At 40.6% G+C, this 282,133-nt stretch overlaps 27 protein-coding genes and 2 long non-coding RNA genes across 43 annotated transcripts in view; 15 read left to right on the top strand and 14 right to left on the bottom strand.

Annotated features, from left to right (window-relative positions):
• The first annotated feature begins 3,264 nt into the window (after positions 1-3,264).
• On the top strand, positions 3,265-29,087 carry LOC135335229 (cap-specific mRNA (nucleoside-2'-O-)-methyltransferase 1-like). 3 transcript variants are annotated; one of them, XM_064530650.1, is made up of 24 exons: positions 3,265-3,421; positions 7,633-7,724; positions 7,919-8,071; positions 8,718-8,810; positions 13,903-13,974; positions 14,130-14,224; positions 14,327-14,399; positions 14,810-14,936; positions 15,001-15,075; positions 17,272-17,390; positions 18,812-18,908; positions 23,459-23,591; positions 23,710-23,827; positions 24,632-24,699; positions 24,755-24,869; positions 24,974-25,042; positions 27,585-27,743; positions 27,795-27,929; positions 28,169-28,260; positions 28,306-28,374; positions 28,433-28,480; positions 28,534-28,643; positions 28,735-28,840; positions 28,894-29,087. In XM_064530650.1, coding segments are annotated over exons 1-24 (2,382 nt in total). In that variant the 5' UTR covers positions 3,265-3,420; the 3' UTR covers positions 29,057-29,087. The 3 variants fall into 3 exon arrangements, with proteins under 3 accessions (XP_064386720.1, XP_064386721.1, XP_064386722.1); XM_064530651.1 differs by lacking the exon at positions 27,795-27,929; XM_064530652.1 differs by lacking the exons at positions 27,585-27,743; positions 27,795-27,929.
• A 1,556-nt stretch (positions 29,088-30,643) lies between these two features.
• LOC135335230 (uncharacterized) lies at positions 30,644-36,905 on the bottom strand. Its single transcript, XM_064530653.1, has 9 exons — positions 36,753-36,905; positions 34,271-34,318; positions 34,053-34,213; positions 33,535-33,934; positions 33,261-33,460; positions 32,826-32,992; positions 31,290-32,130; positions 31,166-31,229; positions 30,644-30,928 (listed from the first exon to the last, which is right to left on the bottom strand). The coding sequence occupies exons 1-9, from the start codon at positions 36,802-36,804 to the stop codon at positions 30,753-30,755; spliced, it is 2,109 nt and encodes a 702-aa protein (XP_064386723.1). The 5' UTR covers positions 36,805-36,905; the 3' UTR covers positions 30,644-30,752.
• Positions 36,906-41,379: 4,474 nt separating this feature from the next.
• On the bottom strand, positions 41,380-60,813 carry LOC135335227 (tudor domain-containing protein 1-like). 2 transcript variants are annotated; one of them, XM_064530647.1, is made up of 23 exons: positions 60,672-60,813; positions 60,374-60,578; positions 60,100-60,185; positions 59,949-60,046; positions 58,003-58,197; positions 57,787-57,867; positions 57,552-57,719; positions 57,210-57,382; positions 57,089-57,157; positions 56,614-56,705; positions 55,264-55,398; positions 53,467-53,592; positions 52,513-52,656; positions 52,004-52,136; positions 50,694-50,862; positions 49,271-49,507; positions 47,853-48,003; positions 47,452-47,800; positions 44,526-45,516; positions 44,210-44,381; positions 41,811-41,977; positions 41,640-41,759; positions 41,380-41,548 (listed from the first exon to the last, which is right to left on the bottom strand). In XM_064530647.1, the coding sequence occupies exons 1-23, from the start codon at positions 60,733-60,735 to the stop codon at positions 41,462-41,464; spliced, it is 4,212 nt and encodes a 1,403-aa protein (XP_064386717.1). In that variant the 5' UTR covers positions 60,736-60,813; the 3' UTR covers positions 41,380-41,461. The 2 variants fall into 2 exon arrangements, with proteins under 2 accessions (XP_064386717.1, XP_064386718.1); XM_064530648.1 differs by lacking the exons at positions 41,380-41,548; positions 41,640-41,759; positions 41,811-41,977 and having other exon boundaries at positions 44,272-44,411.
• Positions 60,814-63,386: 2,573 nt separating this feature from the next.
• On the top strand, positions 63,387-64,042 carry LOC135334609 (protein CFAP276-like). The gene has a single exon (XM_064529864.1). The coding sequence runs from the start codon at positions 63,450-63,452 to the stop codon at positions 63,945-63,947; it is 498 nt and encodes a 165-aa protein (XP_064385934.1). The 5' UTR covers positions 63,387-63,449; the 3' UTR covers positions 63,948-64,042.
• A 2,141-nt stretch (positions 64,043-66,183) lies between these two features.
• Positions 66,184-67,444, top strand: LOC135334606 (3-oxoacyl-[acyl-carrier-protein] reductase FabG-like). The gene has a single exon (XM_064529860.1). The coding sequence runs from the start codon at positions 66,283-66,285 to the stop codon at positions 67,345-67,347; it is 1,065 nt and encodes a 354-aa protein (XP_064385930.1). The 5' UTR covers positions 66,184-66,282; the 3' UTR covers positions 67,348-67,444.
• LOC135334604 (N-acetylglucosamine-6-sulfatase-like) lies at positions 67,399-76,529 on the bottom strand. Its single transcript, XM_064529858.1, has 14 exons — positions 76,408-76,529; positions 75,410-75,545; positions 72,017-72,171; positions 71,835-71,931; positions 71,499-71,776; positions 71,331-71,446; positions 70,745-70,793; positions 70,663-70,691; positions 70,253-70,363; positions 70,027-70,119; positions 68,046-68,139; positions 67,882-67,977; positions 67,728-67,792; positions 67,399-67,640 (listed from the first exon to the last, which is right to left on the bottom strand). The coding sequence occupies exons 1-14, from the start codon at positions 76,469-76,471 to the stop codon at positions 67,497-67,499; spliced, it is 1,527 nt and encodes a 508-aa protein (XP_064385928.1). The 5' UTR covers positions 76,472-76,529; the 3' UTR covers positions 67,399-67,496.
• Positions 76,530-76,617: 88 nt separating this feature from the next.
• LOC135334607 (ATPase GET3-like) lies at positions 76,618-80,759 on the top strand. Of its 2 annotated transcripts, XM_064529861.1 has the most exons (9): positions 76,618-76,759; positions 76,823-77,234; positions 77,283-77,430; positions 77,481-77,544; positions 78,145-78,238; positions 78,332-78,482; positions 78,549-78,656; positions 79,854-80,001; positions 80,414-80,759. In XM_064529861.1, the coding sequence occupies exons 2-9, from the start codon at positions 77,068-77,070 to the stop codon at positions 80,593-80,595; spliced, it is 1,062 nt and encodes a 353-aa protein (XP_064385931.1). In that variant the 5' UTR covers positions 76,618-76,759; positions 76,823-77,067; the 3' UTR covers positions 80,596-80,759. The 2 variants fall into 2 exon arrangements, with proteins under 2 accessions (XP_064385931.1, XP_064385932.1); XM_064529862.1 differs by lacking the exon at positions 76,618-76,759 and having other exon boundaries at positions 77,021-77,230.
• Positions 80,586-83,109, bottom strand: LOC135334608 (protein PET100 homolog, mitochondrial-like). The gene is made up of 4 exons (XM_064529863.1): positions 82,949-83,109; positions 81,623-81,709; positions 81,538-81,561; positions 80,586-80,786 (listed from the first exon to the last, which is right to left on the bottom strand). The coding sequence occupies exons 1-4, from the start codon at positions 82,973-82,975 to the stop codon at positions 80,700-80,702; spliced, it is 225 nt and encodes a 74-aa protein (XP_064385933.1). The 5' UTR covers positions 82,976-83,109; the 3' UTR covers positions 80,586-80,699.
• Positions 83,110-83,148: 39 nt separating this feature from the next.
• Positions 83,149-91,196, top strand: LOC135334605 (RNA 3'-terminal phosphate cyclase-like protein). The gene is made up of 9 exons (XM_064529859.1): positions 83,149-83,355; positions 85,916-85,987; positions 86,224-86,399; positions 86,491-86,562; positions 86,687-86,811; positions 86,901-87,026; positions 88,232-88,391; positions 89,921-90,024; positions 90,886-91,196. The coding sequence occupies exons 1-9, from the start codon at positions 83,229-83,231 to the stop codon at positions 91,064-91,066; spliced, it is 1,143 nt and encodes a 380-aa protein (XP_064385929.1). The 5' UTR covers positions 83,149-83,228; the 3' UTR covers positions 91,067-91,196.
• A 596-nt stretch (positions 91,197-91,792) lies between these two features.
• LOC135334599 (Y+L amino acid transporter 2-like) lies at positions 91,793-96,648 on the bottom strand. 2 transcript variants are annotated; one of them, XM_064529851.1, is made up of 10 exons: positions 96,012-96,648; positions 95,824-95,952; positions 95,591-95,693; positions 95,494-95,538; positions 95,255-95,378; positions 95,084-95,190; positions 94,903-94,999; positions 94,035-94,184; positions 93,780-93,966; positions 91,793-91,950 (listed from the first exon to the last, which is right to left on the bottom strand). In XM_064529851.1, exons 1-10 carry the CDS (start codon positions 96,646-96,648, stop codon positions 91,880-91,882), a joined length of 1,650 nt encoding a protein of 549 aa, XP_064385921.1. In that variant the 3' UTR covers positions 91,793-91,879. The 2 variants fall into 2 exon arrangements, with proteins under 2 accessions (XP_064385921.1, XP_064385922.1); XM_064529852.1 differs by lacking the exons at positions 93,780-93,966; positions 94,035-94,184.
• Positions 96,649-96,763: 115 nt separating this feature from the next.
• LOC135334602 (saccharopine dehydrogenase-like oxidoreductase) lies at positions 96,764-100,513 on the top strand. The gene is made up of 13 exons (XM_064529855.1): positions 96,764-96,929; positions 97,689-97,795; positions 97,887-97,967; positions 98,236-98,412; positions 98,673-98,800; positions 99,040-99,109; positions 99,297-99,344; positions 99,406-99,525; positions 99,603-99,653; positions 99,783-99,844; positions 99,905-99,951; positions 100,034-100,115; positions 100,330-100,513. The coding sequence occupies exons 1-13, from the start codon at positions 96,764-96,766 to the stop codon at positions 100,424-100,426; spliced, it is 1,236 nt and encodes a 411-aa protein (XP_064385925.1). The 3' UTR covers positions 100,427-100,513.
• A 398-nt stretch (positions 100,514-100,911) lies between these two features.
• Positions 100,912-125,063, bottom strand: LOC135334597 (sacsin-like). Of its 2 annotated transcripts, none has more exons than XM_064529848.1 (4): positions 124,951-125,063; positions 122,293-122,412; positions 118,609-118,867; positions 100,912-114,478 (listed from the first exon to the last, which is right to left on the bottom strand). In XM_064529848.1, exons 2-4 carry the CDS (start codon positions 122,392-122,394, stop codon positions 101,694-101,696), a joined length of 13,146 nt encoding a protein of 4,381 aa, XP_064385918.1. In that variant the 5' UTR covers positions 122,395-122,412; positions 124,951-125,063; the 3' UTR covers positions 100,912-101,693. The 2 variants fall into 2 exon arrangements, with proteins under 2 accessions (XP_064385918.1, XP_064385917.1); XM_064529847.1 differs by lacking the exon at positions 124,951-125,063 and adding an exon at positions 122,571-122,823.
• A 45-nt stretch (positions 125,064-125,108) lies between these two features.
• LOC135334600 (bactericidal permeability-increasing protein-like) lies at positions 125,109-129,642 on the top strand. Its single transcript, XM_064529853.1, has 15 exons — positions 125,109-125,353; positions 126,800-126,911; positions 127,260-127,388; positions 127,615-127,779; positions 127,941-128,004; positions 128,059-128,122; positions 128,189-128,280; positions 128,331-128,507; positions 128,562-128,621; positions 128,678-128,848; positions 128,954-129,033; positions 129,086-129,128; positions 129,190-129,253; positions 129,299-129,375; positions 129,448-129,642. The coding sequence occupies exons 1-15, from the start codon at positions 125,242-125,244 to the stop codon at positions 129,487-129,489; spliced, it is 1,452 nt and encodes a 483-aa protein (XP_064385923.1). The 5' UTR covers positions 125,109-125,241; the 3' UTR covers positions 129,490-129,642.
• Positions 129,643-130,237: 595 nt separating this feature from the next.
• On the top strand, positions 130,238-132,508 carry LOC135334603 (diphthine methyl ester synthase-like). Of its 2 annotated transcripts, none has more exons than XM_064529857.1 (7): positions 130,238-130,412; positions 130,910-130,970; positions 131,052-131,115; positions 131,174-131,403; positions 131,459-131,498; positions 131,656-131,747; positions 132,215-132,508. In XM_064529857.1, the coding sequence occupies exons 1-7, from the start codon at positions 130,278-130,280 to the stop codon at positions 132,406-132,408; spliced, it is 816 nt and encodes a 271-aa protein (XP_064385927.1). In that variant the 5' UTR covers positions 130,238-130,277; the 3' UTR covers positions 132,409-132,508. The 2 variants fall into 2 exon arrangements, with proteins under 2 accessions (XP_064385927.1, XP_064385926.1); XM_064529856.1 differs by having other exon boundaries at positions 131,019-131,115.
• Positions 132,509-133,604: 1,096 nt separating this feature from the next.
• LOC135334601 (KICSTOR subunit 2-like) lies at positions 133,605-137,632 on the bottom strand. The gene is made up of 11 exons (XM_064529854.1): positions 137,483-137,632; positions 137,315-137,427; positions 136,932-137,081; positions 136,476-136,639; positions 136,085-136,219; positions 134,992-135,133; positions 134,619-134,744; positions 134,411-134,505; positions 134,184-134,346; positions 134,021-134,122; positions 133,605-133,923 (listed from the first exon to the last, which is right to left on the bottom strand). Exons 1-11 carry the CDS (start codon positions 137,571-137,573, stop codon positions 133,756-133,758), a joined length of 1,449 nt encoding a protein of 482 aa, XP_064385924.1. The 5' UTR covers positions 137,574-137,632; the 3' UTR covers positions 133,605-133,755.
• Position 137,633: 1 nt separating this feature from the next.
• On the top strand, positions 137,634-153,392 carry LOC135334598 (receptor-type tyrosine-protein phosphatase F-like). The gene is made up of 38 exons (XM_064529850.1): positions 137,634-137,793; positions 137,939-138,688; positions 139,430-139,942; positions 140,100-140,621; positions 140,688-140,939; positions 141,008-141,132; positions 141,196-141,370; positions 141,800-142,087; positions 142,198-142,497; positions 142,556-142,855; positions 142,919-143,209; positions 144,786-145,088; positions 145,147-145,446; positions 145,520-145,819; positions 145,887-146,183; positions 146,238-146,540; positions 146,591-146,890; positions 146,950-147,237; positions 147,285-147,563; positions 147,613-147,708; positions 147,759-147,865; positions 147,975-148,182; positions 148,242-148,580; positions 148,640-149,378; positions 149,574-149,896; positions 149,958-150,063; positions 150,122-150,270; positions 150,371-150,465; positions 150,515-150,602; positions 150,698-150,774; positions 150,839-150,875; positions 150,936-151,033; positions 151,184-151,594; positions 151,716-151,959; positions 152,059-152,135; positions 152,203-152,463; positions 152,554-152,841; positions 153,107-153,392. Exons 1-38 carry the CDS (start codon positions 137,721-137,723, stop codon positions 153,179-153,181), a joined length of 9,777 nt encoding a protein of 3,258 aa, XP_064385920.1. The 5' UTR covers positions 137,634-137,720; the 3' UTR covers positions 153,182-153,392.
• A 3-nt stretch (positions 153,393-153,395) lies between these two features.
• Positions 153,396-196,227, bottom strand: LOC135334596 (phosphatidylinositol phosphatase PTPRQ-like). 7 transcript variants are annotated; one of them, XM_064529841.1, is made up of 62 exons: positions 196,070-196,222; positions 195,461-195,958; positions 193,477-193,989; positions 192,622-193,134; positions 191,937-192,458; positions 191,618-191,869; positions 191,423-191,547; positions 191,195-191,369; positions 190,547-190,834; positions 190,148-190,447; positions 189,789-190,088; positions 189,427-189,714; positions 188,803-189,315; positions 188,112-188,633; positions 187,793-188,044; positions 187,598-187,722; positions 187,370-187,544; positions 186,722-187,009; positions 186,323-186,622; positions 185,964-186,263; positions 185,602-185,889; positions 184,978-185,490; positions 184,291-184,812; positions 183,965-184,216; positions 183,772-183,896; positions 183,534-183,708; positions 182,846-183,133; positions 182,421-182,720; positions 182,062-182,361; positions 181,708-181,998; positions 179,891-180,193; positions 179,534-179,833; positions 165,843-166,145; positions 165,481-165,777; positions 165,122-165,424; positions 164,764-165,063; positions 164,414-164,704; positions 164,076-164,354; positions 163,931-164,026; positions 163,772-163,878; positions 163,424-163,625; positions 163,068-163,364; positions 162,722-163,015; positions 162,263-162,559; positions 162,103-162,198; positions 161,935-162,047; positions 161,129-161,321; positions 160,671-161,003; positions 159,939-160,056; positions 157,840-158,121; positions 157,284-157,697; positions 157,058-157,185; positions 156,822-156,916; positions 156,630-156,717; positions 156,462-156,538; positions 156,243-156,377; positions 155,331-155,741; positions 155,004-155,253; positions 154,608-154,684; positions 154,197-154,457; positions 153,753-154,040; positions 153,396-153,662 (listed from the first exon to the last, which is right to left on the bottom strand). In XM_064529841.1, exons 1-62 carry the CDS (start codon positions 196,140-196,142, stop codon positions 153,588-153,590), a joined length of 16,479 nt encoding a protein of 5,492 aa, XP_064385911.1. In that variant the 5' UTR covers positions 196,143-196,222; the 3' UTR covers positions 153,396-153,587. The 7 variants fall into 7 exon arrangements, 6 of the variants coding, with proteins under 6 accessions (XP_064385911.1, XP_064385912.1, XP_064385913.1 ...); XM_064529842.1 differs by lacking the exon at positions 192,622-193,134; XM_064529843.1 differs by lacking the exons at positions 179,534-179,833; positions 179,891-180,193; positions 181,708-181,998; ... (3 more) ...; positions 183,534-183,708; positions 183,772-183,896 and adding exons at positions 166,218-166,517; positions 166,840-167,142; positions 168,433-168,720; positions 168,786-168,960; positions 169,024-169,148.
• A 2,777-nt stretch (positions 196,228-199,004) lies between these two features.
• On the bottom strand, positions 199,005-205,167 carry LOC135335636 (adhesion G-protein coupled receptor G2-like). 2 transcript variants are annotated; one of them, XM_064531190.1, is made up of 15 exons: positions 204,634-205,167; positions 203,945-204,376; positions 203,706-203,881; positions 203,525-203,647; positions 201,819-201,850; positions 201,594-201,767; positions 201,462-201,541; positions 201,312-201,405; positions 201,211-201,265; positions 200,888-201,156; positions 200,682-200,825; positions 200,486-200,619; positions 200,114-200,376; positions 199,905-200,022; positions 199,005-199,759 (listed from the first exon to the last, which is right to left on the bottom strand). In XM_064531190.1, exons 1-15 carry the CDS (start codon positions 204,771-204,773, stop codon positions 199,123-199,125), a joined length of 2,871 nt encoding a protein of 956 aa, XP_064387260.1. In that variant the 5' UTR covers positions 204,774-205,167; the 3' UTR covers positions 199,005-199,122. The 2 variants fall into 2 exon arrangements, with proteins under 2 accessions (XP_064387260.1, XP_064387261.1); XM_064531191.1 differs by lacking the exon at positions 204,634-205,167 and having other exon boundaries at positions 203,941-204,143.
• A 3,350-nt stretch (positions 205,168-208,517) lies between these two features.
• LOC135334687 (metabotropic glutamate receptor-like protein P) lies at positions 208,518-213,773 on the bottom strand. The gene has a single exon (XM_064529964.1). It carries the CDS (start codon positions 213,016-213,018, stop codon positions 212,074-212,076), a length of 945 nt encoding a protein of 314 aa, XP_064386034.1. The 5' UTR covers positions 213,019-213,773; the 3' UTR covers positions 208,518-212,073.
• Positions 213,774-219,339: 5,566 nt separating this feature from the next.
• Positions 219,340-221,457, bottom strand: LOC135334688 (intraflagellar transport protein 25 homolog). The gene is made up of 6 exons (XM_064529965.1): positions 221,250-221,457; positions 220,998-221,104; positions 220,348-220,416; positions 220,246-220,289; positions 220,001-220,078; positions 219,340-219,581 (listed from the first exon to the last, which is right to left on the bottom strand). Exons 1-6 carry the CDS (start codon positions 221,333-221,335, stop codon positions 219,483-219,485), a joined length of 483 nt encoding a protein of 160 aa, XP_064386035.1. The 5' UTR covers positions 221,336-221,457; the 3' UTR covers positions 219,340-219,482.
• A 30-nt stretch (positions 221,458-221,487) lies between these two features.
• LOC135334680 (ubiquitin carboxyl-terminal hydrolase 24-like) lies at positions 221,488-249,922 on the top strand. Its single transcript, XM_064529956.1, has 52 exons — positions 221,488-221,671; positions 221,783-221,904; positions 222,781-222,926; positions 223,051-223,210; positions 223,720-223,812; positions 224,366-224,600; positions 226,242-226,315; positions 226,673-226,816; positions 227,054-227,215; positions 227,356-227,424; positions 227,743-228,166; positions 228,604-228,728; positions 228,864-228,950; positions 229,063-229,158; positions 229,404-229,565; positions 229,883-229,966; positions 230,080-230,194; positions 230,260-230,300; positions 230,554-230,685; positions 231,118-231,315; positions 231,422-231,466; positions 231,707-231,802; positions 236,190-236,369; positions 236,520-236,837; positions 237,148-237,477; positions 238,076-238,266; positions 238,498-238,690; positions 238,910-239,128; positions 239,357-239,552; positions 239,701-239,913; positions 240,241-240,414; positions 240,577-240,676; positions 242,228-242,372; positions 242,447-242,613; positions 242,829-243,009; positions 243,544-243,715; positions 243,888-244,060; positions 244,281-244,444; positions 244,595-244,755; positions 245,045-245,211; positions 245,457-245,618; positions 245,811-245,926; positions 246,096-246,209; positions 246,382-246,481; positions 246,690-246,809; positions 247,049-247,144; positions 247,390-247,635; positions 247,791-247,907; positions 248,796-249,034; positions 249,141-249,216; positions 249,367-249,456; positions 249,623-249,922. Exons 2-52 carry the CDS (start codon positions 221,839-221,841, stop codon positions 249,800-249,802), a joined length of 7,854 nt encoding a protein of 2,617 aa, XP_064386026.1. The 5' UTR covers positions 221,488-221,671; positions 221,783-221,838; the 3' UTR covers positions 249,803-249,922.
• Positions 232,494-235,712, bottom strand: LOC135334682 (NLR family CARD domain-containing protein 3-like). The gene is made up of 2 exons (XM_064529958.1): positions 235,294-235,712; positions 232,494-235,180 (listed from the first exon to the last, which is right to left on the bottom strand). Exons 1-2 carry the CDS (start codon positions 235,604-235,606, stop codon positions 232,713-232,715), a joined length of 2,781 nt encoding a protein of 926 aa, XP_064386028.1. The 5' UTR covers positions 235,607-235,712; the 3' UTR covers positions 232,494-232,712.
• Positions 240,688-241,963, bottom strand: LOC135334693 (uncharacterized). Its single transcript, XR_010394360.1, has 2 exons — positions 241,254-241,963; positions 240,688-241,108 (listed from the first exon to the last, which is right to left on the bottom strand). It is a non-coding gene; the product is annotated as an uncharacterized LOC135334693 (long non-coding RNA).
• A 4,771-nt stretch (positions 249,923-254,693) lies between the features above and the next one.
• On the top strand, positions 254,694-255,955 carry LOC135334690 (galectin-3-binding protein-like). Its single transcript, XM_064529967.1, has 4 exons — positions 254,694-254,800; positions 254,985-255,149; positions 255,386-255,553; positions 255,814-255,955. Exons 2-4 carry the CDS (start codon positions 255,020-255,022, stop codon positions 255,888-255,890), a joined length of 375 nt encoding a protein of 124 aa, XP_064386037.1. The 5' UTR covers positions 254,694-254,800; positions 254,985-255,019; the 3' UTR covers positions 255,891-255,955.
• A 66-nt stretch (positions 255,956-256,021) lies between these two features.
• Positions 256,022-270,393, bottom strand: LOC135334685 (uncharacterized). Its single transcript, XM_064529961.1, has 11 exons — positions 270,072-270,393; positions 269,971-270,020; positions 269,261-269,505; positions 263,675-263,992; positions 260,735-260,834; positions 260,603-260,681; positions 259,860-259,949; positions 259,549-259,646; positions 259,097-259,183; positions 258,869-259,004; positions 256,022-256,286 (listed from the first exon to the last, which is right to left on the bottom strand). Exons 1-11 carry the CDS (start codon positions 270,247-270,249, stop codon positions 256,144-256,146), a joined length of 1,524 nt encoding a protein of 507 aa, XP_064386031.1. The 5' UTR covers positions 270,250-270,393; the 3' UTR covers positions 256,022-256,143.
• On the top strand, positions 261,313-263,149 carry LOC135334694 (uncharacterized). Its single transcript, XR_010394361.1, has 3 exons — positions 261,313-261,753; positions 261,870-262,576; positions 262,721-263,149. It is a non-coding gene; the product is annotated as an uncharacterized LOC135334694 (long non-coding RNA).
• On the top strand, positions 264,861-266,595 carry LOC135334684 (iduronate 2-sulfatase-like). Its single transcript, XM_064529960.1, has one exon. The coding sequence runs from the start codon at positions 264,938-264,940 to the stop codon at positions 266,543-266,545; it is 1,608 nt and encodes a 535-aa protein (XP_064386030.1). The 5' UTR covers positions 264,861-264,937; the 3' UTR covers positions 266,546-266,595.
• A 3-nt stretch (positions 270,394-270,396) lies between the features above and the next one.
• LOC135334689 (leptin receptor gene-related protein-like) lies at positions 270,397-271,606 on the top strand. Its single transcript, XM_064529966.1, has 4 exons — positions 270,397-270,522; positions 270,593-270,714; positions 270,959-271,131; positions 271,370-271,606. Exons 1-4 carry the CDS (start codon positions 270,497-270,499, stop codon positions 271,490-271,492), a joined length of 444 nt encoding a protein of 147 aa, XP_064386036.1. The 5' UTR covers positions 270,397-270,496; the 3' UTR covers positions 271,493-271,606.
• Positions 271,585-282,133, top strand: part of LOC135334679 (protein eyes shut homolog) — a 14,687-nt gene continuing 4,138 nt past the window's right edge. The window contains exons 1-5 of the mRNA XM_064529955.1: positions 271,585-271,807; positions 272,139-272,294; positions 273,607-280,515; positions 280,654-281,277; positions 281,628-282,133. The exon at positions 281,628-282,133 is cut by the window's right edge and continues 244 nt beyond it. Of these exons, the coding sequence (XP_064386025.1) occupies positions 271,585-271,807; positions 272,139-272,294; positions 273,607-280,515; positions 280,654-281,277; positions 281,628-282,133 (8,418 nt within the window). The remainder of the gene's footprint in view (positions 271,808-272,138; positions 272,295-273,606; positions 280,516-280,653; positions 281,278-281,627) is intronic.

Genomic DNA, 282,133 nt, shown 5'->3' with positions numbered 1-282,133 from the left:
TAAATACAGGTTGCAGGGTAAATACACAGTCAACACTTGCGTGTTTGCTCAACACTGTAAGGGAGTCATAAACACATAACTATAGCCTGCAAAAAATGCACATAATAGCAATGTGAAAGGATTGGCCAGGAAAAGTACCAAAACAAAAATAATAATTATAACTTATTGAAACAGTACATGTGAATGACGTTGTATAACGGATTGGAGTTATGCACTCGCCGAATTTCTCACTTCTAGCAACGTTCACATTGCAAATGTTTTTTTAGTTTTGATTGTACATAGGATTGACAGTGCAGTAGTGTGTGTTTTGCATACATTTTGACTCGTGTTTAGACTGCTCTATTTCTGCAGGGAAAGGAGAAATGGACTGGATAAATAGCTTAGTTAGCCTTTTATCTGTCTTATTATAGTCTATGAATATTCTCATGCATTACTATTGATATTTGAAAAATTGCACTATTTTCATATTTCACTGTGTTTTGTCTGACTGACTAAGTAAGTTAGTAACTTTCTTGGAAAGCATTTCCTCCTTGTACAGAAGATTCTAGATACAGCCTCTAGTCGACTAGAACCCGGACCATGGGCGTTTTTCTCAGAATTGCGTTCGCTTCCAAGAGGCAAATGACCTCTCAGGCTAGATGGGCGTGGCTTTGACATCGATAACCTTTCTTTAGCTCAGCTCTCCATTCTCTCACTTCAGGTATGCTATTTATGCTAGACGTATGCACTGACTGGATCTATCATAGCCATAGGCCTCCATGCTTTTGCACTTGGAAGTATATCTACAGTATTATAGTACAGTATAAACATGGCTGCCATAATTTATTATCACATAGATAAATGAATAAAATATTTTATTCCAGTACTGTCTTCTCTTCTTGAACTTCCTCTTGTTCCTCTTAGTTAAGATTACAGGACGATGACAAATTAATCAAATTAATTCTATCTTATCAATAAGTACTACTGTATGAAAAAAGAAAGGAAATCAAAACTAAAAAACATTTGCAACGTTCAGGATTGCCAGGAAAGAAAAGCGCGAAAAAGCGAAGAAACAAGAAATTCGGCGAGTGCATAACTCCAATCCGTTACAACGTCATGAACATGTACAGTCGAGTGGCCAAATCAAAATACAGGTTGGGTAAAATGCACAGTCATTGCAAATAATTATTACTTTGCAATGTGAAAGGATTGGCCAGGAAAAGTACAAAAACAAGTATTTCTTGAAACAGTACATGTGAATGACGTTGTAACGGATTGGAGTTATGCACTCGCCGAATTTCTTGTTTCTTCGCTTTTTCGCGCTTTTCTTTTCCTGGCAATCCTAGCAACGTTCACATTGCAAATGTTTTTTAGTTTTGATAATTATATACTGAGGATATATTATATGACAAGGAGAGCTTGAAAACAACAACAACAACAAAAAACCCCAAAAAATAACAACGACAGCAACGTACATTAAAACAATTACTTCTCGGGTTGCCCTATGATGCCGGAAAAGTTAGCCAAGTGTTCTCTTGGGGTTCGAGCTTGACCACCTTCCCAACATTTGTATGGTAGAGTCGTTTAGGCCACAGGCACCTGCTGCTGTTGCTGCTCCGATTCTAAAGGAGTGGCCCGCATAGTGAAGGGGGTTCAGACCAATTATGGATAATACCTGCCGCACTGCATCTACAAATCGAGATTTTGTAAGTAGTCTACCATCATTGAACTGAAACAAGAACCCAGGTTTTGGGCCACGCATAACCAAGTAAGCTAACATGGCTGTTTTAGGGCAGAGTTTATTTTTGGTCCTTCCAATAACAATATCCACCCCCTTTCGAAAAGGGTCTGTTTTTGATGCCTTGAGCCTTATTTTGATCGTCTGAGGGTTGCCAATACTCACATCTTCGTAAGTCATATGGGCTTTGCTATCGAATGCCCCATCTGAGGGGACTGTCGCTTCCCCTGACCTCAAGAAGCCGAAAAAACAAAGCGTAACTGCCGCCCAAAGCACTTGACTTGAATCGACTTACTGCTCCCAGCTGTTGCACATTTGCAGAAGAATCATTGGGGGACGAGTCTGATTGGGAGAGGAGTCCTTTGATTCTGTTTGGTTTTGGCCTGCCCAGGTTTAATACCTTTCATTACCCCTTCCAGTTTCGGCATATCTGAGATATTTGGGTCGGGCAAGTTGCTTGCAATTTGGAGGTGCCGAACTGCTGAGAGGTAACTTTTTATTTAAGGTTTCGACTTCTTTGGAATAACACCAAAAGGACTGATTTGGCATGCGGTTTAGCAGGAGTTCCTGCTGCAGGTAGTGTTCGAGGGCGGATGCCATATTCCCTTCGCAGTTTGTAATTAGCCTTTGCCTATCAAAGCCCACCCTAAAGCCGTGTTTAATGCCGTTTACCACATATGAGCTGAATTGGGTATCTGGGTGGTGGCTCAGTTCTGCCTCCCATACTTCGGCTTTTAATGGTGTCTAGCAGTACTGCTGGTAGGTAGGTGGCTGCCAGCTGTGGGGTATACGGGTACCCTCTTTTGCCTGCTAACAGTGAATGATAGTGAATGATAGTGATACCATGCATGTACCACATGCTAATGCCTTACTGCCGTTGCGATAATATTTTATACAAGTAATAACACGGATGAATATCAAAGAATGATTAAATGATGATTAAATACACGGGAATGATATTGTGGGAATAGGTATGCGCAATGAAGTTTTATTGTTCTGCCAAGTTAGTAGATACATTTTGGGGCGGCATGGTCTGACTGGCGACATTTTGCACATACATGCAAGAATCGGCACGACTCGCAGTCCATATAGTTCTCTAGCCGGTTCCAGTCCCTGCATGGGAAGGCGGCACTCGTATTCCCCGTCGGCTTTGGGGGTGGAGCCGACATCACCGGGCGACGCTTACTGTAGTGTGAGGCTAGCGGTTTGGACTGGGCGGAGTGGGCGGAGGGGACAAGAGTCTTTTGAGTGGTCCATGGACTTGCAAATTCGACACCAGCCCTCATAGCATAGTGCTTGGTTTGTGAAGCTCGTCGCATATATTGACGCATCGATCTTGGACCAGTCAAGCTGTTCTGTTGCAGCTGCCTCTTCTCTAAAGTTTGATCGTATGCTATCCATGAAGGCCATTGAAACTTTTTGCTAAGTTTAGCAATTGTGGCCATGTACATCAGCATGGATGGGGCACGGCTATAACATAGACTTAGGCCGCCCAACTTTTAGAGGGCGGCTGAAATAGACTCTAGCAGAAGTACAGTAGATGCTACTGCTGAGTCAGCAAAAACGAAAAGCTGAGACCACGCCCCATTTGGTTCAAACACTTAGCAGTTGGAATCATTCCAAGATCTATCCTGTGTCTAGCTGCTTTCGAAAAGGAGGAGGAGGAGGAGATCCTCAAGATCCAGATCAGAGCAACTGAGAAAAGTAAGTCGAACCAAAACCCAGGGTCGCATCATTAGAATTTGTATGTGTTGCACTGTGTTATTGTAATTGATGTAATTATAGCGCCAGAAAAAATTAATTCCACTTCTGAGTGGCGCATCTTTAGAGCACAAAAAATTGCGTTCAACCCAAGCTGGTACCTAAAGTGGCGCTTTATATGTTCAACAGCTAGTATAGAATTTGTACAGAAAATGGGCGTGGTCTAGCTCAGTTTCACTTGCTAGTTGCACCGTTGAGAGCCGAGTAACTTGTGAACAACATTCATTGACTGTAGCTATGGGTTAGACAAAATTAATGTTTAGAAGTGAAGGAAGTCAAAGATGCTGGATGATTGTACCTTTTTATAAGCGTTGCAGAGGCGTAGGAAGCAATTTTGCATTGGTCAGGCAATTAATATTATTGCGCAAACAGATAGTTATTACTATGAACTTTGAACTCAATCATAGATTGTGATGTCATCATATTCTAAATAGTGCCAGTTTTTGTAAGTAGCTAGCTAAGCAGAATCATGGAATTTAGCTAGACAAGAGACTACTGGTAGACTATATCTATAAAGACAAGCTAGAAATATTGGTCAGGCATTTGCCCTACGCCACTGAGTTGGCGCTTTTTTAGGGCCTAAAAAATTATGCTGATGCTGACGTGGCGCTTAAATTATGGTGGCGCTGTAATTACATCAATTACGGTATATATACAGCACCCAGAAACATTTTATTCCACTACTGAATGGCGCCAGAGTTTAATAGAGGGATTGGAAACGAAGGTACCTCGAGTAACATCCGAGATATAGACTCGCAAGCTGTCTCTGTCACAGCGGAACAGTAGACGTACTGTAGTGGCAGATGCAGGAAAAAGAAAAGGGTGGTTCCAACAGCGCAACATTTTTGGAGAACGCCCACGTACTGTCCCATGCAATAAGTAAAAAAACTAATCTAAAGTAAAAAGGGTACTGAAATTCTTCTAGGATGCATTTCAACACAGAGGCGTAGGAAACAATTTTGCATTGGTCAGGCAATTAATATTGCGTAAACAGATAGTTATTACTATGAACTTTGAACTCAATCATAGATTGTGATGTCATCAGATTCTAAATAGTGCCAGTTTTTGTAGTAGCTAATGCAAAGCCCCACTACCCCCCTCCCGGGACAAGGGGGATCTTTGTGGGAGCTTTGTTAGTAAAACCTAGCCCTGGGGGTGGGAACTTTGTAAAGTCAGCTGTTTGTCTGTATACTAAAGTATTGCAATTATTATTGTGTTCAACTATCATGCCCCAGGGGTTTGTCAAAATAAATAGCCCCGGGGGAGTCCTTTGCACCTCATAATTGACAAAGCCCCCCCTGTCCCGGGAGGGGGGTAGTGGGGCTTTGCATTGATAGGTGCATAAGCAGAATCATAATTTAGCTAGACAAGAGACTACTGGTAGACTACATCTATAAAGACAATTCCACAATGGAATGTTAATTGTTATTACGTCAGTGTCAAAACCAAAAGAATTTAACGCATGCAAATGGTCAATCGCAAACGCTTGACTAGCAGCTATGAATTTTTGTTTGGTTTGCTCCAAGAACGTTGCTAAAAGAACAAGAAAAGGTTACACAGCACTATTGTGCAGTCAACTCAACTTACTATAGCTCTTTGACTGGCTAACAGTATAGCCACAGTTAGGCTGATTAGCAGCTAGCTATAAATGCGTCCTACTGTATAGAACGCATACGTTCTTGTCATTCTTTATTTCCTTTAATTTTGTCAATCTTCGATCTGATTGGTCAGGTCGGAATTTCCGACCTGGCCAAACTGAAGTGCTCAGACGGACTCTCCAAGTGCGGCTGATTCATGAGACTAGGTTCTAGCTAGCAGAAAAATAAGGGGGGGGGGGATAAGCTGACAAAGCACAATGATGAGCAGACTGAAAGAAATACCTAGTCAGTCCTCAACACAGTATCTTCACATCAGACTTACTTCAGTAGCAGTATGTTCAGTAGTAGGAGCTCTACTGGACTCATGTTGACTACTAGAAAGCTAGCTGTACTAGGAAGTCTTTTAGCGTAAAATAAATGTATATATATAATTATACTGTATTTACTTGTTAAACGCCCGGGCGTTTATTTCAGTCGAAGTTTTTAGAGGGGGCATTTAATCCAGGAGGCTGTTTATTGTTAATTGTTATGTCTCCTCCAAAATTTTTGCACAGCACCAGTTATTGTGCTCTTCTTGGGCAACTGTCTCAGCTTAAATTTAAGTCATAGGATTGCCCTCTGTGTCGGTATCTCTCTCTGCCATCGATGCATCATAAAAAAGTATTTTTATTCTATGCTGCCACGCTTGCAACTCGGTTCCACGTGCTATTTCAGCTCCACCCACAGTGCCACGCCCCATACATGGGCGATTATTTAAGATGGGCGTTTATTGACAAAGACAGAGCTTTTACCCTGGGCGTTTATTCAAGGAGGGCGTTTAATCAAGTAAATACGGTATACAGTAGAACCTCCATTATCCGGCCCTCCATTATCCGGAACCTCCATTATCCGGCTTGGCAGTTTTCTTGTTATCAGATCAGAAAATGGGCGTGTCCCTCAAACGCGCATGCGCGTTGCAGCTGTTACCATGGAGACATGCCTGCTTATCTTCTGCACATGCGCAGACAACCATGTGGCACTGCTGTTTATCAATAAAGTGGGTGGATCAAGGCATGGTTTATCTATTTGATTATCCGGCATATTCACTTATCTGGCCTGCTTCTGGAACCAAGGTGTCCGGATAATCGAGGTTCTACTGTATTAATTATAGCTACCATGTGGTCAATATAAGAGGGCACCCAATAATTAAAGCGCAGGCCGCCACGCCCCTTAATGCCCTTTTAACGAGAACCCTGCATATCAGATTCTAAGTGGCTGCGGTTTTTGTGATGTCAGTATACTGCATGTGATACGTAGAGTTTTCTAGTGATACATCACTATCTATGATCTTATGGTAATTGCATGCGGTTAGCTGCCACAAATATCGTGGCAAACATTACACGAGTCTCTACACAGAGTTTGACCAGTCTACTGTTTGCCTGCAACAGTGACAGCTTGCGAGTCTATCCAAGCTACGCCGCGGTTTAGTCGAGGGGCCATTACAACAATACCTATTTCTATAAACTAAAAGTCACTCAAGTGCTCAGTCCGTGCAACTCACTTATATTTCAAGTACGTGCTATACCTATTGTACCAGAGGAGGTTGGACGCGTGTCACCCATCGTCAGGTTTTATCACGTGCGGCTCATAAGAATGACTGATTAGGCACCTCGATGCTCCACTGTTCTGCAGGCTGTACAGAGACACTGCAAGTAGTCAGAAGTGGCCTAGAAGCACTCCCACTACCCTCTCAGATCAGATCAAATCAGATCAGTGGACCAAAGTGGCCAACTTGAATTTAGCACTGTGACCACAGAATCTGGTGCATATGAAATTAGCTTAAGGCATTTTGCGCCGCAGGTCACTGGTGCTTGATCGAGTGATTTCTATTACGACATACAGTGCATCCAGTCTAGAGAGTAGAATACCAAAAATGTGTGAGTAGTTGTACTTAAATGTAAATTATTATATTATGATTGGAGAAAATCTGCTGATACCATTGTGTAGGTGAATGAATAAAAGCTACAACATATCTAAAAATATTTTGTCTAACTTTGATAAGTCCAGAAATACTTCCAAGATAATTGATGTTACATACATTTTTTTACGATCACCACCATTTTCACCTAAAATTATTTCCCACTACAACAACTTTTGGGGAAATATTTTTGAATAATGTTGTAGCTTATTCTTTTACCTGTACAATGGTATCAGCACAATTTCTTTGAAATGTTAGATACATTTAAGTACAACTACTCACCTATTTTGATACTGTAGACTGTATACAAACATTTATACCCTCGAAATACCTGCTATAGGGTATACGTATTGACAAATGTATTGTACATACTGAAATCATTTGCATTTGAAATGAATACGTCTGTATACAAAATGGCTTTAACTTGCAAACGTTCATGTAGTCCAATATGTTAACCCATACATTAATTTTGCGGACATAAAAGCATCTATACGTATACATTTTGTTACTGAAACGTACCTGCTTAACTGTATTGCAGACACATTAATACCCTCCACACGTACATAAATTATGATTATTTTGATGATTGGAATGTACAGTGAAACGAATGAGAGACACGGACAGTCCAACGGGGGTTCAATCTACCAAGGCACCAAAGATGGATTACAGTAATGTGGTTCAGAGGATGATGGTGAGTTTTTTGCTATGTTGATATTTTACCTGCAAATTAGGTCTTATTAATCTATGGTTTGTTGACCACAAGCACATCTCTATAGCCATTGGAACTGTACTGTATGCATGCACGTACAGACACAGCTTAGTGTATATATAGTTGTGTAAGAGTCTGAATCTTTAGAATCAGCACTATATCACGCATTGCTTTAGGCTTCAATGGGGTACAAGCCTGGAGCTGGCCTCGGGAAAGAAGGTGGAGGTATCACCCAGCCCATAGAGGACTCTGCTCACAAGGGGAGACGTGGGTTTGGATTCTCTCTTATAGGTTTAGAGAAGGAAGGAGTAGATTGGGAGCCGGAAGAGGTACATGTACAGCTAGTGCTGCATTGAGAGTAGTAATCCCCCTAGGATCTGGCAGATTCAGTAATAGTACTCTTATGATTATAATGTCTTGTTAGCTCAGAATCAATCTAAGGCCCTCAAATACATGTATTCAAAATTTTCAGGGGGAGCATGCCCCCCAGACCCTCTAATTTGATGTTCGCGTTTGGTGCGTGCATACGCGGCAGGGGCTTTTTCCCCTACATTTTTCATTTGCCCAATAAGCCCTTCTAACCCAAAATTCTGGATGCGAGCTAGGCAACCACGTTAGTCTTACTAGTTACAACTGTAGGACAATTAAATCTTAACTTTTTAGATGGTGTTTTGATTTCTGTGAAGTATATACCGTATACATTACTAGAATATTGTTCTGGTGAAAAACCTTTGCGAATGAGCCAAATCAGCAGAAAAATTGACCCTTTGCGATCTAACTATTGCGTTCTGACAAGGATCGTGTGTATATTTACTAGTAATAATTAGGTTTTGCGGATTTTATTGTTGCGAATTGATCAACCCTCGCAAAGTTCGCATATGTTTGATTCTCGCAAAACATTCTAGTAATACGGTATAATATATGTACATGCTACGTACAGTACCTCATCAGTGCCATTTGTGTCTTATTCCTTAGCTTAACTGTGATCAAAAACCTGTGTGGTTAGTACCTTCACTTGAACCTGTCCCTACAATTGAAGATATGGAATCATGGTTGACGATTGGGGTGGTAAGGCATAATTATTATTTTTGCATGCATTGTTTATACTGTATAGCTGGTTATGTTCACTGTGAAAAAATTGTCCTTTAACGTGGTGATCGATATTAATAGAAATGAAAGCACCGCAGGTGCTGATGCCTCGGTGGAGATGCCAAATCTACATAACATAAAGCTACTAGCTTTTATACACTCATGATGAACATTTTTGCATGTAAACTCAAAGAGTGGGTAATGATCCACCATGATTGTTGTTAAAAACGATCGATGCCAAAAGTTCAAGTCTAAAATTAATGGCTGCATCAGCAGAGCCTTGCAGCTCTCTTCTCACTCTTGCAGCTAGTCTCGAATACCAGCCGGTTCTCATTGTAAGCGTGGGCGGGAGAGAACCGTCTGGTTACTCTGGGCGGAACGTTCTGTTAGTCAGGATTATGATTATGCTGTTAATCACGTGGATAATAACCCACAATTTAGTGCGCACTAAATAAAACTGTTATATTCTTGAAAGCTATCTTAAATTCTTGTGGGTAAGGCTCCAATGAATAATTATACTCTTATTGCGGGTAAGTCTCCAATGAATATACTCTACCAACATTCCGTCCGAGGACAGAAAAGTATGCCCAGAGTAACCAGGAGGTTCTCTCCCTCCCACGCTGTAATATCTTAATAACCGTGATTAACATGGGTATATTTTAGTTGACAAAAACTATATTAGTAACACGAGGGAGAGACTACAGCTAGCTGCGCATGTGCACAAAACCATTGAATAAATACAGAACGTAATATAACAAATACTACTCCCATATAAAGGAAATACAAAAACAGATTAACTAATTAAGGATAATATAATTATAATAATTATGTGAGAACTACAATAATTAATAATAATCGAAGTTCGTTCAGTTTGTACTATAACCTCACGTATTACTGTAATAGTTTGGCCATTTTCGAGATCTTCCAGGGTATGTTTTTCAGGGAACCTGGTCAGGGGTTTGAGGTGCATCCCCAGAACTGGGAGTTTCAGGACCCCCCGTTGATGGAGTATCAACGGTATCGTGGAACAGATCCAGATCAGCGAAAGTGTCTACATCAGTGGCATCGTTATCGAATTCGTTATCTAGTTCATTAGTTTCGTTCGCGAGTTCGTTAGTTTCGTTAGGATCTGGAACCTTTAGCTTCCTTACATGGTCTTGATGACGTCGGGCCAATCGATTGTCATGGAGTCTGACCATATAGGAAACTGGTCCGGTGACTTTTTCTATAGACCCCTGATATCCACTTGGGGCCTGTGCTAAACCCTCTGACATTACACACTCTCTCCCTTTCGGAAAACTCGGCTACGATTTGAATCATGAGCATGCTTCTGTTGTGATTGCCGTTGTTCGACTTGCCTAGTCAAGCTGGGTGTTAACATGTCTAACCGTGTCCTGAGACGTCTACTTTGCAGTAATTCTGCCAGTGTCACACCAGTAGTACTTTGAGGGGTCGCTCTGTAAGCCATCAAAACCTCGGCCAATCGTTCCTCCGTTGTACCAGCAGTTACTTTCTTTAGACCTTTCTTTACGATTTGAACGGCCCTTTCGGCAAGCCCATTAGTGGCAGGGTGGTATGGGGCAGAAGAGATGTGTTTGATGCCATTGTTTGTCAGAAACGTTTCAAACTCTTCGCTTACAAAACAAGGCCCATTATCGGTAACAAGTGTTTCAGGTAGGCCAAACTGAGAAAACAAAGTTTTAGCGATGTGGATGACCGTACTGGATGTGGCTGAATTTGTCGGGTATGCCTCAATCCATTTCGAGTGTGAATCGATGACAATCAGGATCATTTTGCCTTGAAACGGGCCAGCAAAGTCCATATGTAGTCAAACCCAGGGTCTGGATGGCCAACTCCATGGTTGCGGTGTTGCTGGTGGATCCGGCTGTCGCTGTTGACATGGTACACACTGTTGTACGGATTTCTCGATGTCGGAATCTAGTCCTGGCCACCGAACGTACATTCTGGCGAGTGCCTTCGTCCTAGTCATACCTGGATGGCCTTCGTGAAGTTCTTGGAGAATCGCTTGTCGGCCTTGCAGTGGTACGACCACCCGAGCTCCCCATAAAACACAACCTTAGTAAACTGACAGTACTGTCCGTTTTGAAAAAAAACGGATAATTCTTTGCTGGTTTCTCGAGGCCAACCGTGTTCGATGTAGTCTTTCACTTTCGAGAGTATCAGGTCTCGGCGGGTCCACACGCTAATGTGACGTGCAGTCACTGAGGACTTGTTCAGATGATTTGATAATAATACCAATTCTGGTGGTGCCGGTATGTTGTCTTTCGTGTCCCGAAACGGTAACCTGCTGAGGGCATCTGCATTTTCGTGGTCCTGAGTTTTTCGAAAGGTAATGGAGTACTCGTATGCTGACAGTAGCAATGACCACCTACGAATTCGAGCAGAAGCCTGAGCCGATGTGGGTTTGTATTGATGCAACAAGGCTAACAATGGTTTGTGGTCCGTCACCAATTCAAAACAATGTCCAAACACATATGAATGAAACTTTTTTACCCCAAAGACCAGAGCTATCTGAGGGTAGTTGTGTTCAGCTTTCGACAATGATCGAGACACATACCCAATTGGTCTTTCCGAACCGTCTGGCATGCGGTGTGCCAGCACGGCGCCTATCCCATAGGATGAGGCATCACACATGAGGAGTACAGGTAAGTCGGGGTTGAAATGCACCAATAACGTGTCTTTGGTGAGCAACGTCTTCGAATTTTTAAATGCCCGATGCTCTTTGTCTGACCATGTCCATTTAACTTCTTTCCCGAGAAGAGTGTACAGTGGTGCCAACACATCTGCCATGTTTGGTAGGAACTTGCTATAATAAGTCAAGAGGCCTAAATACGATTTCAACTCAGACACATTCTTGGGCACCGGTGCTTCTTGAAGCGCCTTGACTTTCTTTTGGACAGGCCGTATACCGTGCTCATCAATAACATGGCCTAGAAAAACAACAGTTTTAGCTAAAAACTTGCACTTGGACTCTTGGGCTCGTAAACCCGCTTGATCTAGCTTAGTCAGGACTTGAGAAAGGGACTTCAGATGGTCAGCTTCGTCTTTACCTGTGATCAATATAATTATCATCTAGGTACACAACAACATTGGGGATTCACAATATCAGCTATTGTTTCTCCTTGTTTCCTTACACGGCTATGAAACTTAGCACGTTGTACTGTCTCCGATGGTTTTGGATTGTAATGTTCCTGGAGCAGTGCTACTAGTTCTTCAAAGGTCTTGTCACCCGCTTTAGCAGGGGACACCAGGTTCCTTAACAGAGAGAAGGTCGACGGTCCCACGACAGCTAAAAACACACTTTTCTTCTTTCCTGCGTCCGCAATGTCGTTAGCAATGAAGAAATGTCCTATGTGTTCCGCATATTATGTCCAGTCTTCTTTAGACTTATCAAAATCTTCTAGCCTTCCCAGAAGTACTGCCATACTGTCTTTCTCTCTCGTTTGAATCCCAGAGCTCGTCGCCAATGTAATATCTTAATAACCGTGATTAACTTGGGTATATTTCAGTTGACCAAAATCATATTATTAGTAACACGAGGGAGAGACTACAGCTAGCTGCGCATGCGCACAAAACCATTGAATAAATACAGAACGTAATATAACAAATACTACACACGCTCTACAATGAGAACCGGCTGGTATTCGAGACTATCTTACAGCTACCAATAGCTAGCGTTCTAGTGCAGAGCTAACTACTAAGTAGAGTAACAACACTCGGTAAACAAGTTTGGCTGCATGCTCTTCTGAAAAGGCTGCAATGGCATTCCAAGTAGGCATAACTCGAGAACGAAGCATTATTTTGCAATTCCTCGAATTAAAATCTGACTAGAAGCCTATAGAAACTCTTACTTTCACTTGATTCATCCTTGAGCAGCTGTACATGTAGTAGTCTACACACACACAATGGCAAAACTAGGCATAACTCGAGAACGAAGCATTATTTTGCAAATCCACGAATTAAAATCCAAGTAAACATGACTAGAAGCCTATAGAAACTCTTATATGCACTTGATTCATCCTTGAGCAGCTGTAGCGGTCTACAGACACACACACAGACACACAAACACACTACCGTATACCTCGCTTGCGCATGCGCACCGAGGCATACTAACAATAATTATGCATGTACACAAGTCTTTTCTTCTTAGATATTATATACAATGTACACTGAACTACAGATCCTGGAAGAATCAATTTTCTTCTTTCTTGAGGTCCTGGTAAGCCAAATATAATACAATAAATAACAACAATAGATGCATGTAAATAAGTCTTTTCTTCTCAGTGACTTTATATAGATAAGCTAACTAGTTTATAACACTAATACTTTTAGAGCGAAAGCATAACATGGCGAGAGGCATTAGCAAGCGCACGCTTGCAACACTCGTTAACTTGGCATTCCTCCTCTAAGAAATAGTCTGCAAGAAAAGTTTGAAGAAAAATAGTGAAACTGGATTATTAGCGCATGCGCTCGTGTAGTCAATAGCAGAGCTGTATACTCTTACAATTATTTGAGAATTAATGCATCTATAATGCAATCATTTTCGAGCCCCACCCATTATCTCTGTAACATGAGATGACTTGATAGCTATAGCTAGAAAGTGAGCAAGCAGGCAACCCTAACTGGATTTATATATCATACTATTACAAGTGTATGTTGAAGTGCATTCTACAGTTCATTTTACAACATTTAAATTCATATTCATATTGACCAGGAACAGGGTCCAAGTAAGTCCCCCTCGTATGTCTCAGATTCTCTCAGCATGCCCAGAGAGTCCTTCCAGATGGATATCACCAGCTATATAGCTACCGTTCTAAATGTCCTTCGGAAAAGCGCTTCAATTCAAGTACAAAAAACCTGCAGTTGAGCATGCGCTTAGAATAAAGATACGCCTATAATCAAAATTAATAAGCACTGATAATCCAGTTTCTACTGTAGCTTAGCTAAGTGCATGGTTCCAGCCTCCTTTGATATAGCTATCTATAATTATGTATTGCACGCATTCTTGTTTTTGTAGGGGACATTTCATTTTTTATCTATTGTGTTCTAGAAAAAGAACACTGTTGCCGATGAAACTCATTTCTGTGACAGTAATATCCTGCAGCAAATTTTGGTTTCTAAAGTAAGTCGATCTGAAGGGACCTGCATGTGTTCAACAACGGTCTATTGCATGTACGAGATTGTGTAGCCTTAATTCTCAGGCTTGGTTAATTCTCAGGCTTGGTTGCATGTGTGCTTTACATATATTATATATGCGTACTAATAAATCCTCCTCAGAGTGTATTTGACGATTTGTCAACAAAGGAGTTTTTAGATGCCCGACTACGATCCAATCCATACGAGACCATCAAGGGAGCTATCTTTCAAAACAGGTATATCTATGTAAAATTAAATTTTTATGTTTGTATGCATGCACATACACTTATCGAAGGGTACATATTACTTGTATATGTATTAGTGAAAAAATTTTGCAGAGCTGGCATGAAAATGGCCAACATTGATGCAGCGTTTGATTGGATGTTTACAAATCCAAGATCCACTGATGGGGTGAGTGTAGTCCTTCAAAGCCATGCAGAAAAACTAAGTAGTTTCTACGAGAAAATTGTATGCTCTCTCTCCTTTCTTCCCATTATCCGAACTAGCTGATACTATAGTATATACTGCACGAATGAGATTACTAAATTTAACTATGAATGTACAACAGTTTTATAGACGACATGGCAATTTGTTTTTCCAATTGTAGAAAGATTGATTTTCCAAGACACACACCATCTTTACAGACATGTATCTGTGTAACACATTTGTGGGAGGTCTTAATTTTTGATTTTTCACTAGGGCGATGTACGTGAAGTTTTTATGGTAGCAACTAGTTGATGAATGCCAATGTATACATGCAGTCATGTACGCCCTTGGTGTAATTGAGAATTAACAAACAGATGATTTTTCAATTAATGTAGAAACCTGTTCTTTCTTCCATGGATATTTTGTACTATGCTGATGTCTGTGCTGGACCTGGTGGTTTCTCTGAATATGTTCTATGGAAGAAAAAGTGGAGAGCTAAAGGTTTTGGCTTCACTTTGAAAGGTGAACTTATAGTTAAAACATAGTCCTCACTTCCTCATAATGCCTTACGGCCTGATCATCCCAGATCCAGCGGGTGGCTCTGATTTCAAATTGGACCAGTTCCTATCTGCTCCATGTGAGACCTTCGACCCTCATTACGGTAAGCTGTGTGGTTGTAGCAATGGGAGTGTAGCGTGCACAGATACGTGCAATATAAACAAACCCTGTTACGTTTACGTACAATAAGACATGTACATAACGAGTGTTGCAAGCGTGCTAAATAATGCCTCACGCCATGTTTTGCTTGGAAGGGATAGGGAAGTTGAGATAGGAATAGAGTTAGGTTTAGGAGGGGTAGTTATTGCACCCAGAACATTATGCATGCGCTTGCATGAGTAATAAATAATAGCTAGTAATAATAGAAACAGCATAATTATGCAGGTATGCATGAAACCACTATGTTTGTCTGAGTTATTCTTCCCTAAATGTGTTGTGCAAATTTATCATTACGTATAGAAAGTTAAATTGATGCTGCTTCATGTAACGCACGAAAAGTTTGTACTTGTTTAGCCACTTGTAAGACTGCTCGGCACACTCTAGCTGTGTTCGCTTCCCTGATTTCAACAAAATCGTCGTTAAGTGGATAATATCGTCCTCTTGTAGGATTAGCAACACTAGGTGGCTGTCAACACTGCTCAGTATATCCTTCGACATGAAATAATAAACTTAACATTTTTCTAAAGAAAATCCGCCACAGTTACTGTTGACCTAAGACTTGGAATACACCTAGATTACTAGCTATAAGCATCCAACTGACCAAAATATGTTTTGTTGCTTGGCAGAACACCCGTTAAGCATACTTTATAATTATTGCCAACTACCAGGAGGAGAGTGTATGAATAGCCACTACAGTCATGCTTTTTTTTACTCAACCATCAGACACAAATAAGATTACACATACACGGAAAGTCCGCAGAATGTTCACTGTATGTGTAGCTTTTCACCATAAACTGATGTGTCCTACACGATGACAAACTCTTCGCCATCTGAGCCTCAAGATACTGGTAGCGCACTGAGAAAAAAGTGTGTCTGTGTGACTGCTACAGCTGTGGATCAATGAAGTGTGCAAGTATGAGTTTCTATAGGCTTCTAGTGATCTTTTCTTGGTTTTAATCAATGGATTTGCAAAATAATGCTTGGTTCTCGAGTCAGAGTGCCTAGTTTTACTCACTTGGAATGCCATTGCAACATTTTCAAAAGAGTGCGTAGCAAAGCTTGTCAATGGCAAACCACTCATTAAGGTAACTAAGAGGCCACACAGCTGCCTCACTCTCTGACCTAATAAAAGCTGACGACCCTAGGAGTGTTGCTACTCTACTTGGTAGTTCGCTCTGCATTTGAACGCTAGCTACTAGTAGCTGCAAGAGTGAGAAGAGAGCCGCAAGCTAGGCTCTGCTGATGCAGCAGCCATTATAATTTAGACTTTTGGCATCTTTTTTAGCAACAATCATGATCGATCTTTCCCAATAGTGTTTCTTATTCTGCCTGCATGCAACAAAAAATGTTTATCTTACATATGAATTGATACCATGATGATGTGTGTATTAGCAATAGCTACAATAGTTGGTTTGGCACATCCACCGAGGCATTAGCACCCGTGGTGCTTTCATTACAGTAAGTGTGTGTGTCTGTCTGTGTGTCTGTGTAGACTTTTCAAAAATGGTAGTTCTTTATAATATACTTTTCTTCAATTTCAAGAAAAAAACAGCCTTAACGTACCTGAGTACTACAGCTGCTCAATTCTTTACGCTTCTAGTAACGTTTTCTTGGATTTATATTCGTGGATATGCAAAATAATGCTTCGTTTTTGAGTTATGCATTGCAGCCTTTTCAGAAGAGTGCGTAGCAATACTTGTTCTCTACTTAGTAGTTGACTTTGCACTAGAACGCTAGCTATTGGTAGCTGCAAGAGTGAGAAGAGAGCTGCAAGGCTCTGTTGATGCAGCCATTCATTTTAGACTTGGACTTTTGGCATCGATCGTTAAAAACAATCATGGTCGACCATTACCCACTCGTTGAGTTTCTCTGTGATTCTGCATGCAACAAAATTTATAAAATGTTCATCATAATGAATGTGTGTATAAAAGCTTTTATTTTAACACTATACATGTGATTTACCTCATACTTTTTGACCAAAGCAAAACATGGTGAGAGGCATTATCACAGCGCAGCTTGCATCACTCGTAATGTACATGTAAAGCCCAAGCCTAATTGTGTCCGCGCACAGTCCTTGGTGTAATGAGCATGTAGAATCATAATGTTTTGTCTCCACGATTTAAAAAGGATATTTTCACAGGTGTTGATGGTTATGACGGTGATGGTGACATAACGAGACCGGACAATTTGGAAGCGTTCAAACATTATGTGCTGGATATTACCAATGGGCAAGGTGTTCACTTCGTTATGGCTGATGGAGTGAGTTCCATTATGTTGAGAGTTGGTTATGTTCTGCAAAGTGGATTAAATTATTTGTTTGGCTCATCGCTTGCGTTTAATTTCCCAGCTAAGGATAATCTTTGGGGACTGTTATTATCAGTGGCCTGTTCAGTGGGAGCCTGAGCACCCCAGCCTCACAAACAACCATGAAACTAATCAGCTATCGGACGGTCTAGCCAACTACTCAGCTCTATCGTATTCTATATGCACACTATACACCTGTAACACTGGCTCTTGCTATTGCTAGGTCCAGACTTAGCCTCCTTCAATGGCCTCCCCTGAAGAGACGGCTGATGCGTATGCGCAAAATTATCTGATATTTTTTCCCGTACAATTTCCTGAATTTATATATCCTGTCGAAGAATATACACTGAGCTATATAGCTAGCTAGCTAGGTATAGAGACAGGTTTGTTGTACCAGTACAGCTATTTTCTTTCTGATAGAGTCAGTAGCAGTACAGAGGAGGTTGGACACAATCACGTGCACCACTTTTTTGCTGAGCTGGCACAGAAATTGACAAAGATTTTCTATGTAAACTTCTAGCTGGTGTTGCACAGTCATTGGAGGCTGAAGGCAACATTAAGATTTTTGTATCTCTACTTTGAATATAAAGCTTTCATTAACCAACCCGATCCCCACCGATCCTCTAAGTTATCAGTGTTTACTAGATTCTTGCCAGGCAGTACAGTGCAAGCTTCATACAGCACCGCTGAACTATACTCTACCCTAGCTAATCTTGGTCCAACCAGACAACAGATACACCTAGTGTTATAAGCTCAGCAAAGCAAGAGTAGCCATAACTTTTTTTACTGTTGCTCGGTATCTATGGTAACGTGAGCAGAAACGTCACATGATTGATGGCGCGCGACCAACCTCCTCTGGTAGCAGTAGTATAGTACACTTTCACCAAATTTAGATGGGCGTGGCCTGTCCATAGGCTAGTGTCAGCTTTCACTCCGTTCAGACGATTGTCATCCACACTGTTGCAGGCTGTGAGTCTTTTGTTAGCATAGCATGCTACGGGTAGCTATCAGGTGGACTAGAAACCTTCAATCAAACTTTCTATCTACTTCCTTCAATCCACTTCCTTCAATCCACTTCCGTTTGTTGTGACGTCACTGTTTTACTGAACATATATAGACCACGCATGCGCAAGCAGTCGATACCAGGCCCACTCTTCGGGGAAATGTGGCCTGGGATCAAGGCTAGTTCCAGACCATGCCATGTGCAATCTGGAGTGGCAGTAATAAATTCATGGGGATTGCACTTCTGTACAGAGACTTAGATAAACTTTTAGCCACGCGGTCCCCTTTTCACATTTCTGCGCCCCTCTACTTTACTTTCTAAAAACATGTCTGGCTTTGCCACAATTAAATTTTATGTTCCTCATTATATGCAGGGTATCTCTGTCGAAGGGCAAGAAAACGTTCAGGAGTTGCTTACCAAACAGCTTGTCTTGTGTCAGTATACCTGTGCCCTCTCCATCTTGGCAACAGGTATGTACCTTTTTTTAATTGCCTGACGAGTTATAAGCCAGACTTTCACTCGAATATACGCCCACCCCCGGCCGCAATTCGAGGCTTACACTTTGTGGCTATTAATAAATTTATTGTATTTCCGAACATTAAATTTTCATTGACAACAACAATGTTATAAACTAATGCATGAGTATGATAGATGATAGAGCGTGAGATTAATTAAGCATGATAATAATGAACATGAAGAAGTGGACTCTGACTCCATTCGTTGCTTGTCAGATGTAGCAGCAGGAACTTCCCCAAGGATGGACAAGGTTGTAGGTCATACTCCTAGAGAACTATCAGATACTTTATTTCAGAAAAACAAGGCAAGGTAACCTGCAAAACTGGCCTGGGTGATGACTTTGATCTCAGATTTGTGTTAATGTTCCCTTTCTCTGCATATACATCTTCAAGGGCAAATAAATCCACACAGACACACTTATAATTATGTCTGATCTTGGTCCAGCAAGGAGTAGAGTCTAACTCTTCAATCTATCGTCTAACTATATAGCTATTATACTACCTAAAACTATGAGGTGCCGTTTGTCTCAAAACTGTGTAAAAGTGAGACATATATATATATTATGTCCATGGGTATTTATATATATCCATATCCATGGATATTTATAAATGTCCATGGGTATTTTATAAAGGGTGAGTGTAAAAGCTGGAATGCGGAATGGAATATGGAACGGAATATGGAATAACAAATTTAGTAATAAAAAGAGAGCTGCTGATGGTGCTCTGTATTTTTTTTAGTGTAGTATGACTTAAATAGTGTTACAGAAGCCTTTTATAGACACAGAAGACTGTTAATTAATTTTTATGGGGAGTAGATTACTCAGTAGCTAGCAACATTAAAAAATTCTGCATGTATACGTGTCTACCCTTTGCAAAGTAATTATGCTGTGCCCAAAACAAGGCGAAGTGTGAAGTGTATATGGATATAGAACACTCCAAAGCTATACCTTTCTTCTATCTGCATGTCTGCAAAGTTTTGACCCTTGGTGAAACTTTGAACAATTTGTGCGTGTTGAAGAGACACACTGACCATCTTTTATAATTCTCAAAGCGCTAGATCATCTTGGTATCATTTTGCTTAAACTCTACTGTTTGATTAGGCTATAAACATACTTTGCACTTGAATATCCATTGCAAATCACATGCTCAATTAATCCAAAAGATAGCATGCAGCTGGCTGTATTATTAAATCATCACATGACACCCTGTTTATTGAAAAGGGGATCAACAACTTGCACACACTGTTGCGTAGTGGCAGTTTCTTTGCTGAGAGTATATAAATGTGGAATTTTGCTGACTTCACAACCCAATAATTATGTGTGGCAAAATGCTTGGTCAGTGTGTCTCTTCAACACGCACAAATTGTTTAAAGTTTCACCAAGGGCCAAAACTTTGCAGGCATTCAGATAGAAGAAAGGTAGAGTGTCCTATAGCTACATGTATATACACTTCACACTCCACCTTGTTTAATTTGGGCACAGCATAATTATACTTGGCTAAGGCTAGACACTGTATAATTATGCATGTAATGTGTATGTTATATCCCAGAATTAACAGTCAAATTAACTGTTCCGCATTCCAGCTTTTACACTCACCCATTTATAAATGTCCATGGGTGTCCATGGGTATTTATAAATGTCCATAATATAATAAATGTCCATGGGTATTTCAAAATGTTAGTGGGTATTTATCATCAAAGTGAGGGTATTTATCAGAAGGTGACGATACTTTTCAAGGTGTGGTTTTGTTACATTACAAGGGATAGTCACAAGACTGTTACATAATCTGCCATATGGCCACAACGCAAGCCACGCCCCTTCACTCGAAGAAGGGTCTAGTAACAGTGTGCATGTCAGTGGAGCCTGTGCACCGCCAATCAGATTGTAGATGTGCATAAAAGTCATCATCAACTCATAAAACCACACCCACATGATGTCATGGATTAGCATGCTGAGAAGCTAATCTGCCACGCCTACTATAGAGTGGGAACATGAATGCCGGCACCTGCAGTTGCCAGACCTTTCTTATAAGATAAATACCCACTAACATTTTTAAATACCCATGGATATTTATAAATACCCATGGACATAATTTTAATAAATACCCATGGGTATATAATAAACACCCATAGACATTTATATACCTATGGACATATATAAATACCCATAGACATTTATAAATACCTATGGACATATATAAATACCCATGGATATTTATAAATGTCTATGGGTATTATAATAAATACCCTTAGACACTAGTTGATAAGATCTACAGGGGAAGTACATGGTAAAAGTGCCTCAGAGCAGGTATACTATGGGACTTAGTACCTGCAATTTACTTAGTATACCTAGTATTCCGTTGTCAAGCAATTGTATTGTAGTCAAGCGGTTTGCTCATGCTCACTACTATCTAAATGAGTTCAACACTGTTTTGTCGGTGTCCATGTGATTTAGAAGCCCTCAGCCACTTTAGTACCCTCGCTACGCTCAAGATACTAAATCAGTAATTACCGTAGATAAAGAAGAGAGGGATTGGAGACGGAAATGGTGCACGTAACCTTTTAGTTCTACACAGAGGCTTCAAAAACTATCCGCTTCAAAGTGCTATTTTAGGGTCTTTGATTGGTATAGCGTGTAAGCCTCCTGGTTGTAACTGCTAAATAGATTATAGATGTTTAAATAGAAGTGAGCTGCACAGAATGTGTACATTAATTTTGCTAGTGGTTTATTCTACACGGTGTGTAGAAATAGGCATTAGCAAGCATCCGTCCACAGACACTACACGCAGTGTCGCAGTCCCTGCTTAGACCTTTTCTCAGCGTACGTTTTGTGAATATGGACAGTGAAGCATCTAGTAGCATCCCTACAGCTGTAGTAACTCTATGTCCTATGCATGCTGGTGGCGAGTCTGATACTGCTATAAATTTAGCTAAATCTTGCTCGCCACTCTCCTTTATCGAAGGGGCGGGCAGGGTAAGGGAGACTAGCCATTAGGACTCCTTTTAAATTGTTTATACAAAAATCATTTAAATATACAAATACTAAAAAGAAAAGTTTCTACGTACTTGGAGGTACGATACACAAACGCATGTTGACATGCATGTTGTAATAATTATGTGTATATAATTATGCATGTGAATGCATACATAATGTAATGTGTATGCATACAATATGCATGTGAATGCATGCATAGGATATGTATTTGAATGCATAGGATATGCATATTGTTCGCATGCATAGGATATGTATTTGAATGCATAGGATATGCATATTGACATGCATAATTATTGTATTGTGACATGTACATGCTTAATTATTGTAATAATAAATTAGTGTAATATGCAAGCCAATTAACACAAAAAGGTACATGTAATTGCCTAAATAATTGCCTAACATGCATGTAATTATGTACATGGAAGCCAATTAATTGTGAAACCTGCACTTCCATGTAATTGACTGTATAATTGCCTAACATGCACACTACTTCACATGATCGAGGCATGTAGTTGTTATTCTGGGAAAGGAGGCGTTGTTCAGGTATGTACAGGCATCAACAGTATCCATTGCATCAGAGATAATGCAGCATGCAGTCATAGATAGTAGAGGAAGTATCTATCTATGATGCAGTGCAGCCATTACACAGAATGATACAGTTATTGGATACTCCTCCTGCTTGGTCTCAATAACGTAACTGTGTTCTGTGTTCTGTGTAGTTGCATGTGCCAACTTTTCACACTGAAACCATAGCAAATGGAATTAGTGCTTTCATCCTCTCTGATCAATCCGAACATCTTTGTTTGGTTTCCCAAAGGCTTTGGCAACTTGAGGTCGAAGATTCATGCACAAAACATTCTGGGCAATGTCTCTATAACCACCTACGAACCATGTCGTGGAATTAATTATGTATGCTTTCCGCTTGTTATATACGCTTATTGTGCAACAAAGAATTTAACACACCCCATGAATGAATACAGGCCACATTTTTTTGCCTTCAAAATTGGACAGTTGCTACGTTATAATCTCAAACTATATAATTTTTCATTATTATGCTTTGTGGTTTCGTAGCTGATATAAACCTTCGTATGCAACGTGTTTCGAGTGCCTGACATTTTCGATTGCAAGCTGCGACTTTGTATATATCGCAAAAGAAGAGATTAGGTGCACACATGTTTCACATGCAATTCAAAATGCGCTACCATCATTCGCAATTTTATAATTTGATGTAGGTAGTTACGTCAACATTACCACTAATAAAACTCGCGTTGTGTCTGTTGAATTTACGTCATCATACTGCGGACAGTGTGTAGCTTACCTGCTGAGTCAGAACATTAAGAGTTCACAAGAATGGTTTTTTAATTGTATTTTAGTGATACGCCATGCATGGCATGTGTTCAACCCCCATCGAGTGATAGGTATAGTATTAATTTTCAATGTGTTAATTAAGAATTGCCATTCTGGTCACATATTATTATGAAAACCTCTAGACCAGGATGTTTTACTCTGCAGGTGGTAACTTTGTGTGCAAGGTGTTTGACATGTTCACACCATTCAGTGTTGGACTACTCTATTTGCTGTATCGCTGCTTTCACAAGATCTGTATATTCAAGCCTGTTACCAGTCGCCCTGCTAACTCTGAAAGGTGTGTTCGTTTCTGCAGCAAAAAAAGTTTTGTATGTTAATTATCATAGCTAGGTTTGTACCTTCCTGCACATAGTTATGTTTCACAAAGTCGTCATTAAATTTTCTCTGCATTATAGGTATGTAGTGGGTATTGGTCTGCGATCAAACACTCAATCCGTGTGTGAGTACATGTTCAGTGTCAACGAGAGACTTCTCCAACTAAGGAAGGAATACCCTGGGAACGATGTTCTACATGTAAGAAACAGCGAATACAGGAGGAAGCTATCATGATGTTGTACCGATTTTGAAAATAGGGATTACACTGTATAGCGGGTTATTTTTGAGGCACAAATTTTTGCGAATTGCCCAAATAAAAATTTCGAGGATAGAGGTTCAAATAACCGTACCCCTACAGTAGAGAGATTTCAATACCGGGTGTAAACCAATTTTCGAGGTACTAAATTAATGTTCGTGTTTCTGGGTCAATCCTCGAAAATAATGTGCTCTGCAGTATCAGGAGCAGATGAGGGGGTGGAGCGTCTTACTCTGCATAGTATTGCGGATTCACTATCGTCTTGACCACATTCCTTGTTGTCCTTTAAATGCGCACGTGCATTGCAGCTGTTAATTGGAGACAGGCCTGCTTATTTTCTACTCATGTGCAGACAACCATGTGGCACTGTTGTTTATCAATTAAGGCGTGGTCTATTCGATTATCTGACATATTCAGTTATCCGGCCTAGCTGCCTCTGGAACCAAGGTGTCCAGATAATCGAGGTTCCATTCTGCATGCATGTTTACTTGAATATCACATCAATCCAATTCCTTGTGCATGTCATTAATAATTATTGTTCGGGGCTTTTGAAATGGTAACTGTGAATTGACATACTGCTCTCTCGATCACTTGCTTTTAAGTTGTTGGCCAATCCTATGTATGTTACTTTGGAAATGTTTTGTAGTCCATATTATTACACTCTACACTTTCAGAAATGAATGGTGCATGTCAATAGGATTCAGAAGTGTCGGATTAAATTCTTATGCCTGTCTCATTCCCCATAGGTGGTTTCTCCGGAGGTACTTAGTGAAAAGGAGGAATTTGTGTCATACATAACTTCTTTTAACGACAGGTAAGCCTTAATTGTATTTAATTTTTTAGCAAACTGTGTTCAATTTTCTTCATAGCTTTGGTATGAATCAAATCTTGAATTTGCGGAAAATACAGTCGTTTGTGAACAACAGTGGTCTATTTGAGACAAGGCAGGCAGAAATTAGAGCTAGGTGTCTCGAGCTCTGGAAGGTACTTTTGTAGTTAACGGTTTTGCTTAATAAGTAATTATCACACTGCCAACTTTCGTCATTTTGTCACATTAATTTTTTGCAACTTGTGTGTCATTGCTACAGATACCTTCTGTGCCTCGCACTGTCCCATTAGAGAAAAGTGCTCTGGAGCATTTCAACTGGATACTACAAGTATGCGTGTGCATGTGACACATAAATTAATACAGCACCCTATACTCAGGGGATATGCACGCACCCATATATATATTCCGCTACCCATGGTTACCCCTAGTTTTAGCCGAGGGTATGTAACCACGGTAACAATGAGATCAGGGGCGTAAGTGTGGTATAAAAGTATTTGTTATGAATACAGATAGATACTGACCAGCCACACTCACTTCTTTGGTACATGTTAATACAAATTGCATCATTACAACTACGAGGAGACCAGTGGTGTAAGTGTGGTGTGTTATATGAAAAACTATTTGAACACATAGATACTGACCAGCCATAATTATACCTATTCTTCTTTGGTACGTGGTAATAGATTCCATAATTACAATTACCTCTGCTTGACTTACAGTCCAGTGTAGAGAGTAGAATGCCATGAGTAGTTGTATGATCGGAACATTTCCAAGAAAATCTGCTAATACCATTGTGTAGGTGAATGAATAAGCTACAACATATCCAAAAATGTGTCCCTGACAACATAAGGTGGGTTTGTGGTGATTAATAAAACAGTAAAAATTGTTTTAGTGGGAAATCTGTTAGGGAGATAAAAGGCCAACAGTTTCAGGCTAAAGTTTGGAACTTTACACGACATCTATAGATAGTTTGGCTATCTTATGAACTGTTCGATGTTGCTTAAATATCTACACATCCTCCGCAGTGCTCAAAATTGCTAGTTTTTAGTGCCGTTTCAGTTGGGAGAGATTTGAAGAAAATCTTACGGCTTAAGGTCCAAAAGTTACACAGAGTAAGCTTTAAATTATCTAACTTTTATAAGAAAGATGTGTCCAGTTTAGTTCCGCAGATAATTGATGTTACATACATTTTTTTACGATCACCCCCATTTTCCCCTAAAATGATTTCCCACTTCAACAACTTTTGGGGAAATATTTTTGGAATAATGTTGTAGCTTATTCTTTCACCTACACAATTAGGACAGATTTTTGATATTCTACTCTCTAGACTGGGTGCACTGTAAGCCCCGTTTACACGAGGCCTTTAATCTGGATTGGAATCCTGATTAAACCTATCCACATTCGTGTAAACCGGTGTTATAAAATCTTGGGCCCCCCATGTTTACGTAAACCCCCCAGGGCCTAGAAGTTTAATATTTTGGGTCCCCGGGCCTAGAATGTTAACAATTTAGGCCCCCTCTTTTCTGCTATCCTTTTCTGCACGAGAGAACAAAGATGAACGAAGTCAAAGAGATATAATATTATGGTAAGGTTAGCTCGACAAAGCATCAAAGAGACATGCATGCAAAGACTCCGTATAAAAGTACTAGCAAAAATGTTAGCTATCTCATGGAATTCAAAGTGAAGGAAGATTTACCTTCAAGTTACTCATGCTTATACCTATATAAGAGTTAAATGCTTTGATGCAGCTCTGCAATGTTAGATCTGCCTGTAAGACAATCGATGTTGTGCATAGCTATCGCCATAAAATTATTTGCAACTTCATGCTAGCTTCGCCATTCCAACTTTCCCAGCAGGACAAAACATGGTAGCGTTATCCCCCGAACGACTGGCTGCCAAAGGAGGCGAAATTTTGTGAATGCACAATAATTATAAAGCACACGATTTTCAGTGCAAAGACAACAATTCATATCTTATTCCATATGTTTTCCTACATGGAAGAAGATCGATGTAAATTTGTTGTGGAGATGCTCCAGTATATAGCATCACTAGCTCAGCTCTCAATATGGAATCTGTTCAATCATAGAGAAACGCTTTTATCTATGGTGGAATCACAGTACATGCATGTAATAAGTGCACAAGCAAGTGAGCCCTGCCCACTTAATAGACTGATCGAGCTAGTTTCTCTTGTGTAAAGCTCATTGTGTGAAGATTCTAGTAGTCCAGGCTTGATAAGCTTTTTGGAGTAACCCAGCTGCTCAGAAGCAGCAACCTTGAAAATCCGGGATATAATTATTTGGTGAATAGCAGTTTCCTTTGTAATCTTGCTGACCAATTCGGGACAGTTGGCCCCTATATGCTTCGTGCTGCATGAGGCCTGATTCATGGAATGGTGCTGTGATGGCTGTGATCATGACCAGCCGGTCAACCAGTTGCATGAAATGTGTGCGTGTGAGGAGAGCAACTGGCACTGCATAGAGACTGTAAATACTGTATTATTATACTAATAATTATAGCTGGTTTTATGTTGTTGTACTTTTGAGAATACATGCTCATAAATAATAATTATTACTGAGCTGTTAATGGGGGGGGGGCCTAAAATTTTATGACAACCTTTGTGTCAAAAGGAGTTTGGCTGATTTGAGTAAACACACAAAGGCTGAGGTGTTGTACATGTTTGTGGGTGTTCCTAAGAGTATGTGGAAAATGCAATTAGTGGTGGTGTTACTATGCTCCATTAATTTCCAGTAAAACCCACATTAATCTTTAATTCAATTAACACCCCTTAGTAGTAACACTAACACTTATAATACTCAGAAAATCTGACTGGATTAGGTGTGGGCGTAAACAGGGCTTTATACTCTACACAGGAGTACAGAACGAAATCAGGTGACGGGTCAGATCTTTCTGTACTGCTTTCAACAAATTTTGAATGTGTTACAATGGACAAATTGAGTTTTTTGAAAGATATACATTCTTGGAAGTGGTGCTGGGCGTGTGGCAAAAGATTCATGCTAATTGGTCTTGGGGTGAGCATTTTCTCTTTCTTTGCATGTAAACTGAAATTAGTATTACTATAGCGTAATATGGTGCAAGGATGGGATATGATGTCAACTAGACCTACATTCATGCAAGCACGCAAGGAGTGGCGTGGGCTTGAGCTTCCTAAAGGAACAGTAATTGAAGTGGAATGTGTTCCTGAACTCACTGGGGAGGTATAATTATTTATTTGTCTGAAAGCTTCCAAGAAACACACCCCACCACTCCCTTGTTCTTTGTTACTTTGCTTATTAATTTTAGGCGACAGTGGAACATCAGTAGGCTAAACATCAGTGTTGATGAATTGTGTGCGCATGCCATACAAATGTACATTGAGCCTAACCCTATGACCAAAACGTTGCCTGAAGTTTACCCGACCCAATAGCCTGATTTACTGATTTTTACCAATTAACAGGGAAGTGGGCAACTGAAAAGGGACACTGTATACATTGTTGATGTTCTGTCTATTCACAATGAAGTAGTTGGTAGCCGACCATTTAAAGAAAGGTGAGTCATCGGTTGAAATGAATTTATCTTATACATTTTTTCCAGAGTTCAACTTGCTGAAAACCTGTGCCGAGTAGTAAACAAGCCGTGTAGGAAGAACAGTGTGATGTTAAAGTAAGCTATAATAATAATTATTGATCAGCTTCCTTCATTCCTACGTTCAACCATTCAGGCCAAAGCCGTATTACAGGATTACTAAAGCCACAGAACAGTTCCATTGGTGAGTGTCACTGCGTACCTGGGCTGCAAAATCTATGCTTTATCTGTATATAGTTTGAAAAAGAGGCAGTGCAAAGGGGAGGGTTCTCCATGTCTAGGGGCTGATGTAAACGTGGATTCATTTGTTGTCGTCAGAGGAATCATTTTCCAAAAGCATGTTAGTGGTAAGTGCTTTCGTACCAGACTTGTTGTGTTACCACTCTGATTACCATCATCAGCACTTTGTTTGTCAATTGTGGTTTTAATGGCGTCTAGATCCCTGGCATCTCCACTTGAGTAGAAGTGGACACTTGTATTACTACAATGGTGCCACAAAGGAGAGCACATACGATTGCCCAACCACATCAATCTCATCCTACTTGTGAGTTTAAGATGTATAAATTATAATTATACATCTATCATTAATTTTTGTAGAAATATGGTTGCTAGAAGATGTCTGTGGCTTCTTTCCTCTGATGCTGTGAAAAATTTCATGAAGTATAGCTTATCCTTATCTGAAGAAGACGCTGCAAAACACCTAACTCTCGCATATTTAAGTGGAGCTATTGAACAAGCTATTGAACACCATGGGCATTAAAATTGCTGTTAATTAATTTTTATGTTGATGATTGCGATTGAATCTAGTTGCGTGGGTTGGTGTAGTAGACTATAAAAACCACTCTGGGTTTATAGCTACCCCCTCCATGCATGCGCATGAATATAAAAATTCTGCATGATGTATTTTTTTAACTCTCTTGTCCTGCTTCTAAGCATACTTAACCTGCTTTTGTTCATTGATACAAGTGAGACTAGATCTAGCACGTATTCCAGGATAGTGTTTGAGAAAGAAATATCGAGTGGCTGTAATGTTGTTATTAGAGACGGTGAAGACGTTTGCTCACTCCTTGGTAAGTACATTGACAATTGGGCTACTGAAGAGCGAGAATGCAGCAGTATCACGCTGAAGCAGTTGAAAATGGAGGTAATACAAGAACTTCTAATCCAACCTGAAACACTTTCAAGGATTGGATTCACGGAAAATCTCTTCTTTGATTGTAACTTGAACAGTGGCCTTTATACATGTGTGAGGCAGACATACATGAACTCATGGAAAATCAATAGATGGAAGATTCTCAGCAATTTATTGGAAATCTTGAATGACAGAAGTCTTCCAGAAAAAATAGTTGTTGATAAATTTATAAGACAGTATGAAGAATCAAGTCTGAAATTTACTTCAGTTGAAGGAATAGTATTGTTTTCCACTGCATACAATGCCTTCCCAAATAACTCTATACTTATTAATAGATTTGGGCAAAGTTTGCAATTGATTGAGCAAGATGATCTGAAGAGCTCCCTGTATGAGTATGCAGTAAAAAATGGAGTATGGCCGAGTACAATCCAGAGACCAGAGCTGGACTATACCAATGGTCTCAGTGCATATCCGTGGCATGATAGCTACAATTTTTCTTTCGTCAAGGTGCTCGAAAACAACTATAATACATTCAAAGAAGAGCTCAATAGTTTACTATTGTTGAATATAACCACGTTTCGTACGGAGAATGAAAACTTAAACAGCTTCAGTGGAGGTGACTGGACAGCTCTTGTGATTAAGTCAAGTACAGGTTACAGTTCTCTCTCTTTGCATTTACCTCGGACTACAGAAATTCTACGAAGTATTGGTGAAGAATTCCTTCTAATCAAGTATTCTGCTTTGAAACCAGGTATCCACATACTGCCTCACACTGGCCCTTCTAACAAAAGGCTACGAGCACATTTCTGCATCACTCACACTGGAGGAGCCTGGATGAGAGTTGGGGAGGAATGGCGAACATGGCAAGAAGGAAAAGTACTGGTATTAGACAGTTCATATGAACATGAAGTAGTTCATAACGGTCAGGATCTTAGAGTAGTACTTATCTTGGACATATGGCACCCCGAATATATTTCCTAGCTCAGTTTACAGTAATTATAAGACCAATAATTATAATTTTCTCATGATGATTTTGTGTAATTCATAATAATTATGTCCAATGATGCTCGACAGCCTAGAAACATGCATGATAAAATAATAGCACTCTGTGGTGCGCTAGCTAACGATTACATTATAACTAGAAAATGCAAACACGTACTATAATTATATACTTATAATACACCAATATGTGTGGTGGAATTTGACACAATGTCATGCAATTTCAAAACAAAACTAACAGTCGTGACAATAATGTATGAAAGAATTTGACACATTGGAGATTAAAGTGATTTCATTAATTGTTAATGATTGTTAGCAATTTTAATCAGTCAGTATCAGATTGGTCAGGGACCAATTTTGAGTATCTATTGGTGTAGACGGAAGCATTTTGCAATTTCCTGAATAGCAGAATAGTTCCAATAAGAAATGGTAAATGAGTAACAGCAAGCAATGTCATTGCTAAAAAGGTTCGTTTCTCCATTCCTTCATATGCAGCATCCACTGTAAAAGAATCATACTAGAATTAAAATTACGACTGTACCGTGCTATAAGCGTAGAGTTGAACTACTCACTCACTACTCATCACTGACATAGTACATTGCATAGTTATAACAACTCAATTAATATGCAACCAGTCTTTCACAGATTACTTGCATGCCCACGCTAGCCTCTTTACTAGCATAATTATGATGTTGTGCCTACCATCCTCATCCAGGTATAATATTTACTAACACTTACACCAAATTGGGCTGACACTCCTTCCAATAGCAGTCAATGCTACCATTAAGCCCATCACAATTCCCTGTAGATATGAATTAAGGAAAAATTAAGGTGCGATTACAGTACACAACTTGTCTATAACCTGAGCTGCTGTGGAAACCCGATTAGAGATGAGAGCTGCTACTGGTACCCACGCTACAGGGATCGACACCAACAGAAGTGCTGACCCCAGTACAAACTGGACAAACGTTAGCGAATGAGACCTGCTTCTACAAATAGGTTGACAGTCTTCACAGTGCTTGCCAGTAATGATTGACTGAGGATTCCAGTAACAGTTATTCCTAGTACCATTGGCTGTTAAACACATATTCATAGCTGCATTGTAAACATCCGGTTTGAGATGCTTTAAACTTTGGAGTTGCACCAATGGAATGGTACGTAGAAAAATACAGAACGAAAGATTTGACCTGGTCGATGAGCAGAGAAATGATTCAGAAACGTTTGAATTTAGAGCATTATCATAAAGATGTACTCCATCTATTTGCGTCCAACACCCTTCTGCGTTAACACGAGCTCCAAACTGCAGACACACGGGCTTTCCATCACTATAATGTTGACTGCACAGTGAACACACATCCGTACGTTGGCAATCAAACTTGGTACCATCTATAACTTGAGTCTCTATAGTGTAGCCTGAGAGCAATGTTACTTTGGACCTGGATATAAGTTCAAAGCTCATAAGAATATTGGAAGAAATATCAGTCAACTGGTCACAGTGAGCTCTTTTGAATAATTCCTTACGGGGCTCCAACATAATATTGTAATTATCCACAAGACCAGGGTTATGGAACGGGCTGTATTCAGTACACTCATCATAAGGAATGGATTGCCAATCAGCCATCAAAACACAACTTCCGATTGTCATTAGCAATCCAATGATAGCGATTGTCTGACTTTTTATCTTGATATTTTGGAAGAAAATCCTACATTTGAATCGATAACAATGTTAGTATAAGAGAGTGCATGTACAGCAATTAATACCGTATCACATTCAGTACAGTAATTGCATGTCGTCATTGACAGCGTCATGCTGTCAATGGCAACGTATTTGTTTTCGAATAATGATCGCGGCTAAAATGTTAATAAAATTGCAGAGAACTTTATCATACGATTAGAAATCAATAGTGGGTACTCGATTGTGCAATAAGGGATTAATAACACTCACAACAAGCACTGGCAAGGTTAATAGGACTCGGCTACGCCTCTTGCAATTATATGTAGCCCTTGCCATTGCTTGTTACTCGTGCTATTAATCCCATGCATATTGCACCAGTGCTCGTTAAATCCCTGAATTATTGCACTCTTAGCACCAGTGCTCGTTAAATCCCTTATTGCACGAGTAACCATACTATTGATTTCTAATCGTGTATGATGAAGTTCCCTGCAGTTTTTATTTAATTTTTCAGCCAGGCAGCGTGCAATTACTGGACCACATGTGATACGGGATCACACTCTCCAGTCACTAATAGCACATCATAAAATGATTATACACGTACATAATAGAGTCTATTATAAATTATACGACTGTTTTGGTTTTGCACATTAATTTTACGTGAACAACTAGCATGGTGTAACAAGTGGTACAAGATGGTAGTGTGGACAAAAATGATTGACTCACAATAATAAGGTTCCAAATATCTGTGCCAAGGTGAGGGCAAAAAAGAAGTAGGAGCTGTATATCTCGTTAAATCCATAGTAGTCAGACAAAACAGGATTATAAACGGTCTCATATGCTCCAAACCTAAAACTTAACACTCCACGAAGTACAATAAGAAAAGCAAGTATGTTGAAAACAAGTTAAGGAATTAAGTAGTAAATGGGTGCAACATTATAATTACCGTATAAGTGCGAAATGTTCGCTGATTTCGTGGGTATCCACGAAAAATATTCAGAATTATAATATAATTTCACAAACATTGGGCTTTTAGAGGCCGTTCCACGAAATATAAGTGCCTCGAAAATTTCGCGCTATATATATACGGTATAAATGTAAGTGAATGGGTTGTTATCAATGATATAACACAGCCTTGAAATAATCATTCAGCAAGGATATCAAAAATTCAGATGGATTGAAGAACTTGAAATCTTTACTGCAGAATAGTGATAAGCGCTGTTTAGACACTTTTTTAAAGGTGCTTTCCCCATGAAACATTGCTAGTTGTAAGAACATAGCTGCTACACCAAGAGCAACATTGTACCAGGCAATGGATCGAAACTGATTTACTTTAAATTGTGCCAAGATGACCGCAAAGCCTGAAATTGACGTGAAAATTAATGTTGTATGCATGTATTAATTTGTACTTCTGAACAGTAAGTGTCGTGCTAACCTGGGCCAAATATGTATCCAATGTTAATCCCTACATTGTGTAAGGCAAACAACATGTTCCTGAACTGCTGTGAACTTGACTCCTTTTTGGCATCTACCTCTAACCTCAATCTGTGGTACTCAATACTACTTTCTGCAAAGTAGCTGAGTGCCAATGTTAATTCTGCACCAATAAAGAAACCAGAGAGAAACTTGGAGATCATGATTAGCCATCCAATAGATGTCACAGCGTAGAGCACGTAGCCAATGGTATGGGCAAAAAGGCTGAACATAATCAGATACCAGTATGGTAAGACTTTCACAAGGAATCCACACAAAACAGCACCAACAAGCGCTCCCAGATTGAAAAGACTGATCAAAACTGAATAAAACGACTCTGTTTGTCCAAGACCTATTTCCATCTGTATTGTTGTGGGACATTAATTATCAGTATTTACAGTGTAGCAGGGTACTCAAAATACTACTATAAACATACAACAGACTTATGAAATAATTATAGTGATTCCAAGCTCAATTTACGGTGGAATTTGTTCCATTCAGTTGATCAACAGATGGATTGGTGACAAATTGATGGAAAGAGGAGGATAAACTTGTGTAACTAACAGCATACAACCCTCCCAGCGAAAAAAGAAACATCCAGTTCAGCCTAAGTCTCCATATCTCTTTCTTCAAACACTTGTCTGTGTAATTATAGGTGTGGGCAACATAATTTAATCAGCAAAATTTCAAGCACTCACCCCTGCCAATGTTGCACTTCAGGATGGAACATTCCATGTTAGTTACACCTATTATAATATACATGGCAATTACAACATTACACACGAGTTGTGCAGGTATATACAAGACCTACATGACGAGTGTACATAATTCTTAAATCAGTTCATTAATTTTCAGCAGTGATAGTTCATCACATAAGTTCACCAGTCTAAAGCGACACGTATCACTTAATCACTCCCAAAAAATAATGTATGCTGAGATGAGGGGAGTGACATCTCGGCTATGTTATACTGCACTGCATTGGCAGTCATATTCGCATGGATGTACCAGAATATAGCTACAGTACAGTAACAGGTACATGAAATCATTAAGCACTTGCCAGTTCAATTATCTAACTACAGTGGAACCACCTCTTATAACGGACTCTCTAAATAGCAGATCCATCTGTTATAGTGGACAGCATTGCCTTGTACCAACTGCTTTTACTATCTAACTAGTGTACTTGCAACCCCAAATAGCGGACACCTCTAAACTCCGGACAACGGACTAGCCTCTTGCACAAAAGATCCATTTAGTGCAAGAATGAACCTCCTATAACGGATGAAGGGTGTGGTTATTGATCCACAAGAATGGCATCCCCTAATTGTCTATTATTCGGAGGTTCCACTGTACAAGCACTGTACACCATAATGACTTCAGAGAGCAGCTCCATATGCCAATGAAACTCAATGAAGAATGGTGTATCATTCTCATTTAAAGTGTCGTATCTAATAATTATGCTTGGGATTCTCATTTCACTGCAGCCATACATGCAACTTAGTAATATTCACCGCCACTATGACACTTGCTTGGATTACTAAGCAATAATAGAGTTATAGCAAATAGTTATGTACATAAAGTCTACACTATTCTTCATAACTGGCGTATGGAGCTGTTCTCTGATCGAGGCTGTGCTGAAGTCATTATGGTGTACTCAGTGTAACTTGCAAGACTTGAGATGCATGCTTAATGATATTCATGATCTAAGTAACACACCGTACAGAGGGATATTCGAAAAATGTTACCCACAAATGAAGCGACCTTGTCTACCTTTACCGGGCCTGCAGTGCAAGCAGTGCAAGCAGCAACCACGAAAATATTATCCACAAAATGACTAAATATTGCTCAACCACGAATATTTTGCCCCCGAAAATTACCCGCTATACTTTCGCAGGTATTATTTTTGCAAATGAGTTTTTGCGAGTGAACTTACAAAAATGTGCACTTGAATATGAATCTCATTAAAACCACTTGCGAGTAATTGGAAACGCTTTTGAATAACATTAATTTCACAGTTGAGCAAAATTTAATACTGGTAAGCTAGTGAAGTCGCAGACAAATCTACCTCTGTAGTAAAACTCCATAACAAGTAATTACCGTATATCTTCTAATTTATCGGACACTTCTATTTACCCCGGACACTCTTTTGGGCAATTTTCGCTGTTCTAATACAACGGACACTCCAGTGCTTTAATATTACATTCGTTCTAAATATCCGGATAATATCATTCATAGACGGCAAGTAAGACTTAGAGTGCTGCAGTTAGATAGCTTTGAGTAGCTAGTTTTAGACAGCTAGTGCAACTATTCAGTCGCACACTGTTCTATTAAACTTAGCTATATAGCTCGCATGCAGCTGCTTGCTTGTTCTAATTATTCCGGACACTTCGCATGATCTGCTCCAATTATACCCGGACAATTTCCAAATAATTATTTTTTGCTGTCTGATAATATACGGTATGTACATAAACTGGGTCAGAGTGATACACCATTCTCCATCAAATTTCATTAAGTCTTATGCATGATCGAGGCTGTGCTGAAGAAGTCATTATGGCGACGACACACATCACATCTTTTAACTGTGGTTACAGTCACGTTACCCAGAATTAGACTGGCGGCGACAGCCGCCCGAGCGCGTAGCGCGAGCGACTGGGAAACTGCCTATCAGTCACTTGTCTCAGCAGAAGTGTAATAGATCATATGACACTACTAAACATGAATATCATTATAGATAATGTGGTTAAATTTTGCTATGAGATTTAGCTACTATGGAATGCACTGAATCCCCTGAAGTGTAAGTGCGGTTACAATTTACAGGGCTAATATGACGTTGAGCAATCTGATAGGCTGCAATGCTCGTTGCAGCAGAGACGAGTGACTGATAGGCAGTTTGCCAGTCCCTCGCGCTACGCACGCGAGGGGCTGTCGCCGCCAGTCTACCCAGAATATAGTATGCTTGCTTTTAAACCTTAATCCAGGGGTACTTTATTTAGCACGGTGTTGATATCAGGAGCACATGAGCAGTCAGAGTCCTCATGTGCTCCTGTTGATATTAATGAACAGTACTTTGGGCAATTATCTCCCTGTATAAAAACAGTCCTGCATGCTCTCGATCAGCTATATAAAGTATCACATCTGTAGAATGTAGATCTACAATCAGAATTGATCTATAATTATACTTACGACTGTTTTTCAAACGATGCTTCACTTGATGCAACGCAGGGGCTGCAGGCATCTACAGACAATAGCTAGTACACTGTAAGCTCCAACATTAACATAGACCTAGCTCCAAGTTTCAACATTATAATTATACCGTATTAGAGGGTAATTTTCGTTGGGCAAAATATTTGTGGTTTTCGTGGTTTGCAGTACCACAAAAATGTGAAATTTTCGAGGCATTAATAATAATTTTTCATTTTGTAGCCTCGATTTCCAGGCGCTAGTAACCACAAAAATGCAACGTTTAGATCCTGAGAGCAGTATTTAATTTGAAATGGAATATGGAACGGAATATGGAATGACAAATTTAGTAATAAAAAGAGAGCTGCTGATGGTGCTCTGTATTTTTTTAGTGTAGTATTAAATACCGTAATTGATGTAATTACAGCGCCACCATAATTTAAGCGCCACGTCAGCATCAGCATAATTTTTTAGTTCCTAAAAAAGCGCCAACCGTTGCTGGAATTATTTTTTTCTGGCACTTATAAAAAGGCTTGTTTGAGACATCAAGACAATCATCCTGCATCTTTGACTTCCTTCACTTCTAAACAGTTGTCTAACCCATAGCTACAGTCACTGAATGTGTTCACGAGTCACTCGGCTCTCAACGATGCAGCTAGCTATAGCAAATGAAACTGAGCTAGACCACGCCCATTTTCTCTACAAATTCTATACTAGCTGTAGAACATAAGCGCCACCATAATTTAGGCGCCAGCTTGGGCTGAACGCAATTTTTTGTGTTCTAAAGATGCACCACTCACAAGTGGAATTAATTTTTTCTGGCGCTGTAATTACATCAATTACGGTAGTGTTACAGAAGCCTTTTATAGACACAGCTAATTTTAGAAGACTGTTAATTAATTTTTATGAGTAGACTACTCAGTAGCTAGCAACATTAAAAAATTATGCACGTATACGTGTCTACCCTTTATACAAAGTAATTATGCTGTGCCCAAAACAATTAAGGCAAAGTGTGACCGTAATTACCGGGACACTCTATTCTAAGGGACACTTACGTCATTTTTTTCACTCTATATTAAGGAAAAACAGGAAATGTAAATATTTTTAGACGTCCCGATCTAATTAGAACGAAAAAGAGCATGTTAGCTCGATAGAGACTCAAAACTCTTTGGATTCTACTCTCTGGCACCGTAATAATTATGTCACTGACGGTTGAAGACACCACTTTGTAGACATGGAACCCGCGTACGCTTCTAAACTGTACGAAAGACATTTTAGCTGCAGAGCTAGCCTCGGCCTGGCTAGCCTCGGCCTGAAATCGAGGCCGTGTATGTACCTTAAATGGGGAAATATTCGTTCTAATTACTACGGGACACCCTAATACAAGGGACACTTTGACTTTAACGTAATTTTTCTTGCTCTATTCCAAGGAACACTGCAAGCCGTATTTTTTTTTGTGTCCCGGTAATTCGGGTGAATACGGTATGGATATAGAACACTCCAAAGCTATACCTTTCTTCTATCTGCATGCCAAACAATTTGTGCGTGTTGAAGAGACACACTGACCATCTTTTATATGGAGAAATTATTCTCAAAGCGCTAGATCATCTTGGTATCATTTTGCTAGGTTGAAAAGGAAGGTGATTGGAAATGACCAGGCCACCTTGTGTCAATTTGTAAACACTCCGCGTTATGATTTCACGCTCGCGAATATTACCGTGCTCAGGTTGTATTTCAACTGTTTCTAGCTCTCCTATCCACTATCGATCACTCAGAAGCTGGGTAAGTTTACACCACTGACAAGCTCTAAGTCCCTTGTCTTTACTTTTGTTGAGTTTAACTTGAAGTAAAATCTGTTCTCATCATCCTTTCCTCTCCATTTTTGGAGTGCACACTAGTAGTTTGTTGCTTCATAATTCTGTGAAGGATCCATGTCTCCCCTGCAGGTAGTTTCATAGTTAGTTCCCTAGTGTGTGTTGGCGTACGTGTTCCCTCTCCCTTGAGGAGTATGCACTGCCTTCTATCCCAGATCTTAAAATTGCCTTACCCTGCTCCAAACTTATGGAAAAACATAAAACTGATACTATCGTATGTACTCCTCCAATCTCAGTGTGGATCAATCCCAATCTCCAAATGCGGGCCTAAGTCCATCACCAATGGGTGCATTTTCCCACACTGGATGACAAAGGGGACAGACAGATGCTCCAACTTCAGAGTTAGACTGTTAGTGAACTGTGATGGTTTAGAGGCAGACGCGGCTAGATTCAGGGGCAACATCTCCCCACTGTGCAAGTTATGCAGCACAGGACCTGAGAACACATCTCATTTCACAATCGTCTGCCCAGCCCTCCAAGATATCCGTGACCAACAGCTGCCTCTGGCCCCAGACACAATCGCTTTGATAATCTCATCCCCGAACCTCTTATTCGACTTCCTTCTTGACACATGCGCCCAAAAATTTGCTGTGAACTACCTCCACAAGTTGAGATTGGCGCGCGCCCAATTATTGACCACACTCGACACGTAGACAATTTCGTAAGTCACATGGCCAGTAAAGGCTACGCTCCTGAAGCGGAGGCGACAAATAAGAAGAAGAAGGGGGAGAGCGCGCATGCACATTACGTACACAGAAATAAGGGGAGTGTCTGCAAGGTCAATGGCTGCTACAGTATAGCTAGCTCCTTGTAGCTAACAAAAAGCTAGCGCTTTAGTGCAAGACTAACTTATAAGTTGAATAGAAACTTTGTGAGAACAGATAATGCTACGAAATTTTCTGAAGAGACTGCAACAGCCTTTAATGTGAGGCAAACTAGCCATAACTTGAGAAAGAAGCTTTAGTTTGCTAATTCACGAATCAAAATCCAAGAGAACGTGGCTAGAAGCCTATAGAAGCTGTTAGTTTTCGTCGCATCACAGCCGTTGAGCAGTTACAGTTTGAACAGACACACACACAGTCAGCTTTACCGTATCACTCGTGCGGCTACGCCTCAAGGCATAATAAAACGCACATGCCATATCGCCCACACACGTAAGAATAATTCTTATGAACAACACACAAAAGTGCTAGCCTCGAGTAGAATTGCATTCCTAAGAGACCAGTCCCTATCTTTGTGTGAAAAAGGAAGTACTTCCAATCCTTCTCCAAGGACTAAAAAGTTAATTAATTTTCTGGGAGGGGGAATTAAGTGGTTTAATGAGCACGAATGAAGCGACCTTGACCACTGTTTACTTTAATGCAAGCTAGCAAGCAGCAACCCCAAAAATAATATCCATCGTTGCATTTTGAGTGGGCAGATCAAAGCAATCCAGTACTCATTATATGGCCTGTTGCATCATTGCCATGGCTACCATATATTGCACTACATTATATGGCATGATGCACTGCATGGGTTATATGCACTTACACTGTGTAAATTTCTTTGAGATATCCATTCCAACCCTTGTGCTGTTCAAGCAAGTTCACTGTTCAAGCTACATTTTGCTCGCTTTTATTAAACAACGAAGCTTTAACACTGAAAGCTGCCACTATTAAAAGTACTGACTTGTTGTGGAGGCTATATATCCACGCTGTAAACGCAGTGCAATAGCATCCAGGTAAGCAGATTCAAAACAAACAAACCGAATGACTACTATACCCGTGGCCGCCCAAAAGTACTGACTTGTTGTGGAGGCTATATATCCAATCGCAAGTGCTATAGCATCCAGGTAAGCAGATTCACAAATTACAAACAAACAAACAAAGCAAACGACTACTATACCCGTGGCCGCCCACGCGCCTCGGGTAATGACTTACATAATACCATATACAGTGAATTGGGAAGGACTGACAAAGCGCGGAATTTTTGAGGGGCTTAAAATTAAGTCCACGAATATTGTTCTTTAATTAGAAGTATCTGCTGTAACGTGCAAAGATTAAAGGCGTGGCTTCCGGTAAGCCACGAGCATTGTGCAACATTGTGCAACTTTTAGAGGCCATTCCACGAAATAAGTGCCTCAAAAATTTCGCGCTATAAAATGTGGGTTGGAGGTACAAACCACAGGTGTGTGTGCTGATATCATAATAGTTTAAGAGCCTGGAATTTTGATTGGCTTTTTGAACGCCCACTAACCACTTCCTGTATAGCTTCCGCAGTAAAATTGTGCTGAGCTGGCACGCCCTTTTACATTGAAGTTATTGTAAAATCAATACGTTGCGTTTTTGCAGCCTCTGCATTCTGCAATGCATGCGCTATTATTCTAAATAAAGGAAGTTTGTGAAATATTGAAGTAAGAGCTACACAATGGTGTTTCTCCCAGAGAGTGTTTGTCAACTATCAGTGAGCTAGCTGGTCTTGAAGATACCTACTAAATACTATAAAATCCAAGAAAACATTACTAGAAGCCTATAGAAACAGTTCATTGATCTTAAGCAGCTGTAGCAGCCTACACAGACAGACACACAAACACACTATACCGTATACCTCGCTTGTGCATGCGCCCCGAGACATAATTATTAATGTATTCCTGTTATCATGCTAATCGAGACCTAGCTTGTTGTTCACAACACTCTAATTACACGAAACTTAACCCATAAATGTTTCGATTATTTGAGAACGAACACAGTGTACGTGCTTGCATGGTCTAGATCTGCTTATTTTTTGTTATAGGTACTTGATATTTTATACATAGTGAAGATGACAACAATACAATTAGGAAAATGATGTAAAATAATGTTAGAGTGGTAATGGTTCTAGGAATGCACGGGGAGGAGAGGAGCTTGACTCTTTAAGCTTGATTGAATAACGACTATCCAGCAAAATCTTAAAGAGAGAAGCATAAATTATCTAAGTACACTGTAATAGTTATAATTATCATGTGTATATATATAATTATATAATTACATACACTCACTTTGTCAGGATTGCTACACTCAACAGCAAGGGCCAGTGCAGGAATCTCTGGGAGAACCACACACTTAACTAAGTCGCTCCTTTGAACAATTTCGCTATTACCAAAATCTATGAAGAGAACCTGCATAAAAATAGCTCTATCAAACTCTTTTCAAATAATAATAAAACTCACTTCAAAATTATTGTCCACATGCTTTACTACGGCACGACTCCAGGTCCCATCAACATAAAATCGAGCACAGCAGGACTCGTTGATATTAAAATGGTCATCCAAATGCACATAATCTGAACTTTGTTTTTCAGCTTCGTAGGCCACTCTTTTCACTGTTGCGGCATTCTCTGAAGAGACAATAAAATTTTTCATACGCAACGTATATGGAAGTATACTGTTACAGTACCATGATGTGCGTGAACATCAATTGAAAAATACAGTGTACAAATGAAATCCCACACCCACTGGCCAGCATGCTGAATTCTCCTGCAGTATACTAGGTTTATCCCCATACTAGCCTCGAATCCACCAATTAAAATACGGTCTGGTATCTATTGCATAGGGGATGCAACTGAGCTCCCCAGAATCTGATGACTATAGTAAACCTTTGTCGCAAACTATAGTCTATAGTTTTTTTTTGTCTTCTGTGATTCGTGTCTTGTGACCTAATTTGCGTTATCGAGAAAGCTTGCACACTAGCTCTCAACTACCTCGTCGTATGATTGGGTTATCTTGCAGTTGGAAGCACGGAGACTTGCCATAGCCTGTACAGGAATCATGGACTGCTTAAGCTAATGAGACAGTAGTTGAAAAATAGTAGGCTAGTTATTAGTAGCTATAATTATATACTTATACTCAACTTGTAGGCGATCTTCGAAGGCGACTAATCGTTGCTTTAGAGTTACGATCATTCCCCGGTTATAATAATAATCAATCCCAGTAAAAAGTTGTATTCGTTTTGCCACTGTGCAATGAAGCTCAATGCACGGGGTGAATGCTCTATATGAGCATCTTGTTAATAAATTGCGAAGAGTTCACTAACGCTTTATACATCCGACATGCGTGCACGAATCACTACAAGTACTATAGTATATGTTATCACGTGAGCGCAATGACATCAATGCACTGAACTTGTAGTGATTCGTGCACGTATATAATTATAGTGTAGCAAGTGTCTAGCTACATTCTCAGCAAACATCATAAAGCTTTGGATGGCTGGATATTGATGACAATCACTCGAAGTAAAAAAGCATAGACATGCAAAGAAAGCTTTAGCTCGCCATATTTGCTGTTCTATAGTCCTTCGATCAATGCTTCATAAATCTTCTTGTTAAGGCTGCTGAGGAAGATATTCCATGTGTCGTACTTGAATTCTTAAATTCATTACTTGTAGCGATACTACTCTGACCTGACCTTTACACATGAGATGTTATCCAAAGCCCCTTTTATACGACACCTACATGTAATCCGGTCAAATCTTTTTTATGAGTAGTGTGCCTTGAACTATTCATCACTTGTAGCGATTACTCTGACCTGACCACACCCACTATTTTCTTTTACACATGAAATGTTATGTAGACACTACTAATGTTATCAGGAGTGCATGCACTCCTGATGTTATCTAAAGCCCTTTTACACAGTCCTAATCCTATCTAATTGGCATAGTAAAGCGACCACTAATTAGTTATTACATTTCTGCAAATATTGGCCTTGGCTCAGAGGAGGCTGGTCATGAAGCCAAAAAGTTAATAATAACGTCGTCTTTATTAAAATACTTGAACCTTGAACCTACTTTTACCAAGCTCTTTTCTAGCCAGCAGGCCACCATTTCATTCTTGGGGGAAGATGTGACATAGGTGAGCTATACATTCACTCTACAGTACGGTTGCTCCTACTTTCTAAACGTCAGAGGTCAATTTGACATGATAGAACAACGACCTCTGTGTGAGGTCACATCTTTTAGAGACTGCATGCTTTATCTGGAGGGGCACAGTAGCTAAAAGTTACAGCAGCAGTAACATGAAGGGACTATTTTATCAAAAAATCAGGGCGCGACAAGCAGTCACACACTTGCAAATTAATTTACTGCACAAAACATAAGCTCACGTGAATTCATTAGTGACCTTTTGACCCTGTCCAACCTCCTCTGGGCTTGGCTTACTCCACAAACATGTACACAACACCTGCCCGTTGTGTTTACTTACAGCTAAAACCGCTTCTGACACAATCTGAACCACCTCCTAAAATAATTATATACTAGCCGTATAATTCATAGATGGTATCGGGCTGTGGAAATAAATAATTATGTGTACAGTGGCTCCAGTAATGACCACCTCCGAAGAGCAACCACACGCTTTAAAACGGCCAAGAGCTCATGTCCAGATAGATAACAATATGACCCCAACGTAGGGCCACCTAGAACGCAATAGTTAGATCGCAAAGGGTCAAATGTTCTGCTCATTCGCAAAGGTTTTTCAACAGCAAAATATTCTAGGTAACAGCCAAAAGGCTGTTCCCCAATGGTGTACGTTTTATGGAGGTTCCACTGTTTGAACACGATAATGATTGTACTTACTTACCATCAGTGGCAAGGTGTCCATACACAACAGATCCATTCACAAATGTTACTTGAAGTGTAAAAGGGTCTTGGGGCATAATGGGTTTGAAATACTGAGGAAACGTTAGAGCACGGCCAACATCCCCCTGTTCAGGATGCTGCAGAGATATCTCTGCCGTGTCACCAATGGCTCCCTGAAAGAATTATCACAACATCAGTCTTTCCTAATAATTAATATTCGTAAGACATAAACTATTGTTAACCAACAAATCACCAATTCATGTTATAATTCTACAGTATTTATAATTCTACAGTTTAAAGATTTAAGCCGTCCTTACATGGACATCAGCAGTGAGTCCAGATGAGGATAGTAGTTGGTAGAACAGAGGCAATTTGTTAGCTAATATTTGAGCTTCGATTCCTTTTAATACACATTTCACAGCCTTTGCAGGAATTTTGCACATTGACTGAGGAATAGACAGAAGTTTAGACGTCATGATTTTATGAGTGTCTCCATAGTCAACATAGCAAATTTTGACGTGGCTACTAGAACACTTCTCAACCACAACAGCACGATACCATTTGGTGTCATTGGGGAATTGTGCCAAACAAGCATCTCCACAATGGAGTGAAAGTGGAGAATCATTGATTTTGGTATTACTTGTAGATGATGACAGTTGTTTCAAGAGTTGTGCATACTCATCATCATGAAAGACAATATTCAAATATTGAGTAGTGGATACATACGTGACTGAGCACGGAAGTGATGAACCTTTTGCAGGGAGCTGTGAAGGAGAAATGCACATCGGTTTCTCTGAGCGTCGTATGCTGCTCCTAGGACTCATTCCGGTACCTTTTTGTGATTTTGAGCTGCTGTCAATAGTCAGTAGTTGTGAAGGCGGGAGTGACACAGATCTTGTAGCTATATCAGGTGGAGGGGTTCCATTGGACGGGTGCTTTTTCCGTGACGGGCGATTCCATGGTTGTGCTGACTGTGACCTTGGTTTACCTACTAATAGACGTTTCCCGGGTGGTTGTTTATGTGCCAAAGAGTATAGAGGCTGACTCGGTTGTAAGGATGGATTGGCTTCTACGTGGGGTAATGAACTATGTTTTTGACGTGGTGATGGCCTAATCGGTGGACTCGACGACGGCCCATGTTTTGATGATGTGGTACTAGGTTGTGGGAACAGACAAATTGCTGGCTGTGTTGAGGACAAACTTGCTGCTGAGGGTGATCTGGTATCATGGTCCGAGTTAGGATTTGACACAGAAGACAACAGATCGGCAACAATATCGCATACAGTATTCACCGGAACTACTTCATACCTACCATGAAAGGAGCATGGGCCATAATCAATACTACAATATAGTTATAACATGGGCATGAGGGATATAGTGTACAGAAGCACGTGGGCTGAGTGCAATATATGCCATGCATCTCGACATGTGTTATAACTAGTTTATATCCTGAGGGCATACAGGGTGTCACACAGGATTTTGAATTAGAGGGGGGAAATGAGAAAAGTAACCAGAAAATGTTGCTAAAAAAAGGTCAACTGTTATTTCAATACCCAGCTATGGACACTCAGTCATAATTGAAAGGGGGGGGGGGGTTGGAGCTAGGGAGGATATCCCCCTTCCCCCCCCCTGTTGTATGACACCCTGGCATAGCAAAAATGTTGCTAAAAAAAGGTCAACTGTTATTTCAATACCCAGCTATGGACACTCAGTCATAATTGAAAGGGGGGGGTTGGAGCTAGGGGGATATCCCCTTCCCCCCTCTGTATGACACCCTGGCATAGCAACATAACACTGTCTTAGTAACACAATAAATAGAACTACATAAAATGACAGAGACAACCCTAGACACAGTTTCATCTCTAGATGAATTGTGCCAGTATCTGCAGCATATAAGATTGGTATGGACCAACGAATGGCTTGACACAAAGTTTCTGGTTCCAACACGCACTACTTAGCCCCACTCCACGCCTGCTGCTGCTGCAAAAAACAGCTCCACCCACCACTGCTGTTTGAACAGCCCTTCCTATAGACTCGCAAGCCACTCCCTTTTCTCTGAATGGACGAGGGCGGGAGAAAAGGGACTGGTGACTCTGGGCTACAGCTTGTGTAAATCAGGAATGCTATTAAATAATGTCACGTGCAAATTATGCAATTTATTCTGATGCGTCAAAGCAGAGTCAAAGCTAAAGACAGGTACATGTACACAGATCTATCTAGCCAGCCTTTTGATATTATCCAGAATAATTAGGTGTGCCACAACTTGTGGATTAGCATGGAACAGCTGATGAACGTAGAAATCTTGGCAGTCCTTCTTTGAACCGAGGAGTGGCAGTGATTTTAGACAGCTTGCACAAGTCTGACTACTCTCAATTCAATTGCTGCCCTCTGCCATTATCTGTCTTGTATTGTACAGGTTATCAAAAGCCTTGGGCAACCAATAACACACTGACTTTCGGCTGCCAGTTCTCATCATATAAAACTGAAATACAGCTAATCTCTGCTGGTGTCTTAGATGACTATATCCTAGCTGAATGCCTGATGTCGTTATTACTTCATCAATATTCTCTTTTCTAGCACTAGCATCCATTCTCAAACTGTAGCTAAGAAGCCCGCGATCACTTTGCAGGCTACGCAATTCTACTTAACCTCACGCAATTTTTGGATCACGTGGAAAAACCAATGAATAATCTCTACCCAAATTCTGGTAAAGACAGAAGCTATAGCCCAGAGTCACTAGTCCCTTTTCTCCCTCCCTCGTCCAATCAGAGAAAAGGGAGTGGCTTGCAAGTCTACCCTCCCTACTGTCTACCCTCACAACCAAGCCAAAGAAGCTCACCTCTACACTGCAAAACAGCTCAAGCCGCTTCTAGACGCTTAGTGCTATGGTGAAGCAAAATAATTATTGAAATACATATCTGAGCCATGATACATCACGAGGACTAGGAACACAGAGTTTGGATTTAATTCGTGGATTTGCTTTGTTCGAGTTTTGCTTTACTTGGAATGTTATTGCATTTTCAGAAGAGTGTGTAGTAAAAGTTGTCCATGGAGTGTTGCTACTCATTTATTTTAGTAGTTAGCTCTGCACTAGAACACTAGCTATTGGGTGAGAATAGAGCTCTACTGATGCAACAGCCATCAATTTTAACTTTTAGACTTTGTACTTTGCCTTACCACATACACCATCAACATATAATGACATACACTAGCTAACCTTCAACTCCGACACAAGCAACTAACCTTGCCATTCCCTGATTCACCAGCAGAGTACTGAGATTGACACCACTATTTATCTCAATCATCTCCACATCCAATGGGTGGTCAACAAAATTGCAACTTGCCACACCCTTTCCAATTACATCCTTTACAACCATAGTCCACAGCTTCCCTCCAATGTGTTCATTGAAGAAATCTGCCACATTCTCTGGCCACGTGTCTTCACTCTTCAGTGGTTTCACATTGTGCAGGGAACAATGGATGGCCTGCACCTGGGTCCTTCTCAGCTCATGATGCAATGGGTAAACTGTTGACACTATATCGTCGTTCCCAAAATCTAGAAATAATACCCGTATTCCTTGCTCACTCGCATCTGTAGGTAGCACTTATATAGATGCATGTAACACATACTAATGGCTACATACCGACAACTATTCCTCTGTACCACATCTGGTCAGCGGTATACTGAGCGATACACAGCATTCCTTTGCGAGGAGACCCAATCGGTAGTTTGTTCCTTGCAGCAGAGCGACGCGTTTGCTCAATCAGCTCTTCCAAATCAGATAACTGAGCCTTCTAATGAAAGATAAATTCACGATGGTAACGAATTTAACAGTAAATTGGTATAATTTAATGATGATTCTGAGGTCCGTCACTTCTACTTACGCCATACACGTACGTACACACTGTGCAAAACCAATACACGCAAGCAAAAAGTGAAAGTAATAGTAGTACCATACTCACCCGAAAATATGCTCCCTTCATATTTAAGCCCCCCCCCTCCCTAGCAATATGTTGCAATGTTATCATCATATATGTACGCACAGCTAGTAGTGCTAGAAATTTATGCCTGATACAACTATCATACTACAGTAGAACCTCGATTATCTGGACACCTTGGTTCCAGAAGCAGGCCGGAAAAGTGAATATGCCGGATAATCGAATAGATAAACCACGCCTTGATCCACCCACTTTATTGATAAACAGCAGTGCCACTGGTTGTCTGCGCATGCGCAGAAGATAAGCAGGCATGTCTCCATGGTAAAAGCTGCAACGCGCTTTTACCATGGAGACATGCCTGTGCATTTGAGGGACACGCCCACTAGGAAGTGTTGCCAAGTTTCTTGTGTAAACTGGTTAGCTCTGAAGATAGCTAAGCTATATATAGCTAGATCGAATAAATAATTATTGCTCCTATTTGCAAATATAAGAGACAAGGACAATCTTCTCTGAATCTCTGTTGAAGACTTTGTAACAGTGACCAGGAGCAACCTTATGATGCACACTCTTGACTTGTATACTTTCTTTATACCTAGCTACTTTACTCATGCATTAAATGTTGTATATTGTTGTATTCAAGAGCTGGCAGGCCTCAGACGCAGACAGATAAAATACTTAGTTTCGGCGTAACAATGCAAACACCGAGGTGGGCTTAATTCGAGACAAAAAACTACTGTTTTCGAAATTAAGGCCACCTACCTGTTGCCTGTAGCTGCTTTGTAGCATGCAATTAGGGTGGGTGTAATCTCGGTATTGCTATTCGTGTGAGCGGCTACCATGTCACATAAACTTGTATCGCATAAAATTATTGGATAATACCCATTGAAATCGCGGCGTTTAATCGAAGAGAAATAAATTTATCGCATCAATAAAAACAATGCATCATTTTATGCTCTTTCTAATACTACGGTAGCACGGCCGAGTGTTTTAAAAATTTATACAGGCACATATCATTATAATTATCACGACGATTTTTACCTCAAAGCTGCGTGACCGTGAAATAAATAAAAGTACGAAAGAGGCAGTACGACTTTTATTATGGGCACAGTGTTAGTCAACTCACAATGTGAACAAAGAAGTCATAAGGGTTTTCCGCGACAGGTATCTCGACCTCTCTGGTGTCACCACATCCTAGTGTACAGTGAGGAGTAATGCCATCTTCGCTCAACTTCGGCAACTTCCACAAGCCACGAACGGCTAAACCCATAGTGACCAGCGTAGCACAGAGTGAGACGTGTCCAACATTGCTTTGGTAGAGTAAGTCTACCAGGAGAACACCATTCAATGTCCAGTTGTGGATCTGGAGGACACAAAAGTGTTAACCCACATGCACACTTATAGCCAGATTTAATACAACTAACATTCCTGTATCGATTGGACATTCTTGTGAGCGAACACCTATTTTTCGAAAAGCAAGAGACGGAATGGATTTTTTTTAATCTGCCACTTGTAGCCGATGTATACAACAATAGAATATTTAATAGCAGGTCTTTTTCGGGGGGCATTACCATAATACGGTAGTATCAAGTTGCAGCTATTCCCTCATTATGCCTCGGTGCGCATGCGCAAGCGAGGTATACGGTAGTGTGTTTGTGTGTGCATTTGTGTGTCTGTGTGTGTAGACTGCTACAGCTGCTGAAGGACCAATGATACTTTGCAAATCCACGAATTAAAATCTAAGAAAACATGGTTCTCGAGTTATGCCTACAGTGAAACCTCTTATAACGGACTCTCTAAATAGCGGATCCCTCTGTTGTAGCGGACAGCATGCCTTGTACCAACTGCTTTTACTATCTAACTAGTGTACTTGCAACCCCGAATAGCAGACACCTCTAAACTCCGGACAACGGACACGGACAAAGGGTGTGGCTATAGTCAGTAATTATAGATCTACAAGAATGGCATCCCCTACCTGCTGCTCCACATGGCAGTGGGAGTTCTCAAGATAAATGCCAGTAATTTGGACCCCCTGTTGGGGATGTGTTGCTGCTAAAAGAAAAGCCAGTAGAGAGGTCTGCAGTTCCAGTGTGCACTTGAAACAGGATGACATTGTTGGTCATGCTATCAAACAAGTCATGGCTTTAGGATGCAATAATTTTCTATAATTATGTTTCAGTCCATCCACCAGTTTAAACTAGTACACCACACTCATTGTTGTACATACATCACATGTGAATGGCGCTGTAACAGATTTATATGCTTTTTGGTGCTTTCCTTGACACATTAAAAATGTGTTTTGGAAAGACATCGTTTTGGTTTGAGCGTTTTATGCAGCTTTCGTTCTGAGCTTGCATTGGATTTTCTTCCAGAAGGATGTTGCTTAGCCCATAGCCCTTGGCAATTGTCTGGTGAGAGGATCACTTTTGCTTTGCAACTCTTTTGTAGAAGAAAGTTTAATATGCGACTCTACTGAGCAACACAAATTTACAACTAAATTCAGATAATTGTACATCTCTCTGCAAACTTTAGTACATGCCAGAGCTAACCTTCATCTTAACTGAATCCATTGAGGCAAAATTGGAGAACACAGACACAGCTTCTCTGGTCCAACTGGAGTGTCTATACGATCCTTCCTTGAATGGGGATATGTTTGCTAGGGCACACCTACTGCAGAGTGGCGGTACCAACAGCAGGTGGCATGGGAGCTGCAGCATGCTGTGTGTGTGCAAGTTGTAACTATTTACATCATTACTAGATGCATGCAAAAGGCTCTGTAGTACAGTAGAACCTCCATTATCCGAAACCTCGATTATCCGGCTTGCAATTTTCTTTTTAATCAATTCAGAAAAATAATGGGCGTGTCCCTGAAATGCGCATGCACGGTGCAGTGTTACTATGGAGACAGGCCTATATATTTATCTTCTGCGCATGTGCAGACAGCCATGTGGCACTGCTCTTTATCAATAAAGTGATCAAGGCGTGGTTTATCTATTCGTTATCCAGCCTGCCTCAGGAACCAAGGTGTCCAGATAATTGAGGTTGTACTGTACGCACAGAGATCAGACCAGCACTCTAACTTGCAACAACATTTTCCTGTCCAAAACGTTTAACTGCCACTCTGCACCAGTTGACAGGTAAAATGGAAATGCCTACACTTACCTATTGCCTCCTAAGTCAAAAACAATAATGCATTGCTATGAAAGCATCGTTATACCTCGGTGGAAAGCTAACTGCATGTGGAGCTAATAATAATTTTGCTTGTTTCTAGTTAAGTTTTCTTGGATTTTAATTTGTGGATTTGCGAAAATAATGTTCTCTTCTCGGAATACCATTGCAACCTTTTCAGAAAAGTGCAAAGCAAAACTTGTCCATTGACTGTTGCTACAAACCGTACTCTACTTATAATAGCTAGCTCTGCACTAGAACGCTATTGGTAGGTGCAAGAGTGAGAAGAGAGCTAGCTCTCCTAGCAGCATATTTTACTTATGGCATCCTTTTTAGCATCATGGTCAATCATTTCCCACTCTTCGAGTTTCCTTGTGATTACAGATTAGCCTGCATGCAGCAAAATATGCAAAAATGTTCATATCTGCGTGTATTAGCAACTTTATGCTATATGTACATGTATACACATCCACCGAGGAATCAGCACCCGCGGTGCTTTCATTTTATGAGGCAGTCATTAAGACTTCGAAGAACGTTAGCATCCTTTTTAGGAACCACGGGCATCATTTCCCACACTTTTGCACTATTCTGTTCATCCAAGTCCTTCTGTATTCATATCAATTAAGTCCGGATAATCGAGGAAATATTAATTGTACATACACTTCGCGTCCTAATTTAAGTATTAACGTACCTCAACAAACCCACATCCTCTGAGTTACCATAGTCAACATACTTCACTGTCACTGAATGGTTCCCAAGGCAGCGTGTTACACTGGCTCTGTACCATTTCCCATCCTGGGAGAAAATTGCAGCACAAGGGAGACCTGCGCAATCAGTGAAGGGATCGACTCTTATTAACTTATCAGGACACAATGTACCGTGAAAACACTTGATAGCACTCTATTGCAGAGCGAAGAATAACTAAATGTTTTTCTATGAACGAGTTTGAAGAGACTGAAATGGCCATCAAGGTAGCCATAAGTTGAGATACGAAATGTTTTTTTTTTTTTTACAAATTCACGAATCAAAATCTAATAAAACAGCCTACAACGGCTCTTTCCTGTGCTTTAATTGTAACTGTCGAGAGGCATAGAAGTGGTGATACACACACATTGCCGTATACCTCGCTACGCATGCACCACAGAGGCATAATGATAGAGGCCATTATAATGTACACAGCTAATACAGAGTAAGACTTACCTATATAAAGGTCATCCGCAGACAAAAGAACAGAATGGTCTTCTACATGTAGCTGAGCCATGATTTCAGCCACTTGTGCCTGTTGCTGTTGAGTTTGGACATAAAACTCATCTAGGCTCTCCATATGTGTAACCAGTACATCATCTGTACGAGTATTAATGTACCGTATGGTAACTTTCGAGGGACAACATTTTCACATTTCAATGACAAAAATGTGTGTGCTCAAACCAACGTAAGTGTGCTATATATTCTATAGATGAATATCTCGGAATTCAGAAAATTCTGGCCTAGAAAATGACTCCTTACAGTGTACAGTGTCAGGCATGAGTACCTACTTGATTTCATAATGAAATACGGGTGCATGCTGATGCCTCGGTGAGACGCCAAACCTTTACGACATGAAGCTACTAACTGCATGCACGCATTATAATTAAATACACACATAATTTTATATTATTTGTATGCAGGAGGGAATGCAATAGTTAACTTATATTGTATCAATTCTTGCTCTGGACAACTGTGATGCAAATCACTGTACGTACCGTATATCAGGTAATTTTCATGGGGTAAAAAATTGGAAAACAGTGATTTTCGATTTTCGTGAGTATTAATTTCATTTGACTTCATTGCTTGCACTGCATTGCTTGTGTTACGGTAAGCCACGCTTAGGTTTTCGTGGGTAAAAAAATTTCGTGTAGGACAGCTTGCCCACGAAAATAATAAATTTTTTACCCACACGAAAATTACCCACTATACAGTATACACAAACCCATCAATAATACAAGCGACTGTGATAAGAAAACAAACTACAAAGCATGCACAGTTAGTATGTGTGCATCTCTTATTGAGTTGTGCTTCCTAACTGTTTCCAAAATGGTAAATGGAAGGTGTACTCAGTAATAACATTGACTGACATAATTATTAGAATAACACAATTGATACGAGATTCCTTACCAGCTCCTTGTATGTCCACGGCAACTTTCTTGTGCTGGGTGCTTGAGTCAGTTGTATCACTCACAGGAGAAGATGGTGTAGCTGAGCGTCTTACCTCAGACCTTTGACCAGGAATCTCCAAGTGCTCTATGAAAGAATAATTGTATTGATTGCTGAGCCACCAAAATATACGGAAGCCATTTACGATGAACAGCAACACTTCGCTGACTCATCAAGTGGCACAACATTGGAGTGCATGTAATAATGTAAACGTATACTGGGTATCGAATGCAAGGGTTGATTGAAAACAAAAGATAGGCATAGGCATGCAATTTCGCATGTTTCAAATTGATAAAATATCTTATTAATTAATTTTCAGTTAAAACGCAATAGCTAGGGCATATATACAGTGTCACTCGCAAATAACTAATCATGTATATTCAAACCTAACAATTATACGCTAAGTTGACTCGTATAATTATACTACCGTATTACTGGAATGCTTTGCGAGCATCAAACATTTGCAAACTTTGCGATGGTTGATCAATTCGCAACAATAAAATCCGCAAAACGTAACTAGTAAATACACACAATCATTGCCAGAACGCAATAGTTAAACGCAATAGTTAGATCGCAAAGGGTCAAATTTTCTGCTAATTCGCGAAGGTTTTTCACCAGCAAAATATTCTAGTAATACGGTAATTGAGTTGAGTTCGGCCCCGGAATAGACCCTCAGGGTATGCAAAGCAAGAGGCTATAAACTGCATGAATATTTCACAAAGTCCCAAAAAATGTTGTTAACACTCACATTCAATGTGACATGACATGATTACTAAAGTCTATTTGCGTTGAGTTCGCCCGAAATTCTATGGTCAATTATGGATTCATTTATGTTTTAAGTGGTTAATAAGACTTGTCAAGTATGCCAAGGACTTCTACATGGAAAATGCTAACTTTTAGCCGCTGGTTGACGCTTATCAGCTCTACTGCATATAGATACAATAATTATATCATATGGTATAATTATGAACTTTGAATTTCAGTAAGTAAACTGTATATATGACAAAAATTAATTATGACAACATTATGACAACATTATGAAGGTCAACCTCAACACAAATAGACTTTACTTCCACAATCCATATACCGTAATTGATGTAATTACAGCGCCAGAAAAATTAAATCCACTTTTGAGTGGCGCATTTTTAGAGCACAAAAAATTGCGTTCAGCCCAAGCTGGCGCCTAAATTATGGTGGCGCTTATGTTCAACAGCTAGTATAGAATTTGTAGAGAAAATGGGCGTGGTCTAGCTCAGTTTCACTTGCTAGCTAGCTGCACCGTTGAGAGCTGAATGACTTGTGAACAACGTTGATGGTTCATTGACTGTAGTTATGGGTTAGACAACTGTTTAGAAGTGAAGGAAGTCAAAGATGCAGGATGATTGTCTTGATGTCTCAAAATTAAACAAGCCTTTTTATAAGCGCCAGAAAAAAATAATTCCAACAACGGTTGGAGGACCTAAAAAATTATGCTAATGCTGACGTGGCGCTTAAATTATGGTGGCGCTGTAATTACATCAATTACGGTAAGTATCTAAGCCAAAAGCTAAATGCGAATCACCTGTGACCGAAGAGAGAGATGGATAAGGAATTTGATAAGGAAACAAGCTACAAACCATGAACACATTGGTCAGTTAGTATGTGTGCATCTCTTATCGAGGTATGCTTCCAACTGTTCCCAAAATAGTAACTGAAGGTGTACTCTGGAACAACATCGACTGACATACAGAATAACACAATCGATACGTGATTCCTTACCAGCTCCTTGTATGTCCACGGCAACTTTCTTGTGCTGGATACTTGAGTCAGTTCTATCACTCACAGGAGAGATACTTGAAGATAGTGTAGCTGAGTGTCTTACTTCGGACCTTTGACCAGGAATCTCCAAGTGCTCTATGGAAAAATATGCTGATTGCTAAGCCACCAAAATATTCACGATGAACAGTAACATGAAGTGGTATAAGCATATAAATTATTATTATAAATTATACATGTATATATATAATTATAGTATGTGTATGTCACTAACAGGTTTTGAATACAGGTTTTTTTATTTTGCGAATAGTGAGTTTTCGCAAAGATTGCCAACAAAAGAGAGGCATAATTATACAGGCATTGTCGCATTTTGACCTTTGAGATCATAGGAAACACTGTACCCGTACCTAGATATTGGCATAGTGGTTAGATACTGGCACAGTACCTACCCAACTAGAGTACTAATTTAAATTAAGTGCAAACCCTCGGCTGGTGACGTGACATGATTATAAAGAAACCATATAATGCAGTGCATGTAGTGATGAATATCATGTATGACTTATTAGCACACCAACTCAGGAGCTATACCAGCTAGAGGCATGCTGAAACATTTGAAAACAAGGTTTTATACACATTTGGACTAGGATAACAGCAAAGAAGCCTGGAGTCGAGAAGTATGGCTCCTGGAGTAGGATCCCAGAGTCAGCTAACAGATACAACTGAACCAAACACAATTTTAGCTTTCTATTGTATCGACCCTTTTCCACAAACAATCAGTAATTGTTGGTTTATGTTTCGAATAATAGCCGCATACAGCTTGAATAATTATATTGGTGTTTCAAATAATAGCTGCGTTTAGTAGTACGCAAAAAGCTTCTTGGGTTTAGCTTGCCTTTTCTGCGAAACAAAGACTTAATTCTTTGCAAAATCTGCCAAATTTTAAGCCTTAGTTTTAAGTTTCCCTATGTACAAATTGTGATTCCTGGTAAGCCAAACTGAGCGGCAGACACACAGACAGACTGACAGACTACTGTAACCGAGGCCGCCTGCGCGCCTCGGGTTAATAACCGTTAGAGTTATTTAGTGGTAAGCAAAAAACGTTTTTCATGCGTCTGGTGCATTCCACAGCCGACCACAAGTAGTTGCAAACTAGTTGTCCTATAAAAGGAGTGATGTGTAAGCGGAAAGGAATGCAGCTTCGCTGAGTCAGCAAAAACGAACAATTAGTGAAAGTTTAAGTGATATCTGACCTCTGGGCGTGGCAAACGACTAACCATGTAATCAAAACCTGATATACGTACATGTATGTCGTACGTACCACTTCCACAATCTAAACCAAAAGCTGTGAATCACCTGTGACTGAAGAGCCAGGGATGGAATCTCTCTCATCAGTGACGTCAAGATACTTACGATCCACTGGGCCATCTCGACATAGTAGAGCCGGCCTGCAAACCAAATCATGCACATGTACATTGCCTCTCACTATTATAATTATATAGTAACTATACGTGCGCAGAGCTCCATGCAACTACATTTTTCTGGTTTTGGTGATATTATTGTATGCATACTACCGTATTACTAGAATATTTTACTGGTGAAAAACCATTGCAAATGAGCCAAATCAGCAGAAAAGTTGACCCTTTGCAAACTAACTATTGTGTTCTGGCAAGGATAGTGTGTATTTACTTTAGGCTTTGCGGATTTTATTGTTGCGAATTGATCAACCATCGCAAAGCTCGTTTGATGCTCGCAAAACAATACGGTATACCAACACATAATGATTGCCACACTGACACGTATGCATAAAGTACAAAGTGAGTGTATATACCCCTTGTACTCCGGATCAAATGTCAAGCATCCAGATTTAAGAGCACACTTGATCGGTGACACGCTGAACCTGCAACAATGCGGAGAGGCAGTAAAAGCTACACTAATATTATGTAACACACTTGATGGGCTGGTGATTGTCCACGTCCAGTCCTTGTGGAAGATGGTGAATATTTGAGAGCTTTAACAATATGTTTTCTCCATTCTCGATGATATGATTGTCACTGTCAAGAGCAGCTTTTGTCTCCCTCACTGCTGAATTCAAAGACATCACATGACTGTGCACAACCCTTTTCTGTGGGGACAGTCAGAGCGCATACATATGTGCAGCAAACAACAGAATATATGGTGTTGATGGTACCTATAGTCAGCGCATACATATGTACAGCAAACAACAGAATATAATAATTATGGTGTTGATGGCACCTATAGTCTATAGCTAAACAATACCAGTTTGCACTCACAGCAGTTTGCAGTGGTCTGCCATACAAAGAAACAGCCTTGATGAGCTCCCTCAGAACACTAGACCCTTGCGTTTCCAGTGCATTGTGAAGCAGAGCGAAGCACGCTGGCACGGACTCTGCACTGCTTTCTAGGAGACTAGATAAAGACTTCAGCTTGTCAGCGAGAGTCTAATAGAAATGTAAACAAGGTATGTGGTTTGTTGATACAAAGCCAATACAGAAACATTAAGCACACCTTTTCTGTTTCGAACATTTTAGCGAGGGTATCACTTGCAGACTCCAACAAAGGGGCAAGCCTCTCACGATAATCACTGGCCTGCAACAAAATCAACCCGTTTAATTAATACCTACGATATCAAGAGTTTGTGACTATTTCAAGAACTCGGTAGGCCCACACGCGTACTTCTAGCTTACTACATTACTGTATAGCCATAAAACAAAAACCACTAACCAAATCATGTAACCTCTTGATACTGTGATCTCTATGTTTTTCCAGCAAGCAGTCAGGACAGATAAGAGTCTTATCTGTCTCACAGTAGTGAGTATGGATGTTTCCAGGGTGGGTTGAGCACGGACTGGGAGTAGTAACAACCAGAGAGATTGGGGTGCTGACATGAGTCCTCATTGATCGAGAAGATGAGTGGACCTGGGGGAACAGCAGAAAAACGACTACATATTTATGGAGCTAGTGCACAAGAGCAGGTCAAGCGTCTGCTATATAGCTTTGGTGGAGGGTTTTGTACTCGATCGAACAGTTGCCTCCATTTTGTCAGCATAGCGCTGCGTTTACAGCACAACACAATTTTTTCATGTTTAATAACGCTTACTCGATTATAAGCGTATCTTGATTTTAAACGCATACGTTTTTGTACTGGTTGGGATGGTGGAAATGGGAAACCTTAAATCCCCCTGACTAGCATTTTGGTTCTACAAATGTAGCTATGAAATCCCATAAAATAATTAAACATGCAAATGTGAAATTGTTAGTTGGCCTGTTAGTTGGCCGGGGAAAGCAATAAAAGTATAATACCCAGAGCCATACGTCAATCCGTAATATAATTATTTGATCCACAATGTTTTTTTTTCTAAATGAGACGAAAGCACCGCGGGTGCTGATCGATGCCTCTCGGTGGAGGTGTCAAAGCTACATAACACAAATCTACTTAGCTATTAGCAATAGCTTCATGATGAACATCTTAATTTTGCTGCATGCAGGCAGAACCCAGAATTTCTAAACTCAAAGAGTAGGTATACACGTTGTTATCCTGCGTTAGCTGGTATCTGGCTAATGGTTAGCGCATGCGCAAGCAGTCCATACCAGGCCCACTCTTTGAGGAAGTGCGGCCTGGGATCGAGGCTACATTCTATTAAGTTCCATATACATGTAGCTAGTACAGCCACACTACAGTGACAATCTCTAGCTACTTGATTAGTCAGGTCAAAAAGAGTGGGATTGGAAACGCCTATCTGGCCAATGTAATAGAAACTAATTTCGATCACAGGAAGCCCTACGATATTGCGGAATATGTCTCTCATTAGAAGTCTTCTTTCGTGTGTGACGTCACCGTAGAAACTGGATTATTAGCGCATACTTGACCGTAAACGTAACTTTGTTTTAAGCGCATGCTCAACTGTTGGTTTTTTGCACTGGAATATACATGAAATTGTACATGCACATGTAGAGCTCTGCTCTTGACCCCATTACATTAGTCCACACATTAATAATCCAGTTTCTACAGTATGGGACACATGAAATCCATAATCGAAAAAGTCTGCACTCGAAACCAAGTATAACAATGTAGGTTAGAAATGAGGCTGTCTACTGAGCATGCAGTAGCACATGCAGTGATGCTCATTGAATTCGGTCAGCAACACTATGCAGTTTAGTATACAATTCATGTAATCAGGAGCATATGAGGGGATGGAGCGGGTCTTACTATATGCATACAACATTGCGGATTCACTATCGTCAGGAGTACATTAAGTGTAGTGTACTGTACTCCTGCTATCGTTTACACTACATTTCCTTGATTGTAACGTGTAAGTGCTCTGTAAATGTGTGGTTGATAACGCATTTGATCTGATAATAGTGAAGAACACAATCAGGAGTGCATTTTCATGCACTCAAAACAATGAGCAGCACTTAGCAGTAAGAAGTTGCTGCTTGCTGTTAAAGTCCTTCATTTGTGGGTGGGTAAAATATTCATGGTCTGCAATATTCGTGGTCTGAGCTCCAACCACGAAAACTTTTGTCCCCGGAAATTACCAGCTATACGGTATATGGCATGATTTGTACATAGCAAAGACGATACAGATTCCGCGTAATAAGACGCTCCATCCCCTCATATGCTACTGTTATTGTCTAGACTCACAACCAAAGTTGCACATAAAACTCACAACGGCAAAACAAGAGTGGCAGTACACTCCTCCACACTTGTCACACTTTACATTTGCAGTTTGACTACACTCTTCACAAAAGATCTTGGGAGATGCATCTGGTAAAAACATACAAACTAAACAATCAAGGACAGGAATACGTGCTACTGACCTTCATCATCAATATTCGTAAGGCACGCAGAATCACTTAAAAATTGCTTTAGAGTGTCCATTCTTGCACGGATGTCCCTGGGCACACTGGGAATAGGTATTAGTTAGGTGTGCGCAACTGTTGCTGGCAAACTGGAAGCTACCCAAAATAATGGAATGCCAACAATTGTTGGACCATTTTTTTAATCCTAAGCTCAAGAGTATACATAACGAATAATTAGGCTGCCCACATAATTTTTTCAAATGTAATTTCAGTATCGCAGACCGTTTATTACCTGATCAATCCCATGCGTTCTGCTGTCAAACCACCAAGAACAAATAGGTTAGCTGGTAATTGCTCTCGCGGTTTTAAGTGACTGTGCATCGTGGTAGTGACACCACATTTAGGACATGCAACTGATTCTTTCCTGTGTCTTGTTTTTTGAGTCACACAAGCTTCACAAAGGTTACATCCACATGTTAATTTTAAAGGGACATGATCTGAGGTATAAAATAACAGCAACATTAACAGGTAATCCCAATAGCCAGCCCAATGATAAAAATCAATCTTGAGCAATAGATGTACTGACTTACCTGTTAGATTAAACATTGCTCCACAATTAAGGCACATACCGGTACCGGGCAAAATCTGAGCCATTTTAATTCAAAGAAAGACAAGCTTTTGGCCACATGCAGAGGCCACGTGTGGGCCGGGTCCCCACGCCCACTTACGTGAAGCGTTACGATCAGATTAGCCTCGATCCCAGTCAATTGAGAGCGGCCTGGAATCTAGGCTACGATCAGATTAGTTGGGGGGAGCCCGACCGTCCCTGACGGGAGGTCGGGTTTCAAGCCTATATATGTCAGGATTTGTCTTGCTGAATTATGTAACACGCTGATAAGCAGCTATGAATAATCATTTTATTCTATGAATATTATTATTCTGAAGTGGGTGTTAACCATTTTATCTTGCTTGAGGTTGCGCAACCGGATGTGACACAGACCACAGTAGAAATACTGCAATCTGATTGGGCTGCAACTATAGTTGCAGCAAAGACAAATCCAGACATAGGCTAGCCTCGACTCCAGGCCGATCCGTCTCCAATTGAAGGCTAGGTCGCCTTTTTTCAACATCGTTCTATTAAAAAAAATCGGCCTGGGACCGAGGCTAGACATAGATCTACTAGACGTCTACCACAAATTAACAAGTGCTGATGTGGAGGGCCAAAGCTAAATAACATAAAGCAAAGATACTATGTATTAGTAGCTTTTATACACACATTGATTATAATTATCATGATGAACATTTCTGCATGCAGAATCCAGAATCATCGCAGGGAAACTCAAATAGTGGGTAATGATCGACGATGATTGTTATTAAAAACGATCGATGCCAAAAGTTCAAGTCTAAAATTAATGGCAAGTCAGCCCAGAGCCAGCCTTGCAGCTCTCTTCTCACTCTTGCAGTTACCAATAGCTAGCGTTCTAGTGCAGAGCTAACTACTAAGAGTCTAAGACTAAGTAGAGTAGCAACACTCGGTGAACAAGTTTTGCTACGGTAGGACTCTTCTGAAAAGGCTGCAATGCAAGTTTTGCTACGGACTGTCACTCTTCTGAAAAGGCTGCAATGACATTCCAAGTAAGCAAGGATCAGGTATTTGTGGATTTGCAAAATAAAGCTCCGTTCTCGAGTTATGCCTAGTTTTCTCTTACTTGCACTGACTTCATTGATCCTTGAGCAGCTGAAACAGTCTACACACACACACAGTGACACAGACACACAAACACACTACTTTATACCTTCTTTTTTTTGGTTTAATGCAACAACAGCCTTTATGCATGGCCAAACGAGCGGGTGAAGTAAGTACAAACGAGTAGAGAGTTATACATGAAACACAGGTTAGTAAATCTAAGTAACTTAACATAAAATATGGGTAAAGTTTGTACAAACGAGTAGAAGAGTTAGTAAATTTAGGTATGCCCATCCAGCACAGGTGATAGAGTGGGAGACCTGTGAATGAGCATGGTAGTGTTACCTCGCCAAAGGGCTATACTGACTCTCCCAAAGAGGTGTTTAGTCGTGACTATGTCACGGTCTGCGCCTGAACGAAGACAAATTGATCGACCAATATCCCGGATGGTTGAGACGAAGTCTTCATCTAAGCCTCCAAGGGTTTCGGCCACTAGAGGGATGCAAGTCAAACCATAGAGCGACAGCTGGGGAGATTGGAAGCTAGCTTATGTTGGACGCCCACTTGGAGAGCGTGGCCCTGAGTCCTTGCGGCTTCTGACAATGTAAGAGACTGGAGGGGAGAAATAACATGAATGTCAAGAGCGGCCGGGCGGCCGTTGATCCAATTAGGAAGGAGTACGTCAGCAGGGCGAGAAGCGGAGTCTGGAACCACCCCTGGACAGTGTGGAGTTTCTTTTGAAAGGCCCAGAGCAGCAGACTGAGCCTCGCTTGCGCATGCGCACCGAGACATAATTATTGTTTGGAAAAAAGTGAAACTGTCGTTTACATGACAGCGAGTGAGACTAAATAGTGAACTATGGCAGACCAGGACAAGAATATACTTAGCTATCAATAGTCACAGCAGTCCTCTTGCTAAGAAATGTGAGTATTTTAGGCTATAATCTATGATAAAACCATAGATAAACGAAGAACTAGGAGCATGACCAACAACGTGATCCTGTTTCAAATACACACTGCACAGCTGCAGACCTGTCTACTGACTTTCTTTCAAGCAGCAACAGTGACACTGAACACATCCCAATAACTGGTTCAACCGTTTTTCTTACACTGAATGTATCTTTTGTTCTTTTGTGCAAGGTTGTTGTCCGTTGTCCGGTCGAAGATCTGGCGCCTCTCAGGATAGAGGATCTGAGTAGTGAGAATTATATTCTACATCTTAAGCCAGCCTATGGTGGTGCTGTATGGTTGCTTCCATTAGGTTCGTCAGAAAGCATGCTGGCCAGGTGTTGTAAAAGGCTGCAACTGCTGGGCCAAGGCCACCTGTGGTGGCGAAGACGGTGACCAGGAGGGTAAAAGATGAGTGCTTCAGAAGCACTCATCTTTTACCCCCCTGGTCACCGTCTTCGCCACTGAAGCACTCATCTTTTACCCCCCTGGTCACCGTCTTCGCCACCACAGGTGGCCTTGGCCCAGCAGTTGCAGTTCACTTCTCTTATACGCTGCTCGTAGTGCCTCTTTTTTAGGTTCTCATTATGGCAATAATAAGATGCCACTATGTTTGCGCATGCGCAACATACTAAATTGTGGCACGCCTCACACGTAAATAAAAGTATACGTTGCCTTAGCAACCTGGCAAATCACAACACTTCACCGCTCAATAATCTATTTCAAGTTGCAAGATGTCCAGCAGAAATCCATACCCATTTCCTAGGATCGAAAATGATGAGCAATTTGTAGGATTGAAAAATGAGCCTCCTTTCAGCTGTCAGGATACTAACTATGCTGCTTGTACCGAACAAAACCCATGGTCTAGACTCAATGCAACCAAAACCCTTTCAAGTGAACGAAGAGAAGTGTATCATTATGACCCACAGTCGCCTCGAGATAGCCTTGATTTTGTACTGAAGTGCCAGTATGACCACCACCAACAATTTATGAAAATGAAGGCAGACACTCTAGTGCAACCAGAGACCCTTGGATTTGGCGACCGAATTTTGACCAATCGTCCCGTTATTCCAGAGCCGGTTACGCTGACGTCAAAACCACTTGTGGATTTTACTGAGCGTAAAAAGACTCAAATACACAGTGCTAAAGGGCTAGCGATTGAGAGCCATCATTCGGAAGCCACTAATCGAGGATACTCAAGGAAACACGATGGAGGATTTTACTCCACATGACTGATCTTGATAACTATTAACCTTCTCGTTTTTTCTTCGTTATAATTATGTCATTGGTGCATGAGCATCAATATTATTATTATTGGTTTGAGCGCTACATGTAATTTGGTATAGAACTCTTACTTCTTATACGTGTAATAACAGACAACAATTAATGTTTTGGTCATTCATTTATAATAATACAGGGGCTGCATGAGTCTGATACAGAGGTGTTGAGGACATTGCATGTTGGATGAATCACCCAAATACCAAAAGGACGTGAACAAGATGAGTAATACTAAAGGAACGCCCAGTAGAATAGGCACAAAACGTCATTAGTTAAATATTGTACGTGGTCTCCCACGACCACTTATAAAAAGTATATGTTATTTTCTGCTGCAAAACAGTGTACAAACAAGTGCAAAAAACATTTTGTGAAAAATGGGGAAGAGTAGGGTTGGAAGAGCATGCGCACTGAAGTAACAAAAAGTTCGAAAACAAGATTGTGGGTTGGTATAGTCTTTGCATGCTCCAACTAGTTGGGGTGGGGCTCAATCTTTGCGATCTTTAACAGTTGGGTCCAACACTACTTCGAGTTTTTGTGGGCAGGGCTTATCTGTAGATCTAAACTTTAAAATTTATATATATATATACACACCATGTGTTTCGGTGCTGCATGGTCCCTGGAGGAAAGAAAAGTTCGAAAGCCTCATTCGAATGCGTCATTCTTATGTAGAAACATGCACATGCAGGTTGATGGTCAGGGGATTGCCGATTGCATGAGCGTCACCCATAGGTGTAACGAGAAGTTGTGCTGGACCCAATTGTTAAAGATCGCAAAGATTGAGCCCCACCCCAACTAGTTGGAGCATGCAAAGACTATCTATACCAACACACAATCTTGTTTTCGAACTTTTTGTTACTTCAGTGCGCATGCTCTTCCAACCCTACTCTTCCCCATTTTTTCACAAATGTTTTTTACACTTGTGTAATTACGTTTCTGCACGTGGTATATTATACTAATAATCACCCACACATTATGTAGTGGTTTGTTCTAATTGTATTCCAACCTTCCCTTTTTCATCCAAGCCCTTCCTTAGATGAAAAAAGGAGTGGTTTCAAGTCAATGCAAATATGTAAGAGTGTCATTGTAAAACTAACAAAGCTTATCATTTGCCATGCAGCGTTATTTGTATGTAGAACTTTCATTCGTATGTAGAAAATCACCATGCAAATAAGAGAGAGCGTGTCATTTGTATGTTGAACTTCACCATGCAAATGAGAGTATATCATTTGTATAGAACTCCATGCAGAACATGTCATTTGTTAGCCTCGAATCCACGTTAATCGGCGTGGATTCGAGGCTAGTCATTTGTATATAGAACTTTACCATGCAAATAATTTTAGTACTAAATAATGGAGGTTTTGGCACTGATCACCCCCCATAGAAATAGTACATGCGTGAGTGGTGGCACGCGAGTTATTAGGACATTAACATATTGTGGGAGTGTGACGAACCCCTAGGACAAGTATCATTTGTAGTGAGCATTTTCTGGTTCCTAGATGTTATGGCTTGGTGCAAGAGAGCAGCTCATTATCTAATGAATTATTCATGACCCATGCATCTATAGTATTAGCCTCGATTCCAGGCCGCTCTCAATTGAGAAAGACCCCAGAAAGACCCCAGAGAAAGTAGTGAGGGGCTGGGATTAGACTCGCAAGCCACTCCCTTTTCTCTGATTGGACTCCCGCCCCCCAGAGGAGGCTGGAACCACTTAACCTTAGCTAATTAAGGTCACTAATTGGATTTATCCAAACTTCTCTTGCAGACTACTTCAAGCCTAATTTTTAGTGTCTATCAGTTTAAAACGTTATTTTTCAGGGGGGGTCAAATTTTATTTTCGCCAATTTTGCTCAGAAGCAGAGATACAAGTCTCAAAGCCAGCAATGCAGTGACCTCGAGAACAAGCCGCTCATGATATCGAGGCTAGTACAAGAGAAAGACTTTTGATTGTATCTCTGCTTCTGAGCAAAATTGGCGAAAATAAGATTTGACCCCCCCTGAAAAATAACGTTTTAAACTGATACACACTAAAAACTAGGCTTGAAGTAGTCTGCAAAAGAAGTTTGGATAAATCCAATTAGTGACCTTAATTAGCTAAGGTTAAGTGGTTCCAGCCTCCTCTGCCCGCCCCCCGTCCGATCAGAGAAAAGGGAGTGGCTTGCGAGTCTAGGCTGGGATCGAGGCTACTATAATATTAGAGCTGGTATCCCCAGTCTGATTTTTCTTTAGTAACGTTAACACAAGACAAAATTATGTTTACCTTTAATTAATTAATATTGGAAGTCCACGAATATGCAGTTCATCTCCAATGTGACACCACGCACGTTTGCTTCTGTTCTCAGCCTGAGATCAATCAGAGTCAGCGCTTTACGAGGATTTAGGCAGATGTCCAATTACAGGATTCCGAACAACAACCCCTTCGTATCACCAGCCATGTTGGTTGCAATAGGTGGACTCACTGCTTTTGCATATGTCTGGAAGAAAAGTAACACATGCACTACTGCTAACTGCCAAGCAGGTCTTGAGGTTAAAGCGGGTAAATTTGACGGGAAGGTGGTGCTAATTACAGGAGCTGCGGGTGACATAGGTGGGACAGCAGCGAAGAAGTTTGTTGAGGAAGGTGCTACAGTGATACTCTCTGATTTGCCTCGAACTGAGAGTATTTTGAAAGCAAAGCGAGATGAATTATCCATGTTAGGTGGAGTAGAACCAATCATCATATCTGCTGATGTTACCAACGAGAAAAATGTAATGGAGATGGTGGAGAAAGTAATGAAAACTACTGGTCGTATAGATATTTTTTTTAACAATGCAGGTGTTCAAGGAGAACTTTGTCCAATTCAAGAGCAATCCGCAAGTGAATTTAGCCGTGTTACAAATGTGAATATCTATGGTGTGTTTCTTTGCTTGAAGTATGTATCACAGGCCATGATTGAGCAAAAAAAAGGTGGAGCTATTGTCAACTCGGCTAGTGTGGCTGGTCTCATTGGGCCAGCAAACATGGCTGCTTACGCTGCATCTAAATTTGCTGTTGTTGGCATGACTAAGACAGCAGCTAAGGATCTAGCACCGTATGGGATCAGAGTGAATGCTGTTGCTCCAGGGATACTTGAAGGTCGCTTGTGGACTACTCAAGTGAAGGGAAATGCACGCTGTCGAAAACGAGCTCGAGGTGATAGCAGTGAAATCACTGCAAGTGATATTCAAGAACAAGAAGAAAGAATGATCACCTCAACCCCACTCAGAAGGTTGGGTAATCTGTCGGAAGTAGCTTCAGTCGTAGCTTTCCTTTCTAGCAATGATGCTTCCTACATGTCTGGAGTGACACTTCCCATTGATGGAGGCCGAATACCTTAAGCTGACTATGGACATAATTATACCTGTGTTGAGTGCATGCATGATATGCTATGAACTTTTAACAATGTCAATTTAATTTTAGCTTAAACGATATCTAGCTATTTATTATACATGCAGGGGATAAATACGTGTAAAAACTATAAATCTTATCAGAGTTCAGTGACTCTCAACTCTCGGCAGTCCCTACCGGAGCATTTAGCAAGTTTGTTGAGGTGGGTATTCATCTTACTGAGCATCATTGTTAAATCCTGACTGAGATCGCCATTCTTGAGGTTGTTTAACTGCCAAGGATCCTAACACGTACACAAGTGACAATTGAAAATGTTGGCATACAGACACTTGCAACTGTAAATGAACAAAGTTTACATGTAATTCCTTACCTCTGTAAGATCATACATTTCAGTAAAATAGAGATCATCTCTTTCATCAGGTGGTAACAATGAATCTATGAAACAGGTATAACATTACACATTGTGCAGCGATAACGTCACACCGCATTTTATAGATGTTGGACACACAACATTTCAAACCCACCTTTAATGTAGTAGTGAGACAGAGTGGTGTCATACTTCTTGGCTGACCCAATTGTGGAGAAGGAACGAATGGCATACCAAGTATTGTTAGTACAATCTGTACCAGTATCAAAAGGTGAATGTGTATACATGTACGTGTAATAAGAACGGCAAAATATACTTCACCATGAATAAAAGGAATATTTGGTCCAGTATAAAAAACGTCATGTCCAAATGGTGAACCTTCTCCAAAGTATTCCACAGCAAAGTTGTAAGAGTCCTGAAAAAAGAAAAACGGGAGGTATCAAGAAGCATGCATGCAATGAATCGCCAATTAAGTCGTGGATGTATATATGACAATGCTATAATTATGCTATGTACCACACAATCAACTAAAGCCAAATGGCACAGTCCTAATTAATTCAAGTGCACGCTACAAGGTTTTAATTATTGGTCCTGTGGTGATCAGTGCATACCTTAGAATGGATATCTGCATGCTGAAAACAAAAGTAAAACTGCTGCACTGAACTAGCACTTAATGAACTGCTAGCTAGATTAACATAACAGCCACGCCCAGTATAACGTTATTGCGCATGCGCAATAGTTACACGTACATGAATAATTATGGTGAATTGTCTAGAGAGATCGAGCCCGAGAGGAAATCTACCTCACTTTCGGGTTGTAGTCGTTTGGAAACTGGGTGCACATTGCAGAATTTCCTGTAATTAGAGAAACTCCCCTGCATGCACATTCCAGTGCACTGATAAGATACAAGGATTGCAGGAATTATGCAAAAAGAGTGGGAAATGATCGACCAAGATTGTTGTTGCTAAAAAGAATGTCAAAGCTCAAAGCCCATAATATCAACACGTGATAGACTAAGGAGGAATGGGCAACATTGATGCAACAATTGGTGCAATAATTATTATTATGGCTTTGACAGCTAGTGGAACGTTTGCTGCAGTATCAGAGATAAGTACTAAGTAGAGATTTTGGTACGCACAGAGTGTCTGAATTCAATAGCTTTCAGTAATCACACTAGCTTTTAGTTTGAATATCCACAAATCAAATCACACACGAGCTTGAGCACATGCGTAACAGTAGCCTCCTTCACCGGCTTTCAAGAGAATTTAAAAGAAGGCCTGCTATCAACTGCTTGCGCATGTGCAAAATTATTGGATATTTTTTCCCCTAAATTTCCTATATGAATTAATCATATTCATATTTAATATCCAAAAGTCATATAATTATTATTATAGCTAGCTAGCTACAGACAAAGCTGTAGGGTTGTTGTACAACTATTTCCTTTCTAATAGAAAGCATTAGTATAGTAGACTTTCCCCGCAAGTTAGGTGTTGGTGCATACATGTTATACCTTATTACGTAATATTTACTACAATTTAAACCATAATTTGCTGCTGTCAAGTTGTACTTTTGGACTCTAGCATTTAGCCTCACTATTGTTAACATTTCCTCTCTTTGTTCATGTGAGCCCCACCCAGGGCCTCCATCACTGTATTTTGTGCTCCTGCAGCCATTTTGTACTCACTTTGCTCTCTACCTAAGAATTGTTGGCACAGCAATAGTGAAGTCAATTTGCATGAATGCTTGCTATAGCTTAGCTACAGTATTTCAATTGCATATAGCGGAATAGAACCTGTTTCTATTTAGATCTAGCCTGTCTAGTATCACTTAGCTAACTATTTATCTATACCGAGAAAGGGTTCAAACAATGGGTGTGGCTTATCTATATAGGCTCTTGTCAGCTTTCACTCCGTTCAGACGATTGTCATTCACACTGTTGCAGGTGTGAGTCTTTTATTAACATAGCAGGCTAAGGGTAGCTATCAGAGAATGCTATCCGATGGGCTAGAAACCTTCAAGCAAACTTTCTATCTACTTCCTTCAATCCACTTCCGTTTGTTGTGATGTCATTGTTTACTGAGCATATACGATGTTATCCATAAGCCCCCAGATACCGGGGGGGTATTAGCGCATGCTCAAGCAGTTGATACCAGGCCCACTCTTGGAGGAAGTGCGGCCTGGGATCGAGGCTAGCGTAACAGAGGCATATAATATCAAGTCAATTTTGGGAATGGTCATGGATGCTTGTATTTGAGGTTGCAAACAAAACAAGCACTACTGCCTGCATGTAGGATAATATTACCTCAATTTTCCCTCCCTCGAGTGTTTCTTTTAGAGAGACCCCATCCATGCTGTCAGGAATTGGCAGGCCAGCGAAATCAATGAACGTTGGTGCCTACATGTTCAGAAGCAACATAGTATTGCTGGGAACACATTGAGTCACTTATTTGGAATGAATTATACATTGTAAACAACCATCATGCCCCCACTTTATATAACGTGCACACTATAACTCACTAAATACCCACCATATCAATGTTGAGAGCCAGTGCTTCTGTAACTGTGTTAGGTGCAATCCCTGGTCCGCGCACTATCAGTGGCACACGTATGTTCTCGTCATAAACCTGGCGTTTCTCACCCTATAATTATAATCACACATCTATTGTTTTGGACCGGGTTGGATTCTTCCGAGAATGACGTATAGCGGGTAATTTTCGTTGGGATGGTTTTCAAATTTCAGCCTGCACTGCATTGCATGCGTTCCAATAACTACACCTAGGTTTCGTAGAAGTCAGCTTGCCCACAAAAATAATGAATATTTTACCCCACGGAAATTACCCGCTATAGTTAGATTAAAACCTCTGAAGGACAACCTTTCCATGCATATGCAACGCACAAATACTTAGTGTGGTTTCACTGTCAGTTGTATCACACTTACCCTTTGATTGAACTGACCAAGATGGTAACCTAAATATAGACAGAACATGATGCACTCATGTGGTAAACTGTAGTAAGCTCACCATGGTCACTGTTGTAAAAGATAAATGTATTATCAAGGATTCCTTCACTCTACGGTACAGAACAGGGCAGAAGAAATTAACATACATTGAGGATGGAAGTTTACTGCAGGATTAGTTCCTCAGAATAGTTACAGCGCATTCTAGAGAGTACATGTAGAATACCACAAGTGTGTGAGTTAGTTGTACTTAAGTATTATATCTTTTGATTGGAACATTTCTAAGAAACGGTGCTGATACCTTTTGTGTAGGTGAATAAATAAACTACAGCATATCCAAAAATGTTTCCATGACAACACTACTCTCTAGACTGGATGCACTGTATACGTATCCTTGGAATATTCTCCAATTGAAACCATGCACTGGCATAAGAGTGAAGAAGCAAAGGGTCCTGGCCCCTAAACTAAAACCTGAGAGCGCTTACTCTCCTTTCTTCTGCATGGAGGTTTTAAGGAAATCTTAAACAGGTTAAATGCAACTTCAGTTAAATTGTCTCCCCTTACTATGTATATGGGCAGCAGCCCATCTGCCCCCCCCCCCCCGACTAAAAAGAATTTACTACGACACTACAATATGGAATGACGCCAACCTCGAGTGTGGAGACTACCTCTTTAACCAAGTCATCAACAGAGAGTAGTGTTTCCTTTCTGTCCTGGTAGAGATTGTCAATGAGTTGTGCGCCATTACTGGTAAGAGAAGGAGTTCCTGCGGGAAGGCAATCTCTACAGTCAGTGAATGCTAAATTAAACAAGCCCACCCTCAGAAATTATCCAGTGCTTGTTCTTTCCATGCTGACCATAGGATGCAGTTCTTGGAGCTACCTTTCCCTTGAAGACGTTGGCATACTGGGGGGCAGGTTCAGCATCTCTGTGTGGTGCTGGGGTGGCTATGTAAGCAAAGAATGGGGAATCTGTAGAAGCCTTAATAAATTGAACCGAGTGGTTACGAACAAGGTCTGTAAAATAGTCCTTTTCATATGAGTGACCATGCTTTTCCAAAACTCCATTGTTCGATACAGAATAATCATAATATTTGCTGCAGGTATGGATGACGTTCATAGCAATTTAATTCTGAAGTAACAGTAGCAGCATACCTGTTCCCAATGAGACCGAACCATGTGCTCCAGCCTGGAGGAATGTGCTCGGGCCCAACACCTGATGCTGGCAGCCCATAGTTGTTGAGATATTTGCCTATAATTATTGGCATTAGATCATTTAAAGAATGTACGTGCTAGAGAACCTAAAGATGAAGGTGAAAAGAATTCATTATACTTGCCAAAGAATCCAGTCTTGTATCCAGCTTTTTGTAGATAGGTTCCGATAGTAGAGTTCTCATTCAGTGACCTCCATGTAGGTGCATTGCATCCAGCATCCACTGAGTTTTCATATGTGTAGTGGTTGTGAACATACTTTCCAGTAAGGATGGAGGACCTAGTAACAAAAGTATAATCGGTTGTGTCTGGTGTAAGCGTAATTAGCACTAACTATTATAATAGATGGAAGAGAGAGAGAGAGAGTATAAAACGAAGCATTAATTGCCTTTGATATCTGACCAATTCGAGCGCCTGGAGCTGCCACTTGCCTTGAGGCAGCAATAATTACGCATTTTAGACAGGAAGTCACGTTACTTTCCGAATACATCTGATCAAGTATGCACCATTCGATACTCTCTCTCTATTATTATGGACTCTTGCTATTACACAAAACCCTTGGTCATACAAACAGCTGTAATCTGTTCACTTCACAGGTTACTGTGCATGGCAGGAATTCGTGCATGCAGAAAGAAATTGTTTGAACGTCTCATTTTTACTACGTTATTGGACACGCCCACTCACGTGACCAAACTAAGGATTGCCACATATGTGGGTGTGTCCAATATACAGAGTTATAAAGAAAGAAACGTTCAATGAATTTATATTATCAGGAAAATTCACTTTTATAAAGTCAACTGCAAGGGTGTCTTTCAGTACTAATTCCTCTTGAGAACTTTCTATTCGAGTTAGCATTGCACTAAAGCGCTAGATTTTTGTTAGCTACAAGAGTCAGAAACAGTGGCGTAGCCAGAATTTTGGGAAGGGCAGGGCACAAATCGGTTGAGCAGGGCCAGAGCAGGTGCTGAATAACATGGAATTTTACCTAAAAAAAGGTCATCACTTTTCTTCAGCAGTCAGCATGCGGATTAGGTGGCCCTGCCCACATTTCCATTGAATGACATCCTTCTATAATTAACTATGCATGCAGTACAGTGCAGAATACATTGACAGATCACGGTGATTCAAGCTGAGTTGGAGTTGATGGAGCACAAAAGGGGGGGGGGGCTCTAGCCCCGTCAGCCTCTCTCTGCCTACGCCACTGAGAAAGAACTGCTAAAGAAGCTAGCTATTTTAGTAGCCATTATTGAACTTGCAGACACCCCCCTTATTCCTAGATGTAATGCGCATGCGCACTCAATACCACGTGTAAGAGAATCCACTTTGAACCCCCAGATCCTGGCTTGTTCATGTTTGTTGAGGTCCTGGTAAGCCACAAACCACTTTCACTGCTTGTTATAGATACTACTTTCTGTGATTGAATTCTGTGATTAAACTCTTTTTAGACTGCTTGTTATAGATACTTCTTTCTGCGACTGAATTTTGTCTTTAATACTTATCTCACGGACTACTGACTATGCCTTTGACAAATGGCACCAGACCAATTAACTGTGGACACCCCTTTCTTGTGAAACAAGTGAAAGTCACGAGTGTGATAATAAATTTGTCTGCAAATACTACCTTGGAGAGTCAATCATAAAGTTGCTACATTCAAAACACACTTAACACACCACTGTACTTGTCTTCAATCTCGAACAGGCTGTACTTCTTCTTGGAGAGATAAAAAAAAACCCACAATCCTCAGCCAGTCAAGGAAAGCTAAAAAAACTCATGAAACTACTTTAGTAGACACTTCTAGGTTAAGGTTATAACTATACTAGGTACATAAGATCACAGTACTCGCTGGCATAGCCCTGTGCAATACCCCTAGCTGAGGCCAAGGCACTTCTCTGTCCTTCTGAAAGACGCCTTGCTTCTGTTGCCACAACAGCATTGCGTGGGCGTAGGCGAACCACGGATGGGCCAGAATTGTACTGAGTCCACGCATGCGTTTCCACCTCTATAATCTATGCTTCTACTAAACAAATCAGCGTGCGCATTACATTATTGAATATTACCTGTCAGCACTAACAGTCTGCAATCAGCATGCGAGAGTTTTTAGCCTTTTAGTCACTAAAACGGCATAAACAAGCCTTAACAGGACTTGAAAGTAAGGCCACTCCAAGTGACACTCTGGTTTTTGATCCTAATTGCATGCGGGCGGGCGGCTTTTCTCATTATGTCATTATCAATTTCACCTTATGAATCTCATTATTTTGCTATTATCACACTATTTTATACCACATGAACCATTCTGTGCATGCGTAGGAGATAGAAATCCAACAATAAAATCTAATGCGGGCGGTGGACCAGAAACCAGAGTATCACTTGGAGTGGCCTAAGTGATTATGCCTTGGTATGGTGCGCATGCGCAAGCGAGGTATACGGTAGTGTGTTTGTGTGTCTGTGTGTGTAGACTAGCTGTTTCAGCTGCTCAAGGATCAATGAAGTGCAAGTAAGAGTTTCTATAGGCTTCTAGTCATGTTTTCTTGGCTTGGTATTTGTGGATTTCAAAAATAAAGCTTCGTTCTCGAGTTATGCCTAGTTTTGCTTACTTGGAATGCCATTGCAGCCTTTTCAAAAGAGTTCGTAGCAAAACTTGTTCACCGAGTGTTGCTACTCTACTTAGTAGTTAGCCCTGCACTAGAACGCTAGCTATTGGTAGCTGCAAGAGTGAGAAGAGAGTAGTTGGGCGGAGCCCGACCGTCCCTGACGGGAGGTAGGGTTTCAAGCCTATGTCAGGATTTGTATTTGCTGCAACTATAGTTGCAGCCCAATCGGATTGCAGCATTTCTACTGTGGTCTGTGTCACGTCCGGTTGCGCAACCTCAAGCAAGGTAAAATTGGTTAACACCCACTTTCAGAATAATAATATTCATAGAATAAAATTAATGATTATTCATTGCTGCTTATCAGCGTGTTACACAATTCAGCAAGACAAATCCTGACATAGGCTTGAAACCCGACCTCCCGCCAGGGACGGTCGGGCTCAGCCCAACTAAGAAGAGAGCTGCAAGGCTCTGCTGACTTGCCATTAATTTTAGACTTGAACTTTTGGCATCGATCGTTATTAACAACAATCATCGTCGATCATTACCCACTCTTTGAGTTTCCCTGTGATTCTGGATTTTGCATGCAGCAATGTTCATCATGATAATTATAATCAATGTGTGTATATAAGCTAGATATTAAGTTATGTAGCTTTGGCACCTCCACCGAGGCATCAGCACCTGCGGTGCTTTTATTAAAAGTAGTATGAAAGAAAAACTAGCTATAGCTATAGTGCCTAGTAGTGGCTTCAGCCTCCCATTCACTTATGTCTCACAGGGGGGTTCAATTGAACCTAAAGATCCTCCTCTGGATCCGCCACTGCCCTAGTACTCCCTACCCCTGGATCCGCCCCTGTTTTATTTAACTGTCTTGAGAATTTTCAGTTTCTGAAGCAATAGATCTAGGTCATGTAAGCATCCAAAGCTCACCTCGAGGGACAACATACTGGAGTGGTCACAAAGGCATTGGTGAATGACAGTCCCTCAGAAGCTAGCAAATCATTGACGTATGTCTGATTGCTCACACCACCCAGCTTAATGTCCTGATCATCAGTTAGAATGTACACTGGATAGGGACAAAACTATAGGTAGTTTATATGAAGGCATAGATGATAATAGTGTCTATGTTACAAAGGCCAGTAGGTCATCTTCCGAAAAGTACGTCGGGGCATTAATTTTGTGCATGCGATACTATAAATTTATAGTATCTAGATCTAGCTAGCTATGCTAGCCTGGGGGCCAGACCTAATAGCTCGGGGGCAAAATCAAGAGAGCTAGGATTAGGTCTGGAGACTCTTGCAGCATTTCCGTGTGCTCTAGCGGAATGTGGCCAGAGCCAATGAAATGCATATCCTATGTCATGTGATTTTTAACCCAATGAAATGCGAGTATTGCCTCTGTGGAATTTGGATTACAGCCAATGGAATTTAGATACAGCCAATGAAATGAGAGTACCGTACGGGTAGAAAATTTCGAGGGTGTAAATTTTCGTGCAATTCAATATTCTGTCTTATTTGGAAAATTTCGTGGGTATAATTATAGTAAATTTCGTGGAGTTAGAGTGTGTCACTATCTCGCATGCGTAAACAAAGCCTTTCGCGGGTTTTAATTTTCGTGTTCTGCAGCCACCCATGAAAAACGCGAAAAATTAAAAACACCTCGAAATTTTCTACCCGTACGGTATTGCTACATCTACTCCTTCTTTATAACCTCCAATATCACAGTCTCCTCCCTATTGACATTCCAAGAGCACACGGAAGTGCTGCAAGAGTATCCATACCTCTTTCTCTCTTCCCCCTCCCCCCTCTGAGAAAAAGGTCTGGCCCCCAGACTACTAGCTATGCATGGTGCATGCAGCATGTATGTGTATTTTTATTTACCACCCTCTTGTACGATCCTAGCTACACAACATAATACTACAGATGTACCTATATTGGGCTTGCATTCAGACAAGTTTAACAGCAACATGAACAACCACACAGCATACTGCATCTTGATCTTGTGGAAACACCTCTTTCGGAGTACCGTATATGCTCGATCAGAGGCCGCTCTTGTATAAAGGCCGCACTCAAATAGTAGCCTCCCTTGCTAGCAAAATGAAACATTTAGTAGCCGCTCTCAAATAGTAGCCTCAGTGAACTTTGACTCTAGCATTTCTGCACGTGGCAGCCAAAAAAATTATTACATGTACTAGCAGCTAGCTACGTGTACGTAGCTACAAGTAGCAGCTTGTTAGTGCTTCACAAAGACTTTCTCATGGCAGAGTTCAAGTTTATGCAGGTGAAAACAACTTTTGATGACAAACTAAATTATCTGGAGCTAATAAACGCCGCTCTTGAACAGTGGCCTCTCTTGAATTGTAGCCTCCTCTTCCAGCAAAATGAAACATTGAGTAGCCGCGGCTCCTGATCAAGCATATACGGTAACTTCAAGATCGAGAGGTCAAAATGTTTTCTGGGGGTCCATAATTTTGGGGGGCATACAATTCCACCCGTATTTTCTCTTATGACGTCACCCTTACATAGCCTACATAATAATTAATATATATACAGTACCTGTTCTGGTAGACAGTTTGTTTCTTTTCCACCATGGCTGCATCGACATATCAGCCTGAAGAAGAGCCCAAATCAAAATCATTACTGTCAGGTCATAGTGAGACAGAGTTGGAACCTGGTCTCAACAATGTCCTTGAGCAAAAATCATTGAGATGGATCTTTGTTGGCGGAAAAGGTGGTGTTGGAAAAACCACATGTAGGTAGGTTGCAAATTTCGTTTTGTATTTATTTTTCTTATCTTTTAACAGTTGCAGCCTGGCTATACTGTTAGCAAAGCAGCGAGAAAACGTTTTGCTAATATCCACGGACCCTGCACATAATATCTCTGATGCTTTTGATCAAAAGTTCTCTAAGTACCCGACAATGGTTCAAGGTTTTGGTAATCTTTATGCCATGGTGAGTTTGATTGTCTTGGAAACTATGTACTACTACAATTATCTGCGCAGGAAATTGATCCAACCGTTTTAGATGCTGATGAAATACCTAACGATGCACTTGGTGACGATTCCTGTGAGTTACATATTAATTATGCCTCAGTGCGCATGCGCAATCGAGGTATACGGTAGTATGTTTGTGTGTGTGTAGACTGCTACAGCTGCTCAAGGAAGTGCAAGTAAGAGTTATAGGCTTCTAGTCATGTTTTCTAATTTGGATTTGCAAAATATTGTTTCGTTCTCGAGTTATGCCTAGTTTTGCTTACTTGGGATGTTATTGCAGCCTTTTCAGAAAAGTGCGTAGCAAAACTTGTCCATGGAGTGTTGTTACTCTACTTTAATAGTAGTTAGCTCTTCACTAGAACGCTAGCTATCGGTAGCTGCAAGAGTGAGAAGAGAGTTGCAAGGCTCTACTGATGCAGCAGCCAGCTTTTAGACTTTCTACTTTGGCATCCTTTTTAGCATCAATCATTGTTGATAATTTCCCACTTTAGCTATGAGTTTCACTGTGTACGTGATTACTGGCGCAGCAAAATTACCATAAGAACATTATGATATCTGTGTGCAAGCAATAGCTAGTACATGTAGCTTTATGTTATGTAGCTTTGACATCCACCGAGGCATTAGCACCTGCGGTGCTTTTATTGTTAGTGAACTCATCAATTTATCATTTCAGCTGGACTTAGTGGTTTGGCAAAGGAATTGCTCAGTGATTTTGCTGATTCCTTACCTGGTATTGATGAGGCTAAAAGTTTCATGCAAGTAATGGGGTATGTAAAATGTATCTGTTGTAACCGACTTGTCATGTGTACAATCGTTACGTATTTATAAACTGCACCAAGACAACAAGACTTAATGTACAGGCTAGTGAAGGAACTCCAGTTCTCAGTGGTGGTGTTTGATACTGCTCCCACTGGCCACACCTTGCGTTTCCTCTCAATGCCCGCTCTTTTCCAGAAAGGAATGGGCAAAGTTACACAACTAAAATCACAGTTCGGCTCTGTATTTGACCAGGTATTTATGCTAAAAACGATGATGTCTGTGTGCCACTTCTAATACTGAATTTTCATGTAAACGCAGCTGCTGCCCATGCTAAGTACTGGTAGTGGTGATGATGGAAGTTTCAGATCCAAAATGCAGGAGTCCATGCCTGCCATTGAGCAAATCAATGAGGAATTTAGGGATCCAGTAAGTCCCCGGCCTGACTATGGGCCATGTACATGTATATCTGTTTTTGCTAGAATAATAACCCCAAGGGGATAGCGTATGTATACCATGGATTTTCATTTCACAATAATTATAACATACAGTATTATAGACTCTCGTTAATCTGGGACTCTCGTTAATCTGGCCACGCAGCTTAGCCGAAATAGCAAAGTGGCAGAAAATAGCTGCGGCTAAAAAACGACCTTACCTCCAATCTAATGACTAATTTTGCTGTTCTGTCTCGAGGTTAAGGAACTTTATATGCCAAACCACACCCAAAAGGTCATGTCTGGCCGTAATAAACATTGAAAACCTATTTAGGGCAGCCAATACACTGGCCAGTATATAATTATACAGAATAGCGAGTGGCTGCATTTCAGGGTTTTGTGCAGTAAACATTTAGCTAGCAATCTGTGCCAAACCAAATGGCCGTACTTTAGAGAGCTGGAATAGCGAGAGTCTACTGTACATGTCAATCTCTATTAGTATAATTATAGCATGGTGTTAAGAGTGCAATATGGGGTTAATAGCACGAGTAACAAGCAACGGCAAAGCTTCTAATTATGTGAGGCGTAGACGAGTGCTATTAACCTTGCCAGTGCATGTTTGCTATAGGTACTATATTGATTTCTATAATGAAATTCTCTGCAGCTTTATTAACATTTTCAGGGGTGGCCGTTATTTATTCAAAAACAATACGTTGTCATTGACAGCGTGCAATTACTGAACCAGATGTGATACGGGGTTAATTGCTGTACAAACTCCCATCACTAATAGCACATCATACAATTAATAGTATGGCTAAGAGTGCAATAGCACGAGTAACAAGTAATGGCAAGGATACTAATTGCACGAGGCGTAGCCGAGTGCTATTAACCTTGCAGTGCTTTTTATAGGTGCTATTAATTCCGTATTGCACGAGTAGCCATACTATTGATTTCTAATCGTGTATGATGAAGTTCTCTGTTAACATTTTCGGCCGCAGCCGTTATTTGAAAACAATACTTTGCCATTGACAGGTGCAATTACTTGACAGGTAATTGCACGCTGTCAATGACATCGTGCAATTACTAGACTGGATGTGATACAGGATTAATTGCTCCAGTCGCTAATAGCACATCATACGATTAGAGGTGTAATAATGTACGTACATAATTTACACCTCTATTTTCCATGCAGGACAAAGCTACTTTTGTATGCGTTTGCATAGCAGAATTTCTATCTCTGTACGAAACAGAACGACTTGTACAGGAACTCACCAAGCTTAACATTGATGTGCATAACATTGTTGTGAACCAGTTACTAAATCCAGAACAAGATGAGCATGGTGAGCTTACTGGCACTGGTGTGTACCACCTTCATACTAGGAGTATGCACCGCATGTTTGGGGTGATTTTGGTAAACAAAAAACCGCGCGTATACCAGGTTTCGAATACACAGAGTCGAATGACACTGTACAAGCCCTATTGCGTTTTTAACTATTGCAAAATGCATGCGCATGATCATTCTTTCGTTTGGGATCTCTACGAGCTTATCTATGCCTGGTACAAAAAGTGTGTGCACTCTCAGGATAGAACTAATACTGCATGCATGCATGTGCTTCAATGACAGACAATAATTATATACACACAGAAAATGTTACTACGTAGAGGACTATAGGTAGGCTCATATTGCGCTCACCCCAATACCAATAGTGTGTATTACGATGAAGTTGAGCAATTATTTCTATTATCACACAGGACAAATTGTATGCAAAATGTGTTCCTCGCGCCACAAGATTCAATCCAAGTACCTAGAGCAAATTCATGATCTGTATGAGGACTTTCACATCACTGAGTGTCCCCTGCTCACAGAGGAGGTGAGAGGACGGGAAAAAGTAGAATCTTTCTCCAAATTTTTGCTTGGAACCAATTCTAAATGACGGAACTTTATAATTATATCTATAATGGAAAATGACAAGACATTGTGTTTGTTTTAACTATTATTAAAGTGACATGTTATGATCATTGATGCAACTTTGGCACTTCATGATGTTTTGAAAGCCTGTATTCTTCTTTTGTTTCTCATTTGTTCTCTTAGTTTCAAGTTGTCTTCAATAGACAGTGGAACACGCTGTAATGGGAATAAAATGTAATGAATGTGCATAACACTGATCGTATCCTAATATGCCCTCATAGTGAAAATGATACCTGGAATTCGCATGAGATTACCAGAGCAAAAAAACCTATGTATGTGTCACCAGGAGCACATGAGGAGATGGATCATATTGTATTGCGGACTCAATAACTCGTCTAACCACATTTCCTTGTTTGTACAGTACAACCTCAATTTTCCGGACACCTTGGTTCCTCAGGCAGGCCGGATAACTGGAATAGATAAACCACACCTTGATCCACCCACTTTATTAGCAGTGCCACATGGTTGTCTGCGCATGCGCAGAAGGCCTGTCTCCATAGCAACGTGCATACGCATTTAAGTGGCACGCCCATTTTCTGAATTAAGAAAATTGCAAGCTGGATAATCAAGGTTCCACTGTAATGTGCCAATTAAGTGCTCTGTACATGTTCGGCTGAAAACGCGTTTAATCTAACAATAGTGAATATTAAGTGCAATGATTAATGTTAGCACTTGGTTTGACATATGGCATAATTTGTACATAACAGGACGATACAGAATCCGCGTAGTAAGACGATCCATCTCCTCATGTGCTCCTTGTATTCGCTTCCTAAACGTGCAGGTCATAATTATAAAGACTAAAGAGAACCCCCCCTTACGAATACTTCTATCAGATCAACGACAAGCTGCATTCCCTTTGATCCACCTACACAAGCCACAATACAATTAAATTTCAAATCTGACTTACATTTCCCTCAGGGTATATCACTTTCTACAGAGACAAAACAGACATAAGATTATAGTTTATTTAGTGCATGTGAATTTAACTCTACCTTCTTCTCAGATATAGTTTTCTTGTAGACGTCTGGTCTGTTGAAATAGTAGAACAAAACCACAGGAAAGAAAACATAGATACTTATCTGAAAGCGGGAATGATGGCTCATTGTCACTGCATTGTACGATTACATTTACCATGCATGTACAGCAACAATACTGCAGAACTGATACATAACGATCACAGTGTAAGAGGATCTACATACAATTAAAGGTTTAATACGAAAGGGTGGTTTAGAAGGGTGTAAAAAAATGTTATGTTGACTACCGTACTTATTCGATTTAAAGCGACCCTCCAAATATGCGACACCCTCAATCTTTTCCAATTTTCTGACCTCTAAAAATAGCGACTGCAGCGTTCACAATTATTTTTTTATGTCGCGTCCTAAATAGAGGTCAAACCACAGCCTCGATTCCAGGCCGCAAGAAACAATGTAATTTAAGCGGCCTATAATCGAGGACAGTAGAATAACCTCCAATTAGATGTGACCCTCTAAATATGCGACACCAGGACTTCAACATAATTTTTCAACCTCCAAAAGAAACGACCTCTGGCTTCGTAATTATTTAAAAGTGTCGCTTTAAATCGAATAAGTACGGTATCATAGTTGATGTATATTACAGCGGCACTTTTAGAATATTCAAAAAATTGCTCAATCTGAGCTGGCGCTTATGCGCTACAGCTAGTCTAGTGTCGAGTGCAATCCCTTAGTACACAGTGGATCTCTACAGTTTGATTTTTAGTATTGTATATATTTTACAGCTGCATTTAGACAGATACAATGTATACTGTAATACAGTATACCAATTAAGAGTATATAATTATAATGGAGACGGTGTTCTACAGGTGTTCGGTGTGGTAAGAAGAGAGTGTCGAACTACTGATAGCTCTCGCCTTGGTCACTGGCTGGCAAAACCGAATTATGACATACGTTAGTGTTTATACCGTACTTATTCGATTTATTAAAAGCGACACTTTTAAATAATTACAAAGCCAGAGGTCGTTTCTTTTGGAGGTTGAAAAATTTTGTTGAAGTCCTGGTGTCGCATATTTAGAGGGTCGCATCTAATTGGAGGTTATTCTACTGTCCTCGATTATAGGCCGCTTAAATTACATTGTTTCTTGCGGCCTGGAATTGAGGCTGTGGTTTGACCTCTATTTAGGACGCGACATAAAAAAATAATTGTGAATGCTGCCAGTCGCTATTTTTAGAGGTCAGAAAATTGGGGGTGTCGTTTTAAATCGAATAAGTACGATAGGCCTACATTTTGTTTTGTTGGTGTATAGCTAGTCCACACGATTAGCTGCAGCATAGTGTACTTACTCTCACAAGCTCCAGACCACTGCCCATTCTAGTTCTGTAGACTTTCTCACCAGAAGGACCTTTATCTTGGACCTTTTATTGGAACGAATCGCTTGGATAAAATAAGAGAATCGATGCCTTGAGAGGACCAGTCTTGCAGGTCAAAAAGAAAGATATTTGGCTAATATCTTTCTTTTCCCCCGTAGATCTAGGCCCGCGAGACTAGGTTGGGTACGGTGTCGATTCCATGTGTACAAAAAATCACTAAAAAATCTTCCTTGGATCGAGGATATAACTTATTATGGAAGAGATACTAACATTCGAAGGCTGCAACTATTTTAGGCAGAGGCTGGTTCTTGCTACTTTAAGTTCTAAAGCAGTGAGAATCACTAAATTACGAAAAGATGAAGAAAATCCTGGTCTTAGAGGTGAGAAGGATGCTAGCCTCGAGACCAGGCCGTTCGTTGTGAAAGACGCCTGGTCAAGTTCCAATGTACAACTTGGTCAGATAATTACCCATGAATATCATTATATGATGCTGTAAAACGCTGACTCAGCTAGATGAGTTTGTACATTGGAACTTGACCAGGCGTTCTTTTAGATAACGAACGGCTGGTCTCGAGGCTAAGGAAATGCTACTAATAATAATTATGAGTCAGTACTACCGTACTTATTCGATTTAAAGCGACCCTCCAAATATGCGACACCCTCGATCTTTTCCAATTTTCTAACCTCTAAAAGTAGCGACTGCAGCATTTACAATTATTTTTTATGTCGCATCCTAAAGAGGTCAAACCACAGCCTCGATTCCAGGCCACAAGAAACAATTGTAATTTATAATCGAGGATAGTAGAGTAACTTCCAATTAGATGTGACACCAGGACTTCAACATAATTTTCTCAACCTCAAAAAGAAACGACTTCTGGCTTCGTAATTATTTAAAAGTGTCGCTTTAAATCGAATAAGTACGGTATCAACTTGTGTGCCCGGCGTTTTCTCTGGAGGGGAAGGGAAAATTATCGAAATTTTTTAGGTTTAGCATTAGACTGGAAACCACTCCCCTTCTCTCGGGAGAAATTAAGGGACTGGCAAGCTGCTGTGTTGAGAGTTGTCCCAGTGCATGAAGAATGTCACGCTGCCACAAGAATGTAAACGTCACAAATAGTCAACTAACTATCACTGCACAAAATATTATCGGCCTCGAGTATAAAGTACATCACTGGCGGTCTGTTGTCGAGGCTGAAATAATATCACCCACGCATTACGCATTTTGTGGTTTGTTCTAATTGCATTCCAACGGGACAACTCTCAACACGGCAACTTGCCAGTCCCAAGAGCCCAGAGCGAAGGGAGTGGTTTCCAGTCTAGTTTAGCATAATAGGCCAGGCAAAGTAGATTCCGTGCAGTCCCACAATTAACCCACACCTCTTTCTTTGAAGGAGCACATTGATAACCGGGCCAGTCCTTTTCCCATACTTAGAAAGACGTGATCTCCATGCAGCCTAGATACCTCCCATGCAAGCTAGATCTATATAAGCTAACTGAATGCTGTAATTAGCAGAAAATATTATAAGCGAATATAATTATGTGTTTATACATTTAGTTAATACGAAAGGATTTAAATTCAAGACTTGTATCTATACACACATGCACGTACTGCAGACAGTGATTTGCTGAGCAATTTTCGATACAGGCGTCATATAATGATACCACTTCTTTCATGCACTACATTCCACCCGGTTTTTGCTAGTAATTTTAGCGCTAAATTAAGTACGCGCTAATAATAAAACGCAGAATTATCTAATGAAAAATAGCTAGCTACATTGTAGCCCTTCATCTGTATCTGACTCCAAAGTTCCCATTCAACCTTAAAACTCATATTACCGTATAGCGAGTAATTTTCGTGGGCAAGCTGACCTCCACGAAATTTTAATGGCTTACCGGAACGTATGAACGCAGTGCATGCAGGCATTGATACTAAACGAAAATCACCGTTTTCGAGTTAAACGATTTTTACCACACGAAATTACCTGCTATACGGTAATACATCTTTTGACAAATTAATATTGTGCCAATGAATTTGCTACAAATCCGCCAAAATTAGTAGCCTAAAAACACTAATTTCTACATGTAGTTTATGATATCTGTTTAATACAGAAGGAAGAAACAAAGGTTTTGCACTGCAGATATAGTACTGTACACAAGTAGCAAGGTGTAAAAATGTTGTAGCTTCTCTGGTTCTAAACGGCTGAACAGAGTGACAAAGGTAAATAGTGAATATCTCGTCAGTTCACCCCGATACCTATTGAGCTCTATCAATTATATGAAAGGTCATTATTGTGTCCCCATGTTTTGTAGCATAATGTCATTCTGATACTTATCAACATTGAATGTAAAACCAAGAATGTAAGTAAAAACTGGATCATTAAGTCTTGATTATGTCGTTTGTTATAAAATTGGATCATGTGATGGTGTCAAACGTTTGCTATAAATTTATAATTAAAAGTCGAAATTGGCATTATTGTTATTTTTAAACATCAATTTTTTATGCTTTTTTTATAAGATGGACCTTGATGCATCAAACTTTTTAATTTGACGGAAACGGCACTGGCACCCTGTTAGCAGGAAACTCCTGATTTAGTCAGATTTGTAATAGATGTTCAATAGCAACAACACAGTGTTACAGTATAAATAATTAACATTCTGACCCGTGCAAAAAGGCTGGGGGGTGTCAGTGGGATGAGGCAATGAGTCTGAAAGGCAACAACTACCGAATTTGGTGGAAAGTATATATCTCGTGCATACCGAATTAGTTATGCATTTTAGATACTATAATTATACAGATAGAGTTCACAGATTCTGCTGGTTTAATTAATTAATTGTTCTTGTTCTTTCGAATGGTAATAGATGTTCGACATGAAATCACTATAATTACTATTTAAATCTCCATCGTAGCAATAATAATAATCTTGTTATACTTTAATACAGAGTTTGAGGCTGGTTTTATTCGCCTCTTGGACAAACTAACTAATGGGTCTAGGATTGAAGTCAATGAAACTGGTGAGAAAAAGTGTCGTTTTATTGCTGTTTTTTTGGACTGTTAGCTTTTTAGCAGTCTATCTTTCGTCCATCCATTCCTACTGGATCATATTTGGGAGCTTAATTGATTCAGTTGAGCATACATGAACAATTATTGAGGGAATTATGCCGTCGCCTTTGAACTACTTAATTATTTAGTAATTATGCACTAGGCTGTACTGTGTTTTGGCAGAATCTATTCTCTTTCCCTGGCACAGGCACTAGCATGCTCTACCAACCTGGTCTGCTTATGGGAGGCACTCTGGAACATGACTGTAGCAAACAGAGGTCAATAAGTTACTTTTTAGAGTCCTTACTCATGTTAGCTCCCTTCTTGAAGAAACCGCTGCGTATAACCCTAAGAGGAATCACAAACGGACCTGATGATCCTTCGGTGAGTATACTGATAATTAATAATCGAAATTTCACTTCGGATAACTTGTTAATTATAATTATGCAGGTAAATGGTTTTTACCCTGCTGCAGGTTGACTACTACAGACTGTGTGTCCTTCCACTGCTAAAACAGTTTATACCCGACAACGAGCTAGAACTCAAGGTAAAATGCAAATATTTCATACCGTGAAATGTAGAAGATTGCGTGTACTGATTTGAATGTACATGTATATTCTATGATAGCGTGCATTGATGCTACGATATTAACATTACATTAATTACTCTAGATTCGTCGTAGAGGTATGTGGCCTGATGGAAATGGGGAGGTGTTCTTCTCATGTCCTATTGTTAAACGGATGAGACCTGTGTTCCTCATGAAAACAGGAAGAGTACGCAGGGTGCGAGGTGTGGCGTATCCTTTATCTTAACACTTTATTTGGCTATAAGCATGCAATTTCGCATTTCACAAGTGATGAAGTGTGTGTCCTTTACTTAGAGCAGGTATTGTGTGCGAGTTAGTCCTTCAATGGCCAACAGAATGGTGGACTCCTCGAGAGCACTTCTCAATAAATACCTGCCTGATGTATACATCTACACCGACATCGTGAAGGGAGGAGAAGGAGGGAAGTAAGTCAAGCGTGTCATCTTCTAGTAGCAGAAACCGTGTTATATTGTATTGTTCCATTAACCGTTTACCTGCCGAAAAAATCTCGCTAAAATTTCATTCTCTGCTACCTCGCCCGATTCACGTGCAGACTTATGTAGCAAACTCTCACCCACTAACCTCAAGTTTGGTCCCTTTTTCCTCAATGGTAAGTTTGGTAACCTAATCCAGCCACCAATACTTAATTGAACCCTCCCATTTTCACACAATGGCCGGAAGGGGATCCTTGATGTTTTCAGCACCCTCAAAGTATTCTTGTAATTGCAGGACGACACCTATATCATGATAAGGTTGGTACCAAACTGTAGCGTACACCCTCGGCTACTGCCAAATGACGTCTCCGCGATTTAAAACAAATTACTGTTGTATTTACAATGAGACAATTAAGATCCTGCATGCGCAAAGTGCTGAAAACAAGGCGAGGGACTGAACCCCGGTTTAAGGGGGGCTATCGCGCCCTTAAGAACCCCCCTTTCCACAATTGGGTGAAGGGGCACACCAAAACACGGGCGCTTTACTACATGCCTCGATTTTAGCAACTTTGTGCGCTCTCTGTGACATTTCTGATGGACGTAGTGCAGGGCACGTGTTTATGACTCAATAGCAGGTAAAGGGTAAGGTACACAACCATCTTTCGCAGGCTCAGCGAAAAGTGTACATTGTAACTATAGTAAGCGATCTGTCTATACCAGCTGTAACTGCTCAACGGTTGCAACGTGACAAAAACTAACAGCTAGTTTCTATAGGCTTTTAATTACATTCTGTATAAGTGCTTGGTTAGCTACAGGTTAGCTACAAGTGAGAAAACAGCAGAGCGCCAGAAGGAACGTTAACTTAACGTCTCTGCAGATTATATCCTTTTGAATTATTCATTAACACAAACTTCTATCATCATACATACATGTAGATCTAAATTTGTTCTTCAAACTATAGATCATTTCTATCCATCAAACTTCTGTTTCCACTCAAAACTTTTGGCCAGAAGCAAAAGTATAGGGCTGCAAAATAGAATCAGTGGAACAAAATTGAGATGAGTGAAGCCAGGGCAAGTTTGTTTATTTGACCAAGACGCTTCTGATTTTTACCGTTAAAGACAGGCCCTCCTGCATGGGGGTTGATTTGAAACAGTCGGTAATTTGTTATGTTGTATACTTTCTGATCTACATAGGTCTCCTGGCTATGGTATAACTCTGATTGCTGAATCCACGACGAAAGTCATGTATGCAGGAGAAGCTCACTGGCTGGCTTCTGACAACAAACTATCTGCTGTTTTACCTGAAGAGCTGGGTGCACAGGCAGTATCTTCTCTCATTGAAGAAATAGTAAAGGTACGACAGTAATGTATACGTGTTTTAAATTGTGGTCAGTCATTCTCTGTTAATTGTCTTATACATGTATCTATTTTGACACACGAGCACGCTTGTGCATCGATTTTGTATGTATCTACATGACGTGCAGAGGGGTGCGGCTGTAAATCCATAGGTGTGGTTTACATGCAGTTAAACTCTTTGGCCAGAGGAGGTAGGACACACATCACGTGCGCCTCAGTAATTAACGATCTAGGTTTAACCGCAAAGATTTAGACAAGGATTTGTGAGTGAAAAGTGCAGATGTTCAAGCAGCCAAAACAGCAGTGATCCCACGGTTATTTTCTCTAAAATTTAGCTATCATGTAGTGAAAGGATACTAACTAATGGATCAGTGATCCCAGTGGGATCCCGGCTCAATAGCTTGAAATTCACCATCAAACCTTGTATTTTTCACTGTACATAGGCTACTATGGAGAGCAGTCTAGGGAGGTTAACTCAGATTAGTTGCCGTCTTCCATACCATGCAGTTTACATGTTCGAGATTACTAGAAAGTGATGTGGGCTTGCTAGAGAGCACAACAGTAGATCTACAGTGGAACCTCCATTATAACGACCACCTCCGAAGAGCAACCACACGCTATATAACGACCAAAAGCTCAGGTCCGGATTGAAACTACAATGACTTCAATGTATAAAGCAACCTCTCAGGAGCGACCACCTCTCTATACTCCGTATAACGAGTAGCTTTCTAGTCCCTGATCAGCTTTAGCAATGGAAAATAATTTCTCAGAACGGACAGCCACACCCAGAATTAGCAGAAAATTATTGCATTCTTTTTTGCACAATCGTGAAAGTCTAGCTGTAGCTTTTCCCTACAGCCTTTTAAGCTTGTATGAGCCAAAGAAGCAGTTAGCAAAGCTCCAAGATTCATTTGCAGCAAGAAGGCAATCACAAACCTCCCACCTCTGTATAACCAAAAGGCTGCTCCCCAATCGTGTCCGTTACTTTTATGGAGGTTCCACTGTACCATTAGCTATATACACTAGGAAAGGTTAAAGGTCAAGAGCCTAGCATATAAACATTGTATGCCACTGGCACACATTCCATTGTCATATGACGTATGACACATTAATTTCCTGCCTCTTCTGCTCTGAGGCATTATAATAATTATACATTAATTTGTAAAATAAAGATTGCATGTAGTTAGCTTATTGAAAGACTATAACTCGCATCAATAGATGCTAGATATACACAGTACAGTCCTGCTAATTGCCGTAGCCCCAGTGCATGATCATGTAAAATTTATTTGTCAGACACTGTTCTCATGGAAAGTGTCTGACTGTATAGCGGGTACTTTTCGTGGTTAATCTAACTTCGACAAAATTTTACCCACGAAAACGTTGGTGTTATTTATCGGAGTGCATGTTTTTTATTCACAAAAACTCACTGCTGTTCAACCCCACGAAAATTACCATCTTAGTCGTTGTCAGTCGAGATTTTGGTCTCATTATCCCTGCATGAAAACATACCAGGTTCTCTTGTTACAGGGTGGATGTGCAGACAGTGTTTGTCAGGTGATTCCTTTGTTGTTCATGGCTTTGGGGCAAAAAGACGTCTCTAAGATTCAACTAGGAGAGCTTACTGAGTATAGGTAAGCAATTAGCCATTTTACCAAAATGCATGCTGACTTTACTTATTAATGATCGATTGAGCAAAAAGGGCCTTTCAATTATTTTTAATTATTTCTTTTTCAAATTATTTATTGTTTTCACACGAATTCAATCACGTACAAACACATAGTTATACCAAACTAGAGCACTACAGTGCAAACCCTTGCTGGTTAAAGATCTATAGAAATCAGGTAGTGATATACAGTAAATGTATTGAGCTTGCATGGCTAGCACAGTAACTAAAGCAATAAAACTAAGGGAGACTAGAGGCTGTGAACGGTGTTTTAGTGTCGCGTGAGACATGCACTGTGGACTACACAGTAAAGAAGCCTGGAGTCTTAGAAACATTGTCCTGATAATTATGTTCTGGCAGCAAAGCAGCAACTATAGTTGTGTACAGTGACCCTTTTCCATTGTTTGTATAGTACAGGATCGCCTCAGTTGCAAAATACGGGCCGCATGTTGCTTCTATTGCTTGTAAACCCTGCAGCCAACGTGTAGTTTAACCTTTATTCGAGACTAGTTAGCCCTGCAGACAACGTGCAAGTTCAAGCTTCTTAGCTTTTGCTTGCTTTTATTCGATAACCAAGATCTACCACTATAACTTGTTGTGTGAGGCTATCCATGCTGTAAACACAGCGCTGTGGCATCTCCAGGTGAGCAGGCTTAGAAATCACAATCCAGACGACTAATATATACCCGCTAGCCTCGGAGTTATGTGTGTTGGAAAATCGTAGCTCTGAAATAGAAAACACCCTTGTTAAGATAATGTTTAGACGAAGCGCTTCAGTGCAAGAGTTCGGTTTAGAGCATGATATTAATAATACTGTTCTCCCATGCAGTACACAATTTCTTCGGCACATAAAAGATTTCTTTCAGTTGGCATACAAAGTGGAGGGCAAAGTGGAGGAGCTTGGAATGGAAGAAAGTAATGGTGACAGTGAGGACTGTGTGAGTAGGCAGATTGTGTCACTTTCATGTGTAGGGATTGGGTTCTCTAACTTTAGCAAAGGCATATTGTAATTCATGCTTTGAACATACATTCTCTTGGATTTTGATCTTGTTCGCTGCTATGTATGTAGCTATTATTATAGTACATATCAAAATAATGATAATTAGGTGTCATTAATAAAAAAAAATTATTTGATAACAGGCTGATGAAGCGAAAAGAATAGGTAACATTTTTGAATATTTGGCACAGGGCCTACTCGTAAACCATCCAAATAATTCTTACGTACATCTAAAGTAGAGTAGCATAATTATGGACATGGTACATGTCAACCCCCAACGAAGAAGCAGATATATACCATGCATGCATGCATAAGGCACTGATCGAAACCAAGCATGAACAGCGCTCAAGGTATACATGTATAATTATTGCAGCATAATTATTTTGTTATTCTCAAGTACAATTTCTTGTACAAGAGGACATGCAGGAATTATCAGCACATACGCTTGGCTACACCCATCTCGTCACCTTCCACATAATACTGAAATCAATTATAAAGTGAATGATCACGATGTGCCTTTTCTGGCAGTATTAAAAACCTTGTTTGGGGCAGCCAGTATAATTATACGCAATAGCGAGTGGCCGCCGGGTGAGGGTGAGTTTTGTGAGTAAACATCGATCTAGCTATAATTATAGCAATCCGTGTCAAACCAAATTAATGGCCGGTTGTATTAATTGAGGTGGCGTACTTCAGAGAGCTAGAATAGCGAGAGTCTACGTAGCAGGTATTACGAGCTTGGTCAACTCATAAAAATTAATGGTAAAAAATAATGATTTAAACATGGTAAAAGTGTGATCCAACAACCAAAAATAATTATATGAAATTATCAAATGGTTTTTTTTATTACTCGAGAAGACTTCGTTACAAGCAGACTGTTCACAAAGACAGTCAAAGAACCTGTCAACAAAAGGAATTAGTGTAATGTGTTTGATTACAAGAGTGATTAAGAGTTAAGAAAAAATATGGTATTGCCACCTGTAGTGGCAGCAATACCATTCTCAAAAGGTTTACATGCCCTATGTACTTTTATTGCCCTAATAATTATATTACTTTAATGTCTGTGCCTCGAAGTTTATAGCTAGGTGCCTCTATAGCCAAGATGCAACCCTCAATAATTATCCCATAGAGACCTTGGATTCAGTCTGTAAGTATTATTTATATCACGAGGACCCCTTACCAGATCATGAGGCTACGCGACCATGTAATAAACATAAATAGCACGGAAGGGACTGTATGACTTGTATTACACCCTTGCCTGATCAATAAAGTGCAAGTAAGAGTTTCTATAGGCTTCTAGTCGGATGCGTATTCGTGGATTTGCAAAATATTACTTCGTTCTAGCAGAGATTGAAGAGAAGGGGATATGAAACTAGATCACGTGAGCTTATGTGCTCAATGTTAAAACAGAGTAAAAAGTTTAGGCACTCCGTGTTGCTATAAAAATGGCGGTTTCATGGGAAGCTGGATGACTCACTTGAAGTATTGTGATCATATAATTGACTAGCCACAGATTGTTTTAAAATATATTTGGTGGCAATAAAATCCAGAACGCCAGATTCCCTGGTTTATTGGCTATACTAGACTGTAGCAGAAAGCAAGTTGGTTTTCATAAGATGGTTCAGTGATGAGTTTTAATGTTAGCTATGTATTCTATGTACTTGTGCCTGTCTCAAAGGCTAGATCGCTCTGATGCTGAAAGTATAATCGATTTTTAGTGTACAATTTGTAAAATTTTGCTCCAGGACAAGTACAAGAGGTCAAAAAAGTTGAAGTGATCGAACATGCTGTCTCTTGGCTCTTAGCTGAGGAGCTGTTACACTTCCCAAAGGTCCACTCTTGCTATATGTAGCAGCAAGTCCAGAGATACAGTCCCACAAAGTATTTTACATGATTTTACATAGAACTTGCAGTAAAGACAATGTGCCACGCCCATTTTGGGCAACACGGATTGTATGTACACGTCATCAAGTTTCATATCCCTCTCTCTTCAATCTCTGGTTCTAGAGTTATGCCTAGTTTTGCTTACTTGGAATGCCATTGCAGCCTTTTCAGAAAATTGCGTAGCAAAACTTGTCCATGGAGTGTTGCTACTCTACTTAGTAGTTAGCTCTGCACTAGAACGCTAGCTACGTTTGCACTTTAGTGCTCTAGATGTGTGTATAAAATTTTAAAGCTATTAGTAACTTTATGTTATGTAGCTTTGGCATCTCCACCGAGGCATCAGCACCCACGGTTGTTTTAAATAATGCAAGCCATAAATAAAATATTAGCATATTTTAAAGTACACACTCCTCTCTTAGATTCACCGAATTACTTTCCCTTTATGCTTCCAATTTCGTAGTTTTTGCTTACGAAGCTTTGATGACAAAAAGTCTGCCACTAGCTGTTAAAGTTACTAGGATCTTTAAACCCAGCAATTTAGTAGCCATACTAGCTCAGCATACACAGACTAATGGACTCGAGACTGCCACAAATAAAACGTTAGGGGTGCCTACAGGACTCTATACATACTGACAATTAAAATGATGTACACTATAGCTAGATCAGCTTGTGGTTGTGGAAAAGACGTTTGAAATTAGTCCAAATCAGGGTACTTATCCAAATATTAGTTTGTACTTTAGGTATCCTCGTTCATCAAAGCCTGTACCAATTTATATAGCCATGTAAACAGAATGATTAGTCGAGTTCTACACATTCTGGCTTCCCCGGCTAGATCTACTACTAACCTGAAAATTTGTCCATTATCTTCGGTCGTATTTTCCACGGTGATTCCATTACTAGAACGAAATACACTGGAATTCCCAAGAAAGTTGCTCCGAAGGCTATCAACTGAGGAACAGCATTTTGAAGAAGTGGCATAACCACTAAGAAACCAATGGCCAACACCATGAACATGGGAAGGATTAACCATACCTAAGAAGCGGTAATCAACTTGACATGAGTGCGGCTGTACATGGTAGGTCAAGTACATAAATACATACCTTAAAAGGTCGATTTCTCTCTGGCTCTGTAAGCCTCATTATAAATATTCCAACAATGGCCAGACCATAAAAAAACCAAACCGTTGCAACGAATGCATTAATGATCTGGTCGATGGTTCCGATGCAAATTAGTATAGCTGAGAAGATGCTCTGTATGTGTGCAATTGGAACGTTGTAGTTGCATATCAGGTTTTGCAGTAATTATTATTCCACAGTGTGCATATGCACAAGCGAGGTATACAGTAGTGTGTTTGTGTGTGTCTACTGCTATAACTGTTTAAGGATAAAATGAAGTGCAAAGAAGAGTTTCTATAGGCTTCTAGTAACGTTTTTTTCGATTTCAATTTGTGGATTTGCGAGTTATGACTAGTTTTGCTTTAATACTTCTTTCAGATTCGTACGTAGCAAAATCTGTTGATATAACGTAGCTAGTCTACTTAGTAGTTACTCTGCACTATAACGCTAGCCATTGGTAGCTGAAAAAATAGCTACAAAACTGACTGCATGCGTTTCAGTCATTAATAATCATTGTGAACTTTTGGCATCCTTTTTAGCAACAATCATGGTCAATATACTCACTCATTTGCACCATTGTTCACAGCAACATTTCACAGCAAATGTAAAAAATAAGTCAACATGCATGTCATTGTGTGTACTTAAATTGCTATAGCTGCATGTCATAAAGCTTTGCGCCTCCACCAAGGCATCAGAGCTACAGTACAGTGCGCAACAATAACAACAACCCACTTATCGGTACTTCATCTCACAGCACTTTAACGTTCCTATCACAAACTTAAACCATGGCCCCACATACAATTATAAACACTGTTACTAGTTGTAAGTTTTATACTTTGATATTTGAACTCACCACACACAAAACTGCTGGAATAGGTGTCCGATGAGTAATATGAACTCCAGCTAGACATTCTGGCATTATTCCATCTCTTGAAGATACAAACAGCTTCCTACATGTACGTATATGTGGTCAATTGAAGAAGAGTTTTAGAATACAGACAACAATCACAGGTGGTGGAATATTTACGTCTCACCTAGATTGAGACAAGAGAGACACATGTGCAGAACTGAAGGTAGCTAAAGCAACCATGAAAGGAACGATTATCAATCCTGCATTTCCAATTACTGCATTTGCAAACACCTGCACATTACAATAATTATTATGCAGGAGAATTTGTTACAAACAGTTAAACACATGCACATACCAATCCAACAGCTTCTGAACTCTCAATTTCCTCATAGCTGAGCACAGCAAAGAATGCCACATTAACAGCAACATATGAGAGAACTACCAGTGGGATAGCAATAAGAATTGCACGCGGTAGTACTCTGAAGAGAAAAGGATATACTTACGGTAAATCCCGGTTACGCAATCAAATGCATGTACAATACTGTACACTAGAGCCAAACGATTATAGTAGTAGTTCTAGTGAGTGTGATACACCTTTCAATGTCTTTTACTTCTTCTTGCATCATATTCAAAGCATCCCTTGAGGAGAATCCTTACAGTGACAAAATACTGTGACAAGTAGGTGGCTTACCATCCATCGTAAGCATACATGACACCATATAGAGCAAGGGCAATGCTGCTTATGTCTTTAGTTGCTCCATTAAATGGTGAGCTGGCATCAGAAGAGAAGCATCCTAGGGGGTACAAATTATTACCGTATTGTAAATTACCGTATTACTATTGCATCAAACATAAGCGAATTTTGATCGCTTTGCAAAATAAAACAAAACCATTCTAGTAATACGGTATACCAGTACAGCTCACTGTTGGCAATAATGTGATAGATTCCTAACACAACAATAAAAGCCAGAGAGATAAACTTGAGAAAAGAGAGCCAGTTAGACACTCTATTGGCCCACTTCACACTGTAGATGTTCACCAGTGTTGACATAACTATTAAAGCAATATCGTATATTTATACATGTTCAATAATTGTGAGGGTATCAACTTACTGAGAGCTGCCAGAGCAATTAGCTTCACTGGTAAAACTGGAAGTTCAGGGCATCCAATGAAAAATGGACGGCAGAGATAGTTTCCAAACGTCAGCAACGGTATTGCCAAAGAAGCAGGATTTCCAACCAGAAAATCATACCACACATTTGTAAACGCTAGCATTTCACCAACAGTCCTCAAATATTTATTCTTTCGCCTAAATGAATAGGCCTCCAGTATGTACGCATACTCACTTCCAGACTTCTGAATCATTGTACCAAGCTCGCAGTAGCACAGGCTTCCAATCAAAGCTATCAGTCCCCCCACTACCCATGCTATCAGGGTCAGCCCAAATGATTGGGTATAACCCAGGATACTGCTTGTAGTAATGAAGATTCCTGAACCAATGACATTTCCAAATATCAGTCCAACACCACTGACAATACCTAACTCTTTCCTTAGGGTGACTGTCGGTTTGCCGATACGTTTAGGATGTTCATGTGTGCCGTGTTTACTTTCTTTTACCTCACCCTCAATGTTTGAGCTTAATACACCAGATTGTTCCATAATTGTTGAATATCGATATGATTCTGCTTTGATCCAGCTTTTGTTTAATAAAAAAACACAGGCCACATTTATAGCTAGTATGGGCCACATGCACGTAGTATGTGTAATTGAACTCCCCAAACCACACCCAGCAAAGTGCAGCTAGCTAGCTGTTCAGTCAAGTCAAGATTAATAAGAATATTATATTTGGCAGTTTGTTTTCATAATGGAAGCTGAGGATGCCCCAAGGAAATACGACGTGATTGTGTTTGGTGTTACTGGCTTCACAGGTCAGTTTGTTGCTGAAGAGCTTCAAAGATTAGCTACAAGCGGAGGTCTCAAGTGGGCAGTGGCTGGGAGAAATAAGAGCAAAGTTCAAGCTGTTTTAAATGGTATGAAAATAATGCACCTATCAATGTGTCGCCCCCCCCCCCCCAGGAGGGGTCGGGCTTATATGGGGGATTTGACCTTACCTCAGGTCAAATTCCCCCTGATGGGGGAGGATTCTGTGTTCAAATCCCCCAGTACAGAGGATTTTTGAGCCCCAAGCAGTTGCACACATCAAAACAGGTTATAAAAGAGTCTTTACTACGCAAAGCCAGGTTCAAATCCCCCAGTATGGGGCCAACATTTCAGGTCAAATTAGATCAAATTCCCCCCGTATGTACCGGGGGGGGGGGGGGGTAGTGGGGCAACACATTGATAGGTGCATAATAGTTGGGCCCTGTACATGTGTGAAGGGTTGGGAACCTCAGGTTTTTTCTCAAAAATGTTGCAGCCCAATTTGACAATCAGATTCATACAAACTTCTTTTAAAGTGTTGAAGGTGTGGCTCATTAATAATTCCCACTAGGCAGTTTGAATTTTTGCAGTTTATGTAGCTCTCATTTTGACTGTTACATTTGCCAGTAAGTTGTTGTAAATTTAGCCCCTGGCCATAATAATTATTATTAAAGAGGATCACTTCTGTTTTGCAACTCTTTTGTAGAAACAATTTCACCTGACTCTGATTGGCCTGAACACTGATTGCTGAGCCAACTAAGCTTGTGCAGTTTGTCTAGATTCTCTAGCAACTTCTTCATTTTCTTCTGTTTACTGTTTACTTCGTGCTGTTACTTATAATTGTTGATAGTCTCTTTATTTTCTCTCAGAGTCTGGTATAGAGGGCATTGATGTGCTGGTGGCAGATGTGAGTGATCAGGACTCGTTGGAGGCCATGTGTGCCGATGCCACAGTCATCATCGACTGTGTAGGACCTGTAAGCAATTGGTGTGCTGTCTCCTCGCTATAATTAATTTATCTTATGCTTGTAGTTACATGTATAATTATGTGCACATGTTTCCCTACAGTATCAGCTCTATGGTGAGCCAGTGGTGAAGGCTTGCATCAGCCAAAAATGCAACTACGTAGACATCACTGGGGAGACATTTGTAAGTAATAATTATTGGACATCGCTGATGAGACTATAATTATTATTGTTTTAATGGCTGCATAATAATTATGTAACTCAGCATAATACATAATTATTCGTCCTCCAGCTTCTTATGCCTTAGTTATGCTGTATATTGTGATTGCAGACTACATGCACATTTATAATGCACTATAATTATGTTCCTGCTCTTTACCTCAATTGTAACGTTGATACATGAGATCTGCTTCCTCTGGCTATTTATTGTTACTTATTGCTTTTGTTTGTAGTATATGGAGACAATTGAGTCCAAGTATGACCAGCAAGCTCGTGATGCTGGTGTGTACATTGTCTGCTCCTGTGGCTTTGATTCCATTCCCAATGACATGGGTGCCCTGATGGTGCAGAAGTCATTTAATGGAGATCTGGCTTATGTAGATAGCTATGTGACCCTACATGGGAGTAATGTGAGTCTTATGTGTTTTAAAATAATCCTTCTGCACTCACAATCACATGCATGTCAAGGCTCTATCCTAATTTAATTCTAGTTGTAACAGCCTGGATTTTAGCTAACTTGTGGAGTGTGTGAGAGTATTTAGTCCTAGAGACAATGACGTTCTGATTGCTACCTGTGTATATGTCATGGGGGAAAGGTTGTTCATTAATTTCTTTGACGTTTGTATCGTTCTTTTGAATTACCTCGGTGTAATTTTGTAATTGTGTGTAGCTCAATTTCAACACCGGGACATGGGAATCTCTGGTACGAGGCTTAAATAACCATAGCAATCTGATGAAGCTTCGCAAGAGAGTCAATTTACCTCCACTCGCCCTCCCAGCCTACCAACCCCCACCAAGGTCAGACAAGTAGCTATAGCAACTTAATACAGGTGAAGGTGTCCCGATTTATTTTCTCAAACACATTGGCAGGTCTACTTGTACATGTAGGGTTGATATATGACCATGGGGCTAGTACGTGGAGTGGATGGGCAGGGCCAATGTGCACTTTGTGTAAACTTAAAAATTAAAAGTCCTGAAAACCTTGTACTATACAACATGCATGTACCTAGTCCTTTTGTTTTGCTTCGTTTTTGCAGGAAGTCACTCTTCTACAGTGAATTTGTCAAACGTTGGTGTGGGCCATTTCAGGGATCTGACAGGGCTGTGGTATGTCTTTTAACAAGTAGTGCTGCATGGTATAGAGCTTTTTATTGTACGTAGCTATAATTATGTCAAAGGTCGATCAATATTAGCATTGAGAAGAGGGATTTCACACCCATTAAATTTTTTTTGCACCCATTATATATGTACCGCATCGTACATTACTCTGTGTGCATGTTCTGACCATACATAGGTTTACAGAAGCATGAGGTATCGTCAAGAGAATGAGGGAGTCAGTTCAGTAAGTTATAACAGCCTTATACTTTTAACAACTCCTTTTTATTGAGCACTTATAATTATAGTTCAAGTTTCGACCCTACATAAGTTTTACCTCATTTTGGCAAGCCATTGGGACAGTGATACTCTTCATTCCGGTTATCATCCTCACCATGACTAACTGGGGCATTAAATTGCTAATCAAGGTGAACACTCTCTTTTTTTGTCGAATCGCTCATTGATGTATGAATACACTTTGAGTTCAGTGCTTTTTCCACTATAGTATCCAAAATTCTTCAGTGCAGGGCTGGCCCAAACTCCAAAGAGAGAAGACGTAAGTGTTGTACAATTATTACTATTACTGCACAATTGTAATCACTTGACTATAATAAAATAATTGTACAGTAATTATAAGATACATTATAGATCTAGATTTCACCTTGCTGCATTAATTGTATGATAGCTTGATGGCCTGAGCTTCTCTGTGACTCTTGAAGGTTACGGATACTCTCCTGGTGCTGAAAAGTAAGTGGCTATAGCTGTGCGTTAAATATTCATGACTGTATAATTATGTGGTGTTTTCAGAACAGCTGCCCCTGACTCGAGGGTCACTGTGAAAGTTAGTGGAGGAGGTGAGCGTAAATTAATTTGTCTACGTCATTTTCTGGTTCTGATAATAATTTAATAATAGGTGTTCTCTAATTCCTTGTTCAGATCCTGGTTATGGAGCTACTTCTGTCATTCTGGTACAGTCTGCTCTGTGCATTGTGAATGAGAAGGAATCACTACCAGCAAGGTTATAATTATAGACTTCATTCTTTAATAGCTGGCTCTTTCATGCTTGAGGTTTTCTCCAAAAATCTACAACCGTATTGTTGCACCTGTCTATTTATAATATTACTTCGGTAATTGTGTGTCAGAAAACTATATACAGGATTGTATGTTCCTCATACTCAATTTATTAGGGGAACTTAGCATCATTATTGTAACCCTCCTCCCATTCTTTGCAGTGGTGGTGTCTACACTCCTGCTGCTGTGTTTGGAAACACCAACCTCATCCAGAATCTCAATGATACTGGGAAAGTCAAGTTTGAATTAGTGGAGTGAACATAACTGAAATCCTCACTGTGATTGTAGAAGTACAGTTTAATTAATTTGTGATCATGTAGTGTATGATAAATAATTATTTGTTTGTTTATTATACAAGGGATGAGGAACCGCGAGTATTATAAATTATACTTGTTGACATCAAGCCTGCGGTATATATAACAATGCAGTCATAATTATAATAATCATATATACGCAGAAGACCTATATATATAGTTTAGAATGTTAATTATGCCTCGAGGCGTAGCCGCACGAGGGATACGGTAAAGCTGACTGTGTGTGTGTCTGTCTGTGTGTGTGTGTGTGTATTCCAGCTATAACTGCTCAACGGTTACAATGCGACGAAAACTAACAGCTTCTATAGGCTTCTAGCCACGTTCTCTTGGATTTTGATTCGTGGATTAGCAAACTAAAGCTTCTTTCTCGAGTTATGGCTAGTTTGACTCACATTGAAGGCTGTTGCAGTCTCTTCAGAATCTTTCATAGCATCATCTGTCCGCACAAACTTTCTATTCAACATATGAGTTAGCCTTGCACTAAAGCGCTAGCTTTTTGTTAGCTACAATACTCAGAAAATATCTGTTAAAACAGCTAGCTAGCAGTACAGTAGCCATTTGTAAAATTGATCTCTTTGGACACACCCTTTAATTATTCCTGTGGATGTAATGCGCATGCGCGCTCATTCCCCATGTGTGAGAAAATAATATCCAAGATCCAGATCCAGATCCTCCTGGCAGAATCATCTTTGTCTTGAGGGCCTGGTAAGCCACAAAACACTACCATATAACAATATAGATAACAATATGCATGTACACAGGTCTTTTCTTCTTAGATATTATATACACTGAACTACAGATCCTGGAAGAATCAATTTTCTTCTTTCTTGATGTCCTGGTAAGCCACATAATACAAAAAATAATAACTTACAATAGATGCATGTAAATAAGTCTTTTCTTCTCAGTGACTTTATATAGATAAGCTAACTTTAATATAAAATTCATTATAGATAACACTCTAATACTTTTGAGCGAAAGCAAAAACATGGCGAGAGGCATTAGCACAGCGCCAGCTTGAACACTAGTTATTATATCGATCAAACAGTAATTGTTATAATTGCATGCATGTATGCGCATGTATATTTATATACTACATAATTATAACACTTATATACTGGCCTATTACTATTCACATGCAGTCAATTAATGAAAAAATTATACTAAAAGTCATAGTTATGCTAATTAATGTCTTGTATATTCCTGAAATAAAATTAATCCTCTGGTTCCCTACACTCTATAATGTTCTTGATAATTCTCAGTATAGCCTCGGCATGATCCTTGGCTTGTTTGGCTTGCTCATAGTTGTACATATCAGCTGGTACAATACCGGATGGCCAGCGATTGGGGTATCTTGGTTCAAGGTAGTAGCTCTCCAAGGGGGTTGTGTGATTGACTAGTCCATGCGTCTCTCCAGGACGTTCAGACTGTAGCCCGTGTGCATGAGTACTGATATTGTGGGTAGTAAGAGCGTTATCGTCTAACCCACACACAAAGTACTTGCCTCCTTTGAGAGCTTTCTCTGCTACTTGGTGAGCAATAAAGCATACGTCTCCACACAATTGAGACTTGTTTCTTGCAATGTCGAACAGACCCTGGAGCGAGTCAAAATTAGCTTCAGCTTGTTTGAGCCAACGTTTTCCTTCATCAGGTTTAGGTTGAGGTCGTACATTCTCCTCACCAAATGGATCAGACTCATGCTGTGGTGCCGTCCCCCATCCAGAGCTTCCAAATTCCCTATCTGGTCTCGAAGATGAAGAACTACTTGCTCCACGTTCATCCCTACTGGAGGAAGGGTACTCGTATTGAGTGCGTGTGTACGTGTAGTAGTGACGTTCTCTGTGGAAATTATATCTGTGCCTTCTAGCAGTCTCATTAAGATCATCTCTATGAAACCTTCCAGTATTCCGCACCTCAATTTCAGAATTGAGAAATTTAAAAACCTTTTCAGCAAAATCTTGGTTGTTCGGATTCTTGTCTGGATGCCACTTGAGGTACAGACGCTTGATAGCCTTTCGCCGATCCTCCTCTGACAGCCTCCAAATATCATCCAATTGTTTTTTAAGATCACTAATAACTTCTTCCAAATCTTTCTCTTGGAAAATTCTATGTAGTCGAATTGGCTCAGTTTCTCCTTCAAACGGTACCACATTTTTTTCATCTTCGTTAACTTGTTTTGTACGTTTCAGCCCCCTCAAAAATTTGTACAGCTCAAGAATTCCCACTTCAATTCCTTCATCATCCGTTGGGCTTGTGTAGATCCTGTATCTCATGTCAATACGATGTACAGAATCAAGATTTCCTTCTTTAGGAAGTAGAGGGTGCATAATTCGTGCAAATATGATGTGATCATCACTATCTTCGTAGCCGACAAGCTCTCCAGGATGAAACACATTGTCAATAGCTTGGTCTAGTCGATGGTGCCACTCTGTAGGAATTTCCTTGCCAAGCTCATTAGAAGGTTTTTCGATTTGAATGTTGCTATCTTTGGCAGTGTATAGAATACCCTCTCGCTTGAGAACACTGTACAAGTGGGCAGGAGTTTGAAGCCTCAAAAGTGAAGTGAATATTGTGGCCATCTCTGAGGAAGAATGATCACCTACTTTTGGGTCATGTTGTTTAATGATTTTTATTAGCATCTTTGAAAGTGCTCTGATGATGTTATCAGTACCAATAACTGGATCAATGTTGGACTCAATGTACAAGCACAGTCGCTCATTAGAATCCTTCTGCACATGTTGCAGATGGAAAGATAAATCAAGCTGTCCAAGTTGTACACCGGTTTCTCTGAAAGTAATGAGAGTCCGTACCCGCTTAACTGTGACTACATCAATACTTGCCACAAATTCTGTGAAAACATCAACAAAATCCTCAACCTTACCTGTTGCTGCATGTTTCACAACAACATTTAGCACTCTTGGCAGCTCATTCTTCATACAGAGTGTTCTCTCCAAATTTTTATGAACTTCATTAGGTTCTATGGGGTGTTCAAATTCTGGAAGAATTTTTTTTTCACATACTTCAGACATACCTTCGGGTCTTACTAGTTTTGGAAGTGAGTCACAAAATTGGTTTTCTGTGAAATCATAATGGGTTTTTGGAAAGTAGATTAGGGAATACCCTGTGTTCTCTACTTTTGTTTTCATAACGTGACCAAAGAAACTTGAATTGTCTGCATACAACATTTCTGTGGAAAGTACTAATGTACCCTCACTCGATGGAAGATACAGTGGTGTAAGTTCTTCTGCATGATTTGATCCAGTTAAAAACTTATAGAGACATTTTAGTGCCTGAACAACACATGCTTCTGTATTTTCATCGAGTTTCTGTCTTTGTGATTGCTTGTAGGCTGTCTCTAGAACAAGTTGACAATGTTCGATACCCATACTATTACAAACTCCAATGCTCTGTAAGAGGCCCAAGAATGCTGGGTTGAGCTCACTTGGAGCAGAATGCAGGAATGGGTGGAGACCTTGAACCGTACAACTGAGGACATAGCAAGGTTTCACTAGTACAACCTGCCAACTCTGTGTGTTATCCTTATTAGCAGTACTGGGAACAGGGATGCACGGGATGTTCTTTAACTGCGTCAAATGATTTGTTGACAGTAAAGACAAGTTGTTTTGCAAGAATGTGAAGTGGCACTTAATTACTTTCATCACAGTTGTACATGTAGTACCATCTTCGGGTGGCTTGTTTGCAGCAGGATAGTTATCAAAGAGTTTTAAGTCTGTGAACTTTGCCATTGAAGATATATTCTTGAGATTGCTCACCACTTGTTCTATGGTGGGTTCAATTGTGACACCTAATTGATAAAGATAGGTCCTGTGTGAAAAGTAGTGGATTGGCAATGACACAATGGGCATGATTGTCCACAAGCAGTGTTCATGATCATGACCAAGCATAGCTGCACCATTCAACTTTGTTAGCTCCACCACTTCTCCATCTCTCTTATAAATACATCGACCAGGATTAGCAAATCGGAAGGGGGATTTGATCCAGCTCAGTTGTGGTAACTGTTGAGCTGGTACAAAGGCAATATTTGATACTTGCTTATTGAAATGAAGGTCGTTGGTCCAGCCCTTCTCGGCAACCTCAACAGAAAAGTAATGCTCAAGTAAAACTTGAGATGCAATTTTCGGATCGTCATGGCTCTCAGCAGTGAGTTGACACAGAGAGACAAACTCTTCCTTCGTGAGGGTCTGTCTAAGATGTAGCTGTTGAAAAAAGTGCTTCCATTTGCTCCACACCTGGGAATTACTAGTAAATAATGCTGGAAGAAATCTGTAGGTCTTTCGAAAAGCTGTGAAGATCGGTAAGGTATGATCACAAAAGTCTCTAACTGGTCTCAATGGTTCATCATCACCTTCACTGATACATGGAAGGTCTTCCAACAAATTAATAAATGTTCTTGCTGTAAAATAACACTGCCGGGTTTCTTTTCTCTTGTACATATGTTCTTGAGAGTTTGCTTTGTTTGTTCGGAAGAGAACATCCCTGATGTGCTCGAGGTGTTCATACCGCTCTGCTTCATTCAAAGAATCAAAGAATTTAAATATATACTGCGAATAAATTTTTTCACCAGTAATGCTGTTGATTGCCAACTGTGCTGAGCCAATAGCAGTCCATGCACCAAAACAATGAAGAAATATGACATCACAGTGTTTAATCCACTTTTTGTACCCGACAGCACTTGCAGACATGTTCCACTTAAACACTGTTTTTCCTTGAACAGTACTGAATTCTCCATCAACATTCTCAAATAAAGGAAGGGACTTGATGTAATTGAGACTCTCCGGATCACTTCTAAAGTCCACTGTTTTAGCAAAGTCAAATATGACTTCCACCATTTCTTTGGTGAGTAGTTTTGATAAGGATACTTCCTGGCTAAGGAAATACAAGTTTTTGAGAATAGCTTTACGATCTTTTAAGTGAGGACACGGAAGAGAAACACCCAATGGTAGTGCAATGAAGGGCATTTGAAGGGTAGAAAGTACATGGTACAGTTGAGACTCTTCAGCTGAAGTGATGGCTGGTTTTTCTCTCCCAGCTGACGCTACTGATAGAGGATACACAGGAAGCACCTTGCTTGAGATTGAATACAGGTGGCCTCCATTGGTTGGGATTAATGCCCATCGTTTTAACACTATGTCCAGTTTTTCTCTAAACGCAACATCACAAGAAAAACATTTCCACAGTGCTTTTAATCGGTTTTCAGACAAGTACCGATCAAAATTTTGTACTCTAGACGCTTGTAGTTCAGGTGGAAGCTCAGTAGATAAAATTGTACTGACGAGCTGTTCATAGTCAGAGCTTTCAGCAAAATATGCACTACTATATTCTGCTTTAAGTAGCTTTGGGTGTATGAACAGGTGCTGCATTGTTTTAAACAGACCAGAAAATTCCGATCTTAGCACTTTATCATGCTTATCAAAGTTTCTAAGAATACTATCAGCTGTAAGAAGAAGAGGATACCCATAAGGATTGTTGTCTGGAAATACCCATCCAGTTATCTTTGTGTCTTTTTCCTTTGGTGCCTGAAGCAAATAGTCTGTGAATCGTCTAAACACTTCTGCTCGTTTAAAAATAGTACAGTCAATAGCACAGGGGAATACACCTGTTCCAGTTTTGATTGCTTGCACGTTAAACTTCTGGTAGTAAGCATAAACTGAGCCAGGGTTGGTTTCTTGTAGTTTTGCTACCTTATCACCGATAGTCTTGTTTAGATGACGTTGCAGCCTTGATGGTGCTGCGGTGAGCTGCATGCCAATGGCTTCAAGTAAAGGCCTAATGGACTTCCTCTCATAATCTGGTACCCCCTCCACATATGAAGTAGGCGACCAAAAGTAAACTTGGGTGGAAGATAACTCACTTTTGATAGGACACCAATTAATCTTTACTGCCTTGGTTTCAGCGGTCTCAGAATTGCACACAACAGACAGTACAGAGGAGTTATGAATAACGAACTTGGTATACACACTCTCCGCTAACAATAGGTAACGTTTTTCCAACTTATCAAAGGAAGGGTGAGGGAATATACTGTAGTAATTGTTGAGAGAATCAAAAGCATCGTGAATTGACTTGAAAACATCTTTAGTTATGTAGTATTGCTGAGCATGCTCAAGAAGGTTAGCATAAGATGAGGCTATGGCTTCAAATATTTTTCTGTTCCATGCTGCTTTGTCATCTTCATGGCACGAATCTGTTGAGTGCCACAAGTCTCTACGATTGGAATCGAGGACGAAGTGCCCATTGATATGTACGGGTAGATTTGAATATACTGGCAAAGGGAGAAAACAAAATACTTTGCCAGAGACTGACATTTTTCTTGGGATTGTTGTTTCACTGGATTCATGTGGTGGAAGCTGAATAGGAGCTGCAATACCGTGTCGTGGCTTTATGTTACTAATGTATTTCCATGTTTGATTTTCATTTTCAATATCTCCAACGCCTTGTTGTATCAGCCAATTCTCTTTTACGTGTTGCTCAGCCCCTCCCCTCTTGTGTGTGACCGTGGAAATAGTAATAGGATAGCGTACCACGGTGGGTTTGGTGCCACTATCTTTTTTAAAGGTTGAGAGTGCATCATGGAGCTGAACACGAGAGACTTGGGCACATTGATTTACCGTTGTGCGATAGTTGCTCAATGTGACCATTGTGTGAGATTTCTCTTCTATGACAAAGAAACGAAGTTCTGTGACGTGGTTGAGGAAAAGCATAGCTTCTTTCATGTCAGGAGCCCAGTCTTTGAGATTAGAATGCATATCATCTGCTTTTAGAGACTTTGGATTTGTGAATTCATCCTTTTTTAGGATCTTTGACATTGCAACCAGCTCAGGGGTGTGTCTGAGAGGAAAACGAAACAAAGATCCACCTTTTTGTAGCTCTGGCGGGCAATTTTCCAACCTACTCTTGAGGTAAGCACTCTTCATATCTTTGAATGTGTCCCAGAACCCATCTTTAACCAAATTGTCAAACCTTCTTCCAGGATCACTTGCATTTGCTCCTGGAACATAGTGGCAGTGTGGATCCAGTATACAAATGGTTTCTCCTCCAGTGATAAAACTTGGACAATCAGTGAGATGGTAAACTACATTGAAACCGATGCCATACTGACCAATTGTCTCATCATCAGATCTCTTGCTACCTAGGCCAAGTTGCTGGATACCTTCTAGGTCCTTCTCTGAAAATTCACTATCATTCCAAACCAAAAGAGCTGGTCCCTGAAGCTTGCCCCATTCTTCTGATAAGATACCTTCTGCACCGTGAGTCCTCTTATCCAAAATGACATACATTTTAGTTGCCTTTGCATCATCAGCATTCTGTAGTAACTCTTTCAGGACTGTTATATCAAAAGGATAGCCTTCCAAAATGTTTTGGATCCTGCGTGTAAGTTCCTCATGCTGACCAAAAGGAGTGCCGTTGAAATGCGTTTTGGCAGTTGTAGAAAATCTTTCAAGAAATTGTGTTCTTATAGGGACCACTCCAAATTTTGTAGCTACATGTCTTGCTAAATTCCCGTGTACATAAGTGTACTTAGTCTCCTTTGGGGCCCACGGAGCATCATTGAAGGACAATTCGCTAGCAGGATGCATGACGTAGTTCTCATCAGGAAGCACGATTGATGTATCCTTAGGAGCATCACTGCTTACAAGCAGGGGAAGCAGTTGATTGAACACCTTCTGACATTCCTCACTGATTGGCTCACTGCCAAATTGTTCCTTTATTTTAGCAAGAGCAATCTGAATATCTGAAATGGTGAATTCCTCTTTTATATTCAGATGCTTGGTGAGATATCTGCGAAATGAGAGGCTAGACGGTAGAGGGTATAGATAGGGTCCATTCAAAGTCCATTTTGTAGCAACAACACTGACAGTGATGAATTGTTTTCCTGTCCAAATGCATGCCAGTTCTCGTAAGCTCTGAACATCAGTATTATCAGCGTTAACCAGGATACTATTAAAGAACTCATATATTCTACGGCACATTTTATCTGTCAGTTGAATTAGTTTCGTTGTGCATTCTTGTAATGAAAACAGTTCAATCAATTTCTTGAGCTGCAAGACAACCTCCTCAAAGGTTGGAGCACTTCTTATTCCTAGCAGCTGAATAGCATCTTCATCTATTGGTCCACATCCACCATCCTCTACGGAGGAATTGTTTACAAATGTGGCTTGCGACCCTGACACCTCCACATTGATGTTATCTGAGGGTTTAACAAACGGAATCATAAGATCTTCACCGCACATAAGTTGATGCTGTATAGCCCCTTTCCATGGAAGAAGGTAGTCAGGTGCCTTAGTTAGCACAGGAAGAAAGGGGATCTTAGACAGACCAATGTCACCCGCTTCTGTAGAAGCTGTACTTGCAGAAATGACTAAATGGGTTCTTGTCATTGCTCTCGTTGGACTGATCTGGTACAGTGTTGGCACAGAAGTTGCACGTTCCAAAAGCATGTTCCATGGGAGAATATTGTTTAGCATTCCGAGCTTCTTTAGACCTGCAGAAGATAGTTCTCTATGTATGAGCATATCCACAGGAAAACGAGCCTCAGATTCGTCAAACAGATCAGCAAACTTGGATTTTGGATCGATAATCTCATTGCACAAACGCAAAACCTCTCCATGTGGACAGCACGGAATCGATGGGATAGTCTTGAAGAAATATTCCACGTTACTACCACCTGGTCTATCGATGTTCGCCATGTACTGCTCTAACATGTACTGGATGGCTTTATTCCTCTCAGTAAAGATTGATGCTAGACTGTCAATGTTTCGAAAGAAAAGGTCGATAAATTCTTTCTCACCCACAGTGTAACCATCAAGATCGAAAAATATGTGATAGTTTTGCGGTAGATCCACTACAGGCACTTTTAGATGCTCAACAATTTTCAATACACACATAGGAGTGGATGAGTCTGTTGAAAGACAGAGAATTTTGGGCTCAAGGAATTTACTGTCAGTCAAATACAGCCATTGATTATCGCATGCAGAATAGAAGACCTGTCCCTTAGACATCAAAGAGTAGAGTGTGTCAATCATATGCTCCCAAGGATTGTGCTGAGTTAGCATGTCTTTATCAGGCCATAAACAATGAAAAATATATTCGGCTACATCTCCATTATTCATTAAGTCCTTTAGAGCTAGTATATGTGCAAAGTAAGCTCTTGGAATGACCCCTTGCATTAGTGAAACATTCCAAATGACTTCTCTGTCTGTAAGTGAGGTGGCTTCATCTGAGGTCCAGATCCCCCTGCGATTATTGATCACAGCAAAGTTGCTACTTAAATGCACTGGTAGGCCAGTCTTCTGAGAGAGGGGTAGGAAACAAAATATCTCTCCTTGGAATTCTGCATCCACACTGTAGCTACCAGGAGCGCCCAATGGGCAGGAGACTGATGCAGTGAAGTATTGTTGGGAGTAATCAGTCTCACTTTCTTGTGATACCAGCCAATGACAGCTGTTTGATTCATTAGAGAGAGAATCGAAGCAAGTTAGTTCTCTAATCTCAGTACCCGCACGGAGTCGAATTGGTGCTTCAATACACTTTCGAGTGATCTTCAACAAAATCTCTGGCGTGCTTTGTCCATGACTGATCGTTTGGAATGTAATAGTTCTCACGTGCTGTAGAAAAAGTAATAGAGTTGAGCTACTGTTCTTAATAGCAGATATAAGTTCCTGGACTATTAAATTTGAATAGCAGGTAGAACTAAGCTCACTAGGGTGTATCCTGAATGGAAGCCTAAATATTGTCCCTTCGTAATCAGATCGATCAAATCCAAACAAGCCATCATAAGGTGAGAGCTGACGCGAATTCGCAATGAACTTACTCGTGAAAAGAATTTTCTTGCCTGGCTGAGAAAAATTCTTTATCTCTTTTCTTAGGTAGGATAGTGTTGGATCAAAGATATATAGTTTGTCTCGACTAACAAATGACGGTACATCTGTCATGTGGTATACTGAACAAAAACCAATTCCAAACTTGCCAATCTTTAACACTTTGTTGGCCTTGGTTGCTCCAGCTAACTTTGTGATGTTAGTAAAATCATCTTCAGAAAAACTCTTGTTGTTATGAACAATTAACGCAGGACCATGAGCTTCTGCCATTCCTGAGAAAAACAGTTTCTTTGGATTTGTTTCATGCTGCCTAGTGTCATAGCAAATGTTCACTTCCGTAGCCTCTGCATCATCAGCATTCTGCAGTAGTTCCTTGATAATAGTGAGTCCATCTTTGTAGTCTCGGAGGATATTCTTCAATCGAGTGGTGAGTGGTTCGTGTTGACCAGCATCTTCAAAAGTGTCCTCAGAAATATCCAAAAACTCTGACAATGGAACTGCACCAAGGTTATGTGCCATGCTAGCAGAGATGTGGCTATGCACAAATTGGTAGGAGTCCTTTTCTTCTGACGATTGCAGGTAATCCTTGAGGAACTCATTGTCCGTGTACACAACCTCCGAAGCCTGAACTAGCTGAGGCAATTCAGACTCAGTCTCTACTGGTATCAGAACATCTTCTGGCATGACTTCGTCAGGAACTTTCTTATTTCCATTGTTTGTGAGCCAGTTTAGAATGTTCATGATCATACTCCAAGCATCCGATTGTTCAATAGCATTAGTTTGTACATCGTCCTTGATCATTTTGAGAATGGAAACGATCTGGGCTTGACTAACAGTCGTTGCGACTCTAGAAGCTGAGCCAAAAAGTGTTGAGTATTGAGACAGAATGTCGGGTAGAATGTAGATGTACGGTTCAAGATCACTCTTGAAGGTGGAGTTTAGCTTAAAAGCTACTACATCTGGTGCTATAAACTTCCTCTCTTTCTTGATATAAATCCATTCTGTGGTAGAATACAACGAAGCAAGATAGGAGATACCTCGACTATTCATGTAGTCATACACTTGAAGAACAAGCGAGTTCATAACATCAGCAGAGAGTTGATCCTTGTGTAAGAGTATCTCTTTATAGTGAGCGACCACATTCTGTGAGAAACTGTTAGAGTCAGCTGGTAACATGTTGGCAATTAGATCGGCAACCGCAGGGCACACAATGTAGACCTGTGAGCCCACTAGGCAGGGAATAGTGTTTTTCGTTGAAGGTGACAAAACCATTGAATTGTTCAGAGAGATAAAATGTGAGTTGAGGCCGTGTCCTTTCCATGAAATCTCTTCAGGATAACTGGACGGCTTATCACTGAGAATTGGGAGCCAGCTCCGGTTAGTAGCTAGATACTTGAGAGCAGTCGAGAAGGTATAGCTTTGATAATGATCATTAGCTACTACATACCTTCCACCTGTTTGGTTATAAAAAGTAGATGTGCTTATGTATTTAAGCACTGCCTTGGCCCGGCTCAGCTTTAAGCTGTCAACACGTTGCGGATATGAGCTGCAAGAACAACTAATGGAGTAGATAATGTCAAGGACTCGTTGTGGGGTGACTGCGACACAGAGACCACAGGTTTGTAAAGTTTGAACTCTTCCATTCGTATTGTAAGGAGCCTGAGGGAATACATCTTCTCCGCTATACAGAGCCGAAATATCAGCATCAAAAGGAGTGAATAGTTCAGAAGGAGTCTTTCGTCCATTACTTGTTTTTACGAATTGCAAGCTCTGAAGGTAACTGGCCATATTGTACTCTCTGGAGTTGAGGACTTGGAACATGTCCAACACTTCCGGCATTAGCTTGTCAATGAGATGGTCAGGAAAAGTCCTGTTATTAATGAGCGGGAACACATGATTGACAAGAAGTCTGAAATCAGATACAAATGGAATGCTTAGAGATTGCAATAGCTGTAGCTGATAATGGTTTTCCCGGGACAAAATAATTAGGTTTGAAGGCAGGTTTGCAACATTGAAAGCACATTTGTTAGGTTCTCCTATTGCCTGCTGTGTTACTGATTTTGATTCTGCTGTGTTAACAGAAAACAGTTCATCGGATGAGTTTGAAGCAGATGAAAAGATGCGAATGTTTTTTAAGACCTTCTTTCTCACCATAGAAGGAGTGTAAGTGCTAGATAGGAGAAACATTCTCATGCTATCAGCTTCCTGAGCTGTGAAAGCAACTCCTTTGTAATTTGATGTTGATGCTATGGCATCCAATAAGTTGTTTGTGTCGAGCATCTTTACGTTTGATGAAAGTTGCCTATGGTGTACATAGCTGAATTCACTTCGTAGACAAACCTTGATTTTCATTTTGTAGAGAGCAGAGAGCAAATTTCCAGAGCAAGATGTGTCGACATAAATCACAGCTTGTGTACTATGAAGAGGAGCAAGGTGAAAATTTATTTTTGAGCTGGAGGTAGAGATGTAGCAAGGAACCACAAGCTGACCAACAAAATGTTGTAGATTTTTTTTGTGCAACCAATTCCAGAACGTCTGAAGCCAAGTGGAGGGAATCTGAGAGTGGGGCATGGACACTAGACTGTTTCTACTTGAGGGTAGAGCCTGGGGAAGGAGGTGAGCAACCTCTTTCTCAGTGAGGAGTCGGAGCTTTGTCTGTTGACTAATAGCCACAGAATATAGACTTTGTTGAAGCTTTGTATCATCTGATGAATAGACAAGTAAGCGATCCAAGTTAGGGAGCAAGGATCGTGGACAATCATCTGAGCAAAGGAAAACTGTCTGCTGTCTGGAAGTTGCATCAAAGTTAATGAAGCTACCATTTGCTAAGGGCAGAAGATTCAATCCTCTTAGATCGTTGTAGCAACTGTCAGAAAGACAGTATGTTAAAATTACCATCTTGCCAATAGGGTCAATGCTAGAATAACATTGAGGGTAGTTGCGAAATTTGGAGCGAGCTAGCATTGGAGACATCTCTGTGACACCGACTTTAGCGTGACACATTGCTCTCCATATTCTTGAAGGGACTGTGACTAGTTGTACAGCACAATCAGCGAGAACTCGTTTCATAATGGAGGGAAGCTTGCTGCTTTCACTGATGAAGGTTGCTTGAGAGATGACGATCCAGTTCCCCACAACTTGAAGCGCTTCTATCTTCTCAGTATAAACAACTGCTTGCTGAAACAATGCAATGAACAAAGGATGGAGAATCTCAGAAAACTGGTTGTTTACAGTATTCACATCAGGCCAGGCATTGTAGAACTGATCATGAGAAATGTGTTTTTTAGCCTCTACTAGAAGCATAGCATAACAAGGTGGGAGGAGCTGACTAACGAGAATCTTGTTCCAATTTGCTGTAGGATCGTTTCTTCTCTCAATTCCTGGCCACTTTAGAGTACGTCGCTCGTCGTTCAGCCCAAATGTTCCATTGACATGAACCGGTAGTCCAGACGTAGCCTCCACTGGCATAGGAAGGAAACAAAATATCCGACCCCCAACAGAACTAGCACCTAGCTCCAAAACTGTACCGACCCAAGGAAATGTACGCTGTTTGGCTGCAGCTGCTTGTACTGTAGAGTTCCCTGATCCGACGCTGTTAGCTATCACCCAATTGCTCTGGCCAGCTTGGTTCTTCCTATGATTGTTGTCAGTCACAATTACAGAGAAGGTAGCTGTGAACGAAAATATTTGAGAAATTGAATAAGGCTGTTGAGAATGAGCTTGCCGAAGCTGATGCATGAACAATTTACGCTTGGAATTAACTGATGCTAGACTAGCTGGAGCTATTTCCACACAGAAGGATGTGCTGTGCTGACCACTCTGTGAGATATGCACTACTTGGATCTTGCATACTGACTTCAGAAACAAAAGCAAATACTTGGCCTCCTCTCTAAGAGCATCGAGGAGCACTTGTAGCTTTTGAGTGTTGTATATATTGTCTGAGAGACTGGATGCTTTTGTGCGTAATGGCAGTCGAAAGATAGTGTGTGAATATCGGGCCGATTCTTTATCGAAGCCCGCCAAGCCATTGAGTGGGGTGATAAAATCAGATGACTGGTCAATAAGGCTAGCCAGACTGAATGCCTGCCCAGCTTCACCTTTCCACACTTTTTCTTGAGGTTCAAAACAAGCTAAGCGATTGCCACTGACAATCACTGGTAGGTCTGAAAAAGAGAGAATTTTACTATATAATAGTGTACATGTACAAAATGCACGCATACAACTACAGCATAAGCTGTTATAATTGGCCGCAAGCAAAAAGCAGCTAACTAACCACTCATTCTTTACGTGTAGGTAGATCTAGTAGATTAGCGAGTACAACATACACATACCGTACAGCGGGAAATTTTTGTGAGGTGCAATTTTGCGTTTTTCAAGGGCAGACAGAAGATGCGAAAATAAAAACTGGAATAAACTCCCACGCACCAGTATTTCAAGCTTTGGTAGGTGGCTGGCATTGAAACACGATATTAGAACCCACAAACATGTTTGCTTATAATGGCTCTGGAGCCAAATAGCGAAAATGTGTACCAGCGAAAATTTCCGGCTATTTTATTCTGTTCTTCCTGCATGCAGCTGAAGCGTAACAGATTATTGAATTATTAATGCGTGTAATTATAAGTAACCTATAAAACTATAATCATACATGTAATATCGCCGCTTTACAATGGACATGTACATGTACATGTATGTTCACCCAAAATTCTTCCCTCACAAAATTAATGCCGTTTTAATTAAAACAAGAAAATACAGAATAAATAACAATTTCTTTAAAAATTCATATATCATGAACCATACATTGAAATTACTTGTATAACAGATAGCGCAGACCCAAGAGATATCTTGACACCATCTTCGTTACCTAGCAACTAACCACCCCCCTAATTAGCAATTGTTTACAAACATACTCAATTATGTACACAAACAATATTGTATGAAGGTACGAAGTGACTATAGACACTAAATAAGTGGTTCTCAATGTTCTCACGGTGACATGATTCAATCAGGATCTCCAGAAAGTTCTCTGCGAGGTCATATCAGCAGACGCCCTTTTCCCGGGAAACGTTTTCTTCACCTACACAAAGGTTTACAAGTTCAATGGTGGCGGCTCATGATGTCCACTGCTGTACTAACTAGCCTAAATACAGTTATACTGAAGCTATCAAGACTACAGATGCTACTCTAGACTTACCAGATCTAAGAAGTTGGTCCATCGCAAGAGCTTCTTCCTCAGGCCTTCAGGCTCTAGCTTGAGGTAGTTTCTTATCTAGCTATGATCCCAGTCACTGTCCTCTCACTCAACAAGGCCATAAGCACCGATATTCTCACTGTCTAGCTACTCTAGAACCTCACTGAGGTTGTATTACGAAGATCTTGAAACGGTCACTTTTCTTTCAACATTACTGTACGAAGCGTACCTCGAGGCAGCATATTAAAGATACCACGTAAAAGAGCAGCTCAATGCGCATGTGCTGGTACCTACAGCGTGCGCATAGCTCCAACACTGCGTGCACAGCGAATTATTTAAAATGACGTGGCCGTCATATGACAGCTTCAACGAGGAAAGGGTTAACTTGTTATACTGTACAAACTCAATGCTTGTCGGCGGTACATAACTGTCATGAAATTTTTCTGTTCAAACAAGACACGCCATTCGCTTACCTGAGATTTTGTATCAAGCCTAAATCATTATTATAATAATGTAATAGATATAATTTTATTATAATATTATAGCATGATACTAAGTATTATGACATATACCGTACCCTCGCGAAAATATGCCCACCCTTTTCTTCCTTTTCTGCAAGAAGTTTAGGCTTATTAGGGGACTAGGGCGTTTAATCGCGAACGGCGAGTTTTTAATTCGAATATACACCACCCACGGCCTCAAATCGAGGCGTACCTCTCTATGACAATTCTTTATTAATTTCATTTCAGTACATAGAATGAACATTTCATTGACAACAACAATGATAAACTAATGCATGATAAGAATGAACATCAAGAAGTGGACTCTGAATCTATTCGTTGCTCATCAGATGTAGCAGCAGAAACTTCCCAAAGCCAAAGGATGATACATGTAGGTCATACTCCTACAGAGCTATCAGGTACTTTGTTTCAGAAAACCAAGGCAAGGTAACCTGCAAAAAATTGGCCTAGGTGATGACTTTGTTCTCAGATTTAATTATTCCCTTTCTCTGCATATAGGACTAGTTGTTCCCTGCATATACATCTTCAAGGGCAAACAGATCCACACAGAGAATCTTTGTCTGATCTTGGTCCAGCAAGGAGTGTAGTCTAACTAGCTACTACCTAACACTTGTTTTCTTCGCTAAAAGCATTTAACTACTGCGCATGCTCAACTCTTCATTCTGGATGGGCGTATAGTCGAGTTAAAATATCCTTGTGCAAGAACTTCGAAGCAAAAGAGATGGGCGTTTATTCAAGATGGGATTATTTTTGCGAGGGTACCGTACAGGCACAAGCCCGGGGCAAGTTTCTTGTATAATTTTTTATTGCAAAACACAAGGATTATCACAATGCTTTATATCACGAGGACCCCTTACCAGATCATGAGGCTACGCGACCATGTAATAAAAATAAATAGCACGGAAGGGACTGTATGACTTGTATTACACCCTGCCTGATCAATGAAGTGCAAGTAAGAGTTTCTATAGGCTCTATAGTCAGGATTCGTATTTGTTGATTTGCAAAATAAAGCTTCGTTCTCGAGTTATGCCTACTTGGAATGCCATTGCAGCCTTTTCAGAAGAGTCCGTAGCAAAAATTGTTCAACGAGTGTTGCTATACTCTACTTATACCCTACTTGACTTGCAGCCATTTTGGCATCGATCGTTTTTAACAACAATCAGCATCGATCATTACCCACTCTTTGAGTTTCCCTGTGATTCTGGACTCTGCATGCAAAATCATCATGATAATTATAATCAATGTGTGTATAAAAGCTAGCTTTATGTTATGTAGCTTTGGCACCTCCACCGAGGCATCAGCACCTGCGGTGCTTTCATTAAGTATGAGTTACCGTATACTCAGGTGAATTAAGGACTGGGTCCTTTAATTATTGCTGATTCAGCTAAAACGAAGCTCCGCCCACGCTTTTTACCAGCAGTGCATAAAAATGGATCTCAAACTGCTTAAATCTTTAGCTCTAATTCCGGAGTCCTAAACGCTCCTTGAAGCACTTACTTTTTAGTGTAGTAGCTAGTTCTAAGGCTAGTACACACAGTAATATTCGGAAGGAGCTGTTCCTTCAACTAAAGGTGAGATATTCTATAAAACATAGTTTTCTAGCTTAATTTTTTACATGTAAAAGCTAATAACTTACTCTACGTAGTGCAGACGGCTCCTTCCGAATATTAGTGTGTGTACTAGCCTTAGAACTAACTACTACACTAAAAAATAAGTGCTTCAAGGAGCGTTTAGGACTCCGGAATTAGAGCTAAAGATTTAAGCAGTTTGAGAGATCCATTTTTATGCACAATTGCTGGTAAAAAGCGTGGGCGGAGCTTCGTTTTAGCTGAATCAGCAATAATTGAAGGACCCAGTCCTTAATTCACTTGAGTAGTGGGACATTTTTGTGAGGTACAACATTTTTTGAAGGCAGAGCAGTTAACGCGAAAATTAAAATTGGGGATACTCCCACGCACTAGTAATTTACATGAGAAGCTATTGTTTCATTGAAACGAGAATCGAAAATTTATGCTGAGGGCTCTGGAGCCAAATAGAAAATGTACCGCTATACGGTATACAATTGCATGATGTGTTGGATGTAACAGACTAATTATTGTTGGCCATGATAACAAGAGAAAGAAACTATACAGAAACAAGATTTTCATAGAGCATTCACCCCGTGCGTTACGTTGAGCCTTCATCGCACAGCGGCAAACAGCTAAATTACCGTAATGACCTTTACATTATAGGGAATGATTGTGAATCTAGAAAGTATAACAATTAGAAAACAGTTGTTGCCTTCGAAGATTGCCTACAAGTTTCAACTATCAGTAGCCTCAACCACCGTCTCTTAGCAGTTTAAGCAGTCCATGGAAATGTCAGGCTCGCTCAATCAAACAGCTCATTCAATCCTGCTGCGCACGCACGGGGTAACCAGTCTTTGAGTAATCATAATCAGTGGAGTAATTAGTACGTGAGCACTCTGACAAATTCAATTAAGTTAACCAGATTTGCAATAAGGGTACATACATGTACATAAGAACCAGTGAACTGGCGTAATTAACTGTTACACGCACTATAATGACTTTTTTAATGAACTCACCTGTGAGATGATACACAGAGTTGAATCCAATCCCAAACCTTCCAACTTTGAAGGGGTCCTCAGCTTTGATGCTCTGTTGCAAGCTCTGTATTCCTTTCCAGTCTTCTTCTGTAAAGCAGGCATCATTGGCAGCTACAAGAGCAGGGCCTTGGAACATGGCCAAGTCAGGATGAGGGAGGTTGGAAGTGCTATGCTGTCTCTCGTCAACATAGAACCACACTGTTGTAGCTTCAGCATCATCAGCATTCTGGATCATTTCCTGTATATATGCATGTACATAATAATAATTATATACATGTGGTAAGTTTTGTGGGTAAAAAATTAACCTAGGCATCGGAACACATGCAATGCAGTGCACATAATGAAGCACGAAAATTATCTGCTATATATAATGGTACTTATATAAATAATAGTATAATTTATACCCAAATACACAGAGGGTGGCTACTTTCGACGGAGGTTACAACCAGTAATTAGGATTGGCAAAGCGTTTGTATCTGCAGTTCTGCAGGTACTTTCACTTATGTTTCAACTACTGCTCTTACAAATGTACTAGTCTTGGACTAATTAATGCACAGAACAAGGTAACAATTAAGCTTGTTAGGCTAAGCTGAAGTCTGATAATCGGCAACAAAAAAGCTTTCAACCATGTGGGCCCTTAGCGCGAGCGAGTAGGTGTTTGCTATTAAATTTGGTCGATTCTTTTATCCGGATAATCGAGAATTTGGATGATCGGGGTTCGGATAATCTGTATTGGACTAGATGCAATCTCTTAGTACTCCCAAAATAAAATAAAATTGTAATAATTATACGTAGTACCATTATTATGGTTAGCAGGTTATCAGGTGACCATGGATTAAATAACTTAATCTACACTTAAGTGTGCTTTAAGTTGGTTTGTTAATTGCATCACTTTTCGTCTGGAGAAATAGGCTCAGCTTGCTTCGAAGATGTACGTACCTGTACCTAAGCCAGATCCATATAATCGTTTCATCAAAGGTGCTTCGAATATTATAGCGTTCCAAAAGAGCAAACCAGATACTCATTGCCATATAGTTTGCGCACAAAGTTTCCCATCCAGTAAGCCAGATCAACTGGAGGCATATCCAGTAGTGGGATCGGGACTGTTGGTCAGCAGGAGAAATAAGTCGAGAACATGCCCAGTCAGTCCAGATAGCTTTAGATCGTATCTCTTTCTCCTATGCATCAGTTACTGGATACAAACCTACTAAAACTTGCTATTACGTCTAGCCAGCAACTGATTTAAAATGTAGCTAGATCTAGCTGCCACGAGGCTAGAGCTCACGTGACAGCACTAAATCCTTTAGAACACACCTAGCCAAGTCACGTGTTTTAATGCTGCACTTGGATGGCCTCTCGGTTACGTAATGCACTCGGCTGCGCCTCGAGCACCACGTTAACCTCGAGGCCATCCTCGGCACACAGATTAAAACACTTAATCTTGGCTAGGTGTGTTCTAAATAATACTTAATACACGGCAAGTTACTCCTTAGCTTTCACATGCACTTCTCAAATGTATAATGTTGTGAATTGTAGTCCAGAGCAATCTATAGTACGGGTACTATAGCTCATCGTTCCCTGCTAAATACACTCAAATCCTATAAGGTACATGTATAGATATAGTGTATTATAATGATTGTGCCTGATCTTCAATAAGCTGCAGTGCACTCTTTGTGTACACTAATTAATCATGCAGGCACCATAATGTTGTAGTGTGCAGGGAAAAGCCCACAATCCATTCAGGTGGACTGAATTACCAGGAACTGTAGTACATTACAACACCTGACTTTCCCCAGATACATTTACTAGAAACTCATTTCTAAGGAGTGTAGTTTCATGGGTATTCCATGGACACAGTTCAGCAGTATAATAGTGCTCTTCTTGTAAGAACTTAAGAATAGATCTAGTATTCTAATTTGCAAGGAATTAGGTCACAACATCTAACCTTGGTATTCAGGCACCACAGCAAGACTTAGCATAATTCTTCATAACTAGTTAACTCTACCCCTGCTTTGTTCTGCTCTAACAGTATAATTGGAATTTAGGCAACTTACAGTATTCCCCAAAAAGAATAGTTCATGCTAACACTTGGAGTATCCAGGAAAATGTACACTTTTTAGTGAATAGTAAATCTAATGTAGTAATTTGACATTTGTGGATAATGGGAGATTAGCTACATACATGTACATGTACTACATGTATGTACTACATGTACAGTAGACTCTCATTAATCCGGTCACCCTTGGGACCATGCAGCTTGGCCGGAATAGCGAGGTGGCTGTAGCTCAGGAAATAGCCGCGGCTTAAAAACGACCTTACCTCGAATCTAATGACTACTTTTGCGGTTCTTGTCTCGAGGATAATGTAGGATAATGAATCATTCTGTTCTCTATTTTAAGTGTAATCCGATTTTATTTGCTAAACCACACCCAAAACGTCATATCCGGCCGTAATATACATATAAAATTACATTGAAAACCTTGTTTGGGACAGCCAGCACTGGCCGGTCAACGGAATAGCGAGTGGCCGTACTTCAGGGTGAGTTTTGTGCAGTAAACATATAGCTAGCATTCTGTGCCAAGCCAAATGGCCGGTATATCGAGGTGGCCGTACTTCAGAGAGCCGGAATAGCGAGAGTCTACTGTATGTGCAACCTGGAGTACTCACGTAATCCTGGTAGGGTGAGGATTGACAGAGCATATACATTTTTTTAGCAATATAGCTTCACTATTTTCACTTGGCTAGCTTTGTTCAAACTATAATTATCTCTGCAGGAAAAACAAGATGATCTGAAAATTGACTGCACAGCTAGTTTTCTGAGCCCTTCTGTGCATAAAATTATGTGTAGACTCCACATTACTAATGCCGCGTTTCACTGCAATTTTCCTACAAACACTTAAGGATTTTTTTCAGATTTGGGGAAGCACCAAAAAGCGTGGAAACAAGAAAGTGTCCGATAAATCAGAACATATACTAATACCAAGGGCGTATAAAAGAAGAGGGCATGCAACTCCACTATCAGTACACGTAGCTTAGCAGAGTTCAAACGTGGGCGGAGGAATGTGTGCATTTGCATGAAGTGCTAAAAATAGAAATTTCATTTCATGCACAGTCATGCACATTCATCCGCCCATGTTTGAACTCTGCTCATATAGGAGTTGCATGCCCTCTCTTCTTTTATACGCCCTTGCTAATACTCATTAATGCGGGTATAGTGCAATTATATCATGTGAACTTTTCGGACTATTATATAATTTAGCACGCACAAGAAAAGCTAAAGAAATCAGCTGTACGTGCAGTAGATCTAGTATTTCCCCTGCAGATATAACAGTGTGAACATAACATAAGTGAAAATATATTATTGCTAAAAACGCTATTGTATATAATCACTTCATTGATCCTTGAGTAGCTGTAGCAGATACACAGACACACAGACATGCACACAAACACACTACCGTATACCTCGCTTGCGCATGCGCACTGAGGCATATAACTATAATATTATACACACACACATAATTATATATACAGACCAGTTTTAGCTGTTCTTTCTATACTGAAATAGAGTGCTTGCTAAAGCATGTCAGGCTGTATTATACGTATATACATGCACTCAACCCACTGCAGGCAATCTATGTAATAATTATAGGGAGGAGTTCTCACCTTGAAGATTTGTCCATCAGGATACCTCTCTAGAATACCTTTTATGGTAACAGACAGGGGAGGCCTTTTCTGTCCAAACTGTTCTGACTGATCAGCCATCATGAAAAGCGCTAGTTAGATCTATAGTGAGTAGGACGCATGCATGATTGGATGAAAAGAGTGCAGCATACGTACTGTACGACGACAAACCCCACACCACAAGGATCATATACATGTAGGTCTACAAGACAGCTATAAATCACATCTATAGCTTTGAAAGATAGAAGTACAACGCTCACCTGATTCATGATACAATTTCCTAGAGTAAAGAATAACTGTGCTTCTTTTAATAGCCGACTATATAGCTGTACTGAATCAGGCGGGTAATTCTGATTCCAACTATACAGTTATATATACCTATTAATTGGCAGTTCTAAAGGTTGTGTACAGTATATGTGTCTTTTTTATAGACTGTAAGGGCTTGTACTAAAAATAGATATCACCATCAGCTAACATGTGATGTATGTATGGTCAGGACAATAACAATGCTAAGAAAGTTAAAGTTACTTGCAAAGGTTGCTCAAATAAATTTCTCAGAAACAAGCAGTAACATGTGTTATATTCATCACTATCAGCAGATTCTAGACTTTTTCTTAGCATGCATGAATATAATTATTATACACAATAGCTATATCAAGAGTGCAGATGGGAACTACCTACCTCTACACAAAAACCTGTCAATTGCACGTGAGCAATTATAATAAGTGCAAGTGAAGAGGATTAACCGACTATTAGATGATTTTTGTGAAGAGATCGTCTCCTACTCAGTGTGCAGTGAGCAGCTCTGAACGTCTAGCTAGAATCAAATGTCATAATTATTGTTTCAATTACCATACCCCTAAAAGTCACGGTTTATATTTACTAGGAGTAAGTTTACAATACTTCATCACGTGCGAGTCATGTTATTTGTGCACAGTTTTTGTGTAAAAGTATCGGTAGTTCGACACTCTTCTCTTCTTGTGCACTCTTGGCTATTATTTGTTCGCAGTTGGTAGTTGGTAGTTGGTAGTTTGCAGTTTGCAGTTTGCAGTTGGTAGTTGGTAGTTGGTAGTTCGCTAGTTAGCTAGTTGGTAATTGGCACTACTTGGTAGTTCGCTAGTTGGCAGTTGGTAGTTAAATTTTGCAACGACTAGACTAATACCCACTTTTTTATGATCATTCTCTAGATCTGCAAAACCTGTTTCTCTAAGCTAGCGTAATACTTCATTGATGGAGGAAGCCCTACTTAATGTATAGCGGACACACGTTATTGCCGTCTGATTCCAGCAATGACGCCATGCAGTTAGCAAATGTTGTATTGTGGAGTTGTATACACTGCCTCAACCATAACTGCCATAACGGCCTCCAAAATTTTAGTTAAGATATGCATGATGCTGCATTATTATATTGTTAGATATCTAGCTGGCCTAAGACGACAATAGTGTGTGTGTTTATTACATTATCTTTATCTTTACATTACTTATACATGTGCACCTTTTCTGGTGTGTTCAATATTATTACGGTAAGTAAAGCCGGCACCATGCATCTAGCTAGCTAGCTCAAAAGAAACAAATTTTATCAATGGCATTTTTTTAGGTACCCCCATTAATGAAGTATTAAGCTAGCTTAGAGAAACAGGTTTTGCATGGCACTCTTAACATAATTATAAAATGGGCTTTAATGCAAAGTGTGTCATGAACTACCATCTGCCTACTACCAACTGCCTGCCAACTTTGAGGCTAGGTCTCTGCACGTGGTAGCCTTATTGATACTGGTATTTTCTGGGGGACAAAATATTCGTGGTTTTCGTGGTTGGAGCTCGATCAGACCACGAATATTTTACCCACGTGAAGCGGCCTTGCCTACTGTGTTTTGCAAGTTGTTTGTCATTGTGCACAGTAAATGGGCGTTGTCTATAGTACTACTGAGTCTGTAGTAAAGTGAAGGTGTCTATTCAGCAAAAAAATTTAAATTTGCTAACTTAGTTAGCTAAGCTGTTATAGTGTATATGCCACATGCAGTACTCTGTTGACTTGCTATACTTATGTTGATTTGAGCCAGTATGGCAGTTGTTTTAGTTATAGAAGTGCACTAAAAGAGCAGGTAGAAATTAGAGGACATAGAGAAAGTTATGAGTCAGCACGTTCCTGATTAAATCTAGTAACCACAGTAGTACTATAGACAACGCCCATTTACTGTGCACAATGACAAGCAACTTGCAAAACACAGTACCTTTACCTGCAGTGCAAGCAGCAACCACGAAAATATTATCCATGAAGTGACTAAAATAATATTGCTCAACCACAAATGTTTTGTCCCCTCCCCCCCCCCCCCCCCCCCCGGAAAAATTAGATCTACCAGCTATACAGTATTTTGTGGTTTATTCTAATTTTGCATTTCAACCAACATTATTCCCAACACCTAGTCTCGAATTCCAGCCTCTTTTGAAGAGTTTGGGGAGGGCGTGGCCAGACTATGCACACCGTCACGGCAGCTGGCCAGTCCCTTTCTCCCCAAGAGAAAGGGAGTGGTCTCCAGTCTAGACTAGATCTAGCAACTATGTCTATAACACAACTCGGCCAATCAATATTGATTGCGAACTACAGGTAGGGTTAGGGTTAGGGTAATTAGTGAACTCACTTCTTCAACTTGACCGCTTCCATTCCATTTGTCAGATTCTGGGGACTGCATGCTGTTCATGTTGTGCATGCCGAGGTACAGGTGCATGCAACATCTGACCACAACATAATTATTCTCAGGAAACAGCCGCACCTTGATAGAGAAGCGCTTGGTAACAAGCCCTGCCTATGTGCAGAGCTTGCCAAACATTTGAGCTAGTACATTGCATGTGCACCAGATCGCAGAAGCACTGCAGTATAGACTACTACTAGGAATCGGAACTTTTATTTTGACTACTAAAGCTAGCTGGCTATGGATGCTCGTGTGCTACTAACAGTGTTACTGACTGTTTGCCTGGCTGAAGACACCCTTGCAGTAAACCCAGGATTCAAGACCACCATCACTAGCAAAGGCCTTGACTACAGTAAGTGGTTCATGCTATACTGTATTAAAGTAGTAGCAGGAGCAAATGAGTAGATGTGATTACCTAAACAAGTGGTAAATACTTTCTCATTACATTGTTTAATACCGTAAATTGATGTAAATTACAGTGCCACCATAATAATTATAAATGTTTGAGCACCCACGTACCACGTGGGCATGTGGGCATCAGCATAATTTTTGAGGCCCTTCTTTCCGTTGCTGTAATTTTTCTGGCTCTTATAAAAGGCTTGTTTGAGACATTAAGGCAGTCATCCTGCATCTTTGACTTCCTTCACACTTCTAAACAGTTGTCTGACCCATCAAATTTTTGATTGTTATACCAGTCGACGAAATAATGGGCGAGCCACAACCAGTTCCACCGCATTCAATCCAAGAAAGCATGCTAATCCATCTAACTAGACTAGAGTGTAGGCCCTAGCTCCTTTGATGGCAATGTCTGTGATGTCATTGGTGGTGAAATTCAAAAATTAAGCTACAGTCAAATTCTCACGAGTCAGCTAGCTCTCAACAGTGCAGCTAGCTAGCGAATGAAACTGAGCTAAACCATGCCCATCATCTCTAAAATGTCTGTAGTAGCTGAGAACATAAGCGCCACCATAATTTAGGTGCCAATTGGGTTGAACGCTGAGTTACGAATAGGGGCCTAGAATCAGAGAGGTCCAGCCTGCTAAACCTAAGGCATTCAATCATCCTGAAGTTGCCCTGGGTCACTATAATCATGCTGCAGCACAACCGGCAACTCTCCTTGTGAAGCAGCTCCCTATGACTCTGTGATGCAATTATTGGTTAATGAAATATTTTTGCCGACCACAAATATAATGGGTTATATAAAAGTTGTCCCACTCAGAAATGGAATTAATTTTTTTTGGCGCTGTAATTACACTGGCGCTGTAATTACATAAATATTATTATGGTTATGGTAAGGAAAGGAGAGGGATTGGCAACGATTGGCAACGGTTGAAAAATGCCATGATACACTACATTGTAGTGGAATATTTAATCTTTTGCAGCTTCCGCTACAAAGTAAAAAAAATCATGCACAAAGAAATCAAAACCAACAATTTATGCAACCCAGTTGGTCAGCATAGACACAATAAAGCGAAGTATGTAGGCAGGCTTACAGCAGTGCTTCTTAAAACCTTGGGGCACAAACTACATGTGTATAACTAAACATATGTAACAGTGACTGTAACTGATAGATTGGTACTGATCATTACTTATAGTTAGCAATAATACATTACTGTTATATGTATGATGTAATTGCGCATGTCAAGTAGATTATGATTGTTATAAATAAGAAAGGGTTTGTGACACATACAAGAAAGGTCTGTATACAACTGTGCAAAATGAGTTACTGCCGTTGCCAATACCTCTAATCTCTGGCCATTCAAACTGAATTTAGTTGATTTTTTGTTCATGCTTGCAGTTCGTCAGGTGGGAATACCTATTCTTGAGCAGTCTCTCTCGTCCATCACTATCCCTGATATCTCAGGAAAAGCAGGCACCCCAATAGGCTCCATCTCGTACTCTCTCTCCAGGTATGACATGCTTTCTAGCCAGCAGTAGCCAGCAGTACGGTTGTGTGCATGATACATACATGTAATAATATAGGTGGATTTTCAATTAATACTGCTGCCTATAATTATAAGCTGAAATTCAAGACTTTTTTTATTGCCCAATATACATGTAACACCCACTCATAATTATTAGTATGGCTATTAGTGTCACAGTGTAGTGGAGCCAACAAGTCCATGCCATTTTCAAGGAAGCCAGCAACTTGAGAACTGGTATAATTATGGTGTTTCTACATTGTAACTATTGTTTCCAAATGTGCATTTCATTTTACATTGTAACTATTGTTTCCAAATGTGCGTTTCATTTTTCAGTATCAAGCTCAGTGGGTTAACCATCCCAACGTCCACTTTAACATCTGTTCCTGGGAAGGGAATTCTTGTTCAAGCATCTAGTATTTCCATGACTGCCAATGCAAACTGGCACTACAGGGAAAATAGCTGGTAAGTGTGGACTTCCTTCCTCTCCTGCATACGTATTAAAATTATCACCAGACGGAAGGTGTAGTTTGTATGGGTCATTTTGTGTGTGCGTTGGTTCCTGTGTCCTCAGCTTCAATGTTATGGTAGCTACAGTCTGTATTAAAACTGCTCTTTGATATCATACGTGATCATCAGTCTGCTGTTTCTTCTTTAGACAAATTATAATGTCTGCTATTTTTTACGTCAGGCCCCATGTATCGGACAGTGGCAGCTGTGATGTTTCTGTGAGCAGTGTGTCACTAACCATGAGTGTTCTGGTGGGTGCAGACAGTAAGGGTCATGCCACCCTCTCCACCACTGGCTGCTCTCTGAGTATCGAAAAACTTGACATTCACTTTCATGGGGGAGCCAGGTATGAATCGTACATGGAAAAGTTGAGGCATAATTAGAGGCCTTGCCATTGGCCATATTGCACTCGACGAGTCGTTAAATTATTACCAGTGTATGCATGTGATTAACATAGCATTAAAATTAGAATGTACATCAATAGAAATATTGTTTTTGCTTACACAGCTGGCTGTACAACCTGTTTGCTAGTTCAATTGCTGGTGGCCTCAAGGGAAGCATTCAACAACAGGTGAACTGCAACACAAAAGCAATGAAAACTTGACCAAAATTTATCGTATTTTAGGTGTGTGCAGCAGCCACTGAAGCAATCAACAAACAAGGCAATGCGGCACTGGAATCACTTCCCAGTAAGGAATTTGTTAATGGATTGATTTTTGTCCACGCGTTCATAATTTTCCTTCATTTTAATTAAGTTGTTGTGAAGGTGGATAAGACGTCAGAAATAAATTTTGCACTTCTAACGACTCCTACCTTCAGCACTACTTATGTAGAGACAGATCACAAGGTATGAAAGTGGTGCTCATGCAGCCTACATTATAATTCTACTGTATCTAGGGAGAATTTTTCTTGATTGCCAAGCCAGTCGAGTGCCCGTACACTCCAGCTCCACTTCCACCAGTCACTGAGTCAGGAAACATGATGTATGTGTGGCTGACTGAGTATCTTGCTGATTCGGCAGGATTTGTGTATCAGCAAGCGGGCATTCTAAATTACAATGTCACTGCTGACATGGTTTGTTTAAACCATAATAATTATGAGTTTGTAAGAACTGTCTGAATCCACCAGGTACCAAAAAGTCTTCCTTTGCAACTGAACACTTCTTCTTTTCGGCTCATTGTACCTGCTGTAAGAACTACTAATTTAGCATTAATACGATTATTGTAATTATGCTCTCCATGCAGCTATATAATAAGTATCCAAACATGGCAATGATGCTAGGGCTTGTGACAGTGCGTCCTCCAAACCTCACAATCAACAGCACTAGTGCTGATTTTGTACTACCTGGTAATGTCGATGTCTATGTGGTCAACTCAACTACAAAACAGAATATACCTGTCTTCACTCTTGGAATTGTGAGCCTATAAGTACATGTAACAGATACTAAAGCAGCCTCAGCTGACGGCTTAATTATTCTGTGTAGTATGCTTGTCAATGATTTCATGGTGGTTACATTGCAGAATGTACTTGCCGACGTGAAGGTTAAGGTTGCTCCGGTAGGTGGTAAGGAAATTGTCAGTGCCAATCTCACTTTTCTGAAGTAAGTTCTTCCAGCAACACACTTGTCTTAGTTTACCATTACATGTATGCAGGGCAAGCATCAACTTGGTTAAATCAGATATAGGGCAATTCAGTGTGAGTAATCAGAATTTCGTATAATCATTAGTTAAAACCAATTGTACATTCTTTGATACAGGTTTTTGTTCTTCAAACAGCTGCTAACCTACTGTGTACAGCGTTTGTGATACCAACAGTGAACCGTAAGCTACTGTCTTTGTGAATTGCTGGAAAATATAACCCTGCAGAGTATGCTAATGCTGGTATCCCTATCCCAATCGTGGATGGAATCTCATTTGTGAACCCTAGCATCTCTTTTGGACAGGTAATAAGTTTACCTCTTGTGCCTCAGCTCCACACATCTACATGTACCACTCCTACACACACACAAATACAGGGGTATGTGCTTGTGAGCACAGACATTAACTACAAACCATAGACTCTGACAGTAGCTGCGGCTACTGCTGTAGGTCATGTACATAATTATAGATGTACACACTTTTTAGTTTGTTTTTACTACTGCACATGATTTTTATCCCTGATTTTTTATAGTTATGCTGTGTTTTACTGCATCAACAACTTAATGCCTGCACTCAGTAACTTGGTCAATCCTAGCCTCGTCTAACGTCACAGTACCTGTACTGGCTGATATATTAAATCAGTCTTAATTAGCAACAAGACTTATGGGGAGTGTAGCATTGCTAATTGCTGGTCATGATGGCTGATATATTATATTATTATGTAAAAATCCAACTAAAAAAACATTTGCAGTGTGAAAAGCTTGGCGAGAGCATAACTGCATGCATGCAATTTGTTTATACAATGTCATTCACATGTACTTTTTTCGAAAGAAAGTTTACATTTTGGTTTGGTGACTGTCCTGGCCAGATAAAGGTGCTGTGTTCAATTCCCTATAATATTCTACATAACATGACATATTGGGTACAATTTGTTAGTTTTAGCCCGGTACGTGCAGTTTGTGCAACAATGTGTAGTAGACGACTTCTCATGAGAGCCAGATAAATTAAATGTACCACATCCAGTATTATTAATCAGTGTGCTGTCTTATTATTATCATTTCTAATTCTACAGGTGTATAAAACATTTACCAGAAGATTAGTCTCATGAATCAACCGCACTTGGACTCCAAGTGCGGCTGATTCACGAGACTACCAGCCATACGCCCACACATGTCTACACGTGTTCTAAAATAGCACTGGACGTACAATGCTGTATTTGATAGGTCTAGGATTGCATGATCCGTCAGATGTCACAGTAAAAGGTCTACAGATCATCAAGACAGCAAGCAGAGTCTTCTTGGAAGCTTACACCTCAATTCTTGGTGTAGGAAAAGATGAACTGGTAAAACACCATAATGATAACTATTACCCCTTCCTTTTGGATAACAAATCAAAAATACCACTGAAATAGTGCCTGGTCTATAGTATTCCGCTTTCTCCTCTTATAGTTAGTACGTGTGGCTAACTGTCTGGGTTAAAGTGTTAGTAGATTTTGTTTTTAACATATAAATTATCTCAAGAGTTTCGAGTACGAGAGTGTGGTGAGTCATCACGGTACAAAACCCCTTATTGATGCACAGCTAGCAAGTTATTAGCACATCCACTAAGAATGTTCAGAGCTGTAAAAAAACTATAAACATACCTGCATGCATGGTGTAGACTTGTGACGACCCCGACTCGTTTTCGTGGAGTCAGGCCATGCCCACCTACCCATGACATGGCTTCGTATTTTCCGTATAACTATGCCTTTGGCAGTAGTGATGGTTCTCTGTGTTGAATGCGGAGCTGTTACTGTCGTGTAGATTTTTCTGTCCAAACCCGATACAATTATTTTAATAGGAGAAGTTCTATGGACGTGAGGTTATGTTAGCTGACAGGGATTTGGTGGAACAAAATAGTGGTGAGTGTGAGGCACATCTATTTATTATGATTTTGCACGAAAATATAGTCAATCTGGTCGTTCATCTGTGGTCGTTCACAGATGAGATTCTTCGTGATGCTATTGACAATGATATAGCTTTCCTTGTTGTTGGAGATCCTCTGGGGTATGTCAAGCACTATACATATTTGCTGTTCAGCATAATTATCGTGATAGTATCATAGGGCAACCACTCACTCTGACCTAATTGTACGAGCCTACGAAATGGGTATCAAATTTGAAGTGATCCACAACGCTTCAATAATGAATGCTGTTAGCTGCTGTGGACTTCAGCTCTACAGGTTTGGTGAAACAGTGTCTATTCCATTCTGGACAGAAGGCTGGAAACCAGATAGTTTTATCGATAAAATTGAACTTAATTTGGAACGAGGGCTACATTCACTGTGCCTGCTAGGTACGATGAAAGATAATTGCTTGAGTATGTACGTATTTTGATTTTGTTTCACTAGATATCAAAGTAAAGGAACAGTCCATTAAGAACTTGATGAAGTAAGTTGCACAGTATAGTTACATTTGAAGGAAAACATCTGCATGCGCATGGTAAAGTTATTTGCTACGGTGTATAGAATTTTTGTACTGCTAAACTCCCGTAAGCTTCCCTATAAAGGCTTCGAGCATCCATTAATAATATTGTTCACTTTGCCAGAGGGAACAAGATTTTCGAGCCCCCTCGCTTTATGTCTGTCGTGCAAGCATCTTCACAGTTGTTAGAAGCCCTTCAAAACAGACAAATCAAAGGTGACACTGTTATTTAGGGCTAGAATGGTATTTAAGTGCTGCATTATGGCTCTGCATGGCCTTGAATGTACGTATATTGCCGCCTAAGAATAATCGATTCACATGCTTCCAAGATGGGTTTGGCTTGAAATAACCTAGCTTTCTTGTATGTACAAATCAAGATTCTTAATTTTTATGGCAACTAGATTCATCTTACTTATCCTGCATACAGTAGGCTAGCAATTTCTTTTTTCAGGGGCTCTTTATGATTTCAGTTTTTCCTTCGTTAAATTGCAGTTCTCCTCTTTTATAAATGGTCCTTTGTGTTTAATAGAAAGTTTCATTGCATTGAAAGTTAGCGTGGGTGTCGATCCTAGCCCCTTGACATTGTAAAGTACGTGGTGCTGTACAGAGAAAATGTTATTGGTGCATATAAGTATAATTATGTGCATGTAGTATGTTTGTTATTCCTGCACACATGATTGCAGGTATATCCCCCAAAACAGTGTGTGTTGGTCTGGCTAGAATTGGATCGCCCTCTCAGCAGTTGGTTGTGGATACTCTGGAGAATATGTCCAAAGTAGACTTAGGCAAGCCTCTTCATTCTCTTGTTATTGTTGGTGAGGTGCATCCTTTAGAACAGACAATGCTAAATATAGTATGTAAAACGGAGACAAAATAGAGTCCATTGCCTGTACTCCATGGAAATATTATAATTTTGATTTTGTTATCGTTATTCCTATCATACCTATTTTTCTGGTGTTGTATACCTCTATAGTGTCTTTACCATGTACTTGTATATACATGCAAACAAGAATAATTAATTAGTTATACCAAAGGCGTATAAAAGAGAGGACACATGCAACTGACTATCAACCCTATCAACCCTAGCTACGTGCGAGCAAAAATCTACTTATTTTTAGTGTACTTTTCCATAGCCTCATATTCGAGGCTAACTTTTCCACTGCCCACTTTAGTTTTTGCTCACAAGCTGTTGCATGCCCTCTCTCTTTTTATACGCCCTTGGTTATACCATAGATAGAGTAGAGAGGGATTGAAAACGGAAGTACCCTCGAAGTACCATCCGTGTATCTCCGCGGTTTTAATCGAGGCACTTTTAACATGAGGGCTAAATATGAATAATTCATGAGAATTGTTTTGCTCTCTGCAAGAAGTCCACGAGCAGTTCTGCTGCTAAACATCAACTTTCATCACATACTTGAGGCCATTTAGGACACAGGACACTATTTAGTTACACAGCCTTAGCTATATCATAGGTGTATACTATAAGAACACAAGCATGAAAAAAGCGCTCTGTGTACCTCAGCTACTCCACGACAATCAAGATTATGTTTCCAATTGATACCTACCATCAGCTAGGGGGAATGTGATTCAGTAATGGGGATAGCAGCTCTGAGATGTATATGCATTGAACACAATAAGTTTCCCGGGCTTTTGCGGGAGTTATGAAGAGATACACGGATCGATGGTCCCAGAGCCACTACGTAGACTTTATTGTAAAACATCACGTGAATCACTTCCGTTTCCAATCCCTCTCTACTCTATCTGTGGGCATGGTTCTTAGGTTTATTGAGTGTCATTTATATACTATGTGATTGACTATAAAATTATACGTCGTGCATATTTACACCTCTTAGTCGGACAAGTACATGACTCTCAATTGCACTAGCTCTATAGGTTGAGAATACGAACAACTACTGACCGGAGCTCCACCCTGCTTTATAGAGTAATGATGTGATGTCAATCCTGCATTGAGCTGTGTCCGTTATAAATTATAGTGTCCTTTAAACCTATATATTCAGAGCGCCTGTTAATAGAGAGTTAATCGACTGTGCTGTCTGTTTACAATTATTATAGCACATGCATGAATAATAATCGATCAATACACAGATTTGACTACATAATTTCTGCAGCGACTAATTAAGTTAATATTTATGCAGACATTATGCATGTCGACAGTTAAGACATGTGAGTACATAATTGTATCAACACATCATAGTGTGGTCTCTCAAGACGGTCTCAATAGAGTAGCTATGTGAATATTTCTCAATTGAGCTGCAATGTCCGTTATATGTGTTGTAACTCTGTTGTCCCTCTCTCTCCGCTTGATAGTTGCAATACACACCATTGTAATCAGTGGTTCAACTTGGGTCAGATAGTAGACACAGTGCAGATTCTGGGTGAAATAAAAAGTAAAGCTCACGATGTTATAGAATGAGTATAAATGGTTTGCTTTGGCCATTAGCTGTGATTCTATAGTTTGTGACTCTCACATCATCGTGTTGTGACACAGGCTGTGTGGTAGAGTTCAACTGCCCTCCCTTCTCAATGATCATACTGATTATGTTAGCCCGGTGGTGGTAAACTTCGAAGTCCTGTGCATTGGAGATACAATTTCTCATATACGAAAGCAACACAGGTGTTTGGTACACTCACATGTGGGATGGTAATCATGAAGGGGTATGAGTTCAGGCCAGTGAGGGTGGGAGCAGGAGAATCAGGAAAACGGTACCTTGGGCCTTTGAAATCTGGGACCCCGGTAGAGTTGAAGACAAACATAACTGCTGTTACTGGTGTATGACGTATCAAAGATGACAGCCTACGGGAACATAGATTATTGTTTTAGACCTATAGCACTTTGTGTATCCTGAACAGTAACATACCATCCGAGAAAGTCTACATCCAACTTGGCTGACAAATGCTTCATGTCATACACTGAAGCATGCTCTGACAACACATCATGAAAGTAGAGAGTGAACTAAGGGAATAACATTTATTGTAATGTATTATCATAATACATAATGACATTAATGATGTGATGTCAATCTTGCATTGAGCTGTGTCCGTTATAAATTATATGTGCTCGCTAACTTTTGCAAGGAGCGTAACATGGAACTTGCATAGCCACTTGTACAAATATGGCACACCACCACTAGGGGGGGGAGACTGTGGGGGGGAGCGAATGGATTTTTGCACCTGACGTCGTTCTGGATTACCCTGAATAATAAATGTGGCATTGGGTTCATCGTATACTACAAGCATTTGTTATATTCTAAATTTAATATCGTCACACATTATTTTATAGTGCTCAAATGAAGCCATTGCAATAATTATTATACAGTATATAGTAGTTGACTATATTAGTTGACTATATACTCGACTGAATTTTGTATTTGGGATATTAATTGATTGGTCACTGTATTTTAGCTAAAGCTCTCTGTTTACGTTATATAAATTCTCTAACCTGGCTTCCCAAAGGTACTAGACCTTTCCATTGGCTGAGCTTGCTGTCTACTGCCTGTAGAGCCAGAATAGCAGGAAGAAACTGCCACTCTGATATGCTAATCTGTGCCTGGAGTAAATCTCCCAACACTGTCAGTTCTCTCCTGCATGCGAAAAGAGACAATGTCAGCCCCTCCCCCTTTTTAATGACTACATGCTCGACCACACCCAAAACAGTTTTTAGAACAAATAACAGTAGAAAATCAAATGGCTGAGCAAATGGATTGCCCTATCTGTCTAACAAGCAAAGAAGACCTTGTCATTACTAAATGTCAGCACAGGTTTTGTAGATCTTGTGTGGTGAAGCTATTAACCGAGCCACATTCATTTAACCCATTAAACTGTCCAGTGTGTCGTCAAACTATACACCCATTTGACATCACATTCTTAGAAAATGGGGAATCACTGATGGAAAAACCGACCACCATTTTTGGTGGTGTTTACGTTCAAGCTCATACTGAGGGTCTTGCTAGTTATCATTTCAATGAACTAGAAAGTTACATATCGTACAGTGAGGCTCCCCCCGAATGGCGACTTGATGATGGCTCTGCCCCACCAGAGAAGAAGCCATTCCTACATTCCACTTATGACCCCATTATTCGAACTTTCAGAGCCATCGTGGACTGGTCAGATGTGACTTTCGGAGGTGGTGCACAGTGGATCTATCGAATAGTGTTTTCAGAGGACTTCATGAAAATCAGCGGAGGTGAAGTGATCTCGTACCGAGCAGGTGGTGAGAAGCAGAAGTGGCATGTGTATGAGCAAGACCTTGCTTACGTTAGACTAATAAAGGATATCTCTTGAAGCCAAAACATTCTAGCAAAACAATGTTAGCTAGTGTATATAATTATGTGGTAAGATCTCAGTAGCTTATATACAGAGGATTTTTATTTTGTGTTGTGTTGATCCAGATAGAAGTTGAGCACTTTATATTATATAATGCCAAAGAAAATATATCCATGATTATAGAGGGTACTTCAGTCCTTTAATGGAACAGACACACTCAACAATTGTGTCTACGTACAATACAAGGTAAACAACATTTGTCAGCTTACTGGAATGTTGTCTTCACGGGCCTCAAATAGGGATGCTGAAAACTGTCTTTGTATCGTTCCAACATGTCCTTGAGGTACCTCTCAAATTGCTTGTAGTCAAGGTGACAAGAGTTAGTCACCTCAAAGTGCACATAACTGAAAGGTTAAGGAAGTGGGCCACAAGGTAAACACACGCAGAGGTAAACACATGCAGATGCGTACATACCGGTGATTCTAAACAAACAGCTTAGAATGACTGTTGTACAGCCGGTTATCACATTCAATTCTGGTACAGTACACTTTAATAACAGTGAAGCACACTCGTATACAGTTGGTGTGTGACATAGGAAGCACTGAGAACTGAAAATTGCACCCAGCTTCAAGTGTTTCCAATGTGGACACAATAGGATACAAATCTGTCATGTCCCTTTTAGCTGCTGTGTACTCCAACAGGCTGGTCACCAGCTCAGTCATTTTCCGCTCCCAAGAGAAGTCGCTTCCCCCCCTGCGGTTCATGTACACCTCATGTATCCTCTTCAGGTCAAGTATCATGGAATCATACATTGCTTTTAGGGGCTGAGAAAAACAACAAAGTATTTTCCTGAATTGGTATACAATGTATCTACATGAATAAATTGTTTAGGACATGTTACTAGTACATGTGTTGTTGATATAATTTTATAGTAAACTTGTGATATGTGATTCTTCAAACATAATACATGAATAAATTGTTTACTAGTACATGTGTTGTTGATATAATTTTATAGTAAACTTGTGATATATGATTCTTCAAACATAATTATGCCCAATTGCGATGTCTATGCAAACAAGGTATTTAATTCACAGATGTAACCACAACTACACTCACCTCCCTCCGGACCAGTCTGAAGGTGGCAGCTCTCTCCATGAAGCTAAGGGAGAAGTAGTTCATCTCTGCCACACATAATCGACTCATGAGGCTCATCAGTTCACACCAGTTGGTACCACCTGTGCCACTCTTTATCTCCCTCTCACGGTCCTATAGAGAAGTCAGCTTGGACAATAGTTATGCAGCTCTATATAATTATATTAATACCCTCCTTATCGTTTATCCATGACGGACATCTTATAGGTAGGCTCAGTTGCCCTAATTGAACTTTCCCCCACTTTTGGATTTGATCTAGTCTCAGAAAAATAGTAGGCCAACGATTCATTGGAAGCTAGAGCTTTGCCTGTGCAATAATGATGTCCAAAACAAAATCATGCACTCACACATTGCTCCTTTGCTCTATCAAAGCTGAATTTTGAGAGTAGGACAAAGTACGTCTCCAGTAAGTTTTCTTCTGGAGAACCTATGTTCACAAACTCAGAGCCAGAGGGTGTTACTGCAGAGGAGTGAAGTGTGGAATGGTGACTTCTAAGTAGTGTAGATCTACTCACCTGGTACCCGGCTACTGGATGGTTTTGGTTTTGGTGGAGACCTGATATGCCCACCTTCAGAATTGGACCTTGATCTGATAGTAGTGGCCATTTTTTAAACTATGGGCAAAGGTCGTTACAGATGTGATGATGTGTACTTGTGGAGGCGGGTCTCATGATTTTATTTGTGCAAAGCAGTTAATTTGCAGCTAGCTAGCTAGCTTGTAGCGCTATAGCGATTGCACATATTTGTTGAAAGATGTGGCATTCATCTTGTGCAAAGCTATCTGTTCTTGTGATACTTTGTTTATTTAGTGGTATCACTGGTCAAGGTGAGTAGCTAGTACACAAAATCACACAATCTAGCTAGATCTAGCTTTTGATCCGCCCCATCTTTGGAAGCATTGCACCAGAGCACTATCTATTATCAGTCAGCTCAGATCAATGCAGTCACACTTTACATTTCATTTTATACAGTTTTGCCAGTGGTGACGCCATCTGAACAATTTGTCCGGAATGGAGGTGGACCCCTCACAGTGAGCTGCAACACTGGAAGTCTTGCAACTGAGGATCAAATACAATGGATAAAACTGAATAGTGCTGACTTAGAGGCTTTCCAGATGGCAAGTTCTACTGAGTGTGTTTCAGCGATGTCTAGTGGTAGTGGTGATGGTGACAAAGGAAGCACTGGCTCTGGCTCTGGCTCTGGCACTGGCTCTGGCTCTGGCACTGGCTCTGGCACAGGCTCTCCGCCCAGCAGCAGTGGATCTGGGAGTGCGCTTGGATTAGGCAGTGGATCTGGGAGTATGCTCGGCTCTGGCTCTGGCTCTGGTACTGGCTCTGGCTCTGGCTCTGGCACTGGCTCTGGCACTGGCTCTCCACCCAACAACAGCGGATCTGGGAGTGCGCTTGGATCGAGCAGCAGATCTGGGAGTATGCTCGGCTCTGGTTCTGGCTCTGTCACAAACTCTCCACCCAACAACAGCGGATCTGGGAGTGCGCTTGGATCGAGCAGCAGATCTGGGAGTATGCTCGGCTCTGGTTCTGGCTCTGTCACAAACTCTACTGCTTCACCAATTCTGCCCTCCTTTTTGGCAAATGGTTCAGTAGTTACTATAGGGAGCAATTTGACTTTCAATTCCACAAATTTTGGAGATGAGGGATACTATGTGTGCGTTGTATCTCTTCCTGATAGGATTTGCTACTCTGAAAATTTCAGCCTAACAGGTATGTAAAGTCTTGCATTTAATTGTAATGGACTGTATCATGCATAACATGACAATCCTATATGCATATTTTGATATGAACAAAAAATATAAGCCTTTGCCTGCTAGGTTTTCCTTGCATGCATGCCAATATGCATCCACTATAGGTATTGCATATAAGAAAGAGTATAAGTATACATCACTAAGGTGATTAATTTGTGGATCTCTCGCTATCTTGCATTGCATAGACAGTGGATACTTAATTGCTTCTAATATATCCCACTTGGCCTCTGTATCATAGCAACTAGGCAGGTTGTAACTTCCATGAACTCCCAGCCCCCGAGCACATTCCTCATAAACTTTCCAGCTTGCCTCGAGCACACACTGTTAATTTTAATGATGTTAGTGAAGCGTGGGACTAGTTCGCTGTACATGGCAAGGGCATGACAGATGAGTGGGGCTCGGTAGATACCAGGAAAGGTAGAACAATGGGGCTCCCACAAGCTTATCGTTTTAGTCTTTGTAGACACTGTATTTTATATAGATGACTATAACCAAGGTGAGGTAGCTGGGGTAGCAAGCATTTTTCTTTCTCATAGGTACACTTATTGCACACTTATTGTCTCTCCATTAGAAATTTATGGCGACGTAAACCATTCATTCTTTGCCTTGAGGCTTACCCTCGGCCTCGAAGGTCGAACTGCCATTAATTCTGATGCAGTGGCCACTCTCATTTTAACATGTAAATGACCACATTCTTTAGTTTCCCCTGGTGACCTATCTGTGAATGCCACACCCTTCAACGTGGTAAATTTCGGTGAGGATGTCAACCTCACTTGCTCTGCTCGTGGTGGACCCAATAATGTGTACCAATGGCTGAGAAATGGAATGAACACTACTATAAGGAGTCAACCCACACTATCTATCTTTCTAGCTGATGCTAGTGATGGAGGCGAGTACACCTGTGTTGTCAGCAACGCTGCCGGCATTAGCAACGCTAGTCTCACACTGTACATTCAACCATACATTGTAACTCATCCACAACAAATACTAGCAACTGTCCCAGAATCAGTTTCATTTACTTGCGAGGCCTTGGGATTCCCTGCACCTAGCTATCGATGGGACAAGATTGGTGATCCCGAGTTTAAACGCTTTACACAAAATCTCACCTTCAATTCTGTAAATTTTGGTAATGAAGGATTATACCAATGTGTTGCTTCAGTCATAGTGGACATGATCAATTACACTGCAAAGTCTAATCAAGGAGAATTGCTATGTGAGTGTTATGTAACTGTTTGTGAAGCTTACAAAGTACTGTAGGTTTGGAATCCTTCAGTTCTGTGCATGTTGCTTTTGATAATGCATGGTGTACTTAGTGCATGGATTCTGTTTCTTTAGAATGTTAGTCTTGATTGATAATTACTTCTATATAGTGACTCCTGGTGAAGTAATGATTGACGCAAGTCCATCTAGTGTTGGTATGCTGAATGAAAATGTCACACTAACTTGCTCTGCAAGTGGTGGAATTGATAACTTCCAGTGGCAAAGAAACGGAATCAATCTTCCTGGAGAAATGCAGTCTACACTATTTCTCACTTCAGTTAATGCTAGTGATGGAGGAGAGTACACTTGTGTTGTCGGTAATGCAGCTGGTAATGGCAGTACCAATTTCACTCTCTACATTCATCCATACATTGTGACTAATCCACAACGTCAGCTACTTCGAACTGTGGCTAGCAATGCAACATTTACCTGTGAAGCTTCTGCGTTCCCTGCACCTGACTATCGTTGGGACAAAGTTGGAGATGTGCAGTTCGATAATCTTGACCGCTTTAGACAAAACTTCTCCTTTAATCCTATTGTTTTTGGCAATGAAGGCAACTACGTATGTGTTGCTTCAATCATTGTGGACAATATCAACTACACGAAAAAATCTAAACCAGGAGAGCTCATTTGTAAGTTCAATAGCATTTTAGCTATGAACTTTAAGAGTATACATAAATGCATCCATTTAATTGCAGTATCACCTGAGACTAGTGTGTCTATCACACCTAGTATGTCTAGAACAGTTCAAAGAGACACTCAAACGTTCACCTGCTCTGCCATGGGTGGTCCTGGAAACATGTTCTCATGGAGGAGACTGTACGATAACGAAATTGTGGGGGACATGTCTAATCTAACTGTGAATGTGAGTGGAGCCACAGACGGTGGGCAGTACAAGTGTGAAGTCACCAACATAGCAGGCAGTGATTCTGATAATACTACTGTATACGGTGAGTGTTAAACGAAACGTTTCACTTATAGGTATGGTCTATGTTTTTAACTGTTCGTCCATCTACAGTTGGTCCGATTATTGACACTCCCCCTTTATCTGTGAATGTGAGCTTCTCTGAATCATCCACTTTCACCTGTTCGGCCAGTGGATTTCCGGTACCTACCATCATCTGGGTCCACAACGGAACACAGGTGAGCTAACTGATTCATTGGTACATCATCAATTTGTCTTGCATGGTGCATGTGATTCTTCAGAATCGGGATGATGAGAATCGCACTACTGTGTTATGTACCATGGGAGACAGATCTGTGACAAGCACCCTCACCATCAACATGGCTATGGTTAATGACTCTGGGGAGTACGTCTGCAATGCTAGTAGTCCAAACTATGACACTGTGTCAACGGACCCTGTTATTTTATTGGTACAAGGTAACCCACCCAATGTTTACCAGTGCAAGTGTTTTATAGTTATTCACAACTATTCACAACAGTTCCCCCTGGAACTGAGTAACAGTTCCGTCAACAAATTAATCAGCCACTAGGGCTAGCTGTTTGTGTACACATGAACCATCTAGTCGTGAATACTGTTCTCTGTATCACATGTTGTGACTATACTTGGTATGTGAGAATCCTCAGGCCTGTGAATTTGATTGCTTAACGGAGGAGGCCAAACAGTTTAGAATGATTGCGAGAGGAGTTGTATAGAGAGTAAATGCATGCTTCCTTAAGGTATATAAAAAATGTTGTTTATCTTTTGGTGTCAGTGCCTGCCTGTTCAAGGAAGTATTCAATACTACAGATGTTAGGTTATGCTCTTGTACAAATTCACAGTTTATGTTTGTACACATTCAATTTCAGCAACTCCCGAAAGACCACAGAATGTGACAGCTGTAGAAGTGACAACAACTAGTGTGATATTGGAGTGGGTGGAGCCTCATGACAACAATGCCCCCATCCGTGGTTACAAAGTCTCCTACACCAGACCATCTTTTCTTGGAGGGACTACCATGACTATCAACAGCACAGTGGAGACTGTAAACATCACTGGCCTACACCCTGGAGTAGCTTACTCCTTCTCAGTGGTTGCTTTCAATGACATTGGGAACAGTGCATCTGATAACGTCATGGTCACTACTGTGGAAACAGGTATGCCATCTTACTTATAAGCAACAAGGCACTTCAACGCACTGCAGATAGATCTATTGTAACCTAGCTGTCAAGTTACATAATTAGGAAATACTTTATTACGTTCACAGTCCCTACAAACCCTCCTGAGAATGTAATGATCACTGTGCTATCATCCACTGAGATCCAAGTGAACTGGACTGAAGTTCCCATGGTGCATCGAAATGGAATAATCACCACATATGAAGTGATGTACGAACCACTGATGACGTTTGATGTACTCACTGCAGCCAGAGTGAACACTACAAATATTTCTACTGTTCTTACTGGACTGGAAGAGAATTTAGAGTACAATGTTTCCGTGAGAGCTTATACAAGTGTGGGCCCTGGACCTTATAGCCCAGAGGATATGGAAATTACTTTTGAAGATGGTCGGTCGATAATGATTAAATTAATTATAATAATAATGTGCTTTTTAATTCAATGCAGCTCCTGCTAGTCCACCTCAGAATGTGACGGCTACTGTGTTGTCCTCTACTGAGATCCAAGTGAACTGGACTGAAGTTGCTGAGATAGACCAGAATGGAATCATCACTGAATACGAAGTCATGTATGAGCCACTAATGACATTTGGTGTGCTCAATACAACAACAATAAGAACAATGAACTTATTTACTGTTCTCTATGAGCTGGAAGAGTACGTGGAGTACAACATCTCAGTGAGAGCATACACACAGGTGGGACCAGGACCATACAGTGTCGGTACTATGAACATAACATTTGAAGATGGTGAGTTAAAATTAACTATGGACACATTTAAATTTACCATTTGCACTTTCACTATAATTGCAGTGCCAAGTTCTTCACCTAGTAATGTTAGTCCTACGGCAGTGTCTTCCACTGAGATCAGTGTGATGTGGCAAGAAGTTGCAGCAATTGACCGAAATGGAAACATCACTCAGTATGAAATAACGTACAATAGAGAGTTTGAGAATCAAAGTAACATCACTGATGGAGACGCACGAAGTTTCATTATCACTGGATTGGACAAGTTTGCAAACTACAGTATCTCGGTGAGAGCTTACACCGGTGTGGGACCTGGACCCTATAGTCCAATTGCAGTGGAAGCTACTGACGAAGATAGTAAGTTGAGAATGGACTATCGTTTACCCCTTGTAGTAAATACTGCAATGTTATGGTCACTGAGTGTACAGAGTAGACTATGGGGTCAAGTAGGCAGTTCCTTAGCGTCATGAATAATTTTTATGTCCAGGAGCTAAATTATGGCGTGTGCGTTGTAAGTCAATATGCTTTATGGGTCCATAGGGATCGATAGCTTTTGCAGCTCAATATTTGCTAAAAGGATTGGTGCAGCGACGTTCATCACACTCGAAGCTAGACTCGTCACCAGTTAATGTCTGAAAAATAGGCCAGTAAGTGATTGTATAATAATCACTCAAATATTCACTAAAAAAAACCGAATTTCGGAGAAAAGCTCACTAAAAGGTGTACGTTACAGTACGTATATGGATGCTTACGCTCGAAGAAACCCTTGTTCTAAGTAAGTACATGCTCGTGTATGGCAAGTGCTGCCCTTTGTGTTTGATTACAGGTTATGCTTCCTTCAACAACAAGAGTGCCCCAAAAATATCACTCTTGTCTATTGTCCTTATGTTAGGTCCTTCAAATCGGACTGTCATGGCTGCTGTTTTAACCCTTTCTTGCATGTGGATGCTCTGCCTGACCAGCATCCTAAAGACTACCACTTAATTTATTCTACACTTGACAGCGGGGGATCCATAGGCAGGGTGTCATACAGGGGTGGGATTTCCCCCCCTAAAATTTGCATTCAGGTACTAGTTTGGGTACGTACATAGCTCAATTTTACATACTAACAAGGTATTGAAATAACAGTCGACCTTTTTTAGCAACATTTTCTAGTTACTTTTCTTATTTCCCCCCTCTACTTCAAAATCCTGTATGACACCCTGAATTAGGGATCCCAGGGTGCCACGGATCCCCCTTTCAGTCTACATGTAGCTATTATGCATGGCTTTACTGCAGCTACCAGCTTGCTAATAATCAGCTTGATTCAATGATTTTACCTGTTGTTTTGATGCCAAAAGAGTGTTCAAGGCTGGACTGTTTGTAGCAGCTCTACGCAAGTCTACAAGGGGACTTCCCTTGGCTGAGAATGGGATTTCCCCACACAACGTGTAACCAGAAGTAGGCGTAACCCCCACAAATTTAGCTCTCCACGCAACTTTCACTGTGCACTCAGAGAGAGAGAGAGAGAGAGAGAGAGAGAGAGAGAGAGAGAGAGAGAGAGAACCTTTGACATAATGTCAATAATAGGCAGATCTAACCCTATGCCAAACCTCCATTGGAGTTAAGAGATCTAGAATCTTGTAACATATCTGCGTTATACAGTAAAGAATTTGTTCTTCGTGACAAAAAAACATTTTTAAGAGGCATTTGCTGTAGATCAAATTTTATTATTGAGCATGTTTCATGTATAGGGGATGTTTACAAGTCTTCATACGTTTTATTTTACAGCTAGGGCTTACACTTTTGGTTCATGCGTACGATGACATTAAATTATATATCGGTAATACTTGAAATTTAAAGATGCTGCCAAACGTACTTGTAGTTTCTTCTAGAGGTAGAATGTGTTAAAGGCATAATTATTTGGCTCCAAACGAATGCCCTCTGAATGCAGCTCCTGCCAGTCCTCCTCAGAATGTGATGACTACTGTGTTATCTTCCACTGAGATTCTGGTCAATTGGACTGAAGTTTCTGAGATAGACCAGAATGGATTGATCGTTACATATGAAGTAATGTATGACCCGCTAATGACGTTCAATGGGATGCTCAACAGAATCACAGTCAACACAACAAATTTGTCCATCACTCTCAACAGCCTACAAGAATATGTAGAGTATAACATCTCAGTGAGAGCGTACACCAATGTGGGACCTGGACCTTACAATGTGGGGATTATCAATAGGACGCTTGAGAATGGTGAGTTCATTAGTGTCAACTATAATAAGGTGATTATGATAATATTCCACATACGTAGCTCCTTCTGGTTCACCAACAATTAATAGGGTCATATCACTGTCACCCACCGAGATCCAAGTTACATGGATTGCAGTTCCTGAAATAGAACAGAATGGAGTCATCACTCATTATGAAGTGTTGTACAAGAGTACTTTAGATTTCACTATTGGAAGTGTTTCCACTATGGATGGAGATACATTCACTGCAAACATTACCGAGCTGGAAGAATCTGTTGTGTACAATATAACTGTGAGAGCTTACACTGAGGTTGGGCCCGGACCCTTCAGTGAAGTAGCCATGGAAACGACAGGAGGGGCAGGTGAGTGTCGCCATTGAGTGTAGTTGAAACTGGTAAGATAGTATGCTATCTAATGTTTCGTAACATTCTACAGCTCCTGCTAGCCCACCTCAGAATGTGACGGCTACTGTGTTGTCCTCTACTGAGATCCAATTGAACTGGACTGAAGTTTCAGAGATAGACCGGAATGGAATCATTACTGAATACGAAGTCATGTATGAGCCACTGATGACATTTGGTGTGCTCAATACAACAACAATAAGAACAATGAACTTGTTTACTGTTCTCTATGAGCTGGAAGAGTATGTGGAGTATAACATATCAGTGAGAGCGTACACTAATGACGGAGCTGGACCCTACAGTGTAGGGATTGTCAGGAGAACATTCGAGGATGGTGAGTTAACAGTCTAACTATAATTATAACCCTTTTATTGTCTGTTTCCCCCTGTCTAACTATGCAGCGCCAAGTTCTTCACCTATTGATGTTAATGCCATTTCCGTGTCCTCCACTGAGATCAGAGTGACATGGGAAGAAGTTGCAGCAATTGACCAGAACGGAAACATCACTATGTATGAAGTGATGTACAATGGAGAGTTTGATCTAATGAATCAAAGTAACTTTACTAACGGCAACATGCAAGATTTCACTATTTCTGGATTGGACGAGTTTTCTGACTACAACATCTCAGTGAGAGCTTACACCAGTGTGGGACCAGGACCTTACAGTGATGCAGAGAGGGAAATGACAGATGAAGATGGTGAGGTTTATTTTAATCACCTGTGTGAGTTGCATTATGTTTTGTTCGGTACAGTTCCAGCCAGTCCACCTCAAAATGTCACAGCTTCTGTGCTATCTTCCACTGAAATCGAAGTGAACTGGACAGAAATTCCTGAAATGGAACAGAATGGAATCATCACTGAATACGAAGTCATGTATGAACCACTGATGACCTTTGGTGGCGTGCTTACTACAATAACAGTCAACACTACAAACATGTTCGTAACTTTGACTGGTCTGCAGGAGTATGTGGTGTACAACATCTCGGTGAGAGCTTACACTAGTGTTGGATCAGGTCCTTACAGTGTGGAGATTGTTAGGAGAACTCAGGAAGACGGTTAGAAACAGCTAGTGTAAACCTGAAAATTAATAATTTCCACTCTACAGTGCCTGGCTCTTCTCCCAGGAACCTCCAAGTGATAGCAACAGGACCTACCTCTCTCAATCTTTCATGGGAGCCACCAGTAGAGATGGACATCAATGGCATTCTCACCAACTACACAATCGAGTACTACATAACTGAGGAGGAAAACAGTTCTCATGATGTTATGTTGGTCTCTAGTGCAACATTCACTATTTTACTAGAAAATCTTAACAACTTCACTATCTATAATGTATCTGTCTCGGCTAACACAGTGATAGGCAGAGGTCCTATAACTGAGAGGACTCAACGTACCGACGAAAATGGTACGTTCTACTAATTATTTGCCCAAATGTGCCTATTTAGATTATGATTATAATTTCAGTTCCTGGTGAGGCTCCTCAAAATATTGCTGTGAACAGCGAATCATCGACTAGTATACGAGTCGAATGGGACCCTCCACGAGAAGATTTTCAGTTTGGGATCATTCGATCCTATATTGTGCTGTACAGAGTCACGGAAACAGGCTCAGCAATGACGATCAATGTGGTCAATCGCTCACTAATTATTGAGAGCTTGATGGAATTCACCAACTACTCTGTGGAGGTTGCAGCTGTGACAGTGGGAGAAGGACCTTACAGTGATCCTGTCACTGTGGTAACAGATCAAGACAGTAAGTTAATTTTGATGCTCATAATAATTTTATCTTTACCCCTCCAGTTCCTGGAGTTGTCGCCCGGCCACCAGATAATCAATCCATAATATCACCTTTCTCGGCCAATGTTTCCTGGACTCCACCTGTTGACCCAAATGGTATCATCAGACAGTACACTGTAAACTATTTCATTGTGTCCAATGATACAATGAGCACCCGGAGACGAAGGCAGGCCCCAGTGCCAACTCTCATTGATCCCGTTTGTGTGGTTGGAGGTATGGAGAACATCAATAGGAACATCACTGTTACTGGGGAACTTACTTTTGCCATTTTAGAAAGCCTCAGTGAGTACTATTAGTATTGTGCACGTAAGGTGATACACTATTTCTATAGCTCCTTATACTGTGTACGAGTTCAGAGTGCAAGCAGAGACTTCTATAGGGCCTGGAAACTTTTCTCTGCCGAGGTCATTTTGTACACCTGAAGATGGTGAGTTCTTCTCCTAGCAATTCATCTTATTACCATGTTCGTATTTACAGTACCGACTGAGCCAAGAAGTCTGTCAGTCCAAACACTTAGCTCCACCTCTTTTGAAGTCACCTGGGAGTCACCTCGGTGCAACTTTGGGGACCGTACTGGCTACAATGTAAGAATGCAGTATGGTCATCTTGCTAAAATACGAGTATGTACATAGTTATAGCGTTCTCATGTACAAATATAGTTTTTGCTGATTGGTAACTTAATTTTATGTACAGGTTTCACATGATCCGATACTGGGCAACTTTGATCCATTGGGAACTGTTGGGACCCTGAGCAATCCATCCATCCGGAGTGACTCTAATGCAGGCAGTGTTATAATCACAGGACTGTCTCCCTTCACCAACTACACTGTCAGCATATGTGCATTGACCTCTGTTGGATGTGGCAACATATCTTCAAACACTGCTCAAACTAATGAAGATGGTACGTTATCACTCGATGCTGTAAATATATTTATTTCCATCCATTTTGTCTATATTTAGCTCCTGAGCCGGTATCCAGTCTGGGTATCACATCAACTCGTAGAAATGGTAGCAGCAACAGAATTACTATTATGGTCACCTGGAGGAGACCATCGGAGAGAAATGGACCATACAGATACATGCTAAACTACACTGCTGATCAGTCCTCTCCTTACCCCGTTACTAGGAGTAATAGCACTGCTAGTAGTTCTATTAACTTGGCAGGAGATGATCAGAGCTACTCTGTGCCCAGTCTCCCATTTGCTGACTTTACAGTGAACTTGTATGCTTACAATATCAGGAGAGGAGTTGGGTTTAAAAGTACTGTGATGTCTCTTACAGAAAAGACTACATCAATTGGTGAGTAGACTACATTAAGTCGTTGGAAATTGTATCATTATTTACTTTTGTGCTTACAGAACCTACCAATGTTTTAAACCTTGTTGGTACAACCACAAGCCACCAGTCATTTCAAGTGAATTGGGATATTCCACAATTTCCGAACTCTGAAATAACGAACTATATTATCTACTATACAGTAGCAAGTGCTATCCAAGATATCCCTATCAATGATAGTGGATACACTTTTGTCAATCAGACGACTGGCACAAGTTATGATGTAACGAACCTTGATCCGTTCACCAACTACACTGTTCATGTTAGAGCAATTGGCAATCCGAACCTGCAAGGTTCAGTTGTGGAGGAAATACTTGTACGAACCAATATCACCAATCCTTCGGCCGTTGTGAACCTAACAGCAGAAGGTAGTTCATCTACAGAAATTATAGTCACATGGAACCCTCCCACTAAACCTAATGGTCCGATCTCACACTACATAGTGTACTATACAAGAGGGAATACTTCTCAAACAGGTACTATCTCTAGTTCTGGGTACGAACAACAGATGACAACTGGAACAATGTTCACAATTAAACAACTTAACCCATTTACGTACTACCAAATTCATGTTCAACCATTTGTAACCGAGATGCCATATGTTTTGGATGGAATGATAGATATTGAGATTGTGAACAGGACTTTTAGTGCTGTACCTGACTTTACTCCAACTCCGGGACAAATTGCAACATCAGAACCAACTCACGAAGTTATACACGTCCTTATTCCAGACCCTATGCAGATCAATACTGGACAAGTAATGTGAGTTTCTTAATGTGTCTTTTATGTATATACATGAATGTAGTATAGCAGTATATCAAACCAGAAAAATGTGACCCCCTTGTATAACTATAATGATTATTGGCTTGCTTCTTGCTAAATCTCGTAAGTATTATTATGTTGATGCCTAAAAGCTTCTGCTTTTAACACCTAAGTTGTTTAATGTGTCAATTGCAGTTTTGTGGCTGTGGTGGTAGTGAAGAATCCACCTGTGGATTTTGATCAAACAAGTTACACCAGTACTCGGCCTTATAATCCCATCCAACCTGAAACAAATTACATCACAGCTGCTTGGAATGAGAATGACGTCAGAGCTGGTCAAGTTCCCAATAGCTTTAATGTGGGAGATGGGATGATGAAAATTGTCGGTAGTATGACGTATATTAATGCAAATCTGGATTCCAACACAGACTATGCAGTGTTTGTTAGATTTGATATTGCTGCTGATGATAATATGAATACATTGTATGTATATTCTGAGACTCTTGTGACAAAAACAGGTCAGTTTTTAAAAATGCATTTGTTGTACGTTTTTTATACATGCTTTTTTTTTTATTCCAGCTCTTCCATTTAGTGTTCCAGGTCTTGCGATTGGCATGCTTATTATCATAGCTGTGATTGTGGTAGTGGTTATTGTTGCTATCATCTTCTTCATGCGATTCAGAAAGTACATATCATTAGTCAAATAATTATGTGTGTTTATATAAATTGACTCTCCCCTACAGGAGAAAAGGCCTTCTGGAGATTCACACGTCTGGGAATACTTCTCAGGGCTTATCTCTACAGGATACCTCAGTTAGCAAAAGGGGCGAGGCTGCTCAACCTGTTTCCTTCTCTAACATCATTGAGAACCCCTTCACAGCTCAACAGCACAGTAAGTTGTGTTACTAATATCCATCACTTTGAATGTAAGGCAGAGTCTTAGAGTGATGGACCACTCTATAACAATTAATGATGATTTGCTCCCACTATAGCGGGAACACACGATCCTATAAAAGTGGCCAATTTTCCTAACCATGTGCGGAACCTTCACGCCAATGACGACTACCTATTCACTGAGGAATACTCTGTACGTTGATTGTCACTAAATCACACAAAACATCAATACTTTCCTGCAGAGTGTTGAGCCTGACCACTCTCCCACAACAGAGGCCACCAGAAGACCTGTCAACATATCCAAGAACAGATATGCCAACATCACTGCATGTATGTATAGTTAAAGTGTTACAGAACTACACTTCTTGATTGGGGTACTGTATACATATTATTTTGATCACTATAGTTGTTGTTTTTTCACACAGATGATCACTCTCGAGTTAAACTGCAGGTCATTCCTGATGAAGATGGATCTGACTACATTAATGCGAACTTTATGGATGTATGCTTGACTAATTTTGAAGTTTGTCTCACTTTGCAATTCACTTTACTTTTCCCCCATTCAGGGATATCGAAGCACCAACGCTTTGATTGCTGCACAAGGTTAGGTTTGAGAATGGTTTGTATAGTTTCACTTCACTCTACATAACTTCCATTATGCAGGTCCTGTACCATCTTCCGTTGATGATTTTTGGAGGATGGTTTGGGAGCAAGGAGCTGCTACTATTGTGATGGTCACGAACCTTGAAGAAAAAGGAAGGGTAAGAATAACACTGCTTTGTAAGCTTAATATTGAAATGTGTATGATCAAAGAACACCTGTACGATGCAATCCCTATATAGTGAGGCTACAATTGAGTAAAGTTTTAGACACCAATACTCGCTTAGACATGGTGTATCTCTTGTTTTTAGGTCAAGTGCCACAAGTATTGGCCTGACGACAAACCAGTGGTACATGGAGATATCCGCATCCAATGTCAGGAGACACTCTCATTGGCAGACTACGTCATTCGTACCTTCTCTCTCACCCGATCCAACTCAAAAGAAGAGAGAATTATTCGCCAGTACCACTATACTGTGTGGCCTGATCACGGTGTTCCCGAATATCCCACTCCATTGCTCCACTTTGTGCGAAAAGTAACCTCCACCAACCCGACTAACGCTGGTCCTATCGTTGTCCACTGCAGTGCTGGTGTAGGAAGGACTGGCACGTTCATCACTCTGTTTTCTCAGCTGAAACAGATAAAGGTGGAGAACTGTGTGGATGTCTTTGGATTTGTACACTCTATGAGAAGAAGGAGGTGCTACATGGTCCAAACCGAGGTAAATTTGTTATAGTATAATACTGGGAATATATTATTTTGAAAGTGTATTGCAAACCTTGAATAGCTTATATACAAACAACTATTATTGTATATGCACACTTTGTGTCCTATACACACAGCCCCAGTATATCTTCCTCCACGATGCCCTTCTCGAGGCAATTGAGTGTGGCATCACCGAGGTACCGGCAAGAGATCTGTTGAAACAGTACCGAAAGTTGGGCTCAGTGGAGCCTGGTAAGGAGGACACAGGGCTGGCCATTGAGTTTAAGAAGCTGAAGAGTACTATTCACTTCACAATCACCAACAGTGTTGGCACCCTTCCAACTAGCAAGAGGAAGAACCGATACACTGACACCCTGCCGTGTAAGTAAATGTATGACTTTTCTCTGTGCTACTCAACAGTCATTGTATACCTATGAGTTTTTTGTTACCTGCACTTCCTTGGTGGATTTACCTCTGCAGACGATAAGTCTCGTTGCCGACTTAGTACAATTCCTGGAGAAACTGGATCTGACTACATCAATGCTAGCCATATTAATGTGAGCACATGCAAGCTATCTTATAGATTTATACCTTGCAACAATTGAATTCAATATACATACACAGGGCTACCACAAGCGTAATGCCTTCATAGCCACACAAGGGCCTCTTCCAGACACATCGGATGACTTCTGGAGGATGATTTGGGAGCAGAATTGTGCCACCATTGTGATGCTCACCAAAGAGAGGGAAGGGGGGAAGGCCAAATGTCATCGGTACTGGCCTGAGAGTGGGGCAGGCAGTTTTGCCTACCTCCAGGTGATCCTTCATGCTGTCAACGAGTACCCAGACTATATCCTTAGAGAGCTCAAAATTGTGGACACACGAGTAAGTTATAATTTTCATCATTGGCAATCTGCATAGAATTTCTGTGTTGATGACTGGCGCCAAACTCCTTTTTCCACTGTATAATTATAGGATGGGTCAAGTCTGCCAGTGAAGCACTTCCAATACACTGGGTGGCCAGAGGAGGGAGTGCCTGACAGCGGGTCAGGGTTCATCGACCTTATTGGTCAGGTGCAGAAATGGCAGAGGAGCTCTGGAGACAAGCCAATTGTGGCCCACTGCAGTGGAGGAACTGGACGCACGGGAACCTTTATTGCTGTCAGTATCCTCCTGGAGAGGCTCAAGACAGAGGGGACGGTGGACGTGTTTCAGACAGTCCGAGCTCTCCGACTGCAGAGGCCAGAGATGGTGCGGACTGTGGTAAGTATATAGTCTGTGTATAATTATTACATTTTATTACAATTCCCATTAAATTAAATTTTATTGAGCATCATAATTATCATCATGAATTGGATTGAGATTAACAATTGGCAGATGTCAGTGTATAGAGTCCCCATAGATACTGAAGGCTCTTTAATACAATTATACTGCATGTGTAATGTAAGTAAATAATTATAATTAGGTACATTTTGTTTTTGCTTGGATTCACAACCATGCCATGTGGCACACATTTTTTACATTGCAGCCGCAGTACGAATTCTGCTACAAGACAATATTGGAGTTTTTGGAATCGTTTGAGCTCTACTCCAATTTTAAATAAATGATTTGCCTAATACTGTATAGTATAATTATAGCTAGTAAGTATATCCATCCCTGGAACTTTTTTTTTACTTTTTAACTTTTTACACATACAGTACTGTAATTATTGTTTCCAGCCTTAAACATTTTTATTAGTTAGCAGTGTTTTCACAGTTTATATATTTATAGTATACTCTTGTCGCTATGTTTGAATTGAATTTGCACATTGTCAAGTATTAACCAAGTTAAACAACATAAGAGATAATTATTAGTAAATACCATACATATACATATCTTTTTTGAGACAAAACTAAACCTACTGTATGTAATCAGCAAAAATTGTTTTGGTTAAAAATGGATTATAATAGTGATGATTGGTAAAACTTACAGTTAAAAAAATTATACTACAATCATAATTAGTACTATTCCTACTTGAAATTAGCGTACAGTTCAAATGAATCCAAATACTCCAGAACGGTCTTGTAGACAAACTCATATTGATCCTACATGGAAAAAGGAGACATTAATTTGAAGAATTTACAGCAGTTTCAAATTGTGAAATAATCCTATACAACGTTGCATGATCTACATACCACAGTGTGCACCATCCCAGGTCTTTGTAGCCTTAGACCCCTCACAGTGTGGAATACATCCACCACCCCTTCTGTCTTGAGCCTCTCCAGGAGGATGCTGACGGCAATAAAGGTTCCCGTGCGTCCAGTCCCTCCACTGCAGTGGGCCACGATTGGCTTGTCTCCAGAGCTCCTCTGCCATTTCTGCACCTGACCAATGAGGTCGATGAACCCTGACCCGCTGTCAGGCACTCCCTCCTCTGGCCATCCAGTGTATTGGAACTGCTTCACTGGTAGACTCGACCCATCCTACAGGAAGGAAAATTTCATCACACAAAAACAAAAAAGCGGTTCACAACTTAGTGACAGAATACGTACATGTATATATTTTAAGCAATTATTCCACTACAATAATTAATTAGATACCTGATTCTGCTCCTGCATGTACAACAGTAAGAAACTCACCTTGATATCTATGATCTTGAGCTCCCTCAGAGTGTAGTCAGGATACTCACTAACGGCATGAAGTATGACTTGCAGAGATCCATAGTTTTCAGCTCCAGTGCTGGGCCAGTAGCGATGACACTTGACCTTCCCTGCTTCTCTTTCCTGAGTGAGTATCACAATGGTAGCTGACTGCTTCTCCCACACCATCCTCCAGAAATCTTCAACAGTGTCCGGGAGTGGAGCCTGCGTGGCTATGAATGCACACCGCTTATGATACCCCTGTGTATTGAACAGATGCCAAGACTTAGTTTACATGGGTTATGTAATAATAATATAGAATATGCATGACATAATTATACTCAATGATCAACTCACCGTAACAATAATATAGAATATGCATGACATAATTATACTCAATGATCAACTCACCGCAATGAGATTGGCATTGATGTAGTCCGAGCCATCTACCCCAGGAATGAAACTCAATCGACACCTTGTGCTGTCATCTGTTGGTAATGCATTGGTACAAGTTAAGCTCATTATGCCAATTCACATGCACAAACCCTAATTCTATGGTTTTGGATACAGAGTTAGCAGAATTATGACATGGCATGCAGAGATATACTACTAACATAATTATCGTATAATGGGAAAATTTGACAAGTATTATAATTATTTGGAAAATGAGCTATTTGAACCAAAATTAATTGCTTGTTTTAATTTGAAGTCTCAGGTGTGGCTACTATATACGACCCACCAGTAAACTTTAATTTGGCGGTTCAAAATTCAATGCTCGCCAATTTTTCCCGTTATAAAGTATCTCACATGGGATCATTTCAGCATTGGCATATCTGTTTTTGAACTTGTTGATGTTCAGAGTGCCAACGTTCTTGGTAGGACGACGATGAATGGTCCCGTCTAAATTGTCAAACTCCACTTCCAGCTTAGTTAGACCAAGAGTACTGTCCAGTGCACCAAGTTTCTTGTACTGCTCCTTGAGATCTCTGGCCGCTACCTCATGCACACCACATTCCACCGCCTCCAATAGCGCATCATGGGCAAAGACATACTGGAGCTAGATTTGCACACACATAAGAGAGTAAAGAACAAATAAATAACTCATATGCACACGAACGAACATAATGCAATTACCTCTGTCTGCACCATACAGCAGCGATTGTATCTCATTGATCTTACAAATCCAAATAGGTCAATCTTGTGCTCCATTCGAATCATTTTGAGCTGAGAAAACAGTGTGATGAACGTGCCAGTCCTTCCTACACCAGCACTGCAGTGGACCACGATGGGCCCAGCGTTAGTTGGGTTGGTGGAGGTCACTTTTCGCACAAAGTGGAGCAAAGGAGTGGGGTTATCAGGAACACCATGATCGGGCCACACAGTGTAGTGAAACTGTGTAAGTATACGCTCCTCTTTGGAGTCCTTTTTCTGTACGGAGAAGGTCCTTACAGTGTAGTCGGCTAGAGTGAGAATCTCTTGGATGTGTACTTGAATACCACCATATTCACACCCCCGGTCATCAGGCCAGTACTGGTGGCACTTAATCTGCACGAATTGTGAATGATGTAGTCAATGTATGCCAAAACAAGTGGTATTGGAAACTCAACCTATACGTATTCTTATGGCTGACGATTAATAGTATATGGCTAAGAGTGCAATATGGATTAATAGCATGAGTAACAAGCAATGGCAAGGATACTAATTACACGAGACGTAGCCGAGTGCTATTAACCTCTTGTTATTAGTGCTCTTATTGCACGAGAAGCCATACTATTGATTGTTAATCATTTGTGATGCAGTTTTAAAGCTGCATTTTCAGTAAAACAATTAGCCGCGGCAGTCATCAAGGCAGTAATTGCACGGCGTTAATGACGGCGTGTAATTACTGCCTTGATGACGTGCAATTACTGATACGCGATTAATCACTGTACGAATCACAGTAATAGGACAACATGCGATTATCAAATAACAAAAGCCAGCTGTGGGACATATAATTATTTGTTCACTCTATAACAAAATTAATACTTAATGATTCTGTGCATGTACCCTTCCTTTCTCCTGCAGGTTAGTAACCATGACAATCGTAGCCGCTCCTTGCTCCCACACCATCCTCCAGAAGTCATTAACAGAGTCCGGGACTGGACCCTGAGTGGCTACGAAGGCATTCGGTTGGTGGTAGCCCTATGGTTATGAGCACAACTTGATTTAGAGATAGAGCTCTACAATCAAACAAAATGAGCTACAATTTGTAGGATTTTAACTCACGTCAATGTAGTTGCCATTGATGTAGTCTGAGCCTGGCCTGTTGGGGATCTCTGACAGCCTTACACGGGAGTGATCATCTAAACACAACAATTAAGCTCTATAAAAGCACTTACGTAACAATATTAACACAGCACAAAAAATAATGGGCTGGTTTTTTAGGCAACTCACAGGATGGAATGTTGGCATATCTGTTCTTGGGAGTGTTGTAAGGGAAATGTGTGGCTTCAGTGGTAGGAGAATGGGTGGGCTCCACATTCTGAGGATAATGAACAAGGTAAAGCAACTGAATTGGTTGAGTTATAGTGACATTCTACTCACTGTATGTAATTCTCTGATTCCCATCAAACCATTTTAACTTACAGCATATTCTTCTGAAAAGAGGTAGTCATCGTTTGCGTGCATCTTGTTCACATGAGCTTTAAAATGGGACACAGGTATGGGCTCCAGAGTACCGACTGCAGGAAAAGCAAAAAGTTTATCAGATGTACATTAGCAGATTATCTTGGGATGTGGGTGGTTTAGTTTCGTACTATTAATGCACCTTACATACATGCAGGTACAGACAAGTCCGCCCAAGAAAACATAATTAAACCCACCGTGAACAAAATTGCTGATATTATGAGAAACCAAGCTTTCGTTGGCAATAGTGTATTGTCCAGATGTATCTTCGAACTCTAAATCATTCTCAGCATAACCGTGCAACTTATGCAAGTAATACTTCTTCCTAAAGAAAGACATAGTCAAAATTGGAACCCAGATTCAATAGCGACCTCAAGTGTTCTTGCCAGCAACACATATTAAAAGTAGGGAAATAAAACTCACCTGTACCACCACAATCCGATAACGACACCTATCACAGCGGCAACAATGGCTGCAATAAGAAAGAGTATGCCCACTGCAACTCCTCCTGGACTATAGCTTAGCGGTGTCATTATAACCACTTGTTGAGAGTACTGTACCAAAGGCTGGCTATTGTCCGATACTATCTCCACTCTGACCAAAAATGAGTACAAAGTATCAGCTTTTAGAGCAACATTGACATAGTTCTCCCCATTGGCAGTAGTGGTGCTTCCATCACCAACAGTGAACGAGCCTGGTATTTCGGTTGAGTTGGTCCAAGCCCCTGCAATGTAATACGGCGCTTCTGGCATGTATGGGTATGGGCCGATACCAGGATAGCCCTTTTCTAAGTCTGAATCATCATTAGGAGTTAGATCAACAACCACACCATAGAATCTGTATAAAAATTAGGAATTGTTGCATGAGGCATCATTATAATTATTATTCAAACTTTCAAAAGGAAAAATCAAAAACATGCAGTATAAATGACTACTTTCAATGTGTGATCACATCACAATGCATCACAAATAACACCTACTGTAGCGGCCCTGTGACAAAATTTGCAGAAGGAAGGTTGATGGTGATGGTGATAGCAGTTGCTTCAGGGGTGGGTTCATCCGTTGGCAGCACAATGATCGGGGGTATGGCTGAGTTAGTTCTCATAAGCACATCTCCCATGACTGGACTCTTAAGGCCTGACGCACCAACCGCTTGCACGGATATGGAGTAAAAGGTAAATGGCTTGAGACCATTAATAAGCACTTCTTCATTTTGTGGCTCTCCTAACTGAATTGATTGCGGATCGGTGTTAGATGATTCTCTGCAAAACAGGAAAATCAAATTAATTAACAGAATATCAATGAGGCCAGAGTGGGTTTTTACATAGCAGGGTCTTATGTGTTGAGCCAGTGAGTGATTGCTAATACACACCAGTCCTTATTATAACGGTCGGCAGTCGGCCCTTTACTGACCATTTAGTGCACGTGACCGTTCAATTTGCCATGTGCTCTGACAAATTAGCCCCGTCAATATTTTAGTGCTAGTACTAGTTCTGTAGCTCTGTTCTTTAAGCCTTGTACTAGTTCTAGTTCTGATAGCTCTGAAGGCTAGAAGGAGCAGGAATCTAGTTAATATTGAAAGGTGAAAGCACCATCTTGTTGAGTCACTCAAAGAAAAAACTTGTAAGCATTTTGATGGATGGCTCCACAGCTATATGTCAGGCCATCAGAGTATATGGTAGGACATTATGTCCTTTCAATTCTAAATCCTTATAATAAGCACTGCACACTACACTCACATAGCCACAATGATGATGCTTGCTGATCTACATGTTGTATGGTTGTGGATTGACCTGGCGACTCTAGTTATGTAGATATACTATAGTGGGGGGTTTACAAGATATAAACTAAACGGGAGTACTAGCTGAAAGAACTCTGGGTATGCGTATTTGATGAAGGTGGTGCATCCAGTGGGGTGCTTAAACACCCCCCTATACACGTAGACAAGATCAATGTTGTAGGTCTAGTGACTTTATTCAGTGGCGTATTTAGGAAAGGCTGGCAAAGGAAATCGTGTAATTTCCTGCGGCGAAAATTAATGTGTGGTCACGTCCATTTACACAGATTCCCACCCGTTAGCTAGAAGTTCATGATAAACTTTAGAGCTTATAGGTGTTCTGATGATTCAGTACATGTTCTCAAAACTGACTGTCTAATCTCAGAAGTTAGCTTACTGTCTATACATGTATATCTATGGCATATAATAGAAGCATCTATATCTTCTCTTCAGCAATAGGTATAGACTATAGGCAATGTAAGAGTGTCTACTGCCAGAAGGACCTTGTGAGAAAACGAAAATATTTGTCAATAGAAATCAAATAATTATTACACACACACACAAACAATGTGTCTTGTAATGTTTGATCTCTGCGGTTGCAGTTTCATTTTCGTGTACAAGAGTAGTAATACTCATACATCACATGAGAACAAGGGACTCCCCTTACCCTAACCTGTCAAGTTATAGTTCATTACTACTGTACGTAAACATTTATCGGACAGCAGCGGAATAATTATAAAGCATGCCGCTGGATGCGAGAGTGCAGTGTATGACCTGTTATATTAAAACAAGCAAAGCCTTAGGCTAACTAACTACTACAGTGCTTGGAATATACGTTAACCGGATTGTCCAGATATTTAGAATGGAAAATTAATTAAATGAAAGCACTGCTGTATTGAAATAACGAAAATTGCCTAGAAATGGTTCAGGGATATTTAGAAGCGTCCGATAAATTAGTTATACGGTATCATCAAAGGGTGAACAGTTTCGTGCATAAGGTATATAATAAATCTAGCGCAAGCACACTGCGAGCACCCTCCATAACTGGCACAAACAAAAAGACTGAAGCCCCACCTCAATGCATGAAAACACAATCTTATTTGTTTTGTACGCACCATTGAACTCCCCACTACTATTACAGGAAAAATGTGCGATATTCAATCCCCTAGACATAATATCACTAATCACCGTGACACACTGCTATTGTTCAATGTGCAGCAATTGATTGCTTGATTGCTATATATATATACGTACGTGTATACATGTAGGTAGACATGATAATAATTATATGCAGCTTCTCACCTATAATAAATATCATATCGTGTTATTGCACCATTGGGGAAACTTGGCTGGTCCCAAGTGACTCTTAAAGCTGTAGAGTTTACAGCAACTGCATTCAAATTGTTCACCGAAGTAGGAGCTGCATCGAGGAAGAAAAGAAAATCACACCTTGTACAGCGTCAAAAAAGGAAGAAGGTATGCTTATCAACTTATTTACAGGAAAATTGTCTAATGAATTAAAGCACCGCAGGTGCATGCTGATGCCTCGGGGATGTGTTAAAGCTACATAACATAAAGTACTAGCTATTGCACAGTCATGATTATCATGATGAACATTCATTTGCATTAATTTTGCTGCATGCAGGGAAACTCAAAGAGTGGGAAATGATTGACCATGATTGTTGCTGAATGCCAAAAGTACAAAGTCTAAAACTGCACCAATACAGTAGAGCCTTGCAGCTAATTTATTACCAATAGCTAGCGTTCTAGTGCAGAGCTAACTACTAAGTAGAGTAGCAACACTCCATGGACAAGATTTGCTACAAACAAGGCTGCAATGGCGAGCATAATTTTGCAAACCACGAATTAAAATATAAAAAAACGTTACTAGAAGTCTATAGAAACTCTTATATTTGCACTTCATTGATCCTTGAGCAGCTGTAGCAATCTACACAGACACACACAAACACACTACCGTATACCTCGCTTGCGCATGCTCGAGGCATAACTAGCTGACTGACAACAGAAACGCACCTATTGACACTGTGGTATTCATTGTTGTGATTTGAAGACTTGAACGGCCAGTCTTGATGTTGACAGCACTTACAGCAATAGTGTAGACAGCAGATGCCAAACCATTAAACATATAAGTTGTGGTATTCTCGCCAGTGTCACTACTATTCACAGTTCTTGAATCTACCACAGTTTCCACGTATGCCCCCATCTGTGTTCCAGTGGAATTGATGCGATAACTATAAGGGCCGCTCCTGTTGGAAGGTCTGATCCAGGATACAATGACTGAGACATTTCTGTCACTGTCGTCATTCGTTAAAGAAATGAGTACCAATGACATCACAGCAGGAGGAGCTGGAGATTAAGATCACATTATATGCAATCAATTCAAAGTTCCCAGGAACTACGTACATTTGCATTAATTTATCTACACAAAATAAAGCAGAGGCTCAATCATAACATCTTAGTATACCGCTCACCATCCTCATTTGTCCTGCCAATTTCAACTTCTGGAACACCCCCTCCTGCACTTGTGAACGCCATGATACTCACATTATAGGCAGTGTTTGGTGTGAGACTATTCACTGTGAGCGAATCGCTATCAGCTGCGTACATTTGTCCACTCACAGGACACCCAGTTTCTCCATCGCTCTCAATAGAAGAGTAGTTAACCTGATGAGAGAATTTAGTTGTTAACGTAATACAAGAGAGCCCTTTGCTTCTATGGAAATAGCGTGCAATAACAACTAGCAACAGGTATAGCAGTCACGGAAGCTCAAAGCTTATGTTTAAAATGGTGGCGAACATTTCGAGAGAGCAATCAATATTAGCACTAACGGGTGCTGATGCCTCGGTGGATATCATAAAGTTACTAGCTATTACACTGATGATGCCTAGCAACCTCTTGATGAGGTGGGCTCAAAGAGTGGGGAAATGATCAACCATGCATGATTGTTGCTAAAAGTTTAAAGTCTAAAATTATTGGCTGCAACAGTGAAGGTTTGCAGCTCTTTTCTCACTCTTGCAACTACCAATAGCTAGTGTTCTAGTTCAGAACTAATTACTAGTAGATCAGAAACACTCCATGAGCAATTGCATTTTTCGCATTCCAAGTAAGCAAAACTGGGAATAACTCCAGAACAAAGCTCTGCAAATCCATGAGAACGTGACTAAAAGCTTATAGGAGCTCTTACTTGAACTTCATTGATCCTTGAGCAGCTTTAGCGGTCTACACAGATACACACACACTACCGTACGTATACCTCGCTGGGCATGCGCAACTCACTATGTAATGTATCCTGTTGCCATTATCACACAGTGGTTGTATCCATTCAATTTCTAGGATGGTTGAATTATTAGCATCATAGGTCACCGTCAGGTTGCGAGGAGCACTAGGAACTACATGGAGTTGAATAAAAATGTTAGTGGTGTAAAATTCTACAACTCTTGATACCTGACTCCATTGTAGAGAATTGTGTGGTAGTAGAAAAATTTCCAACACCAACATCTGTAGCTGCCTGAACTCTGAACTCATACACTGTATACGGTGCTAGAGAGGAATATCAGTTAAATACAGTATCACTGCTTGGGGACAGTAACACACAAGTACTTACTTAAATTTGTTAGATTAGCAGAGTTTTGTTCCCCAGGGACTGTTTGAAACCTATTGACCATGTCCTGCCCACCAACAATACAGTTGTCAAGTGAATTGTCGAGAGTGGTATTGTCTACAGTCTGTCTCTTCCTTCTAGCGCTGCTTGGCTCAGACATTAGACGAACAGCTACAAAATTGATAGTGTAGTTGCGAATTACTCCATTTGCATTGGGCGGACGGGTCCAGCTGACGAGTACTGAAGTGGCTGTGGTGTCATTGGGACTGGGTGGGGCCGGTGGAGGTACAGGACCAGGAGCTGTGCATGTTGTATGTGATGAGTGACTTTTACAGTTACTCTTCTAGGTCATACATCAATGCTACTTGTACAGTGCATGTTAATAGACAGACTTTACATGTTTAAAAAGATTTTGTCAATGCAGGAAACAATTAAAGTGTACAAGATACGAAAACAACTCACTGTCTTCGTCTGTCAAAACCATTTGCTCTGGAGTACTGTAGGGTCCAGATCCCACATTTGTGACACCTCTCACTGATATGTTGTATATCTGACCTGGTTCCAGGTCATTGAGTATGATGAACAAGTTTGAAGTGTTGACTATTGTCGCAGTAGAGATACTGAGTTGTTCATAGAGGACCTCATAAAAGATAATTATTCCATTCCGGTTTATCTCAGGAATGTCAGTCCAATTCACTCTGACTTCAGTAGAGGACAGCACATTAGCCGTCACATTTCGAGGTGGGAGGTCTGGGACTGCTCATAACAACGACATAATCAATGATAAAAAAAATATATATAACCTCACCATCTTCCTCTGTCATTTCCCTCTCCGCTTGGCTGTAAGGTCCTGGTCCCACACTGGTGTAAGCTCTCACTGAGATATTGTAGTCTGCAAACTCGTCCAATCCAGTGATATTTAAAATTCGTATGTTTCCATCAGTGAAGTTACTTTGATTCATGGCATCAAACTCTCCGTTGTACATCACTTCATAATGAATGATGATTCCGTTCCGATCAATTGCTGCAACTTCTTGCCACATTACACTGATCACAGTAGAGGACACTGCCATAGCACTGACATTACTAGGTGGAGAACTTGGTACTGTGTATAATTAAACAGTAAATGAAAGTGCAAATGTTGCATGTACACAGTCAACTCACCATCTTCATTGGTTTGAGAAGTATTTGAAGATATGTTACCACATCCAGCAGAGGTCAACGCACATATGCTGACAGTGTAGTTGGTGAAGGGAGACAGTCCTGTGATAGTTATATTGCCTGCATTAGGGTCACTCTGGATAGATGGATTGCTCAGGGTGCCAACAGTTCCCAAAAAGGCACCCATTATCGGATCATGTGAAACCTGCAAAAACATTGTTCACAGCTTAAATCGTTTCATTTCAGTACTGAAATTACCAATCAGCAAAACAGGTATTTACGTATCTATAGCGTGAGAACTACATGTATACATAATCTACATTCAGCAGCATGATCACACTCCAAACTTACGTTGTAGCCAGTACGGACCCCAAAGTTGCACCGAGGTGACTCCCAAGTGACTTCAAGAGAGGTGGAGCTAAGTGTCTGGACTGACAGACTTCTTGGCTCAGTCGGTACTGTAAATACGAAAACATGGTAATAAGACAAATTGCTAGGAGAAAAACTCACCATCTTCAGGTGTACAAAACGACCTCGGTAGAGAAAAGAGTCCAGGCCCCACAGAAGTCTCTGCCTGCACTCTGAACTCGTACACGGTGTAAGGAGCTATAGAAAAAGTTTATCACCTTACGTGCACAATACTAATAGTACTCACTGAGGTTTTCCAAAATGGTAAAAGTAAGTTCCCCAGTAACACTGATATTCCTATTGATGTTCTCCATACCTCCAACCACACAAACGGGATCAATGACAGTTGGCATTGGTACCTGCCTTCGTCTCCGGGTGCTCATTGTATCATTGGACACAATGAAATAGTTTACGGTGTACTGAGTGATGATACCATTTGGGTCAACAGGTGGATTCCAGGAAACATTGGCCGAGAAAGGAGATATTACGGATTGATTATCTGGTGGCCGGGCGACAACTCCAGGAACTGGAAGGTAAAGATAAAATTATTACGAGCATGACGCATCAAAATAATAATTTACTTACTGTCTTGATCTGTTACCACAGTGACAGGATCACTGTAAGGTCCTTCTCCTACTGTTACAGCTGTGACCTCCACAGAGTAGTTGGTGAATTCCATCAAGCTCTCAATAATCAATGAGCGATTGGTCACATTGATTGCCATTGCCGGGTCTGTTTCCATAGTGACTCTGTACAGCACAATATAAGACCGAATAATCCCAAACTGAAAATTTTCTCGTGGAGGGTCCCATTCGACTCTTATACTAGTCGACGATTCGCTGTTCACAGTAACATTTTGAGGAGCCTCACCAGGAACTGAATATAATGACATAATATTTATAGGCACCACTTGGGCATGTAATAGTAGAACGTACCATTTTCGTCGGTACGTTGAGTCCTCTCAGTTATAGGACCCCTGCCTACTACTGTGTTAGCCGAGACAGATACATTGTAGATAGTAAAGTTGTTAAGATTTTCTAGTGAAACAGTGAATGTTGCACTAGAGACCACCATAACATCATGAGCACTGTTTTCCTCTTCAGTTATGTAGTACTCGATTGTGTAGTTGGTGAGAATGCCATTGATGTCCATCTCTACTGGTGGCTCCCATGAAACATTGAGAGAGGTAGGTCCTGTTGCTATCACTTGGAGGTTCCTGGGAGAAGAGCCAGGCACTGTAGAGTGGAAAATACATAACTATAGAGTTAATTTTAAAGGTTTACACTATCTAACCGTCTTCCAGAGTTCTCCTAAAAATCTCCACACTGTAAGGTCCTGGTCCAACACGAGTGTAAGCTCTCACTGAGATGCTGTACTCCACATACTCTTGCAGACCAGTCAGAGTTACAAAAATGTTTGTAGTGTTGACTGATCTTGTAGTAAGTACGCCATTAAAGGTCATCTGTGGTTCATACATGACTTCGTATTCAATGATGATTCCATTCTGTTCCATTTCAGGAATTTCTGTCCAGTTCATTTGGATTTCAGTGGAAGACAGCACAGAAGCTATCACATTCAGAGGTGGACTGGCTGGAACTGCACACAGAGGAAAACATGACATACTTCACACAGGTGGTTAAAATAAACCTCACCATCTTCCTCTGTTACTTCCTTTTCTGCTTGGCTATAAGGTCCGGGTCCCACACTGGTGTAAGCTCTTACTGAGATATTGTACTCAGAAAACTCGTCTAATCCAGTGATAGTGAAATTTTGAATGTTGCCGTCAGTGAAGTTACTTTGATTCATGTCATCAAACTTTCCGTTGTACATCACTTCATAATGAGTGATGTTTCCGTTCCGATCAATTGCTTCAACTTCTTGCCATGTCACTCTGATCTCAGTGGAGGATACAGAAATGGTATTGACATCAATAGGTGGAGAACTTGGCACTGCATAGTTAGACAGGAGGAAACAGGCAATAATAGTACAAGTGTTAGTTACACTGTTAACCTACCATCCTCAAATGTTCTCCTGACAACACCCACACTGTAGGGTCCTGCTCCATCATTAGTGTAAGCTCTCACCGAGATGTTGTACTCCACGTACTCTTCCAGCTCATAGAGAACGGTAAACAAGTTCATCGTTGTTATTGTTGTTGTTGTATTGAGCACACCAAATGTAATTAGTGGCTCATACATGACTTCGTATTCGGAGATGATTCCATTCTGGTCTATCTCAGTAACTTCAGTCCAGTTCACTTGAATCTCAGTAGAGGACAACACAGTAGCCGTCACATTCTGAGGTGGACTAGCAGGAGCTGTAGAATGTTACGATACCATTACTATCTTACCATTAATATTTTTCAACTACACTCAATGGTGACACTCACCTGCCCCTCCTGTTCTTTTCATTGAAACTTCACTGAAGGGTCCGGGCCCAACCATGGTGTAAGCTCTCACAGTTATATTGTACAGAACGAACTCTTCCAGCTCGGTAATGTTTGCAGTGAATGTATCTCCATCCATAGTGAAAACACTTCCATTAGTGAAATCTAAAGTACTCTTGTACAACACTTCATAACGAGTGATGACTCCATTCTGTTCTATTTCAGAAACTGCAGTCCATGTAACTTGGATCTCGGTGGGTGACAGTGACATAACATTATCAATTGTTGGTGAACCAGAAGGAGCTACAAGTGGAATGTTATCATAATCACCTTATCATAGTTGTCTAATGATTAGGGGTTGGTAGATTATGTTCGAGATATTGCCTATTATGTATGGGGTGCCAAATGTGTTAAAATAAAATAAAATGCGCGTATTTATATATCCATGATATATCCACGTGTGCATTTATAAAACAAGAAGGTTAAATCAATGGTGTAGATTTATAAATCCCAGCCCAGATTTATAAATCTTGATCTCAGTGGAGGACACTGCCCTAGCACTGACATTACTAGGTGAAGAACTTGGCACCGTATAGTAAATGTGATATGTCCATAGTTAACCTACCATCCTCAAATGTTCTCTTGACAATCCCTACACTGTGAGGTCCAGCTCCGTCATTAGTGTAAGCTCTCACTGAGATGTTGTACTCCACGTACTCTTCCAGCCCAAAGAGAACAGTAAACAAGTTCATCGTTGTTGTTGTTGTTGTTGTATTGAGCACACCAAATGTCATTAGTGGCTCATACATGACTTCATATTCAGTGATCATTCCATTCTGGTCTACTTCAGGAACTTCAGTCCAGTTCACTTGGATCTCAGTAGAGGACAACACAGTAGCCGTCACATTCTGAGGTGGACTAGCAGGAGCTGTATTGATGGCATAATAATCAAGTGATGTGTGAAGTTAGTTTCTGATAAATCTGCCCGTTTTTTCTAGCCGTCTTGCTACCGAGAAACTAGCCTCGATTCCAGCCCGAGTTGTTTCTAGCTAGGCCGACAACTAGGCCTGGTGTTGATTGTATCTGGGCGTGTATCTGGGCGTGGTTAGGAACCAAAAAACAAGAAGCAGAGAGATTTGCAAGAACAACACACCTATCTACATGGGCCGGCAGTGTTGGTCCTACCTACTAGTTTGTAGTCCATCACAAAGGGCAGTGAGTGAAAGCAAGAGACTTGCCATATCATGTTGAAAACCATGGCAAAGACGTTTCTTCCTTCTGACAAGAGCTGGGCCTGTTTTGCAATGAGAGTGGGGCCTTCTTGTGAAGCAGACAATGTATACGTTAATCTGAACAACTTAAACTTGCAGTAGCTAGCTAGCTAGATAATCTATGGCTAGATTTCAGTTACTTCAGAGCATACACGGAGCTAAATTACGGTATTAAACTTATACGGTGAAATATGACAGGAAACAAAGTGTGAAGAATCTCTGCTTTGGTTTCCGGTTCCTGCCACGCCCAGATACAATCAATACCAGGCCGTATTTTTCAACTTCGTTCTATTAAAAAAAAATCGGCCTGGGACCGAGGCTACCGAGAAACTGGATTATTAGTGCTTACTCGACTATAAGCGTATCTTTATTTTAAGCGCATGCTCAACTGCAGGCTTTTTATACTCGAATTGAAGCGTTTTTCCAATTATGCAAAGGTTATTAGTGAAATTTGAGAGCTAATTTTGTTTATCTATGAGCTAGTTAGCTTGTACAGTGCATGATAGCTATATAGCTGGTGATATCCATCTGGAAGGACTCTCTGGGCATACTGTTACCTTGTCTGATCATGCTGAGAGAGTTTGAGACATGGATGAGGTCCTTTTATTCCAAGTTCCTGGTCAATGTGAATGTTTTTGATTTAAATGATGTAAATGAACTGTAAAACGAACTGTAACATAATAGTATGATATAGATCCAGTTAGGGTTGCCTGCTTGCTCACTTTCTAGCCAGCTTGCGAGTCAGCTCTCATCACAGAGAGACATCCGGTTGTTGGATGGGGCTCGAAATGACTGCATTATAGGCGCATTCTCGAATATAAGCCATAGAGGTCTGCCCAAAAGCGCATGCGCATCCAGTTTCTACAGTATTGTTTTAAGTTTCACATTACTCAACGGAAAATATTGCAAGCTGCTACTATAGATGTACTAGATGCAAAATGACATACCTGTTTCCACAGTAGTGACTGTGACGCTACCAGGTGCACTGTCCCCAATGTCATTGAAAGCAACCACTGAGAAGGAGTAAGCTACTCCAGGGTGTAGGCCAGTGATGTTTACAGTCTCCACTGTGCTGTTGATAGTTACGTCAGTCCCTCCAAGGAATGATGGTCTGGTGTAGGAGACTTTGTAACCACGGATGGGGGCATTGTTGTCGTGAGGCTCCACCCACTCCAATATCACACTAGTTGTTGTCACTTCTACAGCTGTCACATTCTGTGGTCGCTCAGGAGTTGCTAGAAAATTAGTTAGGAATGATTTACATGCTTGTAATCAGTGTAGTAAAAAGTGTTTGCGATACCTTGGACGAATACAAGGACAGGTTCGCTTGACACAGTGTCATAGTTTGGACTAGTAGCATTGCAAACGTACTCCCCAGAGTCATTAACCATAGCCATGTTGATGGTGAGGGTGCTGGTCACAGATCTGTCTCCCATGGTACATAACACAGTAGTGCGATTCTCATCATCCCGATTCTGAAGAATTACATGCACCATGCAAGACAAATTGATGATGTACCAATGAATCAGTTAGCTCACCTGTGTTCCGTTGTGGACCCAGATGATGGTAGGTACTGGAAATCCACTGGCCGAACAGGTGAAAGTGGATGATTCAGAGATGCTTACATTCACAGATAAAGGGGGAGTGTCAATGATCGGACCAACTGTAGATGGACGAACAGTTAAAAACATAGAACATACCTATAGGTGAAACGTTTCGTTTAACACTCACCATATACAGTAGTATTATCAGAATCACTGCCTGCTATGTTGGTGACTTCACACTTGTACTGCCCACCGTCTGTGGCTCCACTCACATTCACAGTTAGATTAGACATGTCCCCCACAATTTCGTTATCGTAAAGTCTCCTCCATGAGAACATGTTTCCAGGACCACCCATGGCAGAGCAGGTGAACGTCTGAGTGTCTCCTTGAACTGTTATAGACATACTAGGTGTGATAGACACACTAGTCTCAGGTGATACTGCAATTAAACGAGAATGATTGGATGCATTCATGTATGCTCTTAACGTTTAGCTAAAATGCTATTAAACTTACAAATAAGCTCTCCTGGTTTAGATTCTGCCGTGTAGTTGATATTGTCCACAATGATCGAAGCAACACATATGTAGTTGCCTTCATTGCCAAAAGCAATAGGATTAAAGGAGAAGTTTTGTCTAAAGCGGTCAAGATTATCGAACCGCATATCTCCAATTTTGTCCCAACGATAGTCAGGTGCAGGGAACGCAGAAGCTTCACAGGTGAATGTTGCATTGCTAGCCACAGTTCGAAGTAGCTGACGTTGTGGATTAGCCACGATGTATGGATGAATGTAGAGAGTGAAATTGGTACTGCCATTACCAGCTGCATTACCGACAACACAAGTGTACTCTCCTCCATCACTAGCATTAACTGAAGCAAGAAATAGTGTAGACTGCATTTCTCCAGGAAGATTGATTCCGTTTCTTTGCCACTGGAGGTTATCAATTCCACCACTTGCAGAGCAATTTAGTGTGACATTTTCATTCAGCACACCAACATTAGATGGACTTGCGTCAATCATTACTTCACCAGGAGTCACTATATAGAAGTAATTATCAATCAAGACTAACATTCTAAAGAAACAGAATCCATGCACTAAGTACACCATGCATTATCAAAAGCAACATGCACAGAACTGAAGGATTCCAAACCTACAGTACTTCGTAAGCTTCACAAACAGTTACATAAAACTCACATATCAATTCTCCTTGATTAGACTCTGCAGTGTAATTGATCATGTCCACCATGATTGAAGCAACACATTGGTACAATCCTTCATTACCAAAATTTACAGAATTGAAGGTGAGATTTTGTGTAAAGCGTTGAAACTCGGGATCACCAATCTTGTCCCATCGATAGCTAGGTGCAGGGAATCCCAAAGCCTCGCAAGTAAATGAAACTGATTCTGGGACAGTTGCTAGTATTTGTTGTGGATGAGTTACAATGTATGGTTGTATGTAGAGAGTGAGAAAATTGCTGTCATTGCCAGCTGCATTGCTGACGACACAAGTGTACTCTCCTCCATCGCTAGCATCAACTGAAGTGAGTTGTAGAATGGGTTGAGTCATTTCATCGAGATTTTCTCCATTTCTTTGCCACTGGTATAAATTGCTAGGTCCACCTTGAGCATCGCAAGTGAAAGTGACACTGTCATTACGCATTGCGATACTTGTGTTCAATGCAATCACCACATTACTTGGAGGCACTGAATGTGAACATAATATATATACGATGAGTACAGGCAAAAATAGAGTGCAGGTTGAATTAACTTTACCTATCACCACGACTGTAGCAGAGTCACTTGACACAGTGTCATAGTTTGGGCTGCTAGCATTGCAGACGTACTCCCCAGAGTCATTGAGCATGGCCATGTTGATGGTAAGGGTGCTGCTCACTGATCTGTCCCCACTTGCTTGGGTCACGCTAGTGCGATTCTCGTCCACTTGATACTACAGAGTGTCATAATAAGCACTTAAAAAGCATGACAAAATCTTACCTCTTTTTCGTTAAAAAACCAGGTGATGTTAGGTACTGGAAACCCAGTTGCAATACAGTTAAGACTGAGAGCATCGCTTGCACTCACATTCACAGATAAGGGTGTAGTAAAAATGATCGGTCCAACTATTTAGTGAACAGAAGTTAGATTAATCGTAAAATGTACATCCTTACCATTAAGAATAGCCACTTGAGAGTCATTGCCTGCCATGTTACTGACTTCACACCTGTACTGCCCACCGTCGGTGGCTCCACTCACATTCACAGTTAGATCAGACATGTTCCCTACAAATGCGTTATCGTACAATCTCGTCCATGAGAACATGTTTCCAGGACCACCCATGGCAGAGCAGGTGAACGTCTGAGTGTCTCCTTGAATGCTGTTAGCAGTGTTGGGCATTATAGTCACACTGCTTTTAGGCGAGACTATAAATATGAAAATAATGTTTGGTGCTAGGTTATTGATTTTCATGTAGGGGATAAAACATGCATGCAATCACAACACTCTCAGTGAGGGAATATTTTATTTGCATGCTCTGGTATAATTACTTATAAGCAGCGATGATGGTACAAATACGTACTGCTGCACCTGCATATGGTATTACACGTTCCATTTAACTTCTGTACCCTCTGAAAATTGATACACACATGTAAGGAAATATCTCCGGCCATACTGACTGACTATATACACTAGCTCACAAGAGAATGCAGGGGAGTGGTTAGAGTTTACATTAGAAACATTCCAATATTACACTCCCGATCTAAAACTATGTACAGTTTTGCTACCATGATATTAATTGGAGGGCAAAACCAGTCATGTGAAATACACTAATGAAACAAACTATCTGGTAGGGAAGCAGCTTTACACATAATTGCTATCCTAAGTTTCAAATCTTACAGTTATAGAGGGTATTTCTAGGCAACAATCAACACGTAGGGTATGTATAACTGACTGAAATGTGAGCACCTATGACATTGTATAGTTGAGATATCCATGGCAGTTTCCCACACACGAGCTTACGATATCGGATTCTCATTAAGAAAAGGGAGACTCATAACTAAGGTATGGTTGGATTGCACAATAAAAGCCAGTCACGAGAACACATTACAGTATAATAATCCATCATGATAACAGTTATGTACACGTACTACACGTATACTTTCCCCAATAGTATTACTTTCATTAGCTTACAAATAAACATGTATAAAGTGCTAAGGGGTTTGCTTAGACTAAAGAGTTACTAAAATGTTTTGTAAACACATTTAAAATATACTTACACAATGCGATCAACAATAAACAAATGGTACATTCTAAAGCAGTTGTTTGTCACAACACTACTACTTCTGTGTGTACTGACATGCAAGAACAAGATCTAGTGGTTACCACCCACAGACAAACACAAGCCAGGATCTTTCAGAAACCTCACAAGTTACATGTACATAAAAAAGCGGTGGAAACCTTGGTAGGCTTTTAGCTGGGAAACCATATATACCACTGGTGAAAAAACAACAAGGAACATCACACAGCTAGCTACACGCTAGCTAACCGAACTGTTTCTACTCGAAAACTTACTTCCCAATCCAAATGTGTTTTACCGTTTATCAGGTTTCGAATGCGTAACTATACAGCTCTATTGCGTTTTAACTATGTACTGTGTATTACGTGCCAAGCATGCAAAATTGCATGTGCATGATAAAGAGTGTATTTTGTTTGCAATCTATGACAAAACTCGCAATTTACAATCAAAAAAAGCTCACATTTGAAACTCGATATACGGTACATAAATACCCTATATTAATTATAGCCATACCTACCTGTCAGTGTTGCATTTTGAGATCTGACCTCACAAAGCTCGGGAGTACTCACGGCACATTGGTACATTCCTGCATCTTGAAACGTCACATTCTCATTCCCTAAATTCAGTATTGCATTGACCGATAATGGTGACATGCCACTTCCACTTCCAGAGTTACTGTCAGAATTGAAGACCTCCTGTACGTTACCACTCAAGTTATACATGAACCAGCGGGTGGTTGAGCTAAGTGATGACTGTACGTCACACATGAAGACAGGAGAATTATCACCGACATTGCTCCTCGCTTCCAGTGGAGTGATTGTCGGTGTAATGACAATCACAGTGGAGTTGGAGAGATCGCTGTCAGTCACACTACATGTGTATGTACCACCGTCTTCGTAACCCACACTGTTGAGAACCAGGTTCGACACAAAAATAGTGTTTTCTTCGTAAAAGGTTACATTTTCGTTTTCGTTAAGTTGCCCGTTAGGGCCATTCCACACAACAGTAGTAGTATTTGAAGCACCAGAGACATTGCAGGCCAGAGTCACATAACTACCAGGATCGACTGCTTGAGAATTAGTGACCGACACTGATGTGCAGGTTCCTGCATGAAAATAGTAATGGAGCATACTAATCTAAATGTTTAGATGTAAGCAGCGAGATCTAGATATCTACCTACCTCTATCCACTAGTGTCAACAGGCTGAACACAACCACCATAGAACTACACATCCACAGAGACATGTCGTGGTTTTCACTACGCACACTTGCCAGGGGAATATATAGATACAGAATCTACATCTGCTAGATTCTAAGATCTGGCTGTTTTACTTTAATACACAAGCGCTTTAGCACAGATCAATACTTAACTGCTAACTTGAGGTATGTAATGACTCCTACACGTGTAGATAGTTTTTGTGGTTTCTCACTTGATCATTAGGCGTGGCATCCAAGGGAGGGTCTGGCTTCCAGCAGTACAAGCTTTTAGGTTGAGGCGGGTATTCGAGACTATACAGTAGTGTAGTAGAAGTCAACACCATACCCAGGCCTGCTAACAGCTTATAATTACAGCTTGTTACCATTTTGTAGTACCCATGCCTCCAGAATAAGGTCGAGCCAATTTCACCAGTGTAGATCTATACTGTACATACGTACATGTAGTCTACATGCCATGGCCACACAATTATAATGTAGAGCATCAAACATCATTCTGTTGCTGGCTCGGGATTTCCTCCGCAACAAATAAAAACACTAGAAAATAGTATAGTGTAGCTCATCAATCTCATGAATAAACGCTCATAAACCTAACAAATCACTCAGTTTATAAAAATTAATGGATGGCTTTCCATAGGCGTAGTTTTCAGGCTAAATTGTCGTATATTTCTTCTGGATCAGTTCTATTCACCTCAGTGTTACCATTCCCACTTTCTGAAAAGTCTGTGGTTTCATAGGCTTCATTCTGCGTGCAGTCATAATTTCCTCTGACATTTTTAACAATGGGGATGGGAATCTCCTCATACGTAACAGAAATAGTATCGTAAGTTGGGACCGAACTTTGGTACGTTAAACCTGGAATGTCATTGCGAACTGACCTGTAGAAAAGAAACCATTAATATTTGACCATAATTATAATGACATAAAGCTTACATTGCTCCCACTCTTTTGTGTTTTCGTACCAGGTAAGTAGCAACGATCACACATGTCACGATGATCAGGAGTGCTAATATCGAAATAACTGTTGCCCCAATCACTGCACCAGTGCAATCAGTACTGGGGATACTGACTGAAGAAACTGTGTGTATAATTATAGGCATAACAAATAATTATAAACAACATGCACTGTTTTAACATCGCTAATAATTATTTTCTAAGCTGTAGAAACCCACCTATATGGACACATGAAGCCAGTACTCCCACACTTGTGAGCACTACACAGCAGTAGAGGCCACTCGGAGCCTGAGCACTGGTCATGGCACTCAAACTGACGGTCATCTGACCTCTGCTCACACGCAACTCTCCTTCACCAATAGATGAACCGTTTGGATAGTACCACTGTCCCATACCACCATCCACTCCTGAGTCCAACTGTCGGCAACAAGCAGCAAGGTCTGTGTGACAAACAAGGTTGTTCTCTCTCACGGAAGATATGTCTATCTCTGTAAGTCCAGTCAAGTAGTTTGTGGAGGACAGAGAAAGGTAGACTGGGGGAGGGACTGTGCGTGTGCATGTGTATCATTGTATGGTTTCTAGTTTGTGCACACGTCTCTCTATGAGTTTGAAAGGACTCACCCTGACAAGACGGTAGTTCGCTCCAAGACCCAGTGGTTAAGCAAGTGATCATTGAACCAAGGTGAATAAATCCTGCATGACAACTATACCTTACTGTAACTCCAACGATTGTGCTGGTAGGATTATCTGGAATTCCATTAGGAATAGAGGGAGGGGGACCACAGGAGAGAACTGTATAATTGTACACTATAAAAATAAACACCGCCAGTCATAAGAGTTGGAATCAATCAACTCACGGTTGCAAGCAATTTCCCCTCCACTCCATGTTCCATTGGACTGGCATGTTTTTGTAGTTCCTCCTAATAATACATATCCCTCATCACAGACATGTATAGCCACAGTTCCTTCCAGTGGGGGAATAGCAGCTGAACTGTACATGATCATTCCGTTTATAAGTATAAGGACAGGGCATGAAGCTGCAAAGGGAAGAACAAGCAATCCTTTTAACAATCCCACAAGCACGTACCCCAATGCTTATACTGAGGCATGTTTGTATTAGTGAAGAGTGTTATACGAAGGTAATGATAAACACTTTACCCGTATTCCTCGTACGACTATCTCGAGAGTATAATAAAGAAGTGAGCAATGTGGCAGTTTACCTGAAAACGTCCTCATCACAATCTCTGTGCCTATTGTGCCTTCAAGTACATATGGAATCTCGGTCACAAATGGTTGAACATGAATTTGGTAGTATGTGAAAGGGTCAAGTTGTCGAATGCTGACCATTGTTCCCGTTGTCGTCAGCTGTGCATACCCGGAACTAGAGATAGTTCCTGTTTGAGGAGTGCTACCTTTTGTATAGTACACTACGTAGTGTGAGATCGGACCATTAGGTTTAGTGGGAGGGTTCCATGTGACTATAATTTCTGTAGATAAATTAGCTTCTACTGTTAGGTTCACAACGGCTGAAGGATTGGTGATATTGGTTCGTACAAGTATTTCCTCCACAACCGAACCTTGCAGGTTCGGGTTGCCAATTGCTCTAACATGAACAGTGTAGTTGGTGAACGGATCAAGGTTCATTACATCATAAGTCGTGTCAGTGATCTGATTGACAAAAGTGTATCCACTATCATTGATAGGGAAATTTTGGATAGCACTTGCTATTGTATAGTAGATAATATAGTTAATTATTTCAGAGTTCGGAAATTGTGGAACATCCCAATTGACCAGAAACGATTGGTGGCTTGTGGTTGTACCAACAAGGTTTAAAACACTAGTAGGTTCTGTAAACACGAAAGTAAATAATGATACATCTTCCAACTGACTTAATGTAGTCTACTCACCAATTGATGTAGTCTTTTCTGTAAGAAACATCACAGTACTTCTAAACCCAACTCCTCTCCCGATATTGTAAGCATACAAGCTCACAGTAAAGTCAGCAAATGGGACACTGTCAATGATAGGCACAGAGTAGCTCTGACTATCTCCTGCCAAGTTAATGGAACTGCTAGCAGTGCTAATACCCCTAGTAACGGGGTAAGGAGAGGACTGCTCAGCAGTGTAGTTTAGCATGTATCTGTATGGTCCATTTCTCTCTGACGGTCTCATCCAGGTGACCATAATAGTAATTCTGTTGCTGCTGCCATCTCTACGGGTTGATGTGATATCCAGACTGGATACCGGCTCAGGTGCTAAATGTAGACAAAAACAGATGGAAATAAATATATTTACAGCATCGAGTGATGACGTACCATCTTCATTGGTTTGAGCAGTGTTTGAAGAGATGTTGCCACATCCAGCAGAGGTCAATGCACATATGCTGACAGTGTAGTCGGTGAAGGGAGAGAGTCCTGTAATGATAACACTGCCTGCATTAGAGTCACTCTGGATGAATGGATTGCTCAGGGTCCCAACAGTTCCCAATGGATCAAAGTTGCCCAGTATCGGATCATGTGAAACCTGTACATAAAATTAAGTTACCAATCAGCAAAAACTGTATTTGTACATGAGAACGCTATACCTATGTACATACTCGTATTTTAGCAAGATGACCATACTGCATTCTTACATTGTAGCCAGTACGGTCCCCAAAGTTGCACCGAGGTGACTCCCAGGTGACTTCAAAAGAGGTAGAGCTAAGTGTCTGGACTGACAGACTTCTTGGCTCAGTCGGTACTGTAAATACGAACATGGTAATAAGACGAATTGCTAGGAGAAGAACTCACAATGTTCAGGTGTAGAAAATAACCTCGGCAGAGAAAAGTTTCCAGGCCCTATAGAAGTCTCTGCTTGCACTCTGAACTCGTACACAGAGTATGGAGCTATAGAAATAGTGCATCACCTTACGTGCACAATACTAATAGTACTCACTGAGGTTTTCCAAAATGGCAAAAGTACGTTCCCCAGTAACATTGATGTTCCTATTGATGTTCTCCATACCTCCAACCACACAAACGGGATCAATGACAGTTGGCACTGGGGCCTGCCTTCGTCTCCGGGTGCTCATTGTATCATTGGACACAATGAAATAGTTTACAGTGTACTGAGTGATGATACCATTTGGGTCAACAGGTGGAGTCCAGGAAACATTGGCCGAGAAAGGTGATAGTACGGATTGATTATCTGGTGGCCGGGCGACAACTCCAGGAACTGGAGGGGTAAAGATAAAATTATTATGAGCATCAAAAATAACTTACTGTCTTGATCTGTTACCACAGTGACAGGATCACTGTAAGGTCCTTCTCCCACTGTCACAGCTGCAACCTCCACAGAGTAGTTGGTGAATTCCATCAAGCTCTCAATAATCAGTGAGCGATTGACCACATTCATCACCATTGCTGAGCCTGTTTCCGTGACTCTGTACAGCACAATATAGGATCGAATGATCCCGAACTGAAAATCTTCTCGTGGAGGGTCCCATTCGACTCTTATACTAGTCGACGATTCGCTGTTCACAGCAATATTTTGAGGAGCCTCACCAGGAACTGAAATTATTCATAATCTAAATAGGCACATTTGGGCAAATAATTAGTAGAACGTACCATTTTCGTCGGTACGTTGAGTCCTCTCAGTTATAGGACCTCTGCCTATCACTGTGTTAGCCGAGACAGATACATTATAGATAGTGAAGTTGAGATTTTCTAGTAAAATAGTAAATGTTGCACTAGAGACCACCACAACGTCATGAGGACTGTTTTCCTCTTTAGTTATGTAGTATTCGATTGTGTAGTTGGTGAGAACACCATTGATGTCCATCTCTACTGGTGGCTCCCATGAAACATTGAGAGAGGTAGGTCCTGTTGCTATCACTTGGAGGTTCCTGGGAGAAGAGCCAGGCACTGTAGAGTGGAAATGAATATAATCAATTGGTTTACACTATCTATCTAACCGTCTTCCAGAGTTTCCCTATCAATCTCTACACTGAAAGGTCCTGGTCCAACATTGGTGTAAGCTCTCACCGAGATGTTGTACACCACATACTCTTGCAGACCAGTCAGAGTTACGAACATGTTTGTAGTGTTGACTGCTGTTGTAGTAAGCATGTCATTAAAGGTCATTTGTGGTTCATACATGACTTCGTATTCAATGATGATTCCATTCTGTTCTATTTCAGGAATTTCTGTCCAGTTCACTTGGATTTCAGTGGAAGACAGCACAGAAGCTGTCACATTCTGAGTTGGACTTGTTGGAACTGTACACAGCAAAACTTAACATAATTCACACAAGTGATTAAAATAAATAAACCTCACCGTCCTCCTTTGTCATTTCCATCTCTGCTCGACTGTAAGGACCAGGTCCCACACTGGTGTAAGCTCTCACTGAGATATTGTAGTCAGAAAACTCGTCTAATCCAGTGATAGTGAAATTTTGTATGTTTCCATCAGCGAAGTTACTTTGATTCATGAGATCAAACTCTCCGTTGTACATCACTTCATACATAGTGATGTTTCCGTTCTGGTCAATTCCTGAAACTTCTTCCCATGTCACTCCGATCACAGTGGAGGATACAGAAATGGTATTGACATCATTAGGTGGAGAACTTGGCACTGCATAGTTAGACAGGAGGAAACAGGCAATAATAGTACAAGTGTTAGTTAGACTGTTAACCTACCATCCTCAAATGTTCTCCTGACAACACCCACACTGTAGGGTCCAGCTCCGTCATTAGTGTAAGCTCTCACTGAGATGTTGTACTCCACATACTCTTCCAGCCCAAAGAGAACAGTAAACAAGTTCATCATTCTTATTGTTGCTGTATTGAGCACACCAAATGTCATCAGTGGCTCATACATGACTTCGTATTGAGTGATAATTCCACTCTGGTCTATCTCAGCAACTTCAGTCCAGTTCACTTGAATCTCAGTAGAGGACAACACAGTGGCCGTCACATTCTGAGGTGGACTAGCAGGAGCTGTAGAATGTTACAAAATCATTACATCTTACCATTAATATTTCTTAACTACACTCAATGGCGACACTCACCTGCCCCTCCTGTCCTTTCCATGGCTACTTCACTGAAGGGTCCGGGTCCAACCACGGTGTAAGCTCTCACAGTTATATTGTACACAACGGACTCTTCCAGCTCGGTAATGTTTGCAGTGAATGTATCTCCATCCATAGTGGAAACACTTCCGATAGTGAAATCTAAAGTACTCCTGTACAACACTTCATAACGAGTGATGACTCCATTCTGTTCTATTTCAGGAATTGCAATCCATGTAACTTGGATCTCCGTGGGTGACAGTGACATAACATTATCAATTGTTGGTGAACCAGAAGGAGCTACGTATATGGAATATTATCATAATCACCTTATCATAGTTACACTAATGAACTCACCATTCTCAAGTGTCCTATTGATAATCCCCACACTGTAAGGTCCAGGTCCCACATTGGTGTACGCTCTCACTGAGATGTTATACTCTACGTACTCTTGTAGGTTGTTGAGAGTGATGGACAAATTTGTTGTGTTGACTGTGATTCTACTGAGCATCCCATTGAACGTCATTAGCGGGTCATACATTACTTCATATGTAACGATCAATCCATTCTGGTCTATCTCAGGAACTTCAGTCCAATTGACCAGAATCTCAGTGGAAGATAACACAGTAGTCATCACATTCTGAGGAGGACTGGCAGGAGCTGCATTAAGAGGGCATTTGTTTGGAGCCAAATAATTATGCATTCTAAAAATGTTTACCTCTAGAATAAACTACAAAGTATGTTTGGCAGCATCTTTAAATTTCAAGTATTACCGATATATAATTTAATGTCATCGTACGCATGAACTAAAAGTGTAAGCCCTAGCTGTAAAATAAAACGTATGAAGACTTGTAAACATCCCTATACATGAAACATGCTCAATAATTGATCTACAGCAAATGCCTCTTAAAAATTTTTTTGTCACGAAGAACAAATTCTTTACTGTATAACACAGATATAGAATCTTGTAACATATCTGCGTTATACAGTAAAGAATTTGTTCTTCGTGACAAAAAATTTTTTATGGGCTAGAAACCTTCAATAGAACTGTCTATCTACTTCCTTCAATCCACTTTCGTTTGTTGTGATATATCATAGTTTTACTGAGCATATACAATGTTATCCAAAGCCCCCAGATACCGGGGGGATATTAGCGCATGCGCAAGCAGTCGATACCAGGCCTACTTCCCTAAGTGAAGTGGGAAGTGCGGCCTGGGATCGAGGCTACAGTAAAGCCATGCATAATAGCTACATATGTAGACTGAAAGGGGGATCCGTGGCACCCTGGGATCCCTAATTCAGGGTGTCATACAGGATTTTGAAGTAGAGGGGGAAATAAGAAAAAATAACTAGAAAATGTTGCTAAAAAAAGGTCAACTGTTATTTCAATACCTTGTTAGTATGTAAAATTGCCAGTATGTACGTACCCCAACTAGTACCTGAATGCAAATTTTAGGGGGAAATCTCCCCTTTCCCCCCACCCTTGTATGACACCCTGCCTATGGATCCCCCGCGCTGTCAAGTGTAGGTGGTAGTCTTTAGGATGCTGGTCAGGCAGAGCATCCACATGCAAGAAAGGGTTAAAACAGCAGCCATGATAGTCCGATTTGACCAGGACCTAACATGAGGACAATAGACAAGAGTGGTATTTTTGGGGCACTCTTGTTGTTGAAAGAAGCATAACCTGTAATCAAACACAAAGGGCAGCACCTGCCATACACGAGCATGTACTTACCTAGAACAAGTGTTTCTTCGAGCTTTTACGGAGTAAGCATCCATATACGTACTGTAACGTACACCTTTTAGTGATATTTTCTCCGAAATTCGGTTTCTTTAGTGAATATTTGAGTGATTATTATACAATCACTTGCTGGCCTATTTTTCAGACATTAACTGGTGACGAGTCTAGCTCCGAGTGTGATGAATTTATTAGAACGTCGCTGCACCAATGATCCTTTTAGCAAATAATTGAGCTGCAAAAGCTATCAATCCCTATGGATCCATGAAGCATATTGACTTACAACGCACACGCCAAAATTTAGCTCCTGAACATAAAAATTATTCAAGGAACTGCCTACCTGACCCCATAGTCTACTCTGTACACTCAGTGACCATAACATTGCAGTATTTACTACAAAACACATGGGGTAAACGATAGCCCATTCTCAACTTACTATCTTCGTCAGTAGCTTCCACTGCAATTGGACTATAGGGTCCAGGTCCCACACTGGTGTAAGCTCTCACCGAGATACTGTAGTTTGCAAACTCGTCCAATCCAGTGATAATGAAACTTCGTGCGTTTCCATCAGTGAAGTTACTTTGATTCTCAAACTCTCTATTGTACGTTATTTCATACTGAGTGATGTTTCCATTTTGGTCAATTGCTGCAACTTCTTGCCACATCACACTGATCTCAGTGGAAGACACTGCCGTAGCACTGACATTACTAGGTGAAGAACTTGGCACTGCAATAATAGTGAAAGTGCAATTGTTAAATTTAAATGTGTCCATAGTTAATTTTAACTCACCATCTTCAAATGTTATGTTCATAGTTCCGACACTGTAGGGTCCTGGTCCCACACATGTGTATGCTCTAACTGATATGTTGTACTCCACATACTCTTCAAGCTCATAGAGAACAGTAAACAAGTTCATTGTTCTTATTGTTGTTCTATTGAGCACACCAAATGTCATTAGTGGCTCATACATGACGTCATATTCAGTGATGATTCCATTCTGATATATCTCAGAAACTTCAGTCCAGTTCACTTGGATTTCAGTAGAGGACAACACAGTAGCCGTCACATTCTGAGGTGGACTAGCAGGAGCTGCATTGAATTAAAAAGCACATTATTATTATTATTAATTTTAATCATTATCGACCGACCATCTTTAAAAGTAATTTCCATATCCTCTGGGCTATAAGGTCCAGGGCCCACACTTGTATAAGCTCTCACGGAAACATTGTACTCTAAATTCTCTTCCAGTCCAGTAAGAACAGAAGAAACATTTGTAATGTTCACTCTGGCTGCAGTGAGTACATCAAACGTCATCAGTGGTTCGTACATCACTTCATATGTGGTAATTATTCCATTTCGATGCATCATAGGAACTTCAGTCCAGTTCACTTGGATCTCAGTGGATGATAGCACAGTGATCATTACATTCTCAGGAGGGTTTGTTGGGACTGTGAACGTAATGAAGTATTTCCTGTTACTTTAGATTTATTTTATGTAACTTGACAGCTAGGTTACACTAGATCTATCTGCAGTGCGTTGAAGTGCCTTGTTGCTTATAAGTAAGATGGCATACCTGTTTCCACAGTAGTGACCATGACGTTATCAGATGGACTTTCTCCGATGTCATTGAAAGCAACCACTTTGAAGACGTAAGCGGCTCCAGGGTGTAGTCCAGTGATGGTTACAGTCTCCACTGTGCTGTTGATAGTCATGGCAGTCCCTCCAAGAAAAGATGGTCTGGTGTAGGAGACTTTGTAACCACGGATGGGGGCATTGTTGTCATGAGGCTCCACCCACTCCAATATCACACTAGTTGTTGTCACTTCTACAGCTGTCACATTCTGTGGTCTTTCGGGAGTTGCTGAAATTGAATGTATACAAACACAAACTGTGAATTTGTACAAGAGCATAACCTAACATCTGTAGTATTGAATACTTCCTTGAACAGGCACTGACACCAAAAGATAAACAACATTTGTTATATATCCTAAGGAAGCATGCAATTACTCTCTATAGAACTCCTCTCGCAATCAGTTTGGCCTCTTCCTTAAGCAAATCAAATTCATAGGCCTGAGGATTCTCACATACCAAGTATAGTCACAACATGTGATATAGAGATGGTTCATGTGTACACTAACAGCTAGCCCTAGTGGCTGATTAATTGCAATGAATTCTTGTTGATGGAACTGTTAGTCAGTTCCAGGGGGAACTGTTGTGAATAGTTGTGAAACACTTGCACTGATAAACATTGGGTGGGTTACCTTGTACTAATAAAATGACAGGGTCCGTTGACACAGTGTCATAGTTTGGACTACTAGCATTGCAGACGTACTCCCCAGAATCATTAACCATAGCCATGTTGATGGTGAGGGTGCTGGTCACAGATCTGTCTCCCATGGTACATAACACAGTAGTGCGATTCTCATCATCCCGATTCTGAAGAATCACATGCACCATGCAAGACAAATTGATGATGTACCAATGAATCAGTTAGCTCACCTGTGTTCCATTGTGGACCCAGATGATGGTAGGTACTGGAAATCCACTGGCCAAACAGGTGAAAGTGGATAATTCAGAGATGCTCACATTCACAGATAAAGGGGGAGTGTTAATGATCGGACCAACTGTAGATGGACGAACAGTTAAAAACATAGAACATACCTATAGGTGAAACGTTTCGTTTAACACTCACCGTATACAGTAGTATTATCAGAATCACTGCCTGCTATGTTGGTGACTTCACACTTGTACTGCCCACCGTCTGTGGCTCCACTCACATTCACAGCTAGATTAGACATGTCCCCCACAATTTTGTTATCGTACAGTCTCCTCCATGAGAAAATGTTTCCAGGACCACCCATGGCAGAGCAGGTGAACTTCTGAGTGTCTCCTTGAACTGTTCTAGACATACTAGGTGTGATAGACACACTAGTCTCAGGTGATACTGCAATTAAACGAGAATGATTGGATGCATTCATGTATGCTCTTAACGTTTAGCTAAAATGCTATTAAACTTACAAATAAGCTCTCCTGGTTTAGATTCTGCCGTGTAGTTGATATTGTCCACAATGATCGAAGCAACACATATGTAGTTGCCTTCATTACCAAAAGCAATAGGATTAAAGGAGAAGTTTTGTCTAAAGCGGTCAAGATTATCGAACCCCACATCTCCAACTTTGTCCCAACGATAGTCAGGTGCAGGGAACGCAGAAGCTTCACAGGTGAATGTTGCACTGCTAGCCACAGTTCGAAGTAGCTGACGTTGTGGATTAGCCACAATGTATGGATGAATGTAGAGAGTGAAATTGGTACTGCCATTACCAGCTGCATTACCGACAACACAAGTGTACTCTCCTCCATCACTAGCATTAACTGAAGTGAGAAGTAGTGTAGACTGCATTTCTCTAGGAAGATTGATTCCGTTTCTTTGCCACTGGAGGTTATCAATTCCACCACTTGCAGAGCAATTTAGTGTGACATTTTCATTCAGCACACCAACATTAGATGGACTTGCGTCAATCATTACTTCACCAGGAGTCACTATAATTATAGACATAATTATCAATCAAGACTATAACATTCTAAAGAAACAGAATCCATGCACTAAGTACACCATGCATTATCAAAAAAGCAACATGCACAGAACTGAAGGATTCCAAACCTACAGTACTTTGTAAGCTTCACAAACAGTTACATAAGACTCACATATCAATTCTCCTTGATTAGACTTTGCAGTGTAATTGATCATGTCCACCATGATTGAAGCAACACATTGGTATAATCCTTCATTACCAAAATTGACAGGATTGAAGGTGAGATTTTGTGTAAAGCGTTTAAACTCAGGATCACCAATCTTGTCCCATCGATAGTTAGGTGCAGGGAATCCCAAAGCCTCGCAAGTAAATGAAACTGATCCTGGGACAGTTGCTAGTATTTGTTGTGGATGAGATACAATGTATGGTTGAATGTACAGTGTGAGACTAGCGTTGCTAATGCCGGCAGCGTTGCTGACAACACAGGTGTACTCGCCTCCATCACTAGCATCAACTAGAGAGAGAGATAGTGTGGGTTGACTCCCTATAGTAGTGTTCATTCCATTTCTCAGCCATTGGTACACATTATTGGGTCCACCACGAGCAGAGCAAGTGAGATTGACATCCTTATCGAAATTTACCACGTTGAAGGGTGTGGCATTCACAGATAGGTCACCAGGGGAAACTAAAAAAATTGGCAAATTCATTACGCTAAGGAATTTCCTACCAGAACATAGTCTACTCTATACATGGGGTGTATTGGTGCAATTCAAACGATAGCCCATTCTCAACTTACTATCTCCATGTATAGTTTCCAATGCAAATGGGCTGTAAGGTCCAGGTCCCACACTGGTGTAAGCTCTCACCGAGATACTGTAGTTTGCAAACTCATCCAATCCAGTAATAATGAAACTTCGTGCATTTCCATCAGTGACATTACTTTGCTCAAACTCTCCATTGTATGTTATTTCATACTGAGTGATGTTTCCATTTCGGTCAATTGCTGCAACTTCTTGCCACATCACACTGATCTCAGTGGAAGACACTGCCGTAGCACTGACATTATTAGGTGAAGAACTTGGCACTGCATAATAACAATTATAGTGAAAGTGCAAGTGTTAAATTAAAATTTAATATGTCCTAGTTAATTTTACTCACAATCTTCAAATGTTATGTTTATAATACCGACACTGTAAGGTCCTGGTCCCACATATGTGTATGCTCTAACTGATATGTTGTACTCCACATACTCTTCAAGCTCATAGAGAACAGTAAACAACTTCATTGTTCTTATTGTTGTTCTATTGAGCACACCAAATGTCATTAGTGGCTCATACATGACTTCATATTCAGTGATGATTCCATTCTGGTCTATCTCAGCAACTTCAGTCCAGTTCACTTGGATCTCAGTAGAAGACAACACAGTAGCCGTCACATTCTGAGGTGGACTAGCAGGAGCTGTATTGAATTAAAAAGCACATTATTATTATTATTAATTTTAATCATTATCGACCGACCATCTTCAAAAGTAATTTCCATATCCTCTGGGCTATAAGGTCCAGGGCCCACACTTGTATAAGCTCTCACGGAAACATTGTACTCTAAATTCTCTTCCAGTCCAGTAAGAACAGTAGAAACATTTGTAGTGTTCACTCTGGCTGCAGTGAGTATATCAAACGTCATCAGTGGTTCGTACATCACTTCATATGTGGTAATTATTCCATTTCGATGCATCATGGGAACTTCAGTCCAGTTCACTTGGATCTCAGTGGATGATAGCACAGTGATCATTACATTCTCAGGAGGGTTTGTTGGGACTGTGAACGTAATGCTAGATGTAACTTGACAGCTAGGTTACAATAGATCTATCTGCAGTGCGTTGAAGTATCTTGTTGCTTATAAGTAAGATGGCATACCTGTTTTCACAGTAGTGACCATGACGTTACCAGATGGACTTTCCCCGATGTCATTGAAAGCAACCACTTTGAAGACGTAAGCGGCTCCAGGGTGTAGTCCAGTGATGTTTACAGTCTCCACTGTGCTGTTGATAGTCATGGCAGTCCCTCCAAGAAAAGATGGTCTGGTGTAGGAGACTTTGTAATCACGGATGGGGGCATTATTGTCATGAGGCTCCACCCACTCCAATATCACACTATTTGTTGTCACTTCTACAGCTGTCACATTCTGTGGTCTTTCGGGAGTTGCTGAAATTGAATGTGTATACAAACATAAACTGTGAATTTAGAGCATAACCTAACATCTGTAGTATTGAATACTTCCTTGAACAGGCACTGACACCAAAAGATAAACAACATTTTTTATATACCTTAAGGAAGCATGCATTTACTATCTATAGAATTCCTCTCGCAATCATTCAAAACAGTTTGGCCTCATCCTTAAGCAATCAAACTCACAGGCCTGAGGATTCTCACATATAAAGTATAGTCACAACATTTGATACAGAGAACAGATTCATGACTAGATGGTTACTCAGTTCAGTCCAGGGGGAACTGTTGTGAATATAGTTGTGAAACACTTGCACTGATAAACATTGGGTGGGTTACCTTGTACCAATAAAATGACAGGGTCCGTTGACACAGTGTCATAGTTTGGACTACTAGCATTGCAGACGTACTCCCCAGAGTCATTAACCATAGCCATGTTGATGGTGAGGGTGCTGGTCACAGATCTGTCTCCCATGGTACATAACACAGTAGTGCGATTCTCATCATCCCGATTCTGAAGAATCACGCAACCATGCAAGACAAATTGATGATGTATAGTTAGCTCACCTGTGTTCCGTTGTGGACCCAGATGATGGTAGGTACTGGAAATCCACTGGCCGAACAGGTGAAAGTGGATGATTCAGAGATGCTCACATTCTTAGATAAAGGGGGAGTGTCAATGATCGGACCAACTGTAGATGGACGAACAGTTAAAAACATAGACCATACCTATATAAGTGAAACGTTTCATTTAACACTCACCGTATACAGTAGTATTATCAGAATCACTGCCTGCTATGTTGGTGACTTCACACTTGTACTGCCCACCGTCTGTGGCTCCACTCACATTCACAGTTAGATTAGACATGTCCCCCACAATTTCGTTATCGTACAGTTTCCTCCATGAGAACATGTTTCCAGGACCACCCATGGCAGAGCAGGTGAACGTTTGAGTATCTCTTTGAACTGTTCTAGACATACTAGGTGTGACAGACACACTAGTCTCAGGTGATACTGCAATTAAATGGATGCATTTATGTATACTCTTAAAAGTTCATAGCTAAAATGCTATTGAACTTACAAATGAGCTCTCCTGGTTTAGATTCTGCCGTGTAGTTGATATTGTCCACAATGATTGAAGCAACACATACGTAGTTGCCTTCATTGCCAAAAGCAATAGGATTAAAGGAGAAGTTTTGTCTAAAGCGGTCAAGATTATCGAACCCCACATCTCCAATTTTGTCCCAACGATAGTCAGGTGCAGGGAACGCAGAAGCTTCACAAGTGAATGTTGCACTGCTAGCCACAGTTCGAAGTAGCTGACGTTGTGGATTAGTCACAAAATATGGATGAATGTAGAGAGTGAAATTGGTACTGCCATTACCAGCTGCATTACCGACAACACAAGTGTACTCTCCTCCATCACTAGCATTAACTGAAGTGAGAAGTAGTGTAGACTGCATTTCTCCAGGAAGATTGATTCCGTTTCTTTGCCACTGGAGGTTATCAGTTCCACCACTTGTAGAGCAATTTAGTGTGACATTTTCATTCAGCACACCAACATTAGATGGACTTGCGTCAATCATTACTTCACCAGGAGTCACTATAATTATAGACATAATTATCAATCAAGACTATATATAACATTCTAAAGAAACAGAATCCATGCACTAAGTACACCATGCATTATCAAAAAAGCAACATGCACAGAACTGAAGGATTCCAAACCTACAGTACTTTGTAAGCTTCACAAACAGTTACATAAGACTCACATATCAATTCTCCTTGATTAGACTTTGCAGTGTAATTGATCATGTCCACCATGATTGAAGCAACACATTGGTATAATCCTTCATTACCAAAATTGACAGGATTGAAGGTGAGATTTTGTGTAAAGCGTTTAAACTCAGGATCACCAATCTTGTCCCATCGATAGTTAGGTGCAGGGAATCCCAAAGCCTCGCAAGTAAATGAAACTGATCCTGGGACAGTTGCTAGTATTTGTTGTGGATGAGATACAATGTATGGTTGAATGTACAGTGTGAGACTAGCGTTGCTAATGCCGGCAGCGTTGCTGACAACACAGGTGTACTCGCCTCCATCACTAGCATCAACTAGAGAGAGAGATAGTGTGGGTTGACTCCCTATAGTAGTGTTCATTCCATTTCTCAGCCATTGGTACACATTATTGGGTCCACCACGAGCAGAGCAAGTGAGATTGACATCCTTATCGAAATTTACCACGTTGAAGGGTGTGGCATTCACAGATAGGTCACCAGGGGAAACTAAAAAAATTGGCAAATTCATTACGCTAAGGAATTTCCTACCAGAACATAGTCTACTCTATACATGGGGTGTATTGGTGCAATTCAAACGATAGCCCATTCTCAACTTACTATCTCCATGTATAGTTTCCAATGCAAATGGGCTGTAAGGTCCAGGTCCCACACTGGTGTAAGCTCTCACCGAGATACTGTAGTTTGCAAACTCATCCAATCCAGTAATAATGAAACTTCGTGCATTTCCATCAGTGACATTACTTTGCTCAAACTCTCCATTGTATGTTATTTCATACTGAGTGATGTTTCCATTTCGGTCAATTGCTGCAACTTCTTGCCACATCACACTGATCTCAGTGGAAGACACTGCCGTAGCACTGACATTATTAGGTGAAGAACTTGGCACTGCATAATAACAATTATAGTGAAAGTGCAAGTGTTAAATTAAAATTTAATATGCCCTAGTTAATTTTACTCACAATCTTCAAATGTTATGTTTATAATACCGACACTGTAAGGTCCTGGTCCCACATATGTGTATGCTCTAACTGATATGTTGTACTCCACATACTCTTCAAGCTCATAGAGAACAGTAAACAACTTCATTGTTCTTATTGTTGTTCTATTGAGCACACCAAATGTCATTAGTGGCTCATACATGACTTCATATTCAGTGATGATTCCATTCTGGTCTATCTCAGCAACTTCAGTCCAGTTCACTTGGATCTCAGTAGAAGACAACACAGTAGCCGTCACATTCTGAGGTGGACTAGCAGGAGCTGTATTGAATTAAAAAGCACATTATTATTATTATTAATTTTAATCATTATCGACCGACCATCTTCAAAAGTAATTTCCATATCCTCTGGGCTATAAGGTCCAGGGCCCACACTTGTATAAGCTCTCACGGAAACATTGTACTCTAAATTCTCTTCCAGTCCAGTAAGAACAGTAGAAACATTTGTAGTGTTCACTCTGGCTGCAGTGAGTATATCAAACGTCATCAGTGGTTCGTACATCACTTCATATGTGGTAATTATTCCATTTCGATGCACCATGGGAACTTCAGTCCAGTTCACTTGGATCTCAGTGAATGATAGCACAGTGATCATTACATTCTCAGGAGGGTTTGTTGGGACTGTGAACGTAATGCTAGATGTAACTTGACAGCTAGGTTACAATAGATCTATCTGCAGTGCGTTGAAGTATCTTGTTGCTTATAAGTAAGATGGCATACCTGTTTTCACAGTAGTGACCATGACGTTACCAGATGGACTTTCCCCGATGTCATTGAAAGCAACCACTTTGAAGACGTAAGCGGCTCCAGGGTGTAGTCCAGTGATGTTTACAGTCTCCACTGTGCTGTTGATAGTCATGGCAGTCCCTCCAAGAAAAGATGGTCTGGTGTAGGAGACTTTGTAATCACGGATGGGGGCATTATTGTCATGAGGCTCCACCCACTCCAATATCACACTATTTGTTGTCACTTCTACAGCTGTCACATTCTGTGGTCTTTCGGGAGTTGCTGAAATTGAATGTGTATACAAACATAAACTGTGAATTTAGAGCATAACCTAACATCTGTAGTATTGAATACTTCCTTGAACAGGCACTGACACCAAAAGATAAACAACATTTTTTATATACCTTAAGGAAGCATGCATTTACTATCTATAGAATTCCTCTCGCAATCATTCAAAACAGTTTGGCCTCATCCTTAAGCAATCAAATTCACAGGCCTGAGGATTCTCACATATAAAGTATAGTCACAACATTTGATACAGAGAACAGATTCATGACTAGATGGTTACTCAGTTCAGTCCAGGGGGAACTGTTGTGAATATAGTTGTGAAACACTTGCACTGATAAACATTGGGTGGGTTACCTTGTACCAATAAAATGACAGGGTCCGTTGACACAGTGTCATAGTTTGGACTACTAGCATTGCAGACGTACTCCCCAGAGTCATTAACCATAGCCATGTTGATGGTGAGGGTGCTGGTCACAGATCTGTCTCCCATGGTACATAACACAGTAGTGCGATTCTCATCATCCCGATTCTGAAGAATCACGCAACCATGCAAGACAAATTGATGATGTATAGTTAGCTCACCTGTGTTCCGTTGTGGACCCAGATGATGGTAGGTACTGGAAATCCACTGGCCGAACAGGTGAAAGTGGATGATTCAGAGATGCTCACATTCTTAGATAAAGGGGGAGTGTCAATGATCGGACCAACTGTAGATGGACGAACAGTTAAAAACATAGACCATACCTATATAAGTGAAACGTTTCATTTAACACTCACCGTATACAGTAGTATTATCAGAATCACTGCCTGCTATGTTGGTGACTTCACACTTGTACTGCCCACCGTCTGTGGCTCCACTCACATTCACAGTTAGATTAGACATGTCCCCCACAATTTCGTTATCGTACAGTCTCCTCCATGAGAACATGTTTCCAGGACCACCCATGGCAGAGCAGGTGAACGTTTGAGTATCTCTTTGAACTGTTCTAGACATACTAGGTGTGACAGACACACTAGTCTCAGGTGATACTGCAATTAAATGGATGCATTTATGTATACTCTTAAAAGTTCATAGCTAAAATGCTATTGAACTTACAAATGAGCTCTCCTGGTTTAGATTCTGCCGTGTAGTTGATATTGTCCACAATGATTGAAGCAACACATACGTAGTTGCCTTCATTGCCAAAAGCAATAGGATTAAAGGAGAAGTTTTGTCTAAAGCGGTCAAGATTATCGAACCCCACATCTCCAATTTTGTCCCAACGATAGTCAGGTGCAGGGAACGCAGAAGCTTCACAAGTGAATGTTGCACTGCTAGCCACAGTTCGAAGTAGCTGACGTTGTGGATTAGTCACAAAATATGGATGAATGTAGAGAGTGAAATTGGTACTGCCATTACCAGCTGCATTACCGACAACACAAGTGTACTCTCCTCCATCACTAGCATTAACTGAAGTGAGAAGTAGTGTAGACTGCATTTCTCCAGGAAGATTGATTCCGTTTCTTTGCCACTGGAGGTTATCAGTTCCACCACTTGCAGAGCAATTTAGTGTGACATTTTCATTCAGCACACCAACATTAGATGGACTTGCGTCAATCATTACTTCACCAGGAGTCACTATAATTATAGACATAATTATCAATCAAGACTATAACATTCTAAAGAAACAGAATCCATACACTAAGTACACCATGCATTATCAAAAACAACATGCACAAAACTGAAGGATTCCAAACCTACAGTACTTTGTAAGCTTCACAAACAGTTACATAACACTCACATATCAATTCTCCTTGATTAGACTTTGCAGTGTAATTGATCATGTCCACCATGATTGAAACAACACATTGGTATAATCCTTCATTACCAAAATTGACAGGATTGAAGGTGAGATTTTGTGTAAAGCGTTTAAACCCGGGATCACCAATCTTGTCCCATCGATAGTTAAGTGCAGGGAATCCCAAAGCCTTGCAAGTAAATGAAACTGATTCTGGGACAGTTGCTAGTATTTGTTGTGGATGAGTTACAATGTATGGTCGAATGTACAGTGTAAGACTAGCGTTGCTAATGCCGGCAGCGTTGCTGACAACACAGGTGTACTCCCCTCCATCACTAGCATCAACTAGAGAGAGAGATAGTGTGGGTTGACTCCCTACAGTAGTGTTCATTCCATTTCTCAGCCATTGGTACACATTATTGGGTCCACCACGAGCAGAGCAAGTGAGATTGACATCCTTATCGAAATTTACCACGTTGAAGGGTGTAGCATTCACAGATAGGTCACCAGGGGAAACTAAAGAATAGATATTGTGGTTATTTACATGTTAAAATGAGAGTGTCCACTGCAAAGAATTTATTGCAGTTTGACCTTCGACGCCGAGTGCAAGCCTCAAGGCAAAAGAATGGTTTATGTTGCCATAAATTCTAATGTAGAGACAATAAGTGTTCAGTAAGTGTATCTATGAGAAAAAAGAATGCTTGTTACCCCAGCTACGTAAATCACCTTGGATATAACTCGATCTTAAAAACTAGAAAGATAAGCTTGTGCGTACACCATACATTATCAAAAGCAACATGCACAGATTCCAAACCTACAGTACTTCGCAAGCTTCACAAACTGTTACATAATACTCACATATCAATTCTCCTTGATTAGACTCTGCAGTGTAATTGATCATGTCCACCATGATTGAAACAACACATTGGTATAATCCTTCATTACCAAAATTGACAGGATTGAAGGTGAGATTTTGTGTAAAGCGTTTAAACCCGGGATCACCAATCTTGTCCCATCGATAGTTAGGTGCAGGGAATCCCAAAGCCTTGCAAGTAAATGAAACTGATTCTGGGACAGTTGCTAGTATTTGTTGTGGATGAGTTACAATGTATGGTCGAATGTACAGTGTGAGACTAGCGTTGCTAATGCCGGCAGCGTTGCTGACAACACAGGTGTACTCCCCTCCATCACTAGCATCAACTAGAGAGAGAGATAGTGTAGGTTGACTCCTTATAGTAGTGTTCATTCCATTTCTCAGCCATTGGTACACATTATTGGGTCCACCACGAGCAGAGCAAGTGAGGTTGACATCCTCATTGAAATTTACCACGTTGAAGGGTGTAGCATTCACAGATAGGTCACCAGGGGAAACTAAAGAATAGATATTGTGGTTATTTACATGTTAAAATGAGAGTGTCCACTGCATAGAATTTATTGCAGTTTGACCTTCGACGCCGAGGGCAAGCCTCAAGGCAAAAGAATGGTTTACGTTGCCATAAATTCTAATGTAGAGACAATAAGTGTGCAATAAGTGTACCTACGAGAAAGAAAAATGCTTGCTACCCCAGCTACCTCACCTTGGTTATAGTCATCTATATAAATAAATACACTGTCTACAAAGACTATAAGCTTGTGCAAGCCCCATTGTTCTACCTTTCCTGGTGTCTACCGAGCCCCACCCATCTGTCTTGCCCTTGCCATGTACAGTGATCTAGTTTCACTAAAATGAGTGTGTGCTCGAGGCAATTAATCTGGAGAGTTTATGAGGAATGTGCTCAGCTGGGTGTTTATGTAAGTTAAAACCCATTACTTCACCAGAAGTCATTATAGAAAGAACAACCAATACAAGTTGCTCAATCAAGACTAGCATTCATAAGTACACAATAAAAGCAATCATGCAAACAGGAATTCAAAAATCTACAGTAATTCGTAAACGGTAATTCGTAAGCCTACACCACGAGCAGAGCAAGTGAGGTTGACATCCTCATCTACCACGCACAGACAGGTGGTCACCAGGCGAAACTAAACAATGTGGTCATAATTATTACATTGACTAAGCTATTGTCCACTGCATCAGAAAATATGGCAGTAAAACCTCCAAGGCCAGGGATGTTTACATTACCATAAATCCTAACGTAGGGAATATAAGTGACAGTATGTGACAATAAGTGTTCTAGCTTGCTACCTCACCTTGAATATACTAGTTACCATGCAGCCTCGAAAAAAGGAAAGATAAGCTTAATTGTTAATTATGCGTATGACACAGCTTGTGCTAAGCTTATAGCTCATGTCCATGCAGTGAGGCCCCACCCTTTTCTTGTCTTTACCTATAGCTCCATATGGCATATGCATGCACATACTTCTTTTTGGTAGTACTGTAATAACATTCGAGGCAAGGGAGTTTATGCATGAGGAATGTGCTCTATAGGGTTGGAAGTTTTATGGAAGTTAAAAGTTGCTATGATATAGAGGCCAGGTAGGGTAAATTAGAAGCTCTATACAAATAATTATACGAGTGATTACATAGTTGACAAATTATAGTGATATACTATATAAGCACTCTCCTTCCATCAAAGTAATACTAAGGAAGATGGTATGGGGCATCGACGAGGGTACACAAAACAAAAACCTGGCAAGGCTTATGATTTTTCATTGGGATTGTGTCCTTCTCTTTATGTATGCATGGTATTACGCAATCTATTACACTCAGTAACACAATCAAGTAAGGCAATAATTTTATGCTGACTGACTATGCACTAACAAGAAAAGGTGTAGAGAGGGGAGTGATGATATACTATCTTCTTAGGTTCTAAATGCAAGACAACTTTATACTGTGACATACCTGTTAGGCTGAAATTTTCAGAGTAGCAAATCCTATCAGGAAGAGATACAACACACACATAGTATCCCTCATCTCCAAAATGTGTGGAATTGAAAGTCAAATTACTCCCCATAGTAACTACTGAACCATTTGCCAAAAAGGAGGGCAGAACCGGTGAAGCAGTAGAGTTTGTGACAGAGCCAGAACCAGAGCCGAGCATACTCCCAGATCTGCTGCTCGATCCAAGTGAAGTCCCAAATCCGCTGCTGTTGGGCGGAGAGCCAGTGCCAGTGCCAGAGCCAGAGCCACTGCTTCCTTTGTCACCATCACCGCTACCACTAGACATCGCTGAAACGCACTCAGTAGAACTTGCCATCTGGAAAGCTTCTAAGTCAGCACTATTGAGTTTTATCCATTGTACTTGATCCTCAGTTGCAAGACTTGCAGTGTTGCAGCTCACAGTGAGGGGTCCACCTCCATTCTGGACAAATTGTTCAGATGGCGTCACCACTGGCAAAACTGTAGAAAATGAAATGTAAAGTGTGACTGCATTGATCTGACTGTATTAGCTGATCAAAGATGGGGAGGATCAAGCTAGATCTAGATTGTGCGATTTTGTGTGCTACTCACCTTGACCAGTGATACCACTAAATAAACGAAGTATCACAAGAACAGATAGCTTTGCACAAGATGAATGCCACATATTTCAACAAATATGTGCAATCGCTACAAGCTAGCTAGATCTAGATCTAGATGCACATTAATTATAACTGCTTTGCACAGGTAAATTTAGAAATACGTACAGCAGTTGTCCAGAGCAAATTAAGGCAACAGTCAATAGTAAAACCACAGTTTTCTTTTTAAGGTAGTCAGCTATGAATATCATAATAATTGGAATACCACAACAGATAATGTGTGTACTTTAAATATGGAACATTTCTAAGAAAAAAGGTGGTGCATGGGTTTGTGGTGATTAATAGAAAAGTACAATTGTTATAGTGGGTAATTGCATGGTTAGGGAGAGAAAAGACCAACGGTTTCGGCTTTCCGGTTAAGGTTTGGATTTTGTCACAACATCTATAGATATGCAAGGTTCGATGTTGCTTACATATCTAAACATCCTCCGCAGTGCTCAAAATTGCTAGATTTTAGTGCAGTTTTGGTTAGGGAGAAGACGTAAGGGCTAAGGTCCAAAAAGTACATTTGTGTAATAGACCTTTAACAGCATTCCAAGCTTGTATGAAAGAAGTCAGCCTCCTAGAAGCCATGCATGCATAATGAATTCATAGCTGGCCACCTTAAAAGGATAATTGTGGTTTTGCTATATGCCTGGATAACTGTTGTGCAGACCACTGTAAAATCATGAGTAGATAGATCTACACATCAGAGAGTAGACTTGCCAGCCAGCCCTACCCCCGAGGATCTAGGAAGGGCTGGCTGGCGAGTCTACTCAGAGAGTACACATTTGCCCAGGTGGGCATCAGACGGAGGGTAGAGCACACGGAAATGCCTGCGGAAATGCTGCAAGACCTATAGCGCTCTTGATTTTGCCCCCGAGCTATTAGCCACAGACTACATGTGTATATATAGCTGTCTAATTTTTGTCCGTGATACTAGTGCATGCATTTAGATCCATGCAGGGTATTAAAATTAATATGCTCATCCCAACATGTTGTAACTAAAAGAGTAATTGAAATTAATTAATACAGCAAACATTGTTTTATTGCACAAAAACAATCATTATTGTGAAAGATCCATGAAGGGTATTAAAATTAATGTGCTCATCCCAACATGTTGTAAGACTAAAAATGAATACAGCAAACATTGTTTTATTGCACAAAAATAATCATTATTGTGAAAGAACATTCTGCCTTCTCAGGTGTTCGCCTCTTCACTTATGAGGCAGAGCACTGAGTCAGATTTGTCCTATAGCCTCGGTCCCAAGGACAATGCTAGATCAGTCCCAATAGCCCCAGCAGAACTCCACTCAAAATTTGAAGATAAAAATATGTACTGTAGCACAAGCCACACAGTAATGATGCACTGGAACATGGGTAAAAAATCCAGAAATTAGAAGTGAACGACAATAGATACCAGACTCTTTGTAGACCAAGACGTTGCAGATCTCAAGGATTGCTTTCACTTCTACCGTGCGGCCTGGGAAATGGTGAAACAACAATTAAGAGTGAGATGGTATGAAACATATGGAGTAAATGGACATAGCGGAAAAGAAGAAACAAGAGTAGAGGTGGTGCGAAGGGTCTGTCTTTACAAAAATTACTGATACTAGACCTACATCAGACATGTATCTATACCATGTACCATGTATCAGCTAGCTATTGTGTATAGAGCGTTTTCTCACGTGAAAATCAACTTGTTGGCCATTTTTCAATGTCCATTTTTGGTAAAGATCATTACATTAAGTTTTGCATAACATGGCAAAAAATGGCTAAAGGTGAATATTTAATCAGCCGCCCTTTTAGGAATGCCTAATTATGGATCAGTTCAATTTAACGAGATAACACGATATATTAATTATGTCTTGAGTCAGTTGTGTGTTGTGTTTATTTCTACGTCTTAATTTGTTATGTCACATTTTTGGGGAAAAATCAGAGAATAATCGGATTTTTTATGAGAATAATAAGCACATTTTTCAAGAATTAAAGAATAGAATAATGGGTGAAAAAAAACATAATTTATCAGGGCCTATAAGTTGTGTCGCAGTATCGGGTATAATTCTACGAGTATATCGTTCATGCAGAATTACTGCTAATATATATGCAAACCAAATAGCGTAAATGATATTGGTTGGGGTTCAACAGTGGCGTAGGCAGGGGGGGGGGCTGAGGGGCTAGAGCCCCCCCCCCCCCCCCCTTTTGTGCTTTATCAACACTAGCCTCCTTCTCAAGGCCTGGAATCGAGGCTATATCAACACTTGAATTACCGCGATCTGTCCATGTATTCTGCGTGCAGTTACTAGAATGATGTCATTGAATGGAAATGTGGGCAGGGCCAACTAATGCATGCTGACTGCTCAGTGAGGAAAAGTTATGACTTTTTTTTAGGTGTTACGCTCTGGCCCTGCTCAAATAATTTGAGCCCTGCCCTTCCCAAAATCCTGGCTACGCCACTGTTCAAGAGCATTGTTCATCTGAATGGGCATCCCCGCCTAGGGGATTAACCCCTCAGCCTTTCAGGGGGGGGGTTATGTTTTAGCATAGATAGTAGAGGTGTGTGTTAAAGACACGCGGATGTTGTACTTCCTCTGGATGCAAACAGAAGTGTAACCAATCACGTGAAAAATGCTGCAATCTGATAGGGCGCTTAGAACAAATCCCAGATAGGCTTGCAACCCGACCTCCTGTCAGGACGGTCGGGCCACGCCCAACTATACCCCACAGTAGTAATAATGCCTAGATCTAGCTATATCCTGTGATATAAGAAAATGAATAGCATACTAGATCATTGACGCGACGGTGCATAAAATACCTGCTGAGTCAACACAAAAATAGGTAGGGACTCGCTTCATTATTTTTTGTACAGTGCCAATTTAAACATGTAGAGATCTAACAGAAACATAACATGACACATAATAGCCTTGAACTCATAAGGGAATGGGATAGTCTATACTAATCTACTAACTAACAGAGCACAGGCATAACATCAATTTCATTTCCATTTATTCATGCAGTTCCATGATCTTCCACAACCGTAATTATCACTCTAGTTTTGTGATACTCATTCAGGTCAGTCGAAGCATTACCATTCACAGAATCATATTTGAGCTTAGAAAAATTATTCTTCATATCTTCCTTCTTCATATCGGTAGAATAGTTCGAATTTTGATCAAAGGTAAAAGTGTCCGTCTTCTTTGAAGATACGCCAATCAAGCTACTTGAGTCTCGTCTGTAGCTCTGCTTAGTTATTTGCATGCAGGAAACAAACGCCTCTCTCCAAGCTCCTCGAGCTTTCTGATCAAGCACACAGAAAAAAAGAAACAGAAAAAAACCTTGAAATGTTCCAGATACAACAAAAAGAGCTTGCACAATAGTTCTCAACACATTGTTACCGGAAATTGTGATCGTCAATGCAGCAAACAGCCAGGTAATCCCAAATAAAGATGTGATTCCAAGAAGGCTGATAATTATTCTAATCACGACTCGTGAGCTTAAGTCCTCATTAGTCCTTTTCAATTTGTCTTTCGTACTCCTGACCACAATCACAGTGACCCAGATAAAAATAACCACATTTAAAAGCAAAACCATAAGAATTGGTGCAAGAAATGCTCCAAAAAACACACCACTATCTTTCAGGAAACAGCTGTAACAAAAACAAATGCAAGGATGCAGAGATAAATACAGATGCTTACAACAATAGCATCTTTATTTTCTTGCATTAAGCGTATAATGTATAATATTATATTGTAATTAAATGCAAGCTCTGTCCTCAATAGATCACAACTTACAACCCAGTAACACTCTCCACTCCATGTTCGTATCTGTTGACAATTAGATCTGATTTCGTATCAGTTCCATTAGCCATGTCAATGATGAGCACAAGCAGCACAGGAATCAGAGGAATCACTGCGTGCATGAATAAAGGACCAACATGTTTACACAACCAGAACGATACTTATATGTATCTTATATCGTAGAAATGAGGGGTTACACTCACACCAACAGATGAGAGAGACAACTATGATGTACGACGTGGTGATTTCCCCGAATATAATTACAATCTTCTTGAAGATTAGCACGGCCTCTGCTCCCATCCACATGACAGCCACCAGGGAGAAGTAATGGATCAGAACAGAAACCACCACACAGCCAGCATAAGGTTTAGTTTGATCAATGCCAGCAACGAATACTACCAGGAGGCAAAAAATGGCAATACAGAGCTGTATGTGGTGCTTGGTGTTGTCCCGTGACCGAAGATCCCTGAAAAATAGTCAAAATTATATTATAAACACATTGCACGCAATAATTTAAGCTATCTTCGAGTAAGCGTGACTTTGTACAATGAAAATCCATACTTATGTGGACTGACTTGAATGCAACAAGAGTGATAACAGTGAAGATGATTCCAATGCATGACAGCACTACACCAGCGTAGGTAGTTGCAGAGAGAATGATGTCTGCCAATGGATCATTTTCGCAGTCTTGAGCTCTCGAACAAATATCCTGCACCAATAATTATATACAATCAATCTGATGGTGAAGCAGCATTACTGTAATGCACTCACAATAAGAACAGCGAAGTTTGTGAGGTGAGTGCATTGACATTCAACTACATTAGTTGTCTCATTTCTGACAGTAACACAGCCGTCGGTTACCCAGCGGTTGGAGCTAAAGTCCCAGGAAACACATTTCTCTGAGCCTTCCCTTATCTGAGTGTATGCAATGAATCATATAATTCTATGTGTATATAAGCAATTGACTGCAGACTTACTGTGATATTTTCAGATTGTTCTTTTGGGATTAAGGTAATCACTATTGGAGGGTGAATTTCCGCAAAGTTTAGACTTGAGCCAACAGTTGCCGCAAGCACAGGAGTGGCAACAGTACTCCTCAATGTACTTGAGTTTTCATTGTCATCGTTACGTATAGGAAATAAGGTGGGGTTCTCATAGAGTGTATACAAAATACCAACAGCTGGCCAACTACTAGGTATGTTATCGAACAATTGACGGGGTAGAGAGATTGTAGACGTGACGTCAGCTAAAATCGATAATTATAAGAACTATACGAGTGTAATATTTAATAGCTGCTTACTGCTGTTTGTGAAATCAAACATGCTTCCAGTCCTCCTAAACTCATTTGTTTCCCTCTATATACAAAATAAATATTGCAATTAAGACTGCAAATACACTCACCACTTCAGTGACAATAGTGACTTCATCCAAAATTAGAGTATAGTTGCGTTGCTGAGCGTAGAGAGAAGCAACAAGCTCGTATGATTGAAGAATGCTATACTTTTAAAGACTGGTTAAAATTCACATTTAAAAGTAAGATGTTAACTTTACATGGAGGTGGATTCCACTTCAAGTAATCTGTGATTCCATTGTATCAGAGAGTTCAGTGTTGAAGCCATCCTTTCAACCACCTGCATGTACAGTAAATTTTAACAGTATTTAGTGTGCCGAAATTTGACGTACTAAGGGATGGATATCACTAGATGAGGGGAGTAACTTGACAAGCTCTGCTATATCATTGAACACTTTCGAAATATTCTTCAAAAGTTCAGTTGTTTGAAGTGTGGCATTGTCAAGAGAATCTGTGGAAAACGAAGATATCTCAGCCGCTATGTCCGCATAGTTGTCCTCAGTAACCTGAAAGAACTCAAATCTATGTACTAACCAAACGTGACAATAGTAGCTCACATTTCGATCAAAAACTGGATCCAATACAACACCTAATGAAGTAAGCAACAAAATGTGATTGAACAGGGTTTTCAGCTTCTTTTGTAATACAAATCGCTAGCCAACGTATTTTAATACGCAAGCGAGTGCATTACGTAACCTCGACCTCATGCACATTAAAACATTTGTTGGTGCTAGCTAAGTGTGATATAATAATTATTTTCACAGGACTGGTAGATTTGTTCATTTTGCTGGCATTAAATTCTGCTAAAAGCTGCTCAAGTTGTGAAATTAATCATAGCGTTTCTAATTAATTGCTTGCAAGTGGTTTTATTGCATTTTCCAATTATCTGCGAGTTCAAATTTGCAGAAATAGCAGAAATTAATTACCCGCGAAAATAATTATTTCACCTCTTAAAGTAGTATACAGCTGTGGTAACCACGTTGCTATAATTATGACAACCACAGTGCTATACCACAAAACTGTTTGCTTACGCTGTAGTGTATATGAAGCCAACCACATTGCTAAAATAATGACGCCTACACATAATATTATTATAGGCTTTATAGCACAGTAGTGGGTATAGCATAGTGATTGGGTATACAACACTAATTAAAAGTTTGCAGTTGTCCAAGTTGCATTTTCGACTCAAGATTTAATCCCAGATTGGCTATGCATGCAGCGTGGCCTCTTCTATTCTGGTCTGCAGAGCGATAGAGCTTTCAGTTTGCTACACGACAGCTCTAAGTAGCTAGGTATCTCTGGGGTGGTAAAATCTGTTCGAAGGAATTACTGTTCTATTTAGCAGTTAACTCTACACTAGAGAGCTATAGCTGCAAGAGTGAGACAAAAGCTGCATGAGTAGTATATAGGATATATACAAACCAGCATTTACGCTCGTACTCTACCGTTTCTTGTATAGAGCACTCGCAACGGTCATTAACTATAGCTATCTGAGATCTATAGATTACATTGATGAAAGTTTAACATAGTAGGTAGCTGCATAGTGGACTGCTCTGGTTTCTATTATTTTGTTTGACAAGAGATTATCGCAGACCAATCAATTCATAACCTCTTATTGCAGCTATAGGTTACAATGGTTCCGAGCAATGTACTGCTATGTGCCTCTGATTTTGTCCCATTAGATATAAACGAAGGCTCACCACAATCAACTGCAACTATATTATCGTAATCCCTATTGTAATTATTGTACTATCAAAGCAATACTCAAAAATTAGGGTCTTCCAGAAAAGAATAGAATAGTTAGTTCACAAACAGGTTCTGATCCTGACCATCCACCTGGAACCTCACATGTCCGAGTCTCATTTCCAACCAAATTGTATCCATTAACGGTACAGGTGTATGTTACCCATAGAATAATCACTATTGTATGTGATACTTCGACGGGTTATATTGGGGAGCTCTTCACAATAAGCTACCATAAATAAACATTTAATGACAAGACACGTTAATGTATCCCCAAGGGGGATTATATTACTTTGGATGTCTTTAAACATTCCTGTTTAAGCAGGTGTATATGTGATATGGTGCATGCATGTATACACGTGTACTCTTTCAAAACAGCGTGGGTAAACACTCCTAATTCACATTAACGGTAAGAGAAAGCACACTACTATGATATTTCTAACAGAGATGGTTTGTGGTGAATCAGTATAAACAATTACTTGCATACAAAAACAGAAGACAAATGAATGGTATAACTCACCATGGCATGCCCCTATTGTGGTTTTGGCAAGTAACTGATACCCAATATTGCAGCCAGTGCAATTGATACTGCCCAAGGAGCAAACAGTAGTATCCACATCACAACCACTGGTATCACACACACCTACATGCAACAAAAAGTACTCTCCTTTTGACATTCTGTGCTGTACTTGAGCCCTCACCAGTAACTAAGTCAACACTTGGACACTCGCCCATAACATAGACATCTAAAAGAGTTAGTGATCGTCGTGAAGTAGTTGGGTGTTCTTCGATTACACTGAAATAGAGCTGGCTATTTCCAGTTACATCACATGTTGGTATTTCTACAATACCAGCATGAACATCATAAACTGCAGACCTGCATTTGAAATAGATCGACATTATATATAGCTACCATTAATATTAATAGAAACTCACTCACAGATTATTTTGATTGAAACTGTTTCTAAGGACCTCACGCCGACAGTCACCATTCCACACAGTAAGTACTACATCGTCCAGTGACCATGCTGCTTCTTCTACAACAGGAACCTCACTGTATCTCTGCAGCCACCTCACACTCACATTCTCCTCAGTAAATGCTGAATCACAAATATATTCCCGAATGGACACAGACTGATTACCCGCTATCACTTCTAAAGGAAAATTGCTAGAGTATAGCAAGGCATCTGCAACAACCATGTTATTTTCGATACGTCTCACAACTGACCCAGCAGTCTCGTTTGTATTCACTGCATAAAATCGAACTGGCTGCCAATTAGAGTTCCCAGCTGACCGGCGTATTTCAAGCCTTATTCCTTGGTCAAGGTATTGAGATACATTACATTCAAAGTTCAAGGTGAATGAAATCTCCCTGCATATATAGCATAATAATGTACTCAGATGATCAAATAAGTGGTTAAAATTAAATATATAACAGGACAGAGCTATGCATGGTTGCAAGCAGAGGGTTGCAAACAACTTGTTATCAATTAATTAATTTTGGCAGTAAACTAGCCAGTTTTTGATGGGCCACATGCACAACACTAAACATTGTACATATGTAGATCTTTTTGCACACATGCATTCAAATTTCCATTAAAATTACTAGTAACAGAATAGGGAACATACAGGAATGGTTGCATTCGACAGCAATCCACAGAGTTGGATGAAGTGATTGCAGTAAGACAGGAGCTTGGTAACTCTGCTCTAATACTGCTGAGATGAAGGGTTAAAAGCACAACTGCTGCAATAGGTCTAGCTTGATTCATGGTACATAGAGATATACTATTATAGATTGTAGCCAGATTTACAGAGGTAAATTACTGAAAGATGATCTACTTATAGTCTATAATGCATTTATATGGCTGCATAATTAATGGTATAAGGAAGCTAACCTCTAGCTAATGAGCGTGGGCTAAAAGGAAACACACAAAACTCCTCCACACAATCAGTGGAACCTCCGAATTAATAAGCCCTTGATAGTGCTAGTGCATGCTAAGCTTCTGCCCTTAAAATGCATCTATATATTAAACTTTCGAAAAAAGAAATATCTTGATCTACGAATGTGATGAATTTAATTGCTCCGTGCATGTCCTTTATATCCACAATACAGCTGATATAATTAGAGCTCTTAATTGGTTTGTGAGATCATGTAAAACTGCTAAGGCTGGCATAGCCTCGATCCCAGGCCGAATCGTCTCCAATTGAACGCTATAGGTCAGCAACCTAGCGTTCAATTGGAGACGGATCGGCCTGGGATCGAGGCTAAGGCTGGCATTGAAAAATAATTATATTATAGCTAGTTATCTGTTATGTATGTGACACTAAAGCAGCCATTCAATGTGTCAAGTTTGCAAAGTGTTCATGCATGTATTAGCCTCGAATCCAGGCCGATTAACTTAATCGGCCTGGTCTCGAGGCTATGCATGTATAAAAGAAACATTTCAGCACTTCGAGAAATGTCATACACAGAGGAGTAGGAAGATGTTTTTGTAAGGGGGTGCTTTACAAATCTGGGGGTCCGGGGGCTTGTCCCCGGAAAATTTTGGCATTCTACATTCCCGGAGATTAATTCTGAGCAAATTTGGTATAAAATTATCAGTATCAAAATTTATTCTACGTGAGTTTACCTGGATTAAATTTTCTGCTATATACTAGAATCTGCTAAGTGGGTATGAATATACCAATAAAAAAAGATTGCATTGTGTCATTGTACTTCGGAGGTAGACTGGAAACCACGCCCCTTTCTTTAGGGAAAGAGACTGGCCAGGTGACTATCAACTACTCGTCCCAACGGAATGCTTGGAATGTAGTGTGTGCATGAATGCGTGGGAGATATCTAAACCACAATATTGCACACTAAGCATAAATTTTTATTATAATTGATTTTATGTGAGTATTAATGTACAGTTGCAGTATAAATTTTATGTCTACTTAGCTAGCTTTTTGGATATAAGTTGTCTATCAGTACTTCTCCAATGAAGCAATTCTAAAGTTGCTATAACCTGGATAGCTACAAGGCCACTGCAAAAATAACAGACAGAAGTAGCAGAGATGCAGAGATATATTTGTCTCTCTGCCAACTGGTTTATGGAAAGTCCCTTTGCTTTGCCCTATTGCCAGCAACATTTGAGTTTCTATTTTACAGCGGTATCATTGCCACAGACAGGACAAGAACTAGGTACATCCAGGTGACAGCTAGCTCCAGACTTGGACATAGTTTTGCAGCAGTTAACTTGTGATTGAAATGAAGTTTGGTAGGTGGCTGAGCTAGCTAGCTAGCTTGCTAGAGTACTGACAGCAGTAGATCTAGCCAAAGTATACTAAACTGCAACACTGGTGACCACACCCTTTTCCCTGAACCACTTCCGCAAAATTCAGTACGCAATGAAGACGAGTCGTTGATAGTCACCTGGCCAGTCTCTTTCCCTAAAGAAAGGGGCGTGGTTTCCAGTCTACTTCGGAGGAATGTTTCAATCTTCGCAGTGAGGAAAACGAACGTTCGGCAGTTAGACAGCATGTCTATTTTAGGATCCAATTAAACTTGATCTATAGTCTAGCTACCCTCTTTAGTAGCTGTTCATGGAAGCTTACCATTGATGTCAAAAATGAGAGGAGACTTGCTAGCGCTTGTTAATGTTGCATTCGCAATGTGCTTTCTCTTTATAAGAGATATCTACGTGTGGTTCATCTAGCTGACCTTTGTACTGTGTACGTAACTATGCTAGTATAGCTAGCCACTAGCTTGACTTCTAGCTAGCTAGCTAGCTGCTATATCAAGCTAGCTAGCTGTTCTGAACTTCATGGAACAAGTAGGTAAGGTAGCTTGAGATAAGGGGGTGCTCCAGCACCCTGAGCACCCGTGCTTCCTACGCCACTGATACAATGTGCATTCCAGCCTGGCTAGCTATTCAACAGGTATCTAAGTCATCATAATGAGTTACCATATCAGTGGAAAGCCAAAATAAGTTATGGAAGCCCAGCTAGTTCCATTACAGAACTTCCACTCTGGAATGCACTTATCAGTGTTTACTGGAAGCAATTCAAGTAGATCTACGCATGCAAACAGGAACTTTCGTACATAACACACAAACGGGATTGCAAATATGTATTCATATGAACATAAAATTGTCATGCAGAGTTGATTTACAAAAATCAGGGCTGTATACTAACGTATTCAACGTGTAGACCTAGATCTATTTACATCCTGATAAGTCACACCACATTGCGACGAAAAGTTTCGTATTAAACAAGGACATGCATGTGAAGTGGCTTATAATGAGCCAATACATATTATATAGCCAGCTCACAGCATTCATTAGCTATATAGTCCACAAAACTAACAGTACTTATGTAGCCTTAATTACATTGACACTATATTATATCTATCTATCTACAATCCAACAAGATATTGAAGGGCATATTGCTCACTATTTGCTCACTATATACTTTCATGTAAAATTAATTATGTAGACATGGGGTGCCGTTTGTGTATTATTGAATTACATGCACATGCATTATTACATGAAATGCAATTCACTCTATCGGTATCCCGATTTACTAATTGGCCTCATGTTTACTAAATTATTGGTTTCATGATTTACTAGAGTCTATATCGTTGTCGATCCAGATTAATATCTTCGGCGCTGTGTGTTACAGCAGCCGTATTCTATAACTATATTCTTTATTCGTATTCTTTAACTTGGCAGATTGCCATGGGCAATCTCTAAGATTCCAGCGTGGGGACATTAATCTGGACGACAATTAGTAAATTGGGACACCCATTTAGCAAAATGGGACCTCCTAAATCGAGAGACTGATACAGTGAAGTGGATGTTCATTTACATTTAAACATGCATTTTACACATAGTGTTTTAACTCAAACAGCACCCCGTAAGTAGAATCTCTGTGTTAAAACTTTGGCAGACCAATTTTACAAAACTGGTCCAGGTGAATTTTTATGCCAGAATTGGTCCCCCTAAACCAATTTCAGGGGGGACGGCACCTGTGACAGCGCCAGAGGAGGTACAACAACATCACGTGCTGGACTATACATGTAGTAATAGGAATTCAATCGAGTATATATACACATTAACATAGTACACATTACCAGAAATTGCAATGTCAGTATTCGCTGCAAGTTGATCGAAATTCCGTGGTCTAGCACATGATATTGTCGTACTCAGGGCTATCTTAAAATCTGTGAAAATGTTCATTTTAAGCAATCCGCAATCCTCGAAAATTTGACACTATACAGTAGCAGTTGTGCCAGATAAACTTGTGCATGAGCACTATATACAGAGCACATGCTATATTCATGCGAATTTGTGACACTTGGTATAGCTTTTCCTCAGTGCATAACCAGCAATATGCTGTTCCCAAAGCATTTGCTCTAGCTGTGGATGATATTCACCTATATTTTTATTGGACGTTACTTATAGACGTCTATCTCTACTTTTATACAACCACATCGAGGGTTAGCACTATATTGCTCTAGTTATTATTATCGCATATGCTGTAGAAATTGTTTTAATACCAAACCACATCGCAAATTGAATCACTATATACAGTGTAAAAACATACAGTGAACACAAAACACACTCCGTCCAAAAATATTATGTACTCATAATTTATCATGTGTTACATCACACTTTCCTAGGAACTGATTTCAATTTCAGAGAATGTGAGCTTCTCTCTACGTAGTGTTGGAGTAGCAGGTGTATTGTAGTCTTCTGGCTGCACGGGAGTCAGGACATCAAGGGCTGGCTCTCTCAGCTGATCAGCAGGCATGGCAGATCTGATTATTGGGTTGACATAATGAGCAGGGTCACTTTCATCTGTTATATCTCCATCTATCTCTGTGATTGGGATTGGCAGGTAGTGTTGGCGTTTTCGAAGTACTGCTAGTACTACTTGAGATAGCTTGCTTGACTTCACTCCACATGTGTCTAGCATATGGTAGAGTACAATACCTAGGAAAACGATAAACGATGTTGACATTGACACAAGGGCCAACACTTTTTGATTGTCTGAAGAATGACTCGTCTCCCTAATGAAAAAGGTTGAAGTAGAAAGAATTGTTAAATTGAGCATAAAAACTATTTCCAAAAGGTCAACAGACCAAGCACTGTAAATATGCTTGCATGCTAATTTATGAAATAGCAGCAACACCGTCATCGTTGAAACCGAGAGTACAATGATAGAGTTATTAGAGAAAGCTGATATGAGGTAGTGAACCAGCCTAGCAAGCAGCAACAGTCCCACCCAATAGCGATGCTTGTCTGAGAAAGGAGCATGATGTGCTTTCATAAAATAAATGTAGTGAATGTTAGTTGTCCATTTCATAACTCGGTGCTCAGAGAAAAATTGCAACAACTGACCAAAAAGGAGCAATGTGGTGTAGATAGAGCCAAGAATGATAATGAAAAAAGCTACTAGAAATCGTGGGACATGACTAGCCCTGAAGTATGGTACATATGCATCATATAGCCAAAATATGCGCTCGCCTTCGGAATAGTTCAATTGGAGGGCTGAGATGATAATCCGAACCAGTTTAGAGTAAGAAAGTAACGTGAGAGTATAGAGTGTAGCTTCGGTGTTCCTTTTGCTGAGCAGATGTGCTATTCTTTGGAAGCAGTTACACAACACCATGATAACGATTATTAAAAAAAACAAATAGGCTGGGAAAACAATTTGTAGCAACACTTTTTCGTACGAGTTCATTCCATCATAAAAACAAGTCTCAATTCCTAAGTCGAGATTCAACCATGATATAAAGACAGTAAGAAAGTTTGGTTTGTTGAATGGTAAAAAAATTGAACGATTTGCTGCTAGAACGTTAGCATAAAAGATAAGCCCGTGAATGGTCCCTGTTGCAACTGTCATATTGAGTAGCATAATGAATGCTACCAATGCAATGCCAGCTAGAGTAAAGGGCAAGAGCAGGAATAAGGAGTAGTTGGAGCATTGTTGACATCTTGAGCTGGCAAATACTAAACTGAGTCCCTGTGGACATTCACCACAAAGTCTTCCAGTTCTGTCAAAGTCACACTGTGTATCAGTATTATTCAGACGGATGATGGCTGGTTTTGGCAAGCAGTAGTCAAATGGGCAGTCATGGGTGACATAACAGAAGGTGGAATTAGTGTCATCCAAGTATGTGGTAGAATTAGAGCAGCTAATACTCTCGATCCACACATTGGAATTGATTTGAATAGTTTCGTTCTCTTGTGAACAGTTGCTGATAAATAGTTTTAATTTAGTAGCACAGACACATGAGCAATCAATAGGGTCTTCAACCTTTTCTTCCAATCCAATTGGACATGTACACAGTATGAATGTGATATTTACATTTTTCTTGGATATCCCTTGATTTGCACAAGGATCATCAGCATATAGTTCTAATACAGCTGAACTCTCATACGAGAAAACATTGTACTCGAGCTCTGTGCAGTGACCCTCTATGTCTCTATGCTGTTGACCTTCTTTGAGTCTCCGGGTCCCGATTCCTTTATTCTCTGAGTGGAGTGAGCTAATGAGTTTGGCATTTACTGGTATGCCAATCTGGTCTACTGCAACAATATTCAGTGTGAATCTCATTCCTTTCTTTTTGTAGATGGTGGGATGTATGTAGCTACAGTTTAAAGCATTGTTTACACAGAAACAGGTTCTAACCGGGTCTGAGGAGATGTGGTTATAAAATTCTGATACATTGGTAACAACTCCATGAGTTACGTTTCCAAGGCATGGAACTCGAGAGACTACTTTTGTTTGAGCCCAATCAAATCCTCCAATACCCTGTAGGTATAAAATGCCATTAATTTTGTACTCGTGATTTGCTGAAACTATTTGAGCCAGAGGGCTGATAGTACACCTGTCCAGAAGTCCACCATAAATGTCACTGCCAGTCTCAGTTGCGCTGTTATTAGAAAATGTTATACTGAGGAAGTAACTCGACTGAGGTACAAACAGGATGCTTTGAAAAAAACATTGCTTTGAACTGAGATTTACTTCCGAAGAACGCAATGAATGAATGCCTTCACAAATCAGCTCATTAGTACTGTCAGACACGTACACACCTCCTCCTCTCAGAGCCTTGTTACTGGTGATATTTAAAACGAAATGCAATGTAGATCTACCATTCAAGTTTACTGCATATGAAATCATCTTTGAGTTTTCTTCTAGATAAATACCTCCACCATATTGACTGGCAACGTTATTCTCAATAGTTATTAAACTTTGTAATAGTCGAACACTTGAAGCAGTTAGGTAAGCACCACCTCCATTATTTGCCTGGTTGTGTGAAATGTGTGTCATACAAATCTGATTGTTGTAACAATAACAATCAACAATTTCAATAACACTAGCGAAAGCATAGATTCCACCTCCGGCATTGTTTGCTCTGTTGTGTTTTATTTCCAATTTTGTTCCGACTAAAATGCTTTGCTCAAGGTATATTCCACCACCATAAATAGCATTGTTCTGAGTAATAAATGTTTCGGAATATGGCTGAAAACGGATAGTACCAGAAATCATTTTGATGGTTCCCCCAAATTCAGCGGTGTTGCTACAGAACAATGTGCTGTTGAAAAATGACACTTGAATGTCTGTTACACTGAATATAGTGATATACATCGCCCCTCCATGTTTTGCTGTATTATTCTCATACACGCTGTCTTTACTTAGTCTCGTGAGCAGATGTGGGAGGGAGGGAACGTCTGGTCACTATTGCAGCAATTCTGTGAACCCCTGCCAGAATGTTGGCAGCGCCAATCAGATTTGTTCACATCATAGTGGGCAGGTAACACCCCGTATATTTTCCTATTATAGCATAAAATGAACGTGAAAAGAAGGATTATTGACTCTAGCAAATTAAAGGCTAATTTTAGTGTTGACTCGGTACAAGGAGCTCAGACCAAGCAAGAGCTAGCTAGCTGCGAATGAAAATATTTGTCTACATGTGAATTTGGTTAATTAACAAATATCTTGCATGTGACTACATTCCTCAGTGCCATGGAATTGCTGCAATAGTTACCAGACGTTCCCTCTAGGACAAGTCTGCTCGCGAGACTAGTCTTTACTCTGTAGCTGTGCTAAAGTAAAAATAGCTCCTCCACTACTCGCACTATTATTGATGAATGAAGTGCCAACAATGTTAGTGGGTATTCTCACATTGTAGTTGTAAATGGCACCTCCTTGTTCGGCATAATTTCCTCTGAATGTTGTGTTGCTTATGTTGGTATGTGATCCAAGACTGTTGATGATTAATGCACCACCACATTTTGCTCTATTACTATCAAAATCACAACCATGAATCAAAACATTGCTAGTCAGTAGGTTGATTGCCCCACCACCAAACACACTAAAATGTTTAAATTTACATGACATTGAGTTAACATTCCCAATCAAGGTCATAGCAAAAGCTGTGTTGTTGGTGAAAACACTGTTCAATATCATAACGTTTGCATTGCTTAAGTATATTGCGCCTCCTGATCCCTCATTATATTCTGACATCACATGATTATTTATGAAGTGAGTCTCAGTGATAAACACATTTCCTCCTGTAACAGAGATAGCCCCACCATATGTGTCTCTCTTACATCCGTAAATCATCAGTCCTTGTACAGTGAATGTGTGTAAGCCTGCAGCAGAGATTCCAGCATTTGGAAGAGTACACATGATTTTAACAGGATTACTGGAGGTGTTGTCCAGTTGTTCACTATTAAGGGTGACAGTATTTATTAACCCATTGTGTGTTTTTGACATAGTATTCATTTCACTGGTAACAAAACTCATTTTCCAGTCGAGAAGGTGCTCTCTGGGAAGGAAACTTATCGTAATGTTTCTATTTCCAGTAGCATTAATTTCGGAGGAAAGTTGCTTTAGAGTGAAGCAGGTTCCATTGGGGTAGCCCTTACACAAGGAAGTGGCGTTGACAGGGACTATGCGATAGTGTACAGAGGTGGTTGAACCAGCTAGAGTAGCCAGTACAATAAGCAAAACACTCACAATCATGACAATTTGTTAGACTCTAGCTATAATTAATTCCAGTCGTTAAATCTATATATATATATATGGACTAAAACTTTCTTTCTCTTGGAGTAGCAATATAGATCATGCAACGAGTGTATATCCATGTAGCCTTATCTAATATGAGGTCAGAGATGAGGTAGTAGTTTAAACTATTGTCAAATGCAATTGTCAGGAGTGCATGAATACGAGTGTCCAGACACCCACGCATATTCCACTCCATACTTTCTCAGGGTGATATCACAAACACTTATAGTAGTTGTGTACACTGTTGTTTAGAGGTACATGTAACTCTGGTAGGTCTGATTAGCACAAACCACAAGTGGCTTGCGCATTATACAGAACTATGTTGAGCAGAATATTATTAACACCACCAAGCTAGTACTATACCAAGAAGAAGCCCAAGTGGCAATATTTGTTGTAGTCTCTACTAAAAAGCAATCCAGTTTATTTATGCCATTGTGTTGTGTGACATTATGATCCCTTTCTGCATGGATAAAGCTGAAACTGGGGAAGCTTTGACTTTTCCTGGACTAGATCGGCTGTGGCTCCAGGATCAGAGAGGTGGCCCCATGCACTTGACTTTTTACAGTACCTCAGGCTTTTTATGTTTTGGGCACGGCCGGATTCAGCTAGCTTCCTTCACAAGGCCTCAGAAAATGCGGCTGAGATCGAGGCTAGGCTTTAACAAGCAAACTGCTACATTTAGTAGTAAAACCAGCAGGTTTTACGTATAAAGATTGGCAGTGAGTTTGCCTGTGTTTAGCAATATTTCACATATATGTATTTTGACTCATGTTTAAACTGTTCTATCTTTGCAGGGAGAGGCCACATCTAGGAACTGGCTGAATACTTGACATTTTAAAAATGGCACTATTGTAATTGGTTTCTACAGTAGCTACAACCATGTGTAAGTATTAACCACACACTCATTACAACACACCTGATATCAGGTGATTTTCACTTTATAAATAATAGTTAGACACTGTTTGGAGGTGTCTATGGGATTTAGAAGCCCAAAGGCACTGATTTAGTATCCCGAGCGTAGCGAGGGTACTAAAGTGGCTGAGGGCTTCTAAATCACATGGACATGGACACCGACAAAACAGTGTCTAACTCATTTAGATACTAGTGCGCATGCGCAAACCGCTTGACTACAATACAATTACTTGACAACGGAATACTAGGTATACTAAGTAAATTTGCAGGTATACTATAAGTCCCATAGTATACATGTACCTGCTCTGAGGCACTTTTCCCATGTACTTCCCATGTAGATCTTATCAACTAGTGTCTAAGTATATTCATGTACTGGCGATTGTTATGATAGCTACGTAGTATGACGCTCCCATGAGAAAACATAGCTTTGTGCATTATTTTGCTATTGCAGTGCGTGGGTGTCGGATACTCCTATTTATGCACTCGCAATTATGTATACCAGGAGTTCATGTGTATACCAATACGTACTCCAGCCAATAAGCACTCTGACTACAATGTTAGTTGTACTCTAAATAATTACCTGAGGCGCGCGTGACCTAAGTATAGTTGACAAGAATTCAATCTTGATAATATTCTTTTGTAGTCTGTAAGCATCTTTCGTATAGGTTTCAAAATGTTTTTCATCCATGGTGTTATTTGTTATGTGCACATAACAAATAACACTGTCCAGACCTTGTAGTATTGCTCTGTAGCCTCCTTCACAGGCCTTCCATTGTGGCCTGGGATCGAGGCTATATTCTCTGAAACACTGCTGGGAGCACATGCCACTTAAAAGGGATGTTCTTGTCTGAATATGTAACTCTTTTTGGGTGTTTACAGTGAGAATCTTCATCAACTTTAAAACTTCAATTGGAAGAGAATTCCCCCAGCTAATGTGGCAAACAGATATTCAGAGCAAGGTATAGATGCATATACTTGACCTATAATTAACCCGAGGCGCGTGGGCGGCCACGGGTTATAGTAGTCGTTTGGTTTGTTTGTTACCCGAGGCGCGCGTGGGCGGCCACGGGTATAGTAGTATGTTGGTCTGTTTGTTACCCGAGGCGCGTGGGCGGCCACGGGTATAGTAGTCTGTTGGTTTGTTTGTTACCCGAGGCGCGCGTGGGCGGCCACGGGTATAGTAGTATGTTGGTCTGTTTGTTTGTTTGTTTGTTTGTTTGTCACAGGTATATCTACTCACCTGGATGCCACATCACTGCGTTTACAGCATGGATAGCCTTCACACAACAATATCTTGATTTAAATAGTGGCAGATTTTGCTGTTAAAGCTTCTTTGTCGAGCAAAAGCTAAGAAGCTTGAATAAGCTTGTGACTAGGTCTGCTTACCTGGATGCTCTAGCACTGCGTTTACAGCATGAGTAGCCTCCACACAACAAGTTAGTACTTTTGATAGTGACAGCTTTCGGTGTTAAAGCTCCTTTGTCTAATAAAAGCATAGATTGAAGAGTTAGAGGGATAGGAAACGGTTGGTATCTCGAGTAACATCCGCGCTACGCTGCGGTTTAATCGAGGCCATCACAACAATATCTATTTCTACACTCAGTGCATAATAAACTACAAGTAACTGTGCTTAGTCCGTGCAACTCACTTATATTTCAAGGTCTATACCTATTGTAGTAGTCATAACCAGCACGCTTACACGTTACATGTTCCAATAGCTCTAAAACAGCCTTGGGAACATATAACTTTATTGGAAAGTCTCTTTTTACTGGGTGTGGTCAGTCATTAGCAAGTACTACACGTGGCTCATGGACTAGGCGTGTTATAAGTTGCTGAAAGAGATGATGTCTCGAGGAAACACAGCTTTGGGAGTTACCCGGCAAAAATGTGTTAATAGCCTCGTTCATAGGGCGTAGCGCGGATAATTTTCGAGGCTCCACTGCAGATTCAATGTAAAATCATCACGTGCACCACTCCGTTTCCTATCCCTCTAACTCTTCAATCCGAGCAAAATGTAGCTTGAACAGAACTTGCACATGCGTTACTTATAACTGAAGTGATCCTGTACCAAGAAAACGATGGAACAGGGTCACTAAAGTAGAAAGCTGTATATACCAGAAACAATGGAACAGGGTCACTAAAGTAAAAGCTTGAATTATAGCTCCTGCTGCTGACTGGGATCCTACTCCATGCAGAACCTGGAGCCATACTTCTCTGAGACTCCAGGCTTCTTTACTGTGATCCTAATCCACAGTGCATATTATCTATAGTACCACTACCTGTTCTCAAATGTTTCAGCATGCCTCCAGTCGAGTCTGGTTTAGTCCTGAGTTGCTGTGCAAGTCATGGCATGATGATGATAACAACATCACTATATATGCACTGCATTATATCAGTCTTCTGGTTTCTTTATAATCATGTCACCAGCCGAGGGTTTGCACTTTAGTGCTCTAGTTTGTTTGTTTGTTTGTCTGTTTGTCACGAGTATATCTACTCACCTGGATGCCATAGCGCTGCGTTTGCAGCATAGGTAGCCTTCACAGAACAATATCTTGATTTAAATAGTGGCAGATTTTGATGTTAAAGCTTCTTTGTCGAGCAAAAGCTAAGAAGCTTGAATAAGCTTGTGACTAGGTCTGCTTACCTGGATGTTCTAGCACTGCGTTTACAGCATGAGTAGCCTCCACACAACAAGTTAGTACTTTTGATAGTGGCAGCTTTCGGTGTTAAAGCTCCTTTGTCTAATAAAAGCGAGCAAAATGTAGCTTGAACAGAACTTGCACATGCGTTACTTATAACTGAAGTGATCCTGTACCAAGAACAATGGAACAGGGTCACTACAGTAGAAAGCTGTATATACCAGGAACATGGAACACTAAAGTAGAAGCTTGAATTATAGCTCCTGCTGCTGACTGGGATCCTACTCCATGCAGAACCTGGAGCCATACTTCTCTGAGACTCCAGGCTTCTTTACTGTGATCCTAATCCACAGTGCATATATCTATAGTACTCAAATGTTTCAGCATGCCTCCAGTCTGGTTTAGTTTTATTGCTCCTGAGTTGCTGTGCAAGTCATACATGATAACAACATCACTACATGCACTGCATTATATTTCTGGTTTCTTTATAATCATGTCACCAGCCGAGGGTTTGCACTTTAGTGCTCTAGTTACCCGAGGCGCGCGTGGGCGGCCACGGGTATAGTAGTCCGTTGGTCTGTTTGTTTGTTTGTAATGTGTGAGTCTACTCACCTGCATGCCATGGCACTGCGTTTACAGCATGGATAGCCTTCATACAACAAGTTATTAATTTTAATAGTGGCAGAATTTCATGTTAAACCTTTGTTGTCAAATAAAAACGAGCAAAAGCTAAGAAGCTTGTGACTGGGTCTGCTTACCTGGATGCTCTAGCACTGCGTTTACAGCATGGGTAGCCTCCACACAACAAGTCAGTACTTCTAATAGTGGCAGCTTTCGGTGTTAAAGCTTCGTTGTCTAATAAAAGCGAGCAAAATGTAGCTTGAACAGAACTTGCACATGCGTTACTTATAACTGAAGTGATCCTGTACCAGGTCCAGAAACAATGGAACAGGGTCACTAAAGTAGAAAGCTGTATATACCAGGAACAATAATTTTGGAACAGGGTCACTAAACCAGAAAGCTTGCTTTAGCTGACTGGGATCCATGCAGGACCTGGAGCCATACTTCTCTGAGACTCCATGCTTCTTTGCTGTGATCCTAATCCACAGTGCATATATTTATAGTACTACTACCTGTTCTCAAATGTTTCAGCATGCCTCCAGTCTGGTTTAGTTTTATTGCTCCTGAGTTGCTGTGCAAGTCATGCATGATGATGATAACAACATCACTATATGCACTGCATTATATCAGTCTTCTGGTTTCTTTATAATCATGTCACCAGCCGAGGGTTTGCACTTTAGTGCTCTAGTTTGTTTGTTTGTTTGTTTGTGACAGGTGAATCTACTCACCTGGATGCCACAGCACTGCGTTTACAGCATGGATAGCCTTCATACAACAAGTTATTAATTTTAATAGTGGCAGAATTTGATGTTAAACCTTCGTTGTCAAATAAAAACGAGCAAAAGCTAAGAAGCTTGTGACTGGGTCTGCTTACCTGGATGCTCTAGCACTGCGTTTACAGCATGGGTAGCCTCCACACAACAAGTCAGTACTTCTAATAGTGGCAGCTTTCGGTGTTAAAGCTTCGTTGTCTAATAAAAAGCGAGCAAAATGTAGCTTGAACAGAACTTGCACATGCGTTACTTATAACTGAAGTGATCCTGTACCAGGTCCATAAACAATGGAACAGGGTCACTAAAGTAGAAAGCTGTATATACCAGGAACAATATTGGAACAGGGTCACTAAAGCAGAAAGCTTGCTTTAGCTGACTGGGATCCATGCAGGACCTGGAGCCATACTTCTCTGAGACTCCATGCTTCTTTGCTGTGATCCTAATCCACAGTGCATATATTTATAGTACTACTACCTGTTCTCAAATGTTTCAGCATGCCTCCAGTCTGGTTTAGTTTTATTGCTCCTGAGTTGCTGTGCAAGTCATGCATGATGATGATAACAACATCACTATATGCACTGCATTATATCAGTCTTCTGGTTTCTTTATAATCATGTCACCAGCCGAGGGTTTGCACTTTAGTGCTCTAGTTATTATGTTGATGGCATTACATCATTATGGTTAATTGATGATAGTCGGACCGTTAGGGTGCGGTCTGTCTTCTTGGCTTGGATCTATATACAAGCTGAAGCTATCACGCAATTAGCTTTAGTTCCTTGGAATCTTCTTTGCACGCAGATTCTTATAAGGTGCCACAAACGGTGCTAAAATCGAGGCATGTTGTAAAGTGTAAGGTTTCGCCTGTGTTTGGGCGCACTGCACTCCCTCTGCCAATAATGAGTATGATAATCATAATGTAGGGACCCAAGAGAACGCTGACATTATTCATTCTTCACAGTCAATTCGAATCGAATTGTATAATAATAGCACAAATCAGGTATAGGTGTCGACTGAGTGAAAGGTATCCAAATAAAATTCAAGCAACCTACTGTATACCATGACATTTTCGTGGATTAGCAATCCAAATTAATTACACGAAAATTGTTTAATTATCTGCTATAATGTGCAAAGATTTAAGGAGTGGCCTGGGAATGCTTCGGGTAAGCAGTCAACCCACAAACAAAATGCTTTTAGAGGCCATTCCACGAAATTTAAGTGTCTCTAAAATTTCGCGCTATACGGTAATACAGAGAAAAGTGCATTCTCCATTACTGTAACTTGTGAGATTAAAGACCACACCAGAGAAATGTTTGCTATGTATAAGGAGATATTGATTTCATTGTAAGTTACTCATAATCAGGCCACCTTCTCTAGTACAGCCAAAATGTGTATATAAAAATTATGTGTTTAATACTGTGCTAGATCTAGATTGCAGTTTACAGTCACTTTTGAAGACAGGTTTCACTGTACCTAGTTACTACAGTACATGTGCACATACCTCAGTACACACTAGAAAAGGAACTTTCTTATGTCCACACAAATTCTCATGATTCTGAAGCTGGTCTATTGGAAATGACTGCATAGTGAAAATGACTGCATAGTGAAAATATCAAATCAGGTAATTACGTCAAAGCCACTTGTACCAGTACGAGGATCCTAATAACCAACAGCACTATGAAATCATTATGGGAATGATGCAGATCGACTTTAATTTCACCGAGAGTTCACTGTATTAACCTCCCTAGAAAGGACAGTTTCTGAATACTACCTTGGGAGGCTCCACGTACTGTATATACAGATACAAATATGAATGTAATTTGTTGTCATTAATAGGATTATAATTATTACTAATAGTGTAAAAAGACGTGACAGACAATGAATGTAATTTGTGAATGTGTAATTTGTTGTCATTATAGAATTATATCACTAATTGTGTAAAAAGACGTGACAGACAATAAAGCGTAACATATATGATCATGAAGCTATCATACTTACAGAGTACACAAAAGCAAAGTGTCCATAACCCTCCTGTAGAATCAGTTTCAAGTGCTTGGTTTCAACAGGACTCTTGAGCTGCCATGGGAGATAATGAGCATAAGGGGGGTAATGTGCATAACATGCTCGGTGTCCTGGTACAGTGCTAACACAAGAATGTCACATCACCTATACAGTAATTCTAACTACCACTAAGCTGACAGCTCAAAGTGAACAAAAAAGCACAAGTTATGTTTCAAACTAACCCTAAACTCTTCAACTTGAAGGTGTCCTTCCTTTGACTCAAGCTCTGAAATCAACCACCAAAAGTATGTCACTGAACATTACACACTGCAAAGAAAGCCAACCTTTATCAGTTATAGGGTGAAACTCAGTTGGCCCATTTTCCTTACTTCTTTCAAGACTCAGTTTTCGAACTGCATTGTGAATACACAGTACAGTAAAGTGCAGACACACTATCATGACCGTATAGCGGGAATATTTATATTTGGCAAATAACCCCTCTTGCATGCTGCCGGAATGTCACAACCACGCCCATCTCATACGTGGCCACAAGGTTTTGTGACATTGCTGTGCAGATGGCGGAATTGTCTAGGTAAGAAAAGTAGAGCGTGAGAGGTCATCTGCCTCGTGGAAGCGATAGCAAATCTGAGCAACATGCCCATGGTCCGGGTTGCAGTAAACTTGAAGCTGTGTAGATCAACTTAAAAGATTTTTGTGCAAAAAAATTTACTTGCAGTGTTAGCGTACTTTTTCTGCATGTGAACATAAATTTTTTGGGCAGCATTTGAGATATGAGGCTTGCTAGCATCAACAACTCTTCAAGACGGAAAAATGTCTTCTTTCTCAATTGCATCATAAATTTCCATGGCACCACCTTTGCAACGTGCACTATGCACTTTACAGCACTTGCGGCGTGGTCTATATAAAGCTGTAAATCGCATAATGCACCAATAATGTACTGACTTTAAATTAGCATACAGTGCACTGCATGTACCATTCGTGGACTTGATGGTGACACCCGTAAGGTTGGTGAGAGAAGGTAAGGTGATCACCACTTCTTGAGGAAACAACCCAGTGGTTGCCCAATAAGTGTCCGGGTTGCTATAGTTACACAACAAACATTGTACGTGTACATTGACAAATAATGAGTAGACTCTATAATTATTAATAATTTTACAACAACCAACTTCGCACTCTTTAAACCATAATCTTAGTGGCAAAAGCACATGAAGCATGCACAACTCACCGGTCTGAAATGCATTCAGGAGGGTGTCTGTCATCGTTTGACGAAGACAGAGCTACAAAACTGCCAACATTTCCTGTAGATGACATAGCCTGCAGGCTGTACCAATACAGAGCATGCAGAGAACAGAAAGTTAGTAGTTTCTAGGTGTTATTAATTTGCTGAAAATTGTACGTACCTATTCCTAATCAACCGCACTTTCTGGTTCCAGTTAACGCACAAGGGATCATGTGATGCTTTAGGTACAGTTACAGTGCATGTAAAAAAGTAGCTGGCTCTAAGCATAGATACAAGAGGTATAGTAGTACAGTATACTCGAGTCTACGTACATCATAACACTCAACACTCACTCTTCTGTATGAGATTGCTGCTGCACCCTGTCTTTGTATTTGATCAAGAGAAACTATTCACAAGAACATTTTGAGGTAGAACATAATTATTATGCATACTGGTGTTTCTTCTTGTGACATGCAAGACATGACACAGAACACACTCACACACGTGTTATTACGATATACATTTTATGTTTTTGACAGGTTTATGTGGGAACCAGATTGACTTGTTTAACCTTTGACCTTTGTCTGTGAGGGAAATGGATGAGGCCATTGAGGCCATAAAGGCAATGGGGATCACCCAGGACGAGGGACAGATCAGAGAGGTAAGTGTGATCGTGTGGCGAGTGAGTATAATCCGTTACGCGTTTCATAACCGCCACTGTCAAGCAGTACTATTCCAATATCCCCTGCTCTTCCACACTATCCACACTATCCCTCACACTATCTCTCACTCCTCTGTGTCCCCTATACACACTTCTTGGATAATATCTATATCACCCTTTCACTTCTTGGTGATTTTGATACCCTATATTATAATGTGAGATGCTAAGAGTTTACAGCCTTCTTATGGTCATTTAGCACCCAACAATAATTATAGTTAGGTGGGGTCTCCAAGGACCTACATGTACACCGTGGGAGGAAGGAAATTTGAGGTGGTTTGTGTGTGTAAATGTGTATCACACTACGGAGTGCTGAGATGAGGAGTGTACAATAAATATTCTGAATTGTACACGTAGCTTGAATGTACGTACTTGGGATAGGCACAGTATAAAATAACGTACAGTACTGTACTTTCAAATAATGTTTTGATGTGTATGAAATTGACGGTGAGCACTGTACACGTTTACATGTAACATGTACAGTGGAACCTCGATTATCCGGACACCTTCGTTTCAGAGGCAGGCCGGATAATCGAATAGATAAACCACGCCTTGATCCACCCACTTATTAATAAACAGCAGTGCCACATGGTTGTATATACGCCCATGCGCATTTAAAAGACACTCTCATTTTTAAAAAGAAAATTACCAGACCGGATAATGGAGGTTCTACTGTGGTATGTACATAAAACACAATGTGTGTAGGGACACTGTGCCCGAAGTTGACGCACGGTGTTTTTCTTTTATTTTTACTGTATGAGGTTGTCTCATGTACATCACTCCTCCCCCCTCACCCCACACATTCATTTACGCACACAGGCCCTACTCCAGTGCAATAACAACCCGCAAGAGGCAGTGCAGCTACTGCTCCCAGAGAGTCCAGTTGACCCCTCCATACTCAACAGCGAGTATGTCAATATACAATCATATAAACGCATCAACTCGGATGACTCGTGGGTGAAGGAGTAAGTTTACAATACTGGGCAGCATCTGTGTCCTGTTTTAGCAGCCAAATTACGTGTGTTGTATCCCATTACTGCACCATCGATCCACCACTATACATGTACACTGTATCTCCCCTTCAACTAGCCGTGATGGTGACAGCCATGATGTAGACATGCGTGACACTGAGACTCACCCCGGAACCCCGGACGACTCTGATCGTGACTCAACCACTGTTAGCTACTCACTGGACGAGGACAACCTCAGGGATATTGAGGAAGATAGCAATTACACAGGAGACGTTGAGGTGGGTGGAGTTTGAACTATCATAGAGTCTGGTTCTTGCAAGTACTGATCACTAAGTATTTTAGACCATAATTATACATGTACATGTACCACTTCTCGTCTTCACTGTGCATGAGTGCAGTATGGCATGTTCATGTCTTTGTGCTGTCCTAGACGTTGATTGACAGTATGCTTGTTGTTATCTCCTATCTCCTGTGTGCTTTAACGTACAATGTTTCAAGCTGAGGTGTTATAAGTGCCTGTTTTTGATTGAACGCCCGTGATTCAACACCTGCACAAACCCTGCACAATAACTCCCTAGAACCTCAGTTAAGAAATAACCCCCTCCCCCCCCCCCCCCGTGGGCGAGAAACTACAGTTCATACGTATGTACTAGAGCGATAGTAATACAAATTACATTGTCATGTATATGTGAATGTCAGTGCAAGCGTCCGGATAATCGTTAAATGATTCCCACCTTTTAATGTGCCCCTCGCACACGTACATGTACCATGTTCCCACTCCTTGTAGTTAAGGGAATTCCCCACACCTGAGCAACCACGGCCTGAGGGACCCCCTCCACGCTATGAGGATATAGTCCAAGACAACCAGGGAGACATCTCGGTGAGTATATTATTATAATTACCGTATATCTTCTAATTTATCGGACACTTTTAATTACCCGGACACTCTTTTGGGCAATTTTCGTTGTTCTAATACAACGGACACTCCAGTACTTTAATATTACAAATATCCGGACAATACCTTGAAAAGTTGAGTTACATTCATATATAGACGGCAAGTAAGACTTAGAGTGCTGCAGTTGGATAGCTTTGAGTAGCTAGTTTTAGATAGCTAGTGCAACTATTCAGTCGTACCCTGTTCTATTAAACTTAGCTAGCTCGCATGCAGCTGCTTGCTTGTTCTAATTATTCTGGACACTTCGCATGCTCTATAAAAATCTGTTCCAATTATACCTGGACAATTTCCAAAATAATTATTTTTTGCCGTCCGATAAATTAGAAGATATACGGTAACATAATTATTTCACGTACATCTACATGTACTGTACCTGTAAGTATGCTGATACAGTAGTCATGTCCGATTGCTAAAAGTCTAAATTAAATTCCTACATAATTATATGAATTAAGAGTTTGTCATGTGTTCTTAATGGCAGGACATGTCTGAGGACCAGCCTCCTCCCCTAGTTTCCCCTAGCAACGAGGAAGAGACCACACCCACTGGAGAGGAGACAGCCGTCGATCAGGCAACCACCTCTAACATTGAGTTCCCTCTGACCCATTTTTACGAGCTTGAGGGCAGAGTTCACACGGACCAGTGGTCCATTCCGTACAAGAGAGATGAGAGTCTGGCCATATGTATGGTGGCCACCATCAAGATGATCAGAGAGGGTGTGTTTCTGTAGCGTGATCCGTAATTTACATCTATTGCTTGTGACAGAGTAGGTACATGTACATGTACATGTAAAGTGTACAGTTCTACATGTATATACAAATTTGTAGAATACACTCGTGTTCGTAATTACGAACACGAGTGTATTCCAGTGTCTACATGTAAAAAAGTAGGTATTTTGGCCTCCACTCAATGTATAGTACTTATCTTGGGAACAATTTTGCTTTTAATGCTACATTTTGCGATATGCAAGGGTGATTTACGTACCGTAGTGCTAGAAATAGTTGTGGCTAATTTTAAGGCTACAAAAAGATTAGCGATTAATCTTATTCGATTAAACGACGTAATTTCAATGAAAGCACTGCAAGTGCTGATGCCTCGGTGGAGGTGCCAAAGCTACGTATAGGATATAAGAGGAGGATATGCACCCATACCCCTCGGCTCCGCCTCGGAGTAACCACAGTAGCGGAGGATATATAGGGTGCATATCCTCTGAGTAGATGTGGCATATCTGACTTATACCACGTGACCGCAGCACTATAAAAGGACCTCCCCCTAGCAACAATTCAATCACGATGCAGACTGCAAAAAAGAACAAGACTATGCCGGATTTTGCAGCCGTCAAAGAGCTAGTTGAGCAACATGTTGACTCCTACAGATGCTCAAGAGCTTCCTTGGTCCAAGCGTTGACCATTCGACGTCCCTTACTGGAGTTGCAAGCTCTTCTTGGATAAAATGTATCTAAACCGCGCCCATGGACCCATGGAAGCTTAGCCATCTTGTTGGAGAGCACCTTCCGTGTTTCTGCCGTCGCTTTGAGTCTTAGTACCGTCAAGCATGGCTCTTTTCTCTTTACTTACTTTCTTGAACAAATAAAAAACTAAAAAACAACTTGAAAAACTGTGCATGCCTGGGGCTGTATGCTAATATTCTATATATCCTACAGCTGTTGACCAATGAGATCAATTTGTGGTGACGTAAGTGTGGTATAAAAATAACATATAGCTAGCTTTTATACACACATTGTTTATAATTTTGCTGCATGCGGAAAACTCAAATAGTGGGTAATGATCGACCATGATTGTTGTTAAAAACGATTGATACCAAAAGTTCAAGTCTAAAATTAATGGAAAGTCAGCAGAGCCTTGCAGCTCTCTTCTCACTCTGCAGCTAGCATTCTAGTGCAGAGCTAACTACTAAGTAGAGTAGCAACACTCGGTGAACAAATTTTGCTACAGACTCTTCTGAAAAGGCTGCAATGGCATTCCAAGTAAGCAAAACTAGGCATAACTCAAGAACGAAGCTTTATTTTGCAAATCCAACCATTGCAAACCAAGAAAACATGACTAGAAGCCTATATAGAAACTCTTACTTGCACTTCATTGATCCTTGAGCAGCTGAAATAGTCTACAGACACACAAACACACTACCGTATACCTCGCTTCCGCATGCGCACCGAGGTATAATGAATATTGTGCAGGTCAAATAATCGTGTGATGCAAATTTATGCGATAGGGCAGGCACTCGCATACTGTAAATAGCATTAGTTTGTATCACGCATAAATTTCTAGCACTACAGTGTTATTACAGTTGCAGCTTTATAGTGGATTCTCCACCCATACATGTGTGTGTGTTTCCAGGTGCTGGTTTGGCTGAGAGCGATGAGAACTGCAAGAAGTTCTTAGAGAGAACTGTGTACGACTCATTCCAGAAGGTATAACTATATTTTGGGTATTGCTTAAAATCTACAGTGTAGATGTACAGTATCACCCGATTAATATAAGCCAGAGCAGGTACGACAAGCGTGAACCTAATCAGAAATCCCAGTCATGCGACCATAATTTTTTTGTTCCTCAAACATATGAGTAGTAGCTTAGGAGCTCTATATACTTACTCAGCAAATCATGGTTGTTAATTTCTAGTCACTTGGCTAGATTTGGTACGACAAGGCGTTTGTTGCATTAGATTTCTTAACATTCCATGTACATGTACATATAAGCCCCAAATACTTACTGTGATACTGTACAAATACGTGCGGTTAACATGATATTTACGTCCTCTCTACTCTCAGCTGGTGACCCATGAAGCAGTTTTCCGATGGGACCAATCCATCATGGATGGTATCTATGACATGCTGCGGATACTGATGGAGATGGTAGCTGAGAGACTAAAGCAGCCACCCATTCCAGTTGTGCTGCTAGACGTACTGGCAATGGTATGAAATATTCCTTGTCATAATTATGATAATTATGTCCCGGCCAGTATTGTATTTGCTAGTATTCATCATTCCAGTGTTCTATCAGGAGTGTATGAATATTCATGCACTCCTGCATGGTTTTATAGAATAACTGCTGGTTTCACTGTTGCAATTGACACTTGCCACAGATGGATCGGTAAAGGGCGAATGTTATAATATGCTCTGTGTACCTACATGTACCTCCCGCCCACCCAGGTGTTCAATGCTGATGCCAACTTCCATGTGAAAATGAGGAACAAGCGGAGTGATCCAAGTCGATGGAAGAGAGTGCTAGGGGAGGATGGGATCTTTGCACTCATGCCCAACTTCCACACTCACAAGGACCCCAAGGGATGGCTCGTGGATATCCTTAACATTGTGAGTGTGTATTAAAGTGATGTCTACATGCACACACACACGTGCATATCATGTAAGCTCGGTACAGCACAAGTGTTTATTGCTAGGTAATGATATCTGCTGTAAACGATGATCAAATCAGCCTTTCTTTATTCTGCTAGTTTACTCAACACGGTGGAGTGGAGGCTATTAGGGACATCATTGAAAACACAGAAGAGATCACACTACAGGTGAGTGGATCCAACTTGGATGTCTCTGAGCTCTCCCTTCACTGATATTGTATAGGAAACATTTTGATCGTGTTTTGTATACATGTTACATGTGCATGCATGTAAATGTACGTGTAGTGTAAATTTTGTCAAGCCTTTTTTGGCTCTAGAATATTGTTTGCGAGTTGTAAATTCACCCTAACTTTGTACCTTGTGCAGCACTATACGATTTGCTATTGTCAAAATTAATGTGCATACTTCTGTCATATGATGCACCTATATCTAGTGCCCGTAAACTTCTAAACCAAGTGCCCCCCTCACACATACACACACACTTAGGAGCTGACAGGCCTCTTCCTGCCGCTCAGTGTGTGTGAAGACTACATAAACCCTACCTTCCTCAAGGTTCTTCTCTCTAAGAGCATTGTCAGAGCAATCAAGTTTGTTCACAGCCTCACCGACGATTCCCTTAAAAACAAAGAGGTTGGTTGTGTCTCAGACCTCCTAAAGTCTCTGAAAACTCTCCTGCTACGCTGCAACTTGTTGGAAATGGTCACCACCATTGATAACATTCGTCTGGAGACCACTATACGGATGTTGAACATTGCTCACTTCAATGCCAAGATGAATGCTTTAAAGGAAGTGGTTCGATTGACTGATGAGCCATACCAGGCAGCTGCTCGTGGTGTTCGTAGTCCCATACCGGCTGACAGAATTGCTGACTGGCTTGTGGAGAACAAAGTGCTCTCTATAGCACTGGGAGGTTAGTTATACGCGTACATGGAAACACGAATGCATGTAGCAAGTTAGATTTAGTGTACCTACGTGTACAAATACAGTGCATGTACTGTGTCGTACATCCTTCAAATGGTTCGATATACATGTAGTTAAGCCGCATAGCCGTCCCTCACTAGATGTTTCAAAACCTGCACGCAGCAGTGTACGTTTGGAATGGATTATTTTTGGCTGAATTTCATGAGCAATTGTGTGTAGATGTACAGTGGGCACAGTCACCTCTGCATGAATTGTACAGTGTACATGTACATGTATCGTATTGTATACATGCATGTACACTGTACTACCAAGGGCGTGGGTACTACTTAGCTTAGCTTGCTGTGCGAGTACCCTCAATTACAGTGTACGTATACATTGATCAGGTAATACATACAGTGTATCTTTTACTGCCCTTCTTATGTCCAGGTAACCTCCACCAGTCCCAGTACTGTGACAAGCTCAAGTCCATTGTTGAGTTCCTTGGACCCAAACTCTCTGTGGACGAGCTGACCACCATGTGGGAGATGCAGGTTGACAAGAACCCTGTCCAGGTGTGTGGGAGCAGGGGAATGTATGTGATGATCGCCTGAGCTGATTTGTTATTTTAACATGAACTTTGTTCTGATGGTAGTAAGTAAATGGAGCTTTTAAGGGGTTTATTGTTTACGTACATGTATGCTCTGTAGGTAGAAAATGTCCATGGCATCCTGGCAGCAGCGGCTTCCAGGTCTGGCCCTGCCCATCTGGACCACATCTTCCAACTCATTCAGCAGGTACATTGTACATACTCCAGCGTGCAGTGTAGTGTATACATGTCATGTACGTGCTGCTTTATAGCCATTGAACACTATTTAGTAGCCTTGTTGTCTTATTCTCCACCAACAGAGTTGGGAATCAGCCTCGGACAGGTACAGAGAGAAGCTGCTTGAACTCATTGGCAAGATTGGGAAAGATGATCGGCAGGGAAAGACAGCCACCAAGGTCAGTGCTGGCCATTCTGTGCCAACTAACTGCACATGTACATGACGATACTGTTGGTAAAGCCCTTGTTACTATGGAAATTACCGTATTGTATACATGTACAGTACATGTACACTGTGAATAATGTTTGCTTCTTAAACTATACTTGACCAGCATTATACACCGTGTACAAAGAACGCGTCCATGTACAGTTTATAATATATCGATGGTTCCACGTCTTCAACTTTTCTCCTCCCTTCCCCTAGATCCTAGATCTGCTCTGGCGTCTGGCCCACCTCCCCCAATTGAGCCGTGAGATGGTGGAGCTAGCACTGGAAAGCCACGCCTCAATCCTTATTGACTCCACCCATACCAAGGAGACAGAGAAGAGGACCTACATCAATAAGTGTGTAGAGGACATACGGAAGGTAGGCTTCGGGTAATTTTATGATACGGTGACTCCTTTTCGTACCCCAGTTTCAATTTGCAGTACTGAAAATTGATAATCATTATTCCCTTAGGCTATTACCCAACCTCCTACGTACTTCTACTAGTTACATGTGATGTAGATTGATTTGCACTACAGAATTGTTCTACATGTAGACTACATGTAGTTGGACCTTTTCGGCTCCCCCCCAACAAATAATGCTGCAAATCATTGCTACGATGTAATGATTGCTACGATGTAATGAGGTTCATGAACACTTTTGTACCATTCATATCAATATAATTATTGTTTACTCAGGGTGTGTGGGTTGTGTCCGCCTTCCGTCAGCTGCACAGATTTGCCAAGGGCTTCTTCAGAACTGGATATGGTCAAAAAGATCAGGTACATGCATGAACAGGTGTAGTGCTAGTGCAGCAGTGTAGCAGTGTGTGTATGTGTGTGTGTGTGTTGCACAGGACCTCTGGTCAAACTAGATCATGTTTATTCATTCCCAGCACCAGATAGCAGAGTTTCAGAAACAGTACGACCTCCTGAGACTCACCTCCGGTAGCCTGATCAAGTGTCACTCACGAGCTGTCCAGGACTGCACTCAGGATGAAGAAACCCTTGGTAAATATTTCCCCCAATGCCATGACATTCAGCAACTCTTAATCCTTTCCCCCACCCCACTCCAGCTGGTACCACGCTCATTGATGGCCGGTATACCCACTTAGAGGTACAGTGTGTGTGTGTGTGTTTGTTTCGTTGGGAACTGATGTGATGTCACCTTTTGTGGAATCTTTGTGTATTACCTATTACTGTACAATAATTATGTACTAAGAGTTGTATTAGATGAACATGCATGTACTTGCCTGTAAATTCTATGTACAGTATCCTTGTCTTGCATGCCTATTGGTGTAGTGTGTGGAACGAATTCAGGAATTGAACTACAGATATGTACATGTATTTCTACTGACTTTAATGTGCAGTGTATTGAAATCCATCTCAAGTTCATGGCCTTCCTGCTGCAAGAAGGTGCCCTGTACCTTCCTGTCAAGAGAGCCATTGATGTGTGGGACACTCTCATAAGTGCTCCAGACACTTGCCCAGCCGATAGAACAGTGAGTGTGTGCATGGGACCAGCGACAGCTTTGCATTGTGTGTCCATATTTTTGATGCAATGTACATGTATGTGGTACATGGACATGATTGTGAAGGGAATAAACTGGCAGAAAACGCCAGGTGTACATAATGGTCTTACGTGTGCCTGTTACAGTTGATAAACTTGAGGATAATAAATGTATGTGCATGCATACAGTTAGTACGCTGTACGTTACATGAATGACTTATTGATAGTTCGTTGTGAGTTCAGTGTGCATACACAATGGACCAGTGTCATAAATTATGAGATGTGTTGACTGTTGTATTTTGGGTGACTGACTTATGTAGAATCTTGTTTCTGAGACTTTGTTTATCGACTGATACATACATTGTACAGTGTACACTGTAAATAGAACCCACAACACACACACACGCACGTATCCCTTTGACAGCTGGCATTCAAATGGTTTGACAACGGGATGAGCGATCTGGAGCACGAGACCCAGGTGCTAATGTTCAACACACGTGTGCTCAAGGTTGACCCAGATAAACTGGACAAACCAGGTTACAACTGCCTCAGGAACTTTTTTGAAACTATCAACTTGTTTGAGAAGAAGCTCAAGCGAATGACCTCCTCTTATCAGAGTCTGGTGGGTGCACTGTATATACAAAACATTAATTTGTACAGTACATTTATTTCTACAATGTACACGTGCATGTACATGTATATAGTTGACAGATGTTGTTTTTCCACAGCTGGTGGAGAACCCTGAACTGACTGGGATAGACTACATTTGGAGAGTGAGTCAATTTTGTACAGTTGTGTCCAAAAACTGGATTACAGATTATCATTATAATACGTACTGTCAGTGTACATGTACATTGTAGTTAGTTTTGACTGTAAGTCACATTCTCAGCATGTTCAGAGTGACAAATTGATAATAATTATTACTAACTATAATTAATGTATTTTTACTCTGGATTGATATACATACATGTCGTTATACCGTACATAAGCACATTATGTACTCTCCCTAACAGGCGGCTCTGGAGGTTGGGGATACTGGCATTGCTGATGAGCTCATTCAGAACATACTGCAAGTCAGCTACCAGGGACTCAGCCAAAAACTAAAGAAGGTACTGCCACATAATGGGTTTTACATCAGGATATAATTATTTCCTTGTAGCTACTACTGCCGTCTTTTTTCTAAGAGGCGTCAATGCGGCGCTTAGCGTAAGAACGTAAAGTAAAATAGATCAAAAATTAGATCAATTGTAAATGTATAGCCTCGATTTCAGGCTGTGTTGTAATTCTATTCTAATATCCTATGTGCCAGAAAAAAATTACTTGGTGCTCAATTGGAGAACATTTTAGACTTGTGCTAAAAATGCTGTATAATTAACTGTGCTAACACATACTGCCCCTTTTTTAAGGTTACGATGCAGTGTTCGCCCACGCAGTAATTATCAGTAGTAAATCAAGCTTGTCTTGACTGTATACACTAGTTGTCATTTTATATGCTAGATATTGCATGCTCTTTGCCAATATGGAAAAATAGCCGACTAGCTAGTAAACTATGGCATTTTTCTTCAGTTTGTAGATAGATAGGAGCAAGAACTCTTCGAGCCGCCCTCAGGAATATCATATACTGCTGGTTGGTCACTGTTTAGTTCTTGTTAGAGTCTTTCTTTGTCTAATATTTGACGACTAAAATCGGCAGTGACCACACGATCTTTGTGGTAAATTTTTTGCCATCTAGTTAGCGTACTGATAGCTAGCAAGCACTGTAATAGTTACTTATGAGTATAGTACAACAGTATAGACACATAAAATAATAGAAACAATATCTTCCTTTCTCACAAAAACAAAAAATAAAAACTCATGAATAATAATTTATGAGCAAACACTGCATCTTAACCTTAAGTTTTAGGTCACTAGTTTGACTTCACATAACGAACCATATGAATATACATGTACATGTAGACTTTCATTGTCAGTTATAATCATAGCCTCTACATGTGTAGCCATACTTAAACAGAACACTAGCTACATGTACATACTAGTCATGTAATCCGGGTCACTTTCATGAAATGATACCCTATTACTTTTTCGTATGTCTTTCATTAGGAACGATTGATACTCAATTGGCTCACAGGATGCGGGGAGATACAATGTTTCCAGAGATGTATTATATTCTAATGCATTTATCAATGTCATAGCTCCTTCAGTTCCTATTGCTTCGTTACCAACAACATTCAGTGTTTTCAAGGATATGTTCTCAATAACTGCTGTGGACAAGGCAACTGCGCCTTCTTTACCGATACAGTTTTCGTAGAGGCTCAATTTTCGAAGTTTTGACTTGTTTTCCAATCCACATACTAGAGCTTCCACTGTGTCATTATTCAATGAGCAGATCGTAATATAGAGGGTGTGTACACTTGAATTAGAAAGTGCAACAGATAGCATTTCCATGTCTGGTGCAGATACATTACAGTTTGTCACTTGGAGAGTAGTGAGGGACTTTGAACAGGGAATAGCACTGATTAGAATCTGTAAACTGTTCCTAGCAAAAGAATTTTCGAAAAGTACAAGAGCTGACAATTTTGTACGAGAACTAATGTATGCACAAAGTGGGAGTATGTTGGATGGGTCAAAGGTAGTGCTACAAAGTGTGAGGTTGGTTAAGTGTCGGCATGATGTTTCAACAGCATTTGTTATTTCAAGAATGTTTGCAGAATTTAGCTCATACACGCAAAGTATTTTTAATTGTGCCATTATTCCTCCTTGTATCAAATCTGCTAGAATAGAGTATGAGCAATCATTTCCCTGTACCCAAAGATAGTATAAGCTTGAGAATAGTTGCTTAGGAAGTGAAAATAGTAATTTCAAACCAAATGATGATGCTCGATGAATGAGTAGCTGCAACATTTTCCCAGTGTATCTTTCGTTGTCAATAGAAACCACTGTAGTCAGTTTAGACATATCAACTGCTAGTTTCCATTTGCAATTGCTGTGGCATATGCAGTACGTCAATGCGTGTAGGTCAAATTGTGTTTGATCCTTCAAATCATATAACACTACTCCATTTCCAAGACACTTACACACATATTTGGGTGATTGTGACTCGTATAGCCACTGTACATGTGTTGAATTAAGTACACCGGCCATCCATAACACAACTCCATTGCTTAAACCAATCAAAAATTTGATAAGTACTTCAAATTGAGGATCTTGTTGGTGAACCTCCACGAACAGTGCTCGTACTTGCTCTGGTTCCTTAGAGAGATGGTAAGCTGCGAGGAACTCTTGAATTGTGAAGTGGAGAAAGCTGTGTGTGACAGTGGTTCCAGTGTCAATTGAGAGATTGGCAGAGGACTGCATGAGACCAAGAGAATCAAAACACCCGTACATAGCTGCTTCTGAATCAGTGAATGTAACTGGAACAGTTAGCTTGGTGAAGCTCATGAAAGCTAGCTGGCATAGCTGCTGGAATTGAGATTTTATTGGCTCGGGTAAGCTGTCCATTGTGATTAACTGGAAATCGGGCATGCTAGACTTCAAGTGACGCAATAAAAGGCCTTTAACGAGAGCTGTATAGAGTTGAGTCAATGTGTGAGGAACAACTTGCTGGGAGCGTTTGAATTGCTTGTAGATCTGAACAACAAAGGCAGCATTCAGTGGGATGTGCATGATGGACTCAAGTTGAGGGTGAGAGTGGAGGTACCCTAAAAATTCGGCCTTTTCCTCGTCATCAAAAGCATATGATATGTACCTCATAATATCTTCTTTTGTGAAACCCAAAATCTCGACTATTAGTGAAATTTGTTCTCCGCAACTTTCGACCAACTTTTGCACAGCCCAGGGCCTACTCGTTAGTAGAACAGTTACTTCAGGCAAGGACAAGCCTTGGAGGATTTCTACAAGCAAAGACTGCTCATCTTGGAGGAGGGTAGAAGGAAACTCGTCAAGTCCTTCGAACAGAAACAACACACCCTTGCCTCCATTTTTAGCAACTTCGTTGGCGGTGCTTTCTGCAAGCTCTTTGTCGTGTGGGTTAAGACAGCCGAATACATCACTCAGTGTTCGCGCCTCTCTCACTCTTGTGTCCCGCATTCGCAACAAAACAACAACTTTATATTTCTGGTAGATCTTCCCTTTAGCCCACTTCCTACAAATCTTCCATGCAAAAGTCGACTTGCCTATTCCTGGGACCCCTTGAACGACGACTAATTTGGGAGGTGACGTGTTTTTCTCTAGGAGAAGATCTTCCATTGAAATTGGCATCATGCTATTGTTCATCATGTACTCATCGACTGATTCGGGTCTGATTAGCTTCCCTGTTGCGATTAACTCTTTTTTTTCGATGGCAGCCAACTTAATTATCTTTTTACATGGAGAAGGGGGCCATTTTCCTCTCGCTGGAAGCTTGGATCGGAGGTACACTTTTCTCAGGTAGGAGGCATACTTACTTAGAGCTGTTGTGGCTTGGACTCTCGTTGAATCAGTAGACAAACCTGTATAGGGACATTATTTAGCTGCATAAGGAGATCAGACTATCTAGACTCTATGTTATAATAGCATAGTACAGACATTCGATAGATTGGCTATTGTAGGTAGATGTGCTCACCGTAAGATTGTTTGATCAGATCAGCCAGTTCTGTGTACACTAGCTCTTCTCTGAAGACGTCCAAGGCTACCTCAAACTTGTCTGGATGTACTTCCAGGTGAGCCATCACAGCTAGTATCAGTTTTGACCCTCTGACGGTTCTTGAGGTGGCCACATTTCCTACCATTTCCATTGTTTCCTGAGAAATGATCTGACGACTGAAGAACTTAGCTCCTAACACAGGCAGATCTGGTTCTTGGATCGATTTCACTAGTTTATCGTAGTGCTTACGGAAAGCGTTTGCTCCCAGTGTACTGTATTCTTCTATAGCCATTATATGGTATTAACAGCAGAGGTGATTCTGATCAATTGATGCTCGTATACCTCACGTCAGGAGTGCATTCATGCACTCCTGCTCACGTGTACAATAGATCAACAATTATCGTGACCTTATTTGGCATTGCTCAAGAGGGGATTCCACCGTGGAATGTTGTAGGATAATTACCAAAGCCAGACAGCACACCCGAAACCATATCCATTGTGGTTCTACTTAGGGTACTATTACTATTTGGTATATGTAATGCTCCTTGAAAGTGGTACCATACTGACGCTGTTAGGTCACTGTAAATAAAGGCGTGGAAGCGTTATTCATTACCATGACTATCATTATAAATTGACATCATCGGTGAATTTCAATTAAACAATTCAATACAGAACGTGCTTGAAATTAATTTCAGAAAAGTAATGACAATGGCTATCAATGCGGTCGCTTTACGCTTTAATAGGATGTGGGTGGAGAACGGGAAACTACAGTCTCATTTGAAATGGCCTTATACGTATACAGTACATGCAAATTTATTTGTTACGTATTATGTAGGGATAATGCTAATAATAATCATTAAAATCCTCCCTGGTAGGATTTAGTTGCTCTCCATCGTCGATTCATTGACGAGTGCTTCAAGCGTCTGGAGGAGCTGACAGGTTGTGAAGAGGGAAAGACGGGATCGGGAAGGGTGGGCAGGATGAGCCTCTCCCTCAGGCTGCAAGCCATCCAGAGACTCCTCATTCTCACTCAGAGATACATCACAACAGTCGAGGTGAAGGAATGCAATAGTTTCTGGTTGTTAATGTGTAAAGAGAAGGTTTTTTTCTCAACCTCATAGTGGTGTGTTTCTAGCCTAGTAATGTTACAGTTGTAGTTTGCACTGGCTATGTTTTTGTATTTACAAAGCTCTTTTTTCCCTCAGGAGTCCCACCATTACCCCCGTGCTGTCCCACCCCACGGAGCCACATTTCTGGGACATCCCCTTGTCCTCTCAATCTCGTATGAGTTATTACTGATCCCACTGGAAGTTCATTCCAACGAAAGCATGCTCTCTATCAGAGAGAAGATTGCCCACAAATTGAACATTACGGTAGAGCAGCTACAGCTGGCTACACAGGATCGATGGCTTGACACTAGTGACAATAACAAACTGGTTCATCAAATGGGATTTACCGATAATCAGGTCCTCACCACCAAGGTCCAGTCCAATCTGTCTAACACTTACAGCAAGGTGGCTGAGGTGAGAACTACAGTACATGTACAACTGTACAGTGTGCCTACAAATGCAATCAGCTAAAAAAAGTTGTGAAGTTAGTTGCAAGTCTAAACAACGACAATGCTGATGTACCAGCAGGACATCAGTCATGTAGATGTCACTGTATGTACTCGTTTTATTACATGTACATGTATGTGCTCCTAACTATCGAGCTTGCTTTGGGGGGGGGGGGTGTACCCCTTTAAAATACATTTATTATGGAGGGCAGTACAGAAAAAATAAAGGTGAAAGCATACAGTGTAATGATGATTATTATTTCTTTACCTCTTCATAGGAGGGCAACGAGCTGAGACAAGAGTCGATGCATGAGAAGGAGCAGTTCCTTCCTGGAATCATCATGGCCACTCAGACCGAGGTTTTCAGCAAGCTAGAGCACCTCTGTACCCTAGGCAATCCTGAAGTTACTAAGGCAGTGAGAGGATTGCAAATGCTCATACCCACGGATAATCGTGTATCAGAGATGATGGATGTGTTCACACATGCCCCGCTTGAGGGGGCGGGGGCTACGGAGGATCATGCCACACCCACCACCCCTCAGGCTGCACTCAGCAATTATTTCAGCCCAGCAAATACATCACCAACTCAACTGCTTTATAATCTCGAGGTAAAACAAGCAGCAATGCCTATAAATACCTTAAGGTGACATGTTTTCACCGGTAGATTTGTTTGCGTTTTCACTGTTAGCTCAATTTGCTGGTATGAAATTCTGCTAAATCCTGCTCAAGTTATTGTGAAATTAATGTTATTCGTAGTGTTTCTAATTTCTCGCAAGTGGTTATTTTCCAATTATCTGCGAGTACAAATTTTTGCGTTTACTCTCATTCTCAGAAATAGTAGAAATTAGTATTCACAAAAATATGTAACCTTAAGGATTTTCACGGGTGCAAATTTTCGCTATTCGGCTTCAGAGCCCTAAGCAGAAATTTTCATGCGTTCTAATATTCGTGTTTCAATGCCAGGAAACCACACCCACCAATAGCTTTGCATGTGAAATACTAGTGCGTGAGAGTTTATCCCAGTTTTAATTTTCGCGTTAACTACTCTGCCCTCGAAAAACGCGAAATTTTGCACTCCACGAAAATTTCCCGCTATACGGTAACTGTATTTACTAATACATGTGGCTCAGTATTATTTTAGTACATGTACTTGCATTTCATCGTTCAATTGGCTTCACAATTCTTCCTGTGTTGTTTATCATGTAGGTGTTGAGCAGTCGCCTGATCCCAACTACTCACAAGACTGAGGACGCCATCACACAGATATTCAGACGTACCTTCCTAGAAAGTGGTGGACTCAAGTCAGTGATCAATGTCCTGCAGAAGAACGCTCTGCCCAGTGACCTGGACCTGGTCATACGACAGGACTGCTATGCCATTGCCCTCTCCCTAGCAAGGTACACATTACCCTGCAGCCTGTGGTACATGTACATTGTACATGTATACACACTTGTTCCTCATATATTCTCTGATGGCCTAGCATCCTATTGTGTACTGTGACAACCTTACATGTAATTCCATTGTTATTCACTGTGGAGTAGGTGATTTAATGTAATGTGCCTATAATATATCATGTTATAGAACTCGTGAGGTTTGTCTTCAAATTTATCGCTCAATTTTTACCCTAGGTTTTTGCTGTGCAACCATCAGAGCACCCTGCCCCTTGCTCCCCGTATCTCCGCCCGCCAGCATTCTTCACTCTCCCAGAGTGCAGCAGCTGACGAGGAGCCTCTACTGGGGGAGGGGGAGGGGCTAGACACCAGACACGAGCTTGTGAAGATGGTGAGCACTGACGAAGAGGTCGCAAGACTCACTATAGAGGTGAGGGACTCTTTGAATGGTTTTTGTTTGATGATAAATGTACGAAGTGCCAAATGCTAGAGTAGCAACACATTGAATAGATGGAGAGTTTTAAGGGATCACAGAATGTACTTATCGTATTTAATGTGTTTTTACAAGTATGTGAGTGAATTAGTGTAGAGTGAAAGACTGATGGATGCTCCCTCGAGCAATTTAAAGCAACGATTCCCTCCAATATAGACAATGAGTGTGGATGACTTTGCCACGACCCTGGCATACCTGATACGAGTGTGTTGGTCAGCAGCTGCCGGTCAACTTCACCTGGCCAGCATTGGGGACTCGCAGCCCCCCTCCCCTGCGCTCCAACGTGACCAACCCTCTTCCTCACCGGGACCAGCCACTATGCAGTTAAGAGCTGGGATATGCGGTCAGCAGGAGCCAGGCTCTGTAGGAGCAAAGGTGAGCTGGTGGTTGTACTGTATACATGTATTATTATACATTTAGGCTAGTGTTTCTGTACGACTGTAATCCACAATCCATTAATCTGTGCATGTACAGATGTACACATGCACCTTCAACCAATATACATGTACATGTAGTACAATAATATAACTGCATACACTACAGTAACATGTAGTACAATGTGTGTTTCTTCGCACAACGTAACTACCCCTTCCTACTCCTCAGAATGCGGCCATAGCTCGAGAGAGTTTGGAGCTGCTGGTGACGTGCCTCAAGTTACGCAGTCCGCTCCTCAACATATTCTACACCCTCCCTCACGTGTCCGAGTTCCTGATGGACCTCCTGCTAGGCACCCCACACCCTGATATCAGGATCTCTGTAGTAACCCTATTTTGTCAGCTCTGTAGGGACGTTGATATTGGTAAGTGGGGAGAGGAGGGGCTTTTTACTTTTAGAAATGCTTTGATTGATGTAAACCAAAAGTTTCATTGCATATGACTTACTCGTTGGTACACGTATGTACTGTACATGGGTTTCTTCAAACTTTTACATTACTTTTTTCACTACAGAGTCCGATCGGCCCTCATTCTCTGAGACCACGCCCTCTAAGCGAGCCAAGACCTCGTCAGTGGAACCTCCTCGTCATTTCTTCCTCCATCTGCTACTCAGGCACCCGTCAAATCTGTGGGAGGCCCCCCTGGAGAGCGGTAGTGGAGGCTCACAATGGGAGAGGTGTGCTGAGTATTTCCAGTTCCGCTGTGAACTGCTACATGGGCTGAGGGGTAAGTCAATGCACTGTGTTCATGCATGTTACTTGGAAGTATATGTAGATGTATAACTGCCTAGACATGCAGTTATGTGTACCTGTATCTATCTGCTTGTGTGTTCAGTACATCTGCATCTGTGTTCAATTGTATAACTACAATGTATACGACGTACTTAATTTTCCGAGGCCACATTTTCTCTTAATGCAATTTGTTGGGTGCTCCGAATGGCAAGAACTACGTTATGTGTATACTACATGTACATGTAGCTTGGTGAATTCTACCATGGATCTAAGTGTCCTAATGAATGCTCTAAAGTCTTTCATAATGTGTGCATCATCACAGTGTTTGAGCAAGAGGCTCTATCGGTGGATGTCCATAGCCTGGTGAAGAGGGAGTTAGAATGGCTAAGCAAAGTGACTACCTCCTCCTCCCCCGGGTTCCAAACCTTACTGGCAGGACACCTCAATCTGACACGAGCACTATTCACCTGCGAGGGAGTTAACAAGAAGGACTTAGGTGTGGCTATAGTAGGATATGGTCACGATTGTACGCACTTAAAATGATTGTTGGTAGACTTATGAGGCCATGCTAAAATAATAATAAACCCGTGACATCATTGCTTGTGGTTTTAATGTCCTGTTGAGTACTCCTTACTCTGGAATTACATGTATTTTGCAGGTAAGAGTCTGTGCCCTCGACTAATCACATTCTTCCTCTTTCCTGCCTCCAAGATGATTCTGGAGTCACAAGAGCCCACCCCCACCAGCATCAACCCAATGTGAGTATGTGTCACGGCAGTGTATACAATAAGTGATTAGATACAATACTCAGGTTGATGATGAAATTTATTTGTAAGTGAAATTTATTTTGGTGAGCTGATTGCTATTTCTATATTCGGTGTCATGCATGCAGCTAGTTTAACACTTGTTGTGTACATGTAGTTTATTATCACTGAATATACAGAAAGTAGTCTAAATGTTACTTTCTAAATGTACTATTGTACATTTCAAACTGGGCATCTTGTGATCTCCAGAGTACAGGTACCGTTTATGGTAGCAGGTAGTATTCGTAGATCTGGTCCGGATGGGTTGGGATTGAGCACTGAGCAGCTGCAGAACACAGTGCCGCTTCTTTGGATGAGTTGAGCACTCTCAAATAGAAAATCGTTGCCTCTGTCATACACACACCTTATGTCCACAGTGAAGTGGTCCTGCATATAGTACATGTGGGTTGGGTTACGCCTACATGTAATAATTCAATGTAGTCAAATTCAATATACAAAATAATTATCGCTATATAGGGTCAAGTGCTCACTGAAGTCATACACGCAGACGACAAATAAAGTAGGAACTCACAGCTATGGTTTTTGGTAGCACTGGTAGTGTAAGACAGCCCCTCCAATAAAAGCCTGACATGTCAGGCCCAATGTTGCAGCTTATAGTATCTACTATACAGCTCTGATTGAGCCTCCTAATCACAGGGTTGTTAATTTGAGAGGTCAAATTGTTCACTGTAAACCGAAGGCTGTTGTCTCTTTCAAGTAACTCGGCATACCTCTCCTCAGCCCACTGTGTGTGCACTGTTAGCCGGTTCACACTGCTGATGCTCTCCTGCCCCAAGGAGTAAAGTGCAACTATTCCCGTAGCGAACGCTGTCAGTGCTATCATCAGAGTTATCACTAGAATCACTGTGATAGCAATTAGAGCACACCTCTGTGTTTGGGCTCCTTTCTTTTGTTTGTCCAACTTTGGTGGTTTGTCCTTTATTTCTTGTAGCTGGCTTGGATTGGCATAAACGTAGTCTCTTGTGTCTTCACCAGTCACTGAGGCATATTCTCCTGACTGTTCATGATTTTTTGCTCTACCGTATGCTGGATTCTCTTCCATGTCTCTGAGCTAAAAAACCGAACTGCTGCTACTATTAGAGCTGCAGTGTAGACGGTATACTGTGTTTGCTGTGTTTGTTAAAGCTCTACTTGTACTGTTAATATTTTCCAAATGTGCAGGCTAACTTCCCCTGCCATGTTGTTGCTAGGTTTCTGTTATGGAACATGTCTGTTTTAGTCGCTCTGTAGCTATATGCGTCTAAGATGACGTGTTATTGTTGTCATACGTGGGAGTAAATCTACATGAAATCACCTTCACACTTGTGAGGAGTGCTTAGCCTGCATTATTACTGCTAATCTATTAAGAAAATCGGGGCATCCTATACATGTATTGTTTGTTTCGTTACCACAAGAGAGTGTTTTGTTATTATCATAGATTGATGAGTTAAATCTATAGTTACATTGTATATACATTCTGATACATTTTTTTGTTAACCATTACAGATGCAGTGAACAATTGTCGCGAATAGCTGCCTATGATCTGCTTGTGGAGCTCTGTACGGACTGTTACGGCAACCTAGAGTTAGTTGTGAGGCAGCTAGCATCTATGCACCACCAGGAAAACCCTCAGTTGGCCAAGGAGTGGGAGGTAATAACTACTTGTGTACACATGTATAAGTAAAGCTCAATTGGCAACGAACTTATGCCCCCACACCACCACAGCACCAACCTCCTGTGATTGGTCGGAGTCCTTGCGGGTTTGTAGGTCTAAAGAATGCCGGGGCCACGTGCTACATGAATTCTGTCCTTCAGCAGCTGTACATGACCACACCCATCAGGAACACCATCCTCGGAGTGGAGGTTGAGCAGAGCAGTGAGGAGATTGAGACGTGAGTTGTATACATGTGTGGGTATTGAAGCTTACATTGCCACCCTGCATGGATGTCAGTATCAACAGGGAAACTTTGAGTTTGTACAATGTTGTCACTAGTATTGGCCTCAGGGAATGCATTAAGTCTCTAGTTTGACTTGTAGCCTGTAGTTGATGGGCTCCTACTAATAACTTGCTCGATGGTAATTTATTTCAACTCCCTGATGCATGCAGAATCCTTCCGGAGCTACAGTCAGTGTTTGGACACATGCTCGAGAGTCGACTGCAGTACTACATTCCTGACAACTTCTGGAAGAAGTTCAAACTGTGGGGGCAGCCAGTGAATGTTAGAGAGCAGCAAGATGCCTTTGATTTCTTCTGTAACCTCACAGACCAAGTGGATGAGCAACTCAAGGTAAGCAGACTCAAAATTGAATATTACAATCCCTGGTTTTCATAGCCTATTCAGATAATTATCACCCATTTTGTTTTGTATGACGAACACTGTAGGGCGAGTTGTTGCCGGGAGGGGGGTGGTTTCGTGAATGTAGTCGATACATGTACATGTAGGCATTACCGTATAGCGTGTAATTTTCGTGGGGCTAAATATTCGGGGTCTTACCACGAATATTTTACCCAGGAATGAAGCGACCTTGCCTACCTTTACCTGCAGTGCAAGCTGCAACCACGAAAATATTACCCACGAAATGTCTCAATATTGCTGAACCACGAATATTTTGTCCCCCGAAAATTACCTGCTATACGGTAGTTGTACATGTATTTTATTGCGAGCACGACTTTATTGCAAGCGTATTGCACTCTGATCTAATTATTGCACTTGGGCTCTAATAATACAAAATTACGACATTAGATATTGCCTATAAAGACAGTCCTACTGTACTATCTGGCTATTATGTTACATGTAGGATGTCTCATTTTCATCGTATAGAAAAACTCTAGTCGGCCAGTGGTTCAAGAGTCTTTTGGAGGCAAGTTCCTAGACCAAAAGATTTGCCGAGGCTGTGAACACACCTACGACAGAGAGGAGTCCTTCCTTTCACTCTCTCTGCCCGTCAAATCCAAGAAATCATTGCAGGAGAGCCTCAAAGAGTTTGTGAAAGGTGGGTTAATGGGATTTGTGTGAATACATGTACTTAGAGTGAGTGAACTCTAGTGCATGTTCATTAAACATAATTATGGCAACGTCAATGTACTGACGTGACAGCGTAGTGGTCAACAGTGTATTAGCTGGCTCCTCAAGTTAGGTGGATTATCAATTTTATCTCTCCATAGGTGACCTTTTGGAGGGAGATAACGCATACTTTTGTGAGAAGTGTGAGGAGAAAAGGGACACTCTGAAGCGTACGTGCATCAAGACATTGCCCCCTGTACTGGTGGTCCATCTGAAGAGATTTGACTACGACTGGGAGGCGAACAGGGCCATCAAGTACGATGACTTCTTTGAGGTGAAGATCTTACGTTACACATTAATTGAAGTGTTGGACAATATGCTGCTTATATAGCAGTCAACTTTGCAGCTGTTATACAGTGTATGTACCCCACCTCGCATTTATCATAGGCTTTGTGCGTTGAGACTGAGTTCAAGCTAATGTCTCCATTTGAACATTGAATAATGTTGATGTGCTTACCAACATGTTTGCAAATTATCAGCTTCTGCATTTACAGTTCCCCTTGCTCCTGGACATGGCCCCATACACTGCTGAAGGTATAGCCCAGTTAGAGGAGGGGAGGGATACCACTGAGAAGAAGCAGTACGAGCTAGTGGGTATTGTGGTTCACTCGGGACAGGCTTCAGCAGGACACTACTATGCATTCGTCAAGGAGAAGAGGTTAGTATTTATGACGTGTACAGCTGTACATGCTATTTTTCTTTTGTGCCTATCCCTTGCACTGCAGCTGCATAGTAGACTATTAATGGTGCACCCCATGAATTATGTGTGGTTAACACCTTATTGTTTGTCCTCCGTATGTACATTCAGTCGTAAGTCAGTCCTGCCTGGAGTTGAGGGGGGAGCCCCCGTAGAAACAAGGCAAGGTCGGTGGCTCCGGTTTAATGACACTCTGGTCGATGAGTTCGTGCTCAACGACAGCGCTCTGGAGTCTGAGTGCTTCGGAGGCAGCTACAAATCTAAGTCTGACAGTACGTAATGTTATTTGCCAGTCGACTAGGATATTGGCAGTGCTATCTTACAGTATATGATGTGGCATTGGAGTACGTAACATTTGTATTATGTGTCCAGCATTGCTGCCTGTTATTTTCGTCCAAACATTAAGAACACTGTCCAGCTCAAATAAATGTGAAATACATTTCTATCTACATCTGCCCTGCTAGTTAAAACTTACTTCCAGTGCAACCCCATGCCCTCAGGGCATGTGTGGTATGATTTAATGTCTACGTGACTGTACGCTGTCCTCCATACCCCCTGCAGCCCATCACACCCATTCCGAGACAAGAGTACGATACTGGAATGCCTACATGCTGTTCTATGAGGCGGTGGAGTGGGAAGGAAGTGGAGATATTACCCCTAGCAAGTCATCAGAGCTCCCCTCCCCCTTATTGCCTCCCACTGGGGACGAGGGACTCGAGCAGCTCCAGGTATACGTCTGTTGATGCACATTTGTTATTGGTTAATGCATTAGTACATGTATGGTTGTACAGTACTATCAATATCGTTTGGAAGTTTTTGTAATGAGGGCCATTATAGTTGTCCTTGTAATAGAGAAGCCTCAGGGGCACTACTGAGTTAGTAGTCACAATGGCAGTACATTTACTAGCTTATTGTGTGTATTACACGTACATGTACAATGTAACGACCACGCCCAATTTTCTAACCTGTCCAGGCCCTTGTTCAGAAGGGAGACAAGAGACAGCTGTTCACTGAGACGATGCCGGCCGAGATCCAGAGAAGTGTGAATGAGGAGAACCTCCAGTTCATGCAGCACAGGGACGTCTATTGTGTCGAATACTTTGAGTTTGTGCACAGGCTGATAGTCAGCAATATGGTAAGATGAGTATACTGCAGCCGTCATTAGATATTGGAGCTGGTAGACATTTATGATTCATGCCAAACAATAGTGTGTTCCTAGCGCTTAACACTTGCATTTTTACATGTAGTCTACAGTAGTAGTACTTGGGTAACAAATTTTAATCGCGCTCGTGCTAGTCCTGATTTTGATCAATCCTTTTCTTCTCAGAGTTTGATTCAGTCTAATCCCAACTCCGAAGAGAGCACTTTGTTTGGTGTGTGCAGTCTACAGCTTGCCATCAACTTCCTCTTCCACACCTACTTTAAGACCAAGAAGAAGCTCAGGTCAGTTAGTGCAATTTTGTATTTCTCCAAATTTACCCACTGTCAGTTTCGCATTTGTTGTCATTAATTTTGGTATAAGTCTTGAGTGAATGGTTTTAGATTGCAGGCAATGTTACACACATCAAAATGTGTTGATAAATCAGAATTTTATGACTCTCTGTGGCTTCAGGACTGAGCTTGAAGCCTGGGGTAGGAATGTGGAACTGCTGCTGAGGAGCAACAAGGAGGCCTGTCACTGGCTGGTAGAGCTACTGGCTGGAGACAAGGGACTCTACTACCTCAAGTACGTAAGAGGGAATTGACTATACATATACCTACATGACTAACAGAAATAAGAGTTTTCGTAGAAAATTGGTTGAAGCTATAGCAAGGTTAAAAGTGTAAAGTACGTGGTTCGTGAGTGGTTGATAAATAAACTTTGCTCACTCACTCACTTCACCGTATCAACCTTGCAGGCCGTTTCTTCTCGAGTGCCCCACTAAGGAAGTGAGGCAGTCTTTCTGTACCATTCTCCGACAGGCTGTGAGGAGCTATGTCAGTGCTGGAGGACCCACTGTAAGTCTTGAACAATAATCTGTGTTGGAGCGCGTACGATTGCTTTAAAAAAAAAAACTTGTAGTATGATCCACGCCCAATGTGGTTCTTAATCTCGACAGATGTTTCCCACCTTTTTATCATAAACACTAACAGTATATCATCTTACAATGTCTGTGTAGTGGACTATCCATGTTTGATACTAGAGCTGTGTACTTTGTTCCCTCAGAGTGAGGGCCCAGTGGAACACATTGTGGATACACTTCTGAAAATGCTGGAGAAAGATGTCATTGACAACAGCAAGGCCTGTGCAGAGTACTTTGAGTTTTTCAAGAGTTATGCCAGTTCTGTGAGTGTCTGTGTGTATTTATCGACCTGTCTTGTGCATATACGTACAGTAGCTATTCCTGAGTAAACAATTATACATACAATATGACAGTATAGGTTGACACCTTATAGGGCACTATTTCTTTTGGAGATTATGCTGATCATTGTTAGCATAAAAATACATAATTATACGTACAGTGGAAAAGATAAAACTATAGAGATTGTAGTTTATCAGTATTCTTCACATGTATGTGTATTTAGCCCCAGGGTTGTCGCCACTTGTTGAGCAAAAACACATTTGTGCACATGGTGACATTCCTGCTTGGACCTGCTCTGAAAGAAACTGACTCCAGACAGGTGGGTGGATTGTTGTGTGACGTATCATTACTCTGAAAGTGCTGTAATTCATTGTACATTGTACATCATACAACAAACACAAGCACGAATATTTCTTACCCTATACAGTTGTGTAGATACATGTATATACTCGAAACTGAACGTTTGCTTAGACTGAATTGTGCTATCTGTTTGCATATTGTACAGTAGAAAGGTACACCCAGACGCCAGTCTTTATGCAACTCCATATATCCCTCCCCACACAGGACAAGGCTCCCCCGCGGAGGTGGAGCTCTAACCAGGTCAAGGAATTTGGTCCCCTGCATGGCACTCTCTCTCTCCTCGTGCGACACTCTGACATATCCATGTTTGAGTCTGAGACTGAGAGCAGTGACTCTCCCCAGAGTAACCCGTACATGTTACCAGGTCAGAGAGAAGACCTGCAGCCCCCCTCAGACGGCATGCACCAGGCTTTGTTTGCCATCGATCACAGCAAGAGGTTCATCAAGGAGGTGAGGCACTGTTTAGTGGTACTGTGCCAGGGAAATCTTAATGTGTATTTAAATGTTCAATGCGTATGAACACTAAGTACATCTACGGACTTACTAGGCTTTCATTGTTGAAAGTACATGTAAATGTATGTGCACACAACACTATACACGTACAGTGTGTGCTGACACTGAGGGAGTGCGACGCAACTGCAGCTGAGGCCATTGGAAACACCTTCTGCTACTGCTGCTGGAACAACCAGTCCTACTCAGCTTGTGCCCTTGAGGATCTGCAGGTAACCACAATGTTTCTTTTGATAAAAACCATATAGTGGAGGAGTGCCATTACCAGTTTGACCAAAAGTGTGCGAGGTGCTAAATTTAGATTAGTAGCCTCTCTGGAATACTACTACTAAATTTTACCTCACTAGTTTGACCAAGGGCGTATACAGAGAAGAGGGCATGCAACTCACTATGTATCCTACGTACTCATCCGACTTCGTATCAGAGACCGGATATGCTAAAAATAGAATCCAGTATACGGACGTGAACAAGTGGGCGGTGTTGTTTACGGAGTTATAATTATGGGCATTATGGGCGTGTACATCAGAGCTGCCTAGCTAGCTAGCTAACAGTGCAGTATTATTTTAGAGAAGTGTCATGACCAGTCCTAGTCCAGCCAGGTCCAAGACAACCCCTTCGAGCATGAAGTTGAGTGCTGGGCGCATTGTTAAGAAGTACCAGAGACTCAGGAAGACAGATTATTGTACCTAGGTTTCATCTTCTTGGAGTTGCAACTGTTGGATGGTTTGCCTTTGCCTTTGACACTGCTAGTACAAGCCATACTGCTGCTGAGAACTAGTTTTACTATGCTGCAATCTAGCTAGCTAGCTGGCACATGCACAGATATAAAAAATACTTTGATTTACCTTGTGCTGTCAAAGGTTACGCGTGGGCGTTTTGTGGGCAGTTCTAAAAATAGCTCAATACGAAGTCGGATGATTCTGAGAATGGGGCGAGTTGCATGCCCTCTTCTCTGTATACGCCCTTGGTTTGACCAAGAGTTCATTAGGAATGCTAGTATTTCTATCAGCTCAATTTTTATGCTAATATTAATTTATGTTTTGTGTTTGATTGTCCCAATGACCTCATCAATTAATAACGTTTGCACATGCACTCAATAGGTCCAGATCTCTGCAGTTTTATCGAGTGAGGTAAAATCGTACTTCAAAGTGCTCACAGAGATTCTCCTAATCAACGACTCCCTCCAACTCAAGAGAATCAGCTTCACAATCAATGGAGGAAAGTACCAACCTCATGTGTCCATCTTCAACACAATAAGGAACAACTCCTCCGGACAAAGCCAGACAGACTCCAAGAAAGCTTACCAAGGCATCAAATTCCTTGTAGGACTGGCGAACAAGTGAGTAAAAAGTACATGTACTTATTGGGCTACCTGTGAAGACTTTCTGCATTAATTTGGTGCTTGTAAAAATAATTATGTTCCCCCTAATTTGCCTGGTGTGTAGGTGTACACCAGCCAAGGACTTTCTGCTCTCCCACTCAAGTGACTGGCAGTGGGCTGTCACATGGCTACGGAAGAAGGTAAGAGAACTGACTTTGCAATGTTTTTGCCTGCCTGAAATCAATACAAACAGTATGCATTTACCCCCAGTTATAAGTGTAATCGTGGTCTTAAAACAATTATCATCCTTGGCTCAAGGTTCAAATTCAAACTTTTGTTTTGCATTTCAGATGACTGACTCGTACTCCTGGTCACATACTGGTTCCTTGTCAAATGAGTCCTCGTCCACCCGTCTTTTCCAGCGGACGTACAGTGCACAGGTGTGTGTGTGTTATATATAGTTGGTGCATGTCTCCAAAATTTGATTTTGAGCCATTATGTGATAGGCTGCTAGCCTCTCTAACTAGATCACACGCCTTTTTAGTGTACCTTATCTCAATATCCTAGTGCCGACATCACTCGTTATTATTCTGTACATACATGCAGGATACGTTGGAGGAGGCTAATGCCATATTACTAGAGCTAGAGGCAAGGGACTCAAAGCAATCTCCTCAAGTGAGCAGTACTGAGATGGAACCTATAGATAGCCCTCGCACCGACAGGACATCACATGGCAACGATGTAGACTCTAATGATACTGTAAACAATAATCAGGTAGAAGGATAACCTGTTTTCCTGTTAGTTTTGTTGTTTTTTAATTTCTTAGCCTTGTTTGTGTGTACGTGTGAAATGGTTTGCACTCCCAAGTAAGTGTTTAGTGCATCTAACACGGTTACATACATTTTACACTCACGCAAATTTTAGCGTGAGTAGAACAGCATCAGTAAACCTAGAAGCTATGCAGTCAACAGAATTTGACGCCAAAATCTACGCATAGAAACATGACTAGAAGCCTATAGAAACTCTTACTTGCACTTCATTGATCCTTGACAACTACTGTAGCAGTTTACATGCATGGTATACACTATAGCCTCGAATCTAGGCCGATTAAAATTTAATTCGTGGCTACACACACTAGAAAATACGTATTTTAATTGGCCTGGATTCAAGGCTTCACAAACACACCATACAGTACCATATACCAGGCATAATTACCCCAGTGACCTTATTCAGCTTCTTTCTGATTTCACTCTGGGATTTTCTGCAAGTAATCGCAAAGTATCATGCAGTAGATATTCGTCATGTTTGTGGAAAGTATGGGCTCTATAGGGGTAGCTTGATTATGATATACACTGCCTGTTCGTTTAAAACGATCTATTAAAATTAATTGATAACTGAGAAACAGCCTGATGCTAAACCAGTCTGCCACATAATAAGCTATATCTATTGTAAACTGTTACACTTATCAAGAGGTTCAATGATTTGCCCCAAACTTCCAAGTGAGCTGCAAAGGGCAGTACTCATTTTCGTTTTAACACTTACTGTTGCATGCGGACCGCAAAATGGAAGTCTTACATTTTGCGTGGGGTGCACTAGATTAGAAGCTATTATTGTGACTTCGCAGATCATTTCCTGGAAGAAAATCTCGATCCTTATTTAATTTTTGATGGTGGATTATAATTATGGCAAAGAATTGGAATGCTAGAGAGATGTAAGCTTAGCCTTAGGTATACTGCATTTGTTCAATGTCGAAAAATATCCTGTCTGTTCTTAATTTCTAGTATCTTCAAGAAGCGTTTCACAAGCTCTAAGCGCAAGCTACTGTTAAAGTTTTACAGTCGTCTTTCATTGTTTTAAAGCCGTCAACGAGTGTCTCTCGATCATGCACAGCTCTCCAGCTCGTCCATCCAGCTCGCACAAATTCACTGATTTCTGTTGCTGAAAATATAGTACAGCCTGAACGATACGGCACATACACCACACAATGATCAGTTCTGTTCCCTCAATTATGATTCGCCTGATACATGAACCACTTTTAGTTAACACGATAGATTAAAAAATAAAAATAACGTATAAATCATTCATTGTCAATGAAGTGCTAACTTTAAGTCTAAGTTCAAATTACGTGTTCTCGCCACTCAGCCACTTATAAGTAACTACTTTTCCGAGTGCTGAAACTGCTCGTATCGCCAGATAACAATCCAACCATCTCCTGGAATAACCACATTGGAGACTCCAAGTGAGGATCTAGTTTCATCCAGGCCAGGGATCTTATAGTAAAAAGACCAGAAACAACCAGTACCAATGGAAGCGTTATTTGCAGTACTACCAATCTGAGTAATAAAATATCCACTGTTGCCAAAGTATGTTGATTTGAAGTTAAGCGCGCTACGTTTGTCTGCAGCAGCAATCATCACATCCAAAGCAGTACCACCTGCTCCGATTCGGACTACTGTCGAGGACACCAGAGAATCACCTTGTTGTAGGCAAATTGGATCAGGAAACTGTACCTGATACTTGACTGTCCTAAAACTCTCTGCAATCCCAATCTGCATGACATTGTATGCATGCTGAAATAGTTTACACAATCAGTTTTGTCTTACGTACCAATCCAAATAGAGACATGGTTGCTAAAAGTAGAATTTTTCTCTCCATGGTACAAATGGCACAGGTTAACAAATTTGGATTTGGGTAGAACTCAGAAAGGATTTAGCGTAATTTCTACAATATTTGATTGCATTTGTCCCCATTTATATAGCCAATTGTGGTATATAATTATTCATTTCCTGTAATCTTTAGTGCAATGTCAGGGATTATTGCTGATCACTGCATGACCAAGCCAATGACATTTATCAATTGCAGCCATGTGACTGTACTTATGTCCTATTGCACAGTTAAGTGTGCAATAAGTTCAGTAAGTTTTTATTGCACACTTTTTTTTATTATGATTCATCATCATTCAAGTCATTAAAAATGCAGCTTGAAGCTAGCTAGCTTGACACGTTTTAAACTGCTTCATAATTTTTTTATGATCAGCAATAAAACCTTTATAACAACACTAAACTATAGCTAAGTGTGTGTATACCACTTAATTCGAGGTAAGCTGAATAAATAGTATAATAATCATCATGTGCATAATTATGTACACTCAATGGAGTCAATGCACATGCACTGGCAATCCCGTTGATGCACCCATGCATACATCATAACGTATAGGTATTGTGCCAAAGATAAAAGAAGTCACATCTGCTATACATACATACGTATTAATTAATAAAAAAACATTTAGAAGAATCTAACCGTACTTTTGACTGCATGTGGAGGGCTTATTATCATTGGATCACTAGAGCCAAAAGCCAGGGACTGCAATATCAAATTTAACTGCAGGAAGTTGCTTACCCATTGATGATAGTGGGAATACCTACGCATGTAATACATTTGGAGAGAGCCGGAAGTGTGCTCAATACTAACCTGTCAAAGTTTATGTAAACAAGGAAATACGTTTTACAAGGTGAAACTTGAAAACACAATTGTGGGGGGGGATCTACTCTGAGGTATCTAATAACATAATTACGATTTGTGAGACATGGAGGCATTATTGATGCAGCTGACCTATCAAGTAGCTATAGAGTGTCACTGTAGTGTAGCTATAGAGCTTACTGGCTATAGAAATGTAATTAGGTAGCTATGTAAGTATTATTGGTGCTTTATAGTATCATATTTGGTGTGTCTAGTCTGTTTTGGCGATGAAGATGTTCCTCTATATACTATGTTTATCATGCATCTCCGTGCCTGCATGGTTGAGTTGCACAGTCTGTATCTTAGCGCTATACGCATAACCATTGCCATTATATATATGGTTGCCATAGTTATGTATTCTTGTGTAAACAGTAGCATAGTGCAACACATTAATTACAGAAAAGGTACAACAGGCGCGGTGCAGCTCTAGCAATTAGTCCAATAATTATCCGCCCACGTCGTATGTTTTTGCCGAGTGTAATCAGTGGCTAATTGCTTGAGCTGATTATAGCCTCAGGCAAAATTGCGTTTTCATTTTCTGTATAATTGACCAAAACAGCAGGACACCTACAGAGTTATTGATTATTACAATCATTATAGGTTGTAATTGGCAGACTGTTGGGATGTGTATGTATGTATGTGTGCTATGATAGTCCAAAAATGATAGCGTACAGAAATAATGCCATATTTTAGTGCATGCTTTGTCTGGCTGACTATTAAAGTACACTAATAAAATTAGTAATAAGTAACATTCGTGGAAAGGATTTTTTCTTTCTACAAACATATCTTCAGAAGATACGCCCAACACACAGCAAATATAAAATGTTTCCGTCACATGAATGGGCGTGTACAACACCGTAATAGCGGGTATATTTCGAGGGTATAAACTGTTAGAAAGATTTTGCAGAATTAATTTTCATAGACAATCAACTTTTTTGCATACATGTTGGCGCATGCATGAATGCACATTCGTGGGTATAAATGTTGCGTAATCAGCGAAAAACACAATACCCTCGAAATAATTATACCCGCTACATAAGGTACCGCATGTGCTTGCGCAACATATAATTAACGTAGAGCCACTTGAGATGTGGGCGTTTTACACACATAGTATGACATGCTCCACAACAATGGGTTGTATGAAGTAATTTATTCACCTTCATGCACTTTTGTTAGTGCCTATAAGGTCAAGTGTATCCTTTCGCCTCCTTCTGGAGTATACACTAGTCACGCAAACGTAATAATTTATTAAAAGTGGTGCTTAGTATACAGTAGACTCTCACTATTCCGGCTCTCTGAAGTACGGGGCCACCTCGATATACCGACCATTTGGCTTGGCACGGAATGCTAGCTATATGTTTACTGCACAAAACTCACCCTGAAGCACGGCCACTCGCTATTCCGTTAACCGGCCAGTGCTGGCTGTCCCAAACAAGGTTTTCAATGTAATTTTATACGTATATTACGGCCGGATATGACGTTTTGGGTGTGGTTTAGCAAATAAAATCGGATTACACTTAAATAGAGAACAGAATGATTCATTATCCTACATTATCCTCGGGACAAGAACCGCAAAAGTAGTCATTAGATTCGAGGTAAGGTCGTTTCTAAGCCGCGGCTATTTCCTGAGCTGCAGCCACCTCGCTATTCCGGCCAAGCTGCATGGTCCCAAGGGTGACCAGATTAACGAGAGTCTACTGTATACGGTATAGATCTAGTGCCAGTGCTATACATGAAAAAAACTTGAAAGCTCCTTTTATTTTTATTCAGGTCTCCATTCTCAGATATGCTATTAATGCTATGAACTGGCCATGCACCATATAGGCCTCCCATGTACTTGAAACACGACACCTATCTTGGGAAGCCGTGTAAATGAAAGCACCGCGGGTGCTGATGCCAAAGCTATACATAACATAAAGCTACTAATAATGATGCATTAATTTTGCTGCATTCAAACTCAAAGTGGTTCTTTCCCCAGCCAATCCTAGCAATTTTTCACATGGTTTTTGGAAAGATTAGTGTATGCATCCTAATGCAAGCTGCAACACACTTAATTCACATTAACAGTTGCACAAGCTGCGTAAAGTATGACACTCATGCTGTAATCAATTTTTCTACACAGTTGCTGTACCTTACGTCTTCTTTGAGTCGAGTCCAATGCAATTTCCAATGTTGCATGTATTGGAAATGAAACGAATATTCTCAACTGCACTCACAATGACATCCCAACAGAAGAAGTCGGTCTAATCTGTATACAGCAAACAGGTAAACAGAGTCATGTATGTGTCAGTGTTTAAGTTTATAGCCATGGCAGCATGAATAGCTAAGACTATTCGAAGGAAAATTCCTCCTAGAAATTTCTGACTCTTAGAATAGAACTTCTATATTGCCTCTGTATGGTCCAGTATATGTAATAAATAAGACAGTCATACATATGCAATTGACACAGAATGTGAGAACAATCAAGTGCGGATTCTAGATACCATGGGGAACAATGCAACAGAGGGTCTTGTGGAGATTTGTGTTGGTGGTCGATGGGGTACTGTTTGTGGCACTAGCCGGGACAACAGGGATGCAAGTATTGTGTGTCAACAACTTGGGCTGGAAACTTCAAGTACGATATTGCCTTTTTTCCTGCGTGAGCAGATTCACATATACATGTAGATACAGGGGGGAAAAGTTGTTGTTTCTTTAGTGGGTTTTCCTTGATTCTGAACATCATGCATAGAGCTAGCCATATAATTAAATACCAGTCCACAAATATGCTAATATAGAACCACAACAAACATAATTATGCATAGTTTAATATACGTTTCAGTGATCATTATTGACATGAACATTTACTTGTAGCTCCCATGGTTCTAAGCATCAACTCGATGCCATTGCCCGCTGAAGTTCCAATAGTGTTTGACGATGTTCAGTGCACCGGAGATGAAAATCAATTGGCTGACTGTTCCCGAGCTACACATGTCGAGGGTTGCACTCACAACTTAGATGCTGGTGTGAATTGTACAACTGGTAAGTGTATAAATAATATACCAGGGGTTTGAGAAATAACTTGGACATGCTGAGGCAATACAAAATCAAAATTAAGGAGCAACATTTAGAGCAAGCCGCACACAGTAATTTTGTTTTTCGTGGGCAAACTGACCTTGACAAAAATTTTAACCACGAAAATGTAGGCGTGGTTTACCGAATATAGGTTCAGAATTTAATCACAGATACACCTGTACTTATCAACATGCATATATAAATGGCGTGTTTTTGTATAATTATAGGAAATGGTGCTTCTGTAACACAAGTGTCCACACTTGTTCTACTGATCATGGCTGTTGGCTGCATATGGAGTATGTGACTGAGACCTTGAACCCATTGCATGGACCGTATAGCTACTGTAATAGAAAAATACTTTTTTAACACATAAATTATACTTTTACATGACCGAGCTATATATGCGAAACTAATTTTGATAATATAAATGTGATGTTAAACTGCATGACTCTTGCACATTTGTTATCAAGAACAGAAAAATCAATGGGCTGGCACAGAAAATCTGTTAAAGTTAAATACATAGCTATCGTATAAAGTGCTTATATATATCCGGAGAATTATCGTAGGAAGTATTTCTGCTGTGATTTGATTGGTTGGGACTCAGAAATGAATGAGTCCAGTTCATATGATACTGTGACTTCCAGTGACCGTGGATCAGACTTGATTTTATTGCACCGAATACTGCCTTTTATCAAGTCACCTGAATGCAATTAACAGTAACACACATGTTGTAATCACGTACAGTTCATTTAGTCTAGAGAGTAGATTACTACAAATGTGTGAGTAGTTGTACTTAAATGTAAATATCTTTTGATTGGAGCATTTCTAAGAAATGGTGTTGATACCCGTGTGTAGGTGAATGACTGAACTACAACATATCCAAAAATGTTTCCATGGAAACATAAGATGGTGGGTTTGTGGTGATTAATAGAACAACAGCAAATTGTTATAGTGGGTAATCGGTTAGAGTAATAAAACACTAACCTTAAACAGCTAAGGTCTTAGACTTTTATCACACAATAGATTAATGGTTTAGGTATCCTAACCATCCCTTTATGGGTCTTACATATGCTCACAGTGTCTATAATTCATGATTTACTGGTTTTTAAGTACACTTTTGATTAGAGTAATATCTTCTGAAAATTTTATAGCTTAGCTTTAAAAGTTCTCTGGTAAGTTTACAAATAAATGGGCTACATTTTAATACCAAGAACATCCTTTATGCTTATTCCATTGTTGAGATATCACTGAAAAGCTACATAATTTACTATTTTCTACTGTTTTGATGACATCACAAGCTGCTAACCACAAATCGATGACACTCAAATTACCCACATAAGTGGGCGTACAATAACTGTACGCCCACTTTTAATTACATTTGTGGTTGATTAAAGCATCATTGGTTTGTGGTTTGCAGCTGCTGATGTCATCAAAACAGTAGAAAATAGTAAATTATGTAGCTTTTCAGTGTTATCTCAGCAACGGAATAAGCATATAGGATGTTCTTGGTATCAAAATGTAGCCCATTTATCTGTAAACTTACTACAGAAATTTGAAAGCTAAGCTATTAATTTTTCAAAAGTTATTACTCTAACCAAAAGTGTACCTGAAAACCAGTAGATCATGAATTATAAACACTGTGAACATTTGTAACACCCATAAAGGGATGGCCAGGATACTTAAACCATTGAACAATTATGTGATGGAGTCTAGGACCTTAGCTGTACAAGATTACTGTTTTATTACTCTAACCGATTACCCACTATAACAATTTGCTGTTGTTCTATTAATCACCACAAACCCACCACCTTATGTTTCCATGGAAACATTTTTAGATATGTTGTAGTTCAGTCATTCACCTACACACGGGTATCAACACCATTTCTTAGAAATACTCCAATCAAAAGATATTTACATTTAAGTACAACTACTCACACATTTGTGGTAATCTACTCTCTAGACTAAATGAACTGTACCTATTATTATGGATAGTAGAGGAAGGGATTGTAAACGAGGGATTACGTGAGCTTATAGTAAGGCCTCTGGACAGTCCGCGTTGCAACTAATAGACACTTTCGGTTTATAGTGTGATCGCACTGGTTTAAGCCAAAGAGGAGGTATTGAAAAGAAGCAAATGAGAGAAAACTAGGTATATAGATAATAATTATGTATGAATAGCCCTAAAATAAAAAATTATGTCTTTAGGCATGGCTAGGTCCAAAATGGTATTAGCAAGAGTATAATTATAATAGAGAGAGAGTATCAAACGTAGGCATACTGTGTATCAGATGTATGCGGAGAGTAACGTGATTTCCTGTCTGTCATGGGCTTGGAATTTGCACACTGAGCAATTCAAGTGTAGGTGATGTATTCTATCAAAAAAGTAGATTACATAACACACACTTGGAAAGTGTGCAAATTCCAAGCCAATGACAGACAGGAAATCAAGTTACTCTCTGCATACATCTGATACACGGTATGCCTACGTTCGATACTCTCTCTCTATTACATACTCTTGATACTAGCTATAGAATTCATTTACACTCATTGTAGAACACTAATTTCAAAGATCTTACTTTTCTCTCTTTCTTTGTAGGGTAAACACTGACTATGAATGCTAAATGCAAATAAATGATCACCGTATCAAGTATCAGTGCACGATTGTATGTATAATTGAGAGTGGAAAAAAGTATTGGATATTGGATTATAACTACGAGTTGTTGGCCGATTTGGGTTGATTTACACTAACCCATTTTTGAGGAGAGTTTCTCACATAAGCTGATTTCATATCAAGGATTCAATCCATTAAATTTTGAAAACCACTGCTCCTATGTCACCGTAGTGTTGACGGGTGGAGATCTATCCTACATGTAGTTCTTGCCTGGAATGTTGATTGCTCTTCAAACGCCCCCTAATTACTTTCGGTATAAAAACAATGTAGAAATAAAATGGGAATTTATTACTACAAAGACAAAGTACTGAACATTGACTAACTAATTAATTCATGCATATTTCTTACTTTTTATTGATTGTTTGTTTTCGATGCCTAATCAGCTGCTCTCAACAAAAGCTCTTCTGGCAGGCTTTATAGCATGATCTGGAAAGCTCAGCACATAGTCGCGGCTGTAGTGGACTTTGTGACGCGGGCTGTCCGTGCAAAACAGTGTTAATAGCTGCATGCGTTTCCTATCCCCTTCCTCTACCTATCTAATGCTATTATACCCAAAACTGTCTACATATAAATTCGCAGTGTTTGTGAAGTTATACATGTATTTAATTTGCCTGTGTTAACTTGAAAGGGTTGGGCTAGATAAAAGACTGTCTGTTTCCAGTGTGTTGGCTCATCACGAGGGCTAGTGCTCATGTGCACTAGATTGGGCACTTGCTCAAACCCAATGTCAAAGTATCCAGCAAAAGCCTTCAAATGAAAAAGTAAGCAGTCAAATGCATAGAGTAAGTTGCATAAAATTACTTCAGTTTATGTGCTACACAATTTTTGTGTGTGCTTACGTGGCAAAGTGTGTCACTCTGTACAGTGAGCTCAAAATACGCCTCAAATTCCAAATCAGATACGCCAGTAGTGGATAAGTCAAACTTCTGCAATTGCATGAATGCACATTAATTTTCATGGTCAAACTGTGATATATGGCTTGCCAAAACATGCGGAGTAGGTAATACATAATGTTTCGGTGGAGCTTATAAATAGAGGGTAACACCAACTAAAATTTAATACAAAATACTCCATGGCTATAGGTAAATGGCACTCTCTAAATGCTACCCAAATTAGTCAGGCAAACAAGCATACATGCTACAAGCGTTTTATTACTATCTCTGTACAATTTACCAAGCTAATATGGTACAAAATGTGTCAGCGACCTAATTGTGTATTTTTCGCACCCTAGCGTCAGTTAAATTATAGTATAGATAGAAGTGCTTACATAAACACATGCTCATGTTCTGACCTTGACAGTGTCACTGGATGAGATGATGGAGTACTGGTCCACGACAGTCACTGAGGCATCTCTCAACACCTCCTCCTTCATACAGCTCATCTTAAAACCTGGAGTGCATGGGTGATAAGGCGATAGACCAATTATACTCTTTAGGTATGGTCTAAGTATATCAAAGAACATGCACATACACTAGGGAAAACTCAAAGATGCAAACATAAACTGTTGAAAAATTGGACGATAATTATACTACAGCTTTTGCTTTCACTATAGTATAGATACTGGAGTAGCCAACCGTGAAGTTTACCACAATTAATACTCACCATATACACAATCCCAGAATCGTATCTTTGAATCCCAATCATACTTGTTACCGAGGGCAACCAAACTTATGCTGCACACATTTGGAAACACTGCAGCATAGGCAGAAATATATAAAGACAATTATTGATTTATAATGTAACGTAAATTTTCTTGCTACCCATAAAATCGATTTCGTAATGTAGACTCTCGCTATCATGGTTCTCTGATTTTGGCCACCTCGATATACTGGCCATTTGGTTTGGCACGGATTGCTAGCTAGATGTTTACTGCACAAAACTTGCCCTGAAATGTGGCCACTCACTATTCTGTATATTGGCCACTGGCTGCCTCAAACTAGGTTTTTAATGTACGTTTATTACGGCTGGATATGAAGTTTTGGGTGTGGTTTGGCAGATAAAATAAATGGGAGCATAATGATTCATTATCCTCGAGACAGAACCGCAAAATTAGTTCAGATTCGAGGTAGGGTCGTTTTTTAGTGAGGCTATTTTCTGACATGCGGCCACCTCGCTACTCCGGCCAAGCTACATGTACCCCAAGGGTGGCCAGATAACGAGAGTCGATCTACTGCACATGCATTTTGGTCGTATACTACACGTACCTACAGTATAGACATTTAAACAGTATTGTGATTGTGGTTTAAAAATGTTTATGAAGGTAACAAAATTCAACGAACATCAACTCCATTTTACTATTAACTAATCGTGTGTGCTCAAGTTCTCCTGCAATAATATATATATACCTCTAGCTTGGTCCTTGAGCCATTTGTCTCTGGCAAATATCACAGTATCCAGCATAGACTCAAACAGAAGGAAATAACCCTGCACACTGGGAGTAAATACACGAGCCACAAACACTGGCGAAACTCACGTACCATCCATTCTGAGATGATAATGTCCACCTTGTCCACTGGCAACTGCACTTCCTCTACTTTCCCCCTGATGAGAGTGATTCTGTCTTCAAAGCCATTCTCCCTGCAAGCGAATGTAAATCTCACAACTGGTGGCCATAGCCAATAAATTAGCCAATAAATTATATCTTAGTACTGTATGTACATATAATATATTATACACGTGGCTATATATTGATGACCCTAACAACAATGAAAATACAAGCAAAATAATTATAAAAAATACAGGAATAAAAATTGCACAAAAATAATGAGGTCATGCCTACATGTGCGGCGGCTTGGTGAGTCACGCCCATACCATAATAGTAGAGCACACCAAATTTTCGAGGCACGTAATGGTTTTTTGTAGATTGATCTTGAACCTCAAATTTTGGGATGATCGTTGTATACTTCCAGTAGTGTTAAGGGTAGGGGAGCCTCGTTTCACGAATGTTTATTGAAAATCTACCGCTAATACGGTAGCAGGGGTTTCCAGGTACACACGGCAACCTGCATAGCGCAACATTTTTAGGGGCTTATTTTCACGGGTTAGCAATCCTACACGAAAAGTAATTCCACGAACTTTAAAATACAATATACAAAGATTAAAGGCATGGCCTGCATGGGGATACTTCCGGTAAGCAGTCAACCCACAAAAACGAAATGCTTTTAGAGGTCATTTCAGTGCCTCGAAAATTTCGCGCTATATACGGTATGTGCAAAGTCTGGACTTCAACTTCCTGGAAATTACCCAGTATAATATAATTATGGTCAAATTGAAAACCAACATAACACACGACACTTGCATCATAACCACGAAATTCAGAACAATATTAGACTGTTAGACAGAACACTATTAGACTAGACTCTGGGAGAGCTGTTGACCAATTAAGTAAATAGTTTTACCTACTGTATAGTAGTGAAAGTCATGGTGCTTCATACTCTATTTCATTATCAGTTGGTAGCTGTTCTTCTGATATATGTGCAACAAGCAGATCAACAAGGTGGGTAGTCTGGACTCTATAATTTCCACACAACAGTGTAGCACTAGTTGAAGAAAACTAAAAACTTATTACAAAAACTACCTCCTTACATATACCTATTTATTTTCCTCTACTAGAATGTATGTATGAGTACATTGAACAGCCACCGCCGTCGGGATCTGCCATTAACTGTAATTTTTATGGTTCAGTCCTCAGACTTCAATGTGCCATAACAGCACCACTTGATACAGCAGTCAACATCAACTGGTACCACCATAATGACAACATAACCACTGAACTGACTACTAACCAATTGGAAACATCTACTGAAGATGTAATAAGTGGAAGAGAAACATTTAGATCTGTACTCACTCTGACCAACATTCAGCCAGCGGTTGATACTGGAGATTATTACTGCCAAGCTGCTATCAACAGCTTTAATCTTCAACCTAGTGACACTTTCACTCTCAGTAGTGATGATATAATTAACTTTATGGTACTTAGGGATTGTGAATCAATAGAAGTATTTTACATATCCTCAATAAAATGTGCCGATATAGTTACACCCTCACACTCTACACACTCTACTACACCCACACAAACTATGGATTACACCTTCACACACAAGCTCCGTGAAAGTGCCTCTCCTCTCATCCTCCAAAATCATTAACACGAGTGGAACAATCAGTAAACCCTACTGCTGCTCCTGGAGTTGGAGTAGGGATCTACATAACTATAGGTGTGATTGCTGTATTCGGCCTGTTTTTTCTTATCATATCAATAACACTGATTGTTGCACTGTGCCTACTTAAAAGGAAACAGAAGGACATCCTGACTCAGACACGTGAGTTCTACTTAATTTATCCATTGAGAATGAGATTACGTTTTGTAGTGTGTATCTTATATCCCAGTGAATTAGAGTAAATTGCTTACAACTTATTTTTCACTCACCCATAATAAATGTCTCTACTCTACACATCAATTACAGGTTCATTACCAGCTGAATATGAAGTACCACTCAACTCTGAAGCTGTACACAACGAGAATGGGCAAACATTCACAGTGAAGTCCAACGATGCTTACACGACTACTACCATGGCCGACAGTAGGCCAGGTACTACAGTCGAGGAACAGCTCAGAATGTCTTCAAATGAAGCATACAGCACTGCTGTCGAGTATAATGAAGACAATGAAGACAATGAGTACGATTATATTACGTAAATAACGTTCTCAATAGAATCAACATTATCCATTATCCATTACCCTGTTAATTATTTAGCGTTGTGTGTCTTTTACATACAACATTATTTTGCTATTAATTTTAACCTGAGGAGCATAGGCGGCCATGGGTTAATTATGTTTATCTGTATTACGTATGATAATTATATTTTCGCGAGTATTAATTTCTGCTATTTCTGCAAATGTCTCAAAAATGTGTACTTGCAGATAATTGGAAAATGCAATGAATCTCATTAAAACCAACTTTGCGAGTAATTATAAACAAACACATCAGGAGCATATGCATACATGTAGACGGAGCATCTTGCAATGCATATAGTAGTGCGGATTCACTATCGTCTAACCACATTTCCTTGTTTGTAATGTGCTAAGTCCTCTGTACACACGTGGCTATTGATCTGAATAATGTAGCTTAGTGGTTTGACATAATTACCATAGTGCGACATTTTCGAGGGGCTTAATTTTCACTGTTTTCATGTCAGCAATCCTACTAATTCCTTGGCTATTAGTTAGTTACACGCGGCTCAGGTAACAATAGAGGGAAGGGCTGGAAATGGAACGCCTTGTTTATGTCACTAATCACAGTGAGGAAAGACGTATCTGTGACCAAGAACTTTCTACATTCAAAACAATAGTTGCTACTTTCATCAACAAGATAAGTAACGAATTCATATAAACGAATGCAAATAGATTGTATCCTTACCTCACAATATCCATAGCCTTGTAGACAATACTGGACTGGTCCACTCCGTACACTCTTTTGGCACCAGCTTGAGCAGCAAACATAGACAGCACGCCAGTACCACACCCAACATCCAAAACCACTTTGTCTTTAAAAAGCTCTGGGTTTCTCTCTATAAAGATCCTGTACGTTTCTGTGCGTACCTCATCTTTGAGCATCTCCTCGTGAATGGAGTGATGTGAGTAGGAGTGAAAGTAGCCATCACTGTCCAGATCAATGGAGGATGAGTCACTAGTGGATTGAGGTTCACCGTCCAACACAATGGCCTGAACTGCTGACCTGCATTGGCAAAATAGAACAAGCAATGTGGATAAAAATTGGAGGTACAAATGACAACATTCCACTTCAACCTGTAACACATGCACATCGTTGTTTCTGCAAGGCTTGATTGACCCTACACTTGTCTTCCTTGTGTCAGGATACACTGTTAAGAAAACTGCTGATTGAAAGCTAGTGCATTGATCTTAGTAGCTGACGTCACAATAGCATTTTGAAGCTTAACAGGATACTTGGTCATTACCTGGAAATGGTCTTTAACAAGTAGACACGTGGCTAACCCCAAGGCATGTCAATTTGATCTCTTAAATTCTCGAACTTCGAAAAACAACAACGAACACAGCTTACACAATCACACACACACGGCATATCGTATTACTACAAACACACGAGCTTTGCAAGTGCTAGTGGCTTTGCAAAATAAGATTAGCATGTATGACATTAAAATCCTAGAGTGTTGATCTTTGTAGCTGACGCCATAAAATAGCATTTTGAAGCTTAACAGGGATACCTTGTCATTACCTCATTAACAAGTAGACATGTGGCTAACCAAGGCATTCAATATGATCTCTTAAATTCTCGAACTTCAAAAAACGACAACGAACACAGCTTACACAATCACACACACATGGCATATCATATTACTACAAACACACGAACTTTGCAAGTTGCTAGTGGCTTCGCAATAAGATTAGCATGTATGACATTAAAATCCTTGCCAGATCGGAAATTCCCATATTGCTGCTCGTTTGGCTCATTCTTCGCAGGGGTTTTTGCTCACAAAACATTGCAGTAATTGAATACACTTAGAGCAGTTTCACCACTGATAAAACCATCACGAATTCTTAGGTTTTCCAACTGGCCACAAGGTTGACCTTACGCACAAGCAAATGAGGTCACCTATCTAGCTACTAGCAAAAGTTGAGCCACCAGCCCTGTACATACACCATGTACATGTATCGAGAAATGTCTGTAGAGAAGGCATTGCTAAACATTTTTACAGTCTTTTTTGTGTTAAGCAGTGCTATCAAGGTAACTACTGGTTTGAAGAATGTACTGTTCCTTGCTGTTGATGATCTGAGGCCTGAACTTGGCACCTATGGAATGGACTTTATTAAATCTCCTAATATTGACAAGCTAGCCTCCGAGTCACTCGTGTTTGACAGAGCGTACTGTCAGGTAGCATTATGTTCACCATCTCGAGCTTCTCTCCTCACCGGAAGACGTCCAGACACTAATCATGTTTGGAAGATAGCTATTGACGAATACTGGAGGATGTTCACGAATGCAACAACTATACCACAGTATTTCAAAGAGAACGGTTACATGAGTGCTGGTATAGGAAAGATCTTTCATGCAGGCGCACCTAGTGGATACGACGATATAAAGTATTCATGGAGTGTACCTTACTTCCATGCCCCAAAAGATTCTGCTAATGATATGTCATGGCATTCTTTCAACACTAACACTACCAACCTACAGGATGGGAAGATTGCTGACTACGCTGTCAACACTCTCAGAGAGATCAATCAAAATCGTACAAAAGGAGACACCAGACCTTTCTTTATTGCTGTTGGTTTCCATAAGCCTCATCTTCCTTTCTATTGTGCTAAAAAGTTTTACGACATGTACCCACAAGCCACTCAGATAGCACTCCCAAAAAATCCAGGTGTACCGAAAAACTTTCCCCCAATTGCAAGAGGGCTAGGATCAATCTATAAGTATCGTGACACCAAAATGTTCTACCCAAACATAACGAAGTGTCAGACAGATGTACAAGCATCATTCTATGGAGAAGGTTGTACCATTTCAGATGATTACACTCGTGTATTAAGAAGGGGTTACTATGCATGTGTGAGTCAGACCGACGACCAAATTGGAAAAGTAATTAGTGAAATGACATCGCTAGGGTTTGCAGACGACACCATCATTGTTTTTTGGGGCGATCACGGCTGGCAGTTGGGCGAACACAATCATTGGTGCAAACAAACTAATTTTGAAGATGCAACACGTGTACCGTTCATGTTGAGGGTTCCTGGGGTCACAGACAAAGGCATGCGTACTAGCGCTCTAGTTGAACTCATCGACATCTTCCCGACAATCACTGAGCTAGCTGGTATTAAGGTACCTCCAATGTGTCCTGTTGGAGACAAGCAACCTCTGGCGTGTGTGGAGGGGACTAGTCTAACTCCTCTACTCCAGAACCCTAACATGCAATTCAAGAAAGCAGCCTTCTCTCAATACCCCCGACCTGCTGAGGGCATGACTGTTATACCAAATAAGCATCCATTTAACGATTCAGAGCATGATGAAAATGTAATGGGTTACTCCATTCGAGTGGACCAGTATCGTTTCACAGAATGGTATCGTTTCAACCACACCACAGCAACACCAAACTTTACAGATATTTGGGCCACAGAGCTTTATAACCATACTGAGGCCACTGTTTTCTTCAACGATGAGAATATCAACGTGGCCAGGGAGCCAGACATACAAGGCTTGGTGGAGACCCTTCGTAAAACACTTCAAGCAGGCTGGAGAGCAGCTATGCCATAAATATGATTAAATGTATGCTACATGTATGTCATCAAGGTTACAGTAAACTGTTTGTCATTAATTATTCATGAGCTAGATCTAGTGATTGTGAGCCAGCTGAAACGCAGTAGTCAGTTCATGGCTCGAATATACATAGATAGATTAGGTACAGTCTACTGTAGCTTCACTACATGCAGGGCGGCTTGAAGAGATATTTTTAAAAAAAAGCTACAAGAGGCTGTTTTCCTTGACTCTGACCGCCATTTTAAGTTAAGTTAGTGCACATAATAATAACTAGTGTTCAAGCTGGCGCTGTGCTAATGCCTCTCGCCATGTTGCTTTCGCTGAAAAGTATTAGAGTATTATACTAGTTTCTATAATGAATTTTATATTAAAGTTAACTTATCTATATAAAGTCATTGAGAAAAAAAGACTTATTTACATGCATCTATTGTTGTATTATGTGGCTTACTAGGACCTCTAGAAAGAAGAAAATTGATTCTTCCATGCAGGATCTGTATACAGTTCAGTGTATATAATATGTAAGAAGAAAAGACCTGTGTACATGCATATTGTTATCTATAATATTATTGTTATATGGTAGTGTTTTGTGGCTTACCAGGCCTTCAAGACAAAGATGATTCTGCCAGGAGGATCTGGATCTGGATCTTGGATATTATTTCTCACACATGGGGAATGAGCGCGCATGCGCATTACATCCATAGGAATAATTAAAGGGTGTGTCCAAAGATCACAAATGGCTACTGCTAGCTAGCTAGCTGTTTTAACAGATATTTTCTGAGTATTGTAGCTAACAAAAAGCTAGCGCTTTAGTGCAAGGCTAACTCATATGTTGAATAGAAAGTTTGTGCGGACAGATGATGCTATGAAAGATTCTGAAGAGACTGCAACAGCCTTCAATGTGAGTCAAACTAGCCATAACTCGAGAAAGAAGCTTTAGTTTGCTAATCCACGAATCAAAATCCAAGAGAACGTGGCTAAAAGCCTATAGAAGCTGTTAGCTTTCGTCGCATTGCAACCGTTGAGCAGTTACAGCTGGAACAGACACACAGACAGACACACACACACACACACACACACACACACACACACACACACACACACACACAGTCAGCTTTACCGTATCCCTCGTGCGGCTATGCCTCGAGGCATAATAATAATTTTGTGAGAGTTTCTTGGCCTGGAAAGAAAAAATGCTTCGACCCGCCCTTCAGAATGGTAAGAAGCATCATATAAGAGCAAGAACACAGAGCTAGAAGTGTTTTTGGAAGTTTAAAATGACTACTAGTTTGTTATTTCTAGTAACTTGATGATCGCTCAGAGTTTCCACTGGAAAATGTTTTGAAGACTGATACTTGTCATACAGGATGATACACCAATATATTCACCATGTATGTGCTTCAAACTTCTATCATGGCATTTATAGTTTCACAAAAATCGAAATCATGTTAAGGTTACGGTAAACAGTTTGCTCATAAATATTATTATAATGATTTTTGTGAAACTATAAATGCCATGAGAGAAGTTTGAAGCACATACCGTATAGCGCGAAATTTTCGAGGGGCTTAATTTTCGCGGATTTCGTGGGTTAGAATTCTACACGAAAATTAAGTCCACGAAATGGTTTTTAGAGGTCAATCCACAAAATATAAGTGCCTCGAAAATTTCGCGCTATACGGTACATGATAAATATATCGGTGTGTCAATCTGTATGACAAGTATCAATCTTCAAAACATCTTTCAGTGGAAGCTCTGAGCGATCATCAAGTTACTTGAAACAACACAAACCAGTAGTCATTTTATGCTTCCAAAAATACTTCTGGCTCCGTGTTCTTGCTCTTATAGGATACTTCTTACCATTCTGGAGGGCTACACGAAGCGTTTTTTTGTTCCAGGCGAGGAAACTCTCACAAAACAAAAATATGTACTTACAAAATGGCTGACAGAGCCAAGGAAAACAGCCTCTTGTGAGCTTTTCAGTAGCCTTTTTAAAAAATATCTCTTCGTGTGGCCTTAAGCTTAAGCACTCACTAAAAGATAATATAATTATGTATGCTTATATCAATTAATAAGTGAAATCCTTCTACAAGAAATCGTAGGCTGCTGTATTAGGAGGTTGCACATTTTCAGCTCCTAGGGAAACCCGGCCTGTTCTTATAATTATATGTAAGTTTCGAATGCGCATTTAGGATAAATAAAAGCATGCACTTTCAATTCGCAACCAGGGTCATTCACAAATGATTACCTACACGTTCGAAATCCCTATAATTATTATAGTACATCGAACTTATGCTTATCTAATGGTGCAAAATTTATCACTGCTTGAATGAGTGTCTTGGCTCTAGTATACACAATCTACATAATTATCATGAATACCAAATAATTATTTCCCTTGCGCCTAACCATTCTTTGTGTTATAAACATGCAATAGCTGTACAAACACCTACGGCTCCAGTGGGTGCAATACCAACGAGGCTGATAATCTATACCGTATAGCGGGTAATTTTCATGGGGTAAATATTCGTTATTTTCGTGGGAAAGCTGACCTCTTAACGTAGGTGTGGCTTACCGGAACGTATAAATGCAGTGCAGGCAACGGACTAAAGGACATTTTTACTCACAAAAACCACCGTTTTCGAGTTGAACGAATTTTTTGACCCCACGAAAATTACCCGCTATATGGTAAATATGTTGCTGGTTTCTCATTGAGCTCACCTCATACTCTCAAGGTCGACATGGGCTCTTGACAGTGCTTCTTTGTACACTGCCACTTGTTTTTCCATGTCTGTTAGCTGTGACCCCAAATCCACGTCACTGTGAGAGGAGGGGTTAGAGTCAGCTGGGGTGGGTTCAAAGTCCAACTGCAGGAGTGGATCATCAACAATAACTGGCTGAAGGTAGCAATCGTCTTCCCAGGGAAATGGAGACACAGCACTCATAACTTGGGAAGGAGAAACATTCTGCATATTGAAAAATTGATACATTACCATTCATTTAGGCAGGTTACCGTATAGCGTAAATTTCATTGGTGCAAATTTTTGCATGCAGTTAAATATTTCGTATTCTACAATTTTTGTACAGCTCTGCCTCAGAATGGTGGCATAGGATTTTTCACCATATGAAAATAACCAGCTTTACGGTATTATACAATGTAAGCTATGACCTTAATCAATATTATTGCTGACCCTTATAATTTATAATTATGCTCTATATATAATATTTGTGTCTGACTTATATTTTAATGCACATGTTTGATTCCCATGCTCCCAACTTCTGACCACCCTGATAGGAACTGACGCTTGCATTTTTACCCTGCAGCTTGCATTTGCAAGCCATCATTCCCACCCACTAAATTGTGACTATTAATGAACGTTGAGAGAACATTAATTTTAGAGATGGTACTAGTTTTAGTTCATATAAGGTACCTCTTTTCGAATGAAGTTGATGAGCTTGATACATAGGTAGAACTGCATCCCTACGTGATGAAAATATTTAAATGTTGCATAACATAAGCAAGTCACCCTACCTCTTTCTTTGATAAAACTCATCAGGTCAAATTCATGGTCTACAGTGCAGTGCTCCAGCACAGCATTAGCTCCTTGCTCGAGCTCCTTGCTGCAAAATATGCACTGACACATTACATCCATGGCCTCCTCTCCCTCCCAGTCACTGCCACCCTCACTGTCTGTAGGTGTAGAGCTCATTGTAAAAGCAGATGCTGCATGTAGAGATGAGCAGCTTTCCCAAGACTTCCGAGAATAGCACAAAAGTTCTACGTACGTAGAAATTTAGGTATAGCTAGCTAGCTACCTGGACTCCACGTGGCTGTTGGGTGGGAGAACTAGGTCCGAAGGTCATGTTGTGTGTGACATCTTGCTGAGTCATCAATTCTGGTGTTTTGTTGTTCTCAAGATATTGTTACTTCTACTTATTCTGGTGTGGATCAACGAGATGGAGTGTAACAAAACTCTTGCCACGTAGGTTCTGTTGCTTGTTTGAGTCCTTAGAAGATAGAGTCTTCAAGCTGTCATACTTTTTCTGTTACAGATTGATTACCATGGCATTTACAGCAGCCATTGGTGTGTTGTTATTATTTGTTGGCTGTGCGGTAACTTTCCCTGGAGAAAAACCAGGCCTTCTCGGCTACAATTGGTGGGGAGTATTCATGAGTAAGTTTGTTAGTGCGGTTGACAATTTTGAGTGACCATCACATGCTCAATCACCAATGAGCTTGTGTTCAAAAGTATATACGAGTCCATTTTGTACGACCTCCATATCTACAGCATGCAATAGAGTGTGAGTGAGTGTGAATGTTCCGTACTTTTAATGAAGGTGTATGGTTTTATGTTTATGGGTATTTACTTTTTGGCATGCTGTCATGTCACATGATTACTATGTCATTGCCCCTCACAGTACTGCTATATATGATGTCTCCAATCCCACTGGGACTCGCTCGGTGTTGTAAGAGTCGAGATGCTTTCTCCTCTGAGAGTCTCTCCATTCTGTTGGACATTAGTTATTTCCTGTCAGCATGTATAGTGGTATCAGGCTTTGGCCTACCACTGGTACTAGCAAGGCAGAGTGTGGTAGGTTTTCTTAGGGAGGTTTTTTAGAGTTCCTTTTTCGTCACCAATTACTAGCCAGTATAATATTGTACTGGAATCAGAAAGTTTTCTACCTTCATTGCCATTAACATGATCACGGTGCGACTTCATTCAATGATAATAATTCCTACTGTACTTATAGCACATTAACCCTGTCACAGTTTTGCCCCACTATTCATGTTATCAGTATAATTGCTATATCGAATGTTTTCCTTTTCAGATACAACCGGCAGCTGGAGCAATGATAGCAGGTGCCAACATCTTTGCCTTCGGAACTGTTTACTCATACTTCGTGTTCTTTGGCCATGAAGATGAGTGGGACTGGTCAAGTGGAAACTTTTAATCAGTTCTCTTGCATGTGTCTGTTCTGTTCTGTTTCGACAACTTTTATCTCATCATTGATATACTAGTCTATAAGTACTTAGACGTGTTGGTATGATAATTATTAGGAAAACGATTTTAGACTCGATTCATAGGTTGATGCCAGAGAAAGTGGGCGTAGCTGGGAAAGTGGGAGTAGCTAGTCTTAGTTCTCTGCAAGATTTAACCAATTCTATGTGTGACTTAGGGTGCTGTATAATGGAGAGAAGAAAAGCGCCTTTGAGATATTTAGCACTGGTACTGTTTTGCTTATTTGCAGCTGCAATAGTTGTGAGAGGTAAGAAAATAATATTGCTGTTTTTTGCATACATAAACTAAAAGGGGGAGGGTCTCAAACATTTGCCCTAAGATTGAGGCATCTGCGGTAATTAGAGGGCCAAGGAGTGTCTATATACCTATCCACTAAGCCATCTCCTCACCTACTTGTATGGGTACAGCACAGCAGTGATTGACTGCATACTGGTGGTGTCATAGTATTCCTCAGTATTCCTCACCAAGGAGCTCGTTCACCTTGCTGCAATAGCCTTAGCTTGTAAAGTAGATGTATTACTTCTTGCAACATGGCAACAGTCGTGCAGATATTCCAAATTATGTTGGTCCTTCCACAGGTCAAGTTCAAGCAGCTGACGACCTCTCTTGTGGAGATGCTGGGTTCACTGGTTGCTGTTTTTTTAACGGCTGTCAATTAGCTTCGGGATGTTCATGTGACCACCAATGCTACTCTAGGGGTGACTGCTGTATTGATATCGCCGACACATGTTCAGGTGAGCAAGCTTCGGTGATCACTAGAAGCTTTTGAGTAGCATAATGAGTACCAGTAGCTAAAGTTACAACTCATAATTATAGCATAGATCTGCAAGTTAATTGTGCTTTAAGTTACTATATATATGGGTGACCTGTTCATGGTCACTGGTCGTAGAGTCACTCAGTATGATCTACATAGACCATGCACACTTATAGTTAAAATTTTTGATTCTGACTACACAGAGTGCAGAATTTAATTGGGGGGGGGGGGGGTAGAAGACTTTATTCTTGCAACCAACTGGTGGCCTATATAATATATAGGGGTGGATCCAGGAATTTTGAAAAGGGGGGCAGTTTGAAGAAAATGTTTACTAAAAAAAAGGTCAACAGTTTTTTTAAAGCCCAATCAGTGTAGCTTTTCTGATCATGGATTGATTGATGGCAGTATGACACATACATAGTAGCAGGAGATAGCAGAAATGGATGAAATCATCTTGCTCTTCAGCTTCAAAAGTCTACAACTAGAGATTGTCTGCTATTCTGCATGATTGCTGCTCCTGGCTGCTCTAAGCCACACCCACTTCGTGAGCTAGTTTTATTCGAGCTGGTCAGAAAGGGGGGGGCACATGCCCCTTGTGCCCTGCACTGGATCCGCCACTGATATAGTATACTGGTGACGCTCCAATCATAAATATTTCGCCTTAGTTTATTGAATTGCAAATCACTTTCTTAATTGCCTAGTTTGCTTCTATATCACTTTAATTAATGACAGCCATGGCAATGCATGCACATTGGGTGGTCATGTCCATGAATGTGGTTATAGTTTCTGTGTATATATTCATTCCTGTTTTGGGTGGCATTTGAAATGTTGCACTAATAAAAAATTCATACTAAATAGTTTCAAACAAGTAGAAGGAATTTACCATAATTTTTATCTAGCACAAATTTTCAAGGCACATATATATAATGTTTGCAGTTTTCGTGGATTAACCTGAACCTCAAAATTATGCGACTTGGAATTTAAAATCATGTATACTTCCGGTATAGTGTAAGGGGCTATCCTCGAAAATAAAATCCGGTCTTCGAAAATTTGGCGCTATGCAGTACATTGTAACTGTGCTGCTCTAACCATGTCATGTTGTAGCTGACTCTGTGGCACAATTAATGTAGCCCATGTGACTCCAGATCAGAAGGTTGTGTGTTTGAATCACGTTCCTCATTATTTTCGTGATACCATTGCAATGGAAACCACCTAAGAAGCTGTAATGTATATGTAGCAGGATTGAGTTTTGTGTTCCTAGTTTATACCATCTATAATATGTTCCCACACAGATGCATGCTTTGAAGGTCCTTGCATAAATGGTAACTGCACTCACGGTGTATTCACATTCATGTGCGATTGCCCTGCTGGGTACACTGGACGTCAGTGTCAGACAAACATTGATGATTGTGCTGGTCAACCATGTGTTAATGGAACTTGTAATGATCTTGTGAATGGTTATACTTGCTCATGCTTGGAAGGTCATACTGGTGAAAATTGTGACATTAATATCAACGATTGCTCATCAGTGGTTTGCCAAAACAATGGTAGCTGTGTGGATGAGCTCAATAGCTTCAGATGCGAATGTGTTCAAGGATTTGCAGGAATACTTTGTGAATTTCAAACCGAATGCACACCTGAAGAAGATAGCTGCTTAAACAATGGAATATGCAGAGTAATCACGGCTAATAGTACACGTTTGCTCAGTTGTGACTGCCCTGCTGGTTTTACTGGGTCTCAGTGTGAGATTGAGATTGATGAATGCATGGGCTTCCCTTGCTTCAATAATGGTACTTGTGTAGACATGATAAACAGTTTTGCTTGTGAGTGTCTCCCAGGCTACTCCGGGGATAGATGTGAGACTGATATCGATCTGTGTGCTCTTAATCCATGTGAGAACAATGCTTTATGTGTTGAGCAGAGTAATGGGCAGAGGCGGTGTTTTTGTCGAAATGGTTTTACCGGTGACATCTGCCAACGAAACATTGATGATTGTGCCTCTGTTGATTGTGAAAATGATGGGGTGTGTATTGATGGCATTGCTGAATTCATATGTGAGTGTACAACTACTTTTATGGGCCAATTTTGTTCCATACCCAGCACTTCTCATCCTTGTTTCCTTGAGCCCTGTGCTAATAACGGTACGTGCTTGCTTTTATCTAACACTGACTATGAATGTGTTTGTCATGATCGTTTCACTGGTGGAAACTGCACCGTTGAGTTACAACCCTGTGATTTGCAGCCCTGTCAGAACAATGCTACTTGTATCAACAGTGGTAGTAGTAGCTATGAGTGTGTGTGTCCACCTGGAATAACTGGAATCACGTGTGATGTAGAGATAAACGAATGTGAACCAAATATGTGCTTGAATGGAGCGACCTGCGTTGATGAATTGAACTCTTACTCTTGCAACTGTCGAGAAGGCTTCTCTGGGAGAGACTGTGAGATGAATATCGATGATTGTGTCCCATCTCCCTGCCAGAATAACGCTACTTGTACTGACTTAGTAGCGGCATACAGTTGTGAGTGTAAAGCTGGGTTTTCTGGTATGAATTGTGAAACAAACATCAATGATTGTGAGCCAAATCCGTGCAGTAATCAAGGAATATGTGTTGATGGTGTTGACTCTTTTACATGCATTTGTGATCTCGGTCTAACTGGGGAAATTTGTGATATCAATATTCCCGACTGTATTGGTGAGCCGTGTGCTAACAACGGTACTTGTGTCGACAATATTGGAAGCTTTGATTGTATGTGTGCTACAGGTTTCACAGGTGTGCAATGTGGGATCAATATCGATGATTGTCAGGATGCACCATGCTTCGGGCTTGCAGTTTGCATTGACGGAACAAACAATTTTAACTGTATGTGCCCATTTGCTTTTACTGGAGAACTTTGTGACATTGAAATCGATTTCTGTGATGCTTCCCCTTGTTTGAATAATGGTATGTGTACCAATAGTATCGATGGAGCCAGCTGTACTTGTTTCGAACCTTTTACTGGTCAGCTATGTGAAGTTGAAGTAGGAGCTTGCGACAGTGATCCTTGCTTCAACAATGCCACATGTGTGGAGACAGACGGAGGTTTTATGTGTGAGTGCGAATTCGGCTATACTGGATTCTTATGTGAATTGGAGATTGACTTCTGTCAGAGAGAACCCTGCTTTAACAATGGCACGTGCATCAGTATGCCACGTGATTATAGATGTGAATGTGTGCGTGGTTTCACAGGAACAAATTGCAGTACCAACATCGATGAATGCTCTTCACTACCCTGCCTAAACGATGGAATATGTATTGATTTGATCGATGGCTATGAATGCATGTGCCCTAATGGATTTAGCGGCACAGAGTGCCAAATAAACGTCAATGATTGCTTACCTTCACCTTGCATGAATAATGGAACTTGTGTAGATCTAGTTGCTGACTATCGATGTGATTGCGAAGTAGGATATGATGGCAAGAACTGTGGGATTGATGTCAATTTGTGCGACCCCCAACCTTGCGTGAATGATGCCACTTGCACTCAGAATTTGACTATCGGTATGGTGGAGTGTGAATGCTTGCCTGGGTTTGAGGGGATCATGTGTGAGGGTGACATAAATGAATGCAATAGCAACCCTTGTCAAAATGGAGGCTCATGTAATAACTCCATTGGTAGTTTCTCTTGCTCGTGTTCTGACGGTTTCACTGGGATTAACTGTGAATTCAATAGCTTTGATGACTGTAATCCTTCTCTTTGCTTCAATGGTGCCACTTGTGTAGACTTTGGACCAGATTTCAGATGTGAGTGCTCTCCGGGCTTCACTGGAGTCCTTTGTGATCTACCAACAAATGAATGCCTTGAGAATCCATGTATGAATGGTGGTCTATGTGTGGATGCTTTTCTCAACTTCACTTGCAATTGCGGCAATGATTTCACCGGTCGTCTTTGTGATGTTAATCTAAACCCATGCTTTTCTTCACCATGCTTAAATGATGCTAGTTGTATAAATGGTCCATCTGGATCTGAAACGTTTGAGTGTCAGTGTGCAGCTGGTTTTACTGGAGACAATTGCGCTGTGAACATTAATGACTGTGAGCCTAATCAATGCCAAAATGGGGCAACATGTGACGATGGTATTGCGACATTCATTTGTAACTGTGCTCCTGGTTTTGCTGGTGATCTTTGTGAAATCAATGAATTTGATGATTGTAGTTTTGATATTTGCCTCAATGGAGGCAACTGCATCGACATTGGCAACGATTTCAGGTGCGAGTGTGCCCCAGGTTTCACAGGTCAAGTGTGTGAGTTTGGTACAAATGAGTGCTTAGATAGTCCTTGCTTCAATGGAGGCACCTGTCGTGACTTGGTGGCTGACTACATGTGCATTTGCTCTGAAGGATTCAGTGGAGAAGCATGTCAAATCGACATAGATGACTGTGTGGGAGTTGACTGTAACAATGGTACTTGCATTGATGAAGTGGCCTCATTCTTTTGTGTGTGTAGTCCTGGCTTCACTGGTGATTTCTGTGACATTGATATCAACGAGTGCGCTAATATCACTTGTCTCAACGATGGAGTATGCCAAGATCTAATTAACTCATTCGTCTGCAACTGTCCAATTGGATTCACCGGAGAGTTCTGTGGAGTGAATATCGACGACTGTGTTGAAATCAACTGTAATAATGGCCAGTGTGTAGATGAAGTGGCTAATTTCACGTGCCAATGTGAGATGGGATACATGGGATTGTTCTGTGATCAGATGATCGATGACTGTATTGGAGCCCCATGCATGAATAATGCTACTTGTAACGATCGTCTGAACAACTTCACGTGTTCTTGTGTCGATGGTTTTGAAGGTCGTTTCTGTGAAATCAATACTGACGAATGCGAAGGTATTGATTGTCTCAATGGGGGCACGTGCTTTGACCAAGTGAATGCGTTCGAATGTGCCTGCTCAAATGGCTACACTGGGACATTTTGTGAAACCAACATAGATGATTGTGTGGGTGTTGACTGTAACAATGGCACTTGCATTGATGAAGTGGCCTCTTTCATTTGTTTCTGTAGCCCTGGCTTCACTGGTGATTTCTGTGACATTGATATTAACGAGTGTGCTAACATCACTTGTCTAAACGATGGAGTATGCCAAGATCAAATTAACTCATTCCTATGCAACTGTTCAATTGGATTCACCGGAGAGTTCTGTGGAGTGAATATCGACGACTGTGTTGGAATCAACTGTAATAATGGCCAGTGTGTAGATGAAGTGGCTAATTTCACATGCCAATGTGAGATGGGATACATGGGATTGTTCTGTGATCAGATGATCGATGACTGTATTGGAGCCCCATGCATGAATAATGCTACTTGTAACGATCGTCTGAACAACTTCACGTGTTCTTGTGTCGATGGTTTTGAAGGTCGTTTCTGTGAAATCAATATTGACGAATGCGAAGGTATTGATTGTCTCAATGGGGGCACGTGCTTTGATCAAGTGAATGCGTTCGAATGTGCCTGCTCAAATGGTTACACTGGGACATTTTGTGAAACCGACATAGATGATTGTGTGGGTGTTGACTGTAACAATGGCACTTGCATTGATGAAGTGGCCTCTTTCATTTGTTCCTGTAGCCCTGGCTTCACTGGTGATTTCTGTGACATTGATATCAACGAGTGTGCTAACATCACTTGTCTAAACGATGGAGTCTGCCAAGATCAAATTAACTCATTCCTATGCAACTGTTCAATTGGATTCACCGGAGAGTTCTGTGGAGTGAATATTGACGACTGTGTTGGAATCAACTGTAATAATGGCCAGTGTGTGGATGGAGTGGCTAATTTCACGTGCCAATGTGAGATGGGATACATGGGATTGTTCTGTGATCAGATGATCGATGACTGTATTGGAGCTCCATGCATGAATAATGCTACTTGTAACGATCGTCTGAACAACTTCACGTGTTCTTGTGTCGATGGTTTTGAAGGTCGTTTCTGTGAAATCAATATTGACGAATGCGAAGGTATTGCTTGTCTCAATGGGGGCACGTGCTTTGACCAAGTGAATGCGTTCGAATGTGCCTGCTCAAATGGCTACACCGGGAGATTTTGTGAAACCAACATAGATGATTGTGTGGGTGTTGACTGTAACAATGGCACTTGCATTGATGAAGTTGCCTCTTTCATTTGTTCCTGTAGCCCTGGCTTCACTGGTGATTTCTGTGACATCGATATCAACGAGTGTGCTAACATCACTTGTCTAAACGATGGAGTATGCCAAGATCAAATTAACTCATTCCTATGCAACTGTTCAATTGGATTCACCGGAGAGTTCTGTGGAGTGAATATCGACGACTGTGTTGGAATCAACTGTAATAATGGCCAGTGTGTAGATGAAGTGGCTAATTTCACATGCCAATGTGAGATGGGATACATGGGATTGTTCTGTGATCAGATGATCGATGACTGTATTGGAGCCCCATGCATGAATAATGCTACTTGTAACGATCGTCTGAACAACTTCACGTGTTCTTGTGTCGATGGTTTTGAAGGTCGTTTCTGTGAAATCAATATTGACGAATGCGAAGGTATTGATTGTCTCAATGGGGGCACGTGCTTTGATCAAGTGAATGCGTTCGAATGTGCCTGCTCAAATGGTTACACTGGGACATTTTGTGAAACCGACATAGATGATTGTGTGGGTGTTGACTGTAACAATGGCACTTGCATTGATGAAGTGGCCTCTTTCATTTGTTCCTGTAGCCCTGGCTTCACTGGTGATTTCTGTGACATTGATATCAACGAGTGTGCTAACATCACTTGTCTAAACGATGGAGTATGCCAAGATCAAATTAACTCATTCCTATGCAACTGTTCAATTGGATTCACCGGAGAGTTCTGTGGAGTGAATATCGACGACTGTGTTGGAATCAACTGTAATAATGGCCAGTGTGTGGATGGAGTGGCTAATTTCACATGCCAATGTGAGATGGGATACATGGGATTGTTCTGTGATCAGATGATCGATGACTGTATTGGAGCCCCATGCATGAATAATGCTACTTGTAACGATCGTCTGAACAACTTCACGTGTTCTTGTGTCGATGGTTTTGAAGGTCGTTTCTGTGAAATCAATATTGACGAATGCGAAGGTATTGCTTGTCTCAATGGAGGCACGTGCTTTGATCAAGTGAATGCGTTCGAATGTACCTGCTCAAATGGCTACATCGGGACATTTTGTGAAACCGACATAGATGATTGTGTGGGTGTTGACTGTAACAATGGCATTTGTATTGATGAAGTAGCCTCGTTCCTTTGTTCCTGTAATTCAGGCTTCACTGGTGATTACTGTGAGATTGATATCAATGAGTGTACTAACATCACTTGTCTAAACGATGGAATCTGCCAAGATCTAATTAACTCATTTGTCTGCAACTGTCAAGCTGGATTCACCGGAGAGTTCTGTGGAGTGAATATTGACGACTGTGTTGAAATCAACTGTAACAATGGCCAGTGTGTGGATGGAGTGGCTAATTTCACGTGCCAATGTGAGATGGGATACATGGGATTGTTCTGTGATCAGATGATTGATGACTGTATTGGAGCTCCATGCATGAATAATGCTACTTGTATTGATCGTCTGAACAACTTCAGTTGCAGCTGCAGTCCACTATACACTGGAAACTTTTGTGAAATGGAAATTGATGTGTGTGCTTCTGAAATGCCATGTGAAAACAATGGCGTATGTACACCGCTTGTAACTGATGGATTCCCTTCTTTTGAGTGTTCCTGCATCGGTCCTTTTACTGGAGATCGTTGTGCAGTGTTTGACCCCTGTGTTGAGGAACCTTGCCTTAACAATGGTGTATGTATTTTTGGAGAGTTCGATGAGAGCTATAGATGCAATTGTTCTTCACCTTATACTAGTACCGATTGTGAAGTTATCGATGCTTGCATGGCATACAGCCCTTGTTTGAATGGAGCCACCTGTACAATTATATTGCCTTCACCTAGCAGCAGTTTAACAAGGGAAACAGTTAATTCTACGTTCCAGTGCACATGTGCTGATGGATTCACTGGCATAAACTGTGAAACAATCATTACGCCTTGCTTTTTTGTGCCTTGTTTGAACAATGGTGTTTGTAATGTTGACGCCTCCTCTGAGTTTGGTTATACTTGCAACTGCCCAGTAGGATTTCAAGGACAGAATTGCGATCAAGGTAATGTTTGTGTACAGGGAAACTTGTTTACATGTTTTGGGCCCACCCCTTTTGGGGTTAGATCTAGTGTTATTCATATACTGCGTAAGCTGTATATCTATTGAGTGCACAATTTGATCATGTATTTATTCCATACAGATATTGTTGTACCAGCATTTTCTGGACAGTCATTCTTCTCCACCAACTTTCCCAATGTGGCAATTCTTTCCATTTCCCTGTCATTACGCACGACTACACACGATGCTCTAGTTGTCTTTGTTCCTGGCGAGAATGACTCCTACATCACCCTCAGAGTAACCGAGTCTGGAAATCTAGCACTGGACTATAGAGTTGGAACCAGTGGTACAATAACTGTCACTGCACCTCTGTACTACGTAGCTGATGCTCAGTGGCATTCCATCAACATAGTTGCAGCGGATTCTCTTTCTTTATCTATTGACAACCGAGTCAGCTACTCTATGCCCATACCTAGCCGGTTCAATGATAGCTCTGTTTTGTATGTGGGCGGTTTTGGAGACTCATCCGTCCCATTGGAAATTCAATTGATCCCTGGTCTCGTTGGTTGTATAGATCGTCTCTTGATTAACAGTCAGCCATTCCAAAATAATTTCGTGAATGGAGTGGGTATTGCAGAATGCATGATGGGTGCTTGTACTAGTACAGCTTGTTCGGACAATGGGGTGTGTATGGAGGAACCTACTGCTATGCAAGGTTACAAGTGTGAATGTAACCTCCAATACATTGGAGCTGATTGCAATCAAGGTAAGCCATTTTATATAAATAGTTACTGTAGACTTACATGACCCACCCACGCTACTATACACCGCGCATGATTATAACCGGTACATGGTTTATGTAGAATCTCAATGTGTAAAACATTCTACTGTTAAGTTTGTACCCTTCTTAGCCAACCTTTCTCCTTCTCTTTCAAAGGGTCAGTTTACCCATAGATAATAGAGCAATACATACCTTATGTGTATGGTAGCGTGGGTGGGTCATGCAAGTCTATGGTTTACCATAGTTAATTAGTCTTGGCCTGGCCCTAACACACTCCACATTAGCTTGACTTTCATAAATTGTGTTAATGGTAAAATTTACATTTTGATTTGCAGAAGTAAATGTCCTGGTACCATCATTCAATGGCCAATCATACCTGCGCCATTCTATTCCTGACGGCTTTAATCTTGATCTTTCTGTTGACGTGACGATTCTCACCAACCAGTCTGAAGGTCTCCTCCTATACGCAATTGGTTCAACATCAGACTACTTATCTCTCGTTATTGCCAATGGATTTCCTTCACTTCGTCTTTCACTCAATTCGCAAATGATTGTTTTAACAAGTAGTATCAGAGTGGATAATGATGTTTGGCACACAGTGAGTGTGTCTAGAGTTGGAAGTGATGTATACTTGATGGTTGATGACACTGTTGACATGTTGGTAGCACAGGATATTTCGTTTGATGCTCTTACGCCTCTACATGTTGGAGGGGTGCCTTTTTTCTCGCAGTCTGTCCAAGAAGCTTCGCTACAGACAGTCGGTTTTAGTGGATGCATTCGTGATTTCCAAATACAAAGAATGCGTGTGGACATCGTGAATAACGCTCTCTCTGGAGTCACC

This window comes from Halichondria panicea, chromosome 4 (genome assembly GCF_963675165.1).
Source record: "Halichondria panicea chromosome 4, odHalPani1.1, whole genome shotgun sequence".
NCBI classification, from domain to species: domain Eukaryota; kingdom Metazoa; phylum Porifera; class Demospongiae; order Suberitida; family Halichondriidae; genus Halichondria; species Halichondria panicea.
Note: the sequence above shows the minus strand (reverse complement) of the source record. Positions and strands in the feature narration are given on the sequence as shown.

Excerpts from the sequence above, each read along its gene's own strand:
- LOC135335229 (XM_064530650.1), top strand. Across the intron at positions 14,225-14,326 it reads GGAGCTATCTTTCAAAACAG|AGCTGGCATGAAAATGGCCA; the intron begins GTATATCTATGT and ends AAAATTTTGCAG. Across the intron at positions 18,909-23,458 it reads CCTCTCCATCTTGGCAACAG|GTGGTAACTTTGTGTGCAAG; the intron begins GTATGTACCTTT and ends TTTACTCTGCAG.
- LOC135335230 (XM_064530653.1), bottom strand. The coding sequence starts at position 36,804 with ATGCCTGCAGCCCCTGCGTTGCATCAAGTGAAGCATCGTTTGAAAAAC. Across the intron at positions 34,214-34,270 it reads GAAGTGCAACATTGGCAGGG|ACAAGTGTTTGAAGAAAGAG; the intron begins GTGAGTGCTTGA and ends ATAATTACACAG. Across the intron at positions 30,929-31,165 it reads GAGTGTCAGCCCAATTTGGT|TGGATGCTGCATATGAAGGA; the intron begins GTAAGTGTTAGT and ends ATTCTTTTACAG.
- LOC135335227 (XM_064530647.1), bottom strand. The coding sequence starts at position 60,735 with ATGGCTCAGATTTTGCCCGGTACCGGTATGTGCCTTAATTGTGGAGCA. Across the intron at positions 48,004-49,270 it reads ATGACTTCTTTGTTCACATT|AAGGCTCAGTTATCTGATTT; the intron begins GTGAGTTGACTA and ends ATCTTTCATTAG. Across the intron at positions 41,760-41,810 it reads ATGTGGACAATAATTTTGAA|GTTCTCTTCATAGATTTTGG; the intron begins GTGAGTTTTATT and ends ATTTTTATGCAG.
- LOC135334609 (XM_064529864.1), top strand. The coding sequence starts at position 63,450 with ATGTCCAGCAGAAATCCATACCCATTTCCTAGGATCGAAAATGATGAG.
- LOC135334606 (XM_064529860.1), top strand. The coding sequence starts at position 66,283 with ATGCAGTTCATCTCCAATGTGACACCACGCACGTTTGCTTCTGTTCTC.
- LOC135334604 (XM_064529858.1), bottom strand. The coding sequence starts at position 76,471 with ATGCAGTATGCTGTGTGGTTGTTCATGTTGCTGTTAAACTTGTCTGAA. Across the intron at positions 75,546-76,407 it reads TGAATGCAAGCCCAATATAG|TGTACATTCTAACTGATGAT; the intron begins GTACATCTGTAG and ends GTCCCTATCCAG. Across the intron at positions 71,777-71,834 it reads TTCGGTCTCATTGGGAACAG|CAAATATTATGATTATTCTG; the intron begins GTATGCTGCTAC and ends CCATACCTGCAG.
- LOC135334607 (XM_064529861.1), top strand. The coding sequence starts at position 77,068 with ATGGCTGCATCGACATATCAGCCTGAAGAAGAGCCCAAATCAAAATCA. Across the intron at positions 77,235-77,282 it reads GTTGGAAAAACCACATGTAG|TTGCAGCCTGGCTATACTGT; the intron begins GTAGGTTGCAAA and ends ATCTTTTAACAG. Across the intron at positions 78,239-78,331 it reads AGTTTCATGCAAGTAATGGG|GCTAGTGAAGGAACTCCAGT; the intron begins GTATGTAAAATG and ends CTTAATGTACAG.
- LOC135334608 (XM_064529863.1), bottom strand. The coding sequence starts at position 82,975 with ATGGGCAGTGGTCTGGAGCTTGTGAGA. Across the intron at positions 81,562-81,622 it reads AAACTATATCTGAGAAGAAG|AAAGTGATATACCCTGAGGG; the intron begins GTAGAGTTAAAT and ends TTGTCTCTGTAG. Across the intron at positions 80,787-81,537 it reads TGATATACCCTGAGGGAAAT|CGTGTTCCACTGTCTATTGA; the intron begins GTAAGTCAGATT and ends TTCCCATTACAG.
- LOC135334605 (XM_064529859.1), top strand. The coding sequence starts at position 83,229 with ATGGAAGAGATACTAACATTCGAAGGCTGCAACTATTTTAGGCAGAGG. Across the intron at positions 86,400-86,490 it reads ACGGACCTGATGATCCTTCG|GTTGACTACTACAGACTGTG; the intron begins GTGAGTATACTG and ends ACCCTGCTGCAG. Across the intron at positions 87,027-88,231 it reads AAGGGAGGAGAAGGAGGGAA|GTCTCCTGGCTATGGTATAA; the intron begins GTAAGTCAAGCG and ends TGATCTACATAG.
- LOC135334599 (XM_064529851.1), bottom strand. The coding sequence starts at position 96,648 with ATGTGGCCCATACTAGCTATAAATGTGGCCTGTGTTTTTTTATTAAAC. Across the intron at positions 95,694-95,823 it reads CTATCACATTATTGCCAACA|GATGCTTCTCTTCTGATGCC; the intron begins GTGAGCTGTACT and ends TGTACCCCCTAG. Across the intron at positions 93,967-94,034 it reads AGAGAAATCGACCTTTTAAG|GTATGGTTAATCCTTCCCAT; the intron begins GTATGTATTTAT and ends ACCGCTTCTTAG.
- LOC135334602 (XM_064529855.1), top strand. The coding sequence starts at position 96,764 with ATGGAAGCTGAGGATGCCCCAAGGAAATACGACGTGATTGTGTTTGGT. Across the intron at positions 97,796-97,886 it reads TCATCGACTGTGTAGGACCT|TATCAGCTCTATGGTGAGCC; the intron begins GTAAGCAATTGG and ends GTTTCCCTACAG. Across the intron at positions 100,116-100,329 it reads AAGGAATCACTACCAGCAAG|TGGTGGTGTCTACACTCCTG; the intron begins GTTATAATTATA and ends CATTCTTTGCAG.
- LOC135334597 (XM_064529848.1), bottom strand. The coding sequence starts at position 122,394 with ATGATGGCTGATCAGTCAGAACAGTTTGGACAGAAAAGGCCTCCCCTG. Across the intron at positions 118,868-122,292 it reads CTGATGGACAAATCTTCAAG|GAAATGATCCAGAATGCTGA; the intron begins GTGAGAACTCCT and ends GCATATATACAG. Across the intron at positions 114,479-118,608 it reads CTCTGTGTATCATCTCACAG|ACCTACCAGTGATTGTCAGT; the intron begins GTGAGTTCATTA and ends TCTCTTTTTCAG.
- LOC135334600 (XM_064529853.1), top strand. The coding sequence starts at position 125,242 with ATGGATGCTCGTGTGCTACTAACAGTGTTACTGACTGTTTGCCTGGCT. Across the intron at positions 128,281-128,330 it reads ATGTAGAGACAGATCACAAG|GGAGAATTTTTCTTGATTGC; the intron begins GTATGAAAGTGG and ends TACTGTATCTAG. Across the intron at positions 129,034-129,085 it reads GCCAATCTCACTTTTCTGAA|GGCAAGCATCAACTTGGTTA; the intron begins GTAAGTTCTTCC and ends ACATGTATGCAG.
- LOC135334603 (XM_064529856.1), top strand. The coding sequence starts at position 130,278 with ATGCTGTATTTGATAGGTCTAGGATTGCATGATCCGTCAGATGTCACA. Across the intron at positions 130,971-131,018 it reads TTTGGTGGAACAAAATAGTG|TCAATCTGGTCGTTCATCTG; the intron begins GTGAGTGTGAGG and ends ACGAAAATATAG. Across the intron at positions 131,404-131,458 it reads ACATTCACTGTGCCTGCTAG|ATATCAAAGTAAAGGAACAG; the intron begins GTACGATGAAAG and ends TTGTTTCACTAG.
- LOC135334601 (XM_064529854.1), bottom strand. The coding sequence starts at position 137,573 with ATGGCCACTACTATCAGATCAAGGTCCAATTCTGAAGGTGGGCATATC. Across the intron at positions 134,745-134,991 it reads TAGTACCTTTGGGAAGCCAG|GGTAATCCAGAACGACGTCA; the intron begins GTTAGAGAATTT and ends TTTATTATTCAG. Across the intron at positions 133,924-134,020 it reads CTGTGTCACAACACGATGAT|AATCTGCACTGTGTCTACTA; the intron begins GTGAGAGTCACA and ends TATTTCACCCAG.
- LOC135334598 (XM_064529850.1), top strand. The coding sequence starts at position 137,721 with ATGTGGCATTCATCTTGTGCAAAGCTATCTGTTCTTGTGATACTTTGT. Across the intron at positions 150,603-150,697 it reads ATATGCCAACATCACTGCAT|ATGATCACTCTCGAGTTAAA; the intron begins GTATGTATAGTT and ends TTTTTCACACAG. Across the intron at positions 152,136-152,202 it reads TCAATGCTAGCCATATTAAT|GGCTACCACAAGCGTAATGC; the intron begins GTGAGCACATGC and ends ATACATACACAG.
- LOC135334596 (XM_064529841.1), bottom strand. The coding sequence starts at position 196,142 with ATGTGGCATTCATCTTGTGCAAAGCTATCTGTTCTTGTGATACTTCGT. Across the intron at positions 184,217-184,290 it reads TAAACCAGGAGAGCTTATTT|TATCACCTGAGACTAGTGTG; the intron begins GTAAGTTTAATA and ends GTTTAATTGCAG. Across the intron at positions 163,016-163,067 it reads GGAAATGACAGAGGAAGATG|TCCCAGACCTCCCACCTCGA; the intron begins GTGAGGTTATAT and ends TGTTATGAGCAG.
- LOC135335636 (XM_064531190.1), bottom strand. The coding sequence starts at position 204,773 with ATGAATCAAGCTAGACCTATTGCAGCAGTTGTGCTTTTAACCCTTCAT. Across the intron at positions 201,768-201,818 it reads ATCCAGTTTTTGATCGAAAT|GTTACTGAGGACAACTATGC; the intron begins GTGAGCTACTAT and ends GAGTTCTTTCAG. Across the intron at positions 200,826-200,887 it reads AACAATCTGAAAATATCACA|ATAAGGGAAGGCTCAGAGAA; the intron begins GTAAGTCTGCAG and ends GCATACACTCAG.
- LOC135334687 (XM_064529964.1), bottom strand. The coding sequence starts at position 213,018 with ATGATTGTGAGTGTTTTGCTTATTGTACTGGCTACTCTAGCTGGTTCA.
- LOC135334688 (XM_064529965.1), bottom strand. The coding sequence starts at position 221,335 with ATGTCATCTACAGGAAATGTTGGCAGTTTTGTAGCTCTGTCTTCGTCA. Across the intron at positions 221,105-221,249 it reads CCTGAATGCATTTCAGACCG|CAACCCGGACACTTATTGGG; the intron begins GTGAGTTGTGCA and ends GTGTAACTATAG. Across the intron at positions 219,582-220,000 it reads ACTTTGCTTTTGTGTACTCT|TCATTTCCAATAGACCAGCT; the intron begins GTAAGTATGATA and ends TTCACTATGCAG.
- LOC135334680 (XM_064529956.1), top strand. The coding sequence starts at position 221,839 with ATGGATGAGGCCATTGAGGCCATAAAGGCAATGGGGATCACCCAGGAC. Across the intron at positions 231,467-231,706 it reads GGATAGACTACATTTGGAGA|GCGGCTCTGGAGGTTGGGGA; the intron begins GTGAGTCAATTT and ends TCTCCCTAACAG. Across the intron at positions 249,217-249,366 it reads TCACATGGCTACGGAAGAAG|ATGACTGACTCGTACTCCTG; the intron begins GTAAGAGAACTG and ends TTTGCATTTCAG.
- LOC135334682 (XM_064529958.1), bottom strand. The coding sequence starts at position 235,606 with ATGGCTATAGAAGAATACAGTACACTGGGAGCAAACGCTTTCCGTAAG. Across the intron at positions 235,181-235,293 it reads TCTGATCAAACAATCTTACG|GTTTGTCTACTGATTCAACG; the intron begins GTGAGCACATCT and ends GTCCCTATACAG.
- LOC135334690 (XM_064529967.1), top strand. The coding sequence starts at position 255,020 with ATGGGGAACAATGCAACAGAGGGTCTTGTGGAGATTTGTGTTGGTGGT. Across the intron at positions 255,150-255,385 it reads ACTTGGGCTGGAAACTTCAA|CTCCCATGGTTCTAAGCATC; the intron begins GTACGATATTGC and ends ATTTACTTGTAG. Across the intron at positions 255,554-255,813 it reads TGGTGTGAATTGTACAACTG|GAAATGGTGCTTCTGTAACA; the intron begins GTAAGTGTATAA and ends GTATAATTATAG.
- LOC135334684 (XM_064529960.1), top strand. The coding sequence starts at position 264,938 with ATGTACATGTATCGAGAAATGTCTGTAGAGAAGGCATTGCTAAACATT.
- LOC135334685 (XM_064529961.1), bottom strand. The coding sequence starts at position 270,249 with ATGAGCTCTACACCTACAGACAGTGAGGGTGGCAGTGACTGGGAGGGA. Across the intron at positions 269,506-269,970 it reads TCAACTTCATTCGAAAAGAG|AATGTTTCTCCTTCCCAAGT; the intron begins GTACCTTATATG and ends TTCAATATGCAG. Across the intron at positions 260,682-260,734 it reads TTATCATCTCAGAATGGATG|GGTTATTTCCTTCTGTTTGA; the intron begins GTACGTGAGTTT and ends CCCAGTGTGCAG.
- LOC135334689 (XM_064529966.1), top strand. The coding sequence starts at position 270,497 with ATGGAGTGTAACAAAACTCTTGCCAC. Across the intron at positions 270,715-270,958 it reads TTGGTGGGGAGTATTCATGA|TACTGCTATATATGATGTCT; the intron begins GTAAGTTTGTTA and ends TGCCCCTCACAG. Across the intron at positions 271,132-271,369 it reads TACTAGCAAGGCAGAGTGTG|ATACAACCGGCAGCTGGAGC; the intron begins GTAGGTTTTCTT and ends TTTCCTTTTCAG.